Below are 278,036 nucleotides of genomic sequence, written 5' to 3'. Positions count from 1 at the left end.
TGATTTAACGATGTAGGTAGAACAAGGGTGGAGGACAGAGAGTGGGGTGTTTAAACTCAAGATTTTAGAGACAGTGCAGTTTTTGGTGATGACTATCTAAGATGTGACCAGGGGAGCGGGTGACTGAGTTCGATATTGTTGATGAAGGGGTAAGGATCCAGGGATCTGGAGCACTGGAAAGTTCATCTTTATGGACATTGTTGTAGGACTTTGGGCAGAGAGGAAAACTAGTGGCCAAAATCAGTTTATTTTACTTTATTGTTAGATAATCTATATTTTAAATAAATTTAATCTAATTGAAAAAAAAAACATTTCACCAAAGAAGAAATACAAATGGCAAAGAAACATATGAAAATATTTTTAACACCAGTATCATTTGGGGAAATGCAAATTAAAACTATAATGAGATATCATTACACATCTACCAGAATGGCTAAAATAAAAAATTCTGGCATCAAATGTTAGCAAGAATGCAGAAAATCTAAATCATTCATATGTGGCTGATGAGAATACAGAATATGACAGCCATTCTGGGAAACAGATTGGCAGATTCTTTTGGAAAAAAATAAACTTAAAATTGCACTCCTGGGGGGCTTCCCTGGTGGCACAGTGGTTGAGAGCCTGCCTACCGACGCAGGGGATGCGGGTTCGTGCCCCAGTCCAGGAAGATCCCACATGCCATGGAGCGGCTGGGCCCGTGAGCCATGGCCACTGAGCCTGCGCATCCGGAGCCTGTGCTCCGCAATGGGAGAGGTCACAACAGTGAGAGACCTGTGTACCGCAAAGAAAAAAAAATTGCACTCCTGGGCATTCATCCCAGAGAAGGGAAAACTTATGTTTATGTTCACATAAAAACCTCTAGACAAATATTGATAGCAACATTATAATATTCAAAACACTGAAAACAAAACAAGATACTCTTCGATGACAGAATGGGAAAAAAGGCTGAAAAATACAGTAACTGAAGTGAAAAATTCACCATAGGGGTTCAACAGCAGATATGAGTAGGCAGAGTAAAGAATCAGCACACTTGAAGACATAGGACAATGGAAATGTTTGAGGAACAGAAAGAAAAAAGATTGAAGTAAAGGGAGCCTAAAGGACTTATGAGACACCATCAAGAATAAGAATATATGCATTATTGGAGTCCAAAAATGAGAAGGGAAGGAGAAATGGGTAGAAAGATTATTTGAAAAAATAGTAGTCAAAAACTTCCCAAATTTGATGAGAGACGTTTATCTACAAATCCAAGAAACTCAAGGAACTCCAAGTAGAATAAATCTAAAGAAACCAACAATAAGACAAATTATAACCAAACTGTCAAAAGACAAAGGGAGAATCTTGAAAGCAGCAAAAAAGAAATTACTTGGCATGTACAAGTGATGCTCAATAAAATTATCTACTGACTTTTTATCAGAAAACTTGGAAGCCACAAGGCAGTAGAATGATATATTTACAATTCTCAAAGAAAAATTTGTCAATCAAGAATTTAATATCCAGCAAAAATGTCCTTCAAAAGTGACATTCCAAAATAAACAAAAGCAAGGGAGTTCATTACCACTAGACCTGCCCTATGGAAATGCTAAAGAGAGTCCTTTGGGTTCAAATCAAAGGATGCTAGACAGTAACTTAAATTTAAATGATAATAAAAAGATTTCCAGCAATATAAATACATGGGCATATATAAAAGCCAATATTATTGTAATTTTGATTAGTAAGTCTGCTTTTTGTTTTCTACATAATTTAAAAGACAAATGCATAAAAATAATTTAAATCTGCTATTGGACACACACTGTATAAAAATGTAATGTGTGATGTCAAACATAAAGATGGGGAGATGAAGGTGCATAGGAATAGAGTTCTTGTATGTGATTGAAGTTAAGTTGGTATCAATTCAAATGAGATTGTTATAACTTTAGGATGTATATGTAATCCCCATGGTAATCACAAAAATAATATCTATAGAAAAACACAAAAGGAAATGAAAAGGGAATCAATACATGTGATTACAAAAAATCAACTAAACACAAAAGAAGGTGGTAATGGAGTAAATGAGGGACAAAAAAGCTATAAAGCATACATAAAACAAAGAGCAAAATAGCAGAAATAAATACTTCTTTATGAGTATACTATTATTCTAAAGGTACATGGATTAAATTCTCCATTCAAAAGGCAGATATTGGCAGAATGGATTAAAAACATAATCATATTCTATGCTGTCTACAGGAGACATAATTTAGATTCAAAAATTGAATCAAGATTCAATACAAGACTGAAAATAACGGATTGGAAATTATGCATACACACACACACACACACACACACACACACAGAGCAAACAGTAACCATACAAAAGCTAGAGTGGGGCTTCCCTGGTGGTGCAGTGGTTGAGAGGCCGCCTGCCGATGCAGGGGATGCGGGTTCGTGCCCCGGTCCGGGAAGATCCCACATGCCGTGGAGCGGCTGGCTATACTTATATCAGACAAAACAGACTTTAAACTAAAAATGATACTAGAGAAAAAAGAGTGACTTTATGTTGATAAAAGGGTCAATACATCTTTAAATTATAAAAATTATAAACATATACCCACCTAACAACAGAGCCCCCAAACACATAAAGCAAAGACTGATAGAAATGATTGCAGAAATAAACAATTCCACAATAGTCAGAAATTTCAGTACACCACTATCAATCCTATATGAAACAACCACGCATAAAATCAACAAAGAAACAGAAGACTTGAACAACAGTCTATGCAAACCAGACCTAACAGACTTTTACAGAGAACTCCATCAACAACTGCAAAATATACACTCTTCTCAAGTACACATGGAACACTCTCCAGGTTGAGACATAAAGCAAACCTCAATAAATTTAAAAAAGATTTAAGTCACTAAAGGATGTTCCCCTTTAATGGAAATTAGAAATTAATAACAGAAAGAAATTTAGGAAATGCAAAAAAAATGTAAAAATTAAACAATACATTACTAAATAACCACTTGGTAAGAGAAGAAACATCAAGAAAAATTAAAAAATAGTTTGAGGTAAATGAAAATATAGCAGAACATACCAAAACTTGATGGGAGACAAGTGCTTAGAGGGAAATTTACAACTGTAAGTTCAAAGAGAAGAATGATCTTAAATTAATAACTAAACTTCCACCTTAAGACACTGAAGGAAAAAAAAAGAAGAGCAAACTAAACCTAAATCAATCAGAAGGAAGTAAATAATAATGCTTACAACAGATACTGATGAACTAGAGTACAGAAAAAGAATGAAATAAATATCAATAAAACAAAAGGACAGTTCTTTAAAAAGATCATTAAAATTAACAAACCTTTTGCTAGACTGACAAAAAGAAAGAGAGAGAAAAGAATCAAATAACTGAAATTGGCAATGAGAGAAGGAACACCACTACTGACCTTATAGAAATAAGAAGAATGCTAAGGTTATACTACGAACAAGTGTGGGCCAACAAATTAGATAATATAGACGAAATGGAAAAATTCCTGGAAAGATAGAAACTAACAAAATTGAGTTTAGAAAAAATATTAAAATCTGAATAGACCTATAACAAGTGAAGAGATTGAATTAGAAAAAAAAAAAAAAAAACTTCCCATAAGGAAAATCCCAGAACCAGATAGTCATTTTAAAAAGGTTCTTCAGGGCTTCCCTGGTGGCGCAGTGGTTGAGAGTCCGCCTGCCAATGCAGGGAAGACAGGTTCGTGCCCCGGTCCAGGAAGATCCCACATGCCGTGGAGCGGCTGGGCCCGTGAGCCATGGCCACTGAGCCTGCGCATCCGGAGCCTGTGCTCCGCAATGGGAGAGGCCACAACAGTGAGAGGCCGGCGTACCTCAAAAAATAAAAAAAATAAAATAAAAATAAAAAGGTTCTTCACCAAGCCTTCCAAAGAACAGAAAAGGGTGGAATATTTCTCAGCTTTCTGTAAGGCCACTGATACTAAAACCAGACAAGACGCCACAAGAAAAAAACCCTACAAACAAATATCTCTTATGAATACAGACATTGTCGAATATATCAACAAAATACTAGCACATTGAATCCAGCAAAATTTTGAAAAGATAAAGCATTATGACTAATGGTGGTTTATCCCAGTAATGCAAGGTTGTTTTATCATCTGAAAATCAATTAATGTAATACTTCATATCAATAAAAGACAAAACCACATGATCATCTTTATAGACATTTTTCTCTTTTTATTTTGGGATATGGGAAGTCCAAACAATAGCACAGAGATCCAAACATGACTACATGTTGAAGTCGTTCCCAAGTGGGAATATCAAATTTAAGATGCATTAAGGTAGTTTTGTGAGATAAGGGAAAGGAGGAGGAGTAAAAGTAAGGAATCAATGAACAAGGAACAAGGTCCTTGAAGTGGAAGACGGGTAAGGGAAGAGTAGGAGAGATACGGAGGGGAGTATAACGAGGTTTTGTGGATCTATAAATAAGGTATTTCTAACTTTCTCATAATTTTAATTTGCTTTATCTAAGTAATTATTTAGTGAGGCATTTTTTAAAAATAAATTTATTTATTTATTTATGGCTGTGTTGGGTCTTCGTTTCTGTGCGAGGGCTTTCTCTAGTTGCGGCAAGCGGGGGTCACTCTTCATCGCAGTGCACGGGCCTCTCACTGTCGTGACCTCTCTTGCTGCAGAGCACAGGCTCCAGATGCGCAGGCTCAGTAGTTGTGGCTCACGGGCCCAGTTGCTCCGTGGCATGTGGGATTTTCCCAGACCAGGACTCGAACCCGTGTCCCCTGCACTGGCAGGCAGATTCTCAACCACTGTGCTACCAGGGAAGCCTTAGTGAGGCAATTTTAAAGTCCAATTTCAAGGCAGAAGGCTCCTCATAGCAACTAAATAAAGCACTCCATTGGGAAGTAGAAATATTTCCTTTGTGTTCTAAGGTACTTCAAAATGTACAATCTAGTCTATATCAAAAGTTCTCCAAAGTAAGCACTATAATTCCAAATTGTACCCGGTAAAACTGCACCAGTTAGAGACATATGAACTTAAATTAGCATATAGAGTTTATACAGTCTTCAATTTTTTTCTAGGATAGATATTCTGATTATCTAAAAACAGAAATATAAAACGTGAAGGCTTTCTTAATCAAATTATATTATGAATTCTCCCAAGCTAAGAAAGATGTAAATGTTGCCTAAAATTCTTCCTAAATTCCTAAAATTTGTTCTTACCAGCATGAATTATTCGATGAAAACTAAGATCTCTAACATGAATAAAGGTCTTCCCACATACCTTGAATTCATAGAGTTTCTCCCCTGTATGAATTATCTGAAGTTGAGTGATCTGATAGACACTATTTAAGGCTTCTCCAAATATTTTATATTTATAGGATTTTCATCATTATGAATTCTCTTTTGCATATTAGGGTGTCTCCCTTTGTTAAACACTTTCTCACATTCCATATATTCATAATAATTCACACAAGTATAAATTCACCAACATATATTAAGGTTTGAATTATATCTAAAAGCCTTCACACATTCCTTACACTCAAAGAGCTTCTTACCAATATGAATATTATCAAGGAACCTACTGATGTATACTAATGCTTTTCTCACTTTGACTAAATTTATAGGATTTTTAAAAACCAATATTAATAATCTGATGTTGATTAAGTTGTTCACACACAGTAAAGGCTTTTTAGAATATTTTATAGTCATAAAGCTTCACAGCAGTATGAGTTCTCTAACATATAGTAAGGACTGAATTAAGTCTAAATATATTCCCACATTTTAAAAACTTTTTATTTATACTGGAGTATAGTTGATTTACAATGTTGTGTTAGTTTCAGGTGTAGAGCAAAGTGATTCAGTTATACATATGCATATATCTATTCTTTTTCAAATTATTTTCTCATTTAGGTTATTATAGAATATTGAGTAGAGTTCCCTGTGCTATACAGTAGGTCCTTGTTGGTTATCTATTTTAAATATAGTAGTGTGTATATGTCAATCCCAAACTCTCAATTTATCCCTCCCCCAACACCTTTCCCCTTTGGTAACCATAAGTTTGTTTTCCAAGTCTGTGAGTCTGTTTATGTTTTGCAAATAGGTTTATTTGTATCATTTTTAAATATTCCACATATAAGCAATATCATATGATATTTGTCTTTCTCTGTCTGACTTACTTCATTTAGTATGAAAACTCCAAGTGCATCCATTTTGCTGCAAATGGCATTATTTCATTATTTTTAATGGCTGAGTGATATTCCATTGTATATATGTACCATATCTTCTTTATCCATTCATCTGTTGATGGACATTTAGGTTACTTCCACATCTTGGCTATTGTAAACAGTGCTAAAATGAACATTGGGGTGCATGTATCCTTTTGAACCATGGTTTTATGCAGATATATGCCCAGAAGTGGGATTGCTGGATAATATGGTAGCTCTATTTTAGTTTTTTAAGGAAACTTCCATACTGTTCTCCATAGTGGCTATACCAATTTACATTCCCACCAACAGTGAAGGAGAGATCCCTTTTCTCCACACCCTCTCTAGCATTTATTGTTTGTAGACTTTTTTATAACAGCCATTCTGACTGATGTGAGGTGGTATTTCATTGTAATTTTGATTTGCATTTCTCTAATAATTACCAATGCTGAGCATCTTTTCATGCGCCTCTTGACCATCTGTGTGTCTTCTTTGGAGAAATGTCTATGTAGGCCTCTGCCCATTTTTTGATTGAGTTTTTCTTTTTTTGTTGTTTTGTTTTTTTACATTGAGCTGCATGAGCTGTTTGTAAATTTGGAGATTAATCCCTTGTCAGTTGCATCATTTGCAAATATTGTCTCCTATTCTGTGGGTTGTCTTTCCACATTTCTTATATTAATCAGTTATCTCACCAATATGAATTCTCTGATATTAAGTAACTTGTACAAACACAATCATGGCTTTCTCACATTTCTTACATTCATAATGATTATCATCAGTATGAATTCTCTGCCTTGAAGAAAAAACTCAGTTCAGTCTAAAGGCCTTATTTATATTCCTGTGATTTCTCTCCTGTATGAATTCTCTGATGTTGAGTAACTCATCCACACATAAATGCTTTCCTTCACTCCTTACATTCATAAAATTTATCACCAGTATGAATTCTCTGCCTTGAAGAAAGAATGCAATCAGGTCTAAAGACCTTCCCACATTCTTTATATTCCTATGATTTCTCACCTGTATGAATACTCTGATATGGATAAATTGTCCACACACAGTTAAGGCCTTATTGCATTTTTAATATTCATAAAGCATCTCACCAGTATGAATTCTCTAACACATAGTAAGGACTGAATTAAGTCTAAACATCTTCCACATTTCTTACATTCATCAGTTTCTCATTAGTATAAATTGATGTTAAGTAACTTGTGTGCACACAAAAAAGGCTTCCCCACATTACTAATAGTCATAAAGTTTATCACCAGTATGAATTCTCTGGTTTGCAAAAAGAACTCAGTTAGTTCTAAACAACTTCCTACATTCTTTATATTCACAGGATTTTACATCAGTATGAATTCTCTGGTGTTGACAATATTATCCACACAAATAACAACTTTCTCACATTGTTAACATGTACGTTTCTGACCACTATGAATTCTCTTCAGTGTGGTAATTACTGACTTCAATTTAAACATCTCCTCACACTCCTTACATTCACTGTGTTTGTTTTCACCAGTATGACCTCTCTGATGTTGAGTAAACTGATATCCGCTACTGAAGGTCATTCTACATTCTTTCTGATTACATCATTTCTAATTAGAGCATGTTTTCTCTCAATTTTGATAAAGGTTGGATTTATGTTATTGCTTAAACAGATTTTCTGAGTTATATGTTAGAAAATGAGGCAATGTGGTCATTTTTGTAGGTAATAATTTGGGTAAACTATTTCTTTTGAGTTACCCAACACCTCTTAAACATGCTCTCACACTTTCAGTCATTTCTAAAACTAGAGGGCTTAAGGTCAAGTGTATTACTTCTTAAACTGATTCCCTAATTCCTGAAGCACTTATTTAGTGTCTTCTCTCCAAAATTCTGGACACAAAGGCTATTTGGTGATAGAGGAAGCTCCAGAACTAAACTGGTGTATAATGGAATTCTCAGAGGAAACTGTTTTACTAGTAAGTTACTTTTGTGCAGCTTACTACTTAAACCCTACCAATAATCTTTTAAGCATGTAATTTCCCTTATGACTATCCTCCCAAAATAAAGTACTTGCAATTGTTTGATTCTGGCCTTGAACATTGATTACATAAACAAAAGATAAAACCAAATAATGTAGAAAAGCATTTGTATTAATTTCCTAGGGCTGCTGTAACAAATTACCACAAACTTGATGACTTAAAACAACAGAAATATATCTCTCACAGTTCTAGAGGCCAGATTATAATATCAAGGTGTTACCAATGCTTCACTCCCTCCAAAGACTCTAGATGAGAATCCATTCCTTACCTCTTCTGGTGACTGTCAGCATTCCTGGGGGCTGTATCACTATAATCTCTCTCTCTCCATCTTCACATGGATCTCTCCCCTTCTCTGAGTTTTCTTCCATCTCTTATAAGGAAATTAGCTGTTGCATTTAGGGTCCACTTCAGTAACCCAGGATGTTCTAATCTTCAGATCATTAATTTAATTTAATTACATCTAAAAAGACTATTTTTCAAAATAACATAATATTCAGAGGGTCCAGGTATTAAGACATGGACACATCTTTCTGGGCAGCCACCATTCAACCCACTACAATATTCAGTAAAATTCAAAATTTAAAATTCTGATTAAAAATAACTCAGGAAAATGTCTTTTCTTTTTCTTTTTTGGGGAGGTCATTTGTAGGAAAGACCAATATTCTCCTTTTAAAATTTATTTTTTATTTATTATTATTTTTATTAATTTATTTTTGGCTGCATTGGGTCTTTGTTGCTGTGCATGGGCTTTCTCTAGTTGCGGTGAACAGGAGTTACTCTTTGTTGCAGTGCACAGGCTTCTCATTGCAGTGGCTTCTCTTGTTGAGGAGCAGGGGCTCTAGGTGCACAGGCTTCAGTAGTTGTGGTGCATGGGCTGAGTTGCTCTGCAGCATGTGGGATCTTCCCAGACCAGGGACCGAACCCATGTCCCCTGCATTGGCAGGTGGATTCTTAACCACTGTGCCACCAGGGAAGTTCCAGGAAAACTTCTTTACCTGGAAAAATTACATATTAAAAACCTACGGGAGGGAATTCCTTGGTGGCCCAGTAGTTAGGATTCTGCGCTTCCACTAAGGGGACATGGGTTTGATCCCTGGTCAGGGAACTAAGATCCCACAAGCCACATGGCGTGGCCAAAACAAACAAACAAAAAATGAAAACAAAACTACAGCAGAAATTACACTTAACATAGAAATTTTACATGTATTATTATAAAGAAAGAAAATGATAGAAAAAGGAAGAGATAAAGCTATCATTTTTTATGACTGATGAAATAATCTACCTAGAAAAACCAACATAAGCAAAAGGCAAATATCAGCAAGTGTTCTATAACCAAGTTCAACTTTAAAATATTAATAGTATATCACTGCATCTGGCAGTATCCTTGGCCTGGAAAATCCAAATGAAAGGTATTCCAGGCAGTCACAGTTACTTAGGATACTCTACATCCTATCAGGGAATAGTTTGAGTCTGAGACCCCTTCATGAACTGTAGCAGATGGATTTCCATAATGTTTTTCTTGGTCAACAGCCACCATCAGTTTGACTTTGGAGAAATGACCTGGATTTGCTTTCAAATTGAATTCTGCAAAACTTTTGCTTGAAAGAGTAGAAGTACTGCTATTTGTAAAGATTACACTTCTATTGCTTAACATAATTTAAAGAAACAGGAAGTTTTAAAGCTTTGGATTTCATTTTAAGACTTAAGTTATTGGGGAATTCCCTGGCTGTCCAGCGGTTAGTATTCCATGCTTTCACTGCTGAGGGGCGTGTGTTCAACCTTTAATTGGGGAACTAAGATCCCACAAGCTGCATGGTGTGGCAAAAAGAAAAAAAGAAAAAGAAAAGACTTAAGTTATTAGTATTATCCAGTTCAAGGCAATTCTATTTAAAATCTTAGAGCTGAATGAGACCTGGAAGATAATGTCGTTTAGTCACTTTTTTTATAAAGGAAGAAACTCATTCCCACAAAAGCTGGGTGAGAGTTGTAAGGTCTGTGGCTCACTAGTGCAGAGGTTTAGAATCAAGTTCTTCCAGCAGTTTGTCTAATGTATAAGAATTCTGCTTTAATTTTATTTTGATTAGCTGCTTATTTTACTCTCATTTATACCTATTGTCCATTTCTTCTTAAATTCCTTCTATTTCTTTGGTACTTATCTTGCTTTATTTTCTCCATGATTTTTGGTTAATGAAGTCCAGTCAGATGGAGTGACTCTAATATTTTTTTCAATTATTTCACTACCTTATCAATAAGCAGAAAACATTTTACTATATCTTTCACAATATTTTTTAAAAGCTAAAAAGCATCTAGGAATTAGCTAAGAATATACAAGATGTCATGAAGAAAAATATAATACCCATTAAAGTACAGAGAAAATTATAGAGAAACATTCTGTGCTTAGATGACATTCATTCATATAAAATAAAAATTCCCCAAATTAATCCATGAATTAAAAATCATTGACATCAGGGACTTCCCTGGTGGTCCAGTGGTTAAGACTTTGCCTTCCAGTGCAGAGGGTGTGGATTCGATCCTGATTAGGGAGTCAGGATCCCACATGCCTCATGGCCAAGGAACCAAAACATTTTAAAAAGCAATATTGTGGGTTTCCCTGGTGGCACAGTGGTTGAGAGTCCGCCTGCCGATGCAGGGGACATAGGTTCGTGCCCCGGTCCGGGAAGATACCACGTGCTGCGGAGCAACTGGGCCCGTGAGCCATGGCTGCTGAGCCTGCTCATCCGGAGCCTGTGCTCCGCAACGGGAGAGGCCACAACAGTGAAAGACCCACGTACCTCAAAAACAAACAAACAAAAAAAGCAATATTGTAACAAATTCAATAAAGACTTTAAAAAATGGTCCACATAAAAAAATATTTAAAAAAATCATTGACATCAAAATTTCAGTTGGATTTTTAAGAAAACTAGATAATCTTAATCTAAAATTTAAACAGAAGAATAAAGACAAAATAACAAATAAAGAGTTGGCTCCTGTGATTATGGAGGCTGCAAACCCCCAAGATCTGCATTCTGAAAGTCTAAGAACCAGGAGAGCTGCTGATGGTGTGAGTTCCAGTCTCAGTACAAAAGCAGAAGACCAATGTTCCCGCATCAAAGGTCATCAGGCAGAGTGTAATTTTGCTCTTGCTCAGTCTTTTGTTCTACTGAGGACTTCAATAGATTGGTAGAGACCCACCCATGTTGGGGAAGGCAATCTGCTTTATTCAGTCTACCAATTCAAATACTAACCTAATCCAGAAATACCCTCACAGTCATACCTAGGATAATGTTTAATGAAGTATCTGGGCACCTCATGGCCCAGTCAAGTTGACACATGAAATTAACCATCACAGTATGCCTTTGTTCTTAGGAGACAGGTATGTGAGGTATTGCAGAAAATTGTTATTATGTCTTTAATTAACTATAAAATAGTTTAATATTTGTAAAATTTGTGTAACATTGTAAAAATCATTTAATATTTCTCTCTCTCTCTGGTATATCTGTATAGCAATAGAGAGGTGGATAGATAGATAGATATGGAGAGAGAGAATATGGCAAGTGTTAACAAGGAGTGAACCTAAGTTGAAAATATATGAATATTCATTGGTCTTTTCTTCCAAGTTTTCTGTAGTTTTGAAACTTTTCAACAGTTGAAAAAATATTGAGTATCTGACTATTTTATTTTCTTGACCACTACCACCCTGGTTAAAGTAATCATAATTTCTCATTGGGATTACTGAAACAGATTCTTATATCTTCCTGCTTCTACCCTTCCCTCCCTATATTTTCAACATGGCATCCAGATAGACCTTAGCCATGTCACTCCTTTCCTAAAAAGAGAAGATTTAGCTTCCCATTTCACTCAGAGTACAAGGCAAAGTCTTACCTTAACAAAACCCAAAGTATCTGGTTCTCCCATTACCACCCTGACCTCATTTCCTACTGCTCTTCTGACCATTCTTTCTCAATTACACCAACCTCTGTAATGTTCACTGAGGACACAAAGCACATATCTTCCTTAGGGTTTTTGCTCTAGATTTTCCCTGTGCCTGAAATGTTTTCCTCCTGAAAATCACTAAGCTAACTCCCTCACATGCTTCAAGTCTTTTTATACTTAACTTCCTAATGAGACTTACCATGCTTATCCTATTAGGTATTTAATATTGCAATGTGCACCTCCCATTCCTCACAGATTCTTTATCTTCTTAATCTGTTCTACTATTTCTTTATGCCAAAGCATATATTATTTTCACCTTTTGAAATATAGTTCACTTCTTATTTTCTTATTTATTTTTTTCCTCTCCTCATAATACAAGTTTCTCAGGAGCTGGGCTATTTGTCTATTTTGTTCAGTAATATACAGTAGTCTCCCATTTATGATAACATGGTTTCACTTTCTGCAGTTTCAGTTACCTGTGGACAACCATGGTCTGAAAATGTTAAATGGAAAATTCCAGAAATAAATAATTCATTAAGTTTTAAATTGTGCACCGTTCTGAGTAGCATGAGGAAATCTTGTGCCAACCCACTCTGTCCCACCCAGTATGTAAATCATCCTTTTGTCCAGTGTATGCTCTATACAGTATCTGCCTATTATTATAGGGAAAAATGTACATATAGGGTTTGGTACAATCGGAGGTTCAAGACATCCACTGGGAGTCATGGAACATATCCCCCACAGATGGTAGGGAGGACTACTCTATATGCACTACCTAGAAGAGTGTCTAGTACATAGTATGTGCTCAATACATACCCGTTGATGAAAAAAATTATTTTTTTTCTTTCTTTTTTTTTTTTCTGTACGTGGGCCTCCCACTGCTGTGGCCTCTCCCGCTGCAGAGCACAGGCTCCGGACATGCAGGGTCAGTGGCCATGGCCCACGGGCCCAGCCGCTCTGTGGCATGTGGGATCCTCCTGGACCAGGGCACGAACCCGCGTCCCCTGCATTGGCAGGCAGACTCCCAACCACTGCACCACCAGGGAAGCCCCTGAAAAAAATTATTATAATAAAATTTATATATTAGTTTTGGCCTAAGATTTGAAAGAAAATGAGCCAAGAATGACTTACTGCTTCAGCAATGAAGATGACAGAGTTATCTTCAAACCAAATGGGGAAAAATGTGAAAAGGGCAGATTTGTGGGAGAAAAATCAAGTGTGTAATCCAAATATATTAAGTTATGGATTTCTATCAGTCATTTCCAGTGGAAATGTCTAGTAGGCAGTTGGATATATTTGTTTGAGAGAAATGTATAGACTGGAGTTGTAAATAAGAGAATTGTTAACATATAAATACCATTTAAAATCATGACACTTGGGCTGCCTCCACACCTCCCATGGTGGGTCCAGGTACATGACTACTGCAGTCCTAGGACCTGACTTCAGTGGATATGCACTGGTGCTCTTGTGAAAACAATGCCTGAGGGACACCAGGGTATATTGCCAGCATTCCCATGGTTGAGGATGCCCAAGGGCAGTGACATCAACAATGTACTTTGTGAGCCCACACAACAGTTGACAGGTGACACAACAGCTGGACAGTTCTGGCAGAGGAATAATCAGTTGCTCCTCTCCCAGCGAGAGTGCTCCAGTCCTGCCTACCATGCACCACAGCTCAGAGACAGCTCAGAAATGGATCTGGGGGCTTCTACTCCAACAACTAGGGAGCAAACCCTGCCCTTGACAGAGCTGTGACAACCACAGAGCAAAGAGGAAGTCCTGATAAACAGTGTAGGCTATGGTCACTACTACACCAGTCACACCCTGTACCAAGGGGATAACAGCCAGGACACACTGAGGAAAGAGGTAGAAGGCATCCATACTAAAAACAGCCCTTGCACCAAAAATATTAAACCCACACAGGCTATACAGGGATGCACTGACATAAAAATGGCTCTCCAAGCCCGCAGTAGATAATTGTTTCTCCTAAACACACAGAGTAAGAGAAACATAAGTAAAATGAAGACGCAGAGGAACCACTCCCAGTTTAAAGATCAAGAGAACTGCCCTAAAAGAACAAACAGTGAAACAGACCTCTTCACTCTGATAGACATCAAGCTCAAAAAGGAGATAAGGAAAATACTGAATGGATTAAGAAAGGCTATCAATAGAAATGTAAATTACTGTAAGAAGGAACTATAAACTATAAACAGGAGCCAAGAAAAATTAGAAAGCTCATTTGCCAAGACAAAAGCTGAGCTAAATGCAATGAATAGCAGATTGAATAATGCAGAAGAATGGATAAGTGATTTCAAAGATAGACTAATAAAAATCACCAACTCAGAAGAGCAGACAGAAGGCCAAATGGAAAAAAAAAAGAAAGAAATATAAGAGATTATGGGATAATATAAAGTATGCCAATCTATGCATAATAGGAATTCCAGAAGGATAAGAAAGAAAAGGGGATCAAAAATGTATTTGAAGAAATTATGGCTGAAAACTTCCCAAACCTAAAGAAGGAAACAGATACGCAGGTGCAGGAAGCACAGAGGGTCCGAAACAAGGCACACCTAAATATACCTACACCAAGACATATTATCATTAAAATGGCAAAAGTTAAAGATAAAGAGAGGATTCTAAAGGCAGCAAGAGAAAAACAAAGAGTTAACTACAAGGAAACCCCCATAAGACAATCAGCTGATTTCTCTACAGAAATGTTGCAGGCCAGATGGGAGTGCCAAGATATATTAAAAGTCCTGAAAGGGAAAAATATGCAACCTAGGATACTCTACCCAGCAAGATTATCATTTAGAATAGAAGGAGAGATAAAGAATTTCTCAGACAAGCACAAACTAAAAGAAAAAAGCGATACTAAACCTATCCTAAAAGAAATACTGAAAGGTCTTTTCTAAATAAAAAAGAAGCAAGAAGCTATAAGAAAGAGGAAATCACAATTGGAAAATAAATCACTTCAATAAGCCAGTATACAGATTAAAAATAAAAATAAAAATAAATTTCTTGTGAAAACAATGATAACCAAAATGAATAGCAAAAGGATAAACATGAAGATGTAAAAGAGGACATCAAAATCATAAAATGTGGAGGAGGAGAGTAAGAAAGTGTAGGGCTTTTAAAATAAATTTATTTATTTTTGGCTGCATTGGGTCTTCACTGCTGCGTGCAGGCTTTCTTTAGTTGCAGTGAGTGGGGGCTACTTTTTATTGCGGTGTGCAGGCTTCTCATTGTGGTGGCTTCTCGTTGCAGAGCGCAGGCTCTAGGTGTTCAGGCTTCAGTATTTGTGGCTCACAGGCTCTAGAGTGCAGGTTCAGTAGTTGTGGCACACAGGCTTAGTTGCTCTGGGACATGTGGGATCTTCCTGGACCAGGGCTTGAGCCCATGTCCCCTGCATTGGCAGGTGGATTATTATTTTTTTTGTGTGGTATGTGGGCCTCTCACTGTTGGGGCCTCTCCTGTTGCGGAGCACAGGCTCCGGACACACAGGCTCAGCGGCCATGGCCCATGGGCCCAGCCACTCCACGGCATGTGGGATCATCCCAGATCAGGGCTCAAACCTGTGTCCCCTGTATTGACAGGTGGATTCTTAACCACTGCGCCAACAGGGAAGTCCCCATCAGTGTGATTTTTGTTGTTGTTGTTTTTGTGGTATGTGGATCTCTCACTGTTGTGGCCTCTCCCATTGCGGAGCACAGGCTCCAGATGCTCAGGCTCAGCGGCCATGGCCCACAGGCCCAGCCGCTCCGCGGCATGTGGGATCTTCCCAGACAGGGGCATGAACCCGTGTCCCCTGCATCGGCAAGCGGATTCTCAACCACTGCGCCACCAGGGAAATGCAGCAGGTGGATTATTAACCACTGAGCCACCAGGGAAGCACAGAAAGTGTAGTTTTTTTTCCATGCCTTTCTTCTTTTTTTTTTTGGCCACACTGTGTGGCTTGTGGGATGTTAGTTCCCTGACCATGGATTGAACCCATGTTCTCAGCAGTGAAAGTGCAGAGTCTTAACCACTGGACTGCCAGGGAATTTCCAAAATGGGAGTTGTTTTTTAGAATGTGTTTGAGCCTATATGAATATCAGTCGAAGGAAAGCAGATATAGGAAGGTGTTAACATACTTGAAAAACAGGGTAACCACAAATCAAAAACATACAATAGATTCACAAAAATCAAAAAGAAGAAAACACTAGCATAATATAAAAGGAACACATCAAACCACAAAAAGAAAAAGAAAGGAACAAAGAAGAAATATAGAATCAACTGGAAAACAAGGTTTAAAATGGCAATAAATACATATCTATCAATAATTACCTTAAATGCCAATGGACTAAATACTACAATCAAAAGACATAGACTGGCAGATTGGATTAAAAACAAGAGCCTACAATCTGCTGCCTACAAGAGACCCACTTTAGGGCAAAGGACACACATAGATTGAAAGTGAGGGGATGGAAAAAGATATTTCATGCAAACAAAAATGACAAGAAAATGGGGGTCACAATACTCATATGAGACAAAATAGATTTCAAAACAAAGACCATCAAGAAAGATAAAGGACACTATATAATGGTAAAAGGATCAATACAAGAAGAGGATATTGTGCTCACCAACATATATGCACCCAATATAGGAGCACCCAAATACACAACACAAATACTAACAGACATAAAGGGAGAAATGGATGGGAATAAAATAATAGTAGGAGACTTTAATATCCCACTCACATCAATGGATAGATCTTCTAGCCAGAAAATCAATAATGCAACAGAAATCCTAAATGATAAATAGAACAGTTAGACTTAATTGATATTAATATTTTCAGGACATTACATCCCCCCAAAATCAGAATACTCATTCTTTTCAAGTGTACATGGAACATTCTCTAGAATTGACCACATACTAGGGCACACAACAAGCCTCAATAAATTTAAGAGTATAGAAATTATTTCAAGTGTCTTTTCTGACCACAGTGGCATAAACTAGAAATCAACCACAGAAAAAGAAGTGAGAAAAAAAAAGATTACATGGAGACTAAACAACATGGTACTAAAAAGCCAATGTGTTGATGATGAAATCAAAGAATAAATTTTAAAAATACCTTGAGACAAATAACAATAAAAACACAACCATACAAAATCTATGGGATGCAGCAAAAGCAGTTCTTAGAGGAAAGTTCATAGTGATACAGGCCTTCCTCAAAAAACAAGAAAAAAAACAACCTAACTTACTGCCTAAAAGAATTAGAAAAAGAAAAACAAACAAAACCTAAAGTCAGCATAAGGAAAAAGATAGTAGTGATCAGAGAGGAAATAAATAAAATAGAGAGTAAAAAACAATAGAAAAAATTCAGTAAAACCAAGAGGTGGTTCTATGAAAGGGTAAACGAAGTTGACAAAACTCTGGCCATGCTCACCAAGAAGAAAAGAGAGAGGACCCAAATAAACAAAATAAGAAATGAAAAAGAAATAACAACAAATATCACAGAAATACAAAAAAACCATAAGAGAATAGTATGAAGAATTATATACCAACAAATTCAACAACCTAGAAGAAATGGACAAGTTCCTAGAAACATGCAGCCCACCAAAAATGAATCAAGAAGGAATAGATAATTTGAACAGACTGATCATTAGAAGTGAAATGGAATCTGTAATGTAAAAACTCCCTACAAACAAAAGTCCAGGACCATATGGCTTCACAGACTAATTCTACCAAATATACAAAGGATAACTTATACTAATCCTTCTCAAACTCTTCCAAAAGATTGAAGGGGAGAGAACACTCCCAAAGATGTTCTGTGAAGCCACCATCACCCGGATACCAAAACCAGACAAAGACACTACCAAAAAAGAAAATTACAGGCCAATATCTTTGATGAATATAGATGTAAAAATTCTCAACAAAATATTAGCAAACCAAAGCCAACAACACATTAAAAAGATCATACACTATGACCAAGTTGGATTCATCCCAGAGTCACAAGGATAGTACAACATATGCAAATCAATGTGCTACACTACATCAATGAAAGAAAAGACAAATGATCATTTCAGTACATGCAAAAAAAGCATTTGAAAATTCAACATCCATTCATGATAAAAAAAAACTCTTACCAAAGTGGGTGTAGAGGGAACATATCTCAACATAGCAAAAGCTATTTAAGACAAACCTACAACCAACATAATACTCAATGGTGAAAAGCCAAAAGCCTTTCCACAAAAATCTAGAACAAGACAAGGATTCCCACTCTCACCACATCTATTCAACTTAATATTGGAAGTCCTAGCCACAGAAATCAGACAAGAAAAAGAAATAAAAGGTATTCAAATTGGAAGAGAAGGGGTAAAATTGTCATTATATGCAGATGACATGATACTATATATAGAAAGCCCTAAAGACTCCACACAGGGACTTCCCTGGTGGTACAGTGGTTAAGAATCCGCCTGCCAATGCAGGAGACACAGGTTCAAGCCCTGGTCTGGGAAGATCCCACATGCTGTGGAGCAACGAAGCCCATGAACCACAACTACTGAGCCTGTGTGCCACAACTACTGTAGCCCGCGTGCCTAGAGCCTGTACTCTGCAACAAGAGAAGCCACCACAATGAGAAGACCGTGCACAACAACGAAGACCCAACACAGCCAAATATAAATAAATTTATAAAAAATAAGAAATAAAAGACTCCACACAAAATCTACTAGAACTGATACATTAATTCAGCAAAGTAGCAGGATACAAGATTAACATACAGAATTTGGCTGCATTTCTTTACACAAACAATGAAATATCAAAAGGAAATGTAAAAAAAATCCCTTTTAAAATTGCATCCAAAGAAACAAACAAACAAACAAAAAATACCTTAGGAATATACCTCACCAAGGAGGTGAAAGACTCATAAACTGAGAACTATAAAACATTAATAAAGGAAACTGAAGATGATTCAAAGAAATGGAAAGATATCCCATGCTCTTGGATTGGAAGAATTAAAATTGGTAAAATGGCCATACTTCCCAAAGCAATCTACAGATTTAATGTGATCCCTATCAAATTATCCATGACATTTTTCACAGTACTAGAACAAATAATCCTAAATATTATATGGAACCATAAAAGACCTGGAATTGCCAAGACAATCCTGAAGAAAAAGAACAAGGCAGGAGGAGAACAACCCTCCCAGACTTCAGACAATATTACAAAGCTACAGTAATCAAAACAGCATGGTATTGGCACAAAAACAGACATATGGATCAATGGAACAGAATAGAGAGCCCAAGAATAAACTCACACATCTATGGACAATTAATCTTTGACAAAGGAGGAAAGAATATACAGTGGAGAAAAGACAGTCTGTCTCTTCAGCAAGTGATGTTGGGAAAGTGGGACAGTCTCATGTAAATCAATGAAGTTAGAACACACCCTCACACCATACACAAAAGTAAACTCAAAATGGCTTAAAGAATTAAATATAAAACATGATACCATAAAACTCCTAGAAGAGAACATAGGCAAAACATTCTCTGAAATAAATCATACAAGTGTTTTCTTAGATCAGTCTCCCAAGGCAATAGAAATAAAAGCAAAAATAAACAAAAGGGAACTAATCAAACTTACAAGCTTTTGTACAGCAAAAGAAACCATAAACAAAGTGAAAAGACAACCTACAGACTGGGAGAAAATATTTGCAAATGATGCAACCAACAAGGGCTTAATTTCTTAAATATACAAACAGCTCATACAGCTCAACAACAACAAAAATAAACAACCTAATAGAAAAATGGGCAGAAGACCTAAACAGACACTTCTCCAAAGAACATATACAGATAGCCAACAGGCACAAGAAAAGATGTTCAACATCACTAATTATTAGGGAAATGCAAATAAAAACTACAATGAGATACCACTTCACACCTTTCAGAAAGGTCATCATTAAAAGATCTACAGTGGGGCTTCCCTGGTGGTGCAGTGGTTGAGAGTCCACCTGCCGATTCAGGGGACACGGGTCCATGCCCCGGTCTGGGAAGATCCCACATGCCGCGGAGCGGCTAGGCCTGTGAGCCACGGCCGTTGAGCCTGTGCATCCGGAGCCTGTGCTCCACAACGGGAGAGGCCACAACAGTGAGAGGCCCGTGTACCACACACACAAAAAAGATCTACAAGGGACTTCCCTGGTGGTCCAGAGGTTAAGAATCCGCCTTCCAATGTGGGGGACGTGGGTTCGATCACTGGTCAGGGAATTAAGATTCGACATGTCACAGGGCAACTAAGCCCACATGCTCTAGAGCCCACACACCACAACTAGAGACACTGAGTGATGCAACTACTCAGCCCATGCACTCTGGAGCCAGTGCACTGCAATAAAGAGCCTGTGTGCAACAACTAAGACCCAATGCAGCCAAATAAATAAATAAATAAAATTTTAAGAAGGTCTACAAATAACAAATGCTGGAGATGGTGTGGAGAAAAGGGAACCCTCCTATATTGTTGGTGGGAATGTAAGTTGGTATAGCCACTATGGAGAACAGTATGGAGGTTCCTTAAAAAACAAAATAGAGTTGCCATATGATCCACCAATCCCACTCCTAGGCATATATCCAGACAAAGCTATAATTCAAAAAGATACACGCACCCCTATGTTCATAGCAGCACTATTCACCATAGTCAAGACATGGAAACAACCTAGAAGATATGGTATATATATACAATGGAATACTACTCAGCCATAAAAAAGAATGACATAATGCCATTTGCAGCAACATGGATGGCCCTAGAGATTATCCTACTAAGTGAAGTAAGTCAGAAAGACAAATACCATCTGATGTCACTTATATGTAGAATCTAAAATATAACACAAATGAACCTATCTATGAAACAGAAACAGACTCACAGACATAGAGAACAGATTTGTGGTATCCAAGGAGGAGACGGAGTGGGGGAGGGATGGATTGAGAGCTTCGGTTAGCAGATACAAACTATTATATGTAGAATGGATTAAACAACAAGGTCCTACTGTATAGCACAGGGAACTATATTCAATATCTTGTGATACACTGTAGTGGAAAAAAATATAAGAAAAGAATGTAGAGGACTTCCCTAGTGGTGCAGTGGTTGAGAATCCACCTGCCAGTGCAGGGGACACAGGTTTGAGCCCTGGCCCAGGAAGATTCCACATGCCACGGAGCAGCTAAGCACATGTGCCACAACTACTGAGCCTGTGCTCTAGAGCCCATGAGACACAACTACGGAGCCCGCACGCCACAACTACTGAAGTCCATGTGCCTAGAGCTTGTGCTCCACAACAAGAGAAACCACCACAATGAGAAGTCCGCGCACCACAACAAAGACCTGACAAAGCCAAAAAAATAAATAAATAATAAATAAATTTTTTTAAAAAAAAAAAGAATGTAGGGACTTCCCTGGTGGCAGAGTGCTTAAGAATCCACCTGCCAATGCAGGGGACATGGGTTCAATCCTGGTCTGGGAAGATTTCACATGCCAGGGAGCAACTAAGCCCATGTGCCACAGCTACTGAGCCTGCACCCTAGAGCCCATGAGACACAACTACTGAGCCCACGTGCCACAAGTACTGAAGCCCACGCACCTACAGCCCATGCTCCACAACAAGAGAAGCCACCGCAATGAGGAGCCTGCGCACCGCAATGAAGAGTAGCCCCCTGCTGGCCGCAAATAGAGAAAGCCTGAGCACAGCAATGAAGACCCAGTGGAGCCAAAAATAAATAAATAAATAAAATTTTTTAAAAATGTATATATACATATAATTAAATCACTTTGCTGTACAGCAGAAACTAACACAGCATTGTAAATCAACTACAATAAAAATAAAATAAATTTAAATTTAAAAAATCATGAGTCTAAATGATATTGCCAAAGGAATGAGTGAAGATAAAGTAGAAAATAAAACTAAGGACTGAGTCCTAGAACACACAATAATGAAGAATTTTGTCCAATGAAGAACCCATGGCAAAGTTAACAGACAACAGTTAAGGAGAATATATTTGCAATGTCTGAAAAAACAAGCAACTAATATCTGAAAAAATAAAAGAAAGCAACAACAAAAAGACAGGAATGGCAGTGGTGAAACAGACAACTGACCAAAACAAAAAAAAACAATCCAAAGAAAATATGTAAAATAAAATACAATATTCCTATGTAATCCTCTTTACTAATATTGATTAATAATGACAGACATGAAAATTTTAATAAAATGATAGAACACTTTACATCTAACAGAATGGCATAAATATGAAATCTAGTAATTACCAACATGAGAAAGAATGTGGAGATTAAGGAAACATCATAAATTGCTGTTGAGAGTCTGATGCAGCCATTCTGATAAAGATCAACTGGAGCTACTTAATCAAATTGAATAAAATATTCTATGAGCCATCAGCTTTATTCCAGCATTATATATAAAAGAAATTCTTATACAGGTACATACAGGGAAACAAGTATAAGGATGTTAATTTCTGCATTTTGTCAAATAATGATTCTCAAAATGTTAAAAACATAATTCTTATACAAACTGATAGTAAGCTGGTCAGTTTTATTTAACTCATTGATAATGGAACCAGTAACATGACAAAGCCGGCCAAAGATAATATGATAAGAGTGAATTTTATAATCAGGGGATGGGAAGAACGCTAAAATAGGATTGCTAAATTAAATTCCAAACTGGTTGGGCTTCCCCGGTGGTGCATTGGTTAAGAATCTGCCTGCCAATGCAGGGGACATGGGCTCGAGCCCTGGTCCGGTAAGTTCCCACATGCTGCAGAGCAACTAAGCTCGTGTGTCACAACTACTGAGCCTGTGCTCTAGAGCTCGTGAGCCACAACTACTGAGCCTGCGTGCCGCAACTACTGAAGGTTGCGCGCCTAGAGCCCATGCTCCACAATGAGAGAAGCCACTGCAATGAGAAGCCCGCACACCACAACAAAGATTAGCCTCTGGGGCTTCCCTGGTGGCGCAGTGGTTGAGAGTCCGCCTGCCGATGCGGGGGTCGCGGGTTCGTGCCCCGGTCCGGGAGGATCCCGCGTGCCGCGGAGCGGCTGGGCCCGTGAGCCGTGGCCGCTGAGCCTGCGCGTCCGGAGCCTGTGCTCCGCGAAGGGAGAGGCCACGACGGTGAGAGGCCCGCGTACCACAAAAAAAAAAAAAAAAAGATTAGCCTCTGCTCGCCGCAACTAGAGAAAGCCCGCGTGCAGCAACGAAGACCCAACACAGCCAAAAATAAATTAATTAATTAAATATATATTTTTTAAATTCCAAACTGGTTAATGTCCACGAAGACCAAAAAAAACTTTGTTGATTAATTGCTCTGCTTGACAGATAATAAATCATCATATAATAATTGGTTTTGCAGAACTGAAAAAATTCTGAGCCTTAATCAACTGTGCAAACATCCCTATACAAAATAGGGAACCTTAGAGATTTCCCTGGTGGTCCAGTGAGTAAGACTACGTGTTCCCAATGCCAGGGGGCCTGGGTTCGATCCCTGGTCGGGGAACTAGATTCCGCATGCATGCCGCAACTAAGAGTCCGCAGTCTGCAACTAAGAAGTCTGCATGGGGACTTCCTTGGTGGTCCAGTGGTTAAGTCTCCACACTTCCAATGTAGGGGATGCGGGTTCGATCCCTGGTCAAGGAACTAAGATCCCACATGTCATGCGGTGTGGCCAAAAGATTTTTTAAAAAAAGAAGTCTGCATGCTGCAACTAAAAAATCCCACATTCCGCAACTAAAAAAAAAAGATCCCCCATGCCACAACGAAGATCCCACATGCCACAACTAAGACCCAGAGCAGCCAAAATAAATAAGTTAATTAATAATTTTTTTAAAAAATAGGGAACCTTATAGAAAGTGCTCCAAAATTATTTTTAAAGGTTATCTTTTTGCTTTGTTACCATGTTTTGGATATTTTTCTTAATCCCTCCATGTGATTATGAATAATTCTAAAATACTGTTCATCATAAAAGGTGGTTCAATTGCAGGTTTTGTTGTGATGATGGCTTGAACAAATGCACAGATAAAGCAAAGGGTATTTACTAACACACATTAAGTCTTTTTGTATGGTCAATAAATTCAGAGCCATACAGTGCTGAGCAACTACTAGGTCCACAGAATTTACTGCTATTTGGACATTACGTAAGGAATCTAAGATTGCATTTTCAATAGCCTCTGTCTTTCAGAGATGTTGTTATTACTCTTGCTTGCTCATCTATTCCAATGCTAGAAAACCAAAACCAAGATGTTTATCTCAATCAAGTTCTGTCTTTAGCACCAGTAAATGTGAGTAAATTCTCCTTTCCTCTAGATTTCCAAAATTTGCTAAATTCCCGGCCTGCCAGTAAGTAACATTCCTTATTCTTTGTGAGGTTAGGATCCATAGGCCCAAATGAATAGACCTCAGACTAGATTCTTAGATGAGTTCTTAGGCACTAATTCCACATATGAAATACAACTCATGTTTCTTTTTTTTTTCTTTTAATATCTATTTATTTATTTATTTTTGGCTGCATTGAGTCTTAGTTGCTGCACACGGGATGTTTTATTGTGGCCGCGCGGGCTCTTCCTTGCAGCACACGGGCTTCTCTCTAGTTGTGGCACGTGGGCTCCAGAGCACGTGGGCTCTGTAGTTGCGGCATGAGGGCTCAGTAGTTGTGGTGTGCGGGCTTAGTTGCCCCGCAGCATGTGGGGTTTTAATTCCCCAACCAGGGATTTAACCCACATCCCCTGCATTGGAAGGTGGATTCTTAACCAATGGACAACCAGGGAAGTCCCCAACTCATGTTTCTTGATGATAGTATTGTCAAACCTAATAAAATTAAATCTGATTTCAAATATGATACTTTCAGTGTGCTCTTGATTGCACAAAATTTTTGTCAACATAATTTGATTTGTCCAGTTTTTAAAAATCATATTTTTTAAAAAGACAGATTCTGATGGAAGCTATTGCATAAAAACTAAAAGGAAATTCTGGTTCCAGGGAAGGTGAAGTAATCACATTCCACCTTGTACAGATGTATTCTCCCACCGAATGAAACTATAAATGCTATATAAAATGCATGGAGTGGCTATCTTAGATTTCTGAAAAGTTAATAGTAGCAGGCAGATTTGTGAAAATACCAAAACTTTGAAGTTCCACTGAATCAGTAGTGTTTGTCATTTTCCTCCTCTGATACTGCCCAGCCTGGACTCAAAGGCAGCCTGAAACTCAGAAGTGCACACCAGCTGTAGACAAAGAGTTCCATTAGAATCTTTCTCTTTCTAGTGTTGGAACCAGAATTAAGAGGACCACACCTCAGAGATAGTATGGGAATTCTCTTTTTTTTTTTTCTTTTTCCCCTCTTTCTTGCTTCATCCACAGGTGTCAAAAACTCTGAGGAAGGGGAAAACTTCTCTGCAATGAAAGGATCGTGATCCCAAGAACATGGAGCAAATCCCTGTTGCTTTTTACAAATCTTTCTGTCATCTGTCTACTTGGTCCTGAATGCAGACACCATCATTGGAAATCTGTGGCAGAGAAGGGAAACTGAAGCCTCAGGTTTCAGACTAAAGGTCCAGAAATAGAGGCCCCATAGAGCCATGGAGACCAAGGGACATCAAAGGAGTGATCCCATAAGGTCATGTATGTGAACTCATGTGTTCACCTCCAAACTGTATGGATCTCACTCTAAACAGCAAACAACATGGTTTAAGAGATAAGCTACAGAGTAGAGGGACTGTCCAGTTCCAAGACTGACCACAAGGTGCAAGGTGGCACACCTGCAGGCACTGCAATCACTTTTAAACAACTGACTTTAGAACCACAGCCAACAGAAGGCAGGTTAATACTTGAGGCCTAAACCTAACCTGGTCAATCATCTGCTAAAACAAAGCAAAACAAAAACCTCACAATATTCTCCCTATGCTATAAGAAAGACCAAGAGTCTCATAATATAATATCCAAAGTGTCTAGGATAGAATCCAAAATTATATGGTTTATGAAGATCCAAAAATCTCTAAATCACAAGGGAAAATTCAATCAACAGACACCAACTCAAAGATGACTCAGATGTTGGAATTATCAGACAAAGATATTAAAGCAGAAATTATAACTGTACTCTCGGAATTACGGGTGAATACTCTTGTAATGAATGAAATGCTACAGGAACAAAATATAAGATATAAAGAAGAACCAAATGCAAATACTAGAACGGAAATACAATAACCAAAATAAATTCACTAGATGGGCTCAATAGCAGAAGGGAGATGATAGAGAAAAAAGCCAGTGAACATGACGAAGACCAGGGGAAATGATCCAATCTGAACAACAGAGAGAGAAAAAAAAGATTGAAAAAGGAAGAAAACAAAAATTCAGAGACCTGAAGGGTAATACCATAATGTCCAACATTAGTGTCATCAGAGTCCCAGAAGAATAGGAGAAAATAACACGAAGTAGAAAAATATTTGAAGAATTCATGACTGAAAACTTCTCAAATTCGTCAAGACATAAGTTTATATAAACAAGAAGTTTAGTAAACCACAAATGGAATAAGCTCAAAGAAATACATTCCGGGACACAGCATTATCAAACTGATGGGAAAAACAAGCAAACAAACCAACCTGAAGGCAATTAGAGAAAACAGTGTATTTTACTTAGGTGAACAACTATTAAGTGGCTGTGGATTTCTCATCAGTAACAATGGAGGTCAGAAGGAAGTGAAACACTTTAAAGCACTGTAAGAAAAGAACTTTCAACCCACATTCCAGTACCCAGAAAAAATATTCTTCAAGAAGGAAGGTGATATAAAGACATTATTAGATGAAGAAAAACTAAGAGATTTCAATGCCAGTAGACCTGCTCTAAAAGAAATGCTGAAGAAAATTCTTCAGATGGAAGGAAATTATACCAGAGAGAAATCTGGAACATCAGAAAAGAAGTAAAAGTAAAAGAAGTGTTAAGGGCTTCCCTGGTCGCGCAGTGGTTGAGAATCCGCCTGCCGATGCAGTGGACACGGGTTCGAGCCCTGGTCTGGGAAGATCCCACATGCCGCGGAGCAACTGGGCCTGTGAGCCACAATTACTGAGCCTGCGCGTCTAGAGGCTGTGCTCCACAACAAGAGAGGCCGCGATAGTGAGAGGCCCGCGCACCGCGATGAAGAGTGGCCCCCGCTTGCCACAACTAGAGAAAGCCCTTGCACAGAAACGAAGACCCAACACAGTCATAAATAAATAAAATTTTTTAAAAAAGAAAGAAGTGTTAAGTATCTGGGTGTTTAAGTATCTGGGTGTTAAGTATCTGGGTAAATATAATAGACCACTATTCTACACTGAAGGTCCCGAGACTATACATGATGGCTGAGAGAAATAGTTAATTTTTTCGGCCTCTATTTTAAAATATTTCAATTAATATAAATTATATCTGCTTCTTGAAAATAAACAAGATATAAATTAATATATAGAGAAAAATTTTATTGACAAAATTTATTTTGTCAATTTCTACTTCCTTCTCCAAAGTTAACCACTGTTAACATTCTAGCCTTTATCCCTTTAGAACTTTTTAAATCCAATTATATACATAAGTAGGTAAGTGTACAACCACATTATACAATATTATGATTGTTTTTTCTAGTCTCTTGGTTGGTTTGTATTATATTTATAGAACTTTCCACTTATCAGTAGTACCTGGAAATCTCTTCATGTCAGTGCATTCTTGTGTTTTCATGACTGCATTGTAATTCACACTGTAAGCCTAACACAATTTACTTGGTGAATAGTTATGCTGTGTCCAGGCTTTTGCTATTCAAAAAAAAAGGTCGCAATGAAAATTATTATACATAGTTGTACGTGTGTGCCTGTATGACTTTAGGATGCATGCTTAGGAGTGGAGTTATTGGATAGGGAGCTTGCAGATTTGAATTTTTTGATAGGGCTACTGAAATAACTTCCAAATGAACTAGTAATCAATCTATTTGAATTTTCACCATATAGGCAAAAGAATGAGACTATTATTTATGATTTCCTTGTTACTAGTAATGTTGAAGAGCCTTTATAGATAGATTCATTAGTCAATTGTAATTGCCCTGTGAATTTGGTGCTCATTCAACAATTATTTATTGAACACGTCCTATTTGCCAGGCATTCTTCTAGACCCTGGGTATATAGGAATGAACAGAAAAGACATAAGTCCATGTTGGCTTTTTGTTGTCACTGTTTACATTATAGGATTTATATTCTTCGCCCATTTTCTGCTGGTTGCTTGTTTTTATCTTATTTATTTTCAGGAAGTATTAATATGTACTTATTATAAATTCTCCATATTTAGAGATATTGCCCAAGGTAGTTAAAAATTATATATATAGCCAAGGAAACCCAAAAATATCATGGGCTAGTGTGGAAATTTTCCTGAATTTTTACCAATTTAACCATATAATAAATCTGGTTCCAACCCACAGCATCTAAAGTACAGGACCACATTCTGCCACTGAGATATTTCCTTGGAAAATCTGAGCAGCTCATGCCTTTCCATGCTGCGGATACCCAACATGCACTTTTTGTGGGAGACCTGAGTTTTTGTGATTGCCCTGAGCCTCCAAGCCCTGCCTTAGCTCCCTATCTCTCCAGGACTCGAGCTTCTCCGGGGGCTCATGATCCAGAATGGTCACTCACCCTCTCACTTGCTCCTCACTGAACAGTTCCCAAGGCCATTAGGAGAAATTAGGATTCGTGGTTTTTTTTGAAAGGAGGAATGGAGTCCACTGTAATCTGTAGTGGTCAATAAGTTGTAAACACAGTTGGATCCTCAATTTGCAGAGTAGTCTGAGAGGACCTCATAGACTCTTTCTGCGCCAGCCTGTGGCAGCAGTAACCTGAGGAGAGTCTCTGGTGCAGACAATGTCTTGCTACTCAAAGAGTGGTTCTCAGACCAGCAGATTCAGCTTTACCAGGGAGCTTGTTACAAATGCAGAATCTTAGGCCCCAGACCTACTAAATCTGAATCTGTATTTTTAACAAGATTCTCAGGTGAATCATCTTTCTATTAAAGTTTGAGAAGCACTTGTATAATGGTAAAAAAAAAAAAAAGCAAGGATTCTAGAGCCAGCTGGGCTCCACCATTCACTTGCTATTTAACCCGGGAAAATTTCATTTTCTATGCCTCAATTTCCCCTTCTACAAAATGGGACAAATAATAATACTATACATAAGCTATAGGTTTGTTATTTGGGTTAACACATGTAGTATTAAGAACAATGTCTGGCACTTAATAAGCTCTATAATTGTTTGGTTTTGTTAACATTAACCGTTCCCAGAGCTCTGCCAACCTGACTCCATTCATTCAACAAGCCTTCCTGAGTACTGCTTAGAGGGAGATAGAGGTAGCAATAAATTCCAGAAAGTCAATCTCATCCCAATGTGCCAGATTTTTATAGCCCTATTCTTTTTTTACCTTTGTTCTTCAACAGCCCTTGAAGGTCTCTTACTTCAGTTCCTTCCCCTAAAATATTTTTGCCTTACTCTTACTTCTTCAGGTGCAGGGATCTCTGCCTTTTCCGACCCACCTCATATCTACCCATAATGTTACTCTGCGTACTCTAAGAAGCAAACATCAAGATGGAATTGAATGTGCAAATTTTTTTAGATAAAATGCCTATAAGGAAAAATAAGAAGAGAACCAGGAAACTGGAAGGAAATCTGTGAGAATACAACATAACTGACCCCAAAAGGAGAGGGAAGGAAGGTTTGGTTGGAACCTCCACTATTCCCCTGATGTCTAAGGAAAGTTCACCAGGGTGGTGGGGAAATTCTCAAACTAAAGTTAGTCACAGAGGAGCCCCATGTCTCCCAGGGATGGAATTGCTTTAGTATCTTTAGTATCTTTGCTCAGCTAGATATCATGGCTGGTAACAGCCATGCTGGTAACAGCATGTGGGAAGCATGGCTTCTGTATGCAAACTTCGTGATGGATCTCAGAGCACAGAAGCTGGGGTCCTTGATCAATTACGTACCATGTATTTGGAGATCCATGAGCACATTCTCATGGCTGCCACAACCTATAACCCAATCTCTTAGAGGAGACAGTAAAACTGTCCCACAGGCTTGGAACCATCTAAAAAAAAGTTGTTTATTCTTGTGATCGGGTTTTTCAAAGGAAGTGGCTAGACCTGAGCCAAAAGTTCCTGTGATTCTAGCCTCTAGTAAAGGAGTAAGGGGAAGTATCATAGGCCTGGAAATTCACAGACCAAGCAGTGAGGTTCTCACTGGAGTTTAGAGAGAAATTCCAGCAGTGCCCCTCCATTCCTTCAGTATCATTCTATTTCAATGTCTATGTTGTGCCAAGCACAGTGCTGGATTCCAGAGAATCACCGAGAGAAAAAGAAGACAAACACATTCCCTGCAGATCCCTCTCTAAATTGTTCCAGATAATGTAAAAGAAGTAAACTTCCAAATTCTTTATTTGCAGCAAGTATAAAAAGACAGAATAAAAATAGCACCAACAAAGGGACTTCCAGTTTCTGCACTGACATTTACAGAGCTTGGAATCCATCACTCTCATACTAATGACAAGAATACAGCTGAACAAACCAAAAACCAACTCATATTAGATCCATCAGAGAAGTGAGGTTGCAGGGTAAATCACTGGCCCCAAAAACTGGAGATGGAGAAGGATACAGAGAATCATGGCTTATCTGGAGCAGAAGACCTGGAGCAAAAGCCCCTTGCTGGAGCCAGTAGCAGTAGGAACACTTAAATTGAAACTGATGTATAGGTCAATGCTCAGTATGCACTAGACTTAGAGTTAAAAACTCTGGGGCCCCAGTTTTAGGGAACCCACACACTTTCCTGAGTTTTACCTCCAGGAAAATCCCATTATGCTTCCAACAGGAGGAGAGGAAAAGTAACAATTTAGAAATATACCCAGAGGGTTATATTCTCTTTAACAAGGTCTACCCTCAAAAGAAATTATTTCACTTTACACAGTGTGGGTGAAGAAAAATACCCCAACTCCAGTTCCTTGTAGCCTTTGACATGGGAGAAGGGAAATTCCCAAATCCAGCTCCACCAGCATTCTTGTCTCACCTAAGAGGAGGGAAAAGTGATGTCACCACCATAGTGGAGTAGGAGGCCCCAGCCTCCATCGCCCCACAAAAATCAACAATTAGACAGCTATACAGGAGTAAACACAGCTCTGGAAGAGCTCTGGAGTCCACTTAAGAAACTCCCACAACACAGAAAAACAAAAAACTTAAGAATAACCACACAAAAATGGAAAGAAGAACAATTTCATTTTGCCTGAATCATCCCATTCTCCAATCTGCATTACTCAGCACCAAGAGGGAACTCCCCAGCTACAAAGAGTTCCCCTAACTGGGAAAGGGAGAACAGGGTGAGTGACCAGCTTCCCTAGCCTTTTGGGAAACTGTAGGAAGGACCCGCTTTGATTTCACCCGATCCAGAGACTGGCAAAGCTGAGATGTATGGAGATGGCTAAGTATAAGGAAGAAGCCCACGCACCACAATGAAGAGTAGCCCCTGCTCGTTGCAACTAGAGAAAGCCTGTGTGTGTGCAGCAACAAAGACCCAATGCAGCCAAAAATAAAAAATATAATAAAATTTTTTTAAAAGGAACCAGTAGCTGTTGGAGTGCACATCAATAGCCAGGACCCCACAATTGTCAACATATCCCCAGATGGCATCAAACCTTGTTGCTTGCCCTAATTCCCACCACTACATGTATGTCTACAACTGGCCTCTGCCACTATACAAGCACCTGCGGCTTATGCCACAGCAAAATGTGTGTATGCCAACAGCTCTAGTCACCAATGCTGCCTGCCCTGGTCCCTACTGCTGTACTGGGAGGCACTGCTGAGGATCCCAACAGCCCCTGCAGTCTCTGCAGATCCCCCACAGTGCTTATCAAGAACCATGCAGTTGTTGATGCTGTGGACCCAAGAAGCCTGAGCCAAAGAGTCTCCACACACTCCTGGACACCAAGCTACCACACACCTCTGTACTTGGCACTCTACCCCACTAGACCCAGGACCACAGCACAGTCCAACATATCCACATCTGCAGGTGAAGGTCTTTCCTTATTGAAATCAGTCCATAAAGTCTGGAAGAAGTGACTGCTTCAAATGTGCAAACATCTACACATGGCTACAGAGGTCAGGAAGAATTAGGGAAACATGAATCCACCAAAAGAACACAGTTAACTTCTAGTGCCTGACTCCAAAGAAATGGAGATACAGTAATTCTTTGAAAAGAATTCAAAATAATTTTTCTAAAGATGCTCGGAGAGCTATAAAACAACACAAACAATTTAATGAAATCAGGAAAACAACACAAGAGCAAAAAAAAGAAGTTCAACAAAGAGATAGAAAACATTAGAATAGAACCAAACAGAGATTTCAGAATGGAAGAATACAATGACTGAACTAAAGAATTCGATAGAGAGCTTCAACAGCAGACTAGACCAAGTAAAAGAAAGAATCAGTGAATTCAAATATGGATCACTTGAAATTATCCAATCAGAGGATAAAGAAAGAAAAAAGAATGAAAAGTAATGAAGAAAGCCTATGGAACACCATTAGGAGAAATAATCTACATATCATTGAAGTCCCAGAAGGAAAAGAGAGGCAGAAAGCTGTAGAAAGCTTATTTAAAGAAATAATGCCTGAAAACTTCCTAAACCTGGAGAGAGATTTGGTCATCCAAGTTCTTTTTTTTTTTTTTTGTGGTACGCGGGCCTCTCACTGTTGTGACCTCTCCCGCTGCGGAGCACAGGATCCGGACGCGCAGGCTCAGAGGCCATGGCTCACGGGCCCAGCCGCTCCGCGGCATGTGGGATCTTCCTGGACCAGGGCACGAACCCGTGTCCCCTGCATCGGCAGGTGGACTCCCAACCACCGTGCCACCAGGGAAGCCCCCAAGTTCATGAAGCTAATGGGTCACCCCAAAATTTCAATCCAAAATGATCTTCTCCAAGACAAATTATAATAAAACTGTCTAAAATCAAAGACAAAGAGAGAATTTTAAAAGAAGCAAGATTAAAAAAATTCTCTCATACAAGGGAACCCTCATAAGGCTATCAGTGAATTTCTCAGCAAACACCTTTCAGGCCAGGAGAGAGTGGGATGAAATATTCAAAGTTTTGAGAAGAAAAACACTGCCAACAAAGAATACTTCATGCAGCAAAGTTGGCCTTCAGAAATGAAAGTGAGATGAAGACTTTCCCAAACAAACAAATGCTGAGGGAGTTAATTGCTTAGACCTACCTTACAAGAAATGTTGAAAGGAACACTTCAAGTTAAAATGAAGGGAAGAATATAGATAGAAAAGATGGATAGATGGATAGATAGACAGATAGACAAGATAGATAGATAGATAGATAGATAGATAGATAGATAGATAGACAAGAAAAGATGGATAGACAGATAGATAGAGATATAGATATATGTATATATTACAAAATATTTACCACAGTAAAGTTATTTAACACATTTTTCATCTTACATAATTACCATTTTGTCATTGTTGTTATGGTGAGAACATTAAAACCATACTCTCATAGAAATTTTCAAGTATACATATATTATTGTTAACTCTAGTCACCGTGTTGTACATTAGATCCCCAGAACCTGTTCATCTTACACCTGAAAGTTGATGCTCTCCAACCAACAACTCCCCTTTTCCCTTACTCCTCAGCCCCTGGCAACCATCATTCTACTCTGTTTCTATGAGTTCAATGTTTTTAGATTCCACATATAAAAGAAATTATATAGGATATATATATGCATATATATATCTGAATCACCTTTCTGTACACCTGAAACTGACACAACATTGCAAATCAACTATACTTCCATTTAAAAAAATTTTTTTAATGAGATGAAAGGATGCTAACTAATAACATGAAAATATACCATACCCTGGTAAAGGTGAGTATATAGTCAGATTCAGAATACTTTAATACTGTAATATGATGGCATGATAACCACTTAACTCTAGTAAAAGGGTTAAAGAACAAAAGTATTAAAAATAGGCATAGCTAAGGACTTCCCTGGTGGTCCAGTGGTTGAGAGTCAGCCTTCCAATGCAGGAGACATGGGTTCGATCCTTGATCCAGGAACTAGGATCCCACATGCCATGGGGAAACTAAGCCCATGTGCCACAACTACTGAGCCCCTGTGCTCTAGATCCCACACACCACAACTAGAGAGGAGCCCTGCACCACAACGAAGAGCCTGTGTGCCACAATGAAAGATCCCACATGCCGCAACGAAGATCCCACGTGCCACAACTGAGACCTGACACAGCCAAATAAATACATAAATAAATATTTTTAAAATAGCTATAGCTGGGCTTCCCTGGTGGCGCAGTGGTTGAGAGTCCGCCTGCCGATGCAGGGGACGCGGGTTCATGCCCCGGTCCGGGAGGATCCCACATGTCGCAGAGCAGCTGGGCCCATGAGCCATGGCCGCTGAGCCTGCGTGTCTGGAGCCTGTGCTCCACAATGGGAGAGGCCACAACAGTGAGAGGCCCGCATACTGCAAAAAATAAATAAATAAATAAAATAGCTATAGCTACAATAATTTGTTAATGGGTACACAATATAAAAAGATGTAAATCGTGACATTAAAAACGTAAAATGTGGGCTTCCCTGGTGGCGCAGTGGTTGAGAATCTGCCTGCCAATGAAGGGGACATGGGTTCGAGACCTGGTCTGGGAAGATCCCACATGCCGCGGAGCAACTAGGTACGTGAGCCACAACTACTGAACCTGCGCGTCTGGAGCCTGTGCTCCGCAACAAAAGAGGCCGCAAGAGTGAGAGGTCCACACACTGCGATGAAGAGTGGTCCCCGCTTGCCGCAACTAGAGAAAGCCCTCACACAGAAACGAAAACCCAACACAGCCAAAAATAAATAAATAAATTTTTTAGAAAGAAAAATATTCTTTAAAAAAAAGTAAAATGTGCAGGGCAGAGTAAAAAGGTAGAGTTTCTGCATGTGATCAAATTTAAGTTGTTATCAGCTTAAAATAAACTGTTATATCTATGTTTTGAGTAAGCCATGGGGTAACCACAAAACAAAAACCTATAGTAGATACAGAAAAGATAAAGAAAGTGAAATGAAAGTACAGATGACCCTTGAACAACACAGGTTTGAACTGTGCAGGTCCATTTACTCACAGGTAGTTTTTTCAAAAGTAAATAATACAGTACTACACAATCCACAGTTGACTGAATCTGAGGATGCAGAACCACAGGTACAGAGGAACTGTAGATATGGAGGAACTGTAAATACAGAGGGCTGACCATAAGTTATATGTGGACTTTGGACTGCATGGAGGGTTGGCACCCCTAACCACCATGTTCAACTGTACACCACTGATATGGAAAATCATCAATTCACAAAAGATGACAGCAACAGAGGAGGAAAGGAACAAAGAAACTACAAAACGGCTAGAAAACAATTAACAAGATGGCAAAAATAAGTCCTTCCCTACCAATAATTACTTTAAATAAAAATGGATTAAAATCTCCAATAAAAAGGTACAGAGTAGTTAAAGGGATTTTTTTAAAAGACCTTGACTATATGCTACCTACAAGACTCCAGCTTCAAGGAAACACATAGGCTCAAAGTAGAGGGATGGAAAAAGCTATCCATGATAATGGAAACCAGAAGAGAGCATGGGTAGCTATGCTTACACCAGACAAAATACTTTAAGTCAAAAACTGTAACAAGAGACAAAGAGGGTCATTATATAATGATAAAGGCATTAATTCATCAAGAGGATATAAAAATTATAAATATATACATACCCAACATCAGACCACCTAGATATATTAGGCAAATACTAACAGATCTGAAAGGAGTAATCAACAACAGTACAACAATAATAGGGGACTTCAATACTCCACTTTCTCCAGTTGATAGATCATCCAGACAGAAACATTGAACTATACTTTAGACCAAATGGACCTAACAGAAATATACAGAATACTCCATCAAACAGCAGCAGAATACACATTCTTCTTAAGCACAAATGGAACATTCTCCAGGATAGATCATGTGTTAAGTCACAAAACAACTCTTAGCAAATTTTAAGATTGAAATTATACCAAATATCTTTTCTGACCACAGTGGCATGAAACTAGAATTCAATAACAGGAGAAAAACTGGAAAAATCACAAATATGTGGAAATTAAACAACACTCTCCTGAACAACCAATGGGTCAAAGATGAAATAAAAAATATCTTGAAACAAGTGAAAATGGAAACACAACATACAAAAACTTATGGGATGTAGCAGAAGAGTTCCAAGAGGGAAGTTTATAGTTATAAACTAAATGCCTACATTAACTTAAAAAATGAATGCTCTCACAAAACAACTAAATTCTACACCTCAAAGAACTAGAAAAACAAGAACAAACAAAGCCCAAAGTTAGTAGAAGGAAGGAGATAACAAAGATCAGAGCAGAAATAAATGAAATAGAGAAGAGAAAAACAACAGAAAAGATCAAGAAAACTATAGTTATTTTTTTAAAGGTTAAATAAAATTGACAAAACTTTAGCTACACTTACAAAGAAAAGAGAGGGTAAAATAAATAAAATTATAAACGAAAGAGGAGATACTACAATAGATACCCACAGAAATAAAAAGGATTTATAAGAGATTACTATAACCAATTATATGCCAACAAACTGGACAACCTAGAGGAAATGAATATATTCCTAGAAACATACAATCTACCAATTCACCAAGTGTGAATCATGAAGAAATAAAAATCTGAACAGAACAATAACAAGTAAGGAGATGGAGTCAGTAAAAACCCTAACAAACAAAAGCCCAGGACCAGATGGCTTCTTGGGTGAATTCTATGAAACAGTTACAGAAGAATTAATACCAATTCTTCTCAAACTCTTCCAAAATTTGAAGAGAAGGGAACACTCTCAAACGCAGTTTACAAGGCCAGCATTACCCTGATGTCAAAGCCAGATAACAATACTTCAAGAAAACTAGAAACTAAAAAAAAAAAGAAAGAAAACTACGGACCAGGGGGTGGAGTCAAGATGGAGTACTAGGAAGACACAGAATTCCCGTCTTCTCACAACTACGGCACCTACCAGGCCCAGTGGGGGACCATGGACCCAAGGGGATGGGAGGAACCTCCAGCGACTGGGTAGGATGTGGGGCATGGGGAGAGTGAAGGGGGAAGAGAAGTGGAGGCAGGATGGGACTGGCACCCCTGAGGGGCAGCTGGGGGAGGGAAAGGAATCCCACACACAAAGGGAGAAATTGGGGACCATTGGGAGGGCAGAGGATCAAAAGGGAATGTGGTCAGGTTTCCCCTGCCCACTTGGGCCCCCAGGAACCTGCTGAGATCCCGGGCCTGATCCTCTGCCCACGGAAGCCCCCTCCAGCCACGTGGGTCCTGAGGGAGTGGGAGGGAGGGAAGGGGGAGCAAAAGTAAAGGCCGGACCTCCGGACCAGCACCCCTGAGGGGTGGCTGGGGGAGAGGAGGAGTTCCTACACCCAGTGGGACCCACCTATGGTTAGGGGTTCAGCGGCAACTGGGGAGACCCTGGGGGAGATGGTGGGGGAGGGGCGTGAAGGAATGGAAGGGAACAGGGCCAGTGCGTTCCCTGTCCACTTAGGCACAAGGAAGCCTGTTGGGCTCCTGGGCCTAATCCTCTGCCCCAGAGCCTCCCTTCTGCCATACAGAGCCCAAGCCCCACCCCTACACCCTCACCCAGGGCCCTACCTCTGCACTTGGAGACCCCCTCCAACAAGCTGGGCCTAAACTCCACCCACACACCCTCACTCAGGGCCCTACCTCCAAACTCCAGATCTCCACACTCCAGAGACCCTCCTTTCGACCTGCTGCCTCTCCCCTTCTGAGCGCAGGTCCTCAGCAGAAGCCCTGCTCCACGCTTGGAAGTTGCCCCACCTAGGCCCCACCCCTCACTCAAATGTCACTGACCCTACCCGCCTAGGTCCTGCCCCACCCTAAACCCCACCCCTGGCTAAATTACACACACACACCCCGACTCCACCCCCATAGTCAAGGCTTTTTTTTTCTTTTTTCCTATTTTATATTGGGGTTCTGTTTTACCTTGTTGATTCACTGCTATTGATTCTTTTATATTTTTATTTTTCCTAATAAATCTTTTATTTTTCTAATTTTATTTTATTCTTTATAGTTTGTTAGTGATCTCTCCTTTTGGCTTGTTCCCTCCCCCCCGCCCTGCTTTTTCTTTTTCTTTTTTCTGTTGTGGTTTTATTTTACCTTGTTTTAGTTGTTTCAATTATAGTTTTATTTTTCCTTATATTTTATCTTTCTAATTTTATTTTGTTTTTTATTCTTTGATATTGTACTGCTCCTTTTTGTCTTTCGTTCTTCCTTTTATTTTTTTAACCATGCCACAAAGCTTAAAGGACCTTGGTTCCCAGGCCGGAGGTCAGCCTGAGCTCCTGTGGTGGGAGCTCTGAGTCCAAGTTGCTGGACTAACACAGATACTCAGACCCCAGGGAATATTAATTGGAGTGAGGCCTCCCAGAGGTCCTCATCTCAGCACCAAGACCTGGCTCTATCCAACTGCCTGCAAACTCCAGTACTGGACATCTCAGGCCAAACAACCAGTAAGACAGGAATACAGCATCACCCATCAAAAAAAAAAAAAAAGAAACAAAAAAGCATATGATACAGATGAAGAAGCAAGGTAAAAACCTACAAGACCAAATAAATTAAGATGAAATAGGCAACCTACCTGAAAAAGAATTCAGAGTAATGATAGTAAAGATGATCCAAAATCTTGGAAACAGAATGGAGAAAATACAAGAAACATTTAACAAGGATCTAGAAGAACTAAAGAGCAAACAAACAGTGATGAACAACACAATTACTAAAATTAAAAACACTCTAGAAGGAATCAATAACAGAATAACTGAGGCAGAAGAACGGATAAGTGAGCTGGAAGATAAAATGGTGGAAATAACTGCCAGGGAGCAGAATAAAGAAAAAAGAGTGAAAAGCATTGAGGACAGTCTCAGAGACCTCTGGGACAACATTAAATGCACCAACATTTGAATTATAGGGGTCCCAGAAGAAGAAGAGAAAAAGAAAGTGTCTGAGAAAATATTGGAAGAGATTACAATCAAAAACTTCCCTAACATGGGAAAGGAAATAGTCAAGTCCAGGAAGCACAGAGAGTACCACACAGGATAAACCCAAAGAGAAACACACCGAAACACATATTAATCAAACTATCAAAAATTAAAAACAAAGAAAAAATATTAAAAGCAGCAAGGGAAAAGCAACAAATAACATAGAAGGGAATCCCCATAAGGTTAACTGCTGATTTTTCAGCAGAAACTCTGCAAGCCAGAAGGGAGTGGCAGGACATATTAAAAGTGATGAAAGGGAAAAGCCTACAACCAAGATTACTCCACCCAGCAAGGATCTCATTCAGATTCAATGGTGAAATTAAAACCTTTACAGATAAGCAAAAGTTAAGAGAATTCAGCACCACCAAACCAGCTTTAGAACAAATGCTAAAGGAATTTCTTTAGGCTGAAAACACAGAGAAGGAAAAGACCTACAAAAACAAACCCAAAACAATTAAGAAAATGGCAATAGGAACATACATATCGATAATTACCTTAAATATAAATGGATTAAATGTTCCAACCAAAAGACATAGACTGGTTGAATGGATACAAAAACAAGACCCAAACATATGCTGTCTACAAGAGACCCACTTCAGACCTAGGGACACATACAGCCTAAAGTGAGGGGATGGAAAAAGATATTCCATGCAAATGGAAATCAAAAGAAAGCTGGAGTAGCAATTCTCATATCAAACAAAATAGACTTTAAAATAAAAACTATTACAAGAGACAAAGGACACTATATAATGATCAAGGGATCAATCCAAGAAGAAGATATAACAATTGTAAATATTTATGCACCCAACAGAGGAGCACCTCAATACATAAGGCAAATGCTAACACTCATAAAAGGGGAAATCGACAGTATAACAATAATAGTAGGGGACTTTAACACCCCACTTTCACCAATGGACAGATCATGAAAAACTGAAAATAAATAAGGAAACACAAGCTTTAAATGACACATTAAAGAAGATGGACTTAATTGATATTTATAGGACATTCCATCCAAAACCACAGAATACACTTTCTTTTCAAGTTCTCATGGAACATTCTCCAGGAGAGACCATATATTGGGTCACAAGTCAAGCCTTGGTAAATTTAAGAAAATTGAAATCATACCAAGTATCTTTTCCAACCACAATGCTATGAGACTAGACATAAATTACAGGAAAAAAAACTTTAAAAATACAAACACATGAAGGTTAAACAATATGCTACTAAATAACCAAGAGATCACTGAAGAAGTCAAAGAGGAAATTTTAAAAAACCTAGAAACAAATGACAACGAAAACACGACGACCCCAAACCTATGGGATGCAGCAAAAGCAGTTCTAAGAAGGAAGTTTATAGCAATCCAATCCTACCTCAAGAAAAAACTCAAATAAACAACCTAAACTTACACCTAAAGCAATTAGAGAAAGAAGAACAAAAATAAGCCAAAGTTAGCAGAAGGAAGTAAATCATAAAGATCACATCAGAAATAAATGAAAAAGAAATGAAGGAAGCAACAGCAAAGATCAATAAAACTAAAAGCTGGTTCTTTGGGAAGATAAACAAAATTGATAAACCATTAGCCAGACTCATCAAGATAAAAAGGGAGAAGACTCAAATCAATAGAATTAGAAATGAAAAAGGAGAAGTAACAACTGACACTGCAGAAATACAAAGGATCATGAGAGATTACTACAAGCAACTATATGCCAATAAAATGGACAACCTGGAAGAAATGGACAAATTCTTAGAAATGCACAACCTGCCGAGACTGAACAAGGAAGAAATAGAAAATATAAACAGACCAATCACAAGTACTGAAATTGAGACTGCGATTAAAAATCTTCCAACAAACAAAAGCCCAGGACCAGATGGCTTCACAGGCGAATTCTATCAAACATTTAGAGAAGAGCTAACACCTATCCTTCTCAAACTCTTCCCAAATATAGCAGAGAGAGGAACACTCCCAAACTCATTCTACGAGGCCACCATCACCCTGATACCAAAACCAGACAAAGATGTCACAAAAAAAGAAAACTATAGGCCAATATCTCTGATAAACATAGAGGCAAAAATCCTCAACAAACTACTAGCAAACAGAATCCATCAGCACATTAAAAGGATCATACACCATGACCAAGTGGGGTTTATCCCAGGAATGCAAGGATTCTTCAATATATGCAAATCAATCAATGTGATACACCATATTAACAAATTGAAGGGTAAAAACCATATGATCACCTCAATAGATTCAGAAAAAGCTTTTGACAACATTCAACACCTATTTATGAAAAAAAGTCTCCAGAAAGTACACATAGAGGGAAACTACCTCCACATAATAAAGGCCATATATAACAAACCCACAGCCAACATCATTCTCAATGATGAAAAACTGAAACCATTTCCTCTAAGATCAGGAACAAGACAAGGTTACCCAGTCTCACCACTATTATTCAACATAGTTTTGGAAGTTTTAGCCACAGCAATCAGAGAAGAAAAAGAAATAAAAGGAATCCAAATTGGAAAAGAAGTAAAGCTGTCACTGTTTGCAGATGACATGATACTATACATAGAGAATCCTAAAGATGCTACCAGAAAACTACTAGAGCTAATCAAAGAATTTGGTAGAGTAGCAGGATACAAAATTAATGCACAGAAATCTCTTGCATTCCTATACACTAATGATGAAAAATCTGAAAGAGAAATTAAGGAAATACTCCCATTTACCGTTGAAACAATAAGAATAACATACATAGGAATAAACCTACCTAAGGAGACAAAAGACCTGTATGCAGAAAACTATAAGACACTGATGAAAGAAATTAAAGATGATACAAACAGATGGAGAGATATACCATGTTCTTGGATTAGAAGAATCAACATCGTGAAAATGACTATACTACCCAAAGCAATCTACAGATTCAATGCAATCCCTATCAAACTACCAATGGCATCTTTCACAGAACTAGAACAAAAAATTTCACAATTTGTATGGAAACACAAAAGACCCCTAATAGCCAAAGCAATCCTGAGAAAGAAAAACGGAGCTGGAGGAATCAGGCTCCCTGACTTCAGACTATACTACAAACTATAGTAATCAAGACAGTATGGTACTGGCACAAAAACAGAAATATAGATCAATGGAACAGGATAGAAAGCCCAGAGATAAATCCATGCAGATATGGTCATCTTATCTTTGATAAAGGAGGCAAGAGTATACAATGGAGGAAAGACAGTCTCTTCAATAAGTGGTGCTCGGAAAACTGGACAGCTACATGTAAAAGAATGAAATTAGGACACTCCCTAACACCATACACAAAAATAAACTCAAAATGGATTAATGGGGCTTCCCTGGTGGCGCAGTGGTTGAGAGTCCTCCTGCCGATGCAGGGGACACGGGTTCGTGCCCCGGTCCGGGAAGATCCCACATGCTGCGGAGCGGCTGGGCTCATGAGCCATGGCCGCTGAGCCTGAGTGTCCGGAGCCTGTGCTCCGCAACGGGAGAGGCCACGACAGTGAGAGGCCCGCGTACTGCTAAAAAAAAAAAAAAAAAAGGATTAATGACCTAAATGTAAGGCCAGACACTATCAAACTCTTAGAGGAAAACATAGGCAGAACACTCTATGACATAAATCACAGAAAATCCTTTTTGGCCCACCTCCTAGAGAAATGGAAATAGAAACAAAAATAAACAAATGGGACCTAATGAAACTTCAAAGCTTTGGCACACCAAAGGAAACTATAAACAAGATGAAAAGACAACCTTCAGAATGAGAGAAAGTATTTGCAAACGAAGCAACTGACAAAGGATTAACCTCCAAAATATACAAGCAGCTCATGCAGCTCAATATCAGAAAAACAAACAACCCAATATAAAAATGGGCAGAAGTCCTAAATAGACATTTCTCCAAAGGAGACATACAGATTGCCAACAAACACATGAAAGGATGCTCAACATCACTAATCATTAGAGAAATGCAAATGAAAACTACAATGAGGTACCACCTCACACCAATCAGAATGGCCATCATCAGAAAATCTACAAAAAATAAGTGCTAGAGAGGGTGTGGAGAAAAGGGAACCCTCTTGCACTGTTGGTGGGAATGTAAATTGATACAGCCACTATGGAGAACAGCATGGAGGTTCCCTAAAAAAACTAAAAATAGAACTACCATATGACCCAGGAATCCCACTACTGGGCATATACCCTGAGAAAACCATAATTCAAAAAGAGTCATGTACCACAATGTTCATTGCAGCACTATTTATAATAGTCAGGACATGGAAACAACCTAAATGTCCATCAACAGATGAATGGATAAAGAAGATGTGGCATATATATACAATGGAATATTACTCAGCCATAAAAAGAAACAAAATTGAGTCATTTAGAGTAAGGTGGAGGGACCTAGAGTCTGTCATACAGAGTGAAGTAAGTCAGAAAGATAAAAACAAATACTGTATGCTAACACATATATATGGAATTTTTCTTAAAAAGGTTGTGAAGAACCTAGGGGCAGGACAGGAACAAAGATGCAGATGTAGAGAATGGACTTGAGGACACGGGGAGGGGGAAGGGTAAGCTGGGACAAAGTGAGAGAGTGGCATCAACATATATGCACTACCAAATGTAAAATAGATAGCTAGTGGGAAGCAGTCGCACGGCACAGGGAGATCAGCTCGGTGTTTTGTGTCAACCTAAAGGGGTGGGATAGGGAGGGTGGGAGGGAGACGCAAGTGGGAGGAGAAATGGGGATATACGTATATGCATAGCTGATTCACTTTGTTATACAGCAGAAACTAACACACCGTTGTAAAGCAATTATACTCCAATAAAGATGTTAAAAAAAAACTACAGACCAATATCCCTGATGAATACTGATGCAAAAATCCTCAACAAAGTACTAACAAATTAAATTCAACAGCACACTGAAGGATCAAGTGGGGGACTTCCCTGGCGGTCCAGTGGTTAGGACCCTGTGGTTTCACTGCTGAGGATGTGGGTTCGATCCCTGGTTAGGGAACTAAGTAAGATCCCACAAGCCAAGAGGCATGACAAAAAAAAAAAAAAAAAAAAAAAGTCAAGTGGGATGTACCCCTGGGATGAAAACATGGTTCGTCATATGCAAATCAATAAATGTGATACTCCATATAAAATGAATGAAAGAATGTGATCATCTCAATAGATGCAAAAAATTTTTGAAAAATTCAATATATTTTCAAGATAAAAACTCTCAACAAATCAAGCATAGAAGGAACATACTTCAACATAATTAAAACCATATATGACAAGCCAACAACTAACATCATACTCAATGGTGAAAGAGTGAAAACTTTCCCTCTAAGATGAGGAACAAGACAAGGGTGCCCACCGTCACCATTCCTATTCAACATAGTACTGGAGTCCTGCCAGAGAAATTAGGCAAGAAAAAGAAACAAAACACATCCAAACTGGAAAAGAAGAAGTAAAATTGTCTCTGTAGATGACATGGTCTTATATATCTTATATAAAAATCCTAAAGACTCCACTCAAACACTGTTAGAACTAATCAACAAATTCAGTAAAGTTTCAGGATACAAACTCAACATAAAAAATCAGTTGCAGTTCTATACACTAACAATAAACTATATGAAAAAGGAAAAAATCCCATTTAAAATAGGGTCAGGGAATTCCCTGGTGGTCCAGTGGTTAAGACTCTGTGCTTCCAATGCAGGGAGCATGGGTTTGATCCCTGGTCAGGGAACTATGATCCCACATACCGCATGGTGTGGCCAAAAATTTTTTTTAAAAATCAAAAACAATAAAATACTTAGGAATAAATTTAACTAAAGAAGTACAAGACCTATACACTAAAAATTATAAGACACTGATGAAAGAAACTGAAGAAGGAAGAAGACACAAATACAGTTAAGTGCCCTGCATACGAATGAGTTCCATTCTGAGAGCACATTTGTAAGTTCAATTTGTTCATAAGTCTAACAAGTTAGCCTAGGTACCCAACTAACACAATTGGCTATATACTACCCTACTGTAATAGGTTTAAAGTACTTTTCACACAAATTACATAAAAAGCAAGCAAACAAAAAAATAAAGAAAACATTTTTAATCTTACAGTACAGTACTCTAAAAAGTACAGTACATTATCAGCTACATCGTGGCTGCTTTTATGCTTGCTTCAGACATCCTGGGCTTGAGATAAAGATACTGTACTACTATTACTGTACAGTAAACTACACAAAAGCACAACTACTTGTAGAGGATGCACACACGTGACAATGTACACCAGACACATGAACTAATTTATGTGATTGGACATGCAAACACATGTTCGCATCTTTGAAAGCTCGCAACTTGAAGGTTCATATGTACGGGATTTACTGTAAATGGAAATACATCACATGTTCATAGACTGGAAGAGTTAATATTGTTTTAAGATGTCTATACTACCCAGAGCCACCTATAGATTCAATGTAATCCCTATTAAAATTCCAATGGCATTTTTCACAGAAATAGAAAAAAAAATCCCTAAATTCATATGGAACAACAAAAGACCCCCAAAGTGAAAGCAATCTAGAGAAATAACAAAGCAGGAAGCATCATGCGTCCTGATTTCAAACTATATTACAAAGCTATAGTAATCAAAACAGTATGGTACTGGCATTAAAACTAACATACAGACCAATGGAACAGAATTAAGAACCCAGAAGTATACCCACACTTACGTGGTCAGCTAATTTTTGACAAGGAATGACAAATACTCAATGGGGAAAGGATAGCATCTTCAATAAATGGTGCTGGGAAAACTGGATATTCACCTGCAAAAAAATGAAATTAGACCCCTTTCTTACACTATTCACATATATTAACTCAAGGCAGAACAAGAGATTAAATGTAAGCAATGAAACCATTAAACTCTGAGAAGAAAACATAGGGTAAAAACTCCTTGACATAGATCTTGGCAATGATTTTTTGGATATGACACCAAAAGCACAAGCAAGAGCAAAAATCAACAAGTGGGACTACATCAAACTAAAAAGTTTCTGCACAGCAAGAAAAACAATCAACAAAATGAAACGGCATTCTACAGAATGGGAGAAAATATTTGGAAACCATATATCTGATAAGGAGTGAATATCCAAAATAGGTAGTGGCTCATACAACTCATAAAATAAACAAAATAAAAAACGTGCAGATACCTTGAATAGACATTTTTCCACAGAAGATATACAAATGGCCAACATGTACATGAAAACATGCTTAACATCACTAATCATCAGGGAAATGCAAATTAAAACCATAATGAGATATCACCTCACATCTGTTACAATAGCTATTATTAAAAAAAAACAGGAAACAAATACTGGTGAGGATATGGAGAAAAGGGAACTTTGGGGCACTACTGGTTGGAATGTAAACTGGTGCAGCCACTATGGAAAATAGTATGGAAGTTCCTCAAAAAATTAAAAACAGAACTACCATACTACCCAGCAATTCCATTCCTGGGTATTTATCAAAAAAAAAAAAAAAACCCTACCAATTCAAAAAGATATATGCACCCCTACATTCACTGCAGCATTATTAACAATAGCCAAGATATGGAAGCAACCTAAGAGCCCATTGATAGATGAACAAAAAGATGTGGTTTTATATATATATATATATATATATGCAAAGGAATATTACTAAGCCATAAAAAGAATGAAATCTTGCCATTTGTGACAATATGGATGGATCTAGAGGGTACTATGCTAAGTGAAACAAGTCAGACGGAGAAAGATAAATACCTATGATTTCATTTATAAGTGGAATCTAAGAAGCAAAAAAAAAAAATGAGCAAACACAGCAAAACAGAAACAGAGTCATAGATACAGAGAACAAACAGGTGGTTGCCAGAAGGGAGTGGGGCAGGGGCATGAGGGAAATAGGTTAGTGAGATTAAGAGGTACAAACTTCTAGTTACAAAATGAATGAGTCATGGGTATGAAATGTTTAGTGTGGGGAATATAGTCAATAATAATATAATATCTTTGTATAATGACAGATGGTAACTAGACTTATGGTGGTGGTGGTGATCATTTTGTAATGTACAGAAATGTTGAATCACTATGTTGTGTGCCAGGAAATAAAATAGTGTTGTAGGTCAATTATACTTCAAAAACAAACAAAACTCATAGAAAAAGAGGTCAGGTTTGTAGTTACCAGTGGCAGGGGTGGAGTGAGGGGAATTGGATGAAGGTAGTCAAAAGCACAAACTTCCAGTTATAAGACAAATAAGTACTAGGGATGTAATGTACAACATGTTAAATATAATTAATACTGCTTTATGTTATATATAAAAGTTGCTAAGAGAGTAAATCCTAATAGTTCTCATCACAAGGAAAAAAATTTTCCATTTTCTTTTATTTTTGTATCTATATGAGATGTATAAGTTCACTAAACTTATTGTGGTAAACATTTCATGATGTACATAGGTCAAATCATTATGCTGTACACCTTAACCTTATACAGTGCTCTATGTCCACTGTATCTCAATAAAACTGGAAGGAAAAAAATGTTTAAGGAAAAAATGACCTGGCTTCCAGGTTCCTGCAGAATGCCAGCGAGCTAAATTTGAATCTCTCCACCCATCCTAAAAACAAACAAATGAACAAAAAGGAAAGCTAGGGAATTCCTTGGCGGTCCAGTGGTTAGAATTCGGTGCTTTCACTGCCAGGGGCCAGGTTCAATCCCTGGTTGGGGAACTAAGGTAACCGGTAAGCCATTTGGTGTAGAAAAAAACCCCTAAACAAACAATAAAACCACATATGACTGCAGCATAATTTGGAGACAGAGAATATTATAAACTTCATTTTATATATAAAGTGGTAACTATACAGCCCAAATCAGCAGATCCAGTTACAAAGTCATGCTACTGATGAGAGGCCAAGATGGTAAAGAAGATTAGAAAGCAGCAGAATCCTACCAATAGTGGAAGACAGATAAAGTCACCACCAGAAAAAGAGTCCCAGCTTGAGTGGAGAAATGCTGACAATAGGTCTGAGACCTGGTGGATGAGAGGAATTGAGGACTCTAAAAGAAATTCTTGAAAATGAGACCGGAAACAGAAATCTTTGAAAGGCATCTTGCCTGGAGGAAAGAGATGATTTGAAGGGCAGGTGTCCCTTGAGGGCTTGATGGTGAAGAGAAAGAAGGAAACAAGGAGTGAAAATGAAGACTACCAGAGAAATGAAAGAGAGTCACAAAATCAGAAGACACATCAACCTGGGCTCCACTCGCAAAAAAGTGCCTTCTATTTGGAAAAAATGCACTCCATTCTACCAACAGAAGAGGGCACTCTCAAACTAAGAAACCTGATAAAACACGCAACTGCCTGCCTCATTTGCAACTGCTGAAACTGGAAAGTAGACATTTCAAAATGAACAGAAAATAGTAGGTATAATATTATATAAAGAAACAAAAAAATGAATAATTTTTTTTTCAAAACTAACCATGAGACAAGAAAACTCCAACCTGATTTAAATAATCTTAAACAGTCATTTGGTGATATGAAAAAATACTGTGAATCAGAAAAATAACTCAGAACAAAAATGGACTAAAACAAAAAGATATAAGACAAGAGTTAGTCAAAATCAAAAGAAACTGATCAAAAAGAAAAATCATCTCAGGAAAAAAAAAGACTGAATTATAAGATGTCCAAGGGGAAGAGATTTTACTTAAAATACAATAACTGGTTTTGACAGAAGGAATTAAAACAGCTAAGAAAATAAACATAAAATTAAGAAATCAGTAAGAAGGATCAGAGAGAAAGTGTTAGATAAAGAGGCAAAGAAGATCCAGTATATATTACAGTCCCTGTAGAAGAAAAACAAAATAATGAAACAGATGTAATATTCAAGAAAACTTTCTGGAAATAAAACTTCAATCTATACTTCGAAAGGGTCTCCCAAGGACCAAAGAAAATTGATACGAATGGTCAACTGTGAGGTATCTTAGAAAATCAATTAGATTTGAAAGAAAAAAATCCTCCAGGCCTCAGGCAAAACGACCAAATCATTTAGGAAGGAAAAGAAAAGTGAGAACCAAGATTTTATATCCAGCCAATCTGTCCTTTAAGTACCAAGGCTATAAAAAAATCAGTATTAAATATGCAAGAACTCAGAATGCTGTACTTAGGAGCCTCGTTTGAGGAATTTACTAGAGAATGAGTTTCATCCAACTAATACTCATCATGATGGTGAGTATTAAATATACTAATAAGTTGTAGATCTGCAAGTAAAATAAAGGTGGTGACAAGAGTGGGAAAAGAGTATGCAAATTGTTTTCTAAAAACAATATGACTGGGCTTCCCTGCTGGCGCAGTGGTTGAGAATCCGCCTGCCGATGCAGGGGACACGCGTTCGTGCCCCGGTCCCGAAAGATCCCACATGCCGCAGAGCGGCTGGGCCCGTGAGCCATGGCCGCTAAGCCTGCTAGTCCGGAGCCTGTGCTCCGCAATGGGAGAGACCACAACAGGGAGAGGCCCGCCTAGCACAAAAAAAAAAAAAAAAAAAAAAAAAAAAAAGAATTCTCTTATAAAAAAAATAAATAAATAAAAAATTTAAAAAAAATAAAAACAATATGACTCAAACTGGAAGGGAAGAAAGGGAAAAATGGAATAAAATAATTGATCGTTATATAAGTAATAAGAGGGAGTCAAGATAGAGCTGACAAACGAAATAATTTCCCACCTATGGAAAAGTTATTTGAGGACTTAGAAAAAATACAAGTATAACTGATAACTATTGGAACAAAAACGCAAACATTACTTAACGTCAAAAGTAATTTTAAAAGTAAGTGGGTTGGGTTTTTTTTGTGTGTGTGGGGGGGTGTGTTTTAGCACTTCCTTACTTCCTAGAACTACTAGGTGAATCAAAGATGCTCTAGGTTCATCTCTGTATTTCCTGCCCCAGTCCTAGCACCAGCCATTTCTCCAACGAACCCTCGTTCCTAGTCGAATGGGAGGTGAATACCCGCTGGAAACCTGGTCGCTTTGGTGCTCTCGTCAGAGGAGGAGTCTCAAAATGATTTTTCGAAGCAGGATCACTAGGAAAATGAAGAAAGCTGGTATAGCAAAAGGGATTAATGGGAAAATGAAGAAGGCTGGGACACGGGTAAAAGGGCTAGATAGCACCCGCAGGTCTTGAACCACCCTCGGAAGGATGGTTGAATCACAATGCAGTCGAAAGAACCGCTGAGCTACAGCCAGCCCAACTTGGGACTCTGGATTATACCCCCTTCACTGTTGAGAAAAAGGTGCGTCACAACAAACCAACCAGAACAGTTACGATCCAGACTGATTTAGCGTGCTCCCCCACCCCCAATCCAGACACTCAGAGAGTGCCCATCTGCCGACACACAGGACCCAGGTCTCCCCTACCTCTTAGTGAGCTCTTCCGCAGTTGCTTCCGGGCTTATTCCCTCCTACCACACGGCAGTCACCAGATCCACCGGTCTCTGGACTTCTGGTCCAGCCTCTACGCTCTCCCGACAACCACACAGGGCCACTCACTCTGTGGTCTAAACAACTTTCACAGTGCCCTGAGTCAGGAGACTGGAATCTTTACAAGCTGCTAATTGTTACTTCAGGCCTTATCTTGGAATTCTGCAGCCAAACCCCACAGCTCCTCTCCCAGGTGTTATACAGTTCCCAGGTGTCATATAGTGTCACTCCTGTTACTATTTTTAAAAAATTATTCTAAACTGCACAAAACACCCTATTCCTTGCATGTATACTGTAAACAGCCACAATTCCTACTTTTCTCCAGTTAACCATGACTACGATTTCAGTGTGTACTCCTCCAGTTTTTTCCCCTCAATCTATGTATTTAACTGTACACACAACATAGTTTTGACTGGCAGGGGTGAAGGGTGGGCTTATTGGGGATTGGGTTGTTGGGTATTGTTCTGTTACACTTAACAGAATGTCTTGGAGATCTTGTCAGTACATACACTAGATCTAATTCATATACATTGTAATGGCTGCATTATACTCAAGTATAAATGTACCGGTTTTAAATGTTTCACTGATATAAACATAGCTGCAGTAAACATCCTTGTATGCATATGTACACATAAGCAAGTCTGTTTTTAGGATACTTATATGAGTAGAATTGCTAAATTAAAGACTTCACATTTAAATTTTTAGAGGTTATGGGAGAGATGTGAGAGGCCCTGGGATTGCTGAAGTCACAAAATCTGAAGCCATACAGATCTTTTGTTCCCTAAATACTTTAATTGGCAATTCCACCAGAATGTAAATTCCATGACACTTGGGGCCTTGTTGCCTTGTCCCAGAAGATACTACCAGGGCCTAGAACATGTTCAGCATCTCAGCACTCACTGAACGAACTCATGTAGGCCCGTCACAGGCATATGACTCGACCAGAATGAAAAATTTCCTTGGATTTTTAAAGACCACAAACATCAATAAAGCTTCTCTTCCAGAGTTTGGAGTTCTCTAGGATTGCTCTGGGCTCCTCAATTTCCATCCCATCTCCTTCCTCCCCCCACTTTTTTTAATTCACCAGCTTGAACCCCTCCAAACACCCATGACCTAGACAGACCCCTTGGAAACTCAAACCACTTGCCAGTCCCAAAAGAATTTAGAGAAAATGGACTTCAGAATTGCTTTTTAGTAGAGATGACCATAAGCCAGATTCCACCGGTACCAAAAAGAGGGAAATCGCTTGAAGCCAAGTTGAATTAGCTGCCTGAAGAATGAACACTGAACCACGGAAGGATCTCAGCTCATTGATACATTCTCTAGCCTGCCTTGACGGGGGGAACAAAAGGACCCAGTTGACTAGGGTAGATTCTTACCCAAGGACCTGTAGAACACATAATCCTGACAAGGAAAGCACCAACTAATACGTCCAAAACTGGCCAACGAGTATTGTATGAGAAATTTTGAGCTGGTCCTTGAACCAGTAGATAAAGACAAATTCAGTGTTTCCATTGGCAAGATTTAGCATCAGAAATAAAATTAGGCAGGGAATTCCTGGTGGTCCAGTGGTTAGGACTCCGCTTTCACTGCTGAGGGCTCAGGTTTGATCCCTAGTCAGGGAATTAAGATCCCACAAGTCACGCAGCACGCTGCTCCTCAACCCCCCCCAAAAAAAAGTCAGCAAAAGAGATGCCTGACAGCAAGGGCATTTTGCACAAAAGTCCAAAGGAAAGAGTATGGTACTTTGGGGGTCCCACAAGTGGTTCAGATGCTACATAAAGGTGTCCAAAGAGCTAGATTAGGCAGAAAATGTCAACAAGCCATATGGTAGCAGCCTTGTTAGCCCAAGCAGAGCCCACTTTTCAAGGAACAGAAGCAACTAAAGTTGTTACAGAATTCACGTGCTTGAAGCTTGTGTAACTACCATTTGTTTTTTTACTTTAAGGAACTGACTTTTTTTTCCGTCTGCATCCCTGGGGCCTGGCACAGTACCTGATCTAGGGAACATCAAAGTTGTTTTTACTTTAGTTAGCCAGTCTATACCATCTAATTCTCAAGTTAGACCCAACTTGAGGCAAGGCAGCTTCTCAATAGTTCTCAGTGGGGCTAGGGGGGAGGAATTATGCCCCGCCCCCTCCAGGGACACAGACATCTTTCATTGTCATAACTTGGGGAGAAAGTGCTATTGGCGACTAGTGAGTAGAGGCTGGAGATACTCTAGACACCCTACAATGCACAAGGGATCCTCCACAACAAAGAATTACCCAGCCCAAAACGTCAATAGTGCAAACACCAAGTAACCCTGTGCCTAGCCTAACTGCACAGAGTTAGGAAAACACTAAGTTTTCAACCCTGAGCTCTGCTGTTCCAGAAACAGAAGATCAAAGGAGGCTAAAATTACAGGAAAAGTTATATTCAAACTCCTTCAGACATAGATCACATCAGAGTAAAGTATAACTCGTGTTGAAGGCACCTAGAAAAAAAGGGACAGGGCTCAAATAAAGGGAGAAGAATAAGTATGGGGAAGAAAAAACAATACACAGGGAAGAATATGGGATGTTCCCACCAAATGTGAAATAGGCCCAGTCAATGCTATTTATTATACATGTTGAACAGCCTCTGAGACCCAAGGGCTCCCATATGAGGTTTTCTCCTTTTTCTTTTTTGCATCAAACAGGTTCTTCCAAGAGCCTGCTTACAAGGAAGACAAAAACAGAGTAATCCTCAATAAAAGGAAACAAATAGGAAAAGCTGAACAGTTTACATATGAAGAACAAAGGTTAAAAAACTCACCAGACAAAAACCACACCAAACACTCATCCCATTTAATTTCCTGTTACATGCTTTGAGGAAGCTGAGAACACCAGGCCCCAAGGCAGCAATGCTCCTGAGGCTCTAGCTTAGGCTCCCTCTATGTGACAGTTTCATGCACACGCACCCGCACATACCAATGACCCAGGCAGAAGTACACATGCATGCACAGGTGGCCGGAGAACCAAGGGGCGGGACTGGGGGAGAATGGCAAAAGGAGGGGCCAGTCAAGGATATGCTATCAACTGGAAACTGGGGACCCAGAGAACCCTTCTGCTGTAGGCTAAGCAAGAGTAAAAATTAAAACAAAGGCAGAACACAGGGTAAATGTAGGATGCTCAGATGAGATGGACAGATGAAGAGGGAAAGATGCAAAGGGAGTTTCGGGAAAGCAGCCTCAGAAGAGGTGGTTTTTCTTTATTGGGAACTCAGATAATCAGAGGTCCTCTGTCTCCAGTGAAATACTGAGGCTGAAGGAACATGCCACAGCACATTCCTTTGCATCCTGTGCTCTCTCCCAAGGTAGAGGGAAACCACAAACACCCACCCTCTAGCCCTCCCCACTGCCACTCTTAAGGACTTTCCCCAGTACCTCCCAAAAGGTGATGCCCACACACACAAAGTTAGGCCTGGCAAAAAGCCAAGCATAGAAAGCCTCAGTAACTCTTCTTGGTGGAACCAAAACCAGAGAAGCCCATCACAGCTGCCATCTCATCATCCTCCTCAAATGTCAAGTCCTCCTCAGCCCTCCTTTTCTTCTCCTTCTGTTTCTCTTTCTTGTAGGCTTTGGCCTTTTCCTCCTAGAAGGGAAATCACTCAGAATCAGTTCAGACTCATGAGCAAAATGTTGAAAGAGATAGGTGAGCTTCCTTTCTATCTTTAGAATAAAATAATTAAAGACAAGTAAAATTTCAAGAGCAGAGGAAAAGCCACAGTAAAGATCATAAGGGACAAGAAAGAGAAGTTTTAGCCTGTGGAAAGCATTTCTCAATCCTACACCCCAGTTCATCTCTAGTTCTTAACAAGGTGATATGAGTAAAGCCACATAAGAGGAACTAACATTTTGGGGCATACAGTACAAGCCAGGAACTGGTCTAAGTGCTTTATGTATATTATATCCTAAGATCTTGAATATGGGGAAACAGAGGTACAAAGAGGTTATACAGCTTGTCCAAGATTCACAGCCAGTATGTGAAGGAAACAGAATTCTGACCCAGTCAGCCTGGCTCCACGGGCCTGCTGGGGACTAGGTGCATTTAATTAATCACACCTGCAGTTAAAAAAAAAAAAAAAAAAAAAGTATGGCCCAGAGAGTCCAGAAAAAAAGGATAGGTTTGGAACCATTTCCTTCAGATCATGAGAGTCCCAAACAAGGGAAATAAATGTTCCCCTTAATGTACAGAAATTCAGAAGATACAGCTCTCCTCTGGGGATGGGACTGGAATGAAGAAGAGAGCCTCTACCTCTTCTCTGAGTTCCTTCATCCTTTCCTCAAAATCATAATCCTTCTGCTTCTCTTCCATCTTCTTCTTGTTGACTTCAAAACGTTTCTTCACCTGATCCAAAGTGGAACGTTCCACACGCATAGACATGCCCAGGTTTCGCTGATCTGGGAAGGGTCAACAGTGAAGAAGGTAAGGTTGTTAAGACATGCTAAGTCCCTCAAAAAGTCTTTTCCTGACATTAAAAAAAACCAAAAAACAGACTCATAAAACACACAGTAAAAATAATTAGGGCTAAAAAAAAGTTCCCTGGCAGCAGCCCCAGATAACAAGATACACGCAGCTTTCAACTACCCTTACTGAGCAGATGCACACCAGTGGGGACAGCTGGGCCCTGGAGAAGACAATGGTCTGGGCTTGTTGAGAGCTTAGAACAGATACTCACCTCATGGACTCCAGAAACATTAAATAATGAAGTAAAGAATGACCTATGCTGAAGCAACTAGAGAATTCCCCAGACATTGAAAAAGAGGCCCAATAGAAACTACCCTTTCCCGCACCCCACCTCCAAAACTCAAATCCAGCCCCAATCACAAACTACCTCCAAGCCTTACGTTTCTTTCCATTAATGTGATCCAGGAAGTTGATGGAGTCTTTCACCACACAGTCACAGACATTGCAATAGTATCTAGAAAACAGAAAAAGACAGCACTATGGTCAAATCTGGTTGTAAGGATTTTATCATTTTCAACCAAAAAACTCATTATCTTTAGGTAAAATTTCTTTTTAGAAGAAGCATTCTCATTTCCACAAAGCCTTAGCTCTTGGACGAGTGTGGCTGCCAACCTCCAAGATGGCCCCCACAATGATCCCACTCTCCTGGTATTCCTACCCTATATAGGCCCTTCCCATTTTGCACCAGCGTTAGTCTGTGTGATCAATAGAATGTATCAAAGGTGATGCTATGTCACTTCCAAGATTAGGTTATTAAAAAACATGGATTCTGTCTTAGTCTGTTCATGAGGATCATGTGCCCTGGGGAAACCACTTGCTTTGTTGTGAGCAGCACTATGGAGCGGCCCATGGAGCATAGAACTGAGACCTCCAAACCACAGCCATGTGACAGAGCTTGGAAGCAGATCCTCCAGCCCCACTTATACCTCAGATGAATGCAGACCCAGCAGACACCTTGATAACAGCTTCGTGAGAGACAGTGAGCCAGAACCATCTAGGTAAACCTTTCCCAGGTTACTTCCCCACAGATACTGTGAGCTATCCATTGTTTTATGCTGCTAAATACTGGGTTAATGTATTAATTTAAATAGCAATAGATAACTAACACAAAGAGGAAGGACAACAGTGGATTTACTCAGAGAAGCAGCTCAGAAAAGTGTCACTCATTGTTATCTGTGTTACGCTCCTGCTGGAAAACCTAACTGGACAGAGAGGTAGTGGTGAGCAAAAAGATGAAGAGTTCTTGTGGGACCCTTCTATAATCCAAAGGTTATAGTCTTGGTCTAGGAGGAAGGTGCACAACCAGGAAATCCATAACAGCTACAACCTTTGTAGCCAGTCTGGAACCTCAACCCCCTTTATTCACCATCAACAGCTCCTGGGCTCCATTCTAGCTTCACCTAACTTCTCCCCTAGAAATCTCCTCAGTAGTCCTTTTCTTCATTTCTTCCTCTGGCAGGAAAACAAATAATCCCTTTTAAGATATTAAGAAGTAGTTACAGTGCTAATATGAAGAAGCCTACAGAGTGACCCCTCTTAGAGACACTATTATGTTAACGTGAGACCTTGGAGGACAATGGATGGAATTACAGGAAACAAGGTCGTTATTCTAAGGCCAGGTACCCTGCTCAACACTTCCTAAAACCAACACAGTTTATTAGACTTACTACTGGCTGCAGAGAAAGATGAAAAGCCACTCACCCTCCCATCTCAGACTGCGGGGTGGTCTTGGTAATGACGATTGTCTTCCCAAGTTTGGATTCCAGGTCCACCTTGTAGTCCCTATGCCGGAGAAGCTCTCGCTTGACTGGCTGCACTGGTTTTCCTGAAATATAATGGGGAAGAAAGTCCCTTCATTATTAGAGTTCCTTAACCAGAAAGGAGAAGAAACGCATGAAATCCAAAATCCTGAGGTTTACTTTCATGTCTTTTTGAAACCTGAAGCAAGGGACACAACAGTCACTTCTAGCAGTAGCTAAGGAGAAGCTCAACACAGAAAAAATGACAAGCAATCCTTAACTCTCTACATCTTTCCTCCACTTCAAAGCCAACGAGTCTAAAAGCAATGTTTTTTATTTATTAATTAACTGAATTGTGGGGAGGAGTTCTGAATTTTCACAAAAAGCAACCTTTTAAAAGAAAAGTAAGACCACTCAATAGTGCTTTCAAACAGATATCCCAAGCATAAAACAGAAAGGAATCTTCTGAGAGCTGGGAAAACTTTTAAAGAGGGACCAACATTTAGGAAATATCTGTTATATAGCAAGTACTATTGCACAAGTTACATAAAAACCAAGAGTTTGATTATGCAACGTGGTGTAGAAGTAGAGCAGAAAAAAATGTACAGTTTGAAAACAGATGAGAAAATAAGACGTTTCCTTTTATACAGTGGAATCTCTAAGAGAGAAGCACCAACTCCCTGACATTGTATAACGCACAGAGAACAGCAAGCACTAAGCGCTAGGTTAAACAATACCATGTTCCCTGCTGCTCTTCAAAAGCAATAGTACATAGCAGCAAAATATTCCTTCTTCTGTCACTAGTAAGGATCCCACTCTCTTCTCTGTACTTGAGGAAAGTACGAAATGAGCTAAGCAAAGGTAGGGCAAGGAAGCAGAATCACAGAGCTAGAAAGCACCTCAAAAGCACTTCAGTCCATCTTCTTGCTCTCATACCTGAAGAAACTGAGGACCAGGGAGGCAATGCTCTGCCAAAGGTTACACGAGAAAGGACGACAGCGCATTTCAACTCCCCACCCACTCTCCAACCACTGCATCGCCTCTATAATACACTTAGCACTTGATGGAGAAGGCACCCACCATCCTTCTTTTCTCTCTCTTCCGTGAGCCTCTTCTCGGCGAGCTTCTCATATTCATCTTTGTCCCACTTTCGGCGAAAGTCCAAGTTTTTTGTCTGGGGGGAGGAAAAAGCGCTTGAGATTCGTCGATAATCGTGTCCGACTCCTGGAAAAACGGAAGCGCGTCCTCGCTGCCAAGGCGGCCCCGGGACCTGGGGAAAGCGAAGCCTCTCCGGACAGCACCAGGAGGCTGAGGTTGCCTCAGGACCCCAACCAGAGCCCTCCCCGATTCCACTGACCCTGTGCCAGGGCCTTACGAAGAAGCTCTTGAACTGGGGCCATTAGATTGTGAGGAGGTGTCGGTAAGTCAATCGGGTGCAGAATACTCGGCGCCGAGAAGCCACCCCCGACCCCCCACCCCAAACCTCCTCACACACAACACCTACCCCACTGCCCGACGCCATCTTCACTGCGAAGTGAATGGGAAGCCGGAAAATGCCGTAAAAAGCGGCCTTGAGCCGTAAAGCAAGCTTCCCTCCAATAAGCTTAAACTCTCGTGTTCTAAACGAGCTAAGCACGGGAGGGCTTCTAAAACAGGATTTGTCGGCCCCGCCCCTGCTCCAAAGAAATAGCGCATGCGCAAGGAAAGTATGAAGCAACACGGAAGTAAGGGCGCCTGGAAACGTTTTTGCCGTGGCTTTCAAAACAAGCGTAGATTCAACTTGTCTTTTTAACCAAAGAGGAAAATGAGATTCAGATCAGTGCTCTCTAATCTAATCTAATCAATTTGCGTGCACTGCCAAGAATTTCCAAACCTTCTTTAAGGCTGAAGCGCCGTTATAGGGGCTCTAGATGCTTCATTTACCTGTATGCACTAAAAATATGGCCCCAAGAGCGCCGACTGTTTGTAAAGGCTACAGCCTTTCCAACCCACATATGCAAAGCGCTTTTTGCAGCTTGTCTCTTTATCTTGAAGCAATGCTATCAAACTTTGGTTAATTCATTTTTCCTTCAACTGAGAAACATCAGAGTCATTCAATCTATAGGGCACAGTTTAATCAACATGATGGGACTTGGGAAGGTGGGTCATCAGCAACACTCTAGCGTGAAGAACTCTAGCAGATATCTCACTATACATTGATTTAGTGACTGTATCTCCAATTTGGGGGGAAGGGGAACTGTGGCTGCTCCCTTCACTGAATACAGAAACATCACCCCAGGGAGGTTACTCCTAGCTCACAGAATCCTCCAGTGTACACTCAAGCGTTTTCCATGGCCTATGCAAACCAATCCCTTGATAACAAATTACCCAAACTACTATATTTAATATTTTATTTAATATATTATACAACCACTTCTAGAACAGGCACCTCCATGGCAGGACATGGAAGTCAGAGCAGTGATTCTGGCACAGGTAATGGTCTCCAAAATCTCAAAAGATCAGATCTCAATCTTGTCAGGTCTCATATTAAGTTCAACATTCAAGATTATTAAACAGACAACCTCACCCTGCTATTATTAACAATGGATGGGCTAGAGAGATGCCACATCAATATGGGCACTGCTATGCCCTTGGATAGCATCTCTGTCCTCAAACAAAACAGAAAACAGTCATTGCCCAACTCTTTGCTGTCTCCCAAAAACTCCCTGGACAGGCCAAGGGCAGGTTATGGACAAACTTCCCAGAAACTGGCTCAGAAGCCAGAGCAGAAGGCTAAGTATTTGACTTTTGATCTCAATGGTCAGAATCCTCTCAACCTGAGGTGACTTTCCCAGAGACTTGCTCATAGCAACCATCTCAGTACCTGTTGGCAGCACTCAGGGGCATTTCAAACCTGCCATCTGCCTCGGACGTTAGAGCATGTCTCTTTCACGTACCAGCCATCTGCGCCATGCAGAATAGCTGCTCACACTAACCCAGGAGTCCTCAGGGCCTTCTACAGTTCTGTACCCAGGAAGGATGAAGGATGCAGAGGCGCTTGTCATCCATCCTGGCCAGCAGTTGTGAAGTCCCTCAGGAAGTCAGTCCTAGATGAAACCTTTTCTACAAAGAGCAGCAGATGGCATTCAGGCAAGGATCAAGACTCAGACAGTCGCTTCTGAATTTCAGCCACAAGGTTTTCCCGTGTAATGGCCACCTGAAACATAACAGAACTCTCATGTGACAAACTAGAGAGTGATACTAGTTCCTTAGCCATTACTTTTCTGGATTCATTTAACTCTGCAACTGCTCCCACTATTTATGCAACCAGTAGGGAGGAGTATGTGCTTCAACCTGACCTGGAGAATGTATGCCCTCAAGACTAAAGGGATTCAAACACCTGATCTATGTCTATTTTGTTGATTAGTCTTGAAACACCCACACAGATTTCGTTTGTCCTTTTGCCCACCCAACCAATCATCGGCTATAATGGTTGCCTAGGGTGGGTGCTCATTCATCTCTATCACGATTAACCCTGGATATAGTTTCTCAGCCAAAAGATATATATTTCTTAAAGAATCTAAAAAAGGTAGAAACACTTGGTCCCTCCTATTTCTGCCTGCCCCCACTCACCTCCTCCCTGCTGGCCACTGAACGGAGTTTGATGACCCCTTCTTTCAGTTCTTGCTCACCAATAATGACCACCAGTGGGATGCCCATGTTCTCACAGTAGTGTAGTTGAGTTAGTAGTTTAGGGTTGTTCTTATACATCAGCTCTGACTGAAAAGGGTGAAGAAAGAATAGAGGACTTAGGGACTTCCCCGGTGGCACAGTGGTTAAGAATCCGCCTGCCAATGCAGGGGACACGGGTTTGAGCCCTGGTCCGGAGAGATCCCACATGCCGTGGAGCAACTAAGCCCATGCGCCACAACTACTGATCCTGCACTCTAGAGCCCGTCAGCCACAACTACTGAGCCTGCGTACCACAACTACTTACTGAAGCCTGCACGCCTAGAGCCTGTGCTCCGCAACAAGAGAAGCCACTGCAATGAGAAGCCTGCGCACCGCAGTGAAGAGTAGCCCTCGCTCACTGCAACTAGAGAAAGCTTGCACGTAGCAACGAAGACTCAACACAGTCAAAAAATAATTACTTAATTTTAAAGAAAAGAATAGGGGACTTAGAAGTGACCATACCGAAGCAACCTAAGTGTCCATAGACGGATGAATGGATAAAGAAGATGTGGCACATATATACAATGGAATATTACTCAGCCATAAAAAGAAACGAAATTGAGATATTTGTGGTGAGGTGGATGGACCTAGAGACTGTCATACAGAGTGAAGTAAATCAGAAAGAGAAAAATAAATACCGTATGCTAACACATATATATGGAATCTAAAAAAGAAAAAAAATGGTTTTGAAGAACCTAGGGGCAGGACAGGAATAAAGATGCAGACACAGAGAATGGACTTGAGGACACGGGTAGGGGGAAGGGTAAGCTGGGACAAAGTGAGAGAGTGGCATAGACTTATATACACTACCAAAAGTAAAATAGATAGCTAGTGGGAAGCAGCCACATAGCACAGGGAGATAAGCTCGGTGCTTTGCGTCCACCTAGAGGGGTGAGATAGGGAGGGTGGGAAGGAGACGCAAGAGGGAGGAGATATGGGGATATATGTATATGTATAGCTGATTCATTTTGTTATAAAGCAGAAACTAACACACCATGGTAAAGCAATTATACTCCAATAAAGATGTGGAAAAAAAAAAAAGAAGTGACCATACCACTCAAACCCCAGAAGCAGGCATATCCAAATAAGTAAGTAGCTAGCCCTCATACCCTAAGAAGACACACTGGTGAAGACTAGAAAGATCTTAAGTTCCACCTTAGGCATAAGGTAGAAGTGGGCCTGGTGCATGAATTCCACATATACCTAGATGTTTTGGATATTAGCTCCATTATACCTTGATTCCAGCATCCCAAAGCTCTGCAATTAGCTTCAGCCGTTCTTGGAGAAAGTTATTCTGTGGTGTGGCCACAAACACTTGGGTCTCTGTGGTCCGTATCTTCTCACCAAAAGTCTAATAAAAGAGAAAGAGAAGGTAAAACTAATAAAAACTTCCTTTGCACCAATAATTCAAAAAAAAACCAAAAACAATCATCAGAAAAACAATCCAACTGCACTTCCAGAAACATGAGAGTTTTTAAGGTCTGCAGCCCCACTCTAACCCTACCGAGGACCTACCTTCATCCTCTGCTCCACAATGGAGAAGATCCGCTCCACCCCAATGCTGAGCCCCACACATGGCACCTTGTGGCCTTTGGGGTCAAACATGCCCACCAGCCCATCATAGCGCCCACCAGCAGCCACACTGCCCACATTCAGTGGCTCCTCCTCAGCATGAGCTGGGGTCTGTAGCAGCACTGCTTCATAGATCACTCCTGTATAGTAGTCCAGGCCCCGAGCCAGGCTCAGGTCAAAGGAGATCTGTGGGGACAAGGTTATAGTCAGTCTTAAACAAGACTCAGGACCCTGAGAGCCCTAGACACAGCAGGAGGTCCACTCCCTACCCAGCTTACCTTCTCAACAATTCCAAATAAAGTCAGGTATTCAAATAGCAGCTTCAGGTCTCCCAAGCCCTCTAGGGCCTGCTTGTTCTGGGATAGTCTGGGATCCTGGAACATTTGTTTCACCAAGGATACCCCTCCTGGGGAGAAATAAGGTCTGTGTTATACACTCAAATGTGTTTCATCCAAATTTATCCCTAATATGCTCCAGCTAGTCCTCCTCATTTTCTTAAAAAAAAAAGATCCTGATCACATATGACCAGATTCTCCTCCTCTGCCTCCATCTTTGACACCTGAAGACATAACTGGTTACAGTAAGTAAAAAGGTTATTAAATTAAAACCAGGCTCTGGAACTTGGCACATTTATGAAAAGGAGCTGTTTCAGAGGTAGAAGTTATACACTTATCACCCTCACTTTGGTTCTATCATGTACCTCTGAAAACACTGATTCTTACCATGACATTGGACGTAATCCCCAATTCGATCAGCTACTTCAGCAGCCAGGCCTTTCTTTGCCACCATCTCATGTCTCACATCTTTCCAAGACATCTGCACAAACACCCAAACATTAGCCTAGCCCCAAGATCCTTCTTTCTCTTAATTGAAAAGGACATCTCATTTCCTTCATTATGTATGTCACGAGTAGCTAACACTCTACTCAGCAAAGTCAGAGGCAGCTTAGGAAATCCAGCCATAATCTCCACGGCACAGCAAAACTCAGGTCTCGTTTCAGAATGTCTCCTTACCTTCCTCCCAGAAATAGCTAACTTCCAGCCACCATCTCCTATTTTCCTCTAAAGGTATATACAGATTTGAAGACAGGGCAGAAATTCTGATAGGATCTACTGAGGCATGTCTTCTTTGTTACCTTGTCTAGTTTGTCTACCGAGGAGCAGATGGCATGGAACTTGCTTTCAGGAACACCACAGACGGCAAATATCCCATCCAAAATCCGCCGGTCATTGACCTGTGAACTCAATGGAAGTGACCCAAGTGGGTTATGAATGACCTCTCCCTCAAAACAATGGCAGTTCCTACTTGCCTGACTCATAAAAGGGATAGAAAGGAAATTCCACCAGGTGACTATATAGATATAAAATGCAACACCTGTACTAAGAAAGTCCTAGAGCTACAAGCTTAATGGCTGGGGTCACGTATGTTTTCAAACAGCATTAGGCCAAATCGAGACTTCTCCCCTCAGTCCTCGGCTCTGGCCTCACCTTAATGAGAAAATCCCCCAGCTGCAACCCACTAAGGATTTCACACATGATCTTCAAACACTCTGCATCAGGGATCATAGGGTCAAACTGACCAGCAATGTCAAAATCCTACAGCAAAGAAAAAGACAGGCGAAAAAAAATTACTGAGCAGCCAGTTCCTAGGTTGCGGTCCCCAGAACTATCAAACCATGCTGCCTCCATCAGGTCACTTACACACTGACAGAACTCCCTGTAGCGGCCTTGGACTACGGTTGGGCTCTCCCGACGCCACACCTTTCCAACATGATAGCGTTTCATCTTCTTCACTTTATTCATGGCCAGATAACGAGCAAAAGGGACCTCACATAAATAGGTTAAGGAGGAAAAATACTACATCCGGAGCTTAGCCCCAGTGGAAAGACATTAGGGAGGACCGGGCCTCTATCAATTGGATCTCATCCACTAGGATTAGAACAAGAACTTTCTCTGTCTCCTTTCCCACTATCACCAAGGCATAGCAATCAATAAACATTGAATAGTGTCAAATGAAGGAATCCCTGCAAGTTTGGTAGAAAGCTGGGGAAGCAGAGATAGAAACGACCCAAGAACTTCAAGTCTGGGCCATTCCCTCCCATTCAGATCAATTCTCAACAGTCTCAGAAGAGTCAAGCTTCAGAACCTGGATTTGCCTACAACTTCTATATCAGTGTTTCTTCAAGTGTTCAAGGACCACCTGCATCTTAATTAACCAGGTACCTATTTAAAATGCAGATTTCTGAACACCACTCCAGCTACAGAATTAAGAAAATCTGGGGCTAGAGGTCAAGAATCTGTATTTTTGCAAGCTTCCTCAAGGGATTCTGACACACTATAAACTTAAATGACAGAGCTCCAGGCCAGGCGCTGCTGGCAGAATTGCCTTCTGGAATAAACTTGAAGTAAAGGCTGCTGCCAATGAACCTATAGGGTCCCAGAGTCACTCCTGTCCCGTTATCAGAGAATGCCCTCTGGGTTTGGAAAGAGGTAAGTCAGGCTCCCATACTTAGAAGGATACAGTAAGGTCATAGCGCAAGGACAATAGCTCTCCACCCTGATCCTTCAGATCATAGATGAGCCCAGAGTCCTCTCCATACTTTTCAGTAAGTATTTCCTACAGGGCTCAAACAGAAAGTGCCACGGTTAAAAGGAGGACTCCAGAACATAGGCTAGACGCCCTTTGGGAAAGAAATGGGGTTCCTGCACTCTTTTTTTCTCCTCTTACCTTTAGCTCAAATGCCGGGGTATCCAACCCCTTTGCTCCATGACGTTTAAAGCAGCTAACAACCATATCAAGAATTTTCTCCCTCACAACCATCTGCTGGGGACTAAGATCTCTGGTGCCCTAGAAACCAAAAGGAGCCAGAGTGAAAACAAAGACAAAGACAAGTCCATTTAAGACAAAGAGTTAAACTACATCTATAATCTAAGGTCTGGAGTTGAAATGTCTTTGAGTTCAGACAATGATGAGCCCCACCCAGTACCTCAAGAATAGTGAAGAATTAGTGAAATAGTGAAAAATTAAAAATAGGGAATACCCTGGGGGTCCTGTGGTTAGGACTCTGTGCTTTCACTGCCAAGGACCTGGGTTCAACCCCTGGTCAGGGAACTAAGATCCCACAAGCCATGCGGCACAGCCAAAACAAACAAACAAACAAAAACATTAAAAGTGGTCAGGAAGAGAAGAACAGGGCAGAACTACAAGGCACTCTAATGGACAGGGTGGGGCAAAGGGCATTACCTTTGGGGTCTTGATAATAAAATTTGATTTCTCTTGATGTGGTTTCATTTGGGTTGCTAACGCTGCCTCCACAACCTGGCAGAAGAAATGTGAGATACGGCTCCTCTCAATACTGGCCAAACTTGTGGTATCTCTACCCCTGTTTACCATCAATATGAAAATACTTTTGGCCCTGAGCAAAAGGAAGTCTGAACACTATTTTATCTATCCCAATCTCAGCCCACTTCCAAAAACCTAGTTGTATCTGCAATATATATGTAATACATATGGGATCAGATGTTTACCATACAAGCTTCCTCACTGTAATTGGAGTTTTTTAAAGTATGAAAAACTTTAACCAGCAAAAAACAAGTAAGGCACAAAGCAACCCAAGACTAACACCACTAACCATATAGGAGTAGGGATTAGTATGATCTCCAGTTCTCAGTTCCTACTCAAAGAGCAAAAAATAAGAATTGTTAATAAGGTAGTAATGGTCATTAGGTTTGGACATAGGGAAAAAGTAACTGGAAGACAGAAGAGAAACAGCCCAAGAACACAGAACATGCCTGTGGAATGAAAAGGAATGGATTTCCTGATTGGAAAAAAAAAAAAAGCAGATTGGTAGGATGCTGTGACTGCAAATAACAAAAGATCTGAGCTCTGCTGTTCATGATAGCACAAAGCATCTACTAGGAACACAACAGTGTCATTCCCAAGGTAAAACAGAATCTGTGATTTTGATTATCATCAGCAGGCTGTATGCCCTTCCAGAAATATAGAGTCTGTAGTAGTTCATACTTTGGCAGATTCTGTGCTCCAAAGGACAGCAGTTGAAGCCCACAACCCCTCCTAAGAATCCATAATCTCTGAAAACTAAAAATTTTGAGGTAAATTCTAATGTGAACTCACTCTACTTATGGCCGTTAATCATCTCACTTAGTGGGAATATTCATATATTTTGCTTAAAAAAATTTAAATGTGTTTGATCCCAAAAGTTTCAGATAAGGGACTGTGGACCTATATTAAAATGCTCCCTTACTGTGTAGCCATAGGTAAGTCATTTAACCTTGGAGCCTCCGTTTCCTCAACTGTAAAACGGAAATAATAACCCCAACATCTCAAGATTGCTATGATGATTAAATGACAAAGCATCCTAAAAGGCCTTAGCTCTGTGTCGGTATATGGTGGGCACTCAATAAAAAACCGACTATTAATACTGCGGGAGTACAGGCCGCGAGTCTATGGTTTCAGACCCGGAGATCCTGCCCCGACAGACCAGAGCTATCTCAGTCTGGCTCACCTGGCCATGAGAATGGACTGCCCTGATGCATACAGCACCGGGCGGCCGCCGGAGCTGGCCAAACAGCACAGCCCAGGCCCTCCCATGTAGGAGTCCGAGCTGGGGCATCGTGCAGCAGGAGGCAGGATTTCCGGAACACGAGGCAAAGGACCTAGGAAGGAGGCAGACAGGACCCCAGGCAGGGTACAGGGCGCTGTAGAGGCGAAGCCCGAGCACCATAGAAGAGGTGAGCGTTTCTACACCTCCCGAATCCCGCAGAGCAGCTCCAGTTCTCTCTGGCTCCCGCCCAGCTTCCGCACTTCCGGTAGGAGCCGGAAGTGGTTGTTGTACTGAGTGGTGGCTTTCTAGGCGTGCGGGCCCTCGACTCGATAGCCGGAAGTCATCCGAGCTGAAGCTGTGGCCCCCCCACAACCTATCTAGATAGCAGTCAGCTCCAGTTGGCAGCTAGTATGGCAGATCGCGCCACGCTGGAGGATCTGGTGCGATTTCAGGGAGAGCGCGTGCGGGTCCTTAAGCAGCAGAAGGCCAGCGCCGAGCAGGTACGACCCAGGAGGCAGGAGAGGGAACAAAGGAAGGCCTGGGAAAACAGAGCGGGGAGTGGTCTGCACAGAGGATGGGGATGTGGAAGAAAGGACTGGACTCGTAGGTAGGAGGACGGGCTGGGTGGGGAGGTAGCTGCGGTAGGACCCGAGAGAAGCAAAGCTAGGCTTGGGAGCGAGATATGCCCCACATCCTGATGAGAGAGGGATACTGAATGAATGACGGAAGAAGGAGGGGGTGGCAGATGTGGTAGCTCAGCGCCTACTTTCCCTCCACAGATCGAGGAGGAGGTGGCAAAACTACTGAAACTGAAGGCACAACTGGGCCCTGATGAAGGGAAACAGAAGTTTGTGCTCAAAACTCCCAAGGTAAATATTCCTTTAGGGAGCCTCTGAGAGGGTCCCTAATTCCACTCACAAGGACGCATATATGCCTGCTTCTCTAAATCAGGTCATTGAGGAGGATCTGAAATCCTGCAGAGGAAACAACAGTTGGCTGTAGGCGCCAGGCTGGATTGGACTCAGAGTCATTCTGGGATGGCAAAGTGATGGCGGAAACTAAGCCAGCTGGTCACTTAGGGCAGTCTACCTGCTACTGCTACTCCTTCTTTCATTCAGTAAATATTTACTGAGTGCTTACTGTGTGCCTAGCACTGTACAAAGCAGTGAGTGTACCATGGTGAACAATATAGCCTGCCCTCAGGGAGCTTACATTCTACTGAAGGAAACAGACTTAGGAGAAATAATCCCACACATGGATACGTAACTACAAATTGTGTTAAGTGATGTAAAGAAGTAAAAACGATGCTCTGAGAAAAATAAGGGAGAACTGGGAAGTCTGAAGAAGTGATAGATTAGCTGACCTAATAGATGAGTGGAAGACAGCCCGGTGAAGAGTGTGAGGAAGATAAGTCCAGGTAGGGTATGGAAATCCTGAAGTGAGAAAGAACCTTGGTAGTTTCCAGGAACTATAAAAAGACCTTTATGACTAGAACCAAATAGAGAAGGAGAGTAGAATGGAATGAAGTTGGAGATTCTTAGCTCAACCACCATGATTTCAGTTCAGATGCCACTTTCTGTAAGTTCTATAAACTGAACTATTTACCTATCATCTGGGTTCTCTTGGCACTTCATAAGTATCTCTGTTATTACATTTATTGCTGACTTTTCATTATTCACATGGTTTATTTAACCCGAGAGTCTGGGACTAAATAGGTGTTCAATGAATGTATGTGAAATTCCAAAGTAGAGGGGAGATGATCTGTCTTCCTTATGTTGAGATGTCACCATTTAAGAGTAATTCTTTGGGCTCCTAAAATCATTGAGCTATTCCTTTCTACATATAACTCATTTCAAAGGTTAAAGAGATGGTGTAAAACCCCAAGGCAGTGATCATCAATAATTATTCAAACTACTGGGGGAAAAGATTAATGGGGATTTATGATAGATCAGGCTGTCCTCAGCTAAACCCAGTGATCAATCTTAGCATCACTAAAAGTAGGACAACCAGACATTATGTTCCTCTTGATGTGATGCAATAAGAAGTACACAGCACCACCTATGAAGTATTCTTGCCAAGAAGAATTGTACCTGAATCTAATCAGTCTTCAGACTTAACTACCAGTTTACCTAACTACCAGTTTACTGGAAATATGGGAAATAGAGGAACATGTTAAATGACCACATTGAATATATGGTTAACCAAATCTAGAATGAGAAAAATTCTTTCAGAAAAATGACTCAGTTTCCTCAACAAATAAAGGACATTTTTTTTAAAAAGGAAAGGAAACTGTTGCAGATTAAATAGACATGAGACATATCAACCAAGTACAAGTTATGAACTTATTAAGAATCTGATTCAAACAGTCAACCATAAAAAGATATTATTGTGGCAGTTGGGAGTAATTAAACATGGTTTGGTCACTAGGTAAAGGGTTGCTGTTAAGTTGTATTGGTTGTAAGAAAGGTATTGTAGTGTTTTGTTTTTTAATCCTTATATGTTAGACAATCATACTGAAATATTTATGGATGAAAGTATATGATATCTGGGATTTACTTTAAAATACTGCAGGAAAAAAATGTTGGGGCTTAGAAGAATAGCAGATGTTGATAGTTGTTGAAGGTAGGTAATAAACACAGGGTGGGGTGGTCCAGTGTACTATTCTCTATAATGTGTGTTGGAAAACTTCCATAATTTAGTGTTAAAATGAGATACAGCAGAAACTAACACAACACTGTAAAGCAATTATACTCCAATAAAGATTTAAAAAAAAAAAAAGAAAATGAGAATATACTGGAGAGTTAATATCCACTTAGTTTGTTGAAATACATTTCGTGACATGTGATTCATAATTAACAGAAAACTCAGTAGTATGGGGAAAGGACTTTTTCAAGGGACCTTCCTGGTCAAAATTATTTTCATAATGTTATTTGCCTTTTTCACTTCGTTTGCGTTGAAGGTGCAAAAGCACTGGTGTGTAGAACTGCTGGTGTCTTAGCACAAATTAAGATGTTGGCACTGAGCTGTACTAATAACCATTATGTTCTTTACTTTCGTGAACTCACAGTAAAAAAAAAAGATTCAGTTTCACTTAAGAATGTCCTTGATAAAACAGTAAAAATTATTAATTTTATTGAATATCGACCCTTGAGTACACTGGTTTTTAATATTCTGTATGAGGAAATGTAAAGCACAGATGAAGCACTTCTGCTGCATTCCAAAGTAGGAAGAATGCTTGTGCCATGTGTGAACTGTAGGCTGAACTAGCTACTGTTTTCATGGAAAGCCTTTTTTATTTGAAAGAAAAACTGAAAGATAAACTATTGTGTTAAAGATTTGGACATTTTCACAAAAATGAACCAAGTGAGCCTCGTCACCTCAAGGAAAACATTCAACAGTATTTGTTGCCAGTGATAAAATTCAAGTGTTCAAGTCAAAGTTAGAACTTGTATTTCCCACCATGAGCTTGACAGGTTCTCATTACTTGAAGACTTTCCTGATGAGATCTATGGTAACATGAACAAATATGGTTTTTTGATATTGTATAATGAGGCATATCAACATTTGGAAGATCTGTGTAACTGTTATCAAAGAACAAATATTTTCTAAATGACCAATGCATGATGTTATAAAATTGTGCCTGTGTAGAATATCCAAAGTACAAGATAGAGTAACAGATATTTTTTAAATTGTACTAAAATATACATAACATAAAATTTGCCATTTCAACCATTTTTAGGGGTACAGTTCAGTGGCATTAAGTACATTCATATTGCTGTGCAACCATAACCACTATTCATCCCCCAGAACTTTTTCATGATACCAAACTGAAATTCTTTACCCATTAAACAGTAACACCCCATTCTCCCCTCCCTTCAGCCCCTGGTAACCATCGTTCTACTTTCTTTCTCTGTGAATTCTGGGTACCTTATAATGGATTTTATGTAACAGTGTGAAAAGTTCATTGATGTACTTTCAGATTCCACATTGCAAACCAATCCTTAAGAAGCTCTCCCTCTTTGGATTTTGGTGTAGTTTAAGAAGAATATCTACAATTAGCTGAAAAGTTTATTAAAAATATTCCTCCTGGGCTTCCCTGGTGGCGCAGTGGTTGGGAGTCCGCCTGCCGATGCAGGGGACACGGGTTCGTGCCCCGGTCCAGGAAGATCCTACATGCCGCAGAGTGGCTGGGCGTGTGAGCCATGGCCGCTGGGCCTGCGCGTCCGGAGCCTGTGCTCCGCAATGGGAGAGACCACAACAGTGAGAGGCCCGGGTACCAGAAAAAAAAAAAAAAAAAATCCTCCTTTTACAGTTATACATCTCTGTAAGGCTAGATTTTCTTTATATATTCAACCAGAACAACATATCACAACAGAATTGAATGCAAAAAGCATACATGAGAATTCAGCTGTCTTCTATTAACCCAGGCATTAAAGATCTGCAAAAGTGTAAATCAATGCCACTCTTCTCACCAAATGTTTTTGTTTTGGAAAGTAGTTAACATTTTCCTAAAATGTTATTTATGTTAACATGTAATGGATTTTCTTTTTGTTAAGTGAATTAATATTTTTAAATCTTTGCAGTTTTAATTTATAATACGATAAATATTGATAGGTATAATCCACTTTGGGGTCCTTAGTAAATAGTAAGAGTGTAAAGGGGTCCTGAGACCAAAGAGGTCCCACTTGTGAGTAGCATATAAAAGCCCAAACTAGAAGCTCTGACCTGGAAGAACAGAGTTCTAGTACTGACTGCCAGGAACCAGCTGAATGGCCTTAAGTAATGATTTAACTTCTCAACACATTCAAATTCATTTACTTAGCCCTTGTCATAGGGCTATCAGAAAAAAATTGAAGAAAAAAATAGTGGAGACTTCCCTGGTGGTGCAGTGGTTAAGAATCCGCCTGCCAAAGCAGGGGACACGGGTTTGAGCCCTGGTCCGGGAAGATCCCACATGCTGCGGAGCAACTAAGCCTGCATGCCACAACTACTGAGCCTGTGCTCTAGAGCCCATGAGCCACAACTACTGAGCCTGCGTGCTGCAACTACTGAAGCCCACGCACCTAGAGCCCATGCTCTACAACAAGAGAAGCCACCACAATGAGAAGCTGGCGCACCACAAAGAAGAGTAGCCCCCGCTCGCCACAACTAGAGAAAGCCCGCGCGCAGCAATAAAGACCCAATGCAGTCAAAAATAATTAAATAAATTTTAAAAGATAAAAGAAAGAAAGAAAAAACTGTATTCATTAGGATTTTTTTTAAGGTATGTTGGGAGAGAATGTTACTTGTAAAATTTGGAATTCGATTCATTAAGCCAGTTTGAGTTGGTTATATGCCTGTCATCAGGTAGATGTTTTCTATTAGGCAGGGGAATGTTCTGCTTCCCAGAAAATGAGTTTAGGAAAATTTCTCAGAGAACAGAGTTCCAAGAATTCTAGAAGATAGAACCAAACTAAAAAGGGGTTGGAATTTAGAAGGGTGAGAGCAAATGGGTGTGGTAATTAATAAGGAATTGTTTGTACTTGTTTTACAACTCAGTGACCTGTAGGAAAACCTAAGTTTGGGGCAGGGTTTTCATTCGCCATCACTGAAGTCATGCTTTTATATTTCTAGACCTTACTGTTCTTTGTTTTTAAACCCCATCCCTGGTTCTCTGGCTGATTTTGACTCCAAGGGCACAAGAGACTACAGTCCCCGGCAGATGGCAGTTCGGGAGAAGGTGTTTGATGTAATCATCAGTTGTTTCAAGCGCCACGGTGCAGAAGTAATTGATACACCCGTGTTTGAACTAAAGGTGAGGGGTGGATGAGGAGAAATTGCCTAGTGAAATAATGGGTATACAAACAACAAAGAGGATGGAAAGAGAGTGAGGCCCAAAGGTGTCTCTCTTGTTGCAGACAAAGATTGGCATTTTCTCCATGAGAAGGGAGACAGGACTGGCATAGAGAAAGAGGCCCTGCTTTTTATTTACCTTGGTTGTGGCTGGCAGCATCCAAGAGAGCCCTTCTCAGGAGCGGAAGTTGTTATGGCTCCTGTCTACATTGAATTCCATGGCACCTGTACTTGAGATGTTTCCTAGATACATGTAAATCGAACATATAACGGATAAATATGCAACCAGTCTCCTATTGATGGACCCTGAGGTTGTTTCTAGTTCTTTGCTATTAAAAAACAGTTCTTTGCATCCCTCCCTGCTTAAAATCCAGTGACTCCCAATGCATTTATAATAAAATCCAAACTCTTTACTCAGGCTTACAGGGCCCTACATGATGTGGCAACTGCCTACCTTTCCCACCTCATCCTCATGTGCTTCTTCCCCTTGCCCACTGTGCTACTATGGTCTTTTTCTATTCCTGGAACATACTAAATATGTTTCTATCTTCAAGCCTTTGTTCTTGCTCTTCCCTCTTGCTGAACTTCCTTTTTCTCTAGCTCTCTGCATGACTCTAATTCCAGAGTAAATTAGACATGACAGATTTTAATTTCAGATTCAACTAAAATGCCATTCCTCAAATACTCCTCTCTAACTGCCTTGTCTAAAGGAGCCCTTGTCTATCACATTGACATATTTTATTTCCATTAAAGCAGCTATCACTATCAAAAGTAATGTTAATTTGTTTCCTTGCATTAACGTACTGCCTGTCTCTTTTCATTACTATAGAAGATCCATGGGGGCATGGACTGCCTTTGTTCACTGATGTATACACAGGGCTTAGAACAATGTCTGGTACTAGTGGGCATTTATCTGCAGGGTAAATGCACAGAAGTAGAATTTCTGGGTCAAATGGTTGTACTCATTCCTACTTCTACCAACTATATTAGTTTGCTAGTGTTCCCATAACAAAATACCATAGACTGGGTGGCTTAAAGAATAGAAATTTATTGTCTGGAGGCTAGAAGTCCAAGATAAGCTGTCAGCAGGGTTGGTTTCTTCTGAGGGTCATGAGGGAAGGATCTGCTTAAGGCCTCTCTCACTGGCTTTTAGATGGTGTCTTTTCCCTATGTCTTCACATCATCTTCCCTCCGCTGTGTCCAAATTTCCACTTTTCATAAGGACATGAGTTATATTGGATTAAGACTCATCCTAATGACCTCATTTTACCTTAATTACTTCTTTAAAGACTCTGTCTCCGAATAGAGTCACAATCTGAGGTTACGGGGGCCGGGTGGGTGCAGGGAATAGGGCTTCAATATATGAATTTCGAGGGGACACGATTCAGGCCATAATGCCAACCACTGTATTCTCAGGCCATAACACCAACCATTGTATGAGTGTTTCTATTTTCTACACACTGGGAATTTTCAGGTTTTTTTGAACTTTGCCAGCCTGGTAGTGAAATATGTTATCTTGTTGAAGACATCACAGGGCAAGTACTCTCTCAGTTTTGGCTTTTGACAGTGTTCAAATCTCAGGCCATAATAAAAACATTTATCTTTGTTGATCTCATGACCCATTCCTAGGCATTTATACTCAAAAAAAATATTCAAAAGAAAAAACTGTGTACCCAAATATATTTATTGAAATGCTATGGAATTTTTTTTTTCAATTGGAATAACCTAAACATCTATCAGTGTAACACTAGGCAGGAAGGAAATAGCTTCTTCTCACTAGAATATTATGCAGCTTTTTTTTTTTTTTTTTGGCCATGCCACACAGCTTGCGGGATCATAGTTCCCCAACTGGGGACTGAACCCAGGACCTCGGCAGTGAGCACGCAGTCCTAACCACTAGACCGCCAGGGAACTCCCAATGCAGCTTTTAAAAATAATACTTCAGCTCTGTCACAAAATGGAAATGTGATAAGCAGAAAACCAAATTGGTATTTCCTTGATTATAACTACATCAAATAAGGGAACATTGGGAGAGAGAACAGAGGAAATGTAGATAAGTTGAAATCAGTCATAGTTAGAATGGTGGGTTTTTGTTTTTAAAACGTCCTTTCAAGTTGTTATATTTATCATTATGATCACATTTCTTTGTGTTTTCTCCAGGAAACACTGACTGGAAAGTATGGGGAAGACTCTAAGCTTATCTATGACCTGAAGGACCAAGGTGGGGAGCTGCTGTCTCTTCGCTATGACCTCACTGTATCTTTTTAAACTTTGGATGTATTGGCCCTTACTGGGCTGGGGCTTTTTCTAGCCTCAGGTTTGGGGGCAGCTAGACATAGGTGGGATCAAATACAATGCCTCTTGCAGTCAGGGAAGTTATTTCTCTAAACCAGGAGCTGGGCTTTGGCTAAACAGAGCATAGCTAGCCTTCGAAGGCTTGTGAATCCTGAGTGAGACCTCAGCTTTATGTCAGGGTCCAGTTCTGATTCTGCCAACAATCCCCTGGATTCAGAACACGTCTCCCTTGCCCTGGCTGGTGGACAGAGTTCTCCCTAATTGACCAACAGCACGTTTCCTTTATCTCCAAGCTATGTCAGAGAATCATCTGCTTAGAGATCCCTACTTGGGGCCCTTTTTCTGCTCCTTGGCCAATCTGCCCACCCCCCTGCTATGCTCAGCATAGCCCCAAAAGAAAAGAGCCTTAATATTTTATGAGACTTCAGCTGCCCTGTATGGTAACAAAGTTGATTCTTGCTGATGTTCAGAAATGCTGTTAATCTTACAGATGGTGGTTTTACCCACACAAGGTGCGGTTAGACCCCAGCTTCTGTCGGTGATGATAATCAACTTCCAGACTGTGAATGGTGGGGCTTCCCCCTTAACTCTTTGTCATCAGGTTCCTTTTGCTCGATATTTGGCAATGAATAAACTGACCAACATTAAACGCTACCACATAGCAAAAGTATATCGGCGGGATAACCCAGCCATGACCCGAGGCCGATATCGGGAATTCTACCAGTGTGTGAGTATGGGAGCAGGATGGGTAAGGAGGCCCTCCCTTGAGCCAGTAGAATCTATTCAGTACTTATGGTGTCCTGAAAAATCTAGATGCCCCAGATAATGCTAACCCTAAGATTTCTTTAGTATTTTCATATACAAGACAGGGATTATTCTCCTCATTTTATCTGAGGAAACTTGAGGCTCAGCAAGATGAAGAGATCATAGGGATAAGAAAGGCAAAGTTAGGACTAGAACTCTTGGTCCAGTGCTTTTTATATTAAACCACAGTGATAGGATCACAGCAAAGGATGAGGAAACTGGATTTGAGGTACTGTCGCCCAGACTGGTGGCACAGCTTCTGAATGAATAAAGGACTAAGGCTGTAGTCCTTTATCCACTGTGCTTAGTGCTCCCACAACAGTGGAAGGAAATAAGGAAAAATAGATGAGTGAGATAATGAAGGAATAGCCCTGTGGATGGAAAGAAAACCAGGACTGGTAAGAGACCCAGGAATACTGGGGTTTTGCTCTGGGCTGACAGACGGAGAATGAAGAATGTGGTCTGCGCATGAGTGCAAAGAGGCCTCCTTCATAGAGAGCAGAGCTCCCAGGAGTCCTCCCTCAAGGTTAAACCCCTGAGGACCTCTAGCTAACCCTCTCACTACAGGATTTTGACATTGCTGGGCAATTTGACCCCATGATTCCTGATGCAGAGTGCCTGAAGATAATGTGTGAGATCCTGAGTTCACTCCAGATAGGCGACTTCCTGGTCAAGGTCAGAGCTGAATGGGGCCGGGAGGGCAAAGCTGGGCCTGGCCTCTCACAGGAGAAGGTCCTGGTGCAGAGGAACCAGTAGCCTAAGTGTCCAAGGCTATCGAGGGTCATGTAAGGAGATTCTCTTCTCACTATGCCTCGGGTCGCTGCAGGTGAATGATCGGCGCATCCTAGATGGGACGTTTGCCGTCTGTGGTGTTCCTGACAGCAAGTTCCGCACCATCTGCTCCTCAGTGGACAAGCTGGACAAGGTAACGACCCAAACACCTGACTCTTCTTTTCCCAGATCCCACCCTGCCCTGAGAAATGGAAAAGATTAGGAGAGAGAGGGCCCTGCCTCTGTGCCCACAGAGGAAGATTAGCCCCAGGATATAGGTTGACGGGCAGCTTCTGCTCAAGACCACCCCCTGAGAAGGGCTCACACTTGCTCTGCACTGGGGAAGCTGCCCAGGGTTCCCTGACTGGTATTTGTCTGCGCAGGTGTCCTGGGAGGAAGTAAAGAGTGAGATGGTGGGAGAGAAGGGCCTGGCACCTGAGGTGGCTGACCGCATTGGGGACTACGTCCAGCAGCATGGTGAGAAACAAACCCTGCCTCCGCAGCAGCCATCCCCCTGCCCTCAAGCGAAAGCCAAACTCCTCCGTGTGTGTGTGTGTGTGTGTGTGTGTGTGTGTGTGTGTGTGAGAGAGAGAGAGAGAGGGGGGGGGGGGGGGAAGGGAGGGAATGCATGTGTGTGTATGCACACATGCATACATGTGTAATCCAGAGGAAAAGGTAAAGCTCTTATCTTTTTCTTCTTGTCAGTCTGGCTCACAAATCTGTCCCTAGGTGGGGTATCCTTGGTGGAACAGCTGCTCCAGGATCCTAAATTGTCCCAAAACAAGCAGGCCTTGGAGGGCCTGGGAAACCTGAAGCTGCTATTTGAGTATCTGACCTTGTTTGGCATTGCTGACAAGGTGAGTCAGGTTGGGATGGGAGCCTTAGCTGAGCTCCGGGGCTGGAGGCCTTTGATCCTCATCTGCTGCTGACCATGTTCTTATCCCTCCAGATCTCCTTCGACCTGAGCCTGGCTCGAGGGCTGGACTACTATACTGGGGTGATCTTTGAGGCAGTGCTGCTACAGCCCCCAGCCCAGGCAGGGGAAGAGCCCCTGGGTGTGGGCAGTGTGGCGGCTGGAGGGCGCTATGATGGGCTGGTGGGCATGTTTGATCCCAAAGGGCGCAAGGTACCGTGTGTGGGGCTCAGCATTGGGGTAGAGCGGATCTTCTCCATTGTGGAGCAGAGGATGGAGGTAGGTCTTAGGGCTGGGTGGAAGACATTCTGGGCAGATGGTGGCACCTGAGCTATCTTCTTTGATCTCTAAGGGGGCAAGTAGTACTGCATTGGGCAAGTTGCATCTTTGCAAAGAAATGGAGACAAGACTGTTGCTGTCCTTCAGACTCCCACCCCATTATAGGCAGCTTGATGGATCTTTGATCATTCTTTCTTCAAAAAATCCTTTGCTCCCTACTTCCTTCAGAGCTGTCAGGAATCTAGGCCAGTATATCCAAAGACCTGGATCTTCCTCACAATACAGAACACTTAATACTTTACTACTCTGTGCTAGGCACTGTGCTTAGTGCTTTTCATGCATTGTCTAATAAAACTCTTAAACAGCCCTCTGAGAGTACCTACTTTTATTATTTACATTTCTCAGGCAAGGGAACTGAAGATTATAGATCAAATAATTTGCCCAGGGTTTAAGTGGCAGAGTCAGAATTTGGATGCAGGCAGTCCAACTCCAAAGTCTTGCTCCCAACCACTCTGCAATATTGTCTGTAAGTGGGAAGCGTGTATCTGAGGCTGTGGGATCCCTCAGATGGCTATCCTGACTCTCTAGCACCTAGAGTAACATGAAGAAAGCCCTTCTTGGCCTCAAGCCCACCTTTGTTGCTACTGCTCTTAAGTGGCTGGTTGCCTTTCATCCCTCGGGTAATGCTCTGGCAGTAACCTTACCCCTGCCCCCACCCTTTTCTCTAGAGTGGAACCCATTGGTGTTTTCCAATGGAGGTCACTGTTCCAGTAGGCATCTTATGTTGTAAGAACAATGGGAATAGTTTTCCAGAAAAAGAGACAGCAGCAGCATTCTTTCTCCCCTCCAGCCACACCCCCCCCAAGTTGTGCCCTATGGCTGATGTATAAGAGACACAGTCTCCTGGCTGTGGGAACTGGGACTGCCAGGGGTGATTGGATTGCCTGGGTGAGCTCAGAATATCACTTATGATGCATAAGGTTCTAGATGGAGATAAGCTTGAAGTTACTGTACATAAGCTACCTTTGCCCTCCATTATTAATTCTGGCAAGTCATATGTACAAACCAGTCAGTTCATTTCTTATTCTTCTGAGAGCTACTTTTTGCCCAATTGCTAGATGAGAAGACTAGCCTGCCCTGGTGGAGTTGGGCCTGGTCTCAGAATCCTGACAAGAGCCTGCTCTGCTTGCTCTTTTAAGGTGCTGTAAAGGGTAGCCCAGTTCTTTCTTAACTGCTTCTTCCCTAGGCCTTGAAGGAGAAGGTACGGACCACAGAAACACAGGTGCTTGTGGCATCTGCACAGAAGAAGCTGCTGGAGGAGAGACTGAAGCTCATCTCAGAGTTATGGGATGCTGGGATCAAGGTAGAGGAGGCAAGCCCCAGGGTGGCAGCAAATTTGGGAGTGCTGGACACAAATGAAATAAAAGCTTATCCATAGTGGCCCTGCCATTACTGTGACTTCTTGGGGTGAAGGTCAGAGCAGGGTGCCAACTTGGGCCCCAAGGAGACTGTCCCAGAGGACTGCAAAAGACAGCCTTCATCTCCTTCCCTGGCCCCCTGCAGGCAGAGCTGCTCTACAAGAAGAACCCCAAGTTGCTGAACCAGCTGCAGTACTGTGAGGAGGCAGGCATCCCACTGGTGGCCATCATTGGCGAGCAAGAGCTCAAAGACGGGGTCATCAAGCTCCGCTCGGTGGCCAGCAGGGAAGAGGTAAGTAGGTGGACAGGAAGGCTGAGGGATGGGGAATGTATGCCATTTCGGCAGGCCAAGGCCCATTCAAGACCTAAGCAAAAGCCTGGCATTCATATTAACGCCCAGTCCTAAAGGACTTAAGGGGGTAATATGTTAAGTATGGTCATGGTAGGGTAAAATCTCCATCCCCACACATACCCTGTGTCTCTCCACCTCCCCCAAGAAGCGCTGTCTCCCCTGAGGTGTTTGTTTGATTAGGTTCCTGCGCCCAGCTGAGCCAGGCCTGATAACTAGAGGAAGGTATGGGTGCTCAAAGAGCAGTGGAACACAAGATGCTCATACCACCTTGTTCCTCCATCCTGGCCAGGTGGATGTCCGAAGAGAAGACCTTGTGGAGGAAATCAAGAGGAGAACAAGGCAGCCCCTTTGCATCTGCTGAGTTGAACTATCAGAGGAAAGTGGGACTGGCACTATTTAAGGCTAAGACAAAACTCTGCATACGTACTTCAACAGCTTTGCACGTTTCCTTCCCAACAGGAAGGCCTGAAGATTTGGTCAAAACAGAGACTTTTTAATTTTTATTATGATTATTTTATTGGTAATCACAGGCAAAAATGGCCACTCAAAAATGGGTGGACCACGGAGAACTGGCCCAAGATGGTCTCCTCGGCAGGGCCCTACAACCAGGTGGAGGGAACGCTTCCCACAACCAGCCGCCGCGGAAGGTCCAATAAAATGCCTCAACCACTGGAGCCTGCCTGTGTCACTACTGCCTAGCCCTGCCTTCCCTGTCAGAGCCTGGGGCTCCCAGTGCGACCACTTCAGCGGTGGAAAATGGGGAGAGACACTTACAGTAGCTCCCAGGGGCTATTCCGCAGGGGAAGGGCGCCCCTGACGTTCTCGCATCCTGCCGGCTTGCGAGCCGTTTTTTAGGAGGTGGGGCTGCCCGCAGACCCACCCATTAGGGTCTCTAGCTTTCACCTGAGGGTCTGAGGTTCCCGCGGCGCACGTGCGGCGGATACCCCCACCCCTTGGTGGGCGGGGTCGTGCTCAGAGCCAATGAGAGCTTGGGGGGTGGAGGAGTAGGGAAGCTTCCAGAGGGGCAGATAGGGAGGAATTATAAAGGGTACGAGCGAGCCAGCGGGAGAGCAATGCAGTCCAAGCGGGAGTGTGAGGTACGTGTTTGCCTACCAGGGGGTCGGTGAGCCCTGGACAACGGACATAACAAGCGAGGTGGGGGTGGACGCGGCGATACGGCATTCCAACCTGCCCTTTTCCCCTCAGCTGTGGTGTGAGAGGGTGAATCCAGAGAACAAGGCGGCGCTGGAGGCGTGGGTCAGGGAGACTGGCATCCGCCTGGTGCAGGTGAACGGGCAGAGGAAGTATGGCGGGCCACCCCCAGGTACGGTAGTCCCAGTCCTACGCCTACGAGAGGGCTAAGGCAGCCTCGACGGCCACGAGCCTCCGCGTTCGGGGGAGGGAGGGGCCTACGCCGAGGCTCCACAGTCAGAAACTTCTAACTACCCCGTTACCCGCCCCCCCAGCTGATGAAACTCATTGTCTGTGGCTTCCTACCCACCCCGCCCCCTCGAGGAAGGGAGCCAGTCTTAAGGTGCCAGCCCCGTTGGTAGCTCAGTCACCTAGTTATGCCAACGACCCGGGGCGTACGGGTGTTGTAACCATTTCACAGACGTTTGCTCACGTACTCTCTCCTGCGCTCGGTCCCTGGACCTCGACCCCGGAACCATCCGGGTGGATGACGGTGCCCCTCCCCACCCCCTTCCCCCAGGATGGGTGGGCAGCCCGCCGCCGGCCGGGTCAGAAGTGTTTATCGGGCGGCTGCCCCAGGACGTGTACGAGCACCAGCTGATCCCACTGTTCCAGCGCGTGGGCCGCCTCTACGAGTTCCGCCTGATGATGACCTTCAGCGGCCTGAACCGCGGCTTCGCTTACGCCCGCTACAGCTCGCGACGCGGCGCCCAGGCCGCCATCTCCACGCTGCACAACCACCCGCTGCGGCCGTCCTGCCCGCTGCTCGTGTGCCGCAGCACAGAGAAGTGCGAGCTGAGTGTGGACGGGTTGCCGCCGGGCCTGAGCCGCCGCGCGCTGCTGCTCGCGCTGCAGCCGCTGGGGCCCGGCCTGCAGGAGGCGCTGCTGCTGCCCAGCCCCGGGCCGGCGCCCGCGCAGATGGCACTGCTCAAGTTCAGCTCTCACCGCGCCGCAGCCATGGCCAAAAAGGCCCTGGTGGAAGGTAGGGGTGGAGACGGCGGGGGGCCGCTGGGTGGGGCTAAACGCGTTCTACCCAGCACTTTACCTCAACACGTCAGCGTGGATCAGCGTAGTGAGTTAAAGTCGCGAGACCTTGGGGTCAAACACACTTGAGTTTGAGACAAACTGTCTGACCTCACGTTTTAAAATTTCCACCGGTGCTACCAGCTACCACTCACTTCACACTTCACATGCACTATCTCCTGACTTAACCCTCCGCATTGCAGAGAAACATAGAACGTTGTCCCTCTTTAGATAGGAGACTGTTTTAAGAAAAATTGACTTGCCCAAGGCAATCCAACTGAGCCTACCTTTTATCCACTGTAGAAGCTGCTTCCTGAAACTGAGAATTAAGCAGCATTTAGCACATTCTGTAGTTCTTGGCAAGTATTCATGGTAAAGGTTAGCTATTCTGATGGTTATGAGGTAGACAAAGCCTGCAATCAACCAGTACTCCAGGGAAACTTAGAAGGTAGCAGTTATTGCACTCCCTTTGTAAGTAAACACAAAGAAGCCTAAAGAAGTTATTTTAACTTGCCTGGTGTCACACCAGGAAATGGGGAGGCTACAAATTAAACAGGCTTGTGTGACTCCAGAGGACTCAGGTCTGGGTGCTTGGGCCCAGGGCTTAGACCCCGCCCTGTCTCTGCCTTTTTCCTGCAGGGCAGTCACGCCTCTGTGGAGAACAGGTGGCCGTGGAGTGGCTTAAGCCAGACCTGAAGCAGCGACTCCGCCAGCAGCTCATGGGTCCCTCTCTACAGTGCCTACAGCCAGAGGGCAGCCAAGTAGCCCTGGCTAGGGACAAGGGGCTGGAGTCCCAAGGGGCTCGGGCTGCCCTGCAGCTGCTGTGCCAACGGATGAAGTTGGGCAGCCCACTGTTCCTCACCAAGTGTTTGGGCACAGGCTCTGCTGGCTGGCACCGATTCTGGTACCAGGTGGTGATCCCTGGGCATCCAGTGCCCTTCAGTGGCCTCATCTGGGTTGTGCTGGCCCCCAGTGGGCAGGATGGGCATGAGGTGGCCAAGGATGCTGTGTCTGCACGGCTGCTGGAGGCACTGAGCCTGGGGCCAGCCTCCTGCGGTCTGCTGGGGCTGAGGCAGGAGGTACCATGGTTCAGCAGTGACCTAATCCTTTCCCCAGGCAGCCTGGATGAGTAGGCAGAACCTGTGTCAGTTCCTGGCCCAGCAGGCCTGGGCAGCTGCTATCTGATCCCAAGAAGGGGAGGAGCATGGGCCCTGCCCTAGGCCTGACACAGCCTCCCAGCTGAGGCAGGGCCCACAGCACCTCCGGGCAGCTCAAGTTTGGCTAAGTTGTGGTGAGGGAGCTTCCCTTCCCCCTCCCAGCCTGGGGTTTAACCTGACCCCAGGGTTGTTCTCTGACACACACTCGCGCACACACACCCCTCTCTCCTCCCACAGGTTAGCATGAATCTTTGCTTCTTATTTTCTTGATTTGTCTTTGTTGATGTTTTTATTTGGGGGCTGGCTGAGCCAAAGGGTCAGAAATCTGCCTTTGCCCCTACCACTTGGCATTCTGGTTTTGGTGTATACGTAGTTTTGAGTTTTTCTATGTTGGTTGTATTTATATTAAACCCCTGGTTGGTTTACACCTGTTTCCGTGCTGTCTTGCGCCAGCTGTGGGCTTGTCTTAACACTGGTGGAGTGAGCAGCCTGCTAGAGGGCAAGTACTTCCCCACATCAGTGTGCGGATCCTGAGCATCTTCTTGTGCACAATAGAATATTTTAAATTCCCAGCCTCTCTAGGGATCCAGCCCAGAAAGCAAGACTCCTGTCTATTGAGAACCCATCCTGAGATTCAGCTCATTCCCTCAGTCACTGTCATCCTCACTCTCCTCCTTTTCCTCCTGAGCTGTGGCATCCTCTCCCTCCTCCCTCAGTCCTGCAAAGAAGTCATCAGTGCTCCAGGCCTTGCTGCTCAGCGCCCGTAGTGGCCCACCCTTTTTCTTGCGCCGGCGGTAGTCATCCACCACCAAAGCCCGCAGCTGAGCCATGTCCCAAAACTTGAGGCGCTGGTCATGGCCACTGCTGGCCAGGAAGCGGCTGCAGTGGGAGAGGGCTAGCTTCTCCACAGGTTCCCCGGCATGCTGGCCCACACTGCCCACCACTCGGTTTGGCAGGATGTTGACAGCCCTAGACAGAAAGAAAAGTGTTCTGTATGGGCCCATTAGGTCTGCCCTTCCTATGACTGGAGGGCCATCCGGCTTCTCTCACCTGATGACTCCATCAGTGGAGCCGGTACACAGCAGACTCTCAGTGACTGGAACCATGCAGTCAATGGACTCAGCTCTCAGGGCAAAGCGGTCACTTGTGGCCCCAAAGCCATCCCAGTTGAACAGGTAGATGGTACCTTCACTGGAGCCACAGGCCACCTTCTTCGCACACTGCAGGGAAACAGGGCAAACCATGTTTGTGGAGCCACATCAAACCAAGTCCCTATCGCACACCCCCATCCCGCCCCACCCAGCTGTACTTTCATAAGTGTGACAGAGGTGAGGTCTCCAGACTGAGGCTCGGAGAGCAACTCGAACCGGCGTCGTCTGATGTTGAAGACACCAAGGCAGCCATCTCCGCTGTAGAGAGAGCAAAGCAGCAGGCTTGGCTGGAGGTACCCACCGAGGGAAACATTTAACACAGGGAAGGGAGGGGATGCAACTTTGAGGCTGTACCTGGCTGTCAGCAGCAGCTTCTTGGCTGGGTCCAGAGCCATGTCAGCAATGTACTCCTCATGCTGCTGCATATCCATTAAGGGGCCCTCCTTCCGCTGGTCCCAGAGGCGGATGCCACCTGTGTCATCCCCAGTGGCCAGAACATTCTCATCCACCAGCAGCAGGCTGTTGATGGGGGCACTAGAGACACAGATACAGAACTTTTTCGAGCACCTTTGTCCCAGTAAGGATGTACCAATCAATCCTTACCCTTTATCTCAACACACAGTTGGCTTCCCCTTACCTGTGAGCCTTGGAAATGCGTCTTTGTAGTCGTCCCAGCTCCACATCTAGAAAATGGATGGCTTTGTCCTTGGAGACAGTAACAAGTTCTGTGGGGAGGGAGGGGGAAATGCCCAGGTCATGGTGCTGTTCACTGCTCCCTTCCCACCACCACACTTCTGGCTGCCTTTCCTAATACTCACTCTGCCCATCTTCAGAGAAGACAACAGCTCGGCAGGACTTGAGGTGGTGACCTGAGGACCACTGCTCCTTGGTTTCTCCCTCTTGGCAGGAGTAGGAAAAGCTAGGCAGAATGGAAGAAGAGTGAATCAGACCTCACCTGGGAGTACAGAGACCAACTAGCCAAACTTCCACCTACCTAGGAGTTCCTACTTGCACACCTCCAAGCCCAAAGAGCTTACCATCCCATTTTCTCTCTCTCTTTTTTTTTTTTTTTTTTTTTTTTTTTAAATTTTTTTTGCAGTACGCGGGCCTCTCACCGTTGTGGCCTCTCGCATTGCAGAGCACAGGCTCAGCGGCCATGGCTCACGGGCCTAGCCGCTGCACAGCATGTGCGATCTTCCCAGACCGGGGCACAAACCCGTGTCCCCTGCATCGGCAGGCGGACTCTCAACCACTGCACCACCAGGGAAGCCCGCTTTTTTTTTTTTAATTAATAGGTGTTTAAATTATTATTTTCTTTAATATTTATTTATTTTGGCTGTGCCGGGTCTTAGTTGCAGCACGCAGGATCTTCGTTGCGGCATGCATGCGGAATCTAGTTCCCCGACTAGGGATGAACCTGGGCCCCCTGCATTGGGAGCGTGGAGTCTTACCCACTGGACCACGAGGGAAGTCCCCCATTTTCCCATCTTCAATGAGCTTCAAACGTGAGGTCTTTTTTTCATTCAATGTACATTTTTGTGACCTCACCCCACCCCTCTTCATCATCTTTGAAAGCCCTAACCTGGGGAAAGATTAGGTCTGAATCACTCTGGAGGTCCAAAAATAGTTAATGACAGAACAGCCCAGTAGCTGGAAATGTGAAGATTAGTAAGACAGGGATATTACACTCCAGGTCTACAGATGCTAAAGAAAGCCACAATTAATTACGGCATATTGGGCTTCCCTGTGCCAGAGTAGTTAAGAATCCGCCTGCCAATGTAGGAGACACGGGTTCGAGCCCTGGTCTGGGAAGATCCCACGTGCTGTGGAACAACTAAGCCCATGCACCACAGCTACTAAGCCTGCGCTCTTGAGCCCGTGAGCCACAACTACTGAGCCCGCATGCCACAACTACTGAAGCCCACGCGCCTAGAGCCCATGCTCCCAGCAAGAAAAGCCACCGCAATGAGAAGCTTGCGCACCACAACAAAGAGTAGCCCCAGCTCACTGCAACCAGAGAAAAGCCCATGTGCAGCAACAAAGACCCAACGCAGCCAAAAAAAAAAAAAAATTACAGCACATTGTGAACACATTGTGGCAGAAGGATGAAAAGGGAGGTAGAGCAGAGAGGCACCAGCCTGTAAGCTCAGCTTTGAGGCAAGTACCTGTCAGAGATTATCCCTAGTGCCTGTCTCAGCAGATCTTCAAAAAGGGTTGAATGAATAAGTGCTTGCTTGCTAGTGAGTTCCAGGCAGGCAGAACTGGGTCTACTTATTGTTTATTCTGTCCCAGTGCCTAGCATGAAAAAGCTGCTTAATAAACACAGACGAATGAATACTTTGGAAGGGAAGAGAGCCCTGGAAAGCTAACTAAGGTGATGACATGTGAGTTGGATCATGAAGAATAAGTAGTTCACCTGGCAGATAACAAGGGGTAGATACTGGAGGCAGATGCTGATGTCTCTCCCAGGGCAGACACGAGGAATGAGGAGAGTTCAAGTGGGAAGAGAGAGGTATAGCTGAATCTGGAAAGATGGGCTGGACTAGGCTTGAGACAACCATGTAGGCCAAGAAGAAGTCTGAATTGAATCCTTTGGGAAAAAGGAGCCTCTCTGGAATGGTCATGGGAGAAGTTTGAGGCCTCCAGAAGGCAGTGGCTGAGGGTAGAGAAGAGGAGACAAACAGAAGCCAGAGGGGTGTGTGAAGAAAAGTCCAGGGTGACTCCCAAGTATCTGGCACTGTAAACATGGATAAAAGTAGTAAACCTCTTTGCAAGGTATGTATTATTGTTCCCATATTCTTTCATCCTTCCTTCCTGCCTTGCCTTCCCTGCCTGCCTGCCTTACTCTCTCTCTCTCCCTCCCTCCCTCCCTCTCTTTTTTTAAAATATAAATTTATTTACTTTATTTATCTTTGGCTGCGTTGCGTCTTTGTTGCTGTGCACGGCTTTATCTAGCTGCGGCAAGCAGGCCATTCTTTGGTGCGGTGCGCGGGCTTCTCATTGCGGTGGCTTCTATTGTTGGGGAGCATGGGCTCTAGGCACGTGGGCTTCAGTAGTTGTGGCGCATGGGCTTAGTTGCTTCGGCTCTAGAGTGCAGGCTCAGTAGTTGTGGCACATGGGCTTAGCTGCTCCGTGGCATGTGGGATCTTCCTGGGCCAGAGCTCGAACCCGTGTCCCCTGCATTGGTAGGCAGATTCTTAACCAGTGTGCCACCAGGGAAGCCCCCTCTCCCTCTCCCTCTCCCTCTCTTTCTCTTTTTCTCTCTCTCTCCCTTTCTCCCTCCCTCCCTTCCTTCTTTCCTCCCTCCATCCCTCCCTCCTTCCTCGGAGCCACAGGGCTTGCAGGATCTTAGTTCCCGGGGGCCTGGCAGTGAAAGCGCAGAGTCCTAACCATGGGACCGCCAGAGAATTCTCTACTGTTCCTATTTTCAAAGATGAAAATCAGAAATTAACTTGCCCAAGGCCATTACAGCTGATGAGGGGTTTGGGGTTTAAATTCATTAAGTAAATCTGATAGCACAACTCTCCTGGTTAAGGCCTTCAATGGCTTTTCACTGCTTCTAGCCTACATCTTTTATTCAAAATCAAACGTGTATTGAGCACTAATCTTGGGCTAGAAGCAGGAGATAAAATAGAAAACGAAACAGACTACAGATTACACTCCAGAACGTTGTTTTTTCAAACTCTAGTCATGACCCATTACTGAGCTGCAATCAGCATTTTCTATGTGTGCCCGCAATAACGACAGAATAAAATAAATCAGAAAATATTAGAGTGCATCACACATAATATAAAAGCTATTTTTACTGTGGGGCGAGGCCAAAAAAGTTTAAAAAACATTTTTTTAGTGGAGGAGACAGTGTTCAAATAATTATGCAAACGGATGTATGATTACACGCCATTATGTAGTTTATGAGGAAAAGGTATCTGGTGCCAAGGCTGCATCTAACAGGTAACCTAATTTAGTCTGAGACATGTTTGAAGAGTGAAGAGATGCTGGGGACTCTGGCACAATAGGTGCAAGTGAGTGAAATTCCAGGAAGAAGGAATAACATGTGCAAAGGAGCTGAGGCTTCAAGGTACATTAAAAAGGTAACGATGAATAAAGCACAGAAAACAGAAAATAAAGTGAGCAAGGGCCAGATGGTCAAGGCCCTGAAAGCCGGATTAAGGAATCTCAATTTAATTATAAAAGCAAAGGTAAACTACTGAAGGGTTTTAATCAAGGAAGTGAGGTGGTTGGATTTGTGTTTTTGAAGATCAATTAAAGTGGGCAAGAAGCGAAAGCAGGGGGCCCCGTTGGTCCTGTTTCAGGATCAATACAATATTTCGGTGGGAAATAACAGTGTCCTGAACTCCTGCCTGTCCGGGCTCCGTCACGACTTTCCAGCCACTTTGTCTCTCAGTTCTTTCAATAGATTTGTGTGGTAACTTGCTTAAAGGCGAATGTTATTAAACGAATTGGACAAGACTGAGTCTTGTAAACTTAGTCTCCCTGTAACTTTCTCTCCTCATCCCAGCTCCATCGCTGCGGAGCTTCCAGACCGAGCAGCCCCACACCCACCACGCTCAACACGCCCCCATCTCAGCCCCGCACTTACACGAACACGTCCCCGTCCACGTCCCCAGCCGCCAGGAGATCACGGGCCGGATGGAACGCCAGTCCACTGGCCGGAGCCTCCAGCACGATATCTTCCGGAGTGTCCCGGATCCGAGCTGGGGCTTCCGTGGAGTCGGGGTCCTCCTCGTCTCTCCCATCCTCCGCGGGCCTCTCCTCACACGCGCGGTCCATGAACCACAGGATCCGTGCCGCGCAACAATTGGTAGGTGAACCCAAGAACCAGTCACTCGGCGGGAGGAGTGGCCCAGGGCACCGCTTCTAGGGTAGAGGGCCAGGCGGGAAGTGGCGTCAAGACGTTCTCCGTAACCCGGAAAAGGCGGGGCCTGACCTAGCTGGTGGGAGGGACCGACCCGAGAAGCCGGGCCTCCTAATCCCTCTACTTCCCAGTGTTGCAGCGGAACAGGTTCCTGTGTCAGATAGACGGCGCAACCGTCAGTCCCCTCCTTGGTCACTTCACGTAAAGTCGGAACTGCGTTTAAGTTGTTTCCCCTTTTCCTGAGCGGTGCTGACAGTTTGGTAGTGTCTCCCGCAATCAGTAAAGGATGACTGCCTGCCTTCGGGAGAGAAGAGCGGGACGCCAGTCGTTCATGGTTTGGTGAAAGACCAAGACAAGCGACAGCCAGTTTGGTCAGTAAGCGACAAAAGCCCACGCCGCGAGAATTTGACCTGCGGGGGTCGTAGACAGCAGGCAGTTCGCGCACACACTTAAGCTGCAGCCTTCCATGCTGAACATTCTCGTGGCCAAAGCAACACCGCCCCGCCCGTTCCTACCGTTTGACTGTAGACCCTCAGCGGGACTGGGCCAGCAGTGCTCAGAACTGGCAAGGAGTTGCTGAAAAGGAAAAATGGGCACAACAGTTGACGTTTTGGACATTCCGGTTACCAAAGGTTCCACAAAGATGAAAGCACTGTGTATGGTGGGGCAGATAAGGAGGAGCATATGCTCCTGTCTGGATCTCGGTTACTTCCACAAGGCTTGGTGGTACTTGCAGAAACTTATTTTAAACTGGCAGTCAACCCCCAGGTCTCGATCTTAGTGACCCTCTAGGTACCTTCATCTGAGCCAGGTGGGTCTGTGACCTTTTTCCTAATTGTGACTGCTGCCTATAGCCATGACATCAGGGTGTCACTTACTGTCTGAAATTAGCCTTTCTAGGTGCTATTGCAGACAGTGCCCAATTTCAGCCTCCTAGGTGCCATGCATAAAGCTGGCTTCCTCAAAAAGCTCTTGCCCTGTCAAGGTGAAAGTAACCAAAGGCAATGGCTAAACTAGCCATCTAGCTCTTCTTGGATCTTGTAAGCCCACAGGTCTTAGCTCAGGGCAGACAGTGGCAGCTATGGATCCAGCCAGAAAGAACTGGTGACCTTTGCTGATGAGTACCAGACCAAAGTGCTGGCAATGAGCCAAGAGGAAGAAAAGGGTGGGGATGGAGTGATTTGGAGGCCAGGGATCCCACCCTGGGCCTTGGCAAACTTTGTGTGTTGAAGGGTACTAACTCTTCTGGTCTAGGACAGGGATTCTCCAAGGCACTTCCCCTTCAACCAGGTAAGCAGTGATTTGTGCTTGGAATTACTAAAGATCCCAGAAGGGCATGAACTTGTGAAGGGTTTTTGTTCCCAGGAGTGTTTCTCATCAGGTGCCTTTACCTAGAGCCCAGTCCTGCACAACCTTGGGATCAGACTGGCAGCCCACTGGGCTGACCCTAATTCCCAGGGAACCTCTGCCCTAAGACTAGGTCCCCGGATGGGCCCAGATGAGTCTGATATTTAAGACCAATCATCCTTATGTTTCTCTATCCACCTCTTGCCTGACAGTGAGGGTCATTCTTCCCTCCTCCATTGGGCACCCTGGCTAGTATATATCCTGCTTAGGAATCTACAGCCACAGCTCAGGAAAGGACTGAGCTGACTTTCTCCATGTGATTTTTATACAATCACATGTATATGGAATTAGTAGCCCTCTTGGTGCATCTGGGCCCTCAACATAGAGAAGATAAGAGAGGAGGTTAACCAATTTTAATGGAACCAAAAGATTATACCATGAAATTTTATATACATTCACAAAAAAAAGACATCGTGTGACTTTTTTTGGAATTGTAGAAAGCGAGCAGTGGAGAACGCATCCTTGTGGAGATTATTCTTGGGGTTGGAACCAGATATTAGTATTTTGGTCTTTTCACTTCAACCCTGCAATAGAAAGAGAAATGAGCATAAGATCAATACACTAAGCAATTCTCACCAGTCTCACAGAGGAAGAATAATGCTGCTTACCCATCAGCTTCCATCTTCTTCCTCTTCTCAATGATCTGCAAAAAGAACAGTTATAGTTGATGGTTATGCTGCCAGTCTAAGCTCACCTGAGACCCAAGGCTGACCTCTCTCCTACTTCCATGGCTCTCCGACCCCCTGCCTGTTCCTGAATCTGTGGGCCAGTATCTCCTTCCAGCTGAAGCCCTCCCACCCAGAACCAGTCCCACTTACCGCACTAATCTTTTTCCATTGGCGATCAAGCTCTGCTTTGTCATTGGTTTCCTTAAAGCGCCTGGTTTTACGCCCTTCAGACATCTTGATGCCATATTGAAATGCAGCCCTGAGGGGAAAAAAGGGCAGTTGAGGGAAGAAGGCATCCGAGGTTGAACAGCAGCAGCAAGGTGTTCCCAGGAGACCCGGTGAGCAGAAAAATGATCTCAGAATGTTTCAGCCAGACTACACCCTCTAACCTGCTGTGGGCTAGTCTGCCCCCACCACCATCCCTCTCCTCACTCTAGGCTGTATTTAGTACCAAGACTCACTTGGGCAAAGCCTCCTTGTTGTTCATATACTCGCTGTATTCCTCCTGGGTATCAAAGTCCCAGCGGCCTAAAGGGCCTTTCTTGTTACCCTGTTGCAGGACAGAATGGGGGGCAGGGAAGGAAGAGATGTCAGTGGAAATGAAATTTTAGCCCTTGATTAAAGCCAGGCTCTCCCATAATCCCAGGTTTTATCATTCATAAATCCTACCCTAATAAACAATAATAAATGTTAACTGTGTACTTAACTATGTGCCAGGCATCATTCTGAACACTAAACATGTATCTTATTTAATTCTCTCAAAAACTCTATTAAGAGAGAACTATAGTTCTCTCCATTTTTCTAATGAGGAAACTGAGGAAAAAGCAGTAAAATAAGTTGGCTTGGTCACAAAACCAATACCTGGCAGAGCCAGGGTTAAGCAAGGCTCCAAGATAGAATTAAACCATGCTATTAAGCATTGCAGTACAGAGAAAACAAGGAAAAGTAGATGACACTTCTTCACCCTTAATGGTGTTGGTGTTTTTTTTTTTTTTTTTTTTTTTTTTTTTGTGGTACGCGGGCCTCTCACTGTTGTGGCCTCTCCCGTTGTGGGGCACAGGCTCCGGACGCGCAGGCTCAGCGGCCATGGCTCACGGGCCCAGCTGCTCCACGGCATGTGGGATCTTCCCGGACCGGGGCACGAACCCGTATCCCCTGCATCGGCAGGCGGATTCTCAACCACTGCGCCACCAGGGAAGCCCTGTTTGTTTTTGTTTTAAGGCTTAGAGGAAAATGTCATTCCTGGCTAGAATAAAACTCTGTTTGTTTTCCAGTTATTTTCTAAAAACTGAGATTCCTTCTTCGCTTTCTACATGTGCACTAAAGGCCTGCTTACTCCCTAGGATGGAAATCAAAGCCTGGAACTTTACAGAAAATAAAAAGAAATATATTTACGGCCCTATCTCATTTGACTTTTTACAGATGCTTTAAAACAGTTAAGCTGCCCAGGACCCCACAATGCTGCTGCTCCTATTGCTGCAGCTGAAGGAAGATGAGGCCTAGGAAATGAAACAGATCATTTGGGAGGAGGGAAGGGGATATGTGCTAAAGAGTAACTATCCCCACCCATCCTTCCAGCTCCACACCTGGTCCATTTTGCTATAATCCACCTCCTCATCACTGTCCACAGCCATGTCATCCATCCTAAAGAGAAGCAACAGTTAAAGAGATGGTGCAGACCCAGACTCCTATGGTTCACGCAGAAACCTACCCACTAAGAGGCTATATGCCTACAAACCACCATCCCTCCTAGGCCTCCCACTCAGAGCCTAACAATACTTTATCCAGTAAGAAGTACCCCTGGGTCCCAACAAATCAAATTTCCACCTCACTCCCCGCCCCACACCGTGTTCTGCCATCATCCCAGCCTAACTCCTTTAACAGAATCTCACATACGTGGCTGGGTAGCACTCAGCATAGCTGTTGGACATGCCAAAGAAATCTCCCAGCTGCTTCTTGTCTTCTGGCTTCTTCAGCATATGCTATGTTAAAGAAAATAATTCTACCAATAGCAGAAAAATTTCAAGCAGGAAGGGCCAACGGCTAGAAGCCCCAACATGAAAACTCTGAGGGCTGTGAACGTGAATGAGTCCTCTGAGAAAGGGGAAAGTCATGACTTCATCCTTGTCAAAATTCAGCACAAAAGGGAAAGATGCAAGATGGGGACAGGGAGGTTGTGGGGAAGCAGGGAGGCAGGTGGAGTTGGAATGACCACACTGAAATAAAGGATATGATTCAGTGCCTTCCCAGCCAGCAGATCCAGCAAACTTTTCATTGATCGACTTGATCAGCTCCTTGGCAGATCCGGGTCCTGGGCAAAAGAGAACTCTGTTCAGACTTTGAAATAAGGTGCTTACAACCTCTTCCCCACAACACACTTCCCACCTGTGCCTTTCATAACAACATTTTTTAAGCAACAGAATCATTTAGCTAACAAAGTTTTAATCAAATTCCAATTCAAAATGAGCTACTCTGCTTGAGATGCACTAGTGTGCCCAGAATACTGTCCACTCAACCTGCCCCACGTCCTCAGAACCCCTCAGCTGGGAGAATTATATCAAACAGAGCAAATATGTCCTGCCCTTGCCCAGGAAGACAGACAGAACTCCAGACTGATCTTCTGTCTATTCCATAAAACAAGACATGGATCTTCCGAGAACCCAGAACTAGGAAGTCCCCCAGTCCTACCCTTGGCAACTCTTGAGTTTTGGGTCAGACTCTCAGCCCAGAGGAAAGCAGCAATGCCAGAGCCAATGCAAGGTGCCATGGGTAGTAAAACTCACCTTTGTCAACATCTATGGGCTGGAAAGAAAACAGAAACTGAAGTGAGTGTCACCAGGAGGGATGCCCACTCATCTCTCCCTCAAGTTTGAATCAATTCCCTACCCTACCCCGTGCCCCCATTTCCAGGATGGTTCCTACCCTGGATTAATTGACCCAGTTGCTGCTGTGGGGCCATGAGCCACCTATATAACAGAGGGGTTCTGTACCTGGCTGGGCAGCCACAGAGATGGGCAGCTCCTCCACCTAGTGCCCGGGACTACATCTCACCTCATCGTCCACTTTTGGCTTCTCAAAGTAGCTGTGCCTCTTCTTCTCTTCTTCTCTCTCTCGGTCCCGCTCCCGCTCTCGATCGCGTTCTCGCTCTCTGTCACGGTCTCTGTCTCTCTCCCGATCACGCTCCCGTTCCCGGTATCTCTCCCGCTCCTTGTCTCGAGGTGTCTTGGTTGTGGAGGGCACATAATCCCCAATGTCTTCAAATATACTAGGAAAACAGAGATCCCTAGCTGACAAAGTCACACAAACTTCCATTTCCCCTGGCCATTTCTCCAGATTCTCACACCAAGGCCTCCCCTAAAAGCCAAAGACAGGAAACCCAGAGGCCCTTCCTCCCTCAGATCAGGGGGCAGGGGCTAGGATACATACTTCATGTCAGCCTCAGGGGGTTTCTTCTCTTCCATTTTCCCTGTAACATAAAGAGAGGAGTGAGGAAGACACTCCTGAGTTATTTCCCACTCAGCCTCACCATGCTCTTCAGTTCTCAATTCCCTTTTAAACATCTTCTGTTTAAAAGATGGGACAACAAAAGCTACCCCATACTCCCCCTCCTCAAGCCTCAAAACTGACCACTGCTTCCTGGGTGGGTCAAGCAGACAGAATCTGGATGTAACCATCCCTTGCTAATGTTCCACTGCTCCCATTTTTCTCTGGTCCCCAGGAGGCTCCCAATGTTCTGGAAGCTCCAGGAAACCTTGGTTCCATCTCAGATGCCCCTCCAGGGGTAAGGTTTCTCTCCCTAACTCTCCAGATTACCTTTATCTTTCTTTTTGAGCTTCTTGTTGCGGGTACCCTGCCTCAGGTAGGAAAGGATCTGGGTGAGCTTGCTGATGACAATGTCATTTGTGGTCAGTGTGGTCTGGGCCTGAAAACCCCCAAGGAGCAAGAATGTTATCCCACTGAGCAGGACTCTTCATTTACTCATTCATTTACTAAACAAATTAACAAATTAAAGGATAAGTGAGAATTAAGTAAGTGAAGACAGGGAAAGGAGGTGTTGTAAAAGGATATTCCAGACAGATGAAACAGCATACGAAGGCCTGGGTCATAAGTGAATCTAGTACATTCAAGAAAGCCAGGATGACTGGAGAACAAACTGGGAAGCATGGTATAAAGAGGCTGAAAAGGCCAGGAGTTGCAGAGCCTCACAAGCCATGATACAGACTTTGGCCTTGGGCTTCCCTGGTGGTGCAGTGGTTAAGAATCTGCCTGCCAATGCAGGGAACACGGGTTTGAGCCCTGGTCAGGGAAGATCACACATGCCGTGGAGCAACTAAGCCCGTGCACTGCAACTACTGAGCTTGCACTCTGGAGCCCACAAGCCACAACTACTGAAGCCCACGCGCCTAGAGCCCGCGCTCTGCAACAAGAGAAGCCATCGCAATGAGAAGCCCGGGCACCACAACGAAGAGTAGTCCCCGCTCACTGCAACTAGAGAAAGCCTGTGCACAGCAACAAAGACCCAATGCAGCCAAAAATAAATAAATTAATAAAAAAAAAAAAAAAAGATTTTGGTCTTTATCCTAACACTAAGAAACCATCAAGGGGCTTCCCTGGCGGTCCAGTGGTTAAGAATCCACCTTCCAATGCAGGAACACGGGTTTTATCCCTGGTCGGGGAAGTAAGATCCCACATGCTACGGAACAACTAATCCCCTGCGCCACAACTACTGAGCACGTGAGCCACAACTATAGAGCCCATGCACTGCAACAAAGATCCTGCAAAACTAAGACCCGATACAGGCAAAAATTAAATAAATAAATAAATATTTTTAAACAATAACGAAACCATCAAATCTTCTAAACCAGGGGCAGTGCACATATGGGAAATCTGTACCTTCCTCTCAATTTTGCTGTGAACTATTTTTTAAAATTTATTTATTAATTAATTTCTCGCTACATTGGGTCTTTGTTGCTGTGTGCAGGCTTTCTCTAGTTGAGGCCAGCGGGGGCTACTCTTCATTGCAGTGCACGGGCTTCTCATTGTGGTGGCTTCTCTTGTTGCGGAGCATGGACTCTAGGCACGCGGGCTTCAGTAGTTGTGGTTCGTGGGGTCGAGAGCGCAGGCTCAGTAGTTGTGGCACATGGGCTTAGTTGCTCCGCGGCATGCGGGATCTTCCCAGACCAAGGCTCGAACCCGTGTCCCCTGCATTGGCAGGTGGATTCTTAACCACTGCACCACCAGGGAAGCCCTTCTGTGAACTTCAAACTGCTCTAAAAAATTATCTTGGGCTTCCCTGGTGGCGCAGTGATTGATGAGAGTCCGCCTGCTGATGCAGGGGACACGGGTTCGTGCCCCGGTTCAGGAAGATCCCACATGCCACGGAGCGGCTGGGCCCGTGAGCCATGGCCGCTGAGCCTGAGCGTCTGGAGCCTGTGCTACGCAACGGGAGAGGCCACAACAGTGAGAGGCCCACATACCACAAAAAAAAAAGTGAAAAAAAAAATTATCTTAAAAAAAAAAAAAGTAACAGTAGTGAAGGCAGAAAAAAAAACCTTCTAAACCATGATGAGAAAAAGTCATGTTGTTAAATGATCACTCTGGCCATGTGTAAAAATGATAATGGAAAACGGGACGGAAAGATGTGGGGAGTGGTAATGGCTAAAGAGTACAGGGTTTCTTTTTGGGGTGATGAAAATGTTTTAAAATTGATTCTGATGCCGGTTGTACAATTCTATGAAAATACTAAAAGCCACTGAATTGTATGTACACTTTTAAGGGGTGAACTGTTTGGTATGTAACTTGCATCTCAACGACACTAAAAATAAAATATTGGAAGGGAACCAGAGTGCAAGTGGGGAAACCAACTAGGAGCCCCTTTTAATAGTTCCAACAAGAGATGATGGCTTTTTTTTTTTTTTGGCCATGACACACAGGATGTAGGATCTTAGTTCCCCAACCAGGAATCGACGAACCCATGCTCCCTGCATTGGAAGTACAGAGTCTTAAACACTGGATCACTAGGCAAGTCCCAAAAGATGATGGCTTAGACTGGAATGTTATTGTGTTATTGGTGGAGATAGAGAAAAGTGAATGGATTCAACTGAGATTTAGGAGGTTAAAAGGTGGACAGGACTTGGTTAGATGTGGTAGATGAGGCTCAGGGCAGAAGTGAAGCTGATTCCCAGGTTTGAGGCTCACATAACAGGCTCTCGGGACTTCGATCACTCACCTCCATGGTGGGGCAATCAGCTTTGCTGCGGATAAGAGTAGTGGGGATGTCAGTGTCAGCATACTCATCATCCAGGTCTACCACATAGGCCATGCGGCCTGGAAGAAACAGCTCATTCCGCTCATATGCTTTGCTCTTGAAGAGCATGCGGTAAACATTTCGGCCTACAAAAAGAGAAGGAGCAGCAAGTAGCCAGTGAGAAACTTCTACAATAACAGCTACTGTTTACTAAGTGGTTACTGTGTGCCAGCCACCATGCCAAGTGTTATGCATGCTTTGCTTCATTCAGTCTTCACAACAGCCCTGTGAGGTGGTCATTATTTTCTCCTTTTAGCTGATAAGAATACTAAGGCTGAGAAGTAAGTAATTTACTGCCACTTAAGTCATATGACTATTGCAAGTCCTATAGCTACTAAGCAACAGAACAAAGAACGGGACCCCAGCCGTTTAACTCCAAAGGCTGAGCTCTTATCCACCCTTCCTACATTGCCTTCTCAAGGGCACTACGTGCCTAGCATTGTATTAGGCCCTGTGAGGAAGAAGGATGAAGTTTAAGGTAATACTGATGAAGACGGGAAAAAATAGCTCTACTATATGCTCAGTGTGATAGGCATGTTGTATGTATTATTTCTCTTCGTCCCAGTAATCCCATGAGGTGAACGTTAACCCCATTTTTGCAAGTGGACAAACAGGAGCTGAGAAGTTAAGTTGGTTGTGCCCAAAATCACACGCTTAGTGTGATTTCATTACAGGATTCAAACGTAGGTTTCTGAATTCTGAGTTTTTAATCATTAACCATGCTACCTCCCTTAATGGATAAGCCCAAATCTGAAAGAGCTTCCAACTTAACTGAAGGGACATTCGTAATATATATGAAATAACTAAGTCTACATCTGAGTTCTATTAGAGTATTTTGTGGGAACTAGCTGGTTTGGGGACAAAAAAGAGATAAAAGTAGGTTGAGGGAAAGGAGAAGCATATTCCGTCCATGGCACTGAATTCCTTACAATTCCCCTGGAATGCAGAGCCATTAGTGTAGAAATTCTATACTCACCCAAACGTGTTTTAAATTCAATTTTATTTTCAGGATCCTCATCTTTCCTGAAAAGACAAAAAGAACATTTTTGCTAAATGTGTTCCTACTTTCGGCCCCACCTTTCTAAACTCTCACGCTCTCCCTTATGTTTACTTACTTGGTTTCCTTCTGGGGCTTTTCCATCAGTTCTTCCTCCTCTTTCTCTTTGCTGGCAATTTCAGCTCGTACCTAACAGGAAAGCAATTAAGGTTTAGACATTTATTCACTTTACATATCCTTACTGAACACCATTATACCACACTGTGCCAGAAACTAAGAACTCAATACTGAACAAAACAATATAGTCCTTGCCCTAATGGAGCTTATAAAAAGAGAGACAGACAAATTAAACAATTAAACAACAAAGTGTGATAACTGCTGTAAGTAAAACAGAAGAGCTATGCAAGGGTGCAGGTAGTGGGAGGTGAGGAGTGGGGAGATTTAACAATACGCAGGTGATCAGGGAAGGTTTATTTCCCCAAGAAGATAAAACTGAGGCTGAGACTTGAAGGATGAATAGCAATTAGTCCTACAGAGGGGGAACCGTTAGTTCTTCTACATGGGCTGGACTAACAGCAGTCTCCCTCCTCACCCCAAAAGGCACTTATAAGAGCATTCAGCATGCTAGTATTACTCTCCATCTACCAACCAAGCTCACCTTCTGAAGCAGAGCAAAATCCAAGCCTTTCACCAAATGGGTGTGTTCCATGTCACCACCCAAAAATTTGGACTCCTGGATCAACTGTCTTCTCTTCTCTGCAGCTGATTTGTCCCTGTAGAATGAAAGAGGCCACATAAGAACCATCCTTTGTGGGTGGCAAGTGCCTCTTGAAATGGCTTGGCATGGGGAAATGGCTTTCCAGAGCAAGAAAAATGTGAGGAAGAATTCATACTGCCACTATATGACTTTGCAATGATGAGGGAACCATGCCCTGGCCCACTCGGTACTCACGCCTCAGCAGTGGGGCCCACAGCCCTGTAGTTAGCTGTGGTGCTGATCAGCTCAGTTTCCTCATAATCTTTGTTCACTCCATCCCGCCGTTCCTTGGCACGGTCCCGGTACTTCTCTGCTAGTTCCCTTTCTCTCTCAATTTCTTGTTGGCGAAGTTTGGCATAATAACTGTGACCAGGGAAAGGCAAACGTGTAAGGCTCAGCAGAACTGTTCCTGCCTGTTTCCCTATACCTTCACCCAACCCTCTATGCTGAAAGCTCATATATGTCCTCATAGAACTGCTAGCCACCTCCTGATATTTCTCAAAAGCATAACTACAGCATCTTCCAGCTCACAGATACACTGTTCTAATGCCACCATTGTATACTCCATCTGTCACTTCAGAATCCTTTGATGTCACCTAACTCTACATCACCGAGTCTCTACAAGTATGAGACTTTTCCATATGGCAACCAGGAAGTCTCTGAATTTTTATCACGTTCCAAATTTCACCTGAAAATATATCATTCCTTGCCAGTCCTCCTCAAGAAGAGAGAAAAAAGCTAAGTACCTCTAGGAAGCTTAGTATCATACAAATAATAGCAATGACAATGATAATGACGGCAGCCAAAATTAACTGGGTGGTTACTATATGCCAGGCACTGGTACTAAGTGCTTACATGGACTATCACAGTTGATCCTCATGGCAACCTGATAAAAGTTATTATCACTATCTTCATTCCACCCATGAGAATATTGAGGATTAGAGAGGTTAAACAAAATGCCCACAGCATCCAGCTAGAAACTGGTAAAGATGAGATTAAAACACCACAAGCTGACTCCAAAGCCCTACAGCCATTCTAAATATCATTCCTCTCCACTATGAAAGCAGAGAATCTCAAGACGAGAAAGGAAAACCTCAGTCTCTTGCTTCATAACTAGCCCCTACTCCTTTTCCCCAAACACTATCCCATAAAACCCAACACTCCTCCATCCTTCCTTTACCTTTTCTTTTTTCTCCTTCGTGCAGCTGGATCTTCATCCTCATTGTACTCCCTTGGCATCCTAGAAAAGAAAGAAATTCACTGATTGCGAAATATTGCCACAGCCCCAGAAACCCCAAGAAGTGGCTTTGAGGACTGAAGAAAGGCTTTGAATACTGACCAAAGCAATAGCTGACCAGTTTCAATCAGGCAGAGACCCATGTCAATATTTGTAGGTGAGTGGTTCTCAAGCTTTAGAAAGCATCACAACCACCTGAAGGACTATTAAAATTATATATCCCCAAATATCTGCCCTAGAATCTGACTCCGTGGGGCTGGAATGGACCCAGAAACCTACTTATTTAAGCACCAGCAGCAACTCTAGTACAAATGGTCCATGGAACCTACTCTGAGAAAAAATGAGATCCCCATGGGATTTCCCTGGTGGTCCAGTGGCTAAGACTCCATGCTCCCAATGCAGGAGGCCCAGGTTCAATTCCTGGTCAAGGAACTAGATCCCACATGCCGCAACTAAGAGTCCACGTGCCACAACTAAAAATCCTGCATGCCGCAACTAAAAGATCCCATGTGCCACAACTAAGACCCGGCACAGCCAAATAAATAAATAAATATTTTTTTAAAAATGAGATCCATACAGCATCCCAGTCTTTCCTGGAGCTTCAATCTCAAAAGGCAGAGAATCAGAACCACGGACCTCAAAAAAGAACTAACTTTCCAGTTCCTAAGATATCTAGTTCAATAAATTTTCGATAGGAAGGAGATGGGAAACAGAATGGATCATCCCAGAACTTACTCATGATGACGTGACTTAGAGGGTGGTGCAGAAGTAGGTGCAGCTCTTGGGGTCATGAGAAGTTTCCTGAAGTCTTCATTAGTGAGTTTTGATCTAGAGGGTGAAAATTTTAAAAATTAGTACCCAATAAGAATTGGAAAAGGAATATGTAAAAAATATAGTTCACTTTACTAGAAATCAGAGAAATACAAATTAAAACAAAGAACATGCCACTTTTAATGCATCAGAGTGTTAACGATTAAAAAGTTTGATAAATCGGACTTTGCTGGTGGCACAGTGGTTAAGAATCCACCTGCCAATGCAGGGGACACAAGTTCGAGCCCTGGTCCGGGAAGATCCCACGTGCCGCAGAGCAACTAAGCCCGTGTGCTACAACTACTGAGCCTGCACTCTAGAACCCGCGAGCCACAACTACTGAGCCCTCGTGCCACAACTACTGAAGCCTGCACACCTAGAGCCCGTCCTCCACAACAAGAGAAGCCACCGCAATGAGAATCCTGCACACTGCAACAAAGAGTAGCCACTGCTTGCAGCTACTAAAAAGAAAAAGTTTGATAAATCAAGAATGAGTGAGAGGCTGGGACTTCCCTGGTGGTGCAGTGGTTGAGAGTCCGCCTGCCGATGCAGGGGACACAGGTTCGTGCCCTGGTCCGGGAAGATCCCACACGCGGCAGAACGGCTAGGCCCGTGAGCCATGGCCGCTGAGCCTGCGCGTCTGAAGCCTGTGCTCCGCAACGGGAGAGGCCACAACAGTGAGAGGCCCGCGTACCGCAAAAAAAAAAAGAATCCGCCTGCCAGTGCAGGAAATACGGGGTCAATCCCTGGTCCAGGAAGATCCCACATGCCATGGAGCAACTAAGCCCATGCATGACAACTACTAAGCCCGTGCGCCACAACTACTGAAGCCTGCGTGCTTAGAGCCCATGCTCCTCGACAAGAGAAGCCACCACACTGCAACGAAGAGTAGCCCCTGCTCGCCACAACTACAGAAAGCCCGTGCGCAGCAACAGACCCAAAGCAGCGAAAAATAAATGTAAAAAATAATAATAATAAAAATTTTAAAAAAAACAATGAATGAGAATTTGGTAAGTGGATATTCTCATATATTGCTGATGGTAATATAAATCATTATAAACAATTTGGAGGGCAATTTGGCAGTATCTATCTTTAAATTTAAATGTGTACCATCCTATGACCAAGCGGCTCCATTCATCTGTATTTAACCTGGCCAATTACTGGCATATGTGTATAAGAACGCCTGTAAAAGAGGTTCAATTACAGTTTTGAAAATAATAAAAACTTGAGAACAACATAAACCCTAAACATCCATTATTGGTGATTAACTAAATAAACTGTGAACGTGTTTCCCAAATACGAGAAAGACAGCACTGATAGTACAAGACGTAATTTTATCTGGTGTGACAATGTCTCACTCTTTGACCAAACTTTAGTAAGGTTCCTTTGAGCCCTCTTTTGACTAGGCCCCTTCCTTGGCCTGCTGAGCCCAGTTTTAGCAAAGAATCCTGCTAGATTTCCCCAAGGAAGACTTTATTCAATGCTACTGTAATAAAAATCAAGGCTATTGCAAAAGGGGAGAAGGACTGAAACTAAACTGAGTACAACAGGGACAATTGGGAATGTATAGAAAATTACTTGGTTAGGCATCAAGGGTAGTGTGGAAGAGGAATTTGATTAGATATCAAGGGAAGAGGAGGATTGGATCTCCTTGATTGATTGATGGGTTTCTCTATACCTTGGCAGGATTCTTTGTTAAAACTGGGTTCATGGGCTTCCCTGGTGGCGCAGTGGGTGAGAGTCTGCCTGCCGATGCAGGGGTACGGGTTCGTGCCCTGGTCTGGGAAGATCCTACATGCCGCGGAGCGGCTGGTCCCGTGAGCCATGGCCGCTGAGCCTGCGCGTCCAGAGCCTGTGCTCCGCAACGGGAGAGGCCACAACAGTGAGAGGCCCCCGTACCGAAAAAAAAAAAAAAAAAAAAAAAAAAAAAAAAAAAAAAACTGGGTTCAGGGACTTCCCTGGTGGCACAGTGGTTAAGAATCCTCCTGCCAGTGCGGGGACACAGATTTGAGCCCTGGTCCAGGAAGATCCCATATGCCGTGGAGCAACTAAGCCTGTGCGCCACAACTACTGAGCCTGCGCTCTAAAGCCCGTGAGACACAACTACTCAATCTGCGTGCCACAACTACTGAAGCCTGTGTGCCTAGAGCCCATGCTCCACAACAAGAGAAGCCACTGCAATGAGAAGCCCACGCACCGTAACAAAGACCCAACACAGCCAAAAATTGATTAATTAATTAATTAAAAAATGAAACAAAACAAAACTGGGTTCAGTAGGCCTGGTCAAAAATAGAAGCCTTGGAGAAGTCTGACTATAGTTTGGTCAAGAAGTGAGTCCTTGGGCTTCCCTGGTGGCGCAGTGGTTGAGAATCCGCCTGCCAATGCTGGGAACACGGGTTCGTGCCCCGGTCCGGGAAGATCCCACATGCCGCGGAGCGGCTGGGCCCGTGAACCATGGCCGCTGAGCCTGCGCGTCCGGAGCCTGGGCTCCGCAACGGGAGAGGCCACAGCAGTGAGAGGCCCGCGTACCACAAAAAAAAAAAAAAAAAGAAGTGAGTCCTTGTCACTGCCATGAAAATAACCGCTAAGATATTGAGAGGTGGGGGACTTCCCTGGTGGCACAGTGGTTAAGATTCCGCCTGCCAATGCAGGGGACACGGGTTCGAGCCCTGGGCCAGGAAGATCCCACATGCCGCATAGCAACTAAGCCCGTGCGCCACAACTACTGAGCCTGTGCTCTAGAGCCCGCGAGCCACAACTACTGAGCCCGCGTGCCTAGAGCCCGTGCTCCGCAACAAGAGAAGCCACCACAATGAGAAGCCTGCACACTGTGACGAAGAGTAGCCCCCCTTGCCGCAACTAGAGAAAGCCCACGTGCATCAATCAAGACCCAATGCAGCCAAAAATAAATTACTAAAAAAAACCCAACACAGGTGGCAAAATTGATATATAGACAATATAACACCGATTAATTTTAATATTTTAATTCACAAAGCAATGATGTATTTTACTCAGATATGAATTTGTGTATACAAATGCATTTAAAACGAGTAGGACAAAAACATAAGTGTATAAAAGGTAACGGTGGTTACCTCTAAGAAAGGGGATGGAATTGGGGATGTTATCAAAGACATTACCCTTATTCTGATGTTTTAATTTTCTACAAGAATTAATTCATATATAATGTGTAATTAAACTTTCCCTGCCATAATTTCCCCTCTAATACTATTATGCAGTTGGCGTGATCCAGTTAAAGTTCACAAAGATAAAGAGGCAAGCAGTAAGACTTTTTGGCCATCCTTGCTGACAAGACATTCAGAATTCTTTAACCACCACCACCACAACTTTACTCATTACCCAGCTCATTCCCATGGTTCTACACCAAAACACTCACTGGTGGAAGGAGTGAGGATCGTCCACATCGTGGCCATCTGGGGCCAAAGGGTTGGAGAACGGCTCGCCTAAGAAAAGAAATTGATGTTAATTTAATCAATCTCTTTAGAGTCAGGTCTTGTGCAAAAGTTGGGGATCTAGTAGTGAACAACACAGATGTCTTTTCCTGTCGATTTGCTCACAATCTAGTGAGACAGAAAGGCAAGAACATCGACATTGACAATACAGGGTAACAAGTGCTGAAGCAGGAAAATACAAGGAGCTATGGGAGCTCAGAGGGGGCCCCTAAACCAGCGCTGGAGGATCAGCAAAGACTTTTTGAAGATGACACCTAAGATACTACGCGAAAGATAAATTTACAGAACCGAAAATTAAGTGACGGGGGCTGGGGGTGGTTCACAGATAAATCTCATCTGTCGTGGGTTGGGGCAAGGACAAGATTGAGGGACAGTCTGGAGCTGCCCGGCCTCGCTCGGGGCCCAACTGCTTCGCCAGGCTCCAAGCGTCACACTCCAGGCCCGCCTCCACCCTCGCGCACACAGCCGGCTTAAATTCTGAGGCCAAAATAACGCGCCAAGTGTCCCGAGTCCCACGAGGAAGAAAGGGCAGATGACCCGAGCCTTACTATCTCGCTCCGGCATTTCGTCCGCGGTGTTTCAATCCCAGCAACGACCGAGGATCCTACAACAACACGGCAGCGACAGGCGACTCCCCACAATGCACCTCCGGAGTCCACCCACAGTGCCTTTCGTGCCCCAGCTTTTCCGCCGCAACGGAGGGCGGAGAAATCCGAGTAAGAGTTGACCTGCAATGTTTTTATGGCATTGGCTAAACTTGGCCCCTCCCCTTACGTCAGCCAACCTATCCCGGGGCTGGAGCGTCCGCGGCTGGTCTGATAGGATCACTTGGCCGGAAGGTCTAGGGCGGATGATTTGGTACTAGGGCCGATGATTTGGTACTATCCCGGATGGCGGCTGCCGCAGCGAGTAGAGGGTTCCGTGCCAAATTGGGCCTCCGTGAGATTCGTATTCACTTATGCCAGCGCTCGCCCGGAAGCCAGGGAGTCAGGTGAGGCGCGGCCCGGTGAGGCGGGTGGGCTTCGGGGTGCCGGGGTCACGACCTCGACCTCCCGGGTGTTTGAGGAGGCCCGCGGCCACACTGCACGCACGGTGCTCTCTTCGGCCCTGCAGGGACTTCATCGAGAAACGCTATGTGGAGCTGAAGAAGGCGAACCCCGACCTGCCCATCCTAATCCGCGAGTGCTCCGGTGTGCAGCCCAAGCTATGGGCCCGCTACGGTGAGCACAGGACGCCGGGGGCCTGAGATCCCGGTGGAGTAACAAGGGTTAGAGAAAAGAAAGGGCCGCCCAGGGTCACACAGAAACCTGTACAGGGACTGAATTCGGACTTGCTGTTGACCTCGTTGCACATAAGGAAATATACATTCGCAGGGTTACAGGATGCTTTGTGTCCCAATAACGTCTATGTGGAGGCGGGCCCTGTCCTGCACAGGGATCAGGAGGTGTCGTTTTTGTAATTCAGAACAGGCTTCAGATAGGGGAGAAGGGATGCTGGTCCAGTCCATCAGTGTAGGCCCTTCCAAATTGTGTGGTCAGTGCCGGTCCAGGTAGGGTGAGAATCTCAATAGTAAAAACCTAAAATAATGGCTGTGTTGAACACTTACTGCTAGGCCCTGTGCTGAGTGCTTTCCTGCCTAAATCTCATTTAACCTTAATTAATATGAGGAGTGGATTCTTTGGTTATTCAGCTAGGATGTATAACAGGGTTGAGCTTCTACATCTGTTCCCCCTTCCTAGACTGCACTTCTGCCAGACTTCCATGGCTGGCTCTTTGTTATTATTCAACCTCCTCAAAAAGGCATTCCCTGGCCAGTTATGTAACACTGTCCCTCTACCCTATATAATTTTACCACATACTTATTAATATATTACCTATGTGTCATTTTACCACAATTTGAAAATTACTGTCATGTTGCCTGACACATAGGGACACACAATAAATATTTATACTTACTGAATAATGGCATTTTTAATCACGGCTTGTAACTAAACCTCGCCCTAGGAATGTCTGGGGGACGGCAGGGAGTCATACCCAAGGCATATCCATTATAAGTGGACAACTGCAGTATGCCATGCACTAAACATTGTTTGGAGGAGGAACAAAGGTTTTCCTTCCATAAGTCAGTAGACTAGAGAAGGAGATGGACACAAATAACTTTAGATGAACAATGAGAACCATTAAATGGGCACCATTAAAAGCCAGGCTCATGTAATACACTGCTCACAATGGTTAATAATAAATGCCTACCATGCCCCTTAAAACGTCCCTGAAACACTTTCCTTCCCATTATGACCACCCAGAATCAGCCAAAATTCTACTACCCTTCCTATCCTACCAAGAGTGTAAGTTGAAGACAGAGACCTTTTATTGTACTTTGGAAGCCCATACAGTGCAGAGTGGATACTTAATCACCTCCCTCTCTCTTCAGCATTTGGCCAAGAGAAGAATGTCTCTTTGAACAACTTCAGTGCTGATCAGGTAACCAGAGCCCTGGAGAATGTGCTAAGTGGCAAAGCCTGAAGCCTCCACTGAGGATTAAGAGCAAGAGCCCCAGAGCCTGAGCTCTGCTGGACTGAGTACAATGTGGAGAAATGTGTTCTTCTGCTCTTTATAAAGCTTGTGCTGAAAATGCTGTCTCAGGATGTTCTGCTTCTCATTCCACCGACTACCCCTTATTGTGCAATCAAATAAGGCACAGCAGCTGAATATAAAAATAAAACTTATTTTAATCCGTCCCATCAAAAGCCACCAGCTGCTGAAGCAAAAAAAAAAAAAAAAAAAAAAGGAACAAGAAAAAAGGAGATTCTATGGACCCAGATTAAGTAGGCCACACTGGGTTCCCTCTGGTCCTCCCGCCTGGACACTGCTGGGTAAAACAGGAGGAGCTGGGATCCAGAGATCTTGACTTAGGCTTAGGTGTGGGAGCAGAGGGCATGATGTCATTATGGTTCTAAACCTCCCAAAGAGGCACTGTGGGCCAGGAAGCTGGGGAGTGGGGGAGATGGGGAGTGGAGTACATGACTTTGAGAAGTCAAGTCACCCATGAAGAGCTATCTGCTGGAGAGCATGCACACGATCCTGGAGCTGTGCCGCCTCCTCATGCCTTTGTAGGGCCTGCAGCCCTGACTGCTGCAAGAAGGCCTGGGCAGCCTGAGAGCAGGGAAGAAAAGGATGCAACACGGTCCTTCAGTGCTAACACGCAATTACCACAGCCTTATGGGTTAGCCCACCTCTTGGAAGAATGCATTCCCAACAAGAGTATGGAAGTTCGGACCTGTAGTCCACATAGGCTAGCCAGGCCCAGAGAAATGACTAAAGTTACTGGAAGGAAAGGGGCCATGGTGAGACCAGAGGCTTCAGAACAGGATTGGGGACTAAGGCCAGAAACCCACCCCTGGTTGATAGAGGAACAGCAGTTGCAGCAGCTCCAAACTCTGGCCTACTACTTCAGTGTCAGAGAAGGCCAACGTGTCCAGCAAGGAGGAGAGCAGGGGCCCTGACCATAGACGCTGACAATATGCAGGACCTTTCTCTGCAACGTTGCACAGAACCGTGAGCACCTGCAGACAAGATACATGTACACAGTCCCCACAAACGATGAAAACCAAAGATTTTAACGATAGCTTCTATGGAATGCTGACCACATGCCCAGGCACTGTGCCAAGCACTTTTATATGCATATTCTGTAATCCCCTCAACCACCCTCAGGTAGGATTACTATTCCCAATTATAAATGAGGAAACTGAAGCTTAAGGTGGTTAGTTGATTTGCCTAAGGTTAGTTACTAGTAAATTACAGTTTAGGGACTCACACCTAGACTGTCTGGTCTATGACTTATGGTCTGGCCCTGAAGCCATCCATTCCATACCATACCACCTGCCAGCTCTCAGCTAAGGGTACTTCTGAGGGCTCAGGGCTGCTCCCACTGTTACACTTTGGCCACCAGACCTTGGACTCAAGTGACCCCAGTACCTACCAACACGCTCACCACATTAGATACAGACAACAAGTGCAAGAGGGGCTCAATCAGATCCAGGGAGAGCAAGGAGGTGCAGAAACTAGGACTGTTTGCTGGAAGGGAAAATGTCACGGTGAAGTTCCTCCAAATGGGGCATGAAACCAACTCACTCCCAATCCTACCCACCTCAGCCCAGGCCATGAGGAATTATTCCCAGTATCTAAAGGTCCAGGCCTAGGCAGATTATGGTGCTTACCAGTGAGGTTGTTAAGGAGCCAGAGGCCCTCAGGAAGCAGGCTGGGCTGTTTCTGGAAGAGGAACTGCAGAAGGATAAATAAGGCTGCCACAACACGCTCATCTCGGAGCTGCAGTTGCCTTCCCACAGCCTCTGCTGCTGCCTCTGTTAGCAAGTTGCTTAGACCCCGAAGCACAGGGCATGCCAGCTGCAAGGACAAGTTAGGGTTCAGGTTTAAGGAGGAAGGGGCAACCTGCACACGGGAGCAGGAGCTGAGTAAAAAGAAAGGTCACCCAGATGCTAACCTGTCCTCTTCACCTACCAGCTCCAGTCCTGCATCCTCAGTTCTCTGGACAGCTCCAGCCAAGTCCAACAGCAGCAGCCCCAGGGTGGACAGAGCGCCCTGGGTGATGAGCAGGGCATTGTTGACCTGGCTGGGCAATAGGAAGCAAGTAGTCACTACTCAGTCAATCCTACCTTTAAGGTGGCAAATGGCCTAGGTCTGTGGGTTTCCTGAGCTCAAAGAAGAGAGGACCATAGAACAAAGAAAACTCACCACAACAATTCCAGAAACCAAAGTTCAAAAACCTGAGTGTCATGGAAGGAAGCCTCAGGGGAGGTTTGTGGCACTTTCCCAATTGGCCTGTTACCTGCAGATAATGTAGTGAAGGCACCAGGCAAACTCCACAGCTACTCCAAGGTTCAGCTTTGGGCCAGGTTGCAACAGTTGCAGCATACGTTGGGGGAGAGTGGAGCCCAGGACAGAGCTGTCAGTAGAAGCAGAGCTGTGAGTAGGAACCACAGAAGGCAAGATGCCAGTCACTCTTCTCAAACCCTGAGAGCAGGTGGGAAAGTGTCCAAACCCAAAGCTCTTCCCAGTCAGGCATATGGAGTTGAAATGTGCAACAGCTTTGGAGACAAGACTCGATGAGGCATCAGGGGCTACACTACCAAGTAGGTCACACCTGCCTACACATCTGGAGACTCAATTTTACTTACGGGATGATCTTCTCTGGAGCTTCCTTAGCCTGCAGAAGCTGGGACAAGGCATATCCAAGAGCTTCCAGCACAGTCAGATGGGGAGACTAGAAGCAGACAGAGTAGGGATCTGACTCTGGAACCTAGGCCATAAGATTTCCTGAGACTTTCAACCCCTTAGCACAGGGCAGAGGCTGGAGCTGCCTACCCAAAGCAGGTGGGGCATGTGGAGAGACATGAGGGGAGGGGTGCCCAGAGAGGAAGCAAGGAGGTGGACACTTACCTGGATGCAGGCAGCCAAGGCTGGAACAATGCCCTGTGGCAGGAGCTGCCTTCTCACAGCCTCACTCTCCACAATCAGGTTACCCAGTGTATACAGACAGAGCTCCTGAGAGCGGGACAACAAAAGCACTGGGCTTGGCCTGTCTCAGGCCGGGGTGGGGTAGGGGTGGGAGTGGGGAAGCTGGAGCATACCTGTCGTTGACGATCGGGGCACAGGGGAATGGGAGATGATGGGTGCGTTAATGGCTGGGGGCATCAGGAGAAACAGGTTTTCCTCTTTTGCCTACCTGCCAGCTCAAACTGGACCCCAAAGCACAATTTTTAAATCCAAACCAAGAACAAGATAGCAAGGGGCAGGGCTTACTATAAAGTCTGAGCTGTGACCGGAGAGGTAGGTGAGAAGGTAGGAAGTGGCTGGCAGGCAGGCCTCAACTACTGCAGACTGCTCAGAGTGAGAGAGCTCATGAAGGCACCGAGCCGCCTCAAGCTGCAGCAGGGCCCGGTTGCTGGTCAGGAGCCCGACTAGGGTCCGAATGCTGCCCTCCAGCCTACATGAGTGAGCACCAGAGCCCTGCTCAGCCAATGGCCCATCCCCCCCACACTCCTGTCCATCCCTCAGAGCCCCAGCCACACACTCACACCACCCACACTGACCTGATGAAGGTCTGTTGCGTCTCAGGGCGCTGCAAGCCTCGCCGAAGGCTGACCAGAGCCCCCTCTCTCTCCTTTTCCTCTGTCCCCCGCTGGGCTAACCGCAGGAACTGCTGGATCTGGAGCCCAGGGCAGGGAAAAGAGAGATGGCAACACATAGTTGCCAGAAAGCAAGGCATGAGTTCTGCTCTGCCCACTTCAGCTGTAAGCCCTTCAATATGGCACTATCCCTAGAACTCATCATTCACACTAATATGGCCAATAAGTGTCAACCTTGCAGTAGAGTGGACAGAAGAGGGAATCAGAACTGGGTTTAATACAAGCCCTGCCACTTACACTACAGGGGACTAAACCCCAGTTTCTCACCTGAAAAATGGGCATAACATCTACTCTGCCTTTTTACTGTGTTATTTCAAGGATAACATTTAAACCTCTCAGCCTGACATAACCTATCCCTCTAGCAATTCTCCCCATGCAACCGACACTGCAACAACACTGCGCATCACATGACGTGTTTTTTAATGCTTCCAAGCTTTCGCATAATCTATTCTTTCTGCCTGGGATACCCTCCCCAGGTCCTCCACTTCCTTTAGATTTCTGCTCTCACTGCCTCTGGGAAGTTAGCTCTTTCTGGATCCCTTTGGAAGACTCAGGGGTTTCTATTGTGCCTCATGTTTCCTTCATGACAGGTAGGAGTACATCTGTCTCCTTCTATGGGTTGTGAACACATCAAAGAAAGGGGCTCTCTATTCATCTTTCTGTACCTCAGTACCCAGCATAGGTGCCTTGGTATAAAGTAAGCACACAATGAATAAATGGTATAACCTAGGTATAAGTGCTTTGTAAACTATATATGTAAACATAATATAAACAGGGGATGCCCAATGCTTGCTGAATGAATAAATGAGCTGAAAGAAATTCTTTCGTTCACTTATTCCATAAATACTGAGCATCTACTATATGCCAGATACTGTATGGGCATCTGAGTTTTCAATGATGACAAATAAGATAAGGTCCAGGTTCCTGTGGATTTAAAGTCTAGTTGGAGAAACGGTAACAAGCAAACAATTAGTATGATTAATACTCTGCAGACTCACTTTAGATGCAGCAAATGCAAAGGCCTTGAGACAGGAAAGAGCCTGGTATATTGTTCCAAGAACTGAAAAGAGGACAATTTGGCTGAAATGAATAAACTGATAAGGTTGGAAGTAGCAGAGGTTAGACCATGCTGGACAGTGTAGATCACAGGAAGGATTTTGGTCTCTGTGATTTTAAAAGATGCATCTGACTGATGTATAGAGAATTAACTTGAGGAGGCAAAATTTCTGCAGATGACCTGTTAGGAGGCTGCTGTTAAGTATTCAGAGAAGAGGGTGGTGGCGATCGTGATGGCAACGCCATTCAAAACACTCCACAGCTCTTTAGGAGGTAAAAAAAAAGGGGAGGGGGGGCGCTACGACTTGATGATGTATTGATGTGGGGATGAAGGACAGAGTTGTCGAGCATGATTCCCTGGTTTCGGCTTTGCCCAGTAGACGGAAGGAGGTGTTGAAGGGACGGCGTTCAGGTCTGGGGGCGGACCTCGAGTACAAGAGAAGGTATTTGCCGCTACCTGGTGTGGATCTCACCAAGCACCCTGCCCCCTCACCTCGGCTTCCCCGAAGATCATGGCCACACATCCCTCCTCGGCTTCCTCCAAGGCTTCGTCTCTCAGCAGCCTCTTGCTGACCAGCTGCTGCTCTCTCCGTGCCTTCCGCAGTGCTGGGAGCAAAGGAGCCGCTTGATCATGGGAGGCGCACCCAGGACCCAGAACCCATCTCCAACCCTGGAAGTCTCCTCACCGTACTCCGACCGCCATACCCTCATCCTCCCGTGTTCCCTCGCCCGCCCTCACCTGCCTCCCGCTCCCGCCGGCGGCACCGTAGCTCCTCCACGCCGCAGCGTAACGGCTTGAGGCGGCCCCGCTCTCGGCTCCACATGATGGAACTGGAGTAAACCTGCACCAGAGATCACGGAACGGAGCCCAAGCTTCTAGAAGATGGTACAGACTGCGCAGACGCAGCGCAGAGCGGAAGGCGAGGTGCCAGCGGGCGGGGCATGAAGTGAAGTGAAGGCGGGGCGGAACTAGGGGAAGCGACCACGGGCGGGACGGGACGGGGCGGAGCGAAGGTTAGAGGAGGAGTGGGATCTCTAGATGAGCGAATTCCAGATAGCTTCCCCTCCCCTTGGCCTCGGGCTTCTCGGCTTCCGATCTAGTAAAGGAAGTAACTCAACCTCGACCCGGACAGCTCCAGGCCCCTAGCGTCACCTTCCACTCAGCAAACACAACCTTCCCATACATAACAGATTCTAAACAAACATTCAAAACTACCCCGAGTTCTAGGAAGATGTCGAACGCCATTTCACCAATAACACGGCTCTCAGTGATGAAAGCTGGCTAACCCCTGGAACTGCATTACCTTATTGAATGTTCACCATGACAATTATCCTCATTTTTCAGGTGAGAAAAAGGAAACAAATTCAATTATGTGTCACTGTTCTGAATAAAAGTGAACCGCAAGGGCTTCCCTGGTGGCGCAGTGGTTAAGAATCCGCCTGCCAATGCAGGGGACACGGGTTCGACCCCTGGGCCAGGAAGATCCCACATGCCAGGGAACAACAAAACCCGCGCGCCACAACTACTGAGCCTGCGCTCTAGAGGCAGAGAGGCACAACTACTGAGCCCACGTGCCACAGCTACTGAAGCCTGCGCACCTAGAGCTTATGCTCCGCAACAAGAGAAGCCACTGCAATGAGAAGCCCACGCACCGCAACAAAGAGTAGCCCCTGCTCGCTACAGCTAGAGAAAGCCCGTGCACAGCAACGAAGACCCAACGCAGCCAAAAATAAATAAATGTATTAAATAAATAAAAAATTTTAAAAGACTTTAAAAAAGTGAATGGCATTATTTTCAGGATAAAGTAGTTCTTTCGTCAAATTTTGAGGGCCACTAATCTAGTAGGTACTGAGGAAACTGGGGAATTAAAAACCGTGCTCCAGGGAATTCCCTGGCGTCCAGTGGTTAGGACTGGGTACTTTCACTGCCATGGCCCCAGGTTCAATACGTGGTGGGAGAACTAGATCCCGCAAGCCTCCCGCAGCAGCCAAACAAACAAAAACTGTGTTCCATACCCTCAAAATCTGAATTGTGGCCAACTAAGCCCTACATGGTCTAATCCCTGCATACCTCTCCAGCCTTACCTTACTCATCTCTCCTAGGATCTTTGTTCCCTGAATAAGCCCTGCACTTTTTCTCTACTGGGCTTTTGCACAGGCTGTTCCACTGCCTAGAGCCCTGTCTCTGCCACCCCACTCTCACTACAACCAGCACTCTTCCCTTAATTAACACTGTCCTCGAGATCTCCAGTGTCCCCTACTCAGAACTACTGGACCAGTGCCCCCGTTACGAGAGCATATAGCACCGTACGCTTCTCCTTCATAACCCTTTTCACAGCTGACATTGTTACAGTGTAATTGTTTGACATTGTCTCCTCCCAAACCGCCTTCACAGCTCCAAGAGAGTAGAGTCCTGGTAGCACTTAAGAACTTTTATTGAAGGAATTCCCTGGCGGTCCAGGGGTTAGGACTCCACGCTTTCACTGCCAAGGGCCCACGTTCAATCCCTAGTGGGGGAACAAAGATCCTTCAAGCTGTGAGGCCAGGAAAAAAAAAAAAGTTAAAAAGAATTCTCACTGAGGCTTCTAATCTTTAGAAAGCTACTCCTTAGACAAATGTGCAAGTAAGAACAAATCCAGGAATGGGAACTGTTCTTCAAACCCATTTCCTTCCCCTTAACTGAATTCCACCTCTTAGAGTCAATCAATGAAGTCTTTGATTTCTTCCACAAAACATCTAGTTAAATATCTGCAGACCATCATCCTGTTCTCCATATCTTCTCTCCAGGTCCAGCATCCATCCAGCCTCTGGACAGCCACTTATTGAGTGCCATTTATTTATTTAACTTTATTATTATTTTTTTTATTTTGACCGTGCAGCTTGAGGAATCTTAGTTCCCCCACCAGGGATCGAACCCGTGCCCCTTGCAGTGGAAGCGCAGAGCCCTAACCACTTGGACCACCAAGGAATTCCCTGAGCACCATTTATTTATGCATCATGCTCTGGCTGGGGATAGGATCTGGGTCTTGTCCCCTTCCTCATGGGGCAGGCTGGCTTCTAACACCAACATCTTTCTCCTGGTTGGGAAGATAAGGCAAGTCCCCAGGAAAAATCTATGCTCTACCCAGAGTGTCTGCTCAAACAGTTACAGCTGCCCAAACTGTTTATTATTTGGGGTTTTTTTCTTGTTTGTTTTTGTTTTTGTTTTTCGCACTTATCTGCCTGGCAACTCTGTTAATCCTGTAAGAAACAGCTCCATGCTCTATGTACTACAAGGCTAGCTGTTCCTCTCTCTAGAGCTCCCCCAAGTCCTTGTCTCCTCTGTAAGAGTCCTCTTCACTATGGACTGTAGTTCTGCATCTGCATTTGCCTCCCGCACCTACCAGAGTACTTGAGGAACCATGTGATGGTCACATCAGCATCCCAGGGCTTGGCATTAGCGCTGGCACTTGGTTTAAACAAACGATAGATATTTTTTGAATCAAGGTGTGAGTTGAGGACCTTTGCAGAAACATTATTTATTTATTTATTTATTTTTGCTGTACGCGGGCCTCTCACTGTTGTGGCCTCTCCCGTTGCGGAGCACAGGCTCCGGACGCACAGGCTCAGTGGCCATGGTTCATGGGCCCAGCCACTCCGTGGCATGTGGGATCTTCCCGGACCGGGGCACGAATCCGTGTCCCCTGCATTGGCAGGGGGACTCTCAACCACTTCGCCACCAGGGAAGCCCCAGAAACACTATTGCCCCTCTTAGCTTGGACCCCCTCATCCAGAGTGTCTCCCCTAAGGTGATGGAATTCTTTTTAACCATTTTTTAAAAATTGAAGTATAGTTAACTTACAATGCTGTGTAATATATATATATATTGGGTTGGCCAAAAGGTTCATTCGTTTTTTTCCGTAAGATGGCTCTAGCAGCACTTAGTTGTCTTTAACTTCATTCAAAGCGATTTTGTTAGATTGTATGTGACAGCTGTCATATCAGCATGCGTTTTAAAAAAGAGTTATCGAAATTGGTGAATTTTTGTGTAGCCATTTTAATACTGACGATGAAAGGAAAAAAGCAACATTTTTGGCATATTATGCTTTATTATTTTAAGAAAGATAAAAACGCAACCAAAACGCAAAAAAGGATTTGAGCAGTGTATGGAGAAGGTGCTGTGACTGATCGAACACGTCAAAAGTGGTGTGCGAAGTTTCATGCTGGAGATTTCTCACTGGACGATGCTCCACAGTCTGGTAGACCAGTTGAAGTTGATAGCCATCAAATCGAGACATTAATTAAAAACAATCAACGTTACACCACGTGGGAGGTAGCCGACATACTCAAAATACCCAACTCAAGCGTTGAAAATCATTTGCACCAGCTTGTTTATGTTAATCACTTTGATGTTTGGGTTCCACATAAGTTAAGCGGAGGGAAAAGAAACTTCTTGACCATATTTCCGCATGCGATTCTCTACTTAAACGTAATGAAAGGGGCTTCCCTGGTGGCGCAGTGGTTGAGAGTCTACCTGCCGATGCAGGGTACACAGGTTTGTGTCCCGGTCCGGGAAGATCCCACATGCCGGAGAGCGGCTGGGCCCGCATGGCCGCTGAGCCTGCGCGTCCGGAGCCTGTGCTCCGCAACGGGAAAGGCCACAACAGTGAGAGGCCCGCGTACGGCCAAAAAACAAACAAACAAACAAACAAACAAAAAAAAAAAACGTAATGAAAACGTTCCGTTTTTAAAACAAATTGTGAAGGGCAATGGAAAGTGGATACTGTTAGGTGAGCCAACGCGAGTTGTGAAAGAATTCACAGAAATATTAGCAAGGGAAGAAAAGAAAGTTTTTATTCCTCCACTTTCCAAGGGAGGAAAGGGGCCAGACACATAGGGTGGCATTGGCACCAAAGGGTGGGGTTTGAATTTTTTATTGGGCTTCAAAGGGCAAGGTGCAGGAAAAGGAGGTAGGTTCATGTCTATTCTGGTCCACAGCAGTACCGGGGCTGGCTGTATGTCTATAGGATGTTGTTTTTCGGAGAATAGACTTGCAGTCTTCAGTAATTTTCCAGGTCTTGGGTGTCTGAAAGAGACTTAATAGGTGCCCTTGACAGGTGTTACTCCATTTTGAATCATGTTAGGTGGGTTTACAGATACTGTATACAATAACGTGGAATGGAAGAGATCATGGGGCAAGTGAAATGAACACCATCAACCACACCAAAGGACGGTCTTCATCCAAAGAAGGTGATGCTGTGTATATGGTGGGATTGGAAGGGAGTCCTCTATTATGAGCTCCTTCCGGGAAACCAAACGATTAATTCCAACAAGTACTGCTCCCAGTTAAACCAAGTGAAAGCAGCACTCGACAAAAAGCAAACGAAACTAGTCAACAGAAAATGCATAATCTTCCATGAGGATAATGCTAGACCGCATGTTTCTTTGATGACCAGACAAAAACTGTTACAGCTTGGCTGGGAAGTTCTGATTCATCTGCCATATTCACCACACATTCACCTTCGGATTTCCATTTATTTCGGTCTTTACAAAATTCTCTTAATGGAAAAAATTTCAGTTCCCTGGAGGACTATAAAAGGCACCTGGAACAGTTCTTTGCTCAAAAAGATAAAAAGTTTTGGGAAGATAGAATTATGAAGTTGCCTGAAACATGGCAGAAGGTAGTGGAACAAAAGGGTGAATATGTTGTTCAATAAAGTTCTTGGTGAAAATGAAAAAAATGTCTTTTATTTTTACTTAAAAACCGAAGGCACTTTTTGGCCAACCTGATAGATATATATATTCTTTTTCAGATTCTTTTCCATTATAGGTTATTATAAGATACTGAATATAGTTCCTGTGCTATACAGTAGGTTCTTGTTGTTAAGGTGATGGAATTTCCTGAGGACCCAGGCTTCAGTGGCCCGAGTCTTCTGAATGCAGAGACTCTGATGAAGAAAATAACAATGAAGGGCTATTGTTACAACCTTAACCGTAGAGCTGGGATTCCAAGCCTTTTTGTCTGACTGCAGAGTCAGTGTATTTCACACTGAACTATACTCGTATCTTGGTCCTCAGGGATGTCCCAGTGACATGGTCTGGCCTTTAGGCATGGCTTCGGGTATTAGAACATGCCCAACAGGACACACAGGGAGCAGTGTGGTCCGATGGGGCTTCCTTGTTTGGATTGTGGGCAGATGTGGCTACTTCTGGAAAAAGGGAAGTGAGAATTCAAATGTTTTTCATATAGCTCTTTGCCCAGAAATCCAGAAGTTCAGACTTGTGAGGGCTGTTTTAAAAGCATAGTCCTTCTAACGTTGAGGGCAGTCATCAGTTAGATCCCTTGAACTGTAACTTGCTTAATAAATAATATCGTGTAACCTGCCTTCACCAATCAAGCTCGCCTTAATTGTTCCTGCAAATTATACACCCTCATGTAGCTTAAACAATATGTCACAAGACTCCTTTAACTTCCCCTCTGTGGTAAACACCTCTGACATATGGGTTGCTATAGTAACAGTTCCTTAAGTTGACTTTCAGGAACTTAGAGTCAGCTCTTGCCAGGTCATGTTCCAGCTGATTAAGACTGCTTGGAACCACTGACCCTCCAACTGGGCCTGTGCGAGTGTTGTATGGATGGCCTTTTGACATCAGAAGGCCAAAACTTCACCCTCAGATCATGCTAATGCCACCACTTTCTGAGCATGCATCCCATGAAGAAGCATGTAATTCAGATACACCTGAGCAGAATACTGATTACCTCACCTTTTTCCTGTCCCCAATCACCTTCCCCTGTACCTCCAACCACCCTATACCCATCACCCATAAATATCCCAAACCCCTTGCCTTCAGGGAGGTGAATATGAGACTTGTTCTCCCTGCTCCTCACTTAGATGCCTTGTGAATAAACCCTTTCTCTGCTACAAACCTAAGCATCTCAGTGTTTGGCTTACTGGCCTGTTGGGCAAACAAACCTGGTTTGGTAACAATTCCCCACCCTCTGGGACACTTGCTTTTTTTTCTTGACAAAGCAGGTGAGTTACTAATTAATCCTCATTCAACATAGGTCCAGCTTTTCATTCCTAGGGCATAGGAATCGTGCTGGGGAAAGGGCAGGAGATAGCCAGGTACAAGTGGGAAAATTATATTTAGGACTATCTCATTTCTCAAATTTCAGGGTGGGGAAGTGGAAACTAAGAGAGCGAGGGACTTGGCCAATGTGTCTCTGTTAAACACATAGACTTCTCTACTTTTAAGAAATCTATCACTTTAAAAAATTGTGAGGGGACTTCCCTGGCAGTCCAGTGGTTAAGATTCTGCTCTTCCAATGCAGGGGCACGGGTTTGATCCCTGGTCGGGGAACTATGATGCCACATGTCGTGCAGCCAAAAAAAACAACAAAAAAAAGCTATTAGTTCTTAATAAACAAATTTAAAGAACAAGTCAGCAAAAAAAAAAAGGAGGGCGTGGGGAGCTGTTCCTCAGACCAACTTCCTTCTGTTGAACCTAATTCTAGCCCTTGGAGTCAATAGATGAAGTTTGCAGTCTCTTCCACAAAATATCCAGTTAAATACCTGAGGATATTCAGGGAGTTGGACTTGGGTGACAGGAGGTTAACAGTAATTACCAAGACTAGGGAAAAGTTAAGGAAACTACCCGGGTTGAGTCACTGGGCTATAGGCAGGGGACGTGAGAGTCCTGGCCTGAGGCACTGGGGATCTTCCTTTCCCCTCCAGACAAGGCTGGGGGCCTGTGAGTCATCAGGGCACTGCCTGAGGCAGGGGGCCCTAGACGCCTTGCAAGATACTTCCTCTCCTGGCAACATCATTCACTGCAATATTTCCTAGTACAGCGGATGCGGTGGTTGGGAGGAAGGAAGGTGGGGAGTGACAGGGTTCAAAGAGGAGGGAACGGAGTGACATCCCAGGGTTATATAAACTTTCAGAGACTGCCAGAGAGTAAGGACAGATAGGTTTGTGGAGCCTGGAAGCCGACGAGAGCCGCTGTAAAGGAAAGAAGCTACAGCCCATTCTCAGAGCCAGCTGGAGAGGCAGAGGTTCTGAGGACCTATCGACCATGGTGAGTGTATGCTCTTGGGGCCGAAGGAGGGCTACTCGGGGAACCTTAGGGCCCGGCAGGACCTGCCCTGACCTCCGCTGTCTTCGCAGGTGTGCGTGCCCTGTCTGCTGCTGCTACTGCTGCCACTGCTGCGTGTGTCTGCGGCCACACCAGAGCCCTGCAAGCTGGACGAAGAAGATTCCCGCTGCGTCTGCAACTTCACGGACCCGAAGCCTGACTGGTCTAGCGCCTTGCAGTGTATTGTTGCTGTCGAGGTGGAGATCCGTGGAGGCGGCCGCAGCCTGGAACAGTTTCTAACGAGCGCCGACGCCGACTCGAAGCGGTTCGCTGACACGATCAAGGTTCTGCCCTTGCGGCGGCTCACGTTGGGCGCTGTCCAGGTTCCTGCTCTGCTTCTGGTCGCCCTTCTGCGTGAGCTCGGTTACTCCCGCCTCAAGGAACTGACGTTTGAGGACCTGGAGGTAACCGGACCGATGCCGCCGCCGCCTCTGGAAGCCACTGGGCCTGCGCTCTCCACCCTCAGTCTCCGTAACGTGTCGTGGGCAACAGGAGGTGCCTGGCTCGGCGAACTGCAGCGGTGGCTCAAGCCTGGTCTCAAGGTACTGAACATCGCGCAAGCACACTCGCTTGCCTTTGCCTGCGCACAGCTCCCCACCTTCCAGGCCCTCACCAGCCTAGACCTGTCTGACAATCCTGGACTCGGCGAGCGCGGGCTGACTGCAGCTCTCTGTCCGCACAAGTTCCCCGCCCTCCAAGGTCTAGCGCTACGCAACGCGGGGATGGAGACGCTCAGCAGCGTGTGCGCTGCGCTGGCGGCGGCGAGTGTGCAACCCCAACGACTAGACCTCAGCCACAACTCGCTGCGCGCCACCGCCCCGGACGCTACCTCGTGTGTGTGGCCCAGCTCACTGAGCTCTCTCAACTTGTCGTTCGCGGGGCTGGAGCAAGTGCCTAAAGGACTGCCGCCCAAGCTCAGCGTGCTTGATCTCAGCTGCAACAGGCTAAGCAGGGCGCCGCGGCCAGACGAGCTGCCCGAGGTAAATAACCTGACGCTGGACGGGAATCCCTTTCTGGCCCCTGAATCCCTCAAGCACCAAGGAGACCTGAAGAGCTCTGGCGTGGTCCCAGTCTGTGCATGTTCCGCCTTGACCATCGGGGTGTCAGGAGCCCTGGCACTGCTTCAGGGAGCCGGGGCCTTTGCCTAAGGCCCAGGGGAGAGGGGGGAGAGGAATGAATTGGCTCAGATTGCCCTGGCTGTGGGAGAGCCTCGTCAGGACATCTCAACCAACCAACCCTCTGCCCCATCTTCATTAAAATCTTATACAGCAGGACCGTGTCATTCACTCAACAGACGTTTACTGGGCAGATTGTTGGATAGCGAATCCATTACACTTAAACTTTCTTCATCCTAACTCCCTAGAAACCATACCTGCCCTTACTTAGAAAAGAACTACAGGGGCAGAAAGGGCAGGGAAAAGTCGCCTGTCTAGGGCTGTGTGGGAGAACCAAGGGTTTCTGCCCCAACGCGGGCTTTCTGAACAGATTACTGGCACCTGTTAAAGGATGTTTGAATGGTAAACATGCCTAGGAGGATACAGAATGTTTCCTCTCTGGTGCATTTTCCAAGAGTCAGCTTCTCCCTTTCCAAGGTAATAAAACCCAGAGCCATTTGCTTATTCTCACTCTCTTTTTTTCCTCCAACCTCCAGTGAGGAGAGACAGCTATGTCACTTGTTCTACATAAGCTCTGAGTTTTATAATTTCAGTGTTCCTCTCCTGTAGCGTACAGCCCCTCTGCACACACAGATACACTGGCTTTCACTGTGTCATGTAATGGGGAGTTGGGGAACTGATACAAGATGCTGTCATTTAACAGCCTGTCTCTGAAACAGAGATCTTGTGACTATGTTAGTATATGTGTGTATAATCGTTCTTTGATTTGCAAACAGGACAACACTTTAGACCCCTCACAGCTTCTCAGACCCCTGCACAGGGCAATTAATAGTATATGTCCTCTGAACCACATTATCTCAGCGACCCAGGACATCAGCCAAGAGGTACTAGTCCTTCTAAGGGTCCCTTCTTCATTACATCAAGGAGGCAGCCACACCCAGCAGAGATCTAGGTATCTGCCTCAAGGGGGACCTCAAGAGGAGTGGGATGAGGCATGTAAACATAGCCCTCCAGCCTGCCTCCCTCCAGTGTCCAGAACCACACAGATAGGAATGGAGAATGCAAATGAACATTGATGGGAGAGTTACACAGGTTATCAGACCATGGGCTCAAAGAGTCATAGGGACAGCTAAATAAACCGCCAATCTATGTAGCTGAACCACACTGACTCCATTTTGTCAGCTCCATCTTAGGCCCACAGCCTTGCCCCTCCCCTTTCTGCACAACTGAGCTTTAGTCTACTCACAAGGAGTGCACCCAAGCCAGATTACTTTCCTAACAACTTTTACTCTTGCCTTCATGTGATATGAAAACTGGAAGAATGCCTTTTGTTGACACAGATGGTTAATGGTCATGAGACCCCCCCAGGAGGAAAAAGCCCCAGTTCCCTTGGATGCAGATGTGCATCTTACTTAGTAGTCCAAGTCCGTTTTTCGCTTTGGCTCCTTTAAATCCAAGGTATCCCCTTCGCAGAGCGCAGCTGTGAATGCCTCTGGATCCTAGCTGTATGTAAGTTCACAATACGCATTATGTAATAAGGCTGTATGTCAGTACCCACAATAAACTTCAAAATTGCACTTTATGGGGTTGCCTGCTTTGTTTTTTGGTCTCAAAGTTCTTTTTCAGTTCGGTGGATATTATTCAATATCTCTGCCTCCCAACACTTTTGCATGTGGACAGACAGTTTTCCCAATACCATTTTTTGAAAAGACATTGAATGGTCTTGGCACCCTTGCCAAAAATCATTTGATCATATATGTGAGGTTTTATTTCTGGGCTTTCTATTCAATTCTATTGGTCCATATATCTGTTTTTATGCCAGTACCACACTGTTGTGATTACTGTAGGTTTGTAATAGGTTATGAAATCAGCAAGTGTGAGATCTCCAATTTTATTCTTTTTTTCAAGATTGTTTTGGTTCTTTGGGCTCCTTTGAGATTCCATATGAATCTTAGGATGTATTTTTCTATTTCTGCAAAGATGCCATTAGATTTTGACAGGGATTTAATTAAATCTGTAGTTTGCCTTGGGGAGTGTTGATATCCTAATAATATTGTCTTCCAATCCATGAATATGGGATGATTTTCCATTTACTTGTGTCTTAATTCTTTCAGCAATTTTTGTAGTTTTCATTGTAAGTCTTCCATGTCTTCAGTTAATTTCTAAGTACTTTATTTTTTGATGCTTTGTAAATGGAATTGTTTTTCTTAATTTCCTTCCCAGACTGTTCATTGTTAGTGTATAGAAACTGCTGAACTGAAACAAATAGACTGCCAGATAGTTCTCCTGCAAAGACAGGTTTCTTTGGGATCAGCAGAGAATTGCAATTCAGGGATCTGCAACCACGGCGAGCTATCAATACATGCAAGTTTCTGTATGGCAAAGGTAGGAGAACACTTTTATACAGAGGAAAAGGAAGGTGGGAGGGCTCCTTGCCAGTAAAAATGGAGTCTTTCTTCTTCCTGTTGGGCTCTGCTAAGGTCTCAGGGCATGAAGCAGTCCCTTCTGGTCTCCCAACTCTATTTAATTGACGTTTCTGTTTTGTTTTTTTTTTTTACAAAACTCACTGGATTTTGTTTGTTGGTTTGTATGCTTCAACTTTGCTGAATTTGTTTATCCGTTCTAACAGGTTGTGTGGAATCTTCAGGATTTTCTACATATGAGATCATGTCATCTGTGAACAAAGATAATTTTACTTCTTCCTTTCCAGTTTGGATGTCTTTTGTTTCTTTTTCCTGCCTAACTTCTTTGCCTAGGATTTCCAGTACTATGTTAAATAGAAGTGACAAAAGTGGGCAGCCCTGTCTTGTTCCTGATCTTAGAAAGTTTTGTCTTTCACCATGGAGTATGATTGATGTTATGTTCATAAGATAATCTTCATTAAGATGAAGGAAACAGCATGATTGTATGAAGATAGGAATAAGATATAAACTTTTTCTCTTTATTCTGGTAAAAATATATATATAGTAAAATTTGCCATTTTAACCATTTTTAAGTGTAAGGTACGGCGGTATTAATTACATTCACAGTATTGTGCAACCATCACCACAATTTCCAGAATTTTTTTGTCACCCCAAGAGAAACTCTGTACCCGTTAAGCAAATACTCTCCATTTCCCCTCCCCCTAGAGCCTGGGAACATCAAGTCTACTTCCTGTCTCTATGAATTTGGCTATTCTAGATATTTAATATAAGTGGGATCATACAGTATTTGTGTCTGGTTTATTTAACTTAGTATAATGTTTTCAAGGTTCATCTATGTTGTAGCATGTGTCAGCACTTCATTGTTTTTTATGGCTGTATGATACTCCATTGTATTATAAACTACATTTTGTTTATTCATTCATCTATCGATGGACACTTTTTGGCTATTGTGAATGATGCTACTATGAACATTTTAGTACACAAATCTGTTTATATACCTCTTTTCAGTTCTCTTGAATATATACCTAGGAGAAGTATTGCTGGATCATATGGTAATTATATGTTTAATGTTTTGAAGAACCTCCAAACTCTTTTCCACAGCAGCTGCACCATATTACATTCCCATCAGCAATGTATGAGGGTTTGGACTTCCTTGGTGGTGCAGTGGTTAAGAATCCGCCTGCCAATGCAGTGGACACGGGTTCGAGCCCTGGTCTGGGAAGATCCCACATGCCGTGGAGCAACTAAGCCTGTGCGCCACAACTGCTAACCCTGCCCTCTACAGCCCGCGAGCCACAACTACTGAGCCCGCGTGCCACAATTACTGAAGCTCACGCGCCTAGAGCCCATGCTCCACAACAAGAGAAGCCACTGCAATGAGAAGCCCGCACTCCGCAATTAAGAGTAGCCCCGGTTCGATGCAACTAGAGAAAGCCAGAGCACAGCAACGAAGACCCAACGTGGCCAAAAATACATTAATTAATTTTAAAAAATGTATGAGCATTCTTATTTATCCATCTTCTCACCAACAGTTTTCTTTTTAATTACGTTATCTCTTTTTATTTTACAATACATTTCAAAAATGCCATTACAGTTGCCTTAACTGCTCTATAAGACCTGGAATCAAAGAACACTGAGAATTAGAGCACACAAACATCAAGCTGTAATACCTATTTGTGCTGAACCATTACTACCAAAAGGATGTTGTTTTTTAAATAAGCAGATGTGTGTCAATGCAAAATACAATACAAACTTGTTAAAACAGAACAGTAAACTTTGTTTCAATGGCTATAGAAAGGAGGTGGTTTTGTTTTTTTTCAATGCATCTGGTCTGGCAGCAAGTTCTACTATGCATTTAAAGCAATACGTGCCCTGGGGCTTCCCCTGGTGGCTCAGTGATTAAGAATCTGTCTGCCAATGCAAGGGACACATGTTCAAGCTCTGGCCTGGGAAGATCCCACATGCCATGGAACAACTAAGTCCGGGTGCCACAACTACTGAACCTGAGCTCTAGAGCCCATAAGCCACAACTACTGAGCTCACGTGCCACAACTACTGAAGCCTGTGTACCTAGAGCCCGTTCTCCGCAACGAGAAGCCACTGCAATGAGAAACCCGCCCACCACAAGGAAGAGTAGCCCCCGCTCGCCGCAACTAGAGAAAGCCTGTGCACAGCAACTATGACCCAACATAGCCAAAAATAAAAACAAACAAATAAATAAATGTATATTTTTTAAAAGCAATACATGCCCTGAAAATTTATATTTTCAGTTGTGTGTATCAACTGAATCAGTTTTTTTCTTTTTATTAGAGCCATACTAGTGAGTAAGAAGTGGTACATCATTACGTTTTTGATTTGCATTTCTTTAATGACCAAGGATTTTGAGCATCTTTTCACATGCTTGTTGGCCATTTGTATAGCTTCTTTGGAGAACTATCTATTCAAATTTTTTTCCTAGTTTTTAACTGTTGTTTGTCTTTTTGCATATCACTAATGTATAATGATGTTGAGCACCCTTTTATGCACTGTGTATATCTTCTTTGGAGAAATGGCTATTCAAGTCTTTCCCTCATTTTTTACTTGAGTTGTTTGTCTTTTTGTTGCTGAGTTGTAGGAGCTCTCTATATATCCTGGATACTAGATCATCATCAGATATATAATTTGCAAATATTTTCTCCCATTTTGTAGGCTGTCTTTTCATATTTTTGATAATGTCTTTTGATGCACAAAAGTTTTTAACTTTAATGAAATTCAGTTTATCATGTTTTCTTCTGTTGTGCTTGCTTTTGGTATCATATCTAAGAACTCATTGCCAGATTAAAGGTCATGAGGATTAATTTCTGTATTTTCTTCTATGAGTTTTATAGTTTTGGCTCTTAAATTTGGGAAATTGATCGATTTGAGTTAATTTTTCTATATGGTCTGAGGAAAGGGTCCAACTTCATTCATCCGTATCTGGATGTCCAGGTGTCCCAGAGCCATTAGTTAAAAAGATTAATCTTTCCTCATTGAATGTTCTTGATGTCCTTGTCAAATCAGCTGTCCATAGAAACATGGGTTTATTTCTGGACCCTTACTGCTCTGCTCTCTCACTGATCTCTATGTTTGTTCTTATGCCAGTACCACAGTGTCTTGGTTACTATTGCTTCACAATAAGTTTTGAAATCAGGAAGTGTGAGTCCTCCAACTTTGTTCTTCTTTTATAAGATTGTTCTGACTATTCAGCATCTGCTGAAATCCGTATGAACTTTTAGGAGGAACAGAAGCTGAGAATAAGGGAACAAATAAATAGGTTATGCAATGAAGGAAATCCAATATTATACTAATGCTTCAAAAGAGGCTCAGAGAAAAAGATGGGATGTCCCTTAGTTCAGTTATACCAGATGTCTCAGGGTGAAACCATCTAATCCTGAGACCACTTTTGCTTTGGAACCTGATGAGATATAGGAGAAGACTGCAAACCTGAGTGGCCTTGCTGTGGGAGACATTTTGATAATAAAATATAATGATGGACTAAACTAATTACTCATTTTTCACGTAACAGCTACACGACGAGATATAACACTGGCGTTGTTGGTAAGACTACAATATTAATATTGATAGTCAAATGTATGGGAAAATACAAGCCTCCTATGCCTACCCCATACTGATTCCTCCAGACGTTAGGCATATTCATCTTGTTACTATTGCTCTACCTGTTATATAGACGTACACCAAATGTAGATGATCAGACAGGTATGATCCTTTTGGCTATAACAGATCCTTGGTGAAAAACCAGAGAATGGCTTGTGATATAATAAAGAACTTATCTGGTCTTTGTCTTCAGTTACTGGCACAAAGCTTCAAAAACCTTTGGAATTTCCTGAGCAATAGGAGTCTCTCTGTTATACTAATGAGGTGACTTCTGGCAGGGTTCCTAGATAGCTTCAGGATGAAAGAGGTTACTCACTAGACAAAAACAACCATGCAGGGCTTCCCTGGTGGTGCAGTGGTTGAGAGTCCGCCTGCCAATGCAGGGGACACGGATTCGTTCCCCGGTCCGGGAGGATCCCATATGCCGCGGAGCCGTTAAGCCCGTGAGCCATGGCCGCTGAGCCTGCGCGTCCAGAGCCTGTGCTCCGCAACGCCAGAGGCCACAGCAGTGAGAGGTTCGCGAACCGCAAAAAAAAAAAAAAAAAAAAAAAAAACCATGCAGGGACTTCCCTGGTGGTCCAGTCATTACGACTCTGTGCTTCCACTGCAGGAGGCACAGTTTTGATCCCTGGCCATGGAACTAAGATCTTGCATGCCATGCAGCACGGTCAAAAAAAGAAAAACCATGCAGATTGAAGGGCTGGAGTTGAATTCAATCACATAGCCTATGATTTAATTAATCATGCCTACATAATGAAATCTCATCGAAAAACGCTGGACAATGAGGCTCAGAGAGCTTCCTGGTTGGTGAACACATTGATGTACTGGGAAGGCATACCCTCACTCCACAGGAACAGGAGCTCCTGCCACTCAGGACCCTTCCAGACCTTGTCCTACATAACTCTTCATCTGACTGTTCACTTGCATGCTTTATAATTTTAAAAAGGTAATCATAAATAGAGCACTTTCCCGAGTTCTGTGAGTCATTCTAGTGAATTATTGAACCTGAGGGTTGGTTGTGGGAACCCAGGAATCTGTAGCCAAGTCAGGCAGTATTACAAGTAACCTGGGGATCCCACTTGTGGCTGGAACCTGAAATAAGAGGTCTTACTGAGGACCTTGCATTTTAACTTGTGGGATCTAGCGCTAACTCCAAGTAGTTAGTGTCACCTACAAATTGGCGCTTGCCATCTACCTCTACAAGGATCAAAGTATGAGCTGCTGCAACTGCTGACCTTCAACACCCCCTGAAAGGAGTTCAGGGTGGAGATGAGGAATGAGGCACTCTGTGCTCTGGGAAAAACTGGCAAAACAGGTCTTCAGATACATATTTTCAGGAGACAATTTTATGAGTCCAATTGTTGCATCTCCTTGTACCTAGAAAAGCACTAAAATCATCCTTCATGGTGACACCTGCTCCTAGTGACTAGCAGTAACCTTCACGAGACTAGCAGAAACCTCCTGCAAAAAAATATGTGCTTGATTGCACGTACTCCCCCTGCACCAAAATCACATATATACTGACCCCCCCACCCGACCTCTTTGGAGCAGCTTCTCAGAGCAATCTGAAATGCTGTCTACTGGACTATAGTCCTAATTTTACCCCAAATAAAACTTAACTCACAACTCACAGGTTGTGCATTTTTTTCAGTCAACATTAGTATCAGAATTGGATTGAAATGTAGGACACCCAGTCAGTGTTAGAGAATTGGTGTCAGATACAGTAACTATAATGCTTTGCTGGGTTCTGAAGTCATTCCAGCAAATTATGGAAGCTGCAGGAGTAGTGGGAATACCTGGGAGCATAGATAGCTAGTCAAAGTGAGAACTCCTGAGCTTGAGACTAGCGTCTGAATTTAGGGCAGTCTTATTGCAACTGTGCTCTTACCTGTGAAGTTTGGCCAAACTCTGGGTAGTTGGTGACAGAAGTAATTTCATCCTACATGGAACATTATTCAGCCACAGAAAGGAAAGAAGTACTAATACATGCTACATCATGGATGAACCTTGGAAAACAAGAAAAAAGCCAGTCACAGAAAGAACACATATTATGTGAGTCTGCTTATATGAAATGTCCAGAATAGGCAAATCTATAGAGGCAGAGAGTAGATGAGTGGTTGTTTAAGGGTCAGGATAGGGTGGGGGGTAGGGAGGTTATAGTAAAGGAAAGCAAGTTTCTTTATAAAGTGATGGAAACGTTCTAAAATTAACTGTGGTAAGAGTTACACATATCTGCAAACTTACTAAAAACCACTGAATAATACACTTCAAGTGGGTGAATTGTATGGTATATGAATTATATCTCAACAAAGCTGTCATTTTTTAAAAAGATAGTTATCTTTTATAAATACATACTGAAATAGCTATGTGAAATATAAGGTGTCTGGGATTTGCTTCAAAAGAATCCACTGGGGTGGAAGGGGGAACAGAAGGAATAAGACTGGCCAGAAGTTGATAAGTGCTGAAGCTGAGTGACTGGAAGCTCATTAAACTATTCTCTCCACAGTTATATATGTCTGAAATTTTGCATAAGAGGGAAAAAATAATAATTCCATGCAATAGTCTGGCTCACTCAGAAAAGAGAGGTCTGTCACCTCCTATGGTAAGTTATTGTTTAGAGGCCCCACCCAGAGCCCTCAGATCAGGGAGATGAATTATTGAGGGGAATCTGAGAGGCACAGAAGCCATGGAGTGTGGAGAGGCGATGAGCACAGGGGCTGCTTTGGGCCGGGGCAGCTCAGCCCCTTCAGTCCTCACTGACAACCCACAGACCAGGCTGACCGTGGTGGTGGGTGTAGAGCGAAGGAGAAGATCTGGTAAGAAGCCTCCACACATTCATCTCAGAGGTAACGCAGCCTGGGAGAGCCTCTTGGGAGAGGGGGAGGGCGAAGCCATCTCACATTAGGAAACTGAGGCAAAGGTTGAGGGCAGGACTCAGGAGTCCTGGGAGTTCAGTTTCCCCCATGAGAGCTGATATGAAGCCCACCTGTCTCAGGCCCCGAGGAGACCTGTTGCCCCAGGCTCCTCCTGGAGGGGCCCAAGAGCATCCGCCTGTGTCAGCATGGGATTCTGGAGAGTCAGGTAGAGATGGGATGGGCTGGGATGGGGTGTGGGTAAGTGCAGGGAAGATGGGAGTGATACTGTTGACTCCAGTCCTGCTCACAGGAACAATGCATCACCTTTGACAGAGTCCTGGGTTCTGATGCTCCTCAGGTAGGGGGGTCTGGTAGGGCGATGGGAGGAGGGTTGGAGCACTCAGGACCCTTGATCCTGGAGTGCTGAGTGCTTCCCAAGCTCTCTGGTCAGGGCAGGCTGGGCAGGCACCTAAGTCGGAGATGTGCCTGTGTCTCCCTGCAGGAGGCAGAGCAAGAGTTGCTAGCAAGAGTCCAGTGCATGCTGGGCTCGGTGGGCCGAGGGTACAGTGTGGCCCTGCTGCTTCGGGGTCGAGAAACAGAGGCACCCTGGCTTGTGCCTCAGGTGAGTCCCAGAGGATGCACCAGTCATAGTTGTTATGAGACTCAAGTGTTGGCTCCTCCAGGAGACCTTCGAGAACTTTCCCCTCCCCACCCTAGCTGGACTAGGTGCCTCTCCTTGGGGTTCCTATAGCACCCTGTGGTCCATACAGGATGTTTTGCCAGTGTCAATCACGAAGCTATTGAGAGGTCAGGGAAGGTGGGAGGCTGGGGTCCGTGAGGTGAGAGTCAAGGAGGGGTGATGTGCAAAGATCATATACTCAAGGAAGTCTACTTTTCACTGTTCTTAGTAATACTAACAATGATCATAAACATTTTGTTTTTAGGCTTCATCAAAATGCCCCCAAACTAAAATAGTTGCCTCAAAACGTTGTCATGAGCCCCTACCCTAGCAAACAGGAGGTCCCACTGAAAATGTCTGCTCACTTGTCTGGCTTGCTGTGAACCACAAGGCCAGGGGCTATTTTTGTCCTGGCCACCAAGTCCATAGCACCTAGCACAGGGCCAGGCATAGACTTTGTCCTCAGGAAATGTTGAAAAACAGGTTAATCCTTTCTCAATCCTCACTCACCCTTCTCCTCTTCAGCTGCTGCAGATACTGTTTGAAGAAGCTCTGATGCCGTGCTTAGTACTCTTAGCCTAGTGCAGGTGAGGCCCTGGGGGGAGGGGAAACCCGGGGAGCCAAGGCCATGGTGATGCTGCCAAAGAGCCCGAGGCTCAGGGGCTGCCTGAAGAGTTTGAATCTCTGCTGCTCACCACTGTTGGCTTGCCTTGCTGGGGTCTCCTTTTTCCTGCCTGAGATGGCTGAATTTTGGTGCCCTGCTTGGCTCACAGGGCCAAGGCGGGAGGATCACATGAGCCAAAGGCTGGGGAAAGGTTCGGTTTGTAACAGATGTTGTGCTTGTGTGATCCCAGCTCAGCACCAGTGGGAGGAGTCGGGACCTGCTTGCTCCAGGGACAGAGAACCTGTCGGTGCTGGATGTGGCCCCTCTGGGCTTGTGAGTGTCCAGACCCCAACGGGGTCTGAGGGTGCTTGTCTTAAGGCAGGGCTGACACCCCAAACCAAGCCATTGGAGGCTTCTCGCCACTGCCACCCCAGGGAAGGAAAGTTATGAACTTGGGGTCATGCTTACAGGTTTGGGGTTTGCCCCCAGGACTCCCTCTCACCATCTTCCCTTCATCCCATATCTCCATAACCTCTCACTCTTCTCACCACCCCATCCACTTACACCTCTTCAACTCAGTCATTACCATCCCACGTGATCTGAGCATCTCACGGAGCAGAACTTCAGTTTCTCCATCTATAAAATGGGAGCAATCCCAACTACCCTGTTTCCCTCACTGGGCAGATGATAGGAGAAAAAATAAGATCATGAAGATGAGAGGCTTTTAGGGGATATACTGAGCTTGGAGTCTTGGGGATGATTCTTATAGGCTATTGGGCCCCCATGGGATCCCCATGCAGAGATTCTGGGGGGGCTGGACAGAACCCTTGTGCTTAGGAGCTGAGATCAGCCTTCCTTTCCTCCAGGGTGGTAGAAAATGCCAGTGAAGTGGAGGTGTCTGACTCAAAAGCTGCCTCAGAGCTGTACTTGCAGGCTTCAGGTGGTGAAGGCAGGTGAGGACAGGCGGGTGCCTTCACCCACCCCCACCCCCTAGCCATCTGGCCTGATCCTTTGATCTCCTCCACAGTGCCTGCTCTCTGCTCACTGTCACCATGTCCTGCCCATGGCCTGACCCTCCTGAGGGGCCTGGGACCCAGGGCATGTGGCGAGGAGCCTTGCGGATCCTGCAGCTCCCAGGAGCCCTGTAAGTCTGATGGAGTCTTTTAACAGCTTTGGGGAAGGCTTGGGTAGGTGGCTGAAATATGGATGTGGAGGCCCAGGAGAGCATCAGAGTCTCCTCCTTTCCTCATCTTTGACATGCTGAAGGATTTGCTCCCTTTAGTATTTCTTGTAAGGCAGGTCTACTAGCAATGAACTCCCTCAATTTTTGTTTATCTGGGCATATCTTACTTTCTCTTACATTTCTGAAGGATAGTCTTGCCAGATACAGAAATCTTAGTTGACAGGTTTTTTTTTTTCTTTCAACACTTTAACTGTGTTATCTCACTGCCTTCTGGCCTCCATAGTTTCTGATGAAAAATTGGTTTTTAATCTTACTGAAGATCGCTTGTGCATAATAAACTGCTTCTCTCTTGTTTTCAAGATCTTTGACTTTGGATTTTGACAGTTTGATTATAATCTGTCCTGGCGTAGATCTCTTTGAGTATACCCTCCTTGGAATTTGTTGAGCTTCTTGGATGTGTAGATTCACGCCTTTCATAAGTTTGGGGGAATATTTGAGCGTTATTTCTTCAAATATTATTTCTGTCCTTTTCTCTTTCTCTTCTCCCTCTGGGACTCGCATTATGCATATGTTTGTACACTTGATGGCAGCCCACAGGTCTCTTAGGTTCATTTTCCTTCATTCTTTTTTCTTTCTGCTCCTCTGACTGGATAATTTTATTTGACCTATCTTCAGATTTGTTGAAATTCTTGTGTCTGCTCAAATCTACCCTCTAGTGAATTTCTAATTTCAGTTATTGTACTCTTCAGCTGCCATATTTCTACTTGGTTCCTTTTTATAATTTTTCTTTTTCTTTTTCTTTTTTATTTTGTGGTATGCGGGCCTCTCACTGTTGTGGCCTCTCCCGTTGTGGAGCACAGGCTCCGGATGCACAGGCTCAGTGGCCATGGCTCACGGGCCCAGCCGCTCCACGGCATGTGGGATCTTCCCAGACCGTGGCACGAACCCGCGTCCCCTGCATCGGCAGGCGGATTCTCAACCACTGCACCATCAGGGAAGCCCCATTTTTATAATTTCTATTGTTCTATTGATAGTCACTGAGACATCATTTTCTTTTTTTTTTTCTTTATCTTTATTCCCCTTCTCCCACCACAAAATTTTTAGGAAAATTCCCAAGATAGCAGTGAAGCTAGAAGTTGGGTGGGAAAGAGGGAACTGGGAGTTGACAGAGGAGCCAGCCTTGGTGAGACATCATTTTCTTGATTTAGTTTTCTGAAAATATCTAAGACAGTTGATTTAATGTCTTTGTCTACTGAATCCAGTGTCTGTGTCCTCAGGGACAGTTTTTATTTATTTCTTTTTCTTTTTTCCCTGTGAGTGAACCATACTTTTTTTTTTTAATTAAAAAAATTTATTTATTTATCTGGCTGTGCCAGGTCTTAGCTGAGGCATGTGGGATCCAGTTCCCTGACCAGGGATCAAACCTACATCCCCTGCACTGCAAGGCGGATTCTTTACCGCTGGACCAGCAGGGAAGTCGCTTGAGGCTCCTTCTAACCTGGCCAGGTACTGTGCTGGGATCTAGCATCAATCACAGCAGACTGGACCACAACCTCTCTCATGGCCCTCACAGCTTTGTGGGGGATAGACGATGCAATTCTCAGTGCTAAGTGCTATAAATGAGGGAACTAGTGACTTGTGGGAACAAACAGGTGTACCTGGCCCAGGCTGGAGTGGAGCAGAGAAGATGGCATCTAAGCTGAGACTTAAAGGACAAACAAATTAGCCAGAGAAATTCACTAGACTCAGATCAACAGGGCAGTTTGTGCTCATCACATGGAGGCACTAAGTAAACAGACCTTGTTTAAACAAGAAACAAAACTTTTGTGCACAGAGGTCGGATCAGGGGAAGGTGGGAGACATGCCCTTAGGAGAGAACCCTGTATGAGCAAAAGTCCAAACGGAAGCAATGGCAAAATAGGTTCTGGGTGTTGCAAACTGTCCATCTGGCTGGAGCCTGGCAGGTGCATGGTCAGAAACAAGGCTAAAGAGATCAGCGTGTGCCACGCCTCTAGATTTGGACTTTACCCCAAGGACGATGGTGAACTATTGAAATGCATGTGTCATCTCAGTTCTGTCCCTCACTAGCCATGTGAATTTGGTCAAGTTAGGTCACTTCTCTGATCCACTGTTTCCAAATCTGTAAAATGGCAATTACCTCAAAGGTTACCATTAGATAAAACGAAATAATAATATAAAGTAAGTAGAGCAGAGCCTGGCACACAGGTTGCGCTCAACAAAGTGTATGTATTATCACTGAAGACTTCCGAGGAGAGGGAGAGATGGCGCCGGGAGTGGACGGGGCTGAGACTCCAGTTGGAGGCCCTTCAGGCAGAACGGGACACTACAGGACCTGACAGCCCTCTATGATCTGCACATGCAGGCTGCCTGGGCTTGGACATGCCACGTGCTGCAGGTCAGTGAGGACAGAGGGCAGGCCTTGAATTGGTTCCAAGGCTGGCTGACTGATAGGGATCTCTGAATCTGCGCACAGGTATTCTGAGCCTGGCGGGGGCTGTGGGAGGAACAGGCCATGGCCGCAGAGCAACACTATCGCAGCCTGCTGGCTGGCATCCTGCAAGACACCATCAACGTGGCCACGCAGAACCAGGAGCTCCAAGCCCAGAGCCAGCGACTTCAGCAGACTAGACTGGGAGCAGGCATGCTGGATCCCCGCCCTGAGGAGAAACGTGGGGATCAGGAATCCTTCAGGGGCAGTCTCCTCTCTCCTCATTCGTAAATGTCCTAGGAGAGGAGTTGGGACACAACAGCCAAGCTAACCTTCCTTATGGATAATTAATAACACCACTAACTAGGTCTCATTGTGCCAGTTCCTGCTGAGCACACTAACATCCCTTATTTGATTTAGCCATTTCCAGTCCCCTTTATAGTAGTAGGTATCATTTGATGCCCCCATTTCAGAGATAAGCCAACTAAAGCTAAGAGAGGTTAAGTAACTGTTCAAGGACAGTCAGCCAATAGGTGACAGAGCCAGAATTAAAACTCAAGCCTGGTTGGCTGTAGTTCTACACTGCCAGCAACAGTAGTTCACAAGTTGCAGTGTGCATCAGAATCACCTAGGAAGCTTACTGAAAGGAAAAGAAAAAAAAAAAGGAATAAAGAAAATAAAAGATTCCCAAACCTCACTCCCTAAGATTCTGCTTCAGCAGGACTGGGACTTCTCTTTTTTTTTCCCACAAGCTTACCAGGTATTCTACCACGGGAGCAGGGCCTGACATTCCTCTGGTCATGAGAAGAGATGACAGGCAGGAATATCAGCGAGGGATCCAGAGATGAGAAAGGAGACCACCTTGAGTCCTAAGAGTTCTCTAGCCTACAGTCTGCAGTTTGCCTTGCTAGGCCCAACACTATCTATTCCCAAGACTCCTTCCAAATTCTCCAGGGCCCAAGTTTTATGCTTCAGAGAAACTTCCAAAGCTCCGTGACAGAAAAGAGTCTTGGCTCCATGGCATTCTCAAAGGAAACAATGCTATTAGCAACAGCTGGGAGAAAACAGCCTCTTCTCTTAGTCAATAAGTCACCCCAGGATTAAGATACTCAGGGCACCAGAGGAATGAAATTATGTTTGAGAGGAGCTATGCAACACAAAAGACACAGGACAATTATGGCCAATTGTAGGAACCACCTATATCCCAGAGCACTTTATTAAGACCTTATTGCTTATACAGACACTGACTGAGCTATACAATTTTCCCTGTGCCTGGTCCCAGGTCACTCTGTGTAGAGTTTCCCTAGGATGTTGGGAGCTGGGACACTGCTAGGAAAGGGCAGGACCCAGAGTGGGAAGGATGGTACCTCCTAGAAGCTATAGAGGGGGCAGTGGGCTTCGAGAGAGCCCTTAGGGTGAGCAGAGAGGTCAGGAGTGTAGGCTTAAGCCAGGGCCCAGGGGCAACATTCCCTGAGATGAGTCAAGCCCCAGTCCTCTCTGAGGTTTCCAGAACAAAGGCTGGATGTGGAGCTAGCGGGGGCATTATTTCCAGGTGCTGCTGCAGCTAGGGGAGCGTGGCAGAGGCCTGGGTGATGGGCGTATAATCTGCAGCAACTGGGCTTTCCTACATGACAGTGGGGGGTGAGTATGTTATGGGGGAGTCATGCACCATGGCTGGGCTGGAGCAGCCAGCACCAGGCCTGGGGACGGAGGGTCTGCTGGGGTAACCACAGTAGGCAAGGAAAGCCAACTGCTGCCCACACCCCACTTTAAGAAACTGCATTCATGCAGGTTGAGGCAGGGCACCTCCTCCCATCAGGCACGGTATCATTTCTCAGGCCCATGAACTGATGCTCCCCTAATTCCTTAGTCAGGAAGAACTTCTGGGGGTGTAAGAGTTTCCGTAACCAAACCCAGGCTTCAAGTCTCCCAGGCTCAACCCTCCATCCACCTACCTCCAGAGACTGACATGGCTGCTCGCACTTCCCCAGCTTTTCTCGCAAGGCACTTGTTACAGGGCTGCTGAGGGGAGGGGTCAGCACTGGGAGGTGGCTCCGATGGTGGCGCCCAATCTACAGGTCAGGAATCAGGGTGGAGGTGGTAAGGGGCTAGCGACTGCCATAGTACAGGCGCACAGCCAGGCCAATGAGCAGCGTGGCCAGGAAGAAGGCAGCTGTGAGCTGAAGCTGCAGCAGGGCTGCTGAGAGCACGGCGTTGACCACTAGCGAGCAGGACACAACGAAGAGGCGTGTAATGCTGCTGCCGTGCTTCATGACAGCTGACATGAGCAGCCCATTCAGCGCCTGGCTCAGCACTACGAGGGCTGCCCATCCTGAGAAACCCTCCAGGAGGCCTGGGCCGGGGCCGCCACCTGCATGCAGACCTAGGTTCAGGAGCACACCAAAAGTGTAGAGGAAGAGGTTCTGGAGTGCCAGGGGCAGCCGCTGTCGCTTCATGAGCAGCTCTGTGTACACGGAAGACAAGCCTGAGATGAGGCAGTACAGGATGAGAAGCAGCAGTCCCAGTGGACTGATATGCAGGGGCATGGGGCCTGCAGCAGCTGCAGAAGGGGGCCCAGGAAGGGTGTTCCTAGGGTCCCGGAGGCCACCAGCTGCATAGCAAGCTCCTGCTGCCATGAGCAGCAGCAGTGCTAAGCCCTGGCGTGCAGAGAGGCGGTGTCGGAGGCAGAGGCAGTAGAACAGGGCTGTGCTTCCAATCTTGAGATTGCTCAGCACCTGGTAGGTGCTGGGATCCATGTAACGTTGAAGGTAGATCACCAGGTTGTTGCTGGCGCCGTAGAGCAGGGCTGATAGTGCGAACGGGGCAGCCTGGCGCCAGGGTGGGGTCCCCTGGGGCCATGCTTGCCAGCCCACCAGGAGGGAGAAGGCGCACAGCAGCAGCTTGGTCAGTTCAGTCAACAATACAGCCGAAGAGGGTCGGAAGGGCACATGGCCATCCACGTGGCACAGTGCCAGCAATGGGGCATGGGCACCGTACATGGCAGTGGACAGGAGTAGCATCAGGGTCCAGCGGGCCTGCCTGGGATGGCCCAGGCCTGGTACACCCCCGTCCTCTACACTCATGCCCAAACTAGACCCTGGGTGGCCTGTGTAGCTAGCAAGGGGGGTCAGTGGGGATTGCGACACATTCGGGGAAAATCAAGTTATGGAGCTGGCTCCCAGGGGACAGGAACCTTGGTACATCGCCAGAGAGAATACTGAGAATCAGAGTCAGCTGCAAACTCCACAGTAAGGGCTAGAAGAGGAAGGGGCTGGTGGTTCTAGAAGCCACTGTCTTGGGGCCAATGCCATGGGGTTATGGAGGCGAGGAGTCCAGGTTGCTGGCTGATGAGCCACTGTCCAGCCTCTGCAAGAAGGCGGCAGGAAAGCTGGATACAGCAAATGGGTGAAAGCCGGGGAGGCCAGATATGGCATCTGTGGTTGAAAGGCCTCCACCTGCAGGCCCCAGCTGCTCATCCTGCCTCCCCCATGGGATCCAGAGCTAGTCGGGCCCCTTGCGCAGTGATCGAAGATAGTCCCTCAATGTCTTCTCCACATTGGGCACAGCATACGCCTGAGCTGCATATATGCCAGTGCAGGTGCCCACCGCAAAGCCTAATACTGCTGACGCCCTCAGTTTGGCCACCACATAGCCAGCCAGGAAGCCCTTGAGGAATGGAGAGGACAAGAGAGAGCCATCCTGTGGAGGAAAATGCAGGAGAAAATTCAGCCAGGCTCTCCCCTTCTCTACCCAGGAGCTACTCAAGCTGGGCTTAGCATGTTCCACTGCCTGCTCCTCCTTACTCTGGAAAACCGTAGTATGCTCACCAAAGATTTTTTTCAAGGTCCTGGGCAGAAAAAGAACCTACGAGTCATGATCACACAATGTCAGAACCCTGAGGTTAGAAGGTTCTAACCACAGAATCCCATTGAGAGAGATGTCCCTGAGGAATCTGACCCCTGCTTGCTTCTCCAGTTTCATATCCTAGCATGCTCCCCCACTACTGCAGCCAAACTGAACTGCTTTCACCTTGCATGTTCATCATGCTACCTCTGACCGCAAGGGTTTTGCCTATGCTGTTCCATCTGCCTGGAATGTTCCCTCCTCCCCGCTTCACCCAGTTAACCCCTACTTAAGATCCCAGTTCAAAGGCCATTTTCTCAGGGAAACTTTCCTTGGGGTCACAGAGAATAGGCCCACAATAACCAACCATTTGCTGAATAAATCTCTACCACCCACTCAAAAGCATATTGGCCAACTGAAGCCTAAGCGGGAAGCAGGGGGCAGGTGCACCTTTACCTGGTCTACACCACTGTTGACTTCATCTTCCACACGCTGCTGCAGGCGCTCCAGCTGGTTCTTGAGAAATGCCAGGTCCTTAAGCTTGGGCAGAGAATCCTAGGACAAAAGAGAGGTTGGCTCCAGAAGGTTGACCCAGCCCCATCCCCTGCTCAAGTCTATCAGAGGCTGGGGGCAGGAGGCAGTGAGCCTAAGAAACCACTTCCTATAAAACCTTCCTGAGATGATAGTGGTAAAGGAAGAAAGGCATTGAAAAGTAAAGAATTCACACGGGGGCCTGGGAGGGGGTGACCGATGGGACCTGCATCGGTAACTTACAGCAACTCTTACAGGAATTTTATACAGTAAGAGGTGTATAGAGAAGACAAGAGGGGCAGCTAGGGGACCTAGGTTTATCCAGCAAGCGCTGGTGAGCAGGAAGCTACCTGAAAGTCTGTCTTGTCGTCTGTGTCCCGAGGCCTAACATAGGGACTCCAAGTACTTGGTAAATGTGTGGTTGGCGCTGAACTTCCAGACTAACGCTGAGGCAGTTCCTTGGACAATTTGGGGGTAAACCTGATTTCTGACTAGGCTTCTCCCTCTTCCTCCCCAAACCCATCCCAAACTGAATGTGTGACTGGATGAGTTGCGGTTTGGTGCGGGGGGAGGGAACGTGGCTGTCTGCAAGAGTGTGGGTAAATGAATTCAGGATTTTGGTCGCACATGACGACGAAATTAGTGTGTCCAAGGAATGTGTTCGAATGCGGGTGTGTCTGTGTTGTTGGAAACTTCCTGTCTCTGGAAGGGAAATTTCGGTGGCTAGGGAACGGAGCAGAGCGAGGAGTGTCTGCAAGTAAGGATCATGACGGTCCGGGGTTGGTGGGGAGACACCTGGGGGATTCCCGGTTCCGCTTGCCTTGCGCAATGCTCCGCCACTCCACTTCCCATTATTGAGGCAGTCGACAGGAGTAAAAGTCCGCTCCCAGGAGAAACAAGGGGCATCCCCCACCCAGGGGTCCCCTCCCCATCTGTCGCCTCTCCCCAGGACTAAAAAGTTGTGAAGCCCACCCCGGACTGCAGACAACCCTCCAGTTTGCTCACCTTGTCATCCGCCATCTTCTCTGCCGAGCTTGTGGCGCAGGCGCAGCACCGCCTCCATCCTGGCAAATGCTACTGCCATCTTTACTGAGGGCGCAGGCACTTCCGGGGCATTTCTGGAACGGGTAGAGGAGCTTTCCTGAAGGTCTTCTTTTCTCAGATACTCCCACGTGACCTCTCCCTTTGAGACCCAGGCTGCGTGTGCGCGCGCGTAGACTACCTGAACGCCATGATCTCACTCGTGCGCGTGTGCGCTCCGCGCAAGTTCGCCTGGCGGATCCTCCGCCGCTTGATGAGCTCACAATCGAGCTATGATGTCAGCGTGCGCGCCACGGACCTTGCTCCTCCTCCAGACCTTCGCACGCCAACGCGCGGCAACTGGGGGATCAGGACGGCTGTTTGCACGCGCCACCTTTCGACAGGAGGCGCTGCTCAGGCGGGTCCTTTCCCGTCCCCAGGACCCGGCCCCTGCCCCGCCCCGTATCTGTGCGGCGCCAGCTGGCCAGGCCGATTCCAGCGCAGAGAGGCTGGACTTATAGGCGCAGCAGCTCCGGAGGCGAGCTGGGGACGCGACCAGGGCTATGCTGGGCAAGGATTACATGCTGGCCATCATTCTGGTCAACTGCGATGGTGTGCACAGAGGGTCCCGATGGGAGGATCGGGAGCTGAGGGGGGACGAGGGAGCGCGAAAGGCTACCCCAGCCTCAAAGACAGGGAGGGGCGTACGTCTCGGAGTGAGGACCAGGGAACAAATGAACCCCGATCTTTGCACTGCAGTATCCAAGGTTGGAAGCCTGGACCCTCAGGCTGAACCTTCAGCGCTAAGTTGTGCCTTTTGGGTTGGAGGAAGGGTTATGACAAAGTGTTATTCTGAGCGCACATATATGACTTCCTTCTCCAATCCCACGTTCCTGTAGATGACTTGTGGGGGGACCAGAGTCTGGAGGGGGAGCCAGGTTTGCCCCCTGGCTGGAGGAAGATCCGCGATGCTGCAGGTACTTATTATTGGCATGTACCCAGCGGTAGCACCCAGTGGCAGCGCCCAACCTGGGAGTCAGGAGATGCAGAGGACCCAGGCACGGTAGGTGAAGTGTGAGGAGGGGGCCTGAGCTCATGTGTGGATCTAAGCCTGCTGCCACACTGACCTAGCCCCCTCTCTACAGAAGACGGAGGGAATTTGGGGACTTCGGCCCCCCAAGGGGAGATCCTTCTCCAGCCTGGAGAGCTCACTGGACCGGAGGTAACAGAGATAGGCCAGGCAAAAATGAAAGGCTTGGGGTTCCATGGCACTCAAAGATGCAGCTGGACCCACAGTCTGCTTTCCAACACAGGTTCTGGACTGTGTCCCATTTTTAGGGTTTTGTTATGTGTTCTTGGCTCTGTCCCATATTGTTGACTCTCCCAGTGTTTTGAGTTGTGCTCATTGTTCCAAGCTGTTTTTTGCTACATGTTGTTTTATGTATTCTGGGTCCTGACCTCTAATGTTCTAGGCCTTGGTCACTACCCTAGGTTCTGTCCACGGAGGTTCCTATCCTGTGTTCTAGGGTTTTCTTGTCCTGATTTGGGGCTCTGGTCCAGATTTTGGACCCTGTTCCATGTTTTTTTTATTCTGTGTCCTGTGTGTTGAATTTTCCCTCAAATTCTAAGCCATGCTTTATGTTACATTTATGTAATATGTCCCGGGCCTTGTCTCACTCTGACTTTATATTTGGGACACTATATTCTGGGTCTTATCCCACATCTTGTGCCCATCGAGTAGTCTGGTCCTCACCATTGTCCCTTCTGTAGGAATTGTGGTCCTCTTACGAGCTCTGCTCTATTCCAGTAATTCTCTGTCCTGGTATGGTGAAGAATCCTACATCCAGAGAATGGAGCCAGGGGCTAAGGTAGTGATTTGGGCCTGAGGGCCAACCCAGGGCATTGGGGAGGGTCCCAAGGGAAAGGTCAAGGGTGAGACTGGGCTGAGCAGAGGTAATCAAGGCTGAAGGGAGGTCTCACCGGGTTTATATATGTGGAGCCTGTGGCACCTCCCACCCTACTTCACCTCTACTTAGGGTCCTCCTGTCCTTTTCCTCAACCTGTCAGTGCTTTGCAGTCCGCTCTCTGGGCTGGGTAGAAGTACCTGAAGAGGACCTGGTACCAGGGAAGAGCAGTATTGCTGTCAATAACTGCATCCAGCAGCTGGCCCAGACCCGTAGCCAGAGCCAGCCCCCGGATGGTACCTGGGGTGAGGTAAGCTGGCTGGCCCTTCAAGGGGTTCAGCCCAGCATCCAGCAAAGGTGGTTGTCCCTGAATTGCCTGTTCCTCATGGCAACCACCTTCATCTGAGCTCAGGGCTGACCTCTCCTTGGCAGGGCCAGAACATGCTGATGATCCTGAAGAAGGATGTGATGAGCCTGGTGAATCCCCTGGACCACAGTCTGATCCACCGCCAGCCCCTGGTGCACATTCGTGTATGGGGTGTGGGCAGCTCCAAGGGCCGGTGAGGACCCCTACATCCCTCGAAGTGAGAGTTGCTCCTCCCTCCCCCTTGCAGGCTGTGATCCCCACTGATGCTGACCCACTGTACTTGAACCCCTGGACACAGGTCCTCTGACATGTACCCAAGCTGTGCCTCCCCTGCCTGGTCGAGCCCTGGTTGGGGAGGGTGGGCCCAGCTCAGCAGGGACGGATGGGGGAGAGCCTGAGAGGCTGGGCTGATTCTCTCCTGTGCTCCCACATGCTTCTGGAACAGTGACAGGTGAGTGACAGCCAGGTGCCTGGAGCCCCAGCCCTGATCTCCTTGTTCCATCCCGGTCATAACTCTGACTTTCCAGCCTCCTGCAGGCACTACAGGCCCCTGTCCCTACCTAGCCCTACCCCAGCTCCATCCCTGGCCCTGCCCTAGCCCCATCTCTGACCCTGCCAGGGACTTCGCTTTTGTGGCGGGTGACAAAGACAGCTGTATGCTCAAGTGCCATGTGTTTCGCTGTGACGTCCCTGCCAAGGCCATTGCCAGTGCCCTACACGGGCTCTGTGCCCAGGTAAGGGCCAGGAGTGGGTCAGGGAATGTGGGTATGGAGCTGGGTCTGAAGCTGCTAAGGTGGTTGGGTTAGGGTGGTATTGGCTCCCTTACCTCACTTCCCCCTCCCTACACCTCATGCTGGCTGCATTGTGTTTCAGATCTTGTCAGAGCGAGTAGGGGTCAGTGGTGATTCCCCTTGCTGTTCGATAGACCCCATCTCCCCTGAAGACCTGCCTCGACAAGGTATGGGGAGGGAAGGGCCGCACTGTACCAACAGGCTAATTTGGTGAAAGATAGGAAGGGGGTTCTGGTTATTTAGTACTTCTCTGGAGATAGAGAACTTCTGAGGTGTCCTTGTCCCAGGGATCCCAAACTCTAAACTGGAGGAACATCCATGGCTTTTTTTCTGCTAGTTCCAGTTCCCTTAGAAGCGTGGAGAAAGGGGTCATTGAGAGAGTACCCAGGCCAACTTGGTGTATATATTTCAGTGGAGCTACTGGATGCGGTGAGCCGGGCTGCTCAGAAGTATGAGGCACTGTACATGGGGACCCTGCCAGTCACCAAAGCCATGGGTGAGGACTGAGTGGGCTGGAGGGGGTGGGCTGCATAAGAGAAGAGGAAGGTGGGAAAGGAAGGATCTACCACCATTTCTAAGAGTGCTCCCATGGCCCTCTATAGCCTGGGGTGTACCACCCTTCTCAACTCAGGAGTCTAAGCCTGGCTGCAGCTATTCTGTTCCCATCTCTCTGAATCCTAAGTCAGTGAGAGGGGCCTAGACACTCCCTGCAGATCTTTCTTTACACCTGGGAGACACCATGGTGGGCTTGTCCCCCCCCCCCAGGCATGGACGTGCTGAACGAGGCCATTGGTACCCTCACCACCCATGGGGACCAGGACGCCTGGGTCCCTGCCATGCTCAGTGTATCTGACTCTCTCATGACTGCACATTCCATTCAGGTACCAGCCAGAAGAAGGTGAAGTTGGGGGTGTGGAGGGGTGGGTGGGGATGCCAAGGGGTTATTGCTTGCTACTGGAAGCGCTCAGTGGGTCCAGCTAGTACCTGGCCCTCTAGTGACTAGGCCTGATTTGGGCAGGCAGAGGCTGGTGCAGAGGAGGAGCCACTGTGGCAGTGCCCTGTGCGCCTCGTGACCTTTATTGGTGTTGGTCGTGACCCACATACCTTTGGCCTCATTGCCGACCTGGGCCGTCAGAGCTTCCAGTGTGCGGCCTTCTGGTGCCAGCCCCATGCAGGGGGACTCTCCGAAGCTGTGCAGGCTGCTTGCATGGTGAGTTAGGGGTGGGAATGGGTGGGTGGGATTGCCCTGCAGCTGGTCTGTACCCCTGACTGGGGTTCAGGATCGGCAACTTCTCCAGAGATCACAAACCAGCCATGCCAGGGCTGACTGTGGTTCAGTAGTATTTTATTTGACCCTCATGCTGTTTTTTAATAGGTTTTAATTAGTTGCCAATATTTAAAGGCCAGGACATTTCACATAATAATTGCCATTTGTGTTTTTCGTAAAATATCAGAAGCTCTGACACTTGGGTCCACATGTATACATTTCAGCATTTAGCTGGAATTGTGTAAGGGCTGTGCCTTGAAGGGTGAGCATTGTCTTTCCTGTTTTCTCTCATTTAAATTGTTTTCTGGTTATCTGTGGGCATTTGAGTATGGGACACTTGCACTCAGTTCAGTTCACTTATTCACTCAAATACGAGTGCTTGCCGGAACTCAACCATACTTGACCCTGGGAATTCAGTGGTTTAGAGGTCATAGCCTTTGCCCTCACAGAACACTTAGGTTAGAGCAGAGACAGGCCAGAAAGAAGTTGTACACCACAGGATGATGGAGGATATGGCCCCTTCGGAGGTTCAAGAAGGCTACCTGAAAGAGGGGATAGAAAACAGAGTTGAAGGTCCAAGGAGGGAAGTTATCCAGGTGAAGGGGAATGGGACAGGACATGTGCCAAGTACAGGGAACCCCAGCTGTGAAGGTGAGAGGGATGTCAGTGGATTAGAGTATGTGAAAGAATCTAGTGTGCAGGGATCTCGAATCTCGAGTGCAGGGCGGGATGGAGTGAGAGATAGGGGCAGAAAGAATGGCAGAATCCAGGTCATGGGAGAACTTACAGGGTAGGGTGATGAATTTGTTTTATCTTGAGGCACTTTGAGCCATTGAAAGGTTTTGAGCAGGACGGTGAAGTCAAGTTTGTGGATTTTGAAGATCACTGAAGCTATAGTATGGGTAGAAGATTTGGAAGACACAAGAGAAGTAAGAAGACCATTTAGAACCCTGTTGAGTTCAAATGAGAGAGGAGCAGAGCAGTTGCACTGGGACTGGGTTGTAGAACATCCCCTTGACTAGGGAGTCCACTTTCCCAGGGTCCAGTCCACTGCAGTGAGAGACGGAGGAGAGTTAGCATAGTGATAGGTATGGTTAAGAGCACAGGTCGTGCAATCAGAACTGGTTTTGAATTCCAATTTTATCAATTTCTGATTACATGACCTTGGGCAAGTCATGTATTCTCTCTGAATCTCACTTCCTAATTTGCAAAGTGGTGATTATAACACCTGATAAATAACTAGATCGATTAGATTACATATATAAAGAACTTAACACAGTTTCAAGCTCTCCTTAAATGCTCAGTGAATGTGAAGTTTTAGGCTTTTGTTATTGAGCTACCTGTTAATGCTGTAGGCACTCCAAATGTGGCAGAGTACCAGCTTCTTTTCCTACTGAAGCCTTGGCCGGGTCCCTGTCCTGCAGAAGCTTTCAGGGGGTCCAGGGGCAGAAAGGAGCTGGATCCTCACATTCCCCTTCTCCCTAGGTTCAGTACCAGAAGTGTCTTGTGGCCTCTGCGGCTCGAGGCAAGGCCTGGGGTACCCAGGCCCGTGCCCACCTGCGGCTCAAGCGGACCAGCTGTGTGGACTCCCCTGGAGGTCCCCTGCCCCTCCCCCTGCTCAAAGGAGGGGTTGGGGGTGCAGGGGCAGCCCCCCGAAAGCGGGGCGTCTTCTCTTTTCTTGATGCCTTCCGGCTGAAACCCTCTCTACTCCACATGCCCTAAATTAATCGGGGAGGACTGGGGAAGGAGGTTCTGGGTCCATGCCCGACTCTGTACCGCTTCATTCCCCAGGGACCTGCAGCCTCTCGCCCCTTGGAGCCTTCTCTGCCTTCCCCACTGACCCTTGCCCACCCTCTGTTGCCCAATTTATTGTTTATATGGATGATTGAGAGGCCCTGTACCACAGCCTAGGCCCCGGGCTCTCCTCTCCCTGGGTCCCTGTGTTCCTTGCCCCTGTCCAGCCCTGGACAGTTGGCTCTACCTCAGCAACACTTTATAGCAAAATCAGTACAAATAAAAATCCCTCAGTGACCTCACTGGATGTGAGTATGTTGGGCCTGGGACTGGGTTGGGAGTTAACAACCTGTATGAGATGAGTGTCTGCGTCTGTGCTTGGTGTTGGTGGCTGCAGGTAGTCATATAAGGGCATGGGAGTGTTGGAAAAATGACTTCATTTAAGAAATATATTTTTATGTATATATAGGCACTAAGGTCGGCACTGGAGGTGTAATAAAATAGGAGTTCCACCTTCTGAGACTGTCAAACAAGAGTCAAATAAACAGCACTGAAGATAATATGTATACAACTAGGAAATCTCAGAAGGTTATGGGAGCTCAGGTGAGACACCTGAAGTACCTGGTCTGAGGTACTTTAAGTGTGCTAGGCTTCCTGATAAATACACTCCAGCCGAGAGAGTGTAAACGTTCAGGCAAGTGGACAGAGGTTCTGGAAGTCCACCTGGCTAGATCACAGTGGGGGCATGCGTCGGGCAGGAGCTTCTGGTGGTTTACTTGCTCCTGAGAGCAACTGTGAGATTTGGAGAGAGGGAACCCACTTGGGCTCCTAGAGCGCCACCTCCTGGAAAACAGCCCCACTTGGTACCATGTAGTTAGGGCCCCGTGCGTTATTAGCTGGAATAGATTTAGAGTTCCTTAGGCAGTTGGAGCAGGGCCTCGACGGCGATTCCCAGCGTTTCTGAACTGTCCAACCTGGAGGGTTCCAGGCAACCGGCCCTGTCGGGGGCGTGCCCCAGCCGGCTCGGGTGCGACCACCCCGGAAGTGACGTGATGCCCCGCTGGCCGTGCGGAAGTGGAGATGGCGGGGCTGTACGTGAAACCGGGTGAGCGCGGCGGGTGGGCTGGGGCGCTGGGTCTACCGCCGGCCCAGGCTGGGGGCGGTTACCACGCGGGGTGCGGACCCTCTGTCGCCCCCGGGCTCGCTTCACACGTCCTCTCACCTTCGCAGGCAACAAGGAGCGCGGCTGGAACGATCCGCCGCAATTCTCATACGGTCTGCAGACCCAGGCTGGCGGACCCAAGCGCACGCCGCTCACGAAGAGGGTCGCCGCTCCCCAGGATGGATCCCCCAGAGGTGCGTGGAGGCCCTGTACGCCGTTACCCGCCGAGAATGGGCGGTGCCAGGGATAAGCTTGTACCGTGGGCCTTTTTTGCTCTCTGAGGACTCCCTGAGGAGAGAGGTTGGAGCCCCAGAAAGGGGCCCAGTTCTGGCCCTTTTCCGAGCTCCTTACCTGTTGCCCGGGTAAATAATTGGTACGTTGGTCTCAAAAGAATCTCTCTGTGCTTTCGCCCTAGGTGATCTCATCCAGACCTACAGTTTTTAATATAGTTTTTAATTCCCAAATTATTTTCAAATCCTATTTCCAACCTGGATCTTTCTCAGAACCCCATCGTGGTATACCCATTTGTCTGTTCTTCCTTGTCACTTGACTGTATGATAAGCATCTCAGACTTAACGTGTTATTCATTTAATCAGTATCATCTACTGAGCACCTGCTGTGTTTGAAGGCAAACTAAAGAGCAGTGAACAAGACAAAAAGTTTTGTTTTCTTGGAGTCCACACTATCGCTTTGGAGATAGATGAAATGGTGGTTAAGGGCTTTGCAGAGAAATAAAACAGGGTGATGTGAGAGTGACTGAGTAACTAAGGTATCTGAGGGGCTGACACTTAAGCTGAAATCTCAATGATTAAAAGCTAGCCACACAAAGATCCGGTGCAAGAGTATTCAGGGCATTGGAAACAGCTACTGCAGGACCCCTGAGATAAGTTTGGCAAATTCAGAGACTGAAGGAATTATCTGATGGCTAGAGCACAGTGGCCTAGGGATAGAGATTAAGATCTGAGAAGTAGGCAGGGGGCCAGATCATAGTGGGTTTTTGTAAAACAGGATAAGGAGTTTGTATTTTAATCTACGTAAAGTGGAAGCCATTGAAAAATTTAAAGTAGGGGAGGGCGTCCTTTCCCCCTGAGCATTTCCAGTGCCAATTCAGCTCTTTTCACCCCTCTCTTAACCACACCCGTAACATTGCAGAGTTATAATATAAATCAGTTTCTTAACCTTAGCACTAATGGCATTTTGGGCCAGATAATTCTTTTTTCTGAGACTGTCCCATACATTGTAAGATGTCTCCAGCATCCTGGCCTCTACTCACTAGATATCAGTAGCACCCACCCAGTTGTGATAGCCAAAAGTGTCTCCAGACATTTGTCCTGGGGGCAAAATCTCCCCAGGTTGAGAAACACTGACTTATATCTTTAAAAAGATCTCTGTGTCTACTGTGTGGAAAACAGATTTTAGGGAAGTGGAAAGACAAATTAAGAGGCTATTTTGCTAACATAGGTAAGATGTAATGATGATTTGGAGAACGGTGGGAGTACCAGAGGTGGTAGGAATTGGATGGATATAGGATACGTTATGGAGAAAGTCAGTAGGAATGAGTAGGTATAGTAGGTGAGGTGAAAGAAGAAGCAATGTAACATACATTTTTTCACTTGAGGAACTGGATAGTGTTGTTCATTGATATGGGATAACTGGGTTTTGGTGGATGAGGAAAAAAGCAAGCTTTCTGTCTTGGCCATGTTAAATTTGGGCTGCTACTCTGGGGAGAGGTCTAGGCCAGAATTACAGAAATGTGTCACTGTCACATGGATGGTATTTGATGTCATGGGCTTGAATAAAGAGAGTGTGTGGACAGAGGCCTAAAGAGGATCCAAGACAGAGCCCTAAGGTGCTCTAGTATTTCAAGGTTGAACAGGGAAGGAATTAGCAAATGAGACTGAGAAAGAGCAAAAGAAGTAGGAAGAAAAGTAAAATTTACTCTGGGAGAGATTAAAATCTTGATTCAATCCTGATGAATGCTGCTGAGAGGTTAAATAAGATGAAGAAAAGGGACCACTTGATTTGACAAACATAGCAATCATTAGTGACCCTAACAAAAGCAGTCAGGAGTGATGAGAGCAGAAACCCAGCAGGAATGGGCTGAGGAGAGAATGTGAAAAGTAGAGAGAATAACTGTAGTCAGCTCACTGAAGAAATTCTCCTGTAAAGCAGAGATGAGAAATAGGGCAGTGCCTGAGGATGCAGCGTGAGGTAAGGGATGGTTCTGTATGCTGATGGGATGGTTTAGTAGAGAGGGAGAACTGATGGCACAGGAGAAAAGGGATAACTGCAGGAGGGAAGCCTAGAGAAGGCAAGAGAGGCGGGGATGCAGAGTACAGCTGGAGAGATGGCCTCTGATAGGAACAGGAACCTTTCATCTATTAGAGGAGGAAGGAAAGCAGCCACAGATGCAGGTGGGTTAGTAGAACTGGTGGTGAGAAGATGAAAGTGTTCCTGTTCAATGACCTTTATTTTCTCAGTGAAATATGAGGTAGGGTCAGAAGTAGAGAGACAGATGAAATGAAATAAAAGGAGAAGGAAATGAAAATAAAAGGAGAAGGTAGAAAAGTTTAGAGGAGATAAGATGTGAAAATAGTTGTTCTGAAGAGTGGAAAAATGAGGCAAAGTATATGATTTCCAGGCAATGTTGGATGCCTTTTAAAATCTGTAGCTATGAGTTTAAAGTGAGTGAGTTTAATGCACCTCGAAAATCTGAGTAGTTGAGCTGGAAGGGTAGGAGGGGTGGTTATTGTTGCTAAGAAGGCAGAGGGGGATGGGAGGCTGAGGTATTGTGGAAAAAATGGTTATTGAAGGTGAGAAGGTCAACTTGACAGACCAAATTAGATGAATTATCATCCATGTGGATGTTGATACCTAAAAGTAATTTTTGACTTTTCTCCTCCAGTTTCTCATTTTCCATAGTGATTCCACCATCCCATCATTGAAGTCAGAAACCAAGAGTCATCCTTGGCTTCTCTCTCCTCCACCCGCTGTTCCATCAAGATCTGTTGTACCTCCTCCTAAATATATCTCAGACCACTCCATTTCCCCTCATCTACTCTTTCACTCTAATCCATGCCAGCATTCTCTTTCCTGGACTATTGTTTACCTGCCCTCCTCTACCTATTCTCATCAACTTTTCACAGACCATACAGAGTGAACGTCATAAAAAACAAGTTTAGTGATATCAGTCCCTGCTTTTATAAACCTGCAGTGGCTTCCTGTTACCATTAATGGATAATGGCTCAAGACTAAATTCCTCCAAAGCCCTGCAGGGTCTGGACCTCTGCTTACCTCTCCAGTGAAAGCTCATACTACTTTCTTCAGTGTTAATCATTTCCAGCCAAACAGGCCTTGTTTCTGTTCCTTGAACATATCAGAACATTTCCCACCTCTTGGGCCCCTCCCTTACCTCTGCCGTAGTACATGGTTCCTTCAACTCTTTATGGCTGCATCTGTCTCATCCAGGTTCTTAACTTTGTGAGCACTTTTTGCTACACACTGATGTGTAGCAGCTGTACCTATATTCTTACTTAATCATCATTGCAACCCTGTGAAATAAGTACTATTCCTATAATATCCCCATTTTACAGAAGAGGAACCCAAGCTCAGAGGTTAAAGGTAATTTGCCATGTCACATAGTGTGTGAGCTGGGATAAACTTAGATATCACCTTATAAGGCCTTCCTTGAACACTCAGGCTAGGTAGGTCCCTCTACTATTCCTCTTTATCACATCATCCATTTTATTTCTTTGTACCTATTTTAGCCATGTTTGCTTGATCCTGCTTTACCTTTTCAGTCCCCACCTCAGAGACATCTCCTGGGGCCCCCCCAATGGGGCCTCCACCTCTGTCAAGTAAGGCTTCCAGACCCCCATTTGTTGGGAGTTGTCCTCCCTCCAGCATGGAGCCCACAAATTTCCCAGTTGTTGAGTCTGAGATTCTGCTGGAAGATGTACTGAGACCTTTGGAACGGGCATTGGAGGACTGCCGTAGCCACACAAAGGTAAGAGGGAAAGCTCCCATCAACAGCCAGATGCAGGTATGACTCTCAAAGGTAGACCCTCTGACCCTATGGGCAATGGCTCTTAATCCTTTCTGGGTTATGAACCCCTTCAGAATTTGCTAAGGACTTCCTAGAAAAATGAACACAGGATTTAGGAGGGTTCACAAGCCTCAGAAGAGGCTTATAAGAACAAGAATTGAATTCAGCTCCCATTAGTGACAATAACAGCCTGATTTACGTACCTCTAGGCCACTGAGAACAGACCCTGCTGATATTATGCTTAGGGAGGGGAAAAAAAACCCACCAACAACAACCCCTTTTTTTATTGATAATGTTTCCTAAGTTCTCAGGGGGCAAGGGAATCTGAGGAGTCTTAAAGGAAAGTAGCAGAAGGGCTTCCCTGATGGCGCAGTGGTTAAGAATCCGCCTGCCAATGCAGGGGACATGGGTTCGAGCCCTGGTCTGGGAAGATCCCACACGCTGCAGAGCAACTAAGCCCGTGCACCACAACTACTGAGCCTGCGCTCTAGAGCCCGTGCTCCGCAACAAGAGAAGCCACCATAATGAGAAGCCTGTGCACAGCAACGAAGACCCAATGCAGCCAAAAATAAATAAGTTTATAAAAAAAAAAAAAAAAAAAAAAAAAGAAAGTAGCAGAGTGATCTTCACCTCTTTGGTCCTTAGTTTCGTTATTTGTAAAGCAGCACTATAGAATTAATTTCTGAGCATATGAGAAACTCCAGAAATTAAAAAATTCTTGCCATACATGCATTTTTCTTGAGAGGAGATCCATAGATTTCATCAGATTCTTAGTGGGGCCTCTAATCTTTGCGTAAAGAACCATAACTCTAAGATTAGAGTGTAAAGTTCCTGGGCCAGACAAAGCAGGTGCTTCCTATGTGGTGCTCCTTTCCCTGCCCCTGTTGGGCTGGCATCACTGACTTGGAGGGGGCTTCTGTCTCTCAGAAGCAGGTATGTGATGACATCAGCCGACGCCTGGCTCTGCTGCACGAACAGTGGGCCGGAGGGAAGCTGTCAATGCCTGTAAAGAAGAGGATGGCTCTGCTGGTGCAAGGTGTGGCTGGGTCCCTTGGTATAGCCTAACTCCCTCATCCTGCCATGGTTGTCCAAGTTGGACTAGGTGCTGAGATTTTGACTGCTTGGGAGGGGAGGAGTTGCAGCTATGTTTTTTGCTCCAGGTTTCTTGCTCAGCCCCTCTCTCTCCTCAGACCTTTCAAGCCACCAGTGGGATGCAGCAGATGACATCCACCGCTCACTCATGGTTGACTATGTGACTGAGGTCAGTCAGTGGATGGTGGGAGTTAAAAGATTAATTGCGGAAAAGAGGAGTCTGTCTTCAGAGGAGGAGGCCAATGAAGAGAAATCTGTAGCCACAGCTGAGCAGAACCAGACCGTGCCAGGCATCCAACACGATCCTTAATCCTATGGGTTCCCCAGCCTCATCTCACACCATCTCTTATGCCTTGGCATGGGAGGCCTTCCCTAACTTTGCTCCCTTTTACCACTTGGGAGACTGTCTACCCCATTGGGGTGTTTGGCCTGACCCATCTCTGGGGGAAGAGGTCCCTCCTGGACCACAGGGAGGCCGCTTGTTACCCATACCGTATGCATTTCAATAAAAACATCTCAACGTGGTGGGACCTGGGTAGGAGAGATGAGCCCTTCCTATGCCAAACTGGTTCCCTCTGGTGTCCTTAACTGCCCTGCTCACTGTGCACACCTCTTTTCTTCCTCTATTAATCATGAATGGCCTTGCTAGGCGTGAGTAGATTACTGCCTGCCACTCTCCCCCAAATTAGACAGAAACATACATCCCCTGCTGGGCTGAGTAACCCTATGTTTGGATGATTTTGTTTCAGTATGGGAACAGAGGCTCAAATAGCATGGGGAGACTTTTTTCCCCTCAAAAAAAGGAGACTGACCTGTTTGCATTGCACCACCCTTGAGGTATGCAAGTGCTACAGAGATTAGAAACTAGCTGTATAAATTGAAGGTGAAAAAGACCAGATTGCTGACATATGGGATCATGATTTTTTTTTTCAGGTGACGGGGAGGGTAGAATTATGACTCTTCATCTGACTCACCAAATAAGCTTCTGCCTCTGTTTGGGTCCTAAGGTCTTCTAACGCTTTGAGGACAACAGAACCAGGTGGAAGGGGCCAGGAGGCTCATATCATGCTGTGAGAAGGGAGAGTACAGGTTTCCAGTGTTGAAATATGGTTGGTACTTACAGGTGGGAGGCAGAAAAGGTATGGGGAGAGATAAAAGAAGGCTATAGGCTGGGGCAATGCCTCTTTTCTCCTGCTTTGGAAAAGCTAAGGAGGGACTGGTAGAAAGGCCTGATTCCAGGAAGGCTGCTTCCTGGAAAGGCTGGAACAGCCCTGGGCAGGGGTCAGGCTATTGCTGTTTATGGTTTGGCAGCTCCTATGGCCTGCCCCCAAAGCCTGCCTCAGGCTCTAAGTGCTGCTGGAGGTGGGCCCGCCCAGTGGGAGTTGGGAAGGAACCTGGGACCTCTGATCCTAACCAGGTTTGCTGGGACTCTTAGCTTTATGGCTGAGATGGGAAGATCAGCATTGAGGAGAACACTGGAGCCAAGGCATTTCTTTGAATGTTTACTAAGCAGTCAGACAGTGACATTCTCCATCCCCCAGCCCCAGCCTCAGCCTGAGCCAAGGGCCAGGGGTTAGGAGGAGTGCCTACAGACCAAAGAGTAGTAGGACTAAGGGCTTGGCAAGTTGCCCATTCCTATCCCCGGTCTAGCTGCCTCAGAGTTAAGGGAGGCCCAGAACCACCATGTCACCCCCTTCTGGATTAGATGAGGCCAGCTGGCCTTTGGATACCCCAGAAAAAGGAGGTAGCAGCAGCAGCATGAGGGATTTCTCTTACTCCACACACAGGGTCATCTTCACTGGATTAGATGTCCATTTCAAACTGTGCGTCATCTGGAGAGAGAAAAGGCAGGAGGACTGGTTGCTGAGCAGGGGTCTGCAGGTTCAGCATCAGTGAAGGAGCCCCTCTCAGAATCGAACCCCCACTCTACTTAACTGGGGCATTTGGGCTCAAAGCCATTTTTAAATTTTAGGGCCTGCTTTCCTTACCAGGTATCTCTTCCTCTGTCTCCTTCTGCTCCTCGAGCCTGGAGGGTGGGGTTGTTGGAGTTGTGACCCCCAGAATCTGAGGGAGGCAGCAGGGGGGCATCTGGGCAATGGGTGAGTTCTTGCACTCCAACAGGAACTTTTGGTCGTAGATGATCCTGGTGCCTGTCAAGGGGTAGGGGCTAGGTAAGAGGCAGGAGCTTGGGTACAGAGCTGTCTGGGACCCCAGATACAGGCCTTTTAGGGACCAAGGGGTCACATCTTCCCATTATTTATTTATTTATTTATTTAATTTTCCCCATTTTTTAAAGGGCTACTGCTCTGCAGCCCGGCCAGGATCTCAGCTGACTAGCCTTCACAGCACTTAAAGTCTCCTGGGCCTACCCAAGATGTCTCTAAGCACCATAGAGCAAGTGGGGCATCCCAGCTGGTTTAGGCAGGGGCTTTTAGTTTAGGGGAGCTTCAGGTCTTGGCTCTAGGAGGAGCACCGAACTTGAAGCTCAAGTACTTCAGGAGGCTCCTGTACTGCTCTGCTGGCTCTGGAACTTCATTGCTTTGGTTCACAAGGGAGGGCCTAGCCCTCCAGCCTCAGTTGGATGAGGAAGCCAAGAGCAGATATGAAGGCTGGTGCTGCCACCTGGGCTCTGAAATCCTGCAGGGAGGAGCGGTGGTGTTCCTCCTGTGAAATACTGGGACACACTGTTCTTATCCTGACCCCTCCCAAGTCCTGTCAGGTTCAGCTCAGCCTAGAGGAATTTGGCCCCAATCATGTCCTCAAAAGGCCCTATTCTGTTCTCACCCCTCCCCTTCGCCTCCGTGGCAGGAACCCCTGAGTAGGCATGATCCCAGGCTGCTCCACCAATCAGCCAGTAGTCAAGCCAGCCACCGCAGAGACCCGAAGCTCCTGCCCCCAACTGCCAGAGTCCTGCATTTGCAGCTTTGCAAGACCCGGTTGCTTCCTGCTGAAGCCGGGGCTTCGGCTCCTGCTTCCAGGTGGCAAAGTCAGGAGGGCCGGGTGAGCAAGGAGCCCAGAACCCAGGCCATAGTGATGATTTCTGCCCAGTCACTTGCAAACTAGGCACAAGGCCGTGTTGCATCACTTTGAGAATTCAGGGAACTGGGTTTCGGCTCCAAGCACCCACCCCCGTCAAAGCTACAACAGGCAGAGGGGCCTGCAGGCAAGTCCAGGCTCGCACCTCCCCGCCCACGTCCTGCGACACGCACACGTTGGCCTGGCCGCAGATCTCCGGGGGTAGTGGAGTAGTGTGTCCCCAGCGTGGTGCTGTAGCAGTCAGGCAGCCAGTCCCTGCCCCTGGGAATCGGGCAGCTGGTGGATGTAGACATAGCACGGGCGGGACGAGCAGGAAGGCAGCGGCTGGTGCTGGTGTTGAGGACGCGGGGCGCAGCCGAGTCTGAGGCGGACTCAGTTGACCACGTGCGGCCGCAGCAACAACACCAGGACAACGACAAGCCGGGGGCGGGCCGGCCGTCAATCAACCCGATGATCCCGCCCTACCCTCGGCGGGAGGAAGCACCAAACTCGGCGAAAGTTGGAAGGAGTTCCAGGAGCCGCACCGGCCTCCAGTTCTTCCTGGCCCAAAATTGGCCAGCCTGCCTATGACTATAAGCGCTGCAGCTACTCAGCTATTTGCTATTTACTGTTTATAGCGGGTGCTGGGGACAGGTGAGGTATGGCACACGTTATTGCCATGTATTAATTCATCCATTCCTCTTAACAGTTTTGGACAGTAAAGCACTGTTATTAGCCACATTTTACAGGTGAGGATACCAAAGTACAGAGAGGTTAGGTGATGGTTCAAAGTCACGGATTTTGTAGGAGGGGGAGCTGGGATTCGTACCTGAGTGTGTCTGATTCGAGTGTGTGCCCCTAGGCACAGCTGTGTAATGCCTCCCATTAATTTCAGTACAGGGTGAAAAGTGCCTTGATGGCCTGGTGCACAGCCATCAGGGTAGGTCAGGGAGGGAGAGTGGGCTTTCTGGAAGAAGTGATACCTGGACTGATTAAAGGATGCATAAAGGTTGGAAGATAGGAGAGGCCAGTTCTTTGATCTCTCTGTCACAGCTAACCTCAGGAAACTAAGGAAGGACTGAGGGCTGGTGAGGAGGTCTTGGTCTTTAGCCCTGTGGAAAGTAAGATCAGAGAGTCTGGCCTTTAAAGAGAAGATTTTTTGATGTAGGCACAGTGATATGAAAGGAGGCAGGAGAGAGGTGGTGGTAGAGTAGGTACTAAGTCTAGTACCTGTATACACAAAAAATCTCGACCCAGTTGTCTGCTGTTTGGCTTCCTCAGAATCACTATACCCTCAGCAATGCCACCCCACCACCAATTAATTGTAGACCACCTGACTTCATGCATTTATCAGTATTACTTCAGCACTGGCTTCATCAGATTTCCCCTCAGTTCTGATTTCTTGACTCATTTTTAAAAAGACTATTTTACAAGTCATTGCTTCTCAAACTTTAATGTGCACATAAAGCACCTGGAGATTTTGTTGAAATGAGGATTCTGATACAGTAGGTGGGACTTGAAATTCTGGGTTTTTAATAAAATCCCAGGTGATGCAGACCCTTAGGTCTGCATGTCCTCAGAATCACACTTCAGGTAGCAAGGATATGTATATTTTATTGTTCCAAAAAGGTTTTTGAGCCTCTTACAAAGTGGTGTATGCCTAAATAAAGTGCCTTAGCAATGAAGTGCTGGAGGGTAAGGCTTGGGATCAGACTGTGGAGGAACCATCTATGACAACTCAACTTCTAAGCAAGGTAAGTAGTCTAGTGAGCGGAGTGGGAGATGGGGTGGAGGACGGTGAGACTGGAGGTGAAGACTCCAGCCTAGTGAAATAGGGTAGGCAAAAAGGCAGTTGCTGGAGGATGGAGAGAAGTGGAGGGTATCCAGATACACAGAGGAGGAAGGGTAAGGTGACTGATTTAAGGGTGGGGTGGGAGAGGAGATAAGCTAGGATAATTCCCAATCTTCTGACTTGAGAGTCTTGGTAGCTAGTAGTACCACCTAATATAATAGGGAAAACAAGGGGAGAGGCATATCTTATATTGGGGAATATATAATGTGTATGGAATGTTCAGATGGAGAAGCACAATAAGAAGCCAGAGGGCTTCCCTGGTGGCGCAGTGGTTGAGAATCCGCCTGCCGATGCAGGGGACACGGGTTCGTGCCCCGGTCCGGGAAGATCCCACATGCCGCAGAGCGGCTGGGCCCGTGAGCCATGGCCGCTGAGCCTGCACGTCCGGAGCCTGCGCTCTGCAATGGGAGAGGCCACAACAGTGAGAGGCCTGCGTACCACAAAAAAAAAAAAAAAAAAAAAAAAAGAAGCCAGATATACAGGTCTGAAGCTACAAAGGGAGAACTCTGGGCAAGTGATTTAGATTTGCATGGAGTAAAATCAAAGAGTGTGGGATGAGATTACCTGGGGAGAAGATACACCAAAAGAGGAGACCTGAGCATATCAACATTTACTTAAGGGGTAGTGGAGGAAGAGGATTTCACCGAAGGAGACTGAGAAAGACCAGTGAGAGTAAGAGAACTAGAAGTGTCAAAGGTTTTCAAGAAGGATCAGTGTGGAAGTGATCCTTCTATTAATCTCTATTATAAAACAACAGCAGCAGTTACAGACTTATAGCAGTCTTACTACTATAAGAGTACTACTAGAAGCTTACTTTTCTTGAGACACTGTGTGCTATAAGGGCTGGGGAACTAGAGAATATGTAGTTTGTTTTAGAGAGAAAACCAGATTCATCATCCATTCAACCAGGATGAAGGACCAAGAGTTTAAATCAGAGATTTTTCAACACTGATTGCCCATTAGAGTATAGAAGCTTCCAAAAAAGAAAAAACAAAACAAAAACTTACACTCAGGTCCCAACCCCAGAGATCTGATTAAACCTGTAGGGGAATACCAGGTCTCTGCCACCAGGCAAATTACTATGAACTCACGTCAGTACCATTAAGATAAAACAGGAAGAGGTGAAAAGTAATCACAAAATAGGTTTGCAATCTGATCATTAGATTCACGATCTTGTTTTCCAAATTAGGTCTTCAAGCCCAAGCTCCTGCCCTTTTTTTGGAGGTGGTCTTGACACACTCAAGTTTCTCTCACCCATTTCCTACAGGAGAGAGTGAAGGTAAAGTAACCTGTCAAATAACATTGACACATGGTGACACATCTTTGAGGAATAGAAAATGCAGCATTATCAGAGTCCCTCACCCCAGGACAGGGTCCACTGGGAAGATGTCACAACCATCCACACTTCTTAGTAGAAGAGCTCTAGGGCTAGTTAGAGAACAAGATGTTCAGAAGCTGTTTTCCTACAGTTTGTTTGCCTCTTCCTGGGTTTACAATATGGTACAAAGGTCTTAAACAGTGGTACAGAACCATGTATACTAAGTACTCCTCTATTTGGCTCGAAACTCTAATATGACCAGCCTTTCCCCTTCTAAAAGCTACCTCAAACTAAGGATGGTACCCTCCTCCTGTACTAACTTTGATGTTGGAAAGAGGACTTGGCCATTCCATCTTACAGATTCTGGCCAAGTCCTGAGATTTCTTACCTCTGGTTAGGAGAGGCCACCATTGGCTGTCCAACTCTCTTCTTCGGTCTCGTTAGCTGAGGTGATGAGATTTCCCCTTTGAGAGCAGGGACTGAAGGAAGCAGACTGGCCTATAAAAGGGCAAGTCAGCACACTGTAGCCACAATAGGTTTAAAGGGTCTTAAAAACATCAAGAATTTTATTGGTGGTGGTATTTTATTACAATGAACACTACTTGAAATAAGTGGGTCCAGAAACCTTGATGATACAGTTTTATTCCTTGAATGAGCTGTTATTCTCATAGGGCTTGATCTATGCCTCAGCAGGATGTTTCTTTTCTTTTCTTTTCCTTTTTTTTTTTTTTCAGCAGGATGTTTCTTAATGACTTGAGGGCTCACTATGGGTATGCAAGGTTTTCTTCTGCCTCCACTAAATTCCCAAAATCAATAATGGCTCTCACAACAGCAGACTTTTGATTCCATGTAAGAACAAATGGTAGGGGCCCTCAAATCTCAGCAACGTATTGGCTTCTAGTAGTCCCATACCATACATTCTCATTCACAAGACAAGAGAATCTGTTAGAACTAGGAGACCCTTTAGAGTTCATTTACATTGTTTCATTTACAGATGATGAATGTGAAACCCAGAGGTGAGAAATGATTTGCCTATGGTCATACAGCTTAAAGTGGCAGAAATGAAAACAGAATTTAGGTTTCTGACTCTTGTTCCATTCTACCCATTCTGCCTCCCCACAAATCCCTTGTATATTCTGAAAGTAATTAAGTTCTTACCTGAGCTAGGTTTAATCCAAGGTTCAGGTTGGTAAAATAGCAGTAAAGTAATGCCAGGGAGAGGCAAGACAGAGGAAGAGATTAGCAGTCAAAATGGAGTGGGGAGTAGGTTACTGGGATTCAAATAGAAAGAAAAGAAGGCAGTGGTGGTAAGAGGGGAGGAAGTAGGGTATCCTAAATAACTGCTACAAACTGCACAGCTCCTGTTTTTTCCTAATCCTTCTAGGGGTTTCTCATAATTGTGTCCGCTTCTTATGGGTTCTAGTTCCTGATCTGAGATAAAATTCTCATTCTGTTGTCCTCAAGGTGTAGAAGATATTGGAAGAGCTCTTCCAATAATTCAAGTGTACTTTAAATAGTTAAGATAGAACAAAACTCACTTTTTGTCCCACTGAATAATTTACTTAATATTATCTCTCTCTAGTATATGTTTCATCAAGAGAAGTTTCATTCATTTCACTAATATTAGGTGATTTTTTTGGTTGTTATTAGTGATAAGTGGAAACAGCAAGATATGTAGGTGATCCCAGGGGTCCTTTGTCCCCCTCAAGGGGGTCTCTTGAGACTACTTGATGTGGTTATTAAGCATTACAAAGGCAGTAGCTTAGACACCAGTGATATAAGAAATAAGCTTACAGAAGCACTCTCAAATGTAAAATGATATGGAAGACAGAACAACCAGGTATGTCTAACACAGAACAAACATGGTGTGTCTCATCTAGTGGCAGCTCTAGGAGCAAGGCAGAGAAGATTGAGAACTTCTTTTGGGAGGAGAGTAGAAAAGTGCTTCTGGTATGGTTCTGCCCCTAGTTATTATTTTTCTGTGCATCCTTTGCCTTAATGTGTGTTTTGCCTCCTCTATCACCTCAAACATTTTGTTTTCTTTTTTAGCTCACTTTTATCTAAGACCAGGTAATTCAACCATATTAAAACATGAACAGTCAAGCTGATGACTGTTCTTTTCATTGAGCTAGTTTTTTCTTCTCTATTGCATCAGATTCTTGGCATAGCCTATAGTTTGGCCAAAGCAATCCATTCCAGTGTTCATGAGTTTAGCTTGTTGACCATACTGGCTCTTCATGGAACTAAGCCCAGAGTTAGTCACATATTTATAAACATTATTCAGCTGATTCAACAATACAACAGAATTAAAGGAGTCACCCCCATCCCCTCCTATGTCCCAACCCAAATAAAACTTAAACATCTATAACCAATATAATCTTTAGATAAAAAAGTCAGGAAGCACAAAAGGAATCTGAAGGATGATTTGGGTGTCCCTAAGTTTTTTGTGTCATCTGACTGAAATCCTGTTGTTCTTATTGACATACTCATGATCCACAAAGAGCTAAACCTTTTAATGGCCTATCTGCTAAAGTCAGATAAGACACACTGCAGGGGCTTGAAACTTCTCACTTTTAAAATGATACGGAAGAGAACAAAAGAACAAGGAATGTTTAACACAGAATAAGTATACAACTAGTCTTAAAAGTGCTTTTTCAAGGCAGTCTAAGAATGGACTCTAAAGTATAAAATGTGAGAAGCCTATCACAAATATAGTATTAACAACCTGGTTCAGTATGATTGTGGATTGGGTAGTACTTGCATGACCACTGAAAGGATCACACCCCACTTCTAAACACTGTTCATCTTTTTATTGAATATTCTGGTAAATATTTCACATTAATACAGGCCACATTAAGTAGAGCCACTATATGACAAGAAATTTACTCAACCTTTTCATTTTAAGTATGTAAACAATTGTACATGTATTTACCACCCTAAAAGGTTGAAACATGTAATCATCTAATTCTCTTCTGCATACAAGTCGCATTCAGTATGTTTAGCCCAAAGCACTAATTTCAAAATGGCTAAACTAACCAGAGAACATAATCAGATGGATAGGAAATCACTTTGTTCATATACAATGGGCAATCAAATTTCCATTGCTAAAGCCTCAGAGAATATTTCTTAGGCACATTAAAAAAAATCCCCAGGGTTCTTCCAAGGTCAAAAGTTTCTCAAACAAGGCTAAAGAGTAAGACCTTCTAACTTAGTTGACATATTTGAGATGCATGTTTCCAATATGAGGTGCCCACGTGCCAGGCCAAATCTGAAAAGGGGGAGGAAAAATTGGAATTTCTAATTAGGAATCTTTAGACATTTACAAAATGAATATATAAATGCAATGGTAATTCACTGTTTCTGCCTAGGAAGAATACACATACATGAGATAAAATGTTAAGTAGCATCATCTTGTTATTGAAAAACTTAATTCAGTTCAAGGTAGTCATATGTCATGACTTTTGATATTCAGAACTTGCACTACCCAAAGAATTAAAAGAATGACATCATAAATCTGAAAAATAAAAGAGCATTAAGTCCATTTTACCTGCTGGGCATCAGTGCATTCAGTTGAATTCTGAATAACTTTTATCATAGGGTTCCAAGCAGGATCTGGGTTGTGAAGTCCATTAAACAGAGGGCCTCCTGGAACATCAGCAAGCTGAGGATGGGAGGGTATTATGGTGCCTCCATACATGGAAATTGGTAGACCCTAAAACAGCAGAAAGGTGTAATCATGAAGTAATTGTAAATGATGATACCACAATACCAGCATAGATTCTTATTTCCCTTCATTCAAAGAACTCCAGAGTATCCTGTAAGTATAGCACCACAGTACAGTCTTGGGAAACCAAAAGTGGTTATTTGCATCAGCAACATTTTTCAATGAGAATAGAAAAACAAAACAAAACAACTAAATCCAATATCAAATCATCAGGAAATTTCCAATATTTGCTGAACACATATAATACCCTCAACTTTCCCATATTTAGGATTTACTAATAAGCTTCTGCCAAGAGAAGGGGAATTCTACATGATTGCTTGCAGCTACAATCTGGTTTTATGGCAGCCTGGAAGCTCTCAGAGGAGACAAGAGGGCAATGGAGAGCTCACAGCCAGCTTTTCAGAGAGGAAGAGCCCTCTCTCTAAGCTGTGGCAGCCAAATGCAAAGCAGCAAAACCCAAATCTCTCAGGTTTTGGAGGGAAGATGGGGGCTTCTTCAGGACAGTTTGAGGACAAACTAATGTAAGCAACATAATCCACTTTTGAAACTGGATAAAAGATCTGGCAAAGTCATAGAAACAAACTAGTTATACCAAAAGGGAGAATTATTTCAGTACAAATTACTCCTTAATATGTGACTACATTGGCTGGCAATGTGTTAAACAAGTTACAATGATGTCTGTCAGCTCAGTTTAGAAAAATCCACAAAACTGCTTACCATAGGCTGATGAAAAATGTTAGAGGGGGCTACCATTCCAGAATCATCTCTCTCCATTGGTTGATGCTGAGAGAATGTGCTTGGGTCTGATAATTGTTGATGCATTGGATGGTTCCCTATCACAGACTGTGACCAACCTGATAAGCCTTCTAGAAAGAAGAATTGAGATCAAGGTTAGGTATTTATTTGGAATAAAGTAACAAAACATTACCAATGGATTTTTTTCATACTAAATTTAATCAAAAGCATTCCTTTGAGAAGCTCAGGACACATTCATGAAAATCTTTGCAAACCAAAATACAAGTTCCTGGAAAACTGGGTGGAGTCCTCTGAATACCCCAAACACTCTACCTTGTCCTTCAAAAGATTAAGAGCTCTGAAAGAAATCAAATGATTGTCCTATTCTATAATGAAAAGGTTAAGAAGGAAAGGAAGTATGCTTTGAATCTTTTACTTCTAATCAAGTCTGTATTTATTATTTTATATATATTACTATCATACATATTACATCTATTATTACGTATAATCCAAATTAACATTCCAAACTTTGAGACTGGACTGAACTCCTCAAAGGTTTAAACAACCTTACTGGTTAAGTGCAGGGACTAATAAGCTTATTTATTTAGGTAAGGAACTAAGTTTAAATGGTAAAATCCCACAACTTACTCGAGATATCCCTCCAGACAGAGGACGCTGTAACTGTACCTGACACGGCATTGACGCCAAATGACCAGATTCCACTGTGTCCAACAGGAGCAACAAAACTGGTCCCCACAGGGGCTTGTGCAACAGACCCTCCTTGCCGAATCCGGGCTAGTCTCTCTGTTCCAATGGGGGGAGGTATCTTTCGATCCTGACTGGCACTGCCTCCTTTTGGTTGGCCCAATGTTGGTGGGGCAGAAGTGGCTGAAAGAGGTGAAGATGATCCCGAAGAAACAGATGGAATAGGAGAGTCACCTGGTGGCAAAATATTTCTCTATTGTTTTATTACATATACAAACTAATTATAGGGCTTCCCTGGTGGCGCAGTGGTTAAGAATCCGCCTGCCAACGCAGGGGACAAGGGTTTGAGCCCTGGTCCGGGAAGATCCCACATGCCGTGGAGCAACTAAGCCCGTGCACCACAACTACTGAACCTGCGCTCTAGAGCCCGTGAGCCACAACTACTGAGCCTGCGTGCCACAACTACTGAAGCCCGCGCGCCTAGAGCCCGTGCTCCACAACAAGAGAAGCCACCGCGATGAGAAGCCCGCATACCACAATGAAGAGTAGCCCCCACTCACCACAACCAGAGAAAGGCCACACAGCAACAAAGACCCAACGCACCCAAAAATAAATAAATAAATAACATTAAAAAAAAAAAACTAATTATAAGAATATGAGAAACCTTGTTGGAAAGATCTGTTCCACAACATATGTTCTGGAAAAAAATTTTCATTTTACAAGATCATTCAAATGAAAATATACAGGGACTTCCCTGGTGGAGCAGTGATTAAGACTCCATGCTCCCAATGCAGGGGGCCCAGGTTCAATTCCTGCTCAGGGAACTAGATCCCACATGCATGCCATAACTAAGAGTTCGCATGCCACAACTAAGGAACCTGTCTTGTGCAACTAAGACCTGGTGCAACCAAATATATAAGTAAATTTTTAAAAAAAGAAAATATGTAAGTTCTATAAATATTATCCTATACTACTTCTGCCTGTATTACGTATAAACAAATAGTCTAAAAATATAGTAAGTATAGACTAGTCTAAAGAATTTTTTCAAATTGAACTGAACAAGTATAGAAAGGAAGAAGGCTGTATTTATTCTTATTGTAGTTCTGCTGGCTTGCAGGATCTTAGTTTCCCCACCAGGGTTTGAACGCGGGCCCTCGGCAGTGAAAGCGCAGAGTCCTAACCACTGGACCACCAGGGAATTTCCCTTACTGTAGGTCTAAAAAATCTTCTCAAAACATATATTGTCACATTTTAAATTAACTTAAATGTGGCAATGTTTGCACGGTAACTATCATATTGTCTGGAAAATAGCTGCTGGTCCTCTATAATTATTAGCTGTTTTCTTTTTTCTCTTTCTACAGCCCCTTATTTTTCCCCATAAGGAAGGAAGGTTAAATGTTAGTGAAGCATTGTAGGATTCAATTCACAGCTTTGTTTCTTAATGGGACTCTCAGGTAATATGGGTAGTTTTCCTTGTCAAAGGGCCAATACTCACTGACTTTCTCATGATGCTCATTAAAAAATAATCAAATCCTGTTCAAATCCTTTTAGAACTTCATCTGTTCTAAATATTGAAATAAGTCAGAACAGAGGAATATTTTCACTTATAAATGGCAATCATACAGTTTCCTCAAATGTAAAAACAAATGAGGAATCATACCAAACTTACCAGATACTTAAATTCAACTTCTTTTCAGACCTAAGAAATTATTTCACAATACTGTCCCCAAAGGGTCTTATAAAACTACTTGTAGTGCCTCTTTTCTTGATCCAAGTCTCAGTGTAATCTCAAATCTGGCTTGGAAGAATAGCCTGACCCTTCTCAAGTTTTCTATCCTATAAATGACTGATAATTTTTGACATGACTGCAGTACAAACCTTGGGTATCTGCATACAATTTAGATTACTAAAGTTACAATATAGCGTTCCCTGAAACAAATGGTTTAATAACTTATTTAAGACTCTTTGGGAAGAGTTCCTCCAGGATTCCTACATGAGTTTGAGGCGCTTGTCCAAGGGTGGGGAGAAAAATGTTGTCTGTTGAAACTGGGAGTCCCAACAGGAGCTGGCCCTTGCAGGAAAACCCGAGTTCCTGGTATGCCGGAAAAACTTGTCAGAGGAGCAGAAGAGGAAGATTGGGAGCTGCCTGATGGGTCAATGGACGGTAACCCTGAAATAAAAACAGGTCCAAGACATCAAATTAGCCAAGGCTTTAAAAATGAAAGTCCAAAGTTTACTTAATTCCTTTTTAAAAAAGAAGAAAGAATGCAGTTTATTTTGTGGATCACTTATATCATATCACTTATATCATTTATATCATACTGTATGTCCCCAAACCACTTTTTTCTTACAGTCCAGAAGAATATCACCAAGCAGGACTAGATATAGAAATGTGAGCCCAATGTTTAGGAATGGCAGTCACCTGGAGTATGTTCTAGATAAATCTCAAACCTTTCATTGGAGGGGACATGAAATGAGAGCATGTTGTGTTACCCATCACTTAGAAATATAGCTGTTCATCTATATAACTATAGTCATTTCCTGTGCAAGGTGAGTAACGAAACCTACCAATGTTTGCTTCCTAACAAGGAAGGAAAGCATACTATTAAACTAAAGATAATTTCAGTATTCCATCTGATTAAAAAAAAAAAATCAACAGCTGCAAACCACATCAAAGTTTCTATCTAGTTTGCATGAGTCTGAATTTAGCAGTATTCTCAAATTCCATTGCTTTCTCTGGAGAACATTTTAGGGAAAGAGGTCAAGGATCTGGAAAAGGATTATAGGTGCTCATTTCAGGAAAAACTTGTTAATATCAACATAAAAAATTCAAAACTTTTCAAGCAGGTCTTATTCATCTATAAAGTATATAATTCAAAGGCTTTTAGTATATTACAGGGTTGTACAACCATCACCACAATCAATTTTAGAACATTTTTGTCTACCCTAAAAGAAACTCTGTATGCATTATCTGTCACTCTACATCCTCCTTTACCCCACATCTGAACCTCTAAGCAACCACTTATATATTTTCTGTCTCTCTAGATTTGCCTATTCTGGAAATTTTATATAAAAAGAATTATACAATATGTGGTCTTCTGTGACTGGCCTCTTTCACTCAGCAAAATGTTTTCAGTTTACCCATGTTGTAGCACAAATGAGTACTTCATTTCTTTCATTGTATCTCATAATATAGAATATACATTATACTAAGAATAATATCATATAGATATACCACATTTTGTCTTTCCATTCATCAGTTGATGGACATTGGATTGCTTCCACTTTTGGGCTCTTAGGAATGGTGTTGCTATGAACATTTATGTACCAGTTTATGTGTAGACATATGTTTTCTCTTGGGTATACCTAGGAGCAGAATTACTGGATCATATGGTAACTCTAACTTTTTGAGGAACTGTTGAACTGTTTTTCCAAATGATGTACCATTTTAAGTTTCTACCAGCAGTGTTTGAAGTTCCAGTTTCTCCACATGCTTTCCTGTCTTTTTAAGTATCACTATTTCTTACCTGCAAACTAGGAAAACTAAACTATATCCATGAAAGAAGAGCATCAACAAAAGAAACCACCCAGGCAGTTAAGAAATGAAGCCAAGCTTAATCAGTCCTGGACCCTGGAAGGAAGGTCAAGGATTAATGCTTGCTTTTTAAAAAAATTATTTTTTAACTAGTAATAAATAATTTTGATGTTATAGATATGAATAATTAAGGTTCCCAAACCTTTGTTGCTACCAAACTAGATGGATGATTTCTTTGACTTTCTTTTCTCCAGCCATTCATAACCTGCACATCTTCTGGGATATAGAAGGTGGAGTACAAAGAGCTCAAACACTGGAATATGAGAGATCTGAAGTACAACTTTAGCTAAGGCACTCTAAATTCACATATTAGTTAGTGCCAATCAAGTCAAGGATTAATTAAAAAATTAATTTTTACCACAGTCTGAGCACTGGCAATGAGCTCTTCTTTCATTCTGGGGCCTTTGAAAACCTTTTTATTAGTCTGCCAAAATGAAAAGTTAAAATAGATACCTATTTAGAGAAAAGAAGAAAAAAATCCTAGAGAATATTCTGGACCACAGACTGTCTTATGCAAGCTTTATTTCTATTCAAAAGATGATATAACAGCTATGTTTTCCTGAAAAGATAAGTAAATGGAAACATATCTGATAGAAAAGCTAAGGCTATGCTATATCCATAAACCCACAAATTTTAAACAACTTAGATCAGTTTATAATTAGCAAAAAGGAAAGATGGGCTATGGGACAGTTTTCCAACTGGAAGACAAATGCTAAGTGGCACTAGTTCTTCTTACCCCCATTCTAGGTCAGCCACAATTTCTAATTTGTTTTTCAGAATAGAGCAAAGAGATTGGACTAAAATTTGGCCCTTAGACTCTGGAAGATAGATTCTGGTTTTCCAAATATCTCTAAGCCATCACTAGCCTCTTATCTTTCGAAATCTTTCTTATACTGCCTCAGCAGCTAATTTCTAATTTCAAGGAACAAACAGCTGATTCAAAATTGGTTTTTTTTGTTGTTAAATAAGAGCCTATACATGACTGGATCTCTTTAAACATCTCCATCTAATGTAAATAATATAGAGTTACAACATCATTTAATATTCATTCTGAGCACCCAAGACTGAAAACAAAGAATGTAGATTATGGACTGTAACCTAAACACCTTTGTAACCCAACCTTTTTAATCTCAGAAATGCAGGCAATCACTATGATTTTTAAAATGTCTGTAAATTTGGAATGCTTGAAGCATCCTGTGAGTCCTTTTTTATTAATATCATCTTATACTAATTCTAAGAAAATGGACTGACACAAGGTATAACTTCCTTGAAATGAGGTGCAGAGAGATCATAAAAGAGAATATAAAGCAGCTCATATGTGAGTGACTTACCTACAACTACATTTTGGCCACTCAATCAGCAGTCATTAAAGGGTCTTTACTCTTTATGACACACCTTCATTTCTTTAAAAGATCATGCAATATTATGTACAAAATAAATGCTTTATTATTTTGGAAGGTTAGATTATGTTGTTAAAGCCCCAAACTATGAGGTAACGATAGTTATAATAACTTACCAACTGGACTAGTAGAAACTCGCTGGGAAGGTGATCTGAAGCCAGGTGCCTTGGAGTTGTCAGGGTGCACGTTTTCCAAGTGTCCAAGTACAGAGTTACCCAGGAACGCTGACTGAACAGTGAAAGAGGCATCTGCAGTAACTCGTGAGGACAGTGGACCATCTCCCCAACCCTGGTTAGCTGGCACCTGACTGCTGTCAAAAAGACTACTGAAGTGATTGAAAAGCGTGGCTGGGCCAAATGTAGGTGGCAAAGATTTATTTGCTGGGTTAATGTGCATCTGAGAACCATTCATAATGTTCATGGCTGAAGAAAGCTGCACTGCAGCTGGTGGGCCTTGAGGTGCTGTTAAAGGAACTGGATTTGTCACAAAAATAGACTGGGGATCCTGGTGTATAGTTGCATTTGGTACCACCGAGTAAAAAGAACTTCTGGGTTGCATTCGATGAGAAACTCGAGGTGCTGGTACAGCTAACTGAGGTAAATTACTGGTATCCTGATTATCAGCAGCAACCAATCTAGGTGATGCCAAAGTCAATGGAGCAGGTTCTGAATTAGATGCAAAAGGCATTGACATAGGACTTAAATCAGACACACTGGATGGCTGTGTTTCCTCCTGTGTGTTATTGGAGGGAGGAGTGGGACTACCAGATGGGTGAGTTTCTGGAGCTCCTGGGGTGTTGCTGGCAGAGCTACTGCAGCTGTTGGCAGTTGAAGAGGGGGTACACAGGTTTGCCATGGACTGGTCCTGTGTGGACACTTTCTCTTTGGGGGCTGGCATGGCAGAGAAAGACTCCGTCTTTTGTGAAGAAAGCTGTGCTTGAGGAGTACTTGCAGGCAGAAATGTGGTGGGAACTTGCCCACTAGTGATAGGTGCAGAGGAGACAGAAGGCAGGGAACTACAAGTGCTTGTCACAGAGGAAATCACTGCTGCTGGAGGACTTGTCTTAGGCACACAGGCAAACAACTGCTTTCTGACTGATGAAGGAGTCCGGGTATTAGTCACACACAGTTGCTGACTGGCAGCAACTACAGAAGAGACAGTGATAGGACAACTGGCAGTAGCTAGTCCAGCAGACTCTGAGGGTAAAACAGTCCCGTTCTGGTTAGGTAGACGGCCTGTATTATTATGCTTTGGAGAGCTATTTGTGTTGCCAGGATTCACAGGTCTCACTGGGAATGGTCCCCAAGTGTTAGGAGAAGGTGAAAATGTTCCTCCAAACTGGGCCATGGGTAAACGAGGATGCCGAATCTGTTGCATAGTTTGAGCAGCCAGCAGGGCAAAATGAGGGTGAGGATAAGCTAAGGGTAGAGAAACTGGGAAAGAAGAACGTACATTTGCTGGAACGTTCTTATTAAGTTTATTAGTGGGCTGGAACGTAGATAATGTTGTTGCCTGTGAAGTTACAAGACTTGGAGCACCCAAGGGAAATGCATTTTTACTGGAAGCTGCTGTGGTGCCTACTCCAGATGAGAAGTTTGCATGGATGGCTTTGGTGCTGGCAGGTGTTCTGATATGGTTTTTAGGAATCAAGTCTTCCAGTTCCTTAGCAGGATCTTGAATAAGTGCATTGATAAGTTGAACTGCATATCTTGTTGATTCTGTACCACCCCTAGGGAGAAAACAAACAAAAAAACAGAACAAGATCAAAAATATACAAAACTAGGTAATCTTTACCACGAAATAGAATTCTTGATTGTACCATACCTAATAAAAATGTACTTCTAATAAAATTTAATTTCCTCATAGAACTAACAATATGTATATCTCACAATTACCTTATTGTGATCATTCTCTCGCCATTCTTATCTTTTTGTTTATCCACATCAATATGGGCACCAGTAACATCTTGTATTGCAGTGATGTTGCATCCTCCTCTTCCCATTATCCTGGAAACCACTGAGGCTGGAACAGACAATTTCTTTGACCTACAAAATGAAGACCACACATGAGTTATGAAATCAAAATGTCTATTGAAAAAGATCTCAGGCTTCCCTGGTGGCACAGTGGTTAAGAATCTGCCTGCCAATGCAGGGGACACAGGTTCGAGCCCTGGTCCAGGAAGATCCCACATACCGCGGAGCAACTAAGCCCGTGCGCCACAACTACTGAGCCTGCGCTCTAGAGCCTGCGAGCCACAACTACTGAAGCCCGTGTGCCTAGAGCCCGTGATCTACAAGAGAAGCCACCGCAATGAGAAGCCTGCACACTGCAACGAAGAGTAGCCCCTGCTCGCTGCAACTACAGAAAGCCGCGCACAGCAACAAAGACCCAACGCAGCCAAAAATAAATAAATAAATTTAAAAAAAAAGATGTCTCAGTATGTTCATGAACATTTGTAGAATAGTATTTCTCAAACCTTAAAGAGGAAATTATTAGAAGTTTTTATTTTAGAAACTGACCTCTTAGTATATTGAATTTAATTTAGTAAAGGTAAAAAACACACTGCCATTTAAAAATATTATATTTAAGTCACTCATGATCTTAGCATTCAAATCTGCATAAACTATTATATGTTAACTAAACTACAATGATCATATATTGATACTTTCAAAATTAAAATAATGCATACCACATTGTTAAACTCCATACTGAAAATGAATAAAGGCAGCTTATCAGTGTCAACAACTTTACTTAGCAATAAAAAATAAAGCCTCAGATTTGTACATAAAAAGCAATCCACAAGTGGAGCCTGGGACTTCCACTTGTGTGAGAAAACACCAGAGGCTGATTTTGGGATCTGACAAGATGGCCTGGGTGTACCGCAGGATTATCATGGAAACCCAGTGTTTGTTGGCAGATCCAAATGAGAGCAACACCCATTATTTTCATGTGGTCACTGCTGGCTGCCAGGACTCCCTCCTTGAGGGAGGGACCCTCAAACTTTGAACTATACCTTCCAGAAGAATACCCAATTGTAGACTCTAAAATACATTTCATGATCAAAATTTAATATCCTAATGTAGACAAGTTGGGAAGAATATATTTAGCTATTTTGAAAGCTAGAGCATAGGCCATGAATAATACTTAAATCAATCTGATCATCAAGTGTGCATCACTTCTGTTCTGCCAAGACTTCTTCCTTTTTTTTTTTTGCGGTACGCGGGCCTCTCACTGTTGTGGCCTCTCCCATTGCGGAGCACAGGCTCCGGACGCACAGGCTCAGTGGCCATGGCTCACGGGCCCAGCCGCTCCGCGGCATGTGGGATCTTCCCGGACCGGGGCACGAACCCGTGTCCCCTGCATCGGCAGGCGGATTCTCAACCACTGCGCCACCAGGGAAGCCCTTTTGTTTGATTTTAATGGACACAAAGGCTTAGAAAAATTACAGAATAAAAACTCAGACATCTTAGTCCTTTGGTGATTAAGTGCACATTAGCAAACCTACGTCTTACCCTGATTCCCTGTTGTAAAGCATGAGCAGAGGCTAGAAATACCTTCTGGATTGTGTGAAACATTTAAAAGCAGTGGCTCCTCTCTGCTTTTATTCATTTCCCCCATCATGGTTTAAGTATAAAGCAGTGTGAATGAAGGGAGTTGTCAAAGTTAGCTGCAGGGGTGTTAGTATTTGTCTTTTTTTTGAGGCAGAAGGCAGGTTTAATTTTATGGGCTCTTCCCCCCGCTTTTATGGTGATCTAATTGCACTGGTTAAAAGCAGATATAGATTCTCTAGCGAAGTCTAACTTTATTTAAATGCTGTAGATGGACAAACTTGTCTGAATCAAAATGGGACCATTAAACAAACATCATAGCCCTCACAAATAGCATTGTGGCTTTGCTGTCAAGTGAATCTTCCCCTTAAGAAGCCTGTGACCTTTCTGTATGGTTTGTCTGTAAACTGTATGTCTTATGTTTTAATAAAATATTTTTTGTTATTCTAAAGCCAGCATTTCTTGTATCATATAAAATATGCATACAAAATTTACATACTGTTTCTAATTTTGCTTTAGCCTACTCTGGATGTAGTACGGCACTGCAATTGAATATAATAACCACATTCAAATTATTCATTAATTAACTGGATAACCATCTCATAAGAGGAGAAAAGTTAAAAAGACGAGACTAATACTACTTACCTTCGAACAACTTCTTTCCACCCTTCCTCTCTTTTTTGCCCCCTTTTAGGGCTAGTCAGATTCAGCTTTATGTTTGAAGAGCTTAATGGCAACGACACTGACTTGTAGGTTGTTGATAAGGAATTAGGATTCACTTCACCTTCAAGTCTGAGAAGAGAAATATCAAGGCCAATAAACGATAAATTTTAAGATAGAAACTCAAGAGATTTGCTGAAGTATCTGAATTCAAATTTGGCACACCAGGGCTTCCCTGGTGGTGCAGTGGTTAAGAATCCACCTGCCAATGCAGGGAAACGGGTTCGAGCCCTGGGCCGGGAAGATACCACATGCCACGGAGCAACTAAGCCTGCTCACCACAACTACTGAGCCTGTGCTCTAGAGCCCGCGAGCCACAACTACTGAGCCCACGTGTCTAGAGCCCGTGCCCTGCAACAAGAGAAGCCACTGCAATGAGAAGCCCGTGCACTGCAACGAAGAGTAGCTCCCGCTCACCACAACTAGAGAAAGCCCGCGTGCAGCAACCAAGACCCAACGCAGCCAAAATTAAATAAATAAATTTATATAAAAAAACCAAAAACCTTGTTAAAAAAAATTTGGCACATCAAATTATTAACAATGCAGAAAAATAGAAGTAGGGCAAACAGTCCATTATTTATTTTAGTATTAAAATGGATTCAGAAGCCAAAAGGACTATATATAATCAATAAAAATGACACAGTTAAAATCAAGGAACGCTAATATTTTCAGCTTCAAAGTTGAATGTTAAAAGTTCTAAGAATCTCATTGCATAACTAGCACATAATAAGGAGGACACTGGTGAATTTCAGTTTTAAATGCTGAAGACAGGTAATGTGGTAGACTTCAGTTGTTCAACACAACTTATGTTACTTCAAGTTCTTGTGCCAAGCATGAAAAAGGAAAGGTAGGTGCAGAGTTAACAAGTCAGAAAATTTTACCGTGTCTGAGTTTTGGAAGCAGCAGTACTTGTCTTTTCTTCTTGGGAATGGAGTAGCAGTGAGGGGTATCTCCTATCACTAGAGGAATTCACATCCATAGTGAAATTTAACTCTTGGCTTTTACCACCACTACTACTCTCACTGTTGCAATCTGTGCTGTCCAAGTTATCTGAATCACTATTCCCACCTGCACTGCCACCTCTGGGTTCTCCATTTATTTTATTCTTATCTGCCTTTTGCTGTGCTAAGGATATATGTTGTTCTGGTAATATTAAATGTGCAGTGGGAGGGGTCTCTTTTGTTTTGTTCTTCTTATTTTTCCGATTGGTGCTGGGAGTTGTCACAACATTGGCCCTTTTTTTCCCAAACACATTTGTGAATGTTGCAGATGTTGCAGAGATTCCGATTGTGGTGGTGGTGGTTGCACTAGGAGGTTCTATGGGAACTTCTTGCTCCACTGAAATTATGAAAAAGGATAAAAATCACACGGAGAGCCACAGATCTCAAAACAAATTGTGAAAGAATATACCTAATAATTCATAATAATTCAGACCCTTAGGTCATATTTTCCTTTTACCAGTATTCACTAGTAAATAAAGAAATCTTTGCTGTTGTGAGAACAAATATACTATATCATATTTTGATGTCTAACTTGGTATAAAACATTAACATTCTTAAGATCTGAAATGCTAGTCTCATAAACTAACCAAAAATCACAATACAGTTTGAATTTAAGAAATTTTTCAAACAGCATTTTAGAATTAGAATTCAAATAGAGCAAAATTATTTGCCTACTAGAACCACTGCCAGACTGTTCAATAAACAACTCTTTGAGAGTAATGGACCCCAACCCTATATAGCTTCAAGACTGAACCTTAGTTAAAAATTTATTGAGGAACTGGACCTCTTCCCAGTTTCCAACTGGGGAAGGAGAGGGTAGGGAAGAACCTGAAGAAAAGCTGGCAAACCTCTTACTGTATCACTTTTAGGACATACATAATGTTTTTACAGGGGAACTTAAATTACAACTGAATGTCTTCAAATTATGTGCTTGCCTTCCCCCTTCTGTTTCTCTGTGTCACTTTACAATGTAAAGTATTTTGAAGTATTTACTATGGAAGTCAACTGTCTATTTCATATTAAAGTAACTGAATATTTAATTAGAATTAGTTTTGAGAGTTTTGAGAGCAAAAAGCACTCAAAATGAAGTTGATAAACACAGAAAAATTTTATCACTAATTCAGATGGTTCATTTCTTACCATCTTCATCATTCTCCTCTTCATCTTCATCCTCTGGTAGTTCTGAATTCTCCTTAGGTTTGTTTTCCTCATCTTCTTCCTGCTTCCTTTTCTGCTCCTCTTTCTTCTTTTTCCTCTTTTCTTTTCTTTTCTCTCTTTTAGCTGCAAGAGCCTGCTTTCTGCTCTCCTCTCTTGACTGCAAATAAAGTAGGTATCTCATTTTATCAATAAGGCAGTAATTTAAAATAAATAATGAAATGATATTTTTGTTTATGATACATGTGGTTTCCCATAGATGTCAGTCTAAACACACATTTATAAAAGCAACAAAAGAAGAAATAGATAAGCTGGACATCATCAAAATTAAAAGTTTTTGTGCTTCTAAGGGACCATCAATAAAGTGAAAAGACAACCCATGAAACGGTGAAAAATTTTTGCTAATCTGGTAAGGGCCTTGTATCAAGAATTTATAAAGAACTCGTTAACTCAATAATGAAAAGACAAATAACTCAATTAAAAAATGGGCAAAGGATCTGAATAGACGTTTCTCCAAACAACATATACAAATGGCCAATAAACACATGATAGATGCTCAATATCACAAGCCATCATGGAAAAGCAATCACAATGAGATACCCACTTCACTGTCACTAGGATGGCTATAATCAAAAAGACAGAGGATGGCTATAATCAAAAAGACATATAAAACAAATCATGGTGAGGATGTGAAGAAATCGAAGCCTTCATATACTGCTGGTAGCATCATAAAATGGTGCCGCTACCTTGGAAAACAATCTAGAAGTTTCTCAAACGGTTAAACACAGAACTGCCATATGATCTAGCAATTCCATTCCTAGATATATACCCAATGAAAACATTCATACAAAAACTTGTACACCATGCTTGCTTCAGCACCATATATACTATAAAAATTGAAATAACACAGAGAAGATTAGCAGGGCTCCTGCATAAGGATGAAACATAAATTTATGAAGCATTCCAAGTTAAAACAAAACAAACAAAAAACTTGTATACCTATGAAATGGAAACAACCTCAATGTCCATCAACTAATAAATGGGTAAACAAAATGTGGTATATCTATATAATGGGATATTATGCAGCAGTAAAAAAAAAAATGAAGTACTGATACATGCTACAACATGGATGAACCTTGAAAACATTATGAATTGCAAGAAGCCAGTCACAGTGGACCAAATACTGTCTGATTCCATTTATATGAAATGTCCAGAACAGGCAAATCCATAGATTTATGTGGCATTTGTTTGACTAAAATGCAGTTATTGCTGGAAAGGGTGTGGAGAAAAGGGAACCCTCTTGCACTGTTGGTGGAAATGTAAATTGATACAGCCACTATGGAGAACAGTATGGAGGTTCCTTAAAAAACTAAAAATAGGGCTTCCCTGGTGGCACAGTGGTTGAGAGTCCGCCTGCCGATGCAGGGGATGCGGGTTCGTGCCCTGGTCCGGGAGGATCCCACATGCTGCAGAGCGGCTGGGCCCGTGAGCCATGGCTGCTGAGCCTGTGCGTCTGGAGCCTGTGCTCCACAACGGGAGAGGCCACAACAGTGAGATGCCCGCATACCGCAAAAACAACAACAACAAAAAACCAAAAACAACTAAAAATAGAACTACCATACAACCCAGCAATCTCACTACGGGGCATATACCCTGAGAAAACCATAATTCAAAAACGGTCATGTACCACAATGTTCATTGCAGCTCTATTTACAATAGCCAGGACATGGAATCAACCTAAATGTCCACGGACAGATAAATGGATAAAGAAGATGTGGCACATATATACAATGGAATATTACTCAGCCATAAGAAAGAGAAAAACAAATACTGGATGCTAACACATATATATGGAATCTAAAAAAAAAAGGTTCTGAAGAACCTAGGGGCAGGACAGGAATAAAGACTCAGACGTAGAGAATGGACATGAGGACAGGGGAGGGGGAAGAGTAAACTAGGACAAAGTGAGAGAGTGGCATGGACATATATACACTACCAAATGTAAAATAGATAGCTAGTGGGAAGCAGACACATAGCACAGGGAGATCAGCTCGGTGCTTTGTGTCCACCTAGACGGGTGGGATAGGGAGGGTGGGAGGGAGAAGCAAGAAGGAGAAGATATGTATATATCACTTTGTTATACAGCAGAAACTAACACACCACTGTAAAGCAATTATACTCCAATAAAGATGTTAAAAAAAATAAAATGCAGCTATTATGCTTTTATAAGGTATTAACAAATTTCACTATGAAAATATCCACAGGAGGCCATTATAGAAATTATTTTTGCCTTCCTTTATAGTTTTGCTTTGGTTAGTACTAGAAAATATTTTTCAGACAGGGGAACATGGTAATGGTCGCCTCACATCATAATGAAAATTCAAAACAAACAGAAAACACATCAAATTACTCATATTTGTATGGAAATTATCTAAAAAAGGCTCACCATAAGAATCTGTCAATGAAGTCCAGTTGTCCTGGTAATTAAGTAAAGCATTTTCCTCAAAACTATAATTTACCATTCTGAGTCATAAGTTACTCTTTGACATATTTATTTATCTAATCAGGTATTGGCAAACTATGGCCTGAATGTTAAGACTTTTACATTTTAAATGGTTGAAAAAATAAAAAGAAGAATATTTTGTGACGTGAAAATATTATGAAATTAAAATTTTGATGTCCATAAATAAAGTTCTATTGGAACACATTCATTTAGGCATTGTCTATGGGTGCTTTCGTGCTACAACAGCAGAGTCAAGGAGTTATGACAGAGATCGTATGAGCCTACAAAGCCTAAAATATTTACTTTTCAGCATCTTATAGAAAAAGTTTGTTGGGAATTCCCTGGTGGTCCACTGGTTAGGACTCTGCGCTCTCACTGCCAAGGGCCTGGGTTCAGTCCCTGGTTGGGGAAGTAAGATCCCACAACTGTGAGGTGAAACCAAAAAAATTTTTAAATTTAAATTAAAAATATAAAGAATAAAAAAATAAAAAGTCTGTCAACCCCCTATGTAAATGAGAAAGGGGCTGAGGATTAAGAGAAAAAATAATTGTTAACTGAATATGCAGTTTCATCACTCGGTTGGCATAAGAGCAAAATGGCTGTTTAAGGAATTGCTGACCATATCCCTGGGTAGTTACACAAAAATAAAAATTATAGAACATAGGAGGGACCTTAGTAGTCATCAAACTTCAAACTTCATTATTAAATGAATATTAGTTTTCCTCTTCTGATTTTAATTGTAATCAAATTTATCATGGAGGTATTAACATTTATTTAATTTCCTAAAGATAAAACTTCAAGGTTTACACCCTTCCCCCTGTTATAAGCAATTTAACAGTGAATGTCCTTTTGTATATTCACATCTTTGAGCATTTGTCAAAGTATTTACCTTAGGCTATATTTCTAGAAGAGGAGTCACTGGAGTAAATGTATGCACCCTTTTTAATTTAATGCATTTGTCAAATCATCTCCATTAATAGTTATACTAATTTATACCATACATCAAAAATCATACTAGAATGCTAATTTCTCCATACTCTAGCCATCAATATCTATTATCAAACCTTTAAATTTTAAGTTTTCCTAATCTGGTAAAAGAAATTTAAATCACTCTTTCACTGTGCATTTCTTTGTTTATTCATGAAGTTGGGCCTTCTCCATCTATTTATTGAACATTTCTATTTCTTCTGTGAATTGCCCATTTGTGTGATCATTTTTCATTCTGGGCAAGTTATCTTTTTCTCATTGTTTGTTTTTGTTTTTTGATGTGACCATTTTTAAAGTCTTTATTGAATTTGTACAATATTGTTTCTGTTTTATATTTTGGTTTTTTGGCCGCAAGGCATGTGGGATTAGAGGTGAAATCTCAAACTCTGGACCACCAGGGAAATCCCTTTCTCATTGATTTGTAAGCAATTTTTTCTTCTGTTTTTAACTTACAAGTTTGGGTTTTTTTTTTTTTTTTTTGGCCGTGTTGGGTCTTCATTTCTGTGCGAGGGCTTTCTCCAGTTGTGGCGAGCGGGGGCCACTCTTCATCGCGGTGCGCGGGCCTCTCACTGTTGCGGCCTCTCCTACTGCGAAGCACAGGCTCCAGATGTGCAGGCTCAGTAGTTGTGGCTCATGGGCTTAGTTGCTCCGCGGCACGTGGGATCCCCCCAGACCAGGGCTCGAACCCATGTCCCCCTGCATTGGCAGGCAGACTCCCAACCACTGCACCACCAGGGCAGCCCTTGTTTTTTTTTTTTTTTTTTTTAATAAACTAAAAATTGATGTCAAAATTTTTTAGCATCTCTCAAAATGATCTTTTTCCTTCCTTTTATCATCAACAAAATATCTTAATGTTAAGCTATCTCCTGCATTCCTATAATAACTCTACTTGATTATGCTATTTATTCTTTTAATATAACTTCTGGGTTCATAACAACACCCTCCTTTTCCAGGTAAGCACACTGAGCCTCAGAAAAGCGACCTTTTTTAAAAACTTTTTCCATTATACTACCACACATCCTAGGAAACTCAGACACACTCTTTAATTAAGGATTTAATAAACCACTTATAGCCCAAATCTTATAATAAACAAAAGATTTCAAATGTTTAAAAAATTTCTTCCCAGACTAATATTAAAACCACTTAGGCAGTAATGTCATTTGGAAAATTGCGATCTGCTCAGAAACTAATTCCTCACTTATATGGTTAAAAATATTTTTTATGTATAGGTCAGAATAAAAAAATTGATGGTAGTTTGATAATCTATTAATCATTTTTTAAAAAGAGATTTTGTTAAGATTATGGTCATATCAGTGGCAAATTTATTCTACTAGATTTTCAACCATTTCTAATAAGGAAAATTATTTTTCCCACTCACCTTTTCCAGATCAAGTTCCTTTAAAAGAATACTTGCATTCTTATTTGCTTCTGCAGCCTGCTGGTCTTTAGCCTTCACAATTGTCTCAACACACTGGTGACATTTTTTCAACAGTTCCTATAGTGGAAAATGGAATTATATAAATATAGGAACACATAAACAAGCCACTAAAACTTGAGCTGATAAATATACCAAAGTTCAGGGCTTAAAGCCTCAAATTACCGAATATTCACTAAACAAAATTAAGCTATTCTTTGAGTCTAGTCTTTGATTGAAAAATCAAAATAAGGTACCATTTTCTAAAAAGTTTGTGTTCTTAGAAAATTTTCTAATCAGGATAATAGTCTAGTAATAAACTTTAGCTGCAGTCACTGTAATTATGGTCCATAATAGGAAGGAAATCTCAAAATAATTTATAAAAAATATTATACCCATTTTTCATTTGCAAATGGCGAAACTAAAGCATAGAAAAATCAGATGATCAGTCTCATAGAGGATAAAAAGAACGGGCTGCTAACATATACTCTGGCATATAAGTCAACAAAGAACAAAAATGTGCTTCAACAGCATATTAAACCTACCTTATCTGTGATTGTTGCTATGTATCTCATGCATTCTATATCAGAAGGGAACTGATTGACCTCTTTCACCAAATACTGAACAACTTTTACATGACCCTGTAAGAAGTATAACAAAAAATACACAAAAGAATACTTTGAAAATTGGCCCATATGCTTAAAAACTTAAGGGTAAAAGGTACAGTAACACTTGAGAGTCTACTAAACTTAAAATTGAAATTATGGGGCTTCCCTGGTGGCGCAGTGGTTGAGAGTCCACCTGCCGATGCAGGGGACACGGGTTTGTGCCCCGGTCCGGGAGGATCTCACATGCCACGGGGTGGCTAGGCCCATGAGCCATGGCCGCTGGGCTTGTGCGTCCGGAGCCAGTGCTCCGCAACGGGAGAGGCCACAACAGTGAGAGGCCCGCGTACCACAAAATAAATAAATAAATAAATAAATAAATAAAATTGAAATTATAAAAATAAAAATAGTGTTGAGTTTATAAACAGAAAACGATAAGTACAACATGATGGGAAATATATGGTGGACCAAACAACATTTCTCCTGAATTTAGTATGCCCACATCCCATTGAAAATAGACAAACTTTAAAAAAAATATATCTCCTAGAATAAATCTATTAGTAAAATAAAAATTGGTGATGTGAAATGAATCTCAATATAAAAGGGAAATTAGTCCAAAAACAAAGAGGATGTTCTAGATTTCAAAGCATTATTTTGGCTCTATTTTACAAAACTAAATGAGGTAGGTTGCCATATTTATCTTGACTTCTATGACTTGAATCTAGGTAAAACACTTTCTAAATGCCATTATCAGGGGCTGGATGATCTGTAATCAATTATAAGTACATCTATTTTAACATAACCAAACTTGCATTGTTTTCCCTCCTACTAAAGTTCATTTAATCTTCAAGAATTAGTCTGATGGGGGACTTCCCTAGCAGTCCAGTGGTTAAGACTCCACACTTCCACTGCAAGGGGCACGGGTTCGATCCCTGGTTGGGGAATTAAGATCCCATACGCTGCACAGTGCGGCCAAAAAAAACAACAAAAAAGAATTAGTCTGATGGTGACAAAAATCAGAAAAGTGGCTGCCTCTGGGGCAGGGAATTAACTGAGAATGGGCATGATGAAACTTTCTAGGATTATGGAAGTATTTTATATCTTTATAGAGTGTGGGTTACATAGGTGTATGCATTTATCAAAATTCATGTACGTTAGATTTGTGTTTTTACTATATATAAATTATACCTCAATTAAAAGGCAAGAAAAAAATTGAAAAAAAAAGGGAAATATTTAAGATTTTTTTTACGACTCATAACTTACACTGCTCTCATTCAACAGCTATTTACTGACCATCTAGTATGTGTCAGGCACTGAGCTGAACAACTGGGTATAAACACTGGTGAAAAAGACAGTCATGAATCTTAGCCTTCATAGATCTTGTAGTCTAACTGGGGAGATGGGCATTAAAAAAGTAATACATGTTTGAATGTATAATTACAAAATGAGATAAGGAAAATAACAGGGAACTATAAAAGAGAACAAGAGAACCTTTTCAGATTGGGAGTTAGAAAAGGACTTTCTGAGAAGTGATATTTAAGGATGAGTAGATATTAAAGGATGAAGAGAAGTGAACCAGGTGAAGAGTAAGGGAAAGAACATTTCAGGAAAAGAAAACCAGTGAGCAAAGGCCCTCAGGAATTTAAAAATTTAGTGCATTCTAGGCCAGTGGCTGAAGTGTAGTGACCAAAGGGGAAGAGGAGCAGAAATGATTGGTCTGAGGCTGGCATGAGCCATATCATGCAGGGCTTTGTAAGCCATGTTTAGTAGTTTATATTTTATCACAATTGCAATGGGAAAGCTTTGTAAAATAGAACAGATAAGTAAGCCTTAATATATACAGGAGGTATAATAAATTTTTATGAGAGTCCACTTGTTTTTGTTCTTTAGGTAGAGAAAACATTCATCTACATATAATATGTCCTTAAATCTCATGTTTTATGTACAAAAACATAACAAAACTAGTCAAGACACCAAGTGATTTAACAACCAAGTTGCTTATAGTGAACTACCATAAAGCTCTTAGATTTGGCCACAAAGAAAGTGGAAAGACAGCAAAGGTTTGTATATAGAAACAGAGTCAATTCCTCAAGACCAATTTATCTTTCTCACGATTTCAACTTAAAATTTAGTAGTTTTAAAGAAATTCTATCCTTTTTCCCCCGCATCAAGTTACCTTGCGAAATGCTGACATAAGAGGTGTGATTTTCCGGTTATCTGCTGCATCCACATCAGCACCTGCTTGCACTAGCAATTGCACCACATCAAAATGACCACCATTGGATGCCAACCAAAGTGGTGTGTTTCCCTTCTTGTTACGAACATCAATATGGGCTCCCCTATAAAAATCAAACAATGTTAATATAGTTTGTTTCCTATGAGAAGAGGCTGACTTTTTCTATTTTTCTCTAATTTGCCTTTCATGTTTTATAAAATAGCAAACAAATAATCTGTTCTGTAAAATGTCAATAAAGTAAAACAATTTTATTAACTGCAAAGGCTCTGAAAAGTGAAAGGGATCATAGAAATTCTATAAATAAATATAAAATTTACCCACCTATTAATCAGGAGCTCACAAAATTTGTAGTGACCTTTGTCCGCTGCTATTGTTAAAGCAGTATCTCTTGAGGAAGGCACAGGGGGGGCATTGACATCTGCTCCTTTATCTAGGAGAACTCTTCCAACCTCTGCATATCCTCCAGAAGCAGCTTCCATCAAGGGGGTAAGACCAGTCTGTTTAAACCAAAAAATTATGTGTATAAATTATATTAATTTCTTTAAGGGACTGAAACAATTGACTTATAAGTGTATTCTATCTCTGATTTTCTCTCACAAGAGAGCTAAGCAACATTTACTCTTAAGCTTTACTAAACAGCAAGTGAAAACTGTTAGGTTCAGTTAGACATGCCAGAATGATTTCTCTTATACTACTCTCATGCTAAAAAAATAAACAATTTCATAACATCTCTACTGTTATAAATTTACATGAGACAATAACTTCTCTGCACAACAAACAGAAATATTAAAACAAATAAAATTAAATATGGCACAATGTTCAATGGGAAAACTTTGTTTAGAATATACTCTATCTTGTTTAGAATATACTCTACCTGAAAAGGCAGTTTGCTAAATAACCCAGGATAAATTCCTTAAATGCTACTCAAACTTGGGTAAAATATCATTTTATAAATTTTATGCATGTGTCTTTGCTCATTAGTCTCCAACATTTCACCAGAAGACTTTTCCTACTGGTATCATTATCAAAATAATATGGCTTTCTTTAGGACTTCTAATAGATAAATGGGTCACCCTGAATACCTGTAATACAAAAAGTAATCTGTCGTGGTCAGATTAGATTTTAGTTGTCTTAATTGTATAATCTATGCAGCAATTTATTTTTAATAGTCATGCTTTTATTTATTTATGGCTGCACTGGGTCTTTTTTGTTTTTTTTAAACACATTTATTTATTTTTGGCTGTGTTGGATCTTCGTTGCTGCACACAGGCTTTCTCTAGTTGCAGCCAGCGGGGGCTACTCTTTGTTGTGGTGTGCGGGCTTCTCATCACAGTGGTTTCTCTTGTTGCGGAGCATGGACTCTAGGCGCGTGGGCTTCAGTAGTTGTGGCACACAGGCTCAGTAGTTGTGGCTTGTGGGTTCTAGAGCAGGCTACTACTACTACTGAGCAGGCTCAGTAGTGTGGCGCACATGTGGGATCTTCCCAGACCGGGGCTTGAACCGGTATTCCCTGCACTGGCAGGTGGATTCTTAAACCACTGTGCCACCAGGGAAGTCTCTGCATTGGGTATTTGTTGCTGCGCAGGCTTTCTCTAGTTGTGGCGAGTGGGGGCTACCCTTTGTTCCAGTGTACAGCCTTCTCATTATGGTGGCTTCTCTTGTTGCGGAGCACGGGCTCTAGGCACATGGGGTTCAATAGTTGTGGCGCACGGCCTCGGTAGCTGTGGTGCGTAGGCTCAGTAGTTGTGCTGCACAGGCTTAGTTGCTCTGCGGCATGTGGCATCTTCCTGGACCAGGGATCCAACCCATGTCCCCTGCATTGGCAGGTGGATTGTTAACCAGTGCGCCACCAGGGAAATCCCTGCAGCAATTTTTTTTTGATTGGGGTTTTTACCAATGGTAAGCACATGCCTCATTAAAGGAGTTCTTTAAGCCACTCAGGCTGAAGTTGGAAAAAAGTACTGATTCTATTTTTCTTCACTGTCTTTAATAAAAGTTATGAATGGTGATAGTGTGCCACTGACCAATGGTCAGTGACACATTGTATAGCACTATTCTCCAGTCCTGCATTGGGGCATCAATTTTAACTTATGATAATTTAAAATAGTACATTCAGGGGATTCCCTGGTGGCGCAGTGGCTGAGAGTCCGCCTGCCGATGCAGGGGACACGGGTTCGTGCCCCGGTCCGGGAAGATCCCACATGCTGCGGAGCGGCTGGGCCTGTGAGCCATGGCCGCTGAGCCTGCGCGTCCGAGCCTGTGCTCTGCAACGGGAGCAGCCACAACAGTGAGAGGCCCGCATACCGCAAAAAAAAATAAAAATAAAAACAGTACATTCAATTTAAGTTGCTCTTTCTATTAAAAATATATCTGAAGTAGATGACAAGTTATAAAATGCTTACCTTTGCCCTATGTTCAACATTGGCTTTTCGGTCCAGAAGCAAACTCACTACTTCTGCTCGTCCTTGGAAACAGGCCAAGGTGAGAGCCGTGTTCCGATTGGTCTCTATTTGGGCATTAATGTCTGAACCCATATCAAGCAGCAGTTTCACTGCAGGAACATGTCCATTCATTGCAGCCAACATCAGAGGAGAAATACCTAGTTTACTCCCAGTCCTAAAGGGGGGCGAAATGTGCTTAGAAAATTAAAATAATATGTTGCCTATTGTTTTCTTAAAAAGCATAGAGAACATAAAAAATGAAAAAGCTTCAGTAAGAAGAAAGGTTTCTAACTCCAATGAATAGATTTTATTTGTTTAGACTAATAATTAGAAGTAGGAAAATCTCACAATTTAAAACATAATCCCTACTCAGAGGCCATAAATTTCCAACTATATGTAACAGTGTTTTCTGAAATGAAACCTCTTTAAAAACAGCAACGTTAGCTGAAATAAGCTTTGATTACTTATAAGCACATTATAGGAATAATTTTGGCCTTGCAACTTTAGTATTATCTTAATTAAAAATGGTATCTGTCCAAATATTTAGGGGAAAACACTTAATTCCAAAGTAATGATTTACTAATCATGAGTAATAAAATAAACAGGTGATAGATACCTTGAATTAATTTCTGCCCCGGCATTAAGCAGAATCTTAATGATATTAACATATCCTCCAGATGCAGCTAGACTCAGTGGTGTATAATCAGACACATTCCTATGTTCTTTATTTGCACCCCGAGCCAGCAGCAAGTCTACCACCTACAAAGTAAAATATGAACACAGAAATCTAGTTTACACCAAGGGTCCATCTTCTAATGAAGGAAGTACAAAGAAATGGGACCTATAACTTCCTTGTCTAAATACCTAACATTTTAATTAAACCCTAAATATTCAAATATCAGCACTACAGAAATGAATTCAATTTCATATCAAGGAATTCAGCGCTGTGAAATGCCAATCATACTGAAATAACAAGTTGTTACTGTTTCTATTCCTCAATTATTGAGTGATAAATTTGCATTTCATGTGTTAGGACTGTGCTGTATTGAATCCCAATAAACGTAAGGATGATGAGAATTTTTATTTTGCCTGAAAGGCAAGAAACAGATTCTTTAAAAGGGCATTTACTATTCTCATTAAATTTAATATATAGAACATGTCAAAACACGTGCAAGTTTTATTCATGTAGCTAAATTACTAAGCATATGCATATTTAAAATACAAGTAAAATGTTTACAAAGTGAAAATTAACATTAACATACTTCCTGACGTCCACCAGAACATGCCAATGAAAGCGGAGTATCCTTAGTTCGTTCAGATTGTGCTTCTATGTCTCCACCTTTATCCAAAAGGATTTCAACAACTCCAACATGTCCTGCTGTTGCTGCCAGGATCAGTGGTGTGAAACCTAAATCAGAAAATAAAAATCTCAGTCAAATTTGTGTTTTTTAACATATTAAGGCACTGTGTTTAATTCTCTATTATTTTAGTAACTAAAGGTCTTTGGGGCAGATACTTATACTCATTTAACATAAAACTGCTTTAAACCCTAATTTGTTAGTGACAAAACCCCATAAACATCTGATAAAAAGAAAATGCTAAGTCAAACAAAACTATTAAAGTTTATACTCATAATAAACTTTGATACCTCTGCATGCTCTACTTTTAGATTAAGGAGAAAGCTAAACACAGCTTGTTTCCTTGATGATCTACAGTCTAATTTTTGAATGTTTGAAGAATAATTTGGCTCTGTAGATTAACAAATCCAGATATTCTTAATTGATATATGCGAACCCATTCTTTCACTGAATAGTCTAGGAACCACTTATTGATAGTAAAAAATGAATTGTTTTCTGATATAATTACTCTCCGACTTTATTTCTCACTAACATTTCTTACCTTTTTTGTCTCTGTGTTCAATTTTAGCATCTCGCGCTATGAGTACAGATACAAGTTCTTCATGGCCACCTGCACAAGCTAGTGTTAATGCTGTGTCATGGTTGCTCTCAGTCTAGGAAAAGGAAAAAAAAAACTTAGATTTTTTTCTGTTTACAATGGGGTTATTGATTGAAGACCAAATAATATTTATTTTCACAATTAATTACAATGAATCTTTCCCTTTCCAAACAAAGAAAATCAGAATGTGCAAAATAAATTTAAATAAAGCAGTCTAGGGACTTCCCTCGTGCTCCACTGGTTAAGAATCCACCTTCCAATGCAGGGGACAAGGGCTCAATCCCTGGTCGAGGAACAAAGATCCCACATGCCGCAGGACAACTAAGCCTGTGTGCCGCAACTACTGAGCCCATGCGCTCTAGAGCCCATGGGCCACAACTAAGAGAGCCCACATGCCACAACTACTGAGCCTGGGTACGCTGGAGCCCACGCGCCACAACTAGAGAAGCCCACGCGCCACAATGAAAGATCCCGCATGCCACAACGAAGAGCCTGTATGCTGCAACTAAGACCCGACACAGCCAAATAAATTACATAAATAAATAAATAAATAAATAAATAAATAAGTCTACTCACGTGTGCATCGATGTCAACTGAAGGATACACAGGAAGCACAGACTGGGAAGCCACATTGCTTGGAGACTGCGAACAAGGCTCAGGTGTAAGACATTCTGCCGTCTGAGAGGAACTGTTTGAACCAGTGGGCACTCTGCTACTCACAGCTGAAAAACAATATTCATATTGCTGAATTCTACTTAAAAGAGTAATGTCATTTGTGTACAGAAAAACACAGAAAACGGAAAATTCTATAGCAGTAATATAATGTAGTAGTTAAATCACAAGCTTGACTCAGATGGACATATGTTTGAATCCCAGTTCTACCAATGACTTTCTGATCTTGGGCAAGTAATTTAACGTCTCTGAACCTCAATTTTCTTATGTGTAAAATGGGATAATAATTACAGTACCTCCATTGTAAGTTTGTTGGGAAAACCCCTTGAGATAATGAAGTAAAATGTTGAGCATCGTACCTGATAGCTAGTGCATATACAACAAATGGTAGCCTTTTATATTGTTAATAGGGAGAAAATAGTTTCCAATTTTAAAAAAAGGAATTTTATATCTTAGTTTGTAAAAGCAATTAGATAAAAACATCCTGAGGACAATGCATTAAAAAAAAAGAAGGAAAAAAGAAAAACGAAGCAGAAGAAGCAGAAAAAGGGGAAGAACAAGTTAGAATATTTCTCACATAAATAGCAGAGAGTATGTGTTTTTAAAATTCAATATTTACTCTGAAAATTTGCTAAAATGAATCAATGTCTGAAAATCAAACTATTTTAAAAATGAACATTGGAACTTTTATTTGGGACCTCAAAATCTGGTGTTTGAAACTGAACTAAATGAAATTATATCTTTATGTCTCTGCATATTTCTTTTCTTTCATGAGATGGAGTTTGCCCCATGAAGAGGGAAATAGGACCTATCTCAGAGGGATGTTGTGAATTATCCATGAGAAATGTGCAAAAATTATTTAACACAGTGTTTGGTATGGTAAGTGACTAATATATATAATTATCAGGTATTTTATAGGATTTTCAGTACTGTTAATCACTGCATTGAAAAATAAAAACATTACAATTCACTCAAGAAAGAAAAAACTCAGAAAAAAACATATAATCATTAATAATACAGAAAAAGACAACAAAGTTTCAATGATGGCAATAACTTCCTCTTACCCACACTAAAAGTCAATCAAAAACACACAGGTCTTAAAGAAAAATGTAAGCATTTCAAGGACTGGAGAATGCTTTCTCTCTAGAATTTTGATATGACTGGATCCCAATCAAGAATACTGATCACAAGTATGAAAGATAAGTGTAGTATGCTAATAGTACTACACTATTATTATAGTACTACACTATATTTAATAGTATGCTTTAAATAATAGCAAATTTTAAGATGTTCAGATATGTTTCTACATGAGCTGTCCCTCCCCCCTCGCAACAAATATATATAAAATCACATCTTGATAATATGAATTTCTACAGCTTCACCACATAAATATACATAATTTAACCATATGGTTACAAATAAAAATGATTATTATAAATATTTCTTTTGCCTGTAAGAACATGCACAATGAAAACAAAGCTTTAAAAATTTTTGTCATTGAATGAATTAAAAGCAGATGGTATTTTGTTATGCCTCCTCAAAACAGCTGATACGTTTGGAAACAGTTCCAGAAACAAGACACTAAACATTGATATATGGCACCTTTGTAATAGTAAGATTTTAACAGTAGTCGTATAATTATCAACATATATCTTACTAAAGAATTACTTTTCTATCATTAAATTTATTTATTCATGTTATCTCTTTTTGTTATTATGAAAAACAGATATTCAAAAAAATTTAAAATAGTTGACTAGAGTGCTATACCAGAATGTGATGTTATAAAAGACTTTTTTACAGAGTTGGTTTTTAAAAAATACTTTTGTACATTTAACAGCTCTGTTACCAAAAATGTATTGTTACATTGATTGTACATTTTTGTACAACAGTATCCTCAAGACATTTTTTCCTCCCTGTAATAATGACAATAAGAAACATTCCACAAAAGTGAGTTTAATAGGATTAATTACATATGAAAAGTTCTAAAGATAAAACTAGAAAGTAGCAAAGATTTTAAAAGTACATGTGGAATAAAGGTTTTATGAAGATAAAATTATACCAGGACTATGAAATTTTTTTCATAAATCCTAAAATGTTTTCTATTTCTGAACAAAATATCTCTGAAAATGACCAAAACAGATCACTATCACAAAAGTCACTACATAATTCAAATTAAATTTATGCATTATCCTAAAATGGGGTGATGGAAGAACTAAATAAGTGCAATATTTTACTTCTTTATGAAATTTAAGATAGTTTTGTAGGCAATATGGAAGACCATAATAAACTTTACTACATAAAAATCTCAGATATTAGGTATACGTAAACTATGTTGCAAGGCCTTAAGAAATTAAATCACTGTAATCTGTTTTATATAATAGTAACTTTATTAAATAGTTCCATATAAATAACAATCTATAAATAAAATATTAACATCTATTAGAAGAAATTATTACTTAAAGATATTTTACTGTAAATTCCCTCAAAGATAATTTCCTAATTACTTTTTTATTCTTAAGCCTAAAATGACTACCACAGGATTACTTAAAGCAAGATACTATGGAATTGGAATTTGTTTGAAGGGAGCCTATTAAGATGTCAACAACAGTAACAATGTTCTCAAGTCACAAAACTATATTAAACCTTACATGCACATCAAATCTTAATAAAAAAATAATAAGGGAAATTGTTATTTAGTAGAATTTAGAAGTCTAAGGAAATAATATCTTTAATATAAACTCAGAACTTCAGGTTGAATCTGATGCATGCATATTTTACTTCTAAGGTTCTTAAACTGGCTGAACTGAGTTTGAATCTTAACACTAGCTACTTAATTTCCAACAGCCTCAGTTTTCAACAGAAAAACAGAGATGGGATATGGACTTATTTTATACTATTACTATAAAGAGCCCATGAGATAATGTATATAAAAGCATTTAGCACTGAGCTTGGTGCATGGTAAGCACTCAATAAATGTAAATAAAGTGATATTAGTTGATTATTTTACCAAGCTTCTTTATATATTAAGAATGAAAATTTTACTAGATGTTTCTAGAACTGCTCAATGGTCAAAGCTATTTTGAATTTCTTTAAATTGCTTTTTATTTTCAGACCTTAATTCTAGACATCTGAACTGAGAATCACTTGCTATTACGATAACTTCTAGAAGCCTGACACTTAATTTCAGATGAAATGGACCTGAACAACCATGCTTCCAATCAAGAGTATACATATGTTCTGGCTGTTACTATATCAAGTATGATACGTTTAAGACTATATAGTTATGGCTGTCAGTCAGCTAGTCAAGTTATGACATTAATAAATTATGTATCTAACCAACTCATTATCATGACAAATATTTTGAGAGTAGAACAGCAATAAAGAAAAATACTCTTATACTTAAAGAGTGAAACTTATTGCTATTATATATGAATATTATCTAAAGTAAAATTGTAAGATGTATAGTATCCTCTCTTCCTCTCTTTTATTAACTATGAGGCATAACAACTAGACTTAATTTAGGTAAAATTAATTATATCTTTGGTCTGATCTATAATTCTACTGGTATATTAACATATCATAAAATCACAGAATTAGGTATTTACCTAATTCATTCTTATTTCATTTATTTCACCTTCAATTAAGAAATTAAGAGAAACTTAGGCTTAACAAAGTTTTAAATTTTGAGATAAGTCATCATTTTGAACAAAGAAAATCTAATTATTGCTATATATTTTTAAATGTAAGCTTCAGCAAAATGAAAAAATTTTTAAACGAAGATAATTTTTAGGGAATTCCCTGGAGGTTCAGTGGTTAGGACTAGGCACTGTCACTGCTGGGCGCCTGAGTTTGATCCCTGGTCAGGGAACTAGATCCCACACGTTAAGCAGCCAAAAAAAAAAAAAAGAGAAAAAAATGTGTAATTTTTAATGTATTGACAGATTTATACTTTAAAGTATATTAATAAAAGAATATCGTACAATATGGTGGGCCAACTGTCACTAGACATTAATGTTTAAGAGAAATTAAATTTTATTCATTTATATTGTTAAATATAATTAAAAGATGTTTTTTTCTAAACCAAATTTTTGAAGTTTCATGTGAACTTTGTAAAAGGTCATTTCAATTTAACAAATACTTCAGTGAAATAACCAGAATTTGACCTCCTCTACAAGAAACAGCAATAAATACTACCATAAAGTTAACACCTACAAGTTCCCTTTAGAGCTGTTTCTCCTTTAAAAAAAAAAAAAAAAAAAAAAAGACAGGTCCTAAGTTCCAACAAACTAAACTGATCAATAATGTGGGTTTCATAACTGCAAACTGAGTACTTAATTAGGAACATTATAATGATATTTATAGAACCCTAAGTCTTAAAAATGTTACTCTCAGTTCACCAGTTTCATCATTATTATTTATAATCATACGTCACACTCTAATATCTGCTTTTACCAGATTAGAAATCAGAAGCATAAATGAACTATAAGAGTTTATTCAAAATTTATAACAACTTGCAATGCTAATGACACAAAGTCAACGTGAGTTAAGTGGCTATGGGCTGAAGATATAAAAAAACAAAATTAAAGAATAAAGAATCTAACTCCTTAAAACATTTCCCAGCATTTTTATTTTCTTTATGAAAACTAAGACATTCCTCCTCTGCACAGCAATACCTATTACATATCAGAGGAGCCTAAAAGGCACTATTACAATTCTATAACCACTCGAAGTCATACACATGCCCAATAAAATTCCTGAATTAAGTAATTTTACTTCACATTTTAAAAGATTCAGTAAAGATTAGGAAGACTAAAGGCTCACAAAAGAAGAAAGGAAACTGGGATAGCATAACTGGGATGGGAGGAGGGGAGGAGAATATGACAAGAAGAAACAGACAACAGTAAAGAAAAAAAATGTTGCAATCAAGAGACAGAGGACTGGCCTGCCTTTGAATATCACTCCAGCTACATCTTAGTTCTTGGTCTTCATCCACTGTCAACAGCCATTCTGGCTGTATTTCTGAACTGGGCTCTCATGGAGGTGATACATTCACCAGCCATCTTTAGGAAGGTAAATGATTAATTGCACTGTTTTCCCACTGCTGCAAGGACAATGAAACGGAAAGTAAACTTGTGCACCTCATTTCATATCTAGTTGTAATTTTCCACACAACAATAAACAGAAACATATATTGTAAGTTTAAAAGGCTGGTTTCTTTTTTGCTTTGCTGTGTGTGTGTGTGTGTGTGTGTGTGTGTGTGTGTGTGTGTCTGTGTGTGTCTGTCTGTGTGCTTTCACCAAGACAGTTAATACAAAAATCCCAATCTCCAAATCATTATCAAGTTGACAATGATCTTCTAACCACAAATATTTTAAAAACATGGAATGCTTATAGTTTTTTTCTGAACATCCCTTTTAATTAGAAATATTTAAATTGATCTAATAAAATTATAAATAAAGAAAAAGCAATGCGATTTAGAATTCTGATTTCCAAATATGAAAATCACCAGCAGGAAAATTAAATGTCTAACCTTATATGATTATCTCTAAAGCCTACAAAGAAATGCTATTTTGAGATCTCCTACCCAAGATACAACACAGGGTGATTTTGATACCAAAGGTCTAAAATAAAGGATCACGGCAACTTTATTTCTTTGCCTTCGCAAATAACAAAAAAGAAGAGGGAAAACACACTTTTGTGTGAAGGTGTTGTTTAGTTAAATTCACTTCCAAAACACCTCAAGAAATGAGTAATTTTATAAAGATAGTTCTAAAATGGAAAAGTACCAAGTTGGTGTTTTTGGAAAGTCATGTAAAGAAGTTGAGCACAAAGATTAAAGAGAAATTATTACAGGTATATTTCTTAACCCACCTGCTATCAGGTCATCAAGAGTGTCGGTAAGCGTCTGGGCTGGAGTTGCAACCATTAGTCCATCTGGTTCTTGCACTAACAGCCCCTGATCGTGTCCAGTAATAGCAATCTGAGGCTGTCCTATAATCTGATGATTACCTGATACTTTCTGAAGTTCAAGAGAATTTGTCCCATTAGAACCTAATTCACTGGAAAAGTTACACTGTGGAGATGATAAAGGCTGGACTGGGACAAAATCTATTTGTTCTGCAGATGGTGAAGACTGTTGCTCATCATCAACATCATTATCTTTAAATAAGATTGTGTCAACCTGAGGTAACTCTGAAAAGTGATCCTCTGGGAGACTACCATCTCCTTCCCCTTCTGGGAAGACTCCTCTATGAGAGCACTGCTGGTGTGGAGATACTGTGTCTTTCTGACCTTTGGTTTCCAAGTATTCTTTGGTAAATTGCTGCTGTGTTTTCATCTGCAACTGCCTTTCCACTTTCTGCAGTTCTTTCAGTATTTTCTTCTTCTTCTGGACTTGCTCTTCTCTGTTCTTTTTAAGTTCTTCTATCTTATCTTTGTTCAGAGGTTCACCTTGAATTAACTCCAATGACTTAAGCTGTGCTTTTTCAATAGCACTAATTCTTTGTCCCAGTTCATTCAGTTTTCCTTCAGTCTCCTCTACTATGCACTCCAAAGGCTGGTATGGGTGAAAAGGTGGCAGTACGTCCTGATCTGCTACCTGCAGGGAACTGGACTTCTGCTTGGATGTACCTAAGCACATGAAAAATGTTTGAAAATGTGCCATGCTAAAAAAAAAAAAAAAAAAAAAAAAAAAAAAAAAAAAAAAAAAAAAAAATCCCAGCCCTCCCTCCACCCCCCACCACATACTTCCCTCCCAAAACCCATATAACTAATGCTATAGAATGAATGTTCAGATTCACACCAGTCGTAGGTAGATTAAAGACCAGACTCATCTATTTTACATAGCACAAACACAGATGTTGCCAATTCAAAAAATGTGACTTTTTCAATTAAAAAAATCTAGTATTTATAGGATTGGATGATTTTGGAAAACACAGGATTAGGGAGAAAAGGAAATCAAAGAGGAAAGAACCTCAAAATTCTGCTTATTTAACTGGACTTTTTAAAGAACATCAAATCTAAAGCAGTATCAAAATAATGTTGAGGGTATCATCAATGTTGGCTTAACTGCCCAATTGTTCTTTTTACAATATTAACTGTGCAACTACAGGTTACTGCAAGAAACTGTAACTTGTAGATCAAAGTAGGGAAAAGTGTCTTCAAACTGCCAAAATGTTTATTATATTAAAATATAATTTGAAATCAATTTTTAAGATATAACCTTCTAAAATTTTTCATTAATTAAGTCTTAAACACTTCTGTACCTGAACACTGTATTAAACTTATATCACAAAGGACAATTATTCTGAGTCTAAATAAATTCTTCACGTAAAAGTCTATGAGAGAAACAATGAATAATACGTAGGAGAAAATCAGACTTCCCATATACGATTACTCATATTGACAGCGTATGTTAAAAATGAAGTAACTGTATATTAATTTAAGGTTTTCGATCACACTTAAATTAATTTACTCCCCTCATGGCAAAATAATTATCAATATTAACAATCCTAACATCTGGGCATAAAGTGGAGGAAACATATAATAACTACTTAGAGGCAAATTCAAGGCTTAATCTTGTTTAGGAAGAACTGAGACTATCCAGCAATAAAAAGGAACTACTGATACAGCCTACAACGTGGATGAACCTTGAAAACATTATGCTAAGTGAAAGAACCCAGACACAAAAGACCACATATCGTATAATTCAATTTATAACAGATCTGTAGAGAAAAGGCAAATCTATAGAGACAGAAAGGAAAATAGTGGTTGCCTGGATTATAGTGGTAAGAATGAGAATTGATCACAAACAGGCATGAGAGATTTTTTTGGAGTGATGGATCCAAAACTAGATGGAGGTGATGGTTATGCAATTACGTAAATTTTCTAAAAGTCATTGTATTGTACATTTAAAATGAGTGAACTTTTATGGTGTGTAAATTAAACAACAACAAAGCTGTTTAAAAAAAACTGGGTAAAAAATAGTTGTCTATTCTTAAGGACCGTAGTCAATATATATTAATAACATATGTAACTTCAGTTTTAAAAATAAGCTCAACCAATGCATTCAAAATGATTCTTAGGTCCAAAGGAAAAAAATAATCCATTAGATGTTTAAATGTTCAGAACTGCAAGAGGGTGACAAAACTACTGGATAAAAAAATAAGAGATTTCACTGCTTTTTTTGCTAGAATAGGAGAACTCAAAACTGCAGGTAGCTCAAATATTTGCAATATGTTATTATCAAAAAAATGCTAACAGGTTTTCCCTGAGATACTGTCTTTAACAAGGTCGGACAACCACAGTTCCAAAATCACTGCAATTACTTTAAAGACTTAGTTTATTATTATTATTATTTTTAATACTAATGGAATGTTTTATTTTTTTAACATCTTTATTGGAGTATAATTGCTTTACAATGGTGTCAGTTTCTGCTTTACAACAAAGGGAATCAGCCATACATATACATATGTTCCCATATCTCTTCCCTCTTGAGTCTCCCTCCCTCCCACCCTCTCTATCCCACCCCTCTAGGTGGTCACAAACCACGAGCTGATCTTCCTGTGCTATTATGCAGCTGCCTCCCACTAGCTATCTATTTTACGTTTGGTAGTGTATACATGTCCATGCCACTCTCTCACTTTGTCACAGCTTACCCTTCCCCCTCCCCATATCCTCAAGTCCATTCTCTAGTAGGTCTGTGTCTTTATTGCCATCTTACCCCTAGGTTCTTCATGACCTCTTTTTTTTTTTTTTTCTTAGATTCCATATATATGTGTTAGCATACAGTATTTGTTTTTCTCTTTCTGACTTACTTCACTCTGTATGACAGACTCTAGGTCCATCCACCTCACTACAAATATCTCAATTTCATTTCTTTTTATGGCTGCGTAATATTCCATTGTATATATGTGCCACATCTTCTTTATTCATTCATCCAATGAGGGACACTTAGGTTGCTTCCATGTCCTGGCTATTGTAAATAGAGCTGCAATGATTAGTTATTTTTTAAAGGCAAAATTCAGCAAAATGTATTGTCCATATTCAATTTTATACTTCTATCTGAGCAAAGTGATGGGAACAGACTTTATCCTTTCAGAGTAAAAGCCGTTAGTTTGTGAGATAATTTTATAACTATTTCCACAAGATCATATAGGAAATAATGGTTTGCTTTACTTGTTCAAAGTACCTAATGACAATCATTGGTAGGAAAAGGGAGTTTAACTGCCACAAATAGCAATGTATAAATCTGCGAGCCCAGCAAGGAAATTTTCACTTGTGTAACAAATTCAATGACATCAGCAGAGTAAATTCAGAAGTTCTGCAAAGAAGTTCTGAATGCTCCTCCAACATTATTTAAAAACACCCTTGTATAGTTTTTGTATTTTGTAATTTGTGTTCCATAATTTGTATTTAAGATTAAGAAAAGTAGGTAAGAGTTCAACACTAATCAGACTGGTAATTAATTATGACCACATTGGACATTCACAGATTTAAAATCTTATAATAGTAAGATAATCCAAAATAAGGCTAGAATTTTGAGGATAATAACAGAGAGAAATGGCTGTATCTTATTAACAAATAAAATACAAAAAGCTTAGAGCACAAGATTACAAAGAGTAACTTATTTATCTGAACATAGAGACAAAAAGCCCAAAATATATGTAGCAGGAAGAACAGAGGACGGTGAATGTAATGCACAAAAAGCAGTTCTTCCCCAAATAGACAATGACTGAGTATCTGTATCCATGGAGTTAGTGGGATTGCCTAGATACACATCAAAGCACTAATACAAGCTATAACATCATGACTAAGCCATGCTGGTAAAAAACAAATGTCACCTAATTATTCCTAGAAGCTGAAGAAACACCTTCATTTTAGGGAAAAGTAGAGAATGTTAACAAGTGTCCTTTTAGCAACAAAATTTTCAGTCTCTAGGAAGGTAGCAGTATAAGACACCAGAATATAAAAGAGTTCCATCTTCCTCAGACATCGCCCACTGTCAGATAGAAACATATAAATCTATTCATTGTCTATTCATTGGTAGCATTGAGTGATATCATAAATTAATATTTAGGAACACAGGTAAAGTTACTATCTTGTCTCTTTGGTTTGGTTTCTACCCTACTTCCTCAACTTTCACTTTTCCTCCATTAATTAAAAAAGTTTGCAACAGGAAACCACGATATAAAGACAGCTTAGAACATGGCCTTTATTTTTTTATGGCCAATGAGGAAATGAGGTGGACACAAGCAGTTATATGTTAAAAGACATTATTAAATTTGGACATATATAAATCCACATAAGCATGATTACTAATGGAAATCTACTAAACTAGAGAATATCAGTAGTCAAATTTCCAGAGAAACCCTCAACCTCATTCATTGTACATATAATTTTTCTATACAATTTTAATGATTTGATATTAAAATGAGAACTTTTCATGTTACCTACTCCAATAAACAACTCTGGGATATAAAGCATCATGTTAACCTAATGCTTACTTTACATTTATAGCTCTGTTTTCAATCTATTCCCCAGCAGTCTAAAATAGTACTTCTTTTTTTTTTTTTGTGGTATGCAGGCCTCTCACTGTTGTGGCCTCTCCCATTGTGGAGCACAGGCTCCGGACGCGCAGGCTCAGAGGCCATGGCTCACGGGCCCAGCCGCTCCGCGGCATGTGGGATCTTCCCGGACCGGGGCACGAACGCATGTCCCCTGCATCGGCAGGCGGATTCTCAACCACTGTGCCACCAGGGAAGCCCTAAAATAGTACTTCTTGATTAAATTCTTAAACATCCCCTTTAATCAATGTTGCTCTTCTAAAAAATTCTTAATAATTTTCTTTTGCCTTCAGAATAATCTATATTCTTAGCCTGGCATTTATTAATTTATTCAACAAATACTTAACGTCTAGTACAAACAAGCCATAGTGGACCATACAAAGACGAGCAACCTAAACCCTGCCCCCGAGGAGCTTACAGTCTAAAGGGGGAGATAAAAATGTACAAATCCAAATAAAAGGATAAAGCCAAGCATTGGCAGATACGGAAATGGGATGGGGGTGTATAATACAGTAACCCTTACACATTGCTGCTGGGAGTGTAAACTGCTGTAGCATTCTAAAGAGTGTATTCACAGTACTCTGTCAGATAAATATTACGCATTCCTATGACAGGCAATTCTGCTCCTGAGTTTATCTCAGAGAAATTCTCATACAGATCCATAAGGGGACTGTACCAGAATTTTCACCACAGCATTGTCTGTGGTGGTGGGGAATGAAAGACAATCTGGGTACCTATCACTGAGAGAAAGGACAAGTAAAAAATAGAGGATATACAGGATGAAACACTATGTATGCTGCAGGTAGAAACAATCTAGAGGTAGACATAGATCTTAAAAACAGTGATGGTGAATAAAGTAAAAAACAAAACAGGATCTATAGCATAATACCATTTATGTAAATTTAAAAGTATATAAAGTAGTAAACATTTTATAAGAACTTGTAAGAGCAAAAGAATCTGCAAACCAAACACATTAGAATGACTGCCTAAGGGGAAGTATGGGCATGGAAAGAGGGATAAAAAGGAACAAAGTAAAACAAGAGCAGAGCCATGATGACAAAGTCCAGGAATTAAGTATGATTAACTCAATCTGCCACACTTGAAGTCCAAAGGGGAGGTAAAGGTGCAGGAGTGACCAGAGGCAGAAGGAAGATCCAATAAAGTGCTATAGGAGTTCAGAGAAAAGAAATGACTCCTCAAGAGGGGCTTGAGGTGCACACAAAAGATGTGTATTGTTTATCTTGACATCATTTTAATGCTTTGCAACGGATTATTCTCTGTAGTTGTCTAAGCTATACAACTACAGAGAATAATCAGAATCCTATTTTAGGATCTCTGTAGAATCAGTTACTACAAATGAATTAGATACAACAAGTGGCTTCAATCAACAAATTTATTTACAATATTAAATTTGGAAAGACAAAGGTTTGGTATTACTTATGTATCCTTTCCCATGTGAATATTCATAACTATAGATGATAAAGCTAAACAATGCTAGAAAACTGAGCATATCACTCTTACCCAGTTTCACATTTTGTTTATAAAGGTGATTTGGAGGCCTCTGTCAGATGCCAGCTAGGATCTCAAATCCTTGAAAACTAACAATGGATAAATGAGATTAGTTGCCTAAATCAGGAGAATATGAGTCAAGATGGAAGGAGCCTGGACAAATGGTGCACATGAAAGAAAAGAATGTCATAGTAAGATATATAAGAAACACCCGGGTAAGATTTATGGGCATGAATATATTTTAAAAGGATGCAGATATGAATAAAGACTTCAGATAGGAGTAAAATGTTATAAACTTGAAAAGATGATTGCTAGAATAGCAAGAGAGTCCTAGAGAGTAAGAATCCTTCCTCCAACCCTAGCCACATATGCAATGCAGGTATACTCTATGGACTTAGGAAAAACAAAAGCAAAATGGTCAAACAGCAATTTCATCACTCAAAGGAACTTCTCTAGCTATATAAATGGTTAATTTTAAGAAAAAGCCACTTTAAGGAGAAAATAATATATATTTAATAATTTAAGAAAGATTTTTCTATCTACCCAGGTGATTCAATGTGTACTTTTACATAATCAATTGATTTTTCCTAATTTACAGTGATATAATATTCTATTATGCACATGATTTATATCAATACTAACATGAAATCTTTTTTTTGTTTGTTTGTTTTGTTTTTGTTTTTTTGTGGTACGCGTGCCTCTCAATGTTGTGGCCTCTCCCATTGTGGAGCACAGGCTCCGGACGCGCAGGCTCAGCGGCCATGGCTCACGGGCCCAGCTGCTCCGCGGCACGTGGGATCTTCCCGGACCGGGGCACAAACCCGTGTCCCCTGCATTGGCAGGCGGACTCCCAACCACTGCACCACCAGGGAAGCCCTAACATGAAATCTTAATGCAATGCATTATCACAGCTTGCTCCCACATAAATAAATGTTGGGTTGGCAATACCACTTGGCATCTGGCAACAGCAAGTGCCAAGTATCTAGATACAAGTGTTAATTTTTTCCTTCCCTAATAATTTAGTAAAATGAAAGATTCCTTAAAAGGTTAGTTCTTTTTTTTTTTTTTTTTTTGTGGTACACGGGCCTCTCACTGTTGTGGCCTCTCCCATTGCGGAGCACAGGCTCCAGACGCGCAGGCTCAGTGGCCGTGGCTCACGGGCCCAGCCGCTCTGCGGCATGTGGGATCTTCCCAGACCGGGGCACGAACCCGTGTCCCCTGCATCAGCAGGCGGATTCTCAACCACTGTGCCACCAGAGAAGCCCGGTTAGTTCATTTTGACACTATTCAGTAAGTAATAAAACATCAGGGACTTCCCTGGTGGTGCAGTGGTTAGGAGTCCACCTGACAGTGCAGGGGATACAGGTTCAAGCCCTGGTCCAGGAGGATCCTACATGCTGCAGAGGAACTGGGCCTGTGCGCCACAACTACTGAGCCTCTGCTCTGGAGCCCGCGAGCCACAACTACTGAGCCTGCGTCCCACAACAACTGAAGCCCATGGGCCTAGAGCCCGTGCTCTGCAATGGGAGAGGCTGCCACAATGAGAGGCCCGCGTGCCGCAGTGAGGAATGGCCCCCGCTCACTGCAACTAGAGAAAGCCTGCACGCAGCAACAAAGACCCAACGCAGCCAAAAATAAATAAATAAATTTATAAAAAACAAAAAACATCAAAGTGAAGAAAATAAGTAGCTACTCAGTATAAGTAGGTATTTCAGTAAGCAAAAATATGATTAATCACTTGAGTATCAACTTAAAAAGTCACTACCCAAACGTTTCAGTTGACTTACATATTAAATCTAAATTTAAAATGTTTTACTTCCTTTCTGTACATACTGTGTCCTTCCTAGCTTATTTCTTGGTTATTTTGTGGCTCTGTGTTAATAAATTTTTTTTTTGCAGTACGTGGGCCACTATCGTGGCCTCTCCTGTTGCAGAGCACAGGCTCTGGATGTTCAGGCTCAGCGGCCATGGCTCACGGGCCCAGCCACTCCATGGCATGTGGGATCTTCCTGGACCAGGGCACGAACCCGTGTCCCCTGCATCGGCAGGCGGACTCTCAACCACTGCACCACCAGGGAAGCCCAATAAATATGTTTTAAATGATTTCTTATTTAGTACTGAATTTCCCTAGCCAAAATTACTACAGTCCTCTATAGGATATAGCCAAACAAAGAGCAACAAAAACAGAGGCATTTAGATTTAAATATTTTACTGAAGGCTGTTAAGCCAGCTAGGATGCTCAGATTCCTTTACAAGTACATGCTTAATTTGTTTTTTATTTCTTAAGACTAAAAATAGCAGTCTTTGTTTTCTTAAGTTTCAATAGCTAGGTGTCCAGTGGAAAACTGCTAGAATTGGCTTAAGTCAGAGAGACTACAGGTATTTTATCTCTGACATTAATAGTTCAGAAATGAAGTAATCCTTGGTGAAGGCCCACAATACTCTAAATTACTAAAATTGACATTAATTTGAAAGAAGCTTCTGTTTGCTGCTGTATAGTCACTCCTTACCAACTTCACTTAAAGCTGTGTTAAAGATACAAATACATACTTATACACTTCACTGTGATTTCAAAAATCTAGAACTTCACTGTCATATAATGAATGAAATACGCTTATACATTTGTTTTACATAAAATAGTTTTTAATACTTTACATATTACCTATTTTATTTCAGAGAACTCAGGTAGGACAACCATACATTATTACCAAGTGAAGGTACTTTATATCTACAAACGAAAATACAGCAGAAAAATAACAGAGCTCATAAACTTGAGTCCTTTAAATAGTGTATACACCTTGATATTCACTTGGATATTATTCATATACATTTTTATAGTTATTTGTCCATGTTCACATATTGACAGATGTTAAGCTATATATTCAGCATTACATGAAAGAAACTAAATATAATTCTTAAACATCTCACTCACCAAACTGAATCAATGCTACTAAGACTTGACAACAAACATATTTTCATTCCTCATATTACTGTTTAGCTAAAGAATTGTGAAATGAAAAATGAATGCCTGATAAATTTTTGCTACTTTAATATAATTTGCTACTTTATTTAATATAATGAAGAACTTGGCATATGCTTAAGTATTTTTGCCTGTGCCAGATGAAAACTACACCTAGAAGTATGTTAGCATTTTAAGAAATCATTTTTCCTAGTAGTTGTATCTTTTCTATTTTAAATAGTATGTAAGATGATTAGCATTTGTCAGAATTACCTACCTCAATTCTGGATACACAGTAACTGTGTACCATTAAAGTACCTTTATGAATTCATACTTTAGGTGATAAAATACCCATTTTAAGGAAAATAATTCAAGAACTAACCTTTTTGTACTCCTAAAACAGCAGAAGAGTTCTCCTGTAAAGTTCTGTCAGGTTCCTGTGGAGGTACAACCATGGCGAGTGTGTGCATTGGTACACGGGGAACCTAAAAAGTCAACTCAGAAAAAAAGAATCTCAGACCAAGGAATAAAATAAAGGTCCATAAATGAAACATACTGCCAAATTAACTTTTTTTGTTTCTTTAAAAGAAAAACAAAGAAGAAGAAGGAGGAGGGGAAGAAGAAGAAGGGGAGGAAGAAGAAGAAGGAGGAGGAGAAGGAAAAGAAAAAGAGAAGCAGCAGCAGCAGCAGCATTATTCACCAAGCAGTAATTTCTGGGAATACTGATTGGGCAAATTCAGGCATTCTACAAACACTCAATGATAAGCTAAATGGAATTAATACCACTCTCTTGTTATGGAGAAATCCTTGCTGGTTTCAGTTATAGCTAGGAGTACAAGTCACATATTCAACTGGCCAATTTACCCTTGTTCAAATTCTATAGGGGTCAAAAGAAAAAAAATCCAACACATTTCCTGAATTGGTTTATTTCAGTAGTTCTCAGGATAACTCTGTAGAAAAAAATTTCAGATTTCACTGAACTTTGTATACTTAGTATACTTGCTATATTCTCTCCGTATTTTTAGGTAGGTTTAAAAATTACTTTAATGAATTTTTGGTGCATGTATCCTGGTTTACCCACACTTTCCTGGATGACAAAAGTAACTATCTCTAGGATAATTAATATTGTCTTGGGAGGTATTAAGGGAAAAGAATTCTCTTGGTTCAAGATTATGCTTAATGTATTCATAAAAAACAAACAACCTTAAAGACCTAGTTATAATAAAAGGACAACTTGGAATACTTATATTTATATTTGGTATTAAGTGTTTCTTTTTAAACACTATTTTCAGTAAATAAGACAATGAAAAAAATTTCCATGTACTTTTGAAGAAAATCTTAAAGAATTTAGGACCAGGTTTATTCAAATTTAAAAGAGAAATTAGCCGGACTTCCCTGGTGGCACAGTAGTTAAAAATCTGCCTGCCAATGCAGGGGACACACGTTCGAGCCCTGGTCCGGGAAGATCCCACATGCCGCAGAGCAACTAAGCCCGTGCGCCACAGCTACTGAGCCTGTGCTCTGGAGCCCGCCAGCCATAACTACTGAAGCCCGCGCACCTAGAGCCCATGCTCTGCAACAAGAGAAGCCACTGCAATGAGAAGCCCACGCACCGCAACAAAGAGTAGCCCCCTCTCGCAGCAACTAAAGAAAGCCCGGGTGCAGCAACAGGAACCCAACGCAGCCGTAAATAAATAAATAAATTTATTTTAAAAAAGAGAGAGAGAGAGAGAAATAAGCCCATTTTACTAAAGGCTAATTTTAAACAAAAACTCCCAATTTGAAGAATATTTATATTTACAAATAAGCTCTGTTTTACATTACCTGAGATTGATCCTGACAAGGTGGGGTAAGCTGAGACACATCTGTGGTAGGAACTGACAGAACATTGTTTGGATAATCCAATAGATAAGAAACAACATTAGTATGGCCACCTTTTGCAGCTTCAATGAGCATTGTTGAGCCATCCTGAGAAAGATTGACACCATAATTAATTATTTATTAATTTCTTTTTATAATATGATTACTAAACACATTTAGTTTCTTAGCAGCTCATATAAAATCAAAACTCATTTAAACAGTAATGAATATTAATAATGAATATTAAGCACTAAAATATTTGAAATATATTTTAATAATGATGTATATATTATTTACTTATTTTGAAGTAGAATACCTTGAGACGATGAGTAGGGTCAGCCCCATGAGCCAAGAGTAGCTCCACAACTGCCAGGTGACCTCCTGCACATGCCAACGACACTACTGTATGATCATTATTGGCTGTAGCCCTATTCACATTGGCACCTTCAAAGAAAAATAAACAGCAATCTTAGCAAAGCCAGTTCAGACAATATGATTTTTAAAACTTTTTTGAAGTACAACATAGATACAAAAAAGTGCACAAATCGTAAGTGTACAGTTTGAAAATTTTTCACAAAGTGAACACACTTGTGTGACCAGCACCCAGATCAAGAAACAGAACATTATCCACATACCAGAAGCCCTACTTTGTGCACCCTTTCAGTCACTACCCCGCCCTCCAATGGCAACTACTATCCTGACTTCCAAACTGGTTTTAGTTTTTGAACTTTATATGAGTGAAATCATACAGTGTACTCTTTTGTGCCTGGCTTCTTTCGCTCAATATAATATTTTTGAGATTCATCCACATTGCTGTGCATAGTTGTAGTTCGTTCATTCAATATCACTTCTAAAATGAAAAATCTAGATTAATAAATATATACAGGTTAATGTGAGCACCAAATAATACCACTGTATGTAACTCTTCAAAGACATTTTTGATCTACTTCTAAAATGTGGCAGTATAGCCAGGTCTCAAAGTAGAGAAAACAGATTTTTTTAAACAATATTTACAAGAAATATAATTCTTCATATTGTATATTTTAAGGGTCAGAGAGACCTGGATATGAAGAGAAGACAAAAGATTATCCAAATATGTTATCAGAAAGGCAATTTAGTAAGTTGTTCAATAGCTTTGTACAATATGACCTAAAAGAAGTCTACATGCAAAATCTTTTCTCAGCCTCTTTTTTTGGTAAATTAATTTTGATTCACGGAAAAAAAGACCTCTCATTTTTAGTTCAACTACCTTTTACAATCCCCAAAGGACTCAACTAGATAGTTAAGACTATAGCAATGGGGACTTCCCTGGTGGTGCAGTGGATAAGACTCCATGCTCCCAATGCAGGGGGCCTGGGTTTGACCCCTGGTCAGGGAACTAGATCCCACATGCACAATGCAACTAAGAGTTCACATGCCAGAACTAAGGAGCTGGTGAGCTGCAACTAAGGAGCCTACCTGCTGCAACTAAGATGCAGTGCAACCAAATAAATTAAAAAAAAAAAAAAAAGGACTACAGCAATGTTCATTCTTCCTTCTTCCTTAATTCAACTTATTTTATGAAGGGAAAAATAAACCTAGGGGAAACTACTATTTATTTAATTTTCAAAAATACCGCTGAACCTAATCCTAACTTGTATTAAAGTACCTTTGGGAAAGGCAAGGCACACCAATAAACATCCTTACATTAGCAACATAAGATTATTTTTAAAGTTGCTAATAATAAATTTAGTTGGTGGGATTGTTTAGCACTTACTACAGCCTAGAAAGGCTATAATCAATGTGTTCTTATTCTTGACAAGCCTGATTATATGCTTAGCAGGGTAGTTGCTGGTATGATTAGGAAACTTCTTTAGGAAAGGAGCATGAGAGAACTCTAAAGGTTATCCATCTGTTTATTACTTCTGCATGGTTGAAGTAAACAGCTTTTACAGACTAAGTTATAACATTATGTAAGATATGCCTTACTTGGTAGCAAAATGTGATGTGAAGAAAATAGGCCTAGTTTTATCCAATTAAAGAAGAAAGCAAGTATATTTAAAAGGATAAAATCTTACACTGCATCCTTAATGGTACAAAATGTCAGAATTCTATTGGAATATACAATAGATATAAAATGTTTATTTGAATAACGTGACAAACTTGAGTGGACCTTCCTTACAGTTTAACATACTAACCTAAGATTTTTTTATCAGATGCCAGAGTACCTCGAACACTACACAGAGATAGGCTGAACCAAAAGAAATTGCTGATATTACCATCTTTGACATATACAATGACAATTTTATATGGTTCAACATAAACTGAGTTCAGAAGCATTTCACTTTTCTATAGTAAATAGTCTTGAACTACCTCTTATCCATCATTTGAACATCTTCGCCTAAATATATTCTAACAATAGACTCTCTAGAGGAATATAAAAATAATAAATAACACCCTTGTGTACTTGGTTGATTTAACTGTACCATAAACAACAGTAGCAGACTTTCTCTCCTCCACCCTTCCCCATTTCCAGCAGAACTGCCTTAAGTGCTGAACGATATTGTATCTACTAAATATAGCTGGACATTTTACCTTTGACTTTTCCAACTTTGGGGAGTAACCATATACTCTTTGGTTGATGATAACTTCAAACTCAAAACTAATAAACAGGATTTCCCTGGTGGTCCAGTGGTTAAGAATCCGCCTTCCAATGCAGGGGATGCGGGTTTGATCCCTGGTCAGGGAGTTGGGATCCCCCGTGCCGCGGGGCAACTAGGCCCCTGCACCACAACTACTGAGCTTGCGAGCCACAACTAGAGCCCACGCACCGCAAACTTCAGAGCCCATGTGCCCTGGTGCCTGCGCGCCACAACTGGAGAGAGAGAGAAAAATAACCCACACGCGGCAACGAAAGATCCCGCATGCCTCAACAAAGATCCTGTGTGGCGCGACTAAGACCCAATGCAGCCAAAAAAAAAAAAAAGGACCCGATGCAGCCAAAAAAAAAAAAAAAAAAACCAAACTAATAAAGATCCCAGCAAAGTACCTTATGAACTCTGCTTCCTAATAAAATACAGCAACAAAAGACTTGAATACAATACTTATACTACAGGTGAAGTAGCTTTACAGAAATTGCAACAGTTTAGGAACTTTTTTCAGAAGATGTACCTTCTTGGAAATGCACACTTGTACTTTCTTTACCTTTACTAATAAGAAACTGCACGGTGCACAAATGGCCAGCTCTCGCAGCTTTCATCAAAGGTGTTCTTCCACCTTCAGATTCATGTTCCTAGTAAAGAAACATAAAATAATCCATCAGTGCCAATTCATTAACCATCTATTTTTAACACTTAGTATCAATGACATAAGAAATAATGAAGATTTAATACTTACTCAACACACTTATGTTACCTACCTCAATTCCTCCAAAATACAGGATTAATTTCAGTCCACATTAGATGGTGTAACTTTCTAAGAGCATGCTCAGTTTTACATACCAAACAATAAACATTAAGGTAAGACTTATGTTTAGTTTGATCCCCAAAGAGAAGTAACTGCATTTTTCTAATACTAAGGTTAAAAAGATATTTCCCTAACTATTCATCTGAACTATGAAAAAGGAACCTTAATTTTGTGAGGTGATTTTGAGGATCTCATCATATCAGAAGGCAATAAGAGATCTATCAAAGGAGAGAAACCAATCTCTGAAGAAAAACACTATGGTATTTCAGGAGTAAAGCAAAAAGGAAAAAGAAAAACATACAAATGAGCTGATTATTTTTTAGAGCAGAAATTAAATGCTTGAATAGTCAAAGGCAAAAGAAGCAGTCTTACAATAGTAGGAAGATTGTTATTCTTCCTAGCAAGTTTGTCAGCAAGAGGAATGAATGAGAAAACAGCTTCTCAAGCATCCTAATATCAAATGCCACTAAAAAAAGCTTGCTTGTATGGTTAAGTAGTACTGCCTGTTGGGAGTACTGTGAACTCTTACTACATTCATCTAAGTATTAAAATGCAGCTGACACATAGCTTTCACAAAAAGTTCTCTCAACTATCCCCTCTTTTACTATGTATGCAAACATTAATTTCTGTTGTTCTGGTCCTCTTCTGTTACTAAGAAAAACTTGATAAAGAACGGTGATTTCTTATTATATAACTATATCTCACTACAACTTTGGCAAACTAACAGTAAGAATAGATTGTCAACCCAATGGAAACTAAACTGGACTGCAGTGACAGGAATTCCACTCTAAAAGAAGTTTTTTTCTTTTATCTTGATAGTGTAAAATTCTCAACCTCCTAGTTTGTTTTGATTTTTGTTATGCATATTGATTAGACAACAATTTTTATTAACTCTAAGGTATGGAGGATAAATAACTATAGATAATGCCAACAAAATTTGGCTTTAGAATGAATTTTGAACTTATATTCAAATGTAGGTAAATCTAATATTCTGGCAATTTACTTCAAACAAAACGGAATACACATCATGAAGAGCTTACTCAGAAAGACCTAGAAAGTTGTGTCAACACACTACATGCTGGAGTTGTTGTATCAACTACACACTGGAAAGAAATTGCTCCTTTAGCAACTGCTATTTCCCCTCCTGTCTCAGGACCTTTTTGCTTAAGCTGCTCTCTCTTCCCTGTAACATTTCTTTGTTAGCTCCTTTTATCCTTGACTGTCTCAAGTTAAGTGTTATTTCCTCAAGGAAGACCTTCCTGAACCTTCTTGACTAGATCACTTTTCTTACTATTGACTTACAGTTCTACGAACTGCTCTTTCATAAGTTCCAATCACATATTAGTTTGTGTAACTATCTGGGTAACATGTCCACCATTCAAGTATAAGCTTCATGAGAAAAGCAATCATGTCCATTTTCGCTTATTATATACCTAATGTCTAAAACAATGAAGTACTTGAACACTGTTTACCAAGAAGGAACCTAAGCACATCTGACCTCTCAAATCTTCCCTTTCATAGAAATGAAGTTTGAAGTTTAAATTTTCTACTAGGTAAATAAGAGAAAGAGAAGTTAATTTTAAGAATGGTAGCTAAACTTAGATTAAGACATTCATTACCTTCATTTGATAATACATTATTACTAATCTTGGGTGGGCAATACTAATGTCACTTTTCCTTTTTTTTTTCTTTCTTATCTCTTAAGCCTGGCAGTGACACCCATCAATGCAACTAGTAGTGGCAAAGACAAAAGATTCTGAAAGCCCTGTTTAGAATAAACTTTTAAAGTACCTGTTAGTTCTGTATATTTAAAATATTCCCATAGCTGTTAAAAATAAGAAATCAGAAGGTATAATCCCAAGATGCTCACTCCAACAGAAATTTCAAAATTCAACATACTAATAAAATTTTGGAAATAAAAGGTATTAAAAGTTGCCTATTTTATTTTCCTCCCTATAAATATACATTCATTCCTTTGGTTCTGAACAATATGTTTGAGGAAACAGTTGATACGATAATACTACAACTTTATAATGTATTATAATATTTCTTGTCCTAAAATTAATAATGTATATCCCACAACACATACAATTTGTCCCAAAATATCTGACCACTGAATCCTTTTAGGATAGGAATCAAATTTGTCTATACAGTTGACCCTTGAATAACATGGGTTTAAACTGCGTAGGTCCATTTATATGTTGATACCTAAGTTCTACACTACACGATCACAGGGGTGCAGAACCCCACACAACATGGGTATATACGAAGTTATATGCGGATTTTCCACTGCACAGGTGGGCGTCCCAACCCCACCTGTTCAAGGGTCAACTGGCTACTTACTTATGAATGTTGGATTTATTATTTCAGCTAATATTTGTTCAACATCAATAAAATTTTAGGATACGAATTGTGATTATTTCCTTCATAAACACAGAAAATTATTTTTCAAGGCTACAAACTTAGGTATTGTGCAATTTAACCTTTTTTCTTTCTTTTTGGAGAACAGCTAGAATAATATAGGGATTATCTATTCCTTGAACATTTGGTAAAACTCACCTATAAATCCATCTGGGATCCTCTTACCTTCATTAGATGTATCGTTTTGAACTACTGACTCAATTTGTGAAATGGTTGTTTCATTGAGGTATACGATTCTAGAATTTTTTTGGGGGGCCACGCATTAAGGCTTGTGGGATCTTAGTTCTTCAACCAGGGATTGAACATGAGCCCTCGGCAGTGAAAGCACAGAGTCCTAACCACTGGACCGCCAGGGGATCCCCTTTAATCTTTTTTTTTTTTTTTTTTGCGGTACACGGGCCTCTCACTGTTGTGGCCTCTCCCTTTGCGGAGCACAGGCTCCAGACGCGCAGGCTCAGCGGCCATGGCTCAAGGGCTCAGCTGCTCCACGGCATGTGGGATCTTCCGGGACCGGGGCACGAACCCACGTCCCCTGCATCAGCAGGCGGACTCCCAACCACTGCACCACCAGGGAAGCCCTCCTTGAATCATTTTTGATAATTTATATTTATTAAAAAAAATCAGTATTCATTTCATCTAAGTATTCAAACTGTTCATATTGCCTTATAAATTTTAAAGTTCTCTACTATATCATGTAGTTATAACTCCCTTTAAGTTTCTATCATATACCTTTTGCCCTTTTGAAAAAAGCTGGGCTTATTTTATCTATTTCAGAATTTTTAAAAAATCAGCTGTTGTTTATCCTTATTTTTTTTAACTATTTTTTGTTGTTTACTATTCTATTAACTTCGCGCAGGCCTAGCGGCCATGGCTCACGGGCTTAGTTGCTCCGCGTCATGTGGGATCTTCCCGGACCAGGGCACGAACCCGTGTCTCCTGCATCGGCAGGCGGATTCTCAACCACTGCGCCACCAGGGAAGCCCTCTATTAACTTTTTAAAAACTTTATGTCCTTCTTTCTTTGTGCTGTTGTTCCTTTACTAGCTTCATTTACTTTCATTATATACACACACACACATACACACACAATTTTCCTTCTAAGGACCACTTTAGCTGTATCCTCTCACCCAAGTTTTGATGTGTAGTTTTGGTGATAACATCTATTTTGCAATTTTTACTGTGATTGCCTTTTAAACTCATGAATTATGTAAAAGTATTTTTCCTCATTTTCTAGTTATATGGGATTTTAAAAATAAGGTCTTATTGTTAATTTGTAATTTTAAAAAAAGAGATAAGAGAATGTAGTTCATATGATTAAGAAGTTTGTTTTGAAGAGTTTTTTGTGGCCTAAAACATGCACCAGATTTACACATATTCAATGCACTGGAAAATAACATATTCCATATTTGTTGGAAACAAAATGATAGCTCTCTATTTATATAAGCAAACTTGATTTTTCTCTTCTTAACAATAGCTTTATGTATTTGATCTATTAGTTTCATAGAGAAGTGTGGGAAAAAATCTTATCACTACAAATGTAGAGCTGACTAATTTTCTTCTAATTTTGTAATATTCTATTTTAATTGGACGGTAGATGTTAATTACTGATTAGTAACTGATTGTTATACTAGCTGGAGGAGCATTTAATTATCTCTAAAAATGATTTTGGTTTAAAATTCCATTTTGCCTGATATTAATATTGCCTTACATAACTTTTTCCATTACTTTGTCAACCTTTTATTGTCATTTTGCTTTACATCTTTCTCCTGAAAACAGAATTTGCTAGATTTTGATTTTCAATCTAATTCAAGTCTGTGCCCTTTTTTTTTTTTTTTTTTTTTTTTTGTGGTACGCAGGCCTCTTACTGCCGTGGCCTCTCGCATTGCGGAGCACAGGCTCCGGACGCGCAGGTGCAGGGGCCACGGCTCACGGGCCCAGCCACTCCGCAGCACGCGGGATCCTCCTGGACCGGGGCACGAACCCGTGTCCCCTGCATCGGCAGGCGGACTCTCAACCACTGCGCCACCAGGGAAGCCCCCAAGTCTGTGCCCTTTTAACAATTAAGTTCAATAGGTTTATATTCTGATTAATAATATATTTTTGTAAAAAAAGAATCTTTAAAGTTATTCAGTACCTGATTTTTCACTCCTGAACACAAGGATTCTAGCATGGCTTTTGAACTTTCTAATATACCCTGCTGAATTTCATACTATTGCTGTCTAGATTTTTAGTACTACTTTGGTTTTAAGCATAAAAATTTAGGTTTTATACTCACAAATTGTATTTATATTTTACCAATTTCTGTGCTTACCGTAGCTTCCTGCATCCCACGCCTTCCTCCAGGGTTCTTTTTTCTCCTTATTGATGTACATAACTTTTAGTAGTTCTTTTGGCAAGGATCTGAGGTGGTAAACTTTTATTCTTTGTAGATCTGAAAAAATGCTTATTTTTCCTTCTTTGGAATGTTAGTTGAGTATAGAATTCTATATTGTGTTATTTTCTTCTGTTTTTTTTGGGGGGGGCTGCATTGGGTCTTCGTTGCTGCGCACAGACTTTTTCTCTAGTTGCGGCGAGCGGGGCTACTCTGCATTGCGGTGTGCAGGCTTCTCGTTGTGGTGGCTTCTCTTGTTGCAGAGCACGGGCTCTAGGTGCACGGGCTTCAGTAGTTGTGGCATGCGGGCTCTAGAGCGCAGGCTCAGTAGTTGTAGCACATGGACTTAGTTGCTCCACAGCATGTCGGATCTTCCCGGACCAGGGCTCAAACCCATGTCCCCTGTGTTGGCAGGTGGATTCTTAACCACTGTGCCACCTGGGAAGTCCCTCTTCTGGTATTTTTAGGATATTACTCTCCATTGCTTTCTGTGATTATTTTTGTTGATGAGAATCTACCATCAAAAATTTAATTGTTGTTCCTTTGAGAATAATTCATTTTTCCTCCAATAGCTTTTTTTTTTTTGGCGGTACGCGGGCCTCTCACTGCCGTGGCCTCTCCCGTCACGGAGCACAGGCTCCGGACGCGCATGCCCAGCGGCCATGGCTCACGGGCCCAGCCGCTCCGCGACACGTGGGATCCTCCCGGACCAGAGCACGAACCCACGTCCCTCACATCGGCAGGCGGACGCCCAACCACTGCGCCACCAGGGAAGCCCCCTCCAATAGCTTTTAAGATTTTTCTTTATCCTTAAAATTCTGCAGTTTCATTTGTTCTGCTTAGCAATTATTTTTCAATCAAGGATTCATGCCAGGATTCAGTTCTAGAAAATTCTCCATCATTATCTCTTCAAGCATTGCCTCTGCCTTCTATTTCTAGACTCTCTTTCAGGAACTTCATATATATATATATATATATATATATATATATATATATAGTCAAATATATATATGGCCTCTCAATTTCTCTTTCATATTTTCCATCTATCTTTGTGCTGTATTATTTATTTTATCATTTGATTCATTAATTCTTTATTCAACTGTCCAATATACTGTTTATCCTATATATTTAGTTTTTATTTCCACAATTTTTTCTCCTGAAAGTTTAAATGTTTTACTTCGTATCTATCTGTTCTTAATTCATAATCATCAGCTTTTCTTTCATTGCCTCACACTGTTTTATGGCTATTGTTCATAGTTTAAAATAAGCATGCTTAAAATCTTTGATTCAAGTCTTTTTTCAATTTCCTTGGATCTGTCCTGTGCTGCTTTTTGTTTGCTTGCATTTTGACTATCTCTCTTCATGTAGATTTGCTCCTGAGCTTTATATTTTTTTTATTTGATAAAGCTCATTTTGCATGGGAGTTGTTTTTTTTTTTTCTTTTATTTCCATCCACAAACTTATCCCTTCTCATTAGATGGTCTGAAAGTTACCTCAGTCTGGTCCATTTCAGAAGTAGCTCTTTCCTTGGCAACTTAAGCTTCTTATCCCATGAAGTTATTTCTGTTCTTCTCACTAAATCAAATAATGATGCCCTCCAAGTTCTTAGTTACAATGTTGTCTTTGCATCTTCCCTCTATGAAGAACAATTTGCTAATTTCTAACTGCTCCAAGCAGTTGCTTGGAGCTTTTTTTCCATGCTGCTTCATAGGCTGGGCAATAGACTGTATCTATTGGCCAGTTCCATGTGAGATGCATTCAGTCCCTATTCCCTTAAAGATGATGAAATTCCAGCCCCCAGCGCCCATTTTTTTTTAGGTTTAATTTTCCTTGGGCCTATAGCTTCACCTGTGGATCCAGGGTCCATTTCTAGTCCACAGAGTTCGCTGGTCTTGTTTCTAAGTATAGCTATATATTTTTAGTTTATTTTGTTTTTCTCTCATATTTTATTTATTAGATCTATGTACTTGAATGATAGAGAGCAGAGAGGTTTCAAAATATACTAACAGTGACTTTACTTTCTTCACTGGAAGTCATTTGTTACTTATAATTAAACAACTTTGAGAGAGGACTCATTCAACATACAATAACCTAGAAAGAAAGAACTTGGCCTTTAAAAAAAAAAGTGTATTAGGAGTTTTGTGTATTGCACAGATAGTTTTAAGGATCAAGAAAAAATTGATAAAAGTTTTCCAGCTTTAAGTAGTAAAGTTTTAAAATATGTATATATGCTACTCCTTAATAAAAAGTTATTTAAAAAGCGGGAGGTCCTATTTAGTTTATTAAGGTAAACTAATCACCAACAGTTGAAATATATTGATAAGTGGATAATCAGAGCTTATAAGCCTGCTAAAATCTTGTCCATAAAAAATGCACTGCAAAGTTCTGGTTCTGATGCATAAGCATTATGAGAAAAAAGGTGCATTTTTTTTCTATTTGGCTTTAGATAACAAAATTTAATTTTAGATTAAGGCTTTTTTCCTTTAAAATAAGTTCATTTCCTTTAAAACCACAGTCCTGGGCAACCAAGGTATATATCGAAGATTTTAACTATATCACAGAGCCGGTGTTTCTTGCAGTTGAAGGAGGACACTGTCTAGGGGGAAGGACCAGAATCAGAGGAGAGGAGAGGGAGACTTTTATACTATATATATACTAAAGGACTCTTACAATCTCCCCTAGGGGATATGTTCTTCCAACTCACCACTGTATATTAATCATTAACTTAGTGATCTGTTTCTGATCAGATTCATATCCCTCAGCAGAACTGAGATGAAAAAAGATTAAGAGGCACCGTTTCAGGGTTTGTGTTTAGCTCAGTTTCTAAAAACCACAAGTAACAAAGACAAAAACCAAGCTTACTCAGTTTGGATGAAGGAAGAATGATAATAAAGCAAAGGTTGAAAAAGAACAGAACTCAGCAATGATGCAGAATAATCTACAGACTCTAGCAATGTCTCAAAGTGTGGAATATAGAGGACTTATGAGAATCTCCTGGGATATCATTTAAAATGCAGACTCCCCATTTCAGATCTGCTGAATCTGAACCTCTAAAAGTGGGGCTGCAAACCTCAATTTTAAAAAGTATCCCAAGTCTTGAGACTTACAGCTAGAGAGACAGATTTAAAATCACATTTTCTTTAACAAATCCAGGGAGAAAAAAATAACTTTATCTGAACTAACACTCAGCTTTACATTCTTGATAGGAGCCACAGCTATTACATAAACTGAGTAAAAGTTTACATTTTCACATAGTATTTTGGGAAAGAAATTTATTTACTTTCTTCAAAATAGAATGAATATATAACAACTTCTCATTCCAAAAGCCAATAAAAAAGATACTTAAGCATTATGGTTAAGAGTGGCTTGACACTGAAAAATTTATTTTAGATGGCCTAAATTAATTGTGAAGCAACCACAACTTATTCCTAATTTAAAAATTAAGCACTGCTCCTGAGTGTAAACAAATCTCTCTGGATTACAATAGATATTAAATTTGCTTGACTTTTAAAAGCATCAGGCACAAATTCCACACATTTTCTTTTCAAAAGAAATGTTTGTTTATCAACAAGTATTCACCTTCTTAAAAGACAATCTTAGAACGAGGTTACCTGAGAAGATTTTAAGAAGAAATTTTTAATTTTATAGAAATTAGGGCATGAGCAATATAGTAAATGTATCACTAAACTGTTTTTTTGTTGTTGTTTATTTGAGGATTATATAGAAAAAAATCCAATATATCACCCTAAATCTGAGTTTCAGATTTTTGTTGAAGAAAGTTGAATACAAAGGGCTTTATGACTGAGACTTTCTCTCTGGGTTATCTTAACTCTCTCAATAAGGGAGAATGCAAAAAAACTATCTGAATAAGAAAATCTATTTTAACCTAAGAGATTTTTTTAGGAATACCACATAAAAAGAATACTAAGGAAGCAAACTACTAGTAATGTAAATCTCTTTTTATTGGAACTTCATAATCTTTTTCAATCGAAGAAGATTTCCTTTGTCACCCAACAGGGTCCTGGAACTTCTTGGCTGGAATTCAGATATCCAGAGTTCTGGTTACCTACATCATCTATTCTTTATGTAGTAGCTTACAAGCATCAAAGGCCACCCTCACCTGATGCTTGGCCGGATCTATGCCCTCCAAAATAGTCTTCATGTCCTCCTGCTTGTCCTGTGAAAGGAAAAAGAAGAACTCACGGATCTTATTCCAAAAACGAAAATCACATTTGGCCATGAAGACCTTGTGACCAGTACTTCAGGTGCTGGGCTTTATTAACTCAGGATCTTCAACTAAAAAGATTCTCATCTGTAGAGACCATAATTTCATGAACAGAGTATGATTTTTAAGTATGATAATATGGTTCTCTACCAATATAACTTCAATATAAACCTTAACATACGCAGACATAATTCTGCTAAAGTTTTTGAACTCATGCCTTTATCTCCAAATACAACTAAAACCATAGAAAATAGTGCAGTATCTTAATATCTAACCAAAGAAAATAATTAAACCAAAAGATTTGCGAATATCAGAAGCTGAGAGATAAAAGTAGGAAAAATACTGTAAGAAGATTAAATAGTTCTGTAGTACCTCCTCCCCCCATTATACATGCACTTAGTGCTCACACTTTTCAACTAAAACAGGAGACTTGAAAGAATGTGAGAGATGGAATATCTGTATTTTCTCTAGATCTAGTCTCCAGACAGGGAGAAAGTACTCAAAGATGAGACAGGGAGATGGTTGAAGAAACAGTAATAAGAATTGCAATCACTGACCAGGATCAACTATATCTCCAAATAAAAGAAACGTGGCCTAGAGAAGGCTTCACCCTAAGTCACTCCTACCTCCTACCCTGGATGATATGCTTACCCTAAGGGGATACATGCTCCTATGGTAGAGATTTGGTAAGAAAGTATTCTGAGTCAACTCTATGATTTTTTTAAAATTTATTTATTTTTGCTGTGTTGGGTCTTCATTTCTGTGCGAGGGCTTTCTCTAGTTGTAGAAAGTGGGGGCCACTCTTCATCGTGGTGTGCAGGCCTCTCACTATCGCGGCCTCTCTTGTTGCAGAGCACAGGCTCCAGACGCGCAGGCTCAGGAGTTGTGGCTCATAGGCCTAGCTGCTCCGCGGCATGTGGGATCTTCCCAGACCAGGGCTCGAACCCGTGTCCCCTGCATTAGCAGGCAGATTCTCAACCACTGCGCCACCAGGGAAGCCCAACTCTATGATTTGAAGAAGCTGACTGTTAAAGCTCACTTCTCCCTTCCTCATCCCCATATGATTTTCAACAAAGACAAGCTCCATTCAAATAAGAATAAATAAGCACAAAGTATCCAACACAGAACTTATTAAAAAGTTCCTACAAAAATGGAAACAAAATTTTAGTCAAATATTCCCTTGTACTTTCAAAAATATTAAAGAATATGAATGCTTTAACTAGTGGAACAAAGTGATATAACAGCAAGAGGAAACTTAAAAGGGAGTTGGGGGTACATCTCTGGTGGCACAGTGGTTGAGAATCTGCCTGCCAATGCAGGGGACACGGGTTCGAGCCCTGCTCCAGGAAGATTCCACATGCCATGGAGCAAGTATGCCCGTGCACCACAACTACTGAGGCCGCGAGCCGCAACTACTGAAGCCCACACACCTAGAGCCTGTGCTCTGTAACAAGAGAAGCCACCACAATAAGAAGCCTGTGCACTGCAATGAACACCCAATGCAGCCAAAAATAAATAAATATTTTTTTAAAGAAAGAAGTGAGTTGGGGGACTTCCGGCGGCACAGTGGTTAGGAATCTGCCTGCCAATGCAGGGGACATGTGTTTTAACCCTGGTCCAGGAAGATCCCACATGCCATGGAGCAACTAAGCCCGTGTGCCACAACTACTGAGCCCACGTGCCACAACTACTGAAGTCTGCACACCTAGAGCCTGTGCTCCACAACAAGAGAAGCCACTGCAATGAGAAGCCCGTGCATTTCAACAAAGAGTAGCCCCTGCTAGCTGCAACTAGAGAAAAGCCTGTGCGCAGCAATGAAGACCCAACGCAGCCAAAAATAAAATAAATAAATAAATTTATCAGGAAAAAAAAAGTGAGTTGGAAGAGCAGAAGATATTAAGTAATGATGAAACCACGAAAACCACGTTAGAAGCAGCAACAAGTATACAGAAAAAATAGTGACCTGGTGGATGGGCTTAAGAAAGAAACAATACAGACGAAAAGGACAAAAATGAAAAGAATCAGACATAAAGATAATAAGGGAGATTCAATATATGGATAATAAACGTCCTAGAAGAAAACAGAACAGAAAAAGAAGTATTCAAGGCTGTAATAGAAAAAAACTGGAGAAGGATGATGAGGAGGAGAAAGAAAAGGAGAGGGGAGAGAGGATGGACTAAAATCTTTAAATAGAAAGCACTCACGGTTTTCCAGGAAAAACTATTATAAAATAATAAACACCAAGACACATCCTGGAGAAATCATAGAGCTTTAAGTATAATGAAAGAATCTTATGATAATCCGGGCAGAAAGGAAATCACTTACATATAATGGGGAATATTCTAGCAGGCTTTGGCAATATTTAATACCAGAAGACAGTAGAATAGAGAGCTTAGAATTTTGAGGGGAAAAAACAATAATTTTATATTTGGTTACATTCATTTATAAATACAACATACAGTAATATCAAAAATGCAAGCACCTGTGAACTCCTTTTTTTGGTTGAGGAAAGTAAATTCAAAACAAAATACCAGTATCAGCCAGCCAAAAGGTAAGTCAAGTTCAGGAAATCAGGAATTCAGAGTCTACATAATATGAAAGACTAGTAAGGTAAACACTGAATCCACCTAAATATACAGTTAAACAACTTTGAGAAATAATAGTGTCATAAAACATAATGTAAATGTTATAAAATCATGACAATGTAATAATAAAATAACTCATGAAAATCCTATGGTGGAAGACACATTAATCTCCTTTCAGAATGGAGTCAATAAACATTGTCTAAATATTTGATTTTTTAAAAATCAGTTTTTTGAAAGAAATTAACAAAATATTTCAAAATTTGCATTTGTAAATGATGTCTAAATAAATACTTTTGCAGGAAGTAACTTTATACCTGTGTTTTATATAGTTCAACAATTAGTTCAGCAATTAGTGAGCAGCTCCTAGGGCTACTTGGAAACAGGGATTATTTTAGATAAAAGAAACATGGGGACTATGATCAGAGATTAGAAAATTAAACCATAAAAAAAAGAAGGAAGGAAGAAGGAAAGGGAAGGGAGGGAGGGAGGGACGGAGGGAGGAAGGAAGGAAGGAAGGAAGGGGAAATCTAACCCATGTTAATGAGAATATAAGAATCAGGAGACCTCAACTGTTAGTAGAAGTATAGACTAGTTCAGCATTTTTGTACAGTTTCGCAGCAGCTATCAAACTTTTAGATGTGGACCCTCTGAAAACCAGCAATTTCACTTCTAGGAATTTATTCCTATAGGTATATTCACAAAAGTAGCAAAAATACGTAAATGTGCATAACAATGTTTAGTGCAGTACCATTTGTAATATTTAAAAATTATAATAACCCAGGGGCTTCCCTGGTGGCACAGTGGTTGAGAGTCCGCCTGATGATGCAGGGGACACGGGTTCGGGCCCCGGTCCAGGAGGATCCCACATGCCGCGGAGCAGCTGGGCCCGTGAGCCATGGACACTGAGCCTGTGCGTCCGGAGCCTGTGCTCTGCAACGGGAGAGGCCACAGCAGTGAGAGGCCCGCATACCGCAAATAAATAAATAAATTAAAAATTATAATAACCCAGATGTTTATGAATAAATAAATGGTTAATAAATTATATAGAACACTGGGTACCTGTGAAAAAGAATGAGAAATCTTAGGAATCAACAGAAAAATATTATATTAAAAAGAAAAAAGTTTCAGAACAGTATATGTGGTAACAAATCTATTCATATAAAAAAGACATATAGCCCCCACACACAGAATATATATATGCTTGAGTGTATAGAAATGTTTAGAAAGACACACAACATATTGCTTAAATTTTAAAAAAATCTTATAAAAGAGGATATAGAAATGAAACAGAAATCCTCTATTTCCTAAGATTTAATATAGATAACAAACTGATCCTTCAAAATTTTTGTTTCTTTTAAGGTAAGTCCATATCAAATCTAATTTCCAGGATTAAGAACCGGAGGGTGCTAATGTATCTATGTCCAAATCACCCAGTTTCCACTAGCTCAACTATCCTAGGAAAACGGCCCCCAAAGTTCATTTGGCTAGACACAGTCTAAGAAAAGCAACAAGGGTTAAAGAGCTTACTTCATGGTTAGGGAGGAAAATCAGTGATAGACCAGTACAACATATTCAAGGTGCACAATTTACTCAGTGCAGAAGTGCTTCAATTTTCATTCCAACATTAAAAATAATAAACCTTTAAAAGTTACGATCAACTCTACAGAGAAAATTAGTATACTAAAAATCAAAATTCTATTTCAGTAAGGAACTAGACAAAGCACTAAGCATTAATTAGAATATGTTTCTTTCAAGATGTAAATTTTCATCATACATATATAAAATATCTCTGGAAGGGTACAAGAAATGAACAACACTGACTGCCAGCAGAGAGGGAAACTGGGTGCCCATGGGATATTTTATACTCTATGAATTTTGAACCATGTAAAAAAAAGTATTACATATTACCTATTTAAAAATAAAAAATATAACTGATTTGCATAGGACCAACTATTACTCAATATGGCAAAGGCCCAGAATTAGCAACACTGTGTGCCCACCACACTTCTTTAGGTTGGTTCTATTTATTTTCTTTGATCTACTGCATCTAAAGCAGATTTATTATGAGCTTAAAGAAAGAAACCATTTCCTATCTTGTCCTTGGAAAAACCTCTCTGTCTTCCACCCCTATTTTCAAGGTGGCTAACATCTCAAAGTAAAATGGTTTTTCTAAATTCCTTGTCTTTCACTGGGCATTAACTATGTACACTTGAAAGCCAAAGCTGAAAAAACAATCCTAAAGAAAGGAAATTTTGAAAAGTTTGAAGGCATATAAGATGAGAAAAAGAGGATGTAACAAAAGTTTATTCTGCTACTCAAAATAAAGTTTAACCAAAGGAAAAGAAGAAATTCGTAATTGAACAACTCCAAAGATAACTGGAGAGATTTTATTCTTTTTTTTTTTTTAACATCTTTATTGGAGTATAATTGTTTTACAATAGTGTGTTAGTTTTTCCTTTACAACAAACTGAATCAGTTATACATATACATATGTTCCCATATCTCTTCCCTCTTGCATCACCCTCTGGAGAGATTTTATTCTTAAGAAAACAGTTTACTTACAATAAAAATCCATGTTAAGGAAACTCCTCCTACTTCTTTGACAGTATTTAAGTAGGATAAAATACTGATAGTAAAAAGATAGGGTGGGAGAGATAATGATTTAGCATAATAATGCCAAATTATTTGTTACTGAGGTGGCCTTACCACATTACTGTGTTTTCTAGGGATTAGTAACTTTTATCTACTAAAGTATTTTATAATAAGCTAAATCTGCTAATTATTAATTATAAATAATGCCCAAAATTAAGTAATTTAAGATACATTTAATATACCCAAAGATTTTAAGAGAGAGAATAATTTGTGTAACACATCACATCACTATTATTAATTATGACTCACACCTTAAAATTTCACTTTCTTCAAGGATCCCATAGCACTTTACACATTCTTGGGCTAAGTACTCATCTAGTCCATCTGATACCTCCAAACAGGTAGCTAGTTAACCTGTTCTTTAAAAATCATAAAATGAGATTTCTTAAGCCACGTCATTAAAGATCTTCCGGTCCAAATCCCTCATAAAATAAAGGAAAGGGGGGAGATGAGAAAGAAAAACAAAAGAAGGCTAGGGAATCTAAGTGATTTGCTCTAGGACACCCAACATAGCCAAAGAAAGAATACTTACAGGACTTGGGTAAAAGAGTCCAGAAAATAACACTAGATTTCATTTTACAGATGAGAATATTGAGGCAACTATTTACTTATAGATCAGTGATCTGATGGCTGTGATGAAAATTCCAGTGTCTTGTCTAATGCTCAGTAGCATCTCTAATGTTGAGTTCTTTCTAAATAACTAAGTGTAGCCTTTGTCACTCATTAGCCCTCCATTCAGATACAGGATTACAGGATGGCCTTCCACAGGTATTTCTTCCTTTTAGTAGATTTACTTTCAAATATCAATGAAGGCCTGTAACATGCTAAAGTGGGTCGTAAAAAATCTTTATGTGAACACAACTAGAATATGTTTACCTTCTCTGATATCTATGTCAGTTGTTTATTATGGGAAATACTACTTGAGTTCCTCTTCTAGAAATGAAAGGCCAAGGAGCTGTAGACAAGGAAGGAATACTAATTTATGGGATTTATATATCACTCTCCCTTTCCAACCTTAGCTTTGTTGGCAAATACATGTGAAGGAAATTCCACAGATGACAAATATTTCTTTTATCTCAACAAATGTATCAGAGTTTTAGTGCTGAAATTAACATGCCATGATGAAAAGAGAAAGATTCCATCATCTTTACAAATGGTTTGAAAACCAGAAACACCACCAAATCAAAGCAACTCTGTACAAACTTCAAGTTATAAGTAAGTACTAGGGATGTGTTATACAACATGATAAATATAATTAATACTGCTGTATGTTATATATGAAAGTTGTTAAGAGAGCAAATCTTAAGGGATCTCATGACAAGGAATAAATTTTTTTTCTATTTCTTTAATTTTGTATCTATATGAGATGATAGAGATTCTAAATTTATTGTGATAATCACAAGTTAAACTTATACAGTACTGTATGTCAATTATATCTTAATAAACCTGGAAGAAAAAAATAAAATACAACAAAAACTCCTACTATCTATATATCTATCTACCTATCTATATATTTTTTTTAAGAGAAAAAACAACGCTGACATGTTAACCAACACTGCTGCCACCTAAACATCCTATCATTAGGGCCTTCGGAAACTCTGACCTGATGCAGTCATCTTTCATAGAGATGGATCATCTCTATAACAATAACATGGTTGGGCATGGAAGCCAGGAAAACACAGACGACAAAGTAAGTCAAAATTAAAAGCAAGCAAGAGAAAAAAAGAAAGAAGCAGAGTAGGGTTTTACAATCCAAGTTATACTGTTGAATAGTTAACTGTGCAAATTCTCCACCTTGAACATAAAAGTAAGAGTAAAGAGGGGGCTAGAGGACTGTGGTAAAAGAAATCAAGCCATATAAATGCTTTAGCTGAAGTAAGCTATCAAGATACGAATAAAGAATGAAATATTAAAACTCTGCCTTTTGGTCTAAAGACCAGTACTGGGGAGAATGGCCTAAAGTAATAATTATACAGGACACCAGGACAGTGACTCAAAAAAAATGGAACTGAATCAACTTCAGTTTTCGTTTTTTTTTTTTTTAATATTGCAGATGTCAATTTTATTTTTATTTATTATTTTTTTTGGCCGCACCTCACGGCATATGGGATCTTAGTTCCCAGACCAGGGATTGAACCCATGCCCCCTGCAGTGGAAGTGTGGAGGTTTTTTTTGTTTGTTTTTTTTTTTTTTTTTTGTGATATGCGGGCCTCTCACTGTTGTGGCCTCTCCCGTTGCGGAGCACAGGCTCCGGACGCGCAGGCCTAGCGGCCATGGCTCACGGGCTTAGTTGCTCTGCGGCATGTGGGATCTTCCCGGACCTGGGCACGAACCCGTGTCCCCTGCATCGGCAGGCGGATTCTCAACCACTGCGCCACCAGGGAAGCCCAGGAAGTGTGGAGTTTTAACCACTGGACCACCACCGGAGTCACTCAACTTCGATTTTTAAATGGTGTTTATTGGTTATTTCTGGTCAAGCAGTTCAATAACAAATTTATAAGGACACCTAGTATATTCCTTTTCAGAGAAATAAGATTAGTTTCCAAAGGCTGGTTTATTTTTTTCTTTTTTAAAAAATTTCTTTTAGATTTTAAGTATACTACAGAATGCTAATGTGTTTTAATACAAACTTTCTTAAAATGGGTTTATATCATATTATACCTGTAATCACACCAAATACTAAAAACTAATTTGGGCCCAATAAACAAAAGATGCTATGCAGAGAAAGAAAGTACATAAAGGAATAATCTTTATTTCAATACATAATGATTCCCATTACAGTGGTAACAAGAGGTGCAACTATATGGAAGATATGGATTAGGTGATTTGTTCAAGGCTCTCTGCTTATTGAGTAGTTAAAATGATTTTGCATGTTAAATAGGGAGAATTTTCAAAAAAACCTCTGGAATTAATGGACAATTTTTTATTTCATTTAATTTTTGATTTCCAAAAGGAACATTTTAAGTGGCTTATTTAAGAAAACTAATCTAGTCCAAAGGTTTTTCATAATGGATTATTCAAATTTATGCAATTATTACAAAGGTAGACAAGTTACATATCAATCCATAACCTTCTAAATATGATGGATATTCAGGGGTTTTTTTACTGGAAATATCAAATCTGTTTTCATTTTAAATATTTTTAAAACAAGAAAAAATAAAATTTCAAATAACTAAGTTTCAAATGAGAACATGCACATATTTTGAGGATCTACCTGAAAATGCTCAATTATACTAACAGTTCTGGTTGTGGATTTTTAAAAAAGCATTAAATAAGAAGCTGTCTAGATTTCCTTTAAAACTAAGTTCTAAACTATATCTACTACACATGTAGAATGAAAAGCCTTAAAACCTCTCAGTTTCATCTCAGGAACCAATATAAGAAATCCAAATTGTTGCATTACATTTTTATAAAATTGTAATTAATATCCTAACTGATTCTACAGAATATTTTTTTAAATGAGAGACAACTTTTAAGCTCTTTAAAAAATATATAGTAACAAAGCCTTAAATTGTGGCAAAAGTTAAGCTCTAAAAATCTAACAAAGCATGGTCCAGATTGTGTTTCAAAGGTTGACTTGTGCATTCTTATTTAAAACCGAAGGTAAAAATAGTTCCCCCCAAAATGAAGGTTCTCAGCTAGCCCTTGAAAACAAACAAACAATTTAACTTAAAGAACTACCAAACCTAGACATCAAGAATACATCTGTGGGATGCCAGAAATGGAATACATCTCCACTCCATGCAATGGAAGTGCAGTCTTCCAATTCCAAACCACTGGAGGAAATTACTACAGTCCTAAACAGATACTAGGAGGTGACAGAAAAGAATGAAGGACAACAAAGGTGCTACTGTCTTTTTAGGTCCATCTAGCAAGAATCATCAGTCATTTTCTTCCTCAGGACTCAGGGACTAATATGCCTGCTTTACTCACTTCTTGTTTTTGACTAGGTTTTTTGTTTCCCGTCTATGGCTTATATAGTAAAGCGTGAAATTATTTATAGGTTTTAAATATCAAACTTACTATGCTTTTCCATACTTTCCACGTTTTCTATAAAGAACAAGAATTGCTTTTTACAATCAGGAAAATAACTAATATTAAAATTGAAATATCTCTCCACAGATAGCAAAAGCATAAAATAGGAATACATTTTTTAAAGTGAAAAATTAATATATGAAATAATTCAAAAGGAGAAAAAAGAAAAAGATATGCACATGAAACTATTAAATCTAGAAGTATTTACAACAGTGAAAAATAAAAAGCAAGTCAAAAGTTCAATAATAAGTGAATGATTATGGCTCATCAACTTGATGGAATATTACGCACAAGTTATAAATATAGAGAATATGTAGCAAAATTGAAAACACTACGACAGAACACACATTCTGGAAAATAGAAAACAACTGTACTATACTATGATTATAATTACATGTATATATGAATGCAAAGACGGTTTGCAGAAGAGAAAAACAGTTACGTTAGAATAACAGTATTACCTTTGTACTTAAGATAAATATTTACCTGAGCCATTTTTTAATCTTATATTTTGAATGTAAAACAGTATGGTAAATTCAAATCTTTCAATCTGCTTATTTAATGACATTCTTCTAAGGAATTTTAATCACAATTTACCTAATTCCAGAAAACTATAAAAATAAAAAATAGAAAACTATTTTGTTTTCTATTTTTAAATGCCCTTTGTTTTAAAGGGCATTTAAAAATACTTCATAACAAATTTTTAACTCTGTCAAAAATCACTAAGGTTTTGCTATACTTTAAAGTGCATTTAACAGATAGTTCCTCTTTTCCTATTTAATATTTTTAGAAGAACTAGCAAATTAGTCAAGAAAGTGACTTAGCTATGGAAAAATGGAAGAAGGAAAAATTTTGATAAGAATTCAGAGGATAAGAGTAAACTTTGCTTATATTATCTAAGCTTTTATGCTCTACCCTGTTTATTCCAAGTGATGAAATGCTTCAATTCTTAATTTTTAGATGACCCAAAGCAACTCTAAAAAAAGGAATGAGATAAAGAAAGAATGCAGAAGATTAAGATCTACTTAACATATCCATCATAATTTTCAAAGGAAAAAAGTACACCTCTTAGAAATTCTAACTGGCAGATCCTAATTAATGAGAATGAATGCTAGTCTTATCACTACAATATTTATTAGTAGTAGAAATGATGATAAATAAATAGTATAATTACACTATACACTTATTATAGTCAATAATTATTTTCCAATAATGTTCTCAGGTATTTTGGGGGGAATGTCTGTTATTGGAAATGGTTTAAAAGACAATACTTGCACAGTTTTTTCTAAATAACTGAAATTAATAAAGTTGATTCTCTACAGCAGTTATAACTATGTGTGTCTCACAGATTTTTAAGAAATACATAAGGGAATTCTGGAAGAAACTCTAGAAAGCAGTTCAAAATACTCTCACAAAATAAAAATTAGTCAAAGCAAACATTTCAGCAAGAAGCATAAACCTTTAAGTGGGATATTATTTATAATTTCCCATAGTTGTAAGGATTATTACACATACGAACCTGCCATATAATTTGGAACTTTGAAAAGCCAAAATAGAAGATATTAAAAGAACAGAAAAAGAATGAAATGCTGTAACAATGTTGTTAGGAAGATGACAGTAGCTTTATTTTAAATGTTTAACTAATTAAAAAAACAAAAGAAATCACTCAAAGTGATCTGACAGGTTATTCTATGTTGCAAACATATAATTGAATTTATATGTCTAATAAAGGGCAGTTAAAAAAGTTCAGGAATGTCATATGGGACTGGGTGAGAGGAAGAAAGAAACAAATGTTTTTACCTAAGAAAAGAAACAGTATGCCCTTTTAAAAACTATTTTCAAATACATTTAATAAATGAAACAACTAGAACAAGTAGCCAAACTTTTAAGTTATTTTATACAAAGCATGCAAACTACTGATCTTCTTTACTAGTGTTTTCTAAATGTTAAAAATAAAGGAGTATTACCATTCACACAAAAATATTTGAAATTAAAAATATCTTACTAAGTCAGCCCCTGCTTGAAGTAAAACATCTGCAACATCCGTATGTCCATTTTCACAAGCGTAGGTTAAGGCTGTGTCTCCTGTTGCTGTTGTAGCATGAACGTTAGCACCTGGCAAACAAAAAAATTACATATTTACTTTGTGAATTTTATAATTTGGTGAAACTCATAAACTCTAAATATGAAAATATCAGATTTTAAGAATCCTAATTTTCCTTTAAATGTTTTAGAAAAATGCTTTTAGCCACACAGAAAGGAACTATACCAAACTATTAAAAAATACAATAATCTGGACTTCCTTGGTGGCACAGTGGTTAAGAATCCTCCTGCCAATGCAAGGGACACGGGTTTGAGCCCTGGTCCGGGAAGATCCCACATGCCGCAGAGCAACTAAGCCCATGCGCCACAACAACTGAGCCTGTGCTCTAGAGCCCATGACCCACAACTACTGAGCCGTGTGCTGCAACAACTGAAGCCCACGTGCCTAGAGCCTGTGCTCCGCAACAAGAGAAGTTACTACAATGGGAAGCCTGCGCACTACAACAAAGAGTAGACCCCGCTCGACGCAACCAGAGAAAAACCTGTATGCAGCAACAGCAACAGACCCAACACAGCCAAAATAAACAAAAAAATAAATTTATTTTAAAAAATAATAATAATCTGCCTATACATCGCCAGTAAGATATACCCTAAGAACTAAAAGGGCTGCTAAAGCCAAAAATATCAAAGTTTTCAGAAATCATATTGACAGTAGTTTTGGTTTCTATTCTATGGATATTGTGGTAAAAATCAAATGAGTAATCCTTTGGTGAGTGAAATTCGGGTCATGGCTGAGAGAAAACACAGATAAAAGATTGCTGAAGTTAAGTAAAACCGTATGGTTCTGAATTGGAAGTACTGACATGAATTCATGTTGTATTATCATCTGTAAGAAAAATATTTCCTCACTCTGACCAACTAAAAAGGCCTAGATGGGCTTCCCTGGTGGCGCAGTGGTTGAGAGTCCGCCTGCCGATGCAGGGGACACGGGTTCGTGCCCCGGTCTGGGAAGATCCCACATGCCACGGAGCAGCTAGGCCCATGAGCCATGGCCGCTGAGCCTGCGCGTCCGGAGCCTGTGCTCCGCAACGGGAGAGGCCACAACACTGAGAGGCCCGTGTACCAAAAAAAAAAAAAAAAAAAAAGGCCTAGAGACAATGAAAGACCAAGCCGAAATAGCATCTCTAGCTAAGATTGTGATCTCTAAGTACCATATCCTACTAAATGAAATTACGGCTTCTTAAAGGAATAATTGGTTCCAAGACTGGGGGAGAATCTGTATAAGATGGGCCTGAAACATCTAGCAATATCAAAAAGCAAGGAAACAGAGACTATAATGAGGTCACACCAAAAGGATTTAGGAGCTAAACTTACTGACCAAAGATAGTGAAATTGTCCCATCTTTCAGCAATTTTTACCTCAAAAAGAATGAGGACTATGATAGAATAAAAGCCATCATTTATGTTTAAATCTAGAAGTTCAAAATGATGGTCAAATCAAAAACAAAAAAACTACTTCATTGGTCAACAGTGAAGGATACTAGGGGTCCATCTCATTATTTGGGGTTAAGGGGGGAGAGGAAAGGGGGGGAAAATCAAACATTTATAAGACTGTTCCTATATGATTTATACCTAAGAGTAACCAAATAGCTGATGAAGGGAAGTTTCTCTTTATAGACATAATTCTGCTAATAAACAAGGAAGGAATAATAGAATTTAGAATATTATCACTTTGTAACCCCTAATGAATTAATGGATCTAAGCAATGATCATCAATATCTAATAATCAAAAAGAGAGACAATCAGACATTTACTACCTCCTGAAGAAAGTATACTACCTATGAAGTAGTCTTAAAAATAAAACAGAACAAAACAAACATACATCATACCTGAATTCAATCAAATCTCTAGATCTAAGTACTACTTACAGGAAATCCAAGGGACAGAAAAACAAGTTAAATGAAATCGTGGAGGTGCAATTAGCAAAATCCATACTCTGGGAAGCCTAAAGGATAAACATTTCATGTCTTCAACCAAAACTTGAAAGGGAAAAAAGAAAAGAAAGATGATGAAGAGCCCATAAATTAAAGGGACTTAAGAGATGTACTGGGCTTCCCTGGTGGTGCAGTGATTGAGAGTCCGCCTGCCGATGCAGGGGACACGGGTTCGTGCCCCGGTCTGGGAAGATCCCACATGCCGCGGAGCGGCTGGGCCCATGAGCCATGGCCGCTGAGCCTGCGCGTCCGGAGCCTGTGCTCCGCAACGGGAGAGGCCACAGCAGTGAGGCCCGCGTACCGCAAAAAAAAAAAAAAAAAAAAAAAAAGACATGTATTGATCAAGTTACTGTATGAATCTTATTTGAATCCTAATTCAAAAAAGTCATTAAACACACACATACACATTTGTAAGACTATCAGGAAAATATGAAAACTGCTTAGATATTTAATGATACCAAGGAATTATTATTTTAAAAATTTAGGTAAGGAAATGGTACTGTGGTTACTTTTTTAAAAGATCCTCTTTTAGAGATACATACTGAAATATTTATTGATAATTTATAAAAACAAATTTATTTTCAAATTTAAAACTTTAAATGTTAATTTTAAAATCTTTTTATAACTATGTGTGGAGATGGATATTAACTAGACTTATTCTGGTGGTGATTTCACAATATACACAAATATCAAATCATTATTTTGTACACCTGAAACTAATATAATGTTGTATGTCAATTATCTCTCAATAAAAAAATTTAATGTTTAATTATCTTTAATAAACATTATATAAAAATAAGTGGGGGATATAGAGGGAGTATAGATGAAATGAGATTTCTAAAGCTGGGTAATGCGTTCTTAGGATTCATCATATTTTCTAAATGTTTGAAAAAATGCTGTAACGAAAGGTTTTTTAATTTTTTTAAAAAACTGTATAGGCAATGTATTAAAAGACCTGTTGGATTCTTCTTTAGTGCTACACTATAAGAAGAAATGCATGTAAATAAATCACACTCTAATCTGGAAAAAAAATTGTTTTAGGTAGTGATCACATAAAAAGTGATTCTCAAGCCCCCGAGACAGTTCCAGAAACTACCTACTTCAAATTAGCAAAAGTAGCTAAATATGAGAATCAGTGGTGACGCAATAGAAAAAATAATGTCAGGAGTTCTAAGTTTGAATATTGGTCCTCTCACTTATTAGCTTGATTTGCTTAGGGAAGTTATGTAACATGACTGTACATCAGTTTCTATATCTATAAGATGTGTGTAATATTTCTTACTATACCAGCGGCCAGTGGTAATTAATAGAGTTAACACATGAGCTGAGCAGAATGTCTGGTGATTTCTTAGTTAACATTATTTATTCCTTCTTTTAAAAGCCTCTTAACAATATCTTGACTACTTAGAGGGACGTGGGGAGAATGAAGACTGATAAGCACAGGTAAAGAAAGACTCTTGAATGGGACACAGACAGTTACAGAAAATAATGAGGGAAAAATGACTGAACAATGCACATACATTTACTAACTACAGCAAATAATAGTATTTGAGTCAAGGAAGAGGTCAGCCTATATGGTTGGTTTGTGCATTGGTTCAAAATCTAAACAATCATCCAAACCATTAATGATCTGGATTAAGAAATTATTGCAATAATAATTCAAAGGAATAATTGATGCTGGGCTATAATCAAATTAATATTAACAGTAAAGGATGAAAAAAGTTTGCTAAATATTTTATTTTCCTTTATGTATTAATTTCTTTATATGTCAAGTTTTAAACAACTTATTAGATATGGATAAAAAATTTTATACTATTTCTAAAGGATATATAAAGGTTTACATCTGTCTGGATCAATTTTTTCTGATATATCCTTAACTTGCTCTATATAAAACTACAAATATTCTATGTAAAAAAACTTACTTCTTACCACTGGTTAACAATAAATAAAGCACAAATTATTTTAAAACTAAATATTTCTGGGACTTCCCTGGTGGTCCAGTGGTTAAGAATCCACCTTCTGTGGGGACGCGGGTTCGATCCCTAGTCAGGGAACTAAGATCCCACATGCCACAGGGCAACTAAGCCCATGTACTCTAGAGCCTGCATGCCATACTGGAGAGCCCATGTGCCGCAAATACTGGGCGCACGTGCCACAACTAGGGAGAAGCCTGCATGCTGCAATGAAGAGCCCGCACCACAACAAAGATCCCTCACGCCAAAACTAAGACCCAATGCAGCCAAATAAATAAATATTTAAAAACAAATAAACAGGTATTCCCTGGTGGCACAGTGGTTGAGAGTCCGCCTGCCGATGCAGGGGACACGGGTTCGTGCCCCAGTCTGAGAAGATCCCACATGCCACGGAGCAGCTAGGCCCGTGAGCCATGGCTGCTGAGCCTGCGCGTCTGGAGCCTGTGCTCCGCAACGGGAGAGGCCACAACAGTGACAGGCCCGCATACCGCAAAAAAATAAATAAACCAAAAAAATAAACAAAAACCCCCCTAAAACTAAATACTTCTGCCAAAAAAACATATTCCCACTTGTTCGTTCATTCTTTCTTTCTTATTTTTTTTGAGAAGTCAGAAATGTCAAGAAATGAACAGGCTTAAGGGTATCAAATTATAACCTCTATGTCACCCCCACCTCCTCTTATTAATAGACACAAGGAGGAACTAACTTCTCCCCTCCAAAAGCCACAAACATTCAATGGAAAGATAAGGTCAACGGGAAGACTTACAGTTAACAAGCAAACATTAATAACTCTAAGAAACCTTTCAAAAAAATGACATTTTTTGAGATTTTAAAGCCTAAGAAGAGAGTTAAATTATGGAGCTGTCTTTCAACTTTTGTAGAAAGTTGAAAAAGTTATGGTTAATTGTTAAAGTTATGAAAGCAATATAAAAGTCTTTTTCTAAAAGGCGTTTTTTAAAGCCACATACCAGCAGCCAGTAAATATTTAACCAACTCCAGGTGTCCCTCCTGAGAAGCCTCCATCAGAGGTGTGGAGCAGCCAAGTTCTATGTCAGCCCCTGCCTTAATCAGGAAGTCTGCAACTTCAGAAAATCCTCCACAGCAAGCCAACGTTAGCGCAGTTTCTTGGGTTTCTTCTGTCTGAGCATTTATATTTGCTCCTAAGGAAAGCATGAAAACAGATAAAACTAGTTACAAAAGATTTACAATAAAGTGTTCTGATTTGTGATAATTATCTTTTCTCTCCTTCTGGGGTTCCTTCCAGGGTGTTGATAACTTATTCTATCATCAATGCAAAAAATATTTTAGTTGTAGTAAACTTCAGGGATACTGACACAAAAAATGAAAGGAAATCGATTTTTAAATTAAAGAAGTAAAACTATTTTACCTTGTGCTAAGAGTAGTGCCACCATCTCTTCATGTCCTTCCCGAGCAGCTTCCATCAGGGGAGTGTATCCTTCATCATTAACTTCCTCAAGATTTGCGCCCCTCTCAATAAGTAGAGCTGCCAATTCAACATGTCCTCCACAGGCAGCTAGCGTTAACGGAGACTCAAATGAATCTGCAGGCATATTCACTTGAGCACCACTATCCAAAAGCAAACGTGCCACCTCTACATGTCCATCCTGCAGATTTTCAGAAGTAAAACAAGAAGAAAGGAATTTTTGTTTTGTTTTGATATTTTTTAAGTGGAAGAAGAAAAGCAAGAGATTGAGGAAAGACAAGAGGAAAAAAAAGGATAGGCAGCTTAGAGGCATATATATTACCATGACCATCTGAACAATTTTTGCAATCTGTCTTACCAAAAGTCCATTAAAATTATTTTACCTTACTTTTTTTTTTTTTTTGTGGTACGCGGGCCTCTCACTGCTGTGGCCTCTCCCATTGCGGAGCAAGGCTCCGGACGCGCAGGCCCAGCGGCCATGGCTCACGGGCCCAGCCGCTCCGTAGCATGTGGGATCTTCCCAGACCGGGGCACGAACCTACGACCCCTGCATCGGCAGGCGGATTCTCAACCACTGAGCCACCAGGGAAGCCCTATTTTACCTTACTTTTGAGCAAGCCCAAAATTTTCCACAAGAATCAGACTTGTGAGATACAGTTACAACTCCAAATAATTTTGAATTTCCACATTCTTTGAAGTTCAAAAAATTGTTAAATCCATAGTCAACAGTAACTCAAAATAAAATAATTACTGTTTATACTACAGCCAGAGTCAAATATAGCTATAGCGTCAAACTTAGGTGTCATGGTTAAGTGTAGAAACTGTGTTAGATCTATTTAAGAAAAAAAGACTTCGCAAAAAGTAACACAACAGGGCTTCCTTGGTGGCGCAGTGGTTGAGAGTCCGCCTGCCGATGCAGGGGACACGGGTTCGTGCCCCGGTCCGGGAAGATCCCACATGCCGCGAAGCGGCTGGGCCCGTGAGCCATGGCCGCTGAGCCTGCGCGTCCGGAGCCTGTGCTCCGCAACGGGAGAGGCCACAACAGTGAGAGGCCCGCGTACCACAAAAAAAAAAAAAAAAAAAAAAAAGTAACACAACAAATTCTGTGAAGTTATTACCACTTGGGATTATGTCACCAAAGTAAATCCCTGTGGACTGATACTATATTTTTTCTCATCACTAACTTGTTGTAATGAGGCAAAGAATTTTACAAAGATGTAAAAATATGTCGTATTCACTTGTAAATAATTTTACCACGAGCCCATCTGCATAGACAGTAAGGCAATTAACAATATTCTCATGGAGCATATCTATTCTATCCCTCTATCATCATACATACATTTCTTTAGTTTCAAATTCTATGCTTCAAAATTTTATGTAACTCCTTAACTCCTGTTGTGCATATAAAGACAAATGGTATTGTTCTTTATTTCAAAAATGACCCCAAGGGCTTCCCTGGTGGCACAGTGGTTGAGAGTCCGCCTGCCGATGCGGGGGATATGGGTTTGTGCCCTGGTCCGGGAAGATTCCACATGCCGCGGAGCAGCTAGGCCCGTGAGCCATGGCCACTGAGCCTGCATGTCCGGAGCCTGTGCTCCACAATGGGAGAGGCCACAACAGTAATAGGCCCGCGTACCGCAAAAAAAAAAAAAAAAGACCCCAATATTGCTAATGAAAAGTAAAGACTGAGTACAAAAATAAGGTTTTATAAGGTTGGGCAATTCTTTTACTAAAGAATTAATTAAAGAAACCTTAATCAAATATTAGGTTTCAGTATCCATCTAGAGTTTCATTACAGTTAACTAAATGACTAACTTACCTATAACCACTTTTGACATGATGCCAAAAACAAATGACTTCACATTAAAATTTTAGTTTTACTAATATTTCAAATAGATGTAAAATAAAATATATTTTAAACAAATTCCTATATTGAGTTACTTGGTGTTTGATATACAAATCTAATTGAAAAGAAAATAAGGGTTTATGAATGCCCACAGATGAGGGAACTACTATTGCGCCCAGCTTCTCTAGGCTCCCAAGAAATTGTTTTGCTTGAATTTACTTTAATTTTTGAAGAGTCTTTATATACTCTGCTAACATATCTTGAGTACAGACCTTACAGAGGAATTGTACTAAGCACTTTTTTAATGTTACTGAACAATATTATTTTTAACAAAGGAAAAATGAATAACAAAATAAGAAATTAAAAAGAGAATATTCCAGGCTTCCCTGGTGGTGCAGTGGTTGAGAGTCCACCTGGCGATGCAGGGGACACAGGTTCGTGCCCCGGTCCAGGAAGATCCCACATGCCGTGGAACGACTGGGCCCGTGAGCCATGGCCGCTGAGCCTGCGCATCGGGAGCCTGTGCTCCGCAACGGGAGAGGCCACAACAGTGAGAGGCCCGCGTACCACACACACACAAAACACACAAACAAACAAACAAAATAATCCACTCTTAAAGGCCTAATATCATTATTAGAATTTTTTTTTAATTCTAAGACTTTAGTCTTAGCCTTTGAGCAGTAGCTGGGATTGGACTTACTCTCTATCATAAACAACTATAAAAATTGGGGAAAAAATATAAAACAACTGGAGACACTAGACAGCAACCAAGCTAGGGCTAGGGTTATGATAACTTAAAGAAGGGAGCATTTGAGATGCTCCCTTTTTCTTTTTATAAAATATATTTTTATTTTTTTTAACATCTTTATTGGAGTATAATTACCTTACAATGGTGCACCAGTTGGTTTTATAACAAAGTGAATCAGCTATACATATACATATATCCTCATATCTCCTCCCTCTTGCATCTCCCTCCCACCCTCCCTATCCCACCCCCCCATCCCACCCCTCTACGTGGTCACAAAGCACTGAGCTGATCTCCCTGTACTATGCAGCTGCTTCCCACTAGCTATCTATTTTACACTTGGTAGTATATATAAGTCCATGCCACACTCTCACTTCATCCCAGCTTACCCTTCCCCCTCCCCATGTCCTCAAGTCCATTCTCTACGTCTGCATCTTTATTCCTGTCCTGCCCCTATGTTCTTCAGAACAATTTTTTTTTTTTAGATTCCATATATATGTGTTAGCATATGGTATTTGTTTTTCTCTTTCTGACTTACTTCACTCTGTATGACAGACTCTAGGTCCATCCACCTCACTACAAATAACTCAATTTTGTTTCTTTTTATGGCTGAGTAATATTCCATTGTATGTATGTGCCACATCTTCTTTATCCATTCATCTATCGATGGACACTTAGGTTGATTCCATGTCCTAGCTATTGTAAACACAGCTGCAATGAACACTGTAATACATGACTCTTTTTGAATTATGGTTTTCTCAGGGTATATGCCCAGTAGTAGGATTGCTTGGTCATATGGTAGTTCTATTCTCAGTTTTTTAAGGAACCTCCATATTGTTCTCCATAGTGGCCGTATCAATTTACATTCTCACCAACAGTGCAAGAGGGTTCCCTTTTCTCCACACCATCTCCAGCATTTACTGTTTGTAGATTTTTTGATGATGGCCATTCTGACTGGTGTGAGGTGAAACCTCATTGTAGTTTTGATTCACATTTCTCTAATGATTAGTGATGTTGAGCATCCTTTCATGTGTTTGTTCGCAATCTGTATATCTTCTTTGGAGAAATGTCTATTTAGGTCTTCTGCCCATTTCTGGATTGGGTTGTTTGTTTTTTTGATATTGAGCTGCATGAGCTGCTTGTAAATTTTGGAGATTAAGCCTTTGTCAGTTGCTTCATTTGCAAACTTCTCCCATTCTGAGGGTTGTCTTTGGTCTTGTTTATGGTTTCCTTCGCTGTGCAAATGCTTTTAAGTTTCATTAGGTCCCATTTGTTTATTTTTATTTTTATTTCCATTTCTCTAGGAGGTGGGTTGAAAAGGATCTTGTTGTGATTTATGTCACAGAGTGTTCTGCCTATGTTTTCCTCTAGGAGTTTGATAGTGTCTGGCCTTACATTTAGGTCTTTAATGCATTTTGAGTTTATTTTTGTGTATGGTGTTAGGAAGTGTTCTAATTTCATTCTTTTACATGTAGCTGTCCAGTTTTCCTAGCACCACTTATTGAAGAGGCTGTCTTTTCTACTTTGTATGTTCTTGCCTCCTTTATCAAAGATAAGGTGACCATATGTGCGTTGGTTTATCTCTGGGCTTTCTACCCTGTTCCATTGATCTATATTTCTGTTTCTGTGCCAGTACCATACTGTCTGGATTACTGTAGCTTTGTAGTATAGTCTGAAGTAAGGGAGCCTGATTCCTCCAGCTCCGTTTTTCTTTCTCAGGATTGCTTTGGCTATTTGTGGTCTTTTGTGCTTCCATACAAATTGTGATATTTTTTGTTCTAGTTCTGTGAAAGATGACACTGGTAGTTTGACAGGGATTGCATTGAATCTGCAGATTGCTTTGGGTAGTATAGTCATTTTCACAATGTTGATTCTTCCAATCCAAGAACATGGTATATCTCTCCGTCTGTTTGTATCATCTTTAATTTCTTTCATCAGTGTCTTATAGTTTTCTGCATACAGGTCTTTTGTCTCCTTAGGTAGGTTTATTCCTAGGTATTTCATTCGTTTTGTTGCAAGGGCAAATGGGAGTGTTTCCTTAATTTCTCTTTCAGATTTTTCATCATTAGTGTATAGGAATGCAAGAGATTTTTGTGCATTAATTTTGTATCCTGCTACTTTACCAAATTCATTGATTAGCTCTAGTAGTTTTCTGGTAGAGTCTTCAGGATTCTCTATGTATAGTATCATGTCATCTGCAAACAGTGACAGCTTTACTTCTTTTCCAATTTGGATTCCTTTTATTTCTTTTTCTTCTCTCACTGCCGTGGCTAGGACTTCCAAAACTATGTTGACTAATAGTGGTGAGAGTGGGCAACCTTGTCTTGTCCCTGATCTTAGTGAAAATGGTTTCAGTTTTTCACCATTGAGAACGATGTTGGCTGTGGGTTTGTCATATATGGCCGTTATTATGCTGAGGTAAGTTCCCTCTATGCCTACTTTCTGGAGGGTTTTTATCATAAATGGGTGTTGAATTTTGTCAAAAGCTTTTTCTGCATCTATTGATATGATCATATGGTTTTTATCCTTCAATTTGTTAATATGGTGTATCACATTGATTGATTTGCATATATTGAAGAATCCTTGCATTCCTGGGATAAACCCCACTTGATCATGGTGTATGATCCTTTTAATGTGCTATTGGATTCTGTTTGCTAGTATTTTGTTGAGGATTTTTGCATGTATGTTTATCAACGATATTGGCCTATAGTTTTCTTTGTTTGCGACATCTTTGTCTGGTTTTGGTATCAGGGTGATGGTGGTCTTGTAGAATGAGTTTGGGAGTGATCCTCCCTCTGATATATTTTGGAAGAGTTTGAGAAGGACAGGTGTTAGCTCTTCTCAAAATGTTTGATAGAATTTGCCTGTGAAGCCATCTGGTCCTGGGCTTTTGTTTGCTGGAAGATTTTTAATTACAGTCTCAATTTCAGTTCTTGTAATTGGTCTGTTTATATTTTCTACTTCTTCCTGGTTCAGTCTCAGTAGGCTGTATTTTTCTAAGAATTTGTCCATTTCTTCCAGGTTGTCCATTTTATTGGCATATAGTTGCTTGTAGTAATCTCTCATGATCCTTTGTATTTCTTCAGTGTCAGTTGTTACTTCTTTTTCATTTCTAAATCTGTTGATGTGAGTCTTCTCCCTTTTTTTCTTGATGAGTCTGGCTAATGGTTTATCAATTTTGTTTATCTTCTCAAAGAACCAGGTTTTAGTTGTATTGATCTTTGCTATTGTTTCCTTCATTTCTGATCTGATCTTTATGATTTCTTTCCTTCTGGTAACTTTGGGGGTTTTTTGTTCTTCTTTCTGTAACTGCTTTAGGTGTAAGTTTAGGTTGTTTATTTGAGATGTTTCTTGTTTCTTGAGGTAGGATTGTATTGCTATAAACTTCCCTCTTAGAACTGCTTTTGCTGCATCCTATAGGTTTTACGTTGTCGTGTTTTCATTGTCATTTGTTTCTAGGTATTTTTTTAATTTCCTCTTTGATTTCTTCAGTGATCTCGTTTATTTAGTAGTGTATTGTTTAGCCTCCATTCACTCTAACTTTTTCTATTTGGGCATCTTCCAAACCATGGCCCAAGGAAATAGATCCTAAACAAAGAGTGAACATCTTTAAGACCAACGAGTAAGAACCTAGGAGTAAGTGATGCTGAATTAAGCCTCAATAGGATCAGGGTGATTCACTGGTAATTTAACTGCCTGCTAGAACAGAATTTAACAGTCTTAAAAGGAATACAGGATAATCCAGGGCCTTGAAAAGGGATCATCCACACCATATGGATTACAAAAAAAAATTACTAGACATATTAAAGGGCAAGAAAAAGTAACTGATCATCAAGATATAAAATAATAAAAGTTGACCCAGAAGTGAATCAAATATAGTAGGTAGAAGAAAAGAACTTCAAAATAACTACTAGATATATCAAAAAAAAAATAGAGGGAAAAAATTGAGAAAATGGATGAGGAAAAAAAAAAAAGGCATGTACCAAAACAACAGAGCTCCAAAAATGTGGGGGAAAAGTGAAGCAACTAGAAGAAGAAATAGACAAATCCACAAGCATAGTTGGAGATTTCAACACCCCCTCTCGACAACTGCTAGAGCAACTTGACAGAAATTCAGAAAGGATGTAGAAGAACTCCACCATCTGTCAACAGGTCTTAATAAAACATTTCACTGACCAAAAGCAGAATATTCATTCTTTTCAAATGCCCATGGAATATATATGCACAACCTAACTATAAAACAAACCTCAAGCCATCTCGCTTCTGTGTATGTATCCAAAAAGATGAAAACAGGACTCAAACAGATATTTGTACACCCATGTTCACAGCAGCATTATTCACAATAGCTAAAGGATGGAGGCGATGCAGGTGTCCATCAGTGGATAAATGGATAAGCAAAATGTGGTACATACAATAAAATATTATGTAGCCTTAAAAAACAAAGGAAATTCTGACATATGCTACAACACAGATGAACCTGAGGACATCATGCTAACTGAAATAAGTCAGTCACAAAAAGACAAATATTGTATGATTCCACTTATATGAGGCACTTAATGTAGTCAAAATGATAGAGATAGAAAGTGGAATGGTGATCACAAGGAATAGGACGAAGTGGGGAATGGAAAGTTGCTGTTTAATGGATACAGAGTTTCAGTTTTATAAAGACGAAAAGAGTTCCGAAAATGGATGGTAGTGATGGTTGCACATTATGCATATACTTAATATCTCTCAGAAATAGTTAACATGGTAAATTTTATGATATGTGTATTTTTATCATAATGATAGAATTGGGAAGAAAATAGAAGTACATCAGTGTGCTGAAAATGACATAGCCAAGCCTGCCTTTTGTATGATTTCCTACATTAACAGATTTACTATCAAAAGATAAACAAAACATCATAAACTCCCCTTTCCCTCTCTGATAATGTACAAAATTTTCAAGATCTTTACCATCTCATAATAATGATTTTTCCAAAAGAATAAAAATAATTCTCAAAGGCTGAAACACACATGACCCTTTCTTCCCATAAAATCTCATGTGAGTGCAATTTAAAATTACCATGCAAGCCTCCATTAAGGCAGTGTGCATCTCATCTGTTTTGTGCTCTTGATCTGCACCAGCATCAAGCAGAAAGCGAACCATATCCAAATGGCCTTTAAAAAAAAAAGAACACAAATTTTAAAACTATATTTCTCAAGAACTATCGATTTAATATATAAGTATTAAAGTAGGGAATCTTTTTCTTTCAGGTGTCTATACAAAAATTTACAAGATAACTTATTTTGCATTTAATAAAGAAATAAATGACAATTTACAAAGCCAATCCAGAATAATAAGCAGGCTCTCGTCAAAGTCTTATCTAGGTTTTAAAGATTGAATTAGTCCAAAGCACATTAATTCAAGTAAAGCAATAAAGTAATAATACTTATTCTTTGATTTACTCTGCATAAAATATAAATCAAAACACTGAAATCAAATAGAATGCCAGGTAAAGTATGTTTGGATCATATTTTTCGGAAAAAAAGCTTTAAAACAATAACCATAAACTCACTGTGGCAATGAGCAGGCAGAGAAAACTCCATTCAAAATAATTTCAACCCTCTTGATACATTTAGTATATGAAAAACCTTATAATAGTCAATAAGAAAAAGACAATCACTCCAGTAGAAAAATGGATGAAGGACATGAAATGGTAATTCAAAAAAAGAAGTGAAAATGAATATTAAACTGATGAAAAAAATATTAAACCTTCCTATTAAAAAATTGCAAATTAAAATAAGACACCATTTTTTACTATCAAAATGGCAAATATTAAAAAGAATGATAATACCCAGTGTTGGTGAGGGTGTAGGGTGGGGTAAAGGGCACTCTCAAACACTGCTGGTGGGAGTGTAAATTGGTTCAACCTTTCTAGAAGGCAATTTGGCAATATGTATCAAAAGCCTTAAAAATGTCCATACCCTTTGACCCAGCAATTCCACTTCCAGGAATTTATCCTAAGGAAATAATCAGAGATTAGGCAAAGATGTCTGCACAAGGATGTTATCACAGTGTTTTCAATAATAGTGAAAAACTGGGAACAATGCAAGTGTCCAACAAGAGGCAATTATGGTGCATCCATTTGATGTATTTCGCAGAGATTGCTAGTTTCCTACCCAATATACATTCTCTCATTTTTCCTTAACAACAGGACTCCCAATTTCATCTCAGTGGCAACATGCCTGACTAAAAGACTACATTTTTCAGCCTCCCTTGCTGCTATGTGTAGCCAATGAGATGTAAAAGGGACTTATAAGGCAGAACTTCTAGGAAGATTCCTTAAAGGTAGCTTACTAAGTTGGAAGGCATTCCTCATTTTGCCCTTACCCTCTTCATCCTTCCTAGAATATGGATTGCTGGAGCCCTAGCTACCATCTTTGATTATAGTTCCACATCTGAGGATTAAACCAACTTTGGATTGTTTAGTACTATAGTACACACTTACTGAAAAAAGTCTGTGTGTAAGTGGACCTGTGCAGTTCAAAACCATGTTGTAAGAGTCAAGTGTATATATATTTGTTTATAAATGTACTTAAAAAACAAACTAGAAGTAAATATACTAAAATATTGTTTACATGCTTTTTAAATCTTCAGATGGTAGCATTACATGTCATTGTAAAACTTCTTTACACTATTCTGTTTTTCAGGTTTTCTACATCAAGTGTGATTATTATTATTTGAGTGTGTATTATTTTTAAAATAAAGGTTGGAAAAATCATATAAAACAAAAGTTATTAAAGAATGGAAACCCTCTAAGTCTGTGCTGAGAGTTTTGGTTGACCTTATAGCTAGCTGAATAAATTTGAATTAAAATAATAAAAAAACATATACTATGAAACTATCCTTTAGGAAATACATGCTAAAATGGACTTTTTATATAATCTCTTAGAAGCTAGATAACTTTATAGCACAGGGAAAGTATAAGAAATATAAAATTAACTCAAATACTCAATATTCAAATATTTAAATATTCCAAGTTGCTATGAAAAAAACCCTACAAACATATATATTTATAGAGTACCTTTGTAGCATGCAAGTGTAAGAGCACTTTCTTTGAATTCGTTAGAATGAGTGTTGATGCCTGCCCCATGATCTAGAAGAACTCTTGCAACTTCCACATGACCTGCACTGGCTGCTTCCATTAAGGGGGTATGTCCATTTTCATTATGATCTTCTATATTTGCGCCTTCATTAAGTAGCACTTTCACAATGTCAACAAATCCTCCAGCACAGGCATAAGTTAGTGCAGTGTTTCCTAAAAAAGAATAAAAAGATATTTAAAATTATGATAAAACTGATATAATTACGATTATACTACTGCTCTAGTTCTATCTCTTCAATTACCTTACATAAACCACTAGAACTATTATTTCATTTTTTTGTTGTATTGGTTAGAAGCATCATCTTAATTTTTTCACTAATTAAAAGGCTTATTATAGGGCTTCCCTGGTGGCACAGTGGTTGAGAGTACGCCTGCCGATACAGGGGACGTGGGTTTGTGCCCCGGTCCGGGAGGATCCCACAAGCCGCAGAGTGGCTGGGCCCGTGAGCCATGGCCACTGGGCCCAGAGCCTGTGCTCCACAGCGGGAGAGGTCCGCGTAATGCCAAAAAAATAAATAAATAAATAAATAAAGCTTATTATAAACAAACCAATTTACCTCTCTCCATATTTCCTTAGCTTGTGAAATAAGATTAAGTGCCATCTGGAAAAATCATTTCCAACATATTTTAATATAAAATATTTTAATGTACCACTCAAAGTTATTGCTTTTTCTTTCAACACCGTACAACTTAGAAACACTTAACATTTTCTTTCTATGTACATTCATTTCTTAATTTTCTTTTACCTCTCCTTTATCTTTACACATTTATTCATTTAGTCTACATTTATGAGACCCAGGGAGACAGATATAAATCCCCCTCAGCATAATTCCTTCAAAAGAAAAATTTATTTAAAAGGTCATTATTCCCTCATTTGCCATTTATTCCTTTTCTGATTTTGTTTTGAGGACTTTTATTTATTAAAGGGAGTAGGGAGATGGTTTAACCATCCAACAGTATGAGATTGAAGAAGACTTTTAAAGGTTCACCAAGAAAACTATCATTTCAAACCCAATTTGTTCAGAATTCAACTGTTTAACAGTCTCAGACATGGAGGATATTAGTATTACTACGACTAAGACAAAGTGGTCAGCAAAGTAACCTACAATCTTTTCTAAGAAGTCATAGTCGTTTAAAAAATAAATTAGGCTGGGCTTCCCTGGTGGCGCAGTGGTTGAGAGTCTGCCTGCCGATGCAGGGGACATGGGTTCATGCCCCAGTCGGGGAAGATCCCACATGCCGCGGAGCAGCTTGGGCCCGTGACCCATGGCCGCTGAGCCTGCGTGTCCGGAGCCTGTGCTCCGCAACGGGAGAGGCCACAGCAGTGAGAGGGCCCACATACCGCAAAAATAAAACAAATAAATAAATAAAAATAAATAAATTAGGCTACATTTCATATATACTTAATGGTATGGAAGATTGATATGCTTTCATTATTGAAATTGTATTTTAAACCATGTGCCTGCCTCACTAAATCCAAGGAATCTCATTACTAAATGTACACCTATAACTCAAGACATATGACCAAGACTTATAAAGAACCTTACTAGAGTAGCTTTCATGCTGCCACAGAATATCTTATTAGTAAATGCATTCTGTACACTTGACAGAAAAAACTCTATAGGGTTTTGACTCTCAGGTTAATCTATATAAGGGAGTTGTATTTAAATGAGATAAAGAATTGTGAAAGATACAGTTCATAAATTTGCCTCTTTGTACATTATATATATTGCGGCAAAAAAGAAACTGTCCCCAGCAAAAAAACTGTCAATCTTGACCAAATAGAATGTAAGAGTGTTTCAAAGACTTTTAAAGATATCAAATTAATCTATATTTTACTCAGAGATTCTAAACAAGGGCTATGATTTTTCTGTATCTTTACAACCAGTTTTCCCTAGGAATCAAATTTTTATCTCTCAGGTTACAGTTATTTATATCAATTTGTTTTCCTCAGATTAACACATCATTTTCTACATACCTGTTGCAGACTGGGAGTTGACATCTGCATCATGAAGAAGTAATAATTTCACAATATCTAAATAACCTCCACTGGATGCTGCCATTAGGGGGGTTATATCTCCTTTATTCCCTCTGTCTTCAACATTAGCATGCATAGCAAGCAATACCTTTAAAACACATATGCACACAGAGAGAAACTGTCAATTCTTAGTATTAGTATTACTTCTAGAGAATATACTGAATCTGGGAAGATATTCTTTTAGAGTAGAGGCAAGGAAAAATAGAAAATAATCACCTTTTGGGAAAATATGCCAATGTTCACTGCTCAAAACACCTGGTTAGATGTTATATTTTACAAGACCATTACATAGTAATCTTTAAGTAAAGTAGGTAATCACATTAACCATCCAATGATACAATTTAACTGCTCCTATCAAAGAATTAGTGTTATGCTCAGGATTATCTAGCAAGAGAACAGCAAAACTATATACTCACAAGACACAAACTAACTGGTAAACACATGGCTATTTCCCAAAATTGTTCTAACAGAAAAAAAAAAAAAAAACTAAAAGAACTGAGATAATCTAGATGAAATGAAAATAAATCAATATCTTTCATGATACTTGTATATTATTTCTAAAGGCAAGTTTAAAATATTATTATTTCTATGTTTTTCTTATTCATTAGGACTATTTTTGAGTAAGTGGCAGAAAAAAATAGACCATGCCAAGTTGCATGTACAGACAACAAAAATTAATTGTGTATCAGTTTCTATTTTACCTACTGCCAAAAAGGAAAGACCTTGGCCTCTAATGATACTTTTATTAATGATAAAAATAAACAAAACATCAAAACCCTTCCACAATTTTGATCACTAAAGATTATTTCTGCTTACTTGTGCTAATTCATAATACCCGGCTGAACAAGCCAAACACAGCAGGCTTTCTCCTTCTTCTGTATGTTCATTTACACTTCTGCCTTCATCTAGCAATTTACGAACAGCATTCACATCCCCATCTGAACAAGCTTCCGCCAGACTGCGACTGAAAACAAAACCAACAAAGAAAGACTCAAGGTCCTATGACAACGAGTTACATTAAATATATACAGTTAGTCATATACAGAACAAAAATTATTTGAATATTTGTTTGCAATACTAATTTTTCATGTATGTGAACCAAGCCAGAAAGGCAATAAATAAATATGAAAACAGCTGTCATTTTTATCTTTCAAAATGTCCTAACATACTGTCATATTAAATTTTAAATAAACTTTATACAGCATTAGACGCACAATTTTTTAAACTAATTTAATGATTCCCAAAGACATTTGGGATATAATCCTATGTCTTAAAATTTTATTTGATAACAGTGAGGTGACTAGATGAAATAGAAGGTAAAAATCTAAGTAAAATTTTTACTGCAGAATGACTAACAGAATTAGTGAATCTCAAACTTTAATGTGCATACAAACAGCCCATGTTTCTTGTTCAAAGGTAGATTCTGATTCAATAGATCCAAGGTGGGGTCTGAAATTCTGAATTTCTATGATGCTGACACTGCTAGTCCATGGACCATATTTGAGTAACAGGGACCTAGATTATTGCATCAACAACCCATTTTATTTATTATTACTCAGGCAGTCAGTTTAGAGTTTCCTACAATAACCGTTAGAATAAGTAACTTCCTTAGAAATGAAAACCAGATATTGAATTGAATACCCAGTAGAAGTCATTAAACACATACGTGTCTACTTGTCCTGCATTGTGGCTGTTTTCTGCCCTCATCCGTGTCAGTGCAGCAGCAGCTTCATCCAGCGCACAACTTACTGAAGATGTCAGTCTTCGGAGTACCTCAGGATCTGCAAAGGCTTTACCATCAGCAGTTGACAATTTGCCAATTCCTTCAGTGTGCATCAGTCAGTTCAGGGAAAGAAAAAGCATAAATGTGTAAACTGTAATTACATTTCTAAACACTATTCTCTAGGGCAAAATGGCATAATCTCCATATGCAAGGCTGATAATTTCAATTTTGTCACTAATGTCAAAAGGCCATTGCGTAACACTATGTTTTAGTCTTTTCATCTTTACAGTGCACATAATACTAATTTGTCCTCTACCTAACTCCAAATGTAACTTAACATGATGCTTATTGTAATGAATGAATGAGATTTCTATCAAAGTACAATCACACACAGCATAAGATCTCTAGTATAGGATCCTATCTATTTTCAGTACTAATGAAGGGGCTATTCCGTAATATTATAACAAACAATCCAACAGTTTCTTCTTTTGATTGAATAGCCACCTAGAACCATTTTCTGGGGCAAGAGTGTAAATTAAAATAAATTAATCCTCATATTTAGTATTTATTATGTGCTTATGATGTGCCAGACATTAGGGGGACAGAAAGGAATAAGACATAGTCCCTGTCCTTACAGAGCTCACAATATGGTAAGTCTAAGTTGCCAATAAATCTATTTCTCTAGGTTCAGTGAGGAATCAGTGACTACTGCAACAGAATTTTGTTGATAATATCACCACCTGTTACCACTGAAAATGAGAAAGTCAATAAAATTTTATAGAACAAAATAAAGGAAGGGAAACTTGCCCAATAAGATAGAAAATATATTGTGATGCTATCCAATTACAACAGTATGATAGTATGATACTTGCAAAGAAAAAAGATAATTCTATCAAGGATATGTAATAGAGGCAAACAAAAAAAGAACTTAGATCATTTGTGAATGCAATATATGATAAAGGTGACATTTCAAATCAGTGGAGATAGGAGTGTTTATTTCATAAATATTGTTCAGAAACTGGTTATTTGAAAATTAGGTAAGATCTCAAATTCACACCATTTAAAAAAATAAATACCAGGTAGACTTAAATGAAATCTGAAAAGTACTATTATACTATGTAGTATTTTTCTATTGCTGATGTAGAGGAGGTTTTTCTAAGCATGAGACCAAATCACAAAAGCTATAAAGTAAAAAATTAGTAAATGTGATATTAAACATTTTTAATTCCAATAAAAATTTCTGTATAATTAAAGACACCATAAATAAAGATAAGGCAAAATAAAAACTGGAAAAATTAACACCCAATGAATTTATATCATTTATAAAGAGCTACCGCACAACTTATTGATAATATTGAATGAACACAAACTATGAAATTGACCAAAAGAAGACTGAGGAAAGCTGTTGATAGGAATGTATACTGGCATAAACTTGAGGGACCACTTTGATAAAAGCTATCAAAATTTTGAATGCAAAAATATCCTCTGACCCAGCAATATCACTTTCTAGGAATCTGTCCTATGAAGATACTTGCACAAGCAAGAAAAGTTATAGATATACATGGATATGAACTACAGCATTATTTGTGATATCAAAAAAATTGGAAATAACATAAAAATCCTTCAATAAGCCATTGGTAAAATAAACTGTGGTGCATCCAAGCAACAGAATATTATCTTACCCTTTAAAGAAGGAGAAAGATAAACATATCCTGTTATGGAAGGATGGCCACAATAAATTAAGTGAAAAAAAGAAAATTATAATTTGTATAATATGATATAATTTCATTTTTTAAAAAATCATGTATATTCAAACATATACATGTATTTATATAACTACAAGGGAAAATCTAGAAGTATATGTAAATATTTACAATGGGCAGGCTTTATAATCTACTTAATAAATTTCATATTGTTTTAACTATTTTATATATTACATTTATAATTTAGAAAAGACTTTAAAAAAATTCTTCTTGAAATGCCCTTAATTCTTAATTTTCTTTAAAAATCTCAAAGAATCTTAAGGAAAAAAATATTTTCAACTTCAATTTTTTTGGTTAAAATAGCATTAAGAATTCTATCTTCTTAAGAAGCCTAGTAACGTCTAACACATTCTCATAACTGAAAACAATGCATAAGTCTTAAATGTTATAGGCTCAACACAATGTCCAAAAAGCAAATGAAAATACTAATGAACAAAAAGAAGTATCCATTAAGCCAAGTGACTTGCACAGGACTTCAAAGGAGTACATCATTTTAAAAAACATCTGACAATTTCTTTGGATAAATATCATATTCAGCAATGCCTGGAGTTTAAATGGTCAAAACACAGTAATTTCTGACACCTCCTGGAAGACATGATTTTCAAGGTTTATTTTCTCTCTCACAATATAGGTAAGAAAAGCAAGCAATTCCAAGGTATCTTGTATAAGATATAAGTATATAAGTACTTATACTTAACCATGAACCTAAAGAAAAATGCTCAATGTACCAGAAAAGAGCCATCCCCGAGTGAGACTCATGAGGTGGCCAGAAAAAAGAGAAATAGGTTTAAAATCCTTAATTAGGGGTCTTGGAGTAGTACTCACAGTATGAGTGAAATGTCAGCCTACACTAGAGAGGAGATGTACTATCACCAGTAAACAAAGCTTGGTTTAGGGAAGGAAAGTAACTTAGTCCAGAGAAGACATGGAGAAGAAAACTGCATTTTCTCCACATTTCTCTCTGCTCTAAGCTGGTTCTAAAGAACAGGAATGAATGAATGAATGAATGAATGAATGAATAAACAAATAAATAAATATATATATGGGGTGGCCATGACACTCCTATTTCAGGAATCTTACATAGACTATCCCTAAATCAAAAGTCGGACTCACAATAAATCCAAAGAAGGGAGGGACACCAAAGCAATTACTAATGTGATCTTTTTTTTTTTTTTTTTTTGGCCACACTGCACTGCATGCAGGATCTTAGTTCCCCAACCAGGGATCAAACCTCTGCCCCCTGCAATGGAACCTTTTTTAAAAAAAGGTTTAAATTAAACCGTCTGCTCTAAATTAAACCATCTTCTGCTAGATACTAAATTGTTTTGTTCAATCTAATTTTAAATTTCGGTCAGTTCCAAAAAGACACATTAATGGACTAAAAGTCAATCTGCTATAAATTTTACCTACGCTTTTTCATAAGAGGAGAAAGTTAAAGGAATAAAAAGAATCATCAAAGTAAACACATTCCTAACATACTATATATGTCTTGGGACTTCACTGGTGGCACAGTGGTTGAGAATCCACCTGCCAATGTAGGGGACACAGGTTCGATCCCTGGTCTGGGAAGATCCCATGTGCCGTGGAGCAACTAAGCCCATGCACCACAACTACTGAGCCTGCGCTCCAGAGCCCACGAGCAGCAACTACGGAACCCACGTGCCACAACTACTGAAGCCTGCGCGCCTAGAGCCCATGCTCCGCAACAAGAGAAGCCACTGAAATGAGAAGTCTGCGCGCCTCAACGAAGAGTAGCCCCCACTCGCCGCAACTAGAGAAATCCCACGCGCAGCAAGGAAGACCCAACACAGCTAAAAATAAATAAAATAAATAAATTTTTTAAAAAAGGTTAATGTTACTGTATAGCAGGGAACTATATTCAATAACTTGTAGTAAACCATAATGGAAAAGAATATATATATTTGTAAAACTGAATCACTTTGCTGTACACCTGAAACTAACACAACATTGTAAATCAACTATGCTTCAATTAAAAAAAAAAGTTAGTGTTCAGCCTAGAAATCACTCACTGAGAACCTTCAACCAAGAACTTTTTAAACATAAAATGTGAACATTTTCTTTAGGAAATTTTAAAAAAACACAAATTTTACAGATTTCAAATTTTATATAATATATATAATTTGGGGATAATCTTTTATAACTTTGTATAGAGATGGAGTCTTGGGGGGGATTTTTTGGTCTTTTTTTTCCAGCCATGCCACATGGATTGCAGGATCTTAGCTCCCCTACCAGGGATTGAACCCATGCCCTTGGCAGTGAAAGCGCAGAGTCCCAACCACTGAACCACCAGCATATTCCCTGGAGTCTTTTAAAATGATGAAAAAGAGAAAAAAAAAATAAAGTACCTGCTGCTTCCAGCAATGCTTCTAGTCGTGCCTGTGTCTCTGGATCCACAGTGCGTAAGTCTGCTCCTTCTGCAGTACTTGATAAGAATATCTCTGATGTTGTTTTCAGCACCGGGTTATCCAGATCTTCTTGGTCCAAAATAAATGATTCAACCTGTTTAGGAATTAAAGATGCAATATCCATGAAGCTGATCTTAATATTGTTAGAATAACAGCAATTTAAGGTAATATAACTTCTGATTTGGAATTCAAACATCACCAAATAAATTATTGTAGAAACAGGGGGTTATGGGGAGGGACTTTGAGGGAGCCTCCTGACTATCTGCTTATCTCCAGACACGACTACAGATATAACCCAGACACACCAGGTTCAAGTTTCCTGGAGAGCAATGAATCTTCTGTGCCTACCACAGAGCCTGAAAAGCAGCATTTTTAAAATGAAACAAGTACATCAACATAGGCCCTAGGAAGATGTATGCAGGAGTAAATAGTAAAAAGGCTAGATAGCATAAATAGGTCATAAAAGTATCGTTTCTCCTCTCTTCCAATTAATATATTCAATTCTGACAAACTAAAGAAGATTTAATCCACTGACAAATATCCTAATTGCTCTAGACAGGAAAACTCTATTAGGTTAGGAATCATAGCCATTTGTTCACTGCTCTATCCTCTGAGCCTATGAATACCTTGTACATAGTAGTTATTCAATACATATTTGTTGAAATGAATACTATAAGCAAAATCAACTTACGAAAATAAACATACAACCCTCTAATTTCAAATCAAGTTAATTCTAAATTTTCTTACCAAATAAAACATGCACAACCTTTCTGGGAAGCAATTTGGAAATGTGTATCAAAACGCTTTAAAAAGCACATGCCATACTTCCCTGGTGGTGCAGTGGTTAAGAATCCGCCTGCCAATACAGGGGGTATGGGTTCGAGCCCTGCTCCAGGAAGATCCCACATGCCGCGGAGCAACTAAGTCCATGCACCACAACTGCTGAGCCTGAGCTCTAGACCCCGAGAGCCACAACTACTGAGCCTGAGTGCTACAACTACTGAAGCCCAACGCCTAGAGCCTGTGCTCCGCAATGAGAAGCCACTGCAATGAGAAGCCCGCACACTGCAACGAAGACTAGTCCCCGCTCACTGCAACTACAATAGGGGATTTGGTAAGTACATTTTGTACATTCACAGAATGGACCACTATGGAGTCATTAAGAACAATATGTTTGAAGCATATTTAATGGCATAAGAAAACACTCATAAAATTAAGTGAAAACCACAAGTTTTAAAACAGTATGATCTTTATTTTGTTAAAATATGTATGTATATGTATGCAAACATGAACATATGAGTACTCATGTATACATAACCATGAGTACATATTTATATACCTATACGTCTGTAGTATATAAATATGTCTGGGGCTTCCCTGGTGCTGCAGTGGTTAAGAATCCGCTTGTCAATGCAGGAGACATGGGTTCAAGCCCTGGTCCGGGAAGTTCCCACATGCCGCAGAACAACTAACCCCATGCACCACAACTACAGAGCCTGCACTCTAGAGCCCACGAGCCACAACTACTGAGCCCGTGTGCCACAAGATAAGCCACCACAATGAGAAGCCTGCACACCACGATGAAGAACAGCCCCTGTCAGGGGCTGTTCCCTGGTGGCGCAGTGGTTGAGAGTCCGCCTGCTGATGCAGGGGACACGGGTTCGTGCCCTGGTCTGGGAAGATCCCACATGCCGCGGAGTGGCTGGGCCCGTGAGCCATGGTCGCTGAGCCTGTGCTCCACAATGTGAGAGGCCACACAGTGAGAGGCCCGCGTACTGCAAAAAAAAAACAACAAACCCCCCAAAAAACCAGCCCCTGCTTGCTGCAACCAGAGAAAAGCCCACAGGCAGCAACGAAGACCCAACGCAGCCAAAAATAAAATAAAGTAAATTTATATATTTTTTAAAAGTGTCTAACCAGGGAGGTTAACATACTTGTAGACAGATAGAAAAACAGGATCAGAAAGGTTAAGTATTTCTCCCAGCTAATAAATGGCAAAGCCAGGTTTCAAACACAGGCCATATAACTCTTAAACACTAGGCAATAGATACTACCTAACAAATTCATAAACAAAGGACCACAGTATTTGGACTACATTATTTGGAATATTTGACTAGTTGGTCATCAATTTTCACAATGGAGACCAAATAAAGATATCCTAATAAAGACAGTAAAGTTAACATGATGTGGCTATAACAATATTTTATTATCTAGTGATGTACTTTATTTTTATAAAATAAATCTTTAACTTCAGACCCAGTAACATTGAGCCATGTACTATGTTGTAACACAGATTCTTTAATATATAATTACAAAGATGTCATTCTAGATCAATGCCAGCAGATAAATGTAGACTATCAGTTTTCAAATGATTTGAAAGGTAACTGCTTCTACAACAAAGAGCTTGTTGCAAGTGCAAGAAATTATTACATATCTGCAGATACATATACTTGCCAGTTGTAAGGATAGATAAAAACCACCATTCCGAATTCTGAAATTTATTAAATATGGTATTTAGATGTTAATGTCTATTTTATAAGAAGCACTGGTCTGATGTAGTATTACACATATTACAGAGACAAATACAGATTACATGTATTATGTAACTTTTTAAAAATCCAAGTTAAGGATTTCCAATTCTCTCCCATTCATCCTCCAATATTTATTGAAGTCCTGTTTTATACAAAGTACAATATAAAGAGAGTACAAAAATGTGGTAGAAGAAATGTCAAAGACACCAACAACTACCACAAAAGGCCTCCAAGAGAAATAAATGGTAAAACTATATGCATTAAAGAGAAATCACTTCCAGCCCCAGTAATCCAAGAAGACTTTGTACAAGTAGCATTTGAGCTAGGCTTTGAAGGATGCACAGAATTTCAATAGGTGGTCAGACGTGGGTGGAGAGTAAGGGAATGAAATAAAAAATGGGCTTGAAGATGCACTTAGAAAGTGACGAATGGTCCACTCTCAAAAAATGTAAGGTCCTTTGTACACTGCTAGTGGAAGTATAAATGATGAAGCCACTGTGGGACACTGTTTGGTAGTTCTTCAAAAATTTAACACAGACTTACCATATGACCCAGTAATTCCACTTCTATGTATATACCTAAGAAGACCGAAAACATACATGTTCATACAAAAACTTGTACATAAAAGTTCATGGGCTGCATTATGCATAGTGCACAAAAAGTGGAAAAAAACCCGTATGTCTGTTAATTAGTAAATGGATAAACAAAATGTGGTATATCCATACAATGGAATATTATTCAGCCAAGTACTGACACACACTATAACACTGACAAACGTTGAAAACATCATGCTTAGCATGAAAGAACACACAAAAAGTCACATATTGTACGATTCCATTTATATGAAATGTCCAGCACAGGCAAATCCACAGAGACAGAAAGAAGATTAATGGTCTCCTGAAGAGTCAGGAAAGGAAGAATGGGAGTGACTGCTAATAGTATATATTATGAAATTATTACCACAATAAGTTTAGTTAACATCTATCACCTCACATAGTTACAATTTTTTTTTCCTTGTGAGAATCACTTGAATTTTCAAATGTAGTTTTAGGCATTTTATATTTAAGTTCTGACCCACAAGATCAAATTTTAAATATCTGTAACACTTGTGGGGAAAATCTTAAGTTCCCAGAATGAGTTATACATAACTATACACATAAATGACTTGAATACATTTGTGTCAGTCAGATGTGCCAAAGGCACTCAATTCTCATACTTTTTTGTCCTACTTTCCATAAACTTTTTTTTTTTTTTTTTTTTTTTTTTTTTTTTGCGGTACGCGGGCCTCTCACTGTTGTGGCCTCTCCTGCTGCGGAGCACGGGCTCCGGACGCGCAGGCTCAGCAGCCCTGACTCACGGGCCCAGCCGCTCCGCAGCATGTGGGATCCTCCCGGACTGGGGCACGAACCCGTGTCCTCCACATCGGCAGGCGGACTCCCAACCACTGCACCACCAAGGAAGCCCCCATACATTTCATATAAAGGCTCAGTGATATAACACCAAAAAAAGGTCTAAATAATAGATGAGTTCAAAGTAATATTATATCTAATGAAATTAGTTTTCATCATGCAAATGAATATATAAGCCTCATAGTTTCCTACATACAGCTAAAGGATCACAGAAATTTCCTTATTGCTTAATGGTAGTTACACAGCTCATCTCTGTCCAGCAGCAAACATAAAACATCAACCTATAGTGGTACTGTTTTTAACCAATGGCAAAAAAGTTTATTTCAAGTCTTAACATGGCAGATTTTTTTCCTACTTCTGATTAGGTACAAAAATAAAACGCGGAGGAAAAAGAATGAGAGGAAATCTGGCCCACAAAAAAATACCTGTTTTTTCCCTTATAGGTTATCTCTTCTAAAACGCTAAAGGCAAACTCTTTATGTCTTCCTCCTCAAAAGACTTTTTTCTCCCTCCCTTCTTCTAAAAAAAATGAGTGTGGTTTTTAGCTTCAACTAGAATTTAAACAAAGGTAGAAGGGAGGAATAGGGGAACAAGCATTTTGTCCCATATGACATTTCAAAATGAACCACTGGATGGCAATAGTTACTAGGGAGAATAACCACAGACTCAGCTATTACCACCTGAAAAAAAAAAAAACAAAAAAACAAAACACCTCAGTCACCCTGGCCAAAATCTGATTAGGAAAAAATCATTTATTAACCTAGCTATGATTTGGCCAAAACTCACTTCCACCAAGAAACAAACAAACAACAACAGAAAACCCCACAATTTTGGGACTTCCCTGGTGGCACAGTGGTTGAGAGCCTGCCAATGCAGGGACATGGGTTTGAGCCCTGGTCCAGGAAGATCCCACATGCCACAGAGGAACTAAGCCTGTACACCACAACTACTGAGGCTGTGCTCTAAAGCCTGTGAGCCACAACTACTGAGCCCACATGCCACAACTACTGAAGCATGTGCGCCTAGAGCCCACGCTCTGCAACGAGAAGCCAACACAAAGAGAAGTCCACACACCGCAACAAAGAGTAGCCCCCTCTCTCCGGAGAAAGCCCGTACACAGCAACAAAGACCCAACACAGCCACAAAAAAAAAAAAAAAAAAAAGAAGAAGAATCATCACTCCCATGAATTTCAATCAGAGCTATGAGAAAGTTCAAGAGGAAGGCTAGATCTTTATTTTTCACTACCTCTTTTTATAAACCTTCAAAAATAAAGCTTCCTCAAGAAATTCAGATTTGATAATTAAAAAGGAAAAGCCAAATAAAACATTTAAACATCGAAAAAAAATATATTTTTTAAATGTACTTGCTATTATTTTTCTTCTCTCTTAGTTAACATTTGGAGAGATAAACAAGTCTTACCTTTCCCCACCCAAAGTCTTTAAATCAGAATCATACCAATTTTAGAATTCAGGTAGCTTACTATTGATTTCTACTTGGAGCAGCAAAAAGGATGGGTCAGCATTCCAAGAGATAATTACTGAAAGACATAGTAATTCATTTTTGCAAAAAACGTGGTACTCCAAAGTTTCAACAGTTGCATCCACCACAAACATGCTCCAAGATCCACTCAAAAGGAAAAAGTAACACAGATGCAATTTGAGACCAAATAATTATAAATTTAGGAATGAGTTTTGCTGATACTGTACGGCCCAATATAATGAGCAACAACATCTGGAAGTATGGAATGCAAAGGCCATATGCCTCATCGTAAAAAGTGTTCAAGTTTCTTTCTACAAGGGAAACTGTATGCCCAATTTCAGATCCACAATCCTCTTCTCAAAAAACATAACTGTTACCTTGGGATTTCTGAAGTTAATTAGTTTAAACAGCTCAAGAGAGAACCATCAGGCTTTTCCTAATTCTCAGTTAAAGCTGGAGAAAATTAACTCCACTTTAGTCAACTACAAAAACTTCATTTCTAAACCATAGTTTTAATACAGAATCTATTATTTTTTGAAGTTTCTAAACATGGGAGAAAGGAAAGGGTTTTTTTTTTAAAAAATAGTTACCATTAAGTGCATTTTCCATAAATTATTCCACTCCATCATCTTTACTACTCAGTGAAGTAGATTAACATCTTCATTTTAACTGAAACTCAGAAAAGTTAAGTGACTTACCCAAGATCACATAACCACACAGGTATCTGAAGCCATGTGTTTCAGACTCCAAAGCTCACACCCTTTTCACCACACCAAACTGTATTAAGTGACTCTTCTAAACAGTGGAGTATGACTAAAACAAATGCGTACTAACCAATGAAGTAAACAGAGAATCTACAAGCATCATGATGTTTCAATTTAACAATAACAGCAATGCCAGGAAAAACCTTTAAATTAAATTAAATGTAATAGATTATCAAGCCCACAAACTCCTCTCTGCCAGAGTTCTTAGAGAGACAGACAAATCATGTTTTTATTTAGTAATTTCTGGCAGTACAACTACATTATTTCTAACCAACATACATACAACAAAATTTGTGCCACAATACATTTTAAAAAAGAGAAGACTCCTCACATACTCATTAGGAAAGTCACAAGGAATGAAGAACCTGGCAATTAAGTCCAAGAAAATCTTAATGTTGAAATGTTATTCTGTATTTGCCCTATCATAATAAATGGGTAAGACTGAAGTTAGAAAGAAGTCCTGGCTTCTGCTCATTACCCTAAATAAAAAAATAAAGATCGGGTTTCCCTGGTGGCGCAGTGGTTGAGAGTCTGCCTGCCGATGCAGGGGACACGGGTTCATGCCCCGGTCCGGGAAGATCCCACATGCCGCGGAGCGGCTGGGCCCGTGAGCCATGGCCGCTGAGCCTGCGCGTCCAAAGCCCTCACTCCGCAACGGGAGAGGCCAAAACAATGAGAGGCCCGCGTACCACAAAAAAAATAATAATAATAATAAGCATCAAACACACCAAAGAAATACTTAATTTTAATAAGTTAAAAAGAGCCTCAAACACCTCCAATTCATACCAATAATGGGAGGAGAGCATAATGACTAAGAGCAAGGGCTCTTAGAACACTAGGCCACTGTTCACAGTGCCATCTTAGCTAACTCTTTTTATCGTTGTTAGCCTCATTTTCCTCAGCTATAAGATAAGGATAATAGTAGTAACTACATCACAGGGTTATTGATGATTAAGCAAGATACTATATCTAAGATTGTACCAACAGTGCTTAATACATGGTAATCACTCAACAAATATTAGTTATTATTACTATTAATATTACCATTACTACTATTATTAAGGTCAGTTTGTCTAAGGACCTTGTGTTCCTATACTCTTACTCTCTACTGCACAAAAAATATAAAATCCATTACGTTGTCTTAGGCTAACAAGTAATCTGAGCATATTAAACACTATACATATATTTAACATACAATGGCTCATTAAACCCAACATTTAATAAGCACCTACTAAGTGCCAGGCATTCTACTGTATATGGGAAACACAAAAATAAATAAGACATGATTCCTGCTCATTAAGACAGATAATCAAATAAATGCAATCAAGTACTACAGATGTTATTTAACACTGAGTTATCTACATACAACATGGGAACACAGAGGAAGGAAGAAATGGTCAATTCCAGTTGGGGTAGTAATGAAGGAAATCAGAGGTGATGATCTGGAACAAGAAGGTATCCAACAGGATGGAGAACGGGGGCATTAGTGACAGCTGCAGTGTAGAGCAGTAGTTATAAGCATGGATTTTACATTCCAAGAAACCTGATTCAAATCCTGGCTCCATCACTAGATGTACAACTTTGTGCATATTATACAATGTCACTAAGCTTCAGTTTCCTCATCTGTAAATTGGGAATAATATCACTTCCTTCATATGGTAGTTGTAAAGTTTATTTAACAACATAAAGGTAAGCATTTAGTCCAGTGGACAATAAACACTCAGTATGTAGTAGTTATTGTCATGATTCTAGAAGCCAAAGCAGTGAGAGCAAATTACTTGGGACGTTTAATAGCTTGATATGTTCAGAGAACTACAGCAATTTGGTATGGCTGGAATATAAAAAGCAAATAAAGTAGGATACAGCAAGGATAGAAATAGAGAGGCCAAATCCTAAATAATCTTGTACGCCATACCAAGGAATTTGATTTATTCTTTATCTAAGGAATGGGAAGCCTTTTTGCCAAAGGAGTGACATGATTGAACTGGCATTAGAGAATTTACTGTGATAGCAGGGGGTAAACAAAGAATTAGATGTATAATCACAGAGGTAGATAGAGCCAGGGATTACTACAATAAGTTCAGGTGAAAGATGATGGCTTGATTTACAGCACAAGCAGTGAGAATACAGAGAAAGAGACAAACAAGATGCTAAGAAAGAACCTACAGGACTTAGTACCTGTTTGGATGTGTGTGGTTAGAGATAGCAGATGCAAGCTTCAAGGTTTCTGACTACACTGACTAGTTTTAGGGCAACGCAATTTACGAAGGTGGGGTGGGGAAGGGATAGGAGTAGAGGGGGAAGTGATGAGTTCAGTTTTAGAATTGTGAATCTGAGATGTTTATGGAACATACATACAGTAGGCAGTAGGAAGGGCTCTTAGCAGACTGCTAAAATAAGTGAGAGAGGGAAGCCACACGGATATCTAAGAGAAGAATGCTCCTGTGAGAGCCAACTGCAAATGCCAAAGGCTCTGGAGCAGGACATGCTTGGAGAGTTTATAGAACATAATGAAGCAGTTGTGGTTTTGCTCAAATATCTTATGCTGATGAACTCTGTCTCCTTACATTTTAAATCATTGCCCCTTTAAACCTGTCACTTAAAGTCCATCAAACTCCTGAAGTAAGACATCCAAACATCAACCTTTATAGTGATCATCCAACTAACACAGGGCAATGATCCATATATTGAGTTTAGGATATTGGACTGTCACAAGACTAGGAAAATATTAAATGAGGTGATGCAATTAAGGTACACATGCCTAGAACAAACACTCAAATATAATTTGTTATTATGTAAAACTAGTTTAGAAGGGCAAATATAATTTGAATAAATAATTTATCTTGTTTTCACATTCTCTGAAATGTTCATGTTCCTGAAAAGCCTGATGTCTTTAAGGTCAGGGACCACATTTTTTCATCTTCGTAATCCCAAAGCCCAGCACAAAGCTTAAGAAATAGTAGATTCTAGTTAAATTATTGTGGAATCTACCCTACGATACCAATCAGAATTCTTAAACAGACTGCGAAGGACTCTAATCTCTGAAAGATATAATTTTATTATGCAAGATATCAGTTCATGAAAAAGAGGCCCTACCCCAAACTAAACACTGATTTTCCTCTGTAGAGAATGAGAGCATGCTTTCAATATATTAACAAGGAGATAATACATAGTAGTAAGTACTTTTGATACTGTTATCATACTATTCAAAATTTTGTTGGGGGGGTGGTAATAGGTCAAATACATGCACCTAATTTAAGTATAGCCTTAAATAATGGTCTCTTCAAACTAAAAGAAAATAAGCTTTTCTTTGTTAACTTGTCAGTCAAGTCTCAAGCAAAACAGGTATAAAATATAGTACAGATTCTCACTATTCAGAGTCAGAATAACTAGTAAATTAAAATAATTGGGACCATTTGAACAGTAACATCTAAGATTTGTTTTTGCAATTTAATCACACAGGTGATAACACTGGCTTGGGTGTCAAGCTAATTGTGTGTTACTCAAATATTGAATTCTCACCTCTTAAGCAACTGTTAGAAGATACTAAATGCAAAAACTCTAATTGCTATGTTTTATATTTTATTCCACCTAGCCATTTGTTTATTATCCTGGAAAAAGAAATTCTGTCCATATTCTTCTTGCAAGCTATATACAGTCCACATCAGATGTACTTAGACTACAACTACCCAAACTAATCAACTCCTCCCTCTTCAGTTTTGTCTCCTCTCAAAAATATATCCAGGCTTTGTCAGGGAGGGAATGCATAAACAAACAAACAAACACTACAACAACTTCCTCTTCTGGTAGCTTAGCAAACACAGGTTTAAATCATAAGAGTTCCCAACCATCCACCTTCAGTGTATACAGGAGGGGCAGAAATTTCAAGAAATGGAATATTATTAATGGAGGAGGGGTGGTTTTCGTGTGTGACCACAAATTCTGTACCATATAAAATACCCTCTATTAAACCTCTTCCGAAGACCAGATGAAGAGCACAAACATATCCAGTAACCCAGAATAGCCAAAAGAATCTTAAAAAAAAAAAAAATTGGAAGACTTACACTTCCCAATTTCAAAATTTACTACAAAAAACTACAGTAATCAAGACAGTATGGAACTGGCATGAGAAGACATATAGAATAGTGAAATAAAATAGAAATAAACACGCCAGAAATAAACCATCACATTGAAAGTCAACTGATTTTTGAAAAGGGTGTCAAGACAATTTAATGTAGAAAGAAATATCTTTTCAACAAAGGATGCTGGGACAATTGGATATCCATATTCAAAAGAATGAGGTTAGATCTCTACCTCGCATCTTATATAAAATCTCAAAATGGATCAAAGACCTAAAAGTATAAAACTCTTAGAAGAAAAGAAGAAAACAGGTGTAAATCTTCGTAACCTTGGATTATGCAATGGTCTCTTAGACATGACACCAAATGCACAAGTAATAAAAGAAAAAATAGTTAAATATAAAAATTGGGCCCAACCAAAATTTAAAATTTATGGCACAGGACTTCCCTGGTGGTGCAGTGGTTAAGAATCTGCCTGCCAATGCAGGGTACATGAGTTTGAGCCCTGGTCTGGGAAGATCCCACATGCCGCGGAGCAACTAAGCCCGTGCACCACAACTACTGAGCCTCTGCTCCAGAGCCCACAAGCCACAACTACTGAGCCCGTGTGCCACAACTACTGAAGCCCATGTGCCTAGAGCCCATGCTCCACAACAAGAGAAGCCACTGCAATGAGAAGCCCACACACCGCAACGAAGAGTAGCCCCTGCTCACTGCAACTAGAGAAAGCCCGTGTGCAGCAATGAAGACCCAACACAACCAAAAATAAATAAATAATTTATTAAAAAACTTTTAAAAATAAAATTTAATGGCACAACCAAGAAAGTGAAAAGATGGCCCACAGAAAGGGAGAAAATATTTCCAAATCATGTATCTGATAAGGGACTGGTATCCAGAATACATGTTTTTTCCTAAAAACAAACAACAGACATGATTCAACAATCAAAAGACAACCCAACCAAGAAATGGGAGAAAGATCTGAATAAACATTTCTCCAAAGACATACAAATGGACAACAAGCACATGAAAAGATGCTCAACTTCATTAGTCATTGCGGAAATGCAAATCAGAGTCACAATGAGGTAACTCCAGGGGCTTCGCTGGTGGTGCAGTGGTTAAGAATACACCTGCCAGTGCAGGGGACACGGGTTCGAGCCCTGGTCTGGGAAGAGCGCACATGCTGCGGAGCAGCTAAGCCCACGAGCCACAACTACTGAGCCTGCGCTCTAGAGCCCACGAGCCACAACTACTGAGCCTGCGCTCTAGAGCCCACAATCCACAACTACTGAGCCCACGTGCCACAACTACTGAAGCCCACACGCCTAGAGCCCATGCTCTGCAACAAGAGAAGCCACCACAATAAGAAGCCTGCACACTGCAACGAAGAGTAGCCCCCCACTCGCCACAACTAGAGAAATCCCACACACAGCAACAAAGACCCAAGGCAGCCAAAAATAAATAAATAAATTTATTTTGAAAAAAAAAAAATAGAAACAAAAAACAACCAAAAACTCCATACCCACTAGCATGGCTATTAAAAAAAAATGTTAGCAAGGATGTGGAAAAATTGGAACCTTCATACACTGCTGGGAATGTAAAATCATGCAGTTGCTACAGAAAACAGCCTGGTGGTTTCTCAGAAAATAAAACAGAGTTATAATATGATCAAGGTTCCACTCCAAGGTATACACTCAAGGGAACTGAAAAGATAACGTCATAAAAAACTTGTAGGGCTTCCCTGGTGGCGCAGTGGTTGAGAGCCCGCCTGCCGATGCAGGGGACACGGGTTCGTGCCCCGGTCCGGGAGGATCCCACATGCCACAGAGCAGCTGGGCCCATGAGCCATGGCCACTGAGCCTGTGCATCCAGAGCCTGTGCTCCGCAACGGGAGAGGCTAACAACAGTGAGGGGCCTGCGTACCGCAAAAAAAAAAAAAATTTTTAAACAAAATAAAACTTGTACACAAATGTTCATAGTATCATTATTTACAATAGTCAAAATGTGGAAATAATCCAAATGTCATCAACCAATGAACAAAATGTGGTATATCCACAAAACGTATTATTCCAATTTAGTACTGATACATGATACAACATGTAGAAATCTTGAAAATATACTAAGTGAAAGAAGTGAGGCACAAAAGATCACATATTGTATGATTCCATTTATACGAAATGCCCAGACTAGGCAAATCCAGTGAGACAGAAAGTGATTAACAAAGGCTGCAGGGACAGCAGAATGGGAAATGCCTGCTAATGGGTACAAGGTTTTGTTTGGGGGTGATGAAAATTTTTTAAAATAGATAACAGTGAAGGTTGCACAACTTTGTGAATGTATTAAAAAACCACTGGTACAATTTAAAGAGTGAATTCTATATTATGTGAATTCTATTTCAATTTTTTTAACTTTAGGAATTTGAATTTGAAAAGTACTTCGGAAATGTATTAAATTTCCTATTTTGAAAAACTACACTGTGGTTATGTAAGAGAATGCCTTTGTTGTTAGGGAAGATACACTAAAGAATTTAAGGGTAAAAGAGACAGGATGTATGCAGTCTACTTTCAAATGATTCAGAAAATAAATTACTTGCCTGTCAAGAGAGAGAGGAATGGGACAAAATGAACAAAATTGGTCTGTCTAGATAAAGGATATATGGGAGGAGATCTCTGTACTATTCTTGCAACTTTCCAGTAAGTTTGAAATTATATCAAAATAAAATGTAGCAAAAAAAAGAGAGAATATATCCAATATAATTGGACTACTGCCCCTTTGGGGATTTGCTCTTTGATAATGACAGTCTGTGTCACATGTTACTGAATTTATCATCTGTACAATTTTTAAAAGGCCAAAATAGAAATGTAGAGATTTAGCAGAAAAGGTAAACACGAGGAGAAAATCAATTAGAAGCTGATTAAGTGCTGGAAGTACTTTCAAAGTGTACCACTCAAGGTATCAACTGACATGGCCAAATCTTTACTTTCTGACTCAGATTTCATAAAATGCCTATGTGAAAACTTTTAAATTCTACAACATTAAAGAAAATACTACAGGTTTATTTATCTAGATTTAATACCAGATTGAGACAATTTTTCCAAAATGGAACTCATCCCATCTCTAGTGATAAAAAGGATAAAAAGTATTCTTCCTAGCATTTAATCAACATATGAAGCATCACGATCAATCACAAATTAGGCAATATGAGGACAAACAGGGAAAAATAATGATTATATTACAGAAACATCTACTTAGGGACTTCCCTGGTGTTCAGTGGTTAAGACTTCGCCTTCCAATGAAGGGGATGCAGGTTTGATCCCTGGTCAGGGAGCTAAGATCCCACGTGCCTCGTGGCCAAAAAACCAAAACATAAAACAGAAGCAATATGGTAACAAATCCAATAAAGACTTTAAAAAAAGAAAAAAGAAACATCTACTTAGAGCACAGTATTCCATGTGAACTGGGTTCAATGGCTTCAGGGAGGACATCGGTGAGTGCTCAGTCTCTTCCTGTCATAGAAGCTTTCAAATGTTTTGTCAGTCTCAAGCTTTTTGATTTGCTAATATCTACTGTGGTGAAACAATTATGTAAGATTTGTATTCAAACTTGTTCTCATAAAGCCATCTATGGATTCAATGCAATCCCTATCAAAATCCCAAAGCATTTTTACAGAAATACAAAGACCCATCCTAAAATTCACATGGAATCTCAAGGAACCCTGGCTAGTCAAACAATCTTGAAAAAGAACACAGCTGGAGGATTAATACTGCCTGACTTCAAAACTTACTACTAAAGCTACAGTAATAAAAACAGTGAGATACTAGCATAAAGTCAGACATATAGACCAATGGAATAGAACAGAGAGCCCAGAAAAAACCTTCCCATATATGATCAATTCATTTCAACCAAGATACCAAGACCATTCAATGGAGAAATTACAGTCTTTTCAACAAGTGGTGCTGGAAAAACTGGATATCCACACGCTAAAGAATGAAGTTAGACGCTGACCTTACACCAAAAACAAAAGTTAACTCAAAATGGCTCAAAAGACCTAAATGTAAGAGCTAAAAGGATAAAATTCTTAGAAAACATTGGGAAAAAATCTTCATGACATAGGATTTGGTAACAACTTTACGGATATGAAACCAAAAGCACAGACAATGAAAGAAAAAAACAGATAAACTGAACTTCATCTAAAGTAAAGCCTTTTAAGCACGAAAGGACAACAGAGTAAAAATGCAACCAATGGAATGTTAAAAAATATGTGCAAATTATACATATTATACATATTATAGGGATTAACATCCAAAGAGCTCCTACAATTAAACAATGGAAAAAAACCCAATTAAAAATGGGCAGGGGGGCTTCCCTGGTGGCACAGTGGTTGGGAATCCACCTGCCGATGCAGGGGACACGGGTTCGTGCCCCGGTCCGGGAGAATCCCACACGCCGCGGAGTGGCTGGGCCCGTGAGCCATGGCCGCTGAGCTTGCACGTCCGGAGCCTGTGCTCCTCAACGGGAGAGGCCACAATAGTGAGAGGCCCGCATACCGCAAAAAAAAAAATGGGCAGGGCTTCCCTGGTGGCACAGTGGTTGAGAGTCCGCCTGCCAATGCAGGGGACACGGGTTCATGCCCCGGTCTGGGAAGATCTCACATGCCACGGAGCAGCTAGTGAGCCATGGCCGCTGAGCCTGTGCGTCTGGAGCCTGTGCTCCGCAACAGGAGAGGCCACAACAGTGAGAGGCCCGCGTACTGCAAATATATATATATATATATATAAATAAAAAATAAAAATAGGGCTTCCCTGGTGGCGCAGTGGTTGAGAATCCGCCTGCCGACGCAGGGGACACAGGTTTGTGCCCCGGTTCGGGAAGATCCCACATGCCGCGGAGCGGCTGGGCCCGTGAGCCATGGCCGTTGAGCCTGTGCGTCTGGAGCCTGTGCTCCGCAATGGGAGAACCCACAACAGTGAGAGGCCCGCGTACCGCAAAAAAAAATAAAAATTAAAAAACTTAAAAAATAAAAAAAATAAAAATGGGCAAAGGGGGAATTCCCTGGTGGTCCAGTGGTTAGGACTTCGCGCTTTCACTGCAGGGGCCTAGGTTCAATCCCTGATCAGGGAACTAAGATCCCACAAGCTGGGCAGTGCGGCCAAAAAAAAAAAAAAGAGGCAAAGGGTTTGAATAGACATCTCTCCAAAGACGATACACAAATGGCCAATAAGCACATGAAAAAGATGTTCAACATCAAAACCACACCCATTAGGATGGCTATTCTCAAAAACAGAAAACAAGTATTGGCTAGAATATGGAGAAATCAGAATCCTTGTGCTTTGCCAGTGGGAATGTAAAATGGTACAGCTGCTATGGTAAACAGTATGGTGGTTCCTCAAAAAATTAAAAATAGAATTAACAGATGATCCAGCAATCCCACTTCTGGGTATATACCAGAAAAGAAGCAAAAGCAGGGACTTGAACAGGTATTTATACACCTATGTTCACAGCAGCATATTCACACCAGCCAAAAGGCAGAGAAGCAATCCAAGTGTTCATCAACAGATGAATGAATAAACAAAATATGGTATACACATACAATAGAATGGTATTCAGCTAAGTGTCAGACATGCTGCAAACATGGATGAACCTTGAAGGCATTATGCTAAGTAAAGCCAGTCACAAAAAGTAGAAAAATTGTATGATTTCACTTATTTGAGATACCTAGAGTAGTCAAAATCATAGAGAAAGAAAGAATTGTGGTTGCTAAGGGGCTGGAGAAGGGAGGACAGGGCATTACTGTTTAATGGGTACAAAGTTTCAGTTTTGGAAGATGAAAAAGTTCTGGAGATGGCTGGTGGTGATGGCTGCACAACAATGTGAATGTACTTAAAACCACTTTAAAATGGTAAATTCTGGACTTCCCCAGCGGTCCAGTGGTTAAGACTTCGCACTTCCACTGGAGGGGGCAAGGGTTCAATCCCTTGTCCCGGAACTAAGATCCCACATGCCACACGGCATGGCCAAAACAAACAGGTAAATTTTATGTTATGTATATTTTAATACAATTTTTTTAAATGGTTAAAATGGTAACTTTTGTTATCCTTTTTTAACCACAATTTAAAAAAATTGTTCTCAACCTAACTGTCCTCATCACAAAGCATCAAAACTAGACAATTTAATAAACTGTTCTCCTGTTCAACTGTTTGGTTCTTGGGGCTAATCCCTGGGAGTGTACTTGCCTTTTTCTTTTCAAAATTGCAAACTAATACGGTGAATCAAACCACTAGGATACAGTGGGATATCTACTTTAAACAAACAAACAAACAAACTCTTTCTACTAATGAAAACAGCATCCATTAAGGGAAAAACTTTGTGAGAACAGAAGGATGTATAGGGGAGGAAGAGCAGAATGTGTTCTTTGACAAACTGTTGCTAAATTTCAGCTTATCAAATAAAAAAAAGCTTTATATACAACTTTACTTTCCTCCTGGTTTAGGTAAAGTTGACCAGAAAAAAGGTAAACCAGTCAATCATCATAAGGCAAATGATCTTTATTCATAGGAACCATACACTCTAAGTAACTACCAATAGAATAGCACACAGATTTTAATTTTTACAAATTAAAACCAATGTTTCCCATAGTGGCAAAGGTGCAAAGTTAGGTATATGCCTTTCTCTACTGGTACTTCTAATAATTCTTAATTCACTTAAAATGAATAATAATAAGACCTAAACTTCCTGAGTTTAAATGCAATTACAAAATTACCTTAAAGTAGTGTTCTCCAATACTCAATGGCACATCTTTGACTGCCTTTTTTTTTAAATAATTTTTTTAAAATTTATTTAGTTATTTTTATTTCTGGCTGCCTTGGGTCTTTGTTGCTGCGTGCAGGCTTTTCTCTAGTTGCCACGAGCGGGGGCTACTCTTCCTTGCGGTTCGTGGGCTTCTCATTGGGTGGCTTCTCTTGTTGCAGAGCATGGGCTCTAGGCGCATGGGCTTCAGTAGTTGTTGCACTCGGGCTCAGTAGTTGTGGTGCACGGGCTTAGTTGCTCCGCAGCATGTGGGAATCTTCCCGGACCAGGGATCGGACCCGTGTCCCCTGCACTGGCAGGGGGATTCTTAACCACTGCACCACCAGGGAAGTCCCTGACTGCCTTCTTAATATACTGATTGATCTACATGGCAGTCACCAATTTCATAATATAAAAGTTTTCCAACAAGGTCAACTGCGGATTAAATGCTAGTTTGAGAAGGCATTTCCTAAGCAACTAATTAAATTCATGCATCAGAAGAGAAACAGTCAGCAGGACAATACAGTAGTTAAGACAGCTATAATGGGGGGCTTCCCTGGTGGCGCAGTGGTTGAGAGTCCGCCTGCCGATGCAGGGTACACAGGTTCGTGCCCCGGTCCGGGAGGATCCCACATGCCGCGGAGTGGCTGGGCCCGTGAGCCACGGCCGCTGAGCCTGCGTGTCCGGAGCCTGTGCTCCGTAAAAGATAACTATAATGAGAGTCACATAACCTATTTTCTACTATAAATTAGCTGTGTGATCCTGAGCAAGTCATTCAGATCAATGGTTCCCAAACTGTTGAGGCTTTACCCAGAGTCCTAACATGAACTTTCCAATTTGATATTTTGTCAAACACGGATATTTTAAAAATTAATTTCATAACAGTAGGAAGGGCATTATCTCAAAATAGAAACAAGTGAGAGGACTTCCCTGGTGGTGCAGTGGTTAAGAATCCGCTTGCCAATGCAGGGAACACGGGTCCGAGACCTGGTCCGGGAAGATCCCACATGCTGCGGAGCAACTAAGCCCGTGCGCCACAAGTACTGAGCCTGAGCTCTAGAGCCCGGGAGCCACAGCTACCGAGCCCGCGAGCCACAACTACTGAAGCTCACGTGCCTAGAACCTGTGCTCTGCAATAAGAGAAGCCACTGCAATGAGAAGCCAGCGCACCACAACGAAGAGTTAACCCCGCTTGCCGCAACTAGAGAAAGCCCGTGCGCAGCAACAAAGACTCAACGCAAACGAAAATAAATAAATAAATAAAAATTTAAAAGTGTAAAGGGCAGGATACTTGGGAGCAGGAGTAAGGTCAAGACTTTTTACTGTATTTGCCTTTATATTATTTTAGGAACTGTACAAATGTAAATCACCTATGAAAATGTACTAAATAGGGCTTCCCTGGTGGCGCAGTGGTTGAGAGCCCGCCTGCCGATGCAGGGGACGCGGGTTCGTGCCCCGGTCCGGGAAGATCCCACATGCTGCGGAGCGGCTGGGCCCGTGAGCCATGGCCGCTGAGCCTGCGCTCCGCAGCGGGAGAGGCCGCAACATTGAGAGGCCCGCGTACCACAAAAAAAAAAAAAAAAAAAAAGTACTAAATAATAACCAAAAGAAAACCTCTACATACTTCGAGTTACACAAAAAGATCTTCCTCTACCCATACCTAATCAACTCTGTTTCGACCCACCATTCATATAACCATACTCACCAACGAATCATTTTATGTAAAGTCTTAAGGCTTTATAGAATGAAACTTGTGCAAAGCTGATGCTCATGCAATATAAAAAATTGTTACAGGGGCTTCCCTGGTGGCACAGTGGTTGAGAGTCAGCCTGCCACTGCAGGGGACATGGGTTCAAGCCCTGGTCCAGGAAGATCCCACATGCCACAGAGCAACTAAGCCCAGGCGCCACAACTACTGAGCCTGCATTCTAGAGCCTGTGAGACACAACTACCGAGCTTATGCACCACAACTACTGAAGCCTGCGTGCCTGGAGTCCAAGCTCTGCAACGGGAGAGGCCACCGCAATGAAAGGCCTGTGCACTGCAGCAAAGAGTGGCTCCTGCTCGCCACGATAAGAGAGAGCCGGCTCGCTGCAGTGAAGACCCAACTCAGCCAAAAATAAATAAATAAATTTTTTCAAAAATTGTTAGAGTAATAACATGTAATTTTTCCTTCAATCAACATTTTCATGTCTCCAAAACTTGCTCACTAGAATGCAAAGGTATATTTCCTATTTTATCACTACTGATGATAATTTATGGAGTAAAGCCTTTCTACCTTGAACAAAGTCCCCATAAAGGATTTTTAGAAATTCATTTTCATGGACAATAAATGAATTTTTCAAAAACAATATGGCATTTTAAGTTTCCTAAAATTATAAATTTACCATGGAAAATTTATAACATTAAACCTGTCCAGGGCTTCCCTGGTAGCACAGTGATTAAGAATACGCCTGCCAATGCAGGGGACACGGGTTCGAGCTCTGATCCAGGAAGATCCCACATGCCACGGAGCAACTAAGCCCGCCTGCTGCAACTACTGAAGCCTGCGCACCTAGAGCCCGTGCTCCGCAACAAGAGAAGCCACCACAATGAGAAGCCCGCACACCGCAACGAAGAGTAGGACCTGCTCAGCACAACTAGAGAAAGCCCCTGCAGCAATGAAGACCCAACACAGCCAAAAATAAATAAGTAAAATAAAATAAAATAAATTTTAAAACAACAGAACACTTGTCCGTACCCTCTTTCAATTTCTCTCTTGTTCAGGTTATGAGCATAAGCCCTGAGATGCCATTAAAAGCAGTGACTCACCTTGTTTACCTGAACTTTGAATACAGAGTATTCATGACAAAATTGCCATCCTAGATAAGAGTGGGCCTCTAGACCAGTGATTCTCAACCACGGGTGATTTTGTCCCCCCAAGACATTTGGCTTTGTCTAAGGACATTTTTAGCTATCACAACTGGGTGGGTTTTACTGGCATCTAGTGAGTAAATGCCAGGGATGCTGCTAAAGCACAGGAGAGCCCCTCACAACAAAGTATTATCTGGCCCCAAATGTCAATATGTTGCTGTTGAGAAACTTTGCTCTATCTAGATAGTAGGTCATAAGTAACCCTAAAGGAAATGATCCATCTCCTATTAGAGAAAATCAGAATGGACCCTCCGTATGGCCTGTGCTTTTGACTCTTTAACATAATCTTCAGGAAAAAAAAAAAATCCTTACAAAGCTTTTGCTATAATTTGCTATAAAATGTTGTACACAATTTCCATGTGCTTTTACCTAATTGTAAATATAGCACCTGTCTCAAGATAGGATATCTATCTTTTAAGTGTGTATATGAACATGTATACATATACATATAGGCCTATATAGGCCTGGGAATTTTTCTAAAAGAAAAATTTCAATAGTGGTTATCTCTGAAGAGTGGGATTTGAAGGGTCAGTAGGGGGTGAGGAGAACTTTTACTTTTCATCTTATATCTACTATCTACACTGTTGAACTTTTTTACCATAGGACTATATTACTTTTATAATTTTAAAAGAAAGATGTCACACACATATACATACAGTATATGCATACATTCTTAAGACAAAAAAAATTAAAGATCATAAACCTCACCAAATCCCTTCTTTAGGAATTTTAATTTCCTTTTACCTTACTTAAAAAAAAAAGACTACAAATCTAAGTTAACACTTAAAAATAGATTTTTAAAGAATTTTCAACCTGACTTCTATTCTGAAAAATGGGTACATTTCAAAAGAATCCAATGCAAGTTCTGACTCTTCTATGCAACGCCTTGGACAGCTAAGGAACATGCTCAGCATGCCTGAAGAAATACAAAACAGGTATTCACCCCAACGTTTAAAACAACAAGAACTAAAGATGCCAAATGGTTGACATTCCCTAAGCTAGCATGATTCTAATATAAAAAATTTACAAAAAGATCCAAGTCCCTTCTTCAAACTAAAAGGTGTTTCGACTTAGCCAGCGAGGGAAAGCACCTTGTTTTTTCTCAGCTGTAGGCTCTGATAACGAATAGAAAAGAGGTCCTTAAAGTATCTACATTTCTATATACCAAATGTATAGAATTTCAACTAACTCTAGAGCAAATGCACTAGGCCTCCACATTTCTTACTCATTTCTCACCTAGTCCTGCCCTATTCGGGGAACAAGACAAACTTCACTCTCAAACTACAAACCAACCCATCTCTCTGAATGTCTACATTCTAAATATTTGGTTCTAAAACATCTAGATATGATGAAAATAAAGATTCTATTATTATTCATCAAATGCCAGTTGGGTGAGTGTTTTTTGAAGAATATTATTTATGGTCTTTTCACATTGTAAATTCAAAGTTAATAATATGGGAGAAGACACTCATCTTGTCAGAGAGAAAAGAAAATCCAAGAAATTTGCTTGGGAAAAAAAGGACATTTCACTCACAAAGGTATAAACTATATCTTACCACACATACTATACAACAGACACTAGATATTCCAGGAGTTTCTTCTCCATGTCATATGGATGCGCGAACAAGCCTCACATAAATGGTTATTTCAAAAGCTCGTTTACCCAGATATAACACATGAGCCCATAGAGTTAGAGATTCATAAATTCGGAAGCTCACTAGCACTCTACCTCTGAAGAAATTTACAAATACTACTGAAATAAAAACAAAAGTGTGATATTTCATCTCATCAATGACAATTATGCAGAAATGGTCCAGAAAATCAAGAACATCATCCTTCTATCACATTCAGACCAAAGCAAACCTTTTCAGTCTCTCTTAGAAGTTTCAAAGAAAAATAGACTCTAATCTTTAGAGCCTAAAGATATTCCCACTTTATTTCCTAGGTAAAAGGTAAATGTGTTCTAGGTTCATTTCTCATCAATTTTCATTCAAAGTCTAAATGAAAGCCTTCCACAAGCCCAGGAGTGGAAGTGCTCCAGAGAGTCTCTCCGTAACTGCCTACTCAAATAAAATCCTGTCCCACCTTGGCTTAGAAGTTATTTCTCTTATAGTGAAATTCAAAGATACAGATATTCAAGGAACTATCTCCTTTACAATCCACACAGTTTTTTCCAAAGCAAAATATTGGGGTTAGAATATACTAAGGTTTTAAATCCAAAGGAATTCCTGTTCAGACCAAGAATGGTGAGACTGTGCACTAAATGTATTCTACAACCCACAAATGCAGTGTCCCCTTATTCCTCTCAAATACAAAAGCCAGGATAGTTGTACATATATAGAAATCCCTGTACTTTAAGACCAACACTGGGGGTTAAAATGTCATAGGGGATGAACCAGGCACCTTAGAACCAAAATAGAATACTCTGAGCACTTAGAACAATAGTCATCACAAGACAGTACTATAACCAAGCCAAAGTCAAGGAAAAAAAGTGCAGATATAAAATATCTCCTTTTGCCCTAGAGCCCAAAGGTTGATGCCTACCATTCTAGGTTGCCTAGACCTAAAAAGGCCCAATATAAGAGCTAAAAGAAACTAAGGACCTGCTAACAAATTTCCCTCACTGCAAAAGGTGTCCATACGGGCCTCATCTTCTCCAAGCCTAAAAATCTCCAGAGTTCAGCTATCCAGCTGTTGCGAAGCTCAAAGATGCAGTGGAACTTTCTTTTCCTGTCTAACTTCACACAAAGTTCCAGGCGCAAGACCCACGTGATTTTTCAGCGCAAAAGCAGAGAGCTCCTTAGTACTCACCTGTCTCAAACTATAGCGGGGAATTAAGACCCCTCCTTAAACACACAAGGCATAAGGCAAATAACGGCCAACCCTGAAACTCTGACGAGAGACACAGTACAGTGGCAATGCTCTTTAGGCAAGCCAGCTCTGTCTCTCTGTCTCACTCTCCCTCTCTCACCCTGACCCTCTGCCTCGCTCTCTCAGTACCAAGGGCAGGGACTCTGGCAAGACCCCGCCCCCCCCATCTCCAAAGCGGGGTGGGCGGGAGGTGCCCGAGGAGTCCCGGTTCCCGCGCGAAGCTCAGAGACCAAAGGATTCCCTATTGTGGGTCTATGGATGGTGACGGGAAGCGGTCTGGCTTGAGCTGCAGGCTGAAGAGTAAGCCGAGGGCGCACTAGGCCCGCACCGCTGCCACTGCCGCCATGGAGCCGATCGCTGTCAGACAACGACTCCGCCTGGGCAGCAGGAGGGTGGCCCCGGCCCTGCGCCGGCCCAGAGACAATTCGTGCCTCAAGCTGTGTGGGAGGCGGGGGTCCTCGAGCCGTACCTCGGACACCTCGTCCTCGTCGCTACCAGAGGCACCACCTCCACCCCCGGTCCTCAGGACGGCAGCCGCCAACTTGAAATCCAGCGCCGCGTCCCCTCCGCCCGCACCGCTGCCGCCGCCACCGACTCCCGGAGCCGGCCCGGCCTCCCCAAAGAGTCTCACGGTGCGGATTCCCAGTCCGACCCCTCCCGGTGGAGGCGGCTCCGAGGCCCCGGCTGGGGCGGATCGCGGAGCCACTGAGTCCAGGTCCTCCTCAAAGGAGGTGCCGCCGCCTCCGCCATCGGTCAGCATGGTTCTCACGCGGAGCCGGAGACGCTGCCGAGTCACTCGCGGCCGCGGCCACCGCCGCCGCCAATCCCGGGAACGAGAGGACCAGCAGGAGGAAGAAGCTTCTCCTTCTCCCCCGTCCCAGCAGCGCCACTAACTTCTCACTGCCTAACCTGCTGCCTCCCGCCCCCACACTCGCCACTGGCTGCAGCTCCCCAGCGGCTGCAGATCATTGGCCAAGGCCAGCCGTCGCTCAGACTCTTCGTCACGCGCCGCTCCCTGGCTCGCGGCCCCCAAGCTGCGTTGACCCGCGCAGGCCTAGGCGGTTGCGAACACCCGCCTCCTATTCCCCATGTGCCGACTTCCGGTCTTTTTCTATGTCTATTGGCCAGTCTCTCTGACTATCGCGTCACGACCTTAAAGTGGATTAGTTGGCCTTGTGGTCAGTCATAGTGACCCCCGACAATGGAAAACTTCATTGGCGACAGAAAGTGTCGGTCACTTTGTCACAGGACGTCGCGTGGTACAATTGGCCGGTAAGTGTACCATTCATCCCGCCCCGATCTGAGGTGACGGGAAAGGGTTGGGGAATTTCCACTCTTGATTAAAATGACGGCTGAGGTGACGACCTGCAAGAATTGGTGAGATTTGGAGTGAATTCACCCAGCGCTTAGTGAGGCTCTTACGTCAATGGTGCAAGAGGCGCGGAGGTAAAGCAGTCCCCACCTGTCGCTCTCTGCCAGGCGCGGAGAGTTGCTGCACGCGGATTGGAGGGAAGAAGCTGTCAGTCTCAGCTAGGCTCCACCTTCCTGCCCGTCCCTGGTTGGAGGAGCGGCGCGTCAGTCACTAGAGAGGTCACCGCCTCTGGGTCAGGGGAGGCTGTCTGCTTCTGGCTCTGCTTCTGGCTCTTTGGGCGGGAGTAGGGGGCTGGGAGAGACGGTCGACCGGGGCCGTTCGAGCTGAGTGCCTCCCGCCTTTCCGAGATGAGCCTAGCCCCCCGAGCTGAGGGAACCAGAGAGCTGCTGAGGATGACCGCCCGGAGGCGATTCGGCCAGCCCGCGTGCCAGGACGTGGCTGGGCGCGGCAGTTCTACAATTCGCGGGCGGGGTCGCCCCTCGGGGCCGCGTTCTCTTGCCTGTGGAAGGCGGCGGGCCTGAGGGCTGGACAGCGCCATGCCTCAGTACCGGGAACTGTCCCACGAAGGAGTGTGGGAAGGCCGTGGACAGCGCGCGGAATCACACCGCGGGGCTGAATGCAATGGTTAAGAGTGCGTGCTCTGGAGCAATTTCGAGTTCTGGTGCCGCCACTTATTTACTGTGTGACCTCCGGGCGTTAGTTGTTTAGTCTCTGTGACTTTCCGTTCGCCCGTCTGTAAAATGGGGGTAATATTAATACCTCCCTCATTGAGTTGTTGTTACGAATAAATTGGTAATAACGTCAGGCGCTTAGCAAAGTGCCAAACTTACAGCAAAGACTAACTTTTTTTAGTTACTCTTCCTTCAGGAGTCCTCCACCTGCCCCTGGCTCCTGCCAGCCACACTAATTGTTGTCTCTGTGATGGCAAAACAAGGCTAGCTAAGGGGGTCTTCCCCCACTCAGAGGAGCTCTCTGTACCTCTGTTAGCTCCATCTCTCTATCGCCTTTGTCAATAAAGAGGGCTTTGAAAGAACTAATGCTCTAACTAATCCTATGATCAAAGATCGCAAGAAAGGCATTTGGGTAAGTTTGTGTGGCAAATGTTCTTTGACCCTGAGAATGTCCATACGAGTTTAGCCAAGAGAGATTGGCTAAAAGCAAAAGCTTTGGCATTGTCTACTCTCTTGCAACTTTAACAAAGGGCCTTGTATATCTTGATTGTGTAATTTTTAATATTTCACCTCTCTTAGATTGGAATCTGAAAATTCTACAGAAAAATGATTTTTAAAATGACTTTAAAAATTGATTCTGCCAAACATTTATTTAAAGAGCAATTCGAAGATTGTGAACATTTCTTTGGCTTGGTAAATGCTCATTTTGGCATTTCACATGTCAAAAAGAGACAGTTTTCTATGAGCAGAACATTTTAGGTAAATGTTCTTTCTAGATAATACATTGTAGAAAATGCGGGGAAAGTACCTTTTCTAGAAAACTATTTTGATGTAAATGCCATGTACACTGGCTTTAGTTAGAATTTGCGGAACTTAATTAGCTCATATCTTCAGTAGGCATGTGTGACTAGGTCACAACTCAAACTAATAGCGCCAACAAAAGAAACCCAGCACTGCCCAACCCACTTCAGAGCTGGATTATCCAGAATTGGTATGGCTACATCCTTAGGCAAAAACAGGTATTGACTGGTGCAGCATTACAAAGGAACTGCTTGTCATTTCTACCACTATCACAAAAATAATTTCTGATGCAGCTACCTGAACAAACTCTTTAAATTCATTACATGAATCTCAAGGACGGAGAGAAA

At 41.4% G+C, this 278,036-nt stretch overlaps 14 protein-coding genes and 1 non-coding gene across 46 annotated transcripts; 7 read left to right on the top strand and 8 right to left on the bottom strand.

Annotated features, from left to right (window-relative positions):
- Positions 1-53,359: 53,359 nt before the first annotated feature.
- Positions 53,360-60,129, bottom strand: ZMAT2 (zinc finger matrin-type 2). Of its 2 annotated transcripts, none has more exons than XM_067031781.1 (6): positions 60,043-60,129; positions 58,114-58,207; positions 56,996-57,119; positions 55,675-55,748; positions 55,082-55,227; positions 53,360-54,418 (listed from the first exon to the last, which is right to left on the bottom strand). In XM_067031781.1, the coding sequence occupies exons 1-6, from the start codon at positions 60,079-60,081 to the stop codon at positions 54,275-54,277; spliced, it is 621 nt and encodes a 206-aa protein (XP_066887882.1). In that variant the 5' UTR covers positions 60,082-60,129; the 3' UTR covers positions 53,360-54,274. The 2 variants fall into 2 exon arrangements, with proteins under 2 accessions (XP_066887882.1, XP_058917317.1); XM_059061334.2 differs by lacking the exon at positions 60,043-60,129 and adding an exon at positions 58,538-58,657.
- LOC131755073 (histidine--tRNA ligase, mitochondrial) lies at positions 60,043-67,159 on the bottom strand. Of its 2 annotated transcripts, XM_059061271.2 has the most exons (13): positions 66,842-67,159; positions 65,560-65,634; positions 65,044-65,163; positions 64,837-64,932; positions 64,017-64,142; positions 63,804-63,911; positions 63,452-63,550; positions 63,039-63,132; positions 62,595-62,722; positions 62,260-62,502; positions 61,979-62,095; positions 60,646-60,792; positions 60,043-60,229 (listed from the first exon to the last, which is right to left on the bottom strand). In XM_059061271.2, exons 1-13 carry the CDS (start codon positions 67,058-67,060, stop codon positions 60,170-60,172), a joined length of 1,632 nt encoding a protein of 543 aa, XP_058917254.1. In that variant the 5' UTR covers positions 67,061-67,159; the 3' UTR covers positions 60,043-60,169. The 2 variants fall into 2 exon arrangements, with proteins under 2 accessions (XP_058917254.1, XP_058917255.1); XM_059061272.2 differs by lacking the exon at positions 63,452-63,550 and having other exon boundaries at positions 66,842-67,158.
- HARS1 (histidyl-tRNA synthetase 1) lies at positions 67,148-80,218 on the top strand. Of its 2 annotated transcripts, XM_059061277.2 has the most exons (13): positions 67,148-67,380; positions 67,660-67,749; positions 72,555-72,674; positions 74,873-74,968; positions 75,609-75,734; positions 76,379-76,486; positions 76,638-76,736; positions 76,966-77,059; positions 77,312-77,439; positions 77,532-77,774; positions 79,021-79,137; positions 79,338-79,484; positions 79,834-80,218. In XM_059061277.2, the coding sequence occupies exons 1-13, from the start codon at positions 67,291-67,293 to the stop codon at positions 79,903-79,905; spliced, it is 1,530 nt and encodes a 509-aa protein (XP_058917260.1). In that variant the 5' UTR covers positions 67,148-67,290; the 3' UTR covers positions 79,906-80,218. The 2 variants fall into 2 exon arrangements, with proteins under 2 accessions (XP_058917260.1, XP_058917261.1); XM_059061278.2 differs by lacking the exon at positions 72,555-72,674 and having other exon boundaries at positions 67,220-67,380.
- Positions 80,219-80,552: 334 nt separating this feature from the next.
- Positions 80,553-82,957, top strand: DND1 (DND microRNA-mediated repression inhibitor 1). Its single transcript, XM_067031780.1, is given in 5 exon segments — positions 80,553-80,641; positions 80,751-80,868; positions 81,256-81,717; positions 82,398-82,793; positions 82,796-82,957. Coding segments are annotated over 5 exon segments (1,062 nt in total). The 5' UTR covers positions 80,553-80,617; the 3' UTR covers positions 82,858-82,957.
- A 208-nt stretch (positions 82,958-83,165) lies between these two features.
- Positions 83,166-88,990, bottom strand: WDR55 (WD repeat domain 55). Its single transcript, XM_059061307.2, has 7 exons — positions 88,667-88,990; positions 84,885-84,985; positions 84,704-84,791; positions 84,421-84,600; positions 84,225-84,324; positions 83,966-84,135; positions 83,166-83,884 (listed from the first exon to the last, which is right to left on the bottom strand). The coding sequence occupies exons 1-7, from the start codon at positions 88,855-88,857 to the stop codon at positions 83,563-83,565; spliced, it is 1,152 nt and encodes a 383-aa protein (XP_058917290.1). The 5' UTR covers positions 88,858-88,990; the 3' UTR covers positions 83,166-83,562.
- A 1,699-nt stretch (positions 88,991-90,689) lies between these two features.
- Positions 90,690-105,292, bottom strand: IK (IK cytokine). The gene is made up of 20 exons (XM_059061361.2): positions 105,144-105,292; positions 104,520-104,586; positions 101,051-101,143; positions 100,259-100,318; positions 99,274-99,441; positions 98,980-99,094; positions 98,440-98,510; positions 98,301-98,347; positions 97,247-97,410; positions 94,831-94,939; positions 94,444-94,483; positions 94,069-94,282; positions 93,801-93,819; positions 93,250-93,328; positions 92,914-92,994; positions 92,604-92,661; positions 91,479-91,567; positions 91,168-91,276; positions 90,958-90,992; positions 90,690-90,873 (listed from the first exon to the last, which is right to left on the bottom strand). Exons 1-20 carry the CDS (start codon positions 105,157-105,159, stop codon positions 90,846-90,848), a joined length of 1,662 nt encoding a protein of 553 aa, XP_058917344.1. The 5' UTR covers positions 105,160-105,292; the 3' UTR covers positions 90,690-90,845.
- An 89-nt stretch (positions 105,293-105,381) lies between these two features.
- On the top strand, positions 105,382-107,230 carry NDUFA2 (NADH:ubiquinone oxidoreductase subunit A2). The gene is made up of 3 exons (XM_059061358.2): positions 105,382-105,586; positions 105,709-105,815; positions 107,027-107,230. The coding sequence occupies exons 1-3, from the start codon at positions 105,486-105,488 to the stop codon at positions 107,116-107,118; spliced, it is 300 nt and encodes a 99-aa protein (XP_058917341.1). The 5' UTR covers positions 105,382-105,485; the 3' UTR covers positions 107,119-107,230.
- Positions 107,231-107,299: 69 nt separating this feature from the next.
- Positions 107,300-112,816, bottom strand: TMCO6 (transmembrane and coiled-coil domains 6). Of its 6 annotated transcripts, XM_067031775.1 has the most exons (13): positions 112,597-112,771; positions 112,315-112,463; positions 111,800-111,861; positions 110,706-110,821; positions 110,416-110,599; positions 110,053-110,157; positions 109,791-109,876; positions 109,442-109,558; positions 109,114-109,225; positions 108,813-108,999; positions 108,575-108,669; positions 107,991-108,158; positions 107,540-107,748 (listed from the first exon to the last, which is right to left on the bottom strand). In XM_067031775.1, the coding sequence occupies exons 2-13, from the start codon at positions 112,379-112,381 to the stop codon at positions 107,635-107,637; spliced, it is 1,413 nt and encodes a 470-aa protein (XP_066887876.1). In that variant the 5' UTR covers positions 112,382-112,463; positions 112,597-112,771; the 3' UTR covers positions 107,540-107,634. The 6 variants fall into 6 exon arrangements, with proteins under 6 accessions (XP_058917269.1, XP_058917271.1, XP_058917270.1 ...); XM_059061286.2 differs by lacking the exon at positions 111,800-111,861 and having other exon boundaries at positions 107,300-107,748; positions 112,351-112,463; positions 112,597-112,811; XM_059061287.2 differs by lacking the exon at positions 111,800-111,861 and having other exon boundaries at positions 107,306-107,748; positions 108,587-108,669; positions 112,351-112,463; positions 112,597-112,772.
- Positions 112,817-119,329: 6,513 nt separating this feature from the next.
- On the top strand, positions 119,330-122,669 carry CD14 (CD14 molecule). The gene is made up of 2 exons (XM_059061308.2): positions 119,330-119,915; positions 120,005-122,669. The coding sequence occupies exons 1-2, from the start codon at positions 119,913-119,915 to the stop codon at positions 121,118-121,120; spliced, it is 1,119 nt and encodes a 372-aa protein (XP_058917291.1). The 5' UTR covers positions 119,330-119,912; the 3' UTR covers positions 121,121-122,669.
- A 1,338-nt stretch (positions 122,670-124,007) lies between these two features.
- Positions 124,008-137,996, bottom strand: SLC35A4 (solute carrier family 35 member A4). The gene is made up of 3 exons (XM_067031774.1): positions 136,869-137,996; positions 129,032-129,149; positions 124,008-126,776 (listed from the first exon to the last, which is right to left on the bottom strand). Exon 1 carries the CDS (start codon positions 137,994-137,996, stop codon positions 137,022-137,024), a length of 975 nt encoding a protein of 324 aa, XP_066887875.1. The 3' UTR covers positions 124,008-126,776; positions 129,032-129,149; positions 136,869-137,021.
- On the bottom strand, positions 124,008-140,386 carry LOC131755117 (SLC35A4 upstream open reading frame protein). Of its 2 annotated transcripts, XR_010840253.1 has the most exons (5): positions 140,293-140,386; positions 139,213-139,311; positions 136,869-138,612; positions 129,032-129,149; positions 124,008-126,776 (listed from the first exon to the last, which is right to left on the bottom strand). XR_010840253.1 is itself a non-coding variant. In XM_059061356.2 (3 exons), exons 1-3 carry the CDS (start codon positions 140,305-140,307, stop codon positions 138,415-138,417), a joined length of 312 nt encoding a protein of 103 aa, XP_058917339.1. In that variant the 5' UTR covers positions 140,308-140,386; the 3' UTR covers positions 136,088-138,414. The 2 variants fall into 2 exon arrangements, 1 of the variants encoding a protein (XP_058917339.1); XM_059061356.2 differs by lacking the exons at positions 124,008-126,776; positions 129,032-129,149 and having other exon boundaries at positions 136,088-138,612.
- Positions 140,387-140,408: 22 nt separating this feature from the next.
- On the top strand, positions 140,409-146,672 carry APBB3 (amyloid beta precursor protein binding family B member 3). Of its 2 annotated transcripts, none has more exons than XM_059061290.2 (12): positions 140,409-140,919; positions 141,207-141,370; positions 141,453-141,529; positions 142,115-142,175; positions 142,375-142,521; positions 142,644-142,771; positions 143,198-143,312; positions 143,452-143,536; positions 143,782-143,865; positions 144,135-144,250; positions 144,388-144,579; positions 146,122-146,672. In XM_059061290.2, exons 1-12 carry the CDS (start codon positions 140,871-140,873, stop codon positions 146,356-146,358), a joined length of 1,455 nt encoding a protein of 484 aa, XP_058917273.1. In that variant the 5' UTR covers positions 140,409-140,870; the 3' UTR covers positions 146,359-146,672. The 2 variants fall into 2 exon arrangements, with proteins under 2 accessions (XP_058917273.1, XP_066887873.1); XM_067031772.1 differs by having other exon boundaries at positions 140,524-140,919; positions 143,707-143,865.
- Positions 146,673-147,384: 712 nt separating this feature from the next.
- SRA1 (steroid receptor RNA activator 1) lies at positions 147,385-153,199 on the top strand. The gene is made up of 5 exons (XM_059061326.2): positions 147,385-147,475; positions 147,601-147,726; positions 151,333-151,538; positions 152,505-152,613; positions 152,768-153,199. Exons 1-5 carry the CDS (start codon positions 147,451-147,453, stop codon positions 152,977-152,979), a joined length of 678 nt encoding a protein of 225 aa, XP_058917309.1. The 5' UTR covers positions 147,385-147,450; the 3' UTR covers positions 152,980-153,199.
- A 523-nt stretch (positions 153,200-153,722) lies between these two features.
- On the bottom strand, positions 153,723-275,788 carry ANKHD1 (ankyrin repeat and KH domain containing 1). Of its 22 annotated transcripts, none has more exons than XR_010840251.1 (38): positions 275,315-275,766; positions 251,956-252,109; positions 247,770-247,926; positions 246,920-247,067; positions 246,044-246,191; positions 243,985-244,218; positions 241,983-242,077; positions 234,273-234,510; positions 233,854-234,045; positions 228,882-228,991; positions 217,500-217,556; positions 208,328-208,415; positions 205,461-205,588; positions 205,109-205,252; positions 203,667-203,769; positions 194,123-194,881; positions 188,156-188,301; positions 187,523-187,634; positions 186,886-187,031; positions 186,240-186,382; positions 185,585-185,798; positions 183,504-183,679; positions 183,123-183,285; positions 180,887-180,982; positions 180,306-180,422; positions 175,423-175,597; positions 174,163-174,619; positions 173,207-173,353; positions 170,909-171,058; positions 169,130-170,742; positions 166,012-166,188; positions 164,001-164,252; positions 163,296-163,444; positions 162,402-162,566; positions 159,243-159,352; positions 154,658-154,819; positions 154,446-154,501; positions 153,723-153,737 (listed from the first exon to the last, which is right to left on the bottom strand). XR_010840251.1 is itself a non-coding variant. In XM_059061226.2 (38 exons), coding segments are annotated over exons 1-38 (6,693 nt in total). In that variant the 5' UTR covers positions 275,606-275,766; the 3' UTR covers positions 154,159-154,500. The 22 variants fall into 22 exon arrangements, 21 of the variants coding, with proteins under 21 accessions (XP_058917209.1, XP_058917199.1, XP_058917200.1 ...); XM_059061226.2 differs by lacking the exon at positions 153,723-153,737 and having other exon boundaries at positions 154,159-154,501; positions 169,130-169,241; positions 170,466-170,742; XM_059061216.2 differs by lacking the exon at positions 153,723-153,737 and having other exon boundaries at positions 154,159-154,501.
- On the top strand, positions 176,301-176,410 carry LOC131756463 (U6 spliceosomal RNA). Its single transcript, XR_009335645.1, has one exon. It is a non-coding gene; the product is annotated as a U6 spliceosomal RNA (small nuclear RNA).
- Positions 275,789-278,036: the final 2,248 nt, after the last annotated feature.

This window comes from Kogia breviceps, chromosome 4 (genome assembly GCF_026419965.1).
Source record: "Kogia breviceps isolate mKogBre1 chromosome 4, mKogBre1 haplotype 1, whole genome shotgun sequence".
NCBI lineage: Eukaryota > Metazoa > Chordata > Mammalia > Artiodactyla > Physeteridae > Kogia > Kogia breviceps.
Note: the sequence above shows the minus strand (reverse complement) of the source record. Positions and strands in the feature narration are given on the sequence as shown.

Bases quoted from the DNA above. Each gene is read 5' to 3' on its own strand.
- ZMAT2 (XM_067031781.1), bottom strand. From the start codon at position 60,081: ATGGATGACAAGCGCCTCTGCATCCTTCATCCTTCCTGG. The intron at 55,228-55,674 runs GTAAGGCTTGGA...GACCCTTCCCAG, and splicing joins TCACATTAATGGAAAGAAAC to ATCAGCGAAACCTGGGCATG. The intron at 54,419-55,081 runs GTAGAGGCTCTC...TTTCCCTTCTAG, and splicing joins TGAAGGAACTCAGAGAAGAG to GAGGAAAAGGCCAAAGCCTA.
- LOC131755073 (XM_059061271.2), bottom strand. From the start codon at position 67,060: ATGGTGCTCGGGCTTCGCCTCTACAGCGCCCTGTACCCTGCCTGGGGT. The intron at 65,164-65,559 runs GTAATGCCCTTT...TTTGGTTTCTAG, and splicing joins TTATTATCAAGACCCCAAAG to GGCACCAGAGATCTTAGTCC. The intron at 62,503-62,594 runs GTAAGCTGGGTA...TTGTCCCCACAG, and splicing joins TATTTGGAATTGTTGAGAAG to ATCTCCTTTGACCTGAGCCT.
- HARS1 (XM_059061277.2), top strand. From the start codon at position 67,291: ATGGCAGATCGCGCCACGCTGGAGGATCTGGTGCGATTTCAGGGAGAG. The intron at 67,381-67,659 runs GTACGACCCAGG...TTCCCTCCACAG, and splicing joins AGAAGGCCAGCGCCGAGCAG to ATCGAGGAGGAGGTGGCAAA. The intron at 72,675-74,872 runs GTGAGGGGTGGA...TGTTTTCTCCAG, and splicing joins CACCCGTGTTTGAACTAAAG to GAAACACTGACTGGAAAGTA.
- WDR55 (XM_059061307.2), bottom strand. From the start codon at position 88,857: ATGGACCGCGCGTGTGAGGAGAGGCCCGCGGAGGATGGGAGAGACGAG. The intron at 84,986-88,666 runs GTAAGTGCGGGG...CATTCTGCCTAG, and splicing joins GTGGACGGGGACGTGTTCGT to CTTTTCCTACTCCTGCCAAG. The intron at 83,885-83,965 runs GTGAGAGAAGCC...CTTTCTGTCTAG, and splicing joins TCCACTGATGGAGTCATCAG to GGCTGTCAACATCCTGCCAA.
- IK (XM_059061361.2), bottom strand. The intron at 99,442-100,258 runs GTAAAGGAAGGA...CCCTGGTCACAG, and splicing joins CGAAGGAGAAAAAAGAAAAG to TTATTATGCCAAACTTCGCC. The intron at 99,095-99,273 runs GTGAGTACCGAG...TTCATTCTACAG, and splicing joins GTGGGCCCCACTGCTGAGGC to GGACAAATCAGCTGCAGAGA.
- NDUFA2 (XM_059061358.2), top strand. From the start codon at position 105,486: ATGGCGGCTGCCGCAGCGAGTAGAGGGTTCCGTGCCAAATTGGGCCTC. The intron at 105,587-105,708 runs GTGAGGCGCGGC...TCGGCCCTGCAG, and splicing joins CCCGGAAGCCAGGGAGTCAG to GGACTTCATCGAGAAACGCT. The intron at 105,816-107,026 runs GTGAGCACAGGA...CTCTCTCTTCAG, and splicing joins CAAGCTATGGGCCCGCTACG to CATTTGGCCAAGAGAAGAAT.
- TMCO6 (XM_059061286.2), bottom strand. From the start codon at position 112,681: ATGTGGAGCCGAGAGCGGGGCCGCCTCAAGCCGTTACGCTGCGGCGTG. The intron at 110,600-110,705 runs GTCAGTGTGGGT...TCACTCATGTAG, and splicing joins ACGCAACAGACCTTCATCAG to GCTGGAGGGCAGCATTCGGA. The intron at 107,749-107,990 runs GTGGGTTTCTGG...CCCTGCTCTCAG, and splicing joins TGTTCCTCTATCAACCAGGG to GCTGCCCAGGCCTTCTTGCA.
- SLC35A4 (XM_067031774.1), bottom strand. From the start codon at position 137,996: ATGAGTGTAGAGGACGGGGGTGTACCAGGCCTGGGCCATCCCAGGCAG.
- LOC131755117 (XM_059061356.2), bottom strand. The intron at 138,613-139,212 runs GTAAAGGTGCAC...TTTCCTCCACAG, and splicing joins TCAACAGTGGTGTAGACCAG to GATGGCTCTCTCTTGTCCTC.
- APBB3 (XM_067031772.1), top strand. From the start codon at position 140,871: ATGCTGGGCAAGGATTACATGCTGGCCATCATTCTGGTCAACTGCGAT. The intron at 143,313-143,451 runs GTAAGGGCCAGG...ATTGTGTTTCAG, and splicing joins TACACGGGCTCTGTGCCCAG to ATCTTGTCAGAGCGAGTAGG. The intron at 143,537-143,706 runs GTATGGGGAGGG...TTTTTCTGCTAG, and splicing joins TGAAGACCTGCCTCGACAAG to TTCCAGTTCCCTTAGAAGCG.
- SRA1 (XM_059061326.2), top strand. From the start codon at position 147,451: ATGGCGGGGCTGTACGTGAAACCGG. The intron at 147,727-151,332 runs GTGCGTGGAGGC...TTACCTTTTCAG, and splicing joins CCAGGATGGATCCCCCAGAG to TCCCCACCTCAGAGACATCT. The intron at 152,614-152,767 runs GTGTGGCTGGGT...CTCTCTCCTCAG, and splicing joins GATGGCTCTGCTGGTGCAAG to ACCTTTCAAGCCACCAGTGG.
- ANKHD1 (XM_059061216.2), bottom strand. From the start codon at position 275,605: ATGCTGACCGATGGCGGAGGCGGCGGCACCTCCTTTGAGGAGGACCTG. The intron at 183,680-185,584 runs GTAAGCATTTTA...TGGTTTAAACAG, and splicing joins ATGTTGAACATAGGGCAAAG to ACTGGTCTTACCCCCTTGAT. The intron at 159,353-162,401 runs GTAAAATGGACT...GCCCTTTTATAG, and splicing joins AATGCACTGATGCCCAGCAG to GCCAGTCTGCTTCCTTCAGT.